The sequence below is a fragment of the Ictidomys tridecemlineatus genome, chromosome 4, assembly GCF_052094955.1.
Source record: "Ictidomys tridecemlineatus isolate mIctTri1 chromosome 4, mIctTri1.hap1, whole genome shotgun sequence".
Taxonomy (NCBI): Eukaryota; Metazoa; Chordata; class Mammalia; order Rodentia; family Sciuridae; genus Ictidomys; species Ictidomys tridecemlineatus.
In genome coordinates this window covers 183,212,331-183,500,688 of record NC_135480.1, presented here as the reverse complement: position 1 = coordinate 183,500,688, position 288,358 = coordinate 183,212,331, and the positions used below count along the sequence as shown (strand labels likewise).

The 288,358-nt window shown below is 39.1% G+C and overlaps 5 protein-coding genes, 2 long non-coding RNA genes and 1 pseudogene across 19 annotated transcripts; 3 read left to right on the top strand and 5 right to left on the bottom strand.

The window, feature by feature from the left end:
- Window positions 1-79,047: 79,047 nt before the first annotated feature.
- On the top strand, window positions 79,048-213,360 carry Abca1 (ATP binding cassette subfamily A member 1). 2 transcript variants are annotated; one of them, XM_021729402.3, is made up of 50 exons: window positions 79,048-79,364; window positions 99,349-99,510; window positions 110,132-110,225; window positions 113,907-114,048; window positions 115,368-115,486; window positions 132,545-132,666; window positions 134,928-135,104; window positions 148,019-148,111; window positions 152,578-152,818; window positions 155,088-155,227; window positions 155,557-155,673; window positions 159,378-159,575; window positions 160,263-160,468; window positions 161,059-161,235; window positions 162,655-162,877; window positions 164,198-164,419; window positions 165,507-165,711; window positions 166,913-167,026; window positions 169,091-169,262; window positions 170,441-170,572; window positions 171,599-171,741; window positions 171,959-172,096; window positions 172,819-173,039; window positions 174,316-174,394; window positions 175,196-175,398; window positions 176,511-176,559; window positions 176,795-176,908; window positions 177,996-178,144; window positions 179,825-179,949; window positions 181,140-181,238; window positions 189,415-189,604; window positions 190,504-190,598; window positions 191,730-191,762; window positions 192,796-192,901; window positions 193,739-193,813; window positions 194,314-194,483; window positions 195,999-196,176; window positions 198,141-198,256; window positions 198,366-198,510; window positions 200,013-200,136; window positions 201,160-201,289; window positions 201,549-201,669; window positions 202,663-202,725; window positions 203,359-203,465; window positions 205,989-206,130; window positions 206,473-206,607; window positions 207,648-207,751; window positions 208,343-208,435; window positions 209,101-209,344; window positions 209,946-213,360. In XM_021729402.3, exons 2-50 carry the CDS (start codon window positions 99,445-99,447, stop codon window positions 210,084-210,086), a joined length of 6,792 nt encoding a protein of 2,263 aa, XP_021585077.1. In that variant the 5' UTR covers window positions 79,048-79,364; window positions 99,349-99,444; the 3' UTR covers window positions 210,087-213,360. The 2 variants fall into 2 exon arrangements, with proteins under 2 accessions (XP_021585077.1, XP_005329801.1); XM_005329744.5 differs by lacking the exon at window positions 174,316-174,394 and adding an exon at window positions 174,216-174,288 and having other exon boundaries at window positions 79,049-79,364.
- On the bottom strand, window positions 178,138-203,461 carry LOC120889860 (uncharacterized). The gene is made up of 3 exons (XR_005734039.2): window positions 203,341-203,461; window positions 181,513-181,620; window positions 178,138-178,328 (listed from the first exon to the last, which is right to left on the bottom strand). It is a non-coding gene; the product is annotated as an uncharacterized LOC120889860 (long non-coding RNA).
- A 5,444-nt stretch (window positions 213,361-218,804) lies between the features above and the next one.
- On the bottom strand, window positions 218,805-229,556 carry LOC106144638 (protein NipSnap homolog 3A). 7 transcript variants are annotated; one of them, XM_078047902.1, is made up of 6 exons: window positions 229,422-229,556; window positions 226,275-226,485; window positions 224,805-224,963; window positions 222,426-222,601; window positions 219,742-219,828; window positions 218,805-219,651 (listed from the first exon to the last, which is right to left on the bottom strand). In XM_078047902.1, exons 1-6 carry the CDS (start codon window positions 229,479-229,481, stop codon window positions 219,628-219,630), a joined length of 717 nt encoding a protein of 238 aa, XP_077904028.1. In that variant the 5' UTR covers window positions 229,482-229,556; the 3' UTR covers window positions 218,805-219,627. The 7 variants fall into 7 exon arrangements, with proteins under 7 accessions (XP_077904028.1, XP_077904026.1, XP_077904027.1 ...); XM_078047900.1 differs by having other exon boundaries at window positions 222,431-222,601; XM_078047901.1 differs by having other exon boundaries at window positions 222,452-222,601.
- LOC144377322 (uncharacterized) lies at window positions 228,756-230,121 on the top strand. The gene is made up of 3 exons (XM_078047904.1): window positions 228,756-229,562; window positions 229,711-229,779; window positions 229,925-230,121. The coding sequence occupies exon 1, from the start codon at window positions 228,756-228,758 to the stop codon at window positions 229,272-229,274; it is 519 nt and encodes a 172-aa protein (XP_077904030.1). The 3' UTR covers window positions 229,275-229,562; window positions 229,711-229,779; window positions 229,925-230,121.
- A 2,583-nt stretch (window positions 230,122-232,704) lies between these two features.
- On the top strand, window positions 232,705-267,878 carry LOC106145028 (uncharacterized). 6 transcript variants are annotated; one of them, XR_013438205.1, is made up of 8 exons: window positions 232,705-237,324; window positions 241,943-242,037; window positions 245,308-245,341; window positions 250,204-250,372; window positions 257,391-257,479; window positions 266,535-266,656; window positions 267,047-267,169; window positions 267,742-267,878. It is a non-coding gene; the product is annotated as an uncharacterized LOC106145028 (long non-coding RNA). The 6 variants fall into 6 exon arrangements; XR_013438204.1 differs by lacking the exon at window positions 267,742-267,878 and having other exon boundaries at window positions 232,709-237,324; window positions 267,047-267,732; XR_013438207.1 differs by lacking the exons at window positions 266,535-266,656; window positions 267,047-267,169; window positions 267,742-267,878 and adding an exon at window positions 255,673-255,717 and having other exon boundaries at window positions 232,712-237,324; window positions 257,391-257,596.
- LOC101977755 (protein NipSnap homolog 3A) lies at window positions 243,919-257,113 on the bottom strand. The gene is made up of 6 exons (XM_005329747.4): window positions 256,892-257,113; window positions 251,829-252,039; window positions 249,966-250,124; window positions 248,421-248,570; window positions 244,974-245,060; window positions 243,919-244,883 (listed from the first exon to the last, which is right to left on the bottom strand). The coding sequence occupies exons 1-6, from the start codon at window positions 256,949-256,951 to the stop codon at window positions 244,807-244,809; spliced, it is 744 nt and encodes a 247-aa protein (XP_005329804.1). The 5' UTR covers window positions 256,952-257,113; the 3' UTR covers window positions 243,919-244,806.
- LOC101974373 (WW domain-binding protein 11 pseudogene) lies at window positions 261,511-263,461 on the bottom strand (annotated as a pseudogene).
- A 10,916-nt stretch (window positions 267,879-278,794) lies between the features above and the next one.
- LOC144377321 (olfactory receptor 13D1-like) lies at window positions 278,795-279,758 on the bottom strand. Its single transcript, XM_078047899.1, has one exon. It carries the CDS (start codon window positions 279,756-279,758, stop codon window positions 278,814-278,816), a length of 945 nt encoding a protein of 314 aa, XP_077904025.1. The 3' UTR covers window positions 278,795-278,813.
- Window positions 279,759-288,358: the final 8,600 nt, after the last annotated feature.

Below are 288,358 nucleotides of genomic sequence, written 5' to 3'. Positions count from 1 at the left end.
TCACACAACTCCTGACTTCATACATTTTGCAAATGCAGAGCTCAGTGAATGTGACTTCCTGCTGCTTGTGGCTTACAAGGCTGCAAGGGATGACTTTCTATGAGGCAAATCTGATAATGGGCTATTATTTTAAGTTACAAAGAGTTGGGTAGCAAAGGAGTAGGGAAGGAGACCAAAATGCTTTGAATGAATTATTAGGTTTGTATGGTCCAATGTGACATTTCTTATTTTTCCTTTGTAAAATATGTTTCTTTTATAATTTTTGCCTTTTCTCAAAAACAATGAATATTTATTACTGGAAAATAAGACACTATACAAACAAAACTCACCCAGGGATATCCACTATAATGACTTATAATGTATATGACTTGTAATGTAATGTATAATGTATATGACTTATATTGAATATAAAGATAAGTTTTAAACAATTTGTTTTATTCTTATTAACATGAGAAATCAATTGTGCTAGGGCTGGGAGTGTAGCTCAGTAGTAGAGAGTGTGCCTATCATGTGTGATGCCCTGGATTGTTAAAAGAAAGAAAGAATAAAAGAAAGGAAGAAATCAGGCTCATTATAGATAGTTTAGAGAGTATAGAAAAAAATTCCCTGTTTCATTTCACTACAGTCAGAATGATAATTATCAAGAAAACAAGTAACAATAAATGTTGGCAAGAATGTGGGAGAAAAGGGATACTCATACATCACTGGTGGAACTACAAACTGGGGCAACCCCTCTGGAAAGCAGTGTGGAGATTCCTCAGAAAAATTGGAATGGAACCATCATTTGACCCAGTTGTTCCACTCCTGAGCATACACCCAAAGGACTTAAAATCAGCATACTATAGTGACCCAGCCATATCAATGTTTATAGCAGCACAATTCACAATAGCTAATATGGAACAAACCTAGGTACACTTCAACAGATGAAGGGATGGGAATAGAAAAGATAGTAGAATGACTCAGACATAACTTTCCTATGTTCATATATGAATACTTGACCAGTGTAGCTCCACATCATGTACAACCACAATAAAGGGAAGTTATATACTCCATGTATGTATAATATGTCAAAATACACTCTATTGCTAAGTATATCTAAAAAGAACAAATGAAAAAATTTGAAAAAGAAAATATTCCTGTCATCCTCATCGAAACTGAGGTCCACCATGTAGAGAAAAAAAAAAAAAAAGAAAAGAAAACGTTCACTGGTGGTATTATACATTAGACTACAAAGGACCACCATGTGACCCAGCTATAATGTTCCTTGGTATTTATCCAAAAGAATTAAAGTCAGCATATTACAATGATACATGCATACTCATGTTTATAGCACTCCTGTTCACCATAGACAAGTATAGCATCTGCCTATCTGTTCATCAACAGATGAATGGATACAGAAAATGTGGTGTACATATACACAATGGAGTTTTGTTCAGCCATAAAGAAGAGCAAAATTATGCCATCTGCAAAAAAATGGATGAAACTTGAGAGCATTATATTAAGGGAAATAAGCCATACTCAGAAAGTCAAGAATCATGTCTTTTCTCTCACATATGGAGACTGGAGAGAAAACAGAAAAAAAAAAAAAAAGAGGAGTGGGGAATGTCATGAAAATAGAAGGAATACCAGTAGAAGAGAGGAAAGAGACTAAGAGGAAATGAGAGGGCAGGTATTGAGGAATGAACTTGACCAAAGTCTCTTGTGTGTATGTAGGAATATGCCATAATGAATTCTACTACTATGTGTAATTATTATGCACCAATTAAAATTAATTCAATTTTTCAAAAAGAGCATATAGAAAATGAGAAAGAAAAAAGTGATTCATCATCCCTGGACAGCTTTTGGTAACAATTTAATATGTTTAAGTCCTTTTCAATGCATATTTTATAATTCAATATCATACCATCTATTTACTTTTCCAATTAGTATTGCTATTAATAATTTTTCTGTTATTAAAAGCTCTTCATAATTATTATATTAAATCAGTGCATTACACTGCCATCAGGATTGGCTACTATGAACCTTGAATTACTAATTGTAAAACAATACATACATAAAATAAAAGCAATACCAATTCACTGATTTGCTGGGGGCATCAAGTGGGTCAGATGAGTTACTATGCACAGGACAGTGCTCATCATTTCCTTCCTATGAATGTCATCTATTTCATTTTTTTATTATTATGTGTTATTCCTCAATGAAAATGTTTGTCGATAAAGCTTGTTCTTGCACAGATTATTTCCATTTCTTTTCGAGTCAATGCCCAGAAGCAGACTTACCAGGTCAGAGGGTAAGTGTAATATTAAGAATTTAACATGATGTTTCTAAGTGTCCCCACGAGACATGTTGGAAGTACTGTGATTTAGACTGTTGTGAGTGGCCGCCTTGTCAATGACCGTGAATGGATGAGTAATGTCCCGCTGGATGATCCGCAGTGTTAACATTCTGTATTTAGAACAATATTGATTCTGACTGGCAGCCCAGGGGAGAGGGATGAGTGCCTTCCTAAGGCAGTCCAGCAGGACCTTCAAGGGCTCTCAGGAAACATTCACCCTACCTTACTCTCAGCATTCTAATATTCCCTGCCAGGGCAGCCTGGAGCATGCCTTTCCCTCTGAAAAAATCCCACCACCCTCTGCCACTCAAATCACTGATATCTAAATGCCCACTTTATAGATTGGAGTGTATCGTTTCCTTCAGATATGCTGGCGGGAGAGATTTTTTTTGAGAAGCCCTCAGTGGTTTAAGAGATGGCAAATAGTGTTTAGGACTCAGGGTCTGAAGCAAAAGAGGAGATAGCTTTTGTCCGTTTGAGAAAGATTGCTCAGTCCATCCCTGTTGGTGCCCAGAGTAGTCCACAGTTGTGCTCTGGGTACCGCCTTAGATGCTCTGGAAGATTATCTGCTGGATTTAAAGTGTGTGGTGCTAACAGCTATCACAGAGCCACAGTGATCTTTTCGTTCAGCTCTGAGAGCCATTTCCAGACCCAGGGTTGTGTCTTTTTCATTCCCTCAACGTGACTCTACCTGGTTGCTTTCTCCTGGTCCAAGTCGCTATTCCTCATCTACCTCCTCTTCCTCATTCAGCCTGTCTATTAACAAACAGCACACAGCTCTCTGGTTCCCCTTTCCACATTCTTTGGGTAGGGTTTACTTAGCTCACCCCCAGCAGCCAACCTGGCCAATCATGCCTTGGCCACTAGGATTGGTTCGGGGGTAGGCATGTGCCCAATGGGAGCTTTGTTTCTAGGGAGGATCAGGAAAGATTCTTCCTCTGAGGTGCAAACTGAGTGGATGATGTAAGCACCAGCTGTTGGAAGCCACTGAGCAGGAACTTGCCTCGCAGAAAATCTGGCCAAATGCACAGGGAAGAAAAGCTGAGAGCTGGAAAGACAGGGAGCACATGGACATTGTTTGAGCTCCTGGGTTTGCCTGGAGACGTTGCAGGCTTCTCTTGAATCTCTCTCAACTCTCTGTTTTTTTTTTTTTCACAACCCAAAGCAATGGTTCTCACCAAAAGAATCAAATATAAATCAGATTCATCTTACTTTTGATGAGTGGAGAATATTATTCACTCCTCTAATTCCTTGTGGGCATGGACACATGTAGCTGAAAAATTGTTAGGTGCTCAACATATATTTAGGTATGAAATGTTAAGTAAATAAGTGAATGAGTTGATGGTGTCGTGTCCTTAATCAATTCAGTTTCAGAGCCAAAATCTTAAAGATTAGATCATTAACCAAGAATAGACCGGGGAGATGAACCCAGGGCATTTAATAAGATGGCCCCAACTGTTAAGAATTCTAGGCAGAATCAGATTCAGGTGAATTGAAATGCAAAGTTCCATCTAGTGCCAAAAAATGGCTCACAGCTGCCACTACTGTTTGTCAAAATAGCATCTCAGATACGGGGCCTGAGTCTAGGGAGCATTTCTATTTTCCCTGCCAGCACACATCTCTGTCTCTCTGAGGGCTCCCAGCAGTTTTGTCCAGGGGCTTCTTTACGGGTGGTGCCAACTGACAGGAATGAGACTACAAGGACATTGAAACAGTAGCCACACAAGGTTCAGTTTGCTGCCACCCAAGAGAATCAATCCAAAGGCAGATCGATAGAGGAAGCAACACGCCAACATTGTTGGAAGACTGTTGGTCTCATCCTCAGAGACCGTCTGACCCCTTGCCCTAAGGGAAAATCTTTCATATGGTTTTTCAAGGGAAGATATGTGGGTCTCAGACAGGTGGACGCCTCTGTTGTTTGGAAAAGCAGCCTCTTCTGGACTGTGGGCTGTGTGCATCTTGTCACATTCACACAAATCAGCAAGAGTTGCAGTTCAGTGGACCTAAAAAAAGACATAAATGATCAACGTTTCTGTCTTGATTAGAGTGGCTGATGGCTGGTTTTAGTTGGGTCAGGGTCACTGATGAGTACCTCTTCATGTGTGACCTTCTTCTGTTACTTGGGACTAGGGAGTGTTTGGTGGGGGAGGGTTTTCACAGGGCGGGGCACTTATGAGGACTTTCAAAACCATAAGGCTATTCAGAGATTACATCAGGCAATGGGCTATGTACATTTAACCTGTTACTTATGCTGACAAAGAGTCCTAAAGCCCAGGAATGTAAATTAACTTACTTAAATTCATACATCTTGTGCAAGAGCCACGTTATGACCCAATGTGCCGAGATTACCTGTGAAAGGCTCCTCTCACTAGATTAGTGATCTCCAGACCTGTATGCACATTCACAACACCCAGCCTTCCTGCAGACTCATTAATCTGAATAGGAGGGGGACAGAGTTTCTCAAAAAGCTCCATATTTGATTTTACTGTGTTTGAAACCAGCAAAGTTTGAAACCACTGCAATCTCTGTGTTTTGTTTTTAAACTTTCAAGACCCTTGGTGACATCAACCCAAAACATAAGACACAGGTTTCAGTCCAAGTAATGTCTTAATCTGGGGACACCTAGGTTTTCCAATGCTTTGTGCTTAGACAAACACATGGAAACAATTTATTTCTTATAAGCAATCTTATATTCAATATCTCAAGTGTCCTCCCCCAAATATTATGTTATTCTTCTATTCTCCCCGCCAAAGAAACAGAGATTCAGAGAAGAAAAATCACTGGGGTCATCCAGGCAGTCAACAGCAGCCAGACCTAGCACTCTAATTCAATGGCGTGTTCTTCTATATTGTGTTTTCTTTGTTAAAGATGTTAACCTATTTTTAAATAGGTAATCATACACCAGGGACAAAATTCAACAAGTACAGTGGATGAAAAGCATTTGCTCTGTACCCTACCCTGATTTCCCCTCTGCCCATTTATCTATTTGAGTTGTGTCCTTTCAGAGATCGCCATGCATTCTCAAACTCAGACAGAGGTATTTCCCGCCCTTCTCCCAGTGGATGGTAACTTAGTATTCATACACAGCACCTTGATTTTCTTAAAGGAACTCATTTTGGAGATCTTTCCTCCTCAATATGCACAGAGCAGTCTCACTGACTATATGTTACATGGAGTCCACTGTCTGGATGTGCTATACATTATTTGACCACTTTCATTTTGACTGGCATATGTGTTGTTTATGAGCTTTTGGTATTACAAACAATGCTGCAGTAAATATCCTAACACATATATTATTTCAACGTGGTAAGCTGAATTACTATAAACTAAATTACTAGAAACAAGCTTGTTAGCAAAAGGAAATGTATATTTAAAATTCTGATAGTTCTTGTCAAATTACCCTTCACAGAACTGTTCTGCTTTACTTTGCCTTCAGCATCTATAAAAGTATTTTTCCACACTCTTGGCTATGATCTGTTACTTTTTCATCTTTGCCAATCTGATGGGCGAATAAATAGTAACTGACAGGAATTTTATTTTGTACAGAAGAACTTTTAAATTTGACAAACTTTAGGGATTTGAGAAACAGGATGAGATTGTGGAACTTGGAGAGTTTGAGCCTTTTCTTGTTTTGCAAAACAGTTAATGTAGTCCATTTTCATTCAGTATTATTTTAGGATTCCAAATCATTCTAGAATGATTTCTGAAGTTTGGAATCTTGCAACCCTAATAGGTTCTCTTGTGTGGGTTCATTCTAAAAGTAACCATAATTAGTAAGTATCTATCATCTGTCAGTCTCCTTACAGATGCTATCATATATGATTTCTCATTCATAGCAAGTACTCCTAACAACCTTATATGGTAGGCGTTATGACCCTAGGTTATAGTTGAAAAACGAAGTTCCAAGGACTTGCTCAAAGTCCTAGTAAGAGTCAGGGTCATTTACAGCCTGAACCACTTGACTTAGAAGCTGTCCACTGACACCACCACCCCACCCCCACCATGCTAATTCTAGATAGGACATAATCTACGTAGCTTAAGAAGTCCCTGAAGTTCATGCAGCTCATTCTATCCACAACCACATTTAAAGAAGAAACAAGAGTTTTCCCAAAGTTATTAAAAATGAAGTCACTTTTAAAATTCAAGTCTTTTATGGAATATTGAAACAGATCTAATTTCTAGCCCAGAAATGCACTTCTCAAAAATCCTTTTCCTCCATCTCCCAGTTCTATTAGACCTCAAAATTGCTCTGGAGTTTTCAAATACACAACTCCCAACCTCTTTTACTGCTGTTTCTTCCTCTTCTTCATCTAAAAAGAAAAAAAAAAAGCAATATGACTTCTACCCTCTTAAATATTTAAATGTACAGTTTATTATTGCTAACTCTAAGCACAATGCTGTGCTGGAGATCGTTACAACATTTTCATCTTGCATAATCAAAACTTAAAACATATTGAATAACAACTCCCCCATCACTCCCTCTCCCAGCCCCTGGCATCCACCATTCTACTCTGCTTTAGACATGTAAGTGCAACCACATAGCACTCGTCATTCTGTGTCTGGCTAGTTATACTTAGCATATGTCCACAAGGTCCATTTTCTTGTATTTCCTTTTTCTCCCTATATCCCAATTCGAGGTTTCACTGGGAAAAAGAAAGAGGTCAGTACCCTTTTCCCTCTGTTATCACAGAGAAGATTGGAATATTTGGGGTTCTAGAATTGCAATAACCTGTATAGTAGTTGTTAGCCGCATGTGGCTCTGGAGTATTTGAAATCAACATGTGCCATAAATATAAAACATATACTGGATTAAATGAAAATAGAATGAAATGAAAGTGGAAATATTTCATTAGTGATTTTAATGTTGTTTACGGTCAAGTTGACAATATTTTGGATGTATTGGGTTAAGGAATTATGAAAATGAATTTTTTTTTTGCTTTTTAAGATGTGGAACCTGAAAAATTAAACCTGTAATATGGCTCACATATTACATTTGACAGAGTCATTCTAGAAGGATTCTCAGTAGCTAAAGGGCAAGATTACAGCAAGGTGCTAGGGTTAATTAGGGTTTGAGAAGGGTGGGGGACTAGGAAGAGGAAGAACAAATTATGGGTTCTAATGAAATTTTTCTAGATTTTTAATTGTTTTAAGGTTTTCCTATGTTACATGTGCACTGCTAACATAAGCACATTCATAGGCCTATTTTATTATAGATTATAATTAATATATATAACCTATAATTTATATATTTTATGATTTCATAATCTGACACTTTTTGTGGGAACTCTTTTTCCTTTGGCTCTTCATCATTTGAAAGAATGGATTGTTAACAATATAACCTTGATAAAGAGACTTTATGTTTCAGAATCTCCAGGTCCCTAACCATTACATAGGTATGCTATTCTTGACCTATATATTTAATGAGGTTTTTGTGAGTGCCAATTGTAATTCAGAAAGTGTTTGAAAACTGAAATTTGTTATTCTGTATTGTTTGAAAGAGCTAAAGATCCTCCTCAATTCCATCTTGAAGAGAATCTTAATAAAATTTTCATAGATTTTGACTGGCTGATTATGCTGCTTTACTTTCTATTCAACAGAACAATTTCTGATAAAGTGGGGGATGGTGAGGATTGGAGAGAGACTGATTGAAGGTGAGGTTGCACATTTATATTTACAGGTTGGTGTTACTTGGAGTATTTGCTTTATATTGCTACAAATAGGTGGCATTCTGACTCGGGCTTTAAACATTGACACATGAATACAAGCCCTCATGCAAGACCACAGAGTCTGCAAAGCTGAAATCCCCAAAGAACATAATTTTATTTTTATTTGGCAGCCAACCTGGACATAAAATGATGTAAAACTATCATCTTTATCTCACTTGCCATGAACACATACACACACACTTCACTGCAGAAACAGTAGTGTGCCTGAGTGTTTTTCCAGACCTTACTGGAGTGTTGTGTATAAATAGTAAATACATGACATTTCCTTTTGAAAATCTGAACCTAAACTAACTAGGTCCCAAGAATTCACATAAGGGAATTATAAAGTTCCAAAGGGGAGTCTTCACTTACTGAATACAGCAGGTTGAAAAGCCTTAGCATGTGACATTATTGAAAATAAGATCTACACAGATATAATTAGTTAAATTAAAATGAGGTTATAGTGGATTAGAGTGAGCCCTAAATCTAATGGCTTGATGTACTCTTAGCAAATACATGCAGAACAAAGGCACATGATGGTGGGGTCAGACATTGGAATGATGCATATACAAGCCAAGGAATGTCAAGGACTGCCAGCAACTACCAGATGCTAGGGGAGGGGATGGGAGTGCTTCCAGAAGGAAACGACTGTACTAACCCCTTGGTTTCAGACTTCTGCACTTCTGAACTGTGAGAGAACAAATTTCTAGTGTTTGAAGCCACCTGGTTTGTGGTAATTTATTAAAGTCATCTTAGAAAATTAATACCCTGGACCAGAACCAATTTAGTTGTAGGAATAACAATATGAATGTGTTAAAATATTGAATGTTTTATTAATTTATTCAACAGAATATATCTTTTCAGCAAAGGAATGACTGCAGAACTGTAGCTTAATAGTGATATAACATTCTTTTAAAAATAGCGTAAATACAATATTCATTGCAACACTGCTTTTAATAGAAGACATAATTAATTATAGGAAAAAGCAAAATCAATTACAATTCATCCGTACTATAGAATAATTACCAGTTAAAATAATTCATGTTTTATGCCACAGGAAATTGCTTGTATTGGGTTGAAAATAGGATCCAGGAGTTGTCAGAACTTATTACATTGAACATGTGAGACTCGTGCACTTCATTGCCTGTATGTCATACACAGGACACATCTAAAAAAAGAGCGACAAACCAACATTCAATTCTAGTTAATATAGTGGCATGATTTAGCAATTCTGAAATTTTCTGTGTATTCTAGGCTTAAGCAGGTGAGTAGATAAAGTAACAATAATGGAAATCATTTTTTTCTGTTGTTGAGAAAGGGAGCTACCAACATGAATAGGTGGAAGTCTAGAGTGAACTTGAAAGGGTTGGATTGGAACTGGAGGTATTAGTTGAATTTGTGCTCTTTTAATATGTGTGTATTTAATATATATTGTAAGTATGGATAAATGAGTATGGAGAGAGCATAAACATACAGACAGAAGTAATTTTTATAGATAGATAGAGATATTTCCTAGCTTTCTGCTGAGAGGACCTAGAAGCAATGACTAAGTAGTAACCATGAGCACACCTGTTACACACCCAGGCCTGTTTTTGCCTGTTGCACAGTATGCCAATCACTGAAGCAATGATTTGCTAGTGATAAAGAGTTTATTTACAAGGCAGCCAAACATGAGGAGATGGGAGACCAGATCTCAAATCTGCCTCCCAGCAAGGTGATGTAAGTCATGGGGAAAGGTAATTGGAGTTGAAGTAATCAGTCGTCTGTGAGTGTACAATCAACTTTATACTTTTATAGGATGCATATTCAGAAAATGGTGATATTGGCATGATCTGAGGGTCATCTACAGCAAAGCTAATGGGAGACTGACCATATATTGCTCAGCTGTATGACCTTCAGAATTAGTGATTTTTTAAAGTCAACTTAAAGCAAGTAACTAAAAGCAAGTTAAGCTAGAAGTTTTCAATTAAGGTTTTCTCTTGGATTCACACCTCGCACCCAGAACTTAGTTTCGGAATCCTATTTTCCAATAAAAAGAAATAAGGCTTACTGGAGAAATAACTGATTCCTGAGCCAGTTCAGGGAAGTGCAAGATGAGCCTACGTTATCTTATACTGGAAAGTAAGGAGTTTCTTAAAGGACAGAGAGGACATATTAAAAGGACAACAAAGGCAACTTGAAGAATTTCCACTGGCCAAATATGGAATAATTTGTGCATCAACATAAATAATGATAACAATGATTTATAATCCATTAAATAAAATTAAAATCTATGAGATCATACTGACATAAATTCAAAAATAGATAAAATAAATAAAAGTAAGTTAAAAAATGAGCTGGGAAGAATGGTTTTTTTTTTTTTTTGAGTAAGATGCCAACAAATAAATATGGATAGAATGATACAGATGGAAAATCAATAATGGATGTTAAAACAGGTGAAGATCTAATGAGAAAGTGAATATTTACATAGTCCCAAAGTATCTCTTCATATATCACTTATTAATTTTAAAGGGAGTCTAAGTGATGTTAGACTAGAGAAAATTGGCAGACTCTACTTTAGCCAAGTGGTCAAATCTAACAAACCAATGTCATTTTTCTCTTGATGAGATCCATTGAGAAGGGTACAGTATGACTTTGGTGGTATTTCTGCCAAAAAGGCAAAACCTGAATCTAATCAAACAAATGCAAATTTATGGACATTGTGCAAACTAAATGGCTTTACTCTTCAAAAATGCCAAGGTCAAGAAGCCCAAAAAACAGGCAAGGAACTGTTTCAAATGGAGAGAGATTAAAAGGATGTGAGAATTAAATAGAATAGTTGAACCTAAAATTTTTAAATCTTAAACCAAGGGAGAAAAATCCATAAAGGAAATTGATGTGATGGCTGATAAAATTCAAGCATAGATTGTGGACTATGAATTGTATAAATATTAAGTTTTCTGATTTGGGGAGCTATTCTGTAGTTATATAAAGAATGAATACCCTTATTCTTAGGAAACATTCACTGATGTCCCCAACTTACTCTCTTGGCTCGTACACAGTAATAGCCTAGATAGATACATAAATAGTTAAAATGATGGATTAGGTTAGGCAAAATGTATTCGGTAAAGGGTATATGAGGATTCTTTGTACTATCTTGAAACTCATCAATGGAGATTGTATTAAAATAGAAATGGGATACAAATCCCTGCGCCATATGATCATAAGTTTGAAAGAGTAAAACATTAAAAAGATTTATTTACATACACAGGAAAAAATGAAAGGGTTAGGACTCATTAAAGTTTGTGAGTTATTTTTAAATGTTCTTATTTATATTTAAAGTATGACTTCCTATCATACTTCCAGTGAAACCCAATACCTGTTAGGTGTGGTAGTTCATAACCTGCAATCCCAGCTGCTTGGGAGGCCGAGGCAAGAGGATTGCAAGTTTGAGGGCAGTCTGGGAAACTTAGCAAATCCCTGTCTCAAAATTAAAAAAAAAAAAAAAAAATGAAAAAGGCTGGTGATGTAGCTCAGTGGTAGAGTGCTTGTCTAACATGCGTGAGGCCCTGGGTGGAATCTCTGATACTGTTAACAAACAAACAAAAATCCCAAATTTATTTATTTATTTATTTTAATTAGGTATATATGACAGCAGAATGCATTTTGATTCATTGTACACAATTGCAACACAACTTTACATTTCTGTTGTTGTACATGATGTAGCATCGCACCATATGTTCAGTCATACATGTACCTAGGGTAAAGATGACCACTCATTCCACCATCTTTCCTGCTCCCAAGCCCCATCCCCACCCCTTTCTCCATTTGCCCCATCAAAGTTCCTCCATTTTCCCATGTCCTCCCCATTATGGGTCAGCGTTCTCTTATCAGAGAGAACATTCGGCCTTTGGTGTGTGGGGATTGACTTACTTCACTCAGCATGATATTCTCTAACTCCATCCATTTACCTGAAAATGCCATGATTTTATTCTCTTTTAATGCCGAGTAATATTCCGTTGTGTATGTATACTACGCAGTTTCTTTATCCATTCATCTATTGAAGGGCATCTAGGTTGCTTCCACAGTTTAGCTATTGTGAATTAAGCTGCTATAAACATTAATGTAATTTTAAATGCCCATTCCCCTCTTCAGAGGGAGATTTTTATTACTACATTTAAATTAGCCACCCTCCTCTTTCCAGTCATTTCCTATTCCCCCTTTTCTGTGTTAATGGTGTTAGCTGTTTTTAATTGGCATTTTGGAAACAATCAAACTTCCAATATCAAGATTGGCATATAATGACATATGTGTATATATGTATATATATATATATATATATATATATATATATACATATATATACACACACACACACACAAACACAACATAAAATCTGTTGGATGTGTGTATATATGTGTAAATATATTTATAATGATATATAGTATATGTATAATGGTATATGTATAATATACATGCATCTATGTTTATATATATATATATATATATATATATCACCTATATTCTGAACTATTAGGCAGTCCACAGCTAGAAAATCTATATAGTGTATTAGCTTTTCATCATTATAATGAAATACCTGATAATATCATAAAGATACTTATGAAGGAAATAGGTTTATTCAGCAAACAGTTGTGGAGATAAAGTCCAAATGGCATGGTTCAGGCTCCAAAGAATCACCCTTTGGGTGCCTTACCTCACCATGTAGAGAGTAATGGTGGCAGTGTATGTGGGAATAAGCAAGTGATTATATCTTGAACCAGAAGTAGAGAGAAAAGGCAGGGCCAAGGTTACTCCTTTTATAACAACACTTTCCTGAGAATTGAAAGGTTGCACAAGTACTAGACCCCAGGTTCCATACCAACAGGACCACCTTGGGAAACAAGCCAACAATACATGAAACTTTGCGGGGAACAGAACTGAGTTATATTTAAACCATCGTACTTTGTGTTATCCCCCAAACAGAATTTGGCTATCCTGCTTCCTGGTCTGTGATCAAGCTATTAGAAGAAATTCCTTCCTTTTCTTCTTTCTTTTCTATGATATGGTTTGAACCCAGGTCCTCACACAAGTTAAGCAAGAGCCCCAACAGTGAGCTACATCCCCAGGCTCCAAATTCTCTTTAGCTTTCTTCCCTTTCCTTTTGAGTAGCTGGAGAGAGTCAGCAGAACTTGGAATTCAATTCTCATTCTTCTTTGTTTATTAGCTCTCTACCACTTCAGGCGATTTCCAGACTATTGAGCCTCTGAGCTCTAGTTTTCCCCTTGGTAAGTTGGGGGAAATGCTAAGTATCTTACTGTGGTTGTTATGAGAATCAAGGAGGCAATGCTTGAAGGGCCCCCAAGCACAGCGCGTGCTTCACTGTGAATGGCCAAATTCAGTTCTCTTGCAAACTCTGATTTATCCTTTTTCTGAGAAGTCTTTACAGGATCTCCAGTCAGAACTAGTTGCTTTATGGTGCCCTAGTAACTTTTTCTTTTTTTTTTTTTCTTAAGAGTATTTGCCAGAGTGAATTTTTTCTTTTTATAAGTTTCTCTTCTCTGGCTGGGATAAGAGCTTGTTCCCTGAGTATAAATATGCCAGTGCCTGGCAGAGTCTATCAAGCAGCAGAAATCAACAAATGCTTATAGAAAGTGGGAATTTCAGCCTTTGTGACCCTTCTCTCATGATTTCTTGGTCCTTTAACTAGAAATGATTTTTTCCCTCCAGTGGGAGCTCAAAGTGCTCTGACGGCATTGTGTCTGGAATCATAGTTATTTGTAAGCTTTTTTTTCCCTCCTTTTCTTTTTAATTTACCCTCCCACTGCCTCACACAGTCTCAGTCATATGATGGCTGGAAATTCATCCTATTCATCCTGGAGGCCCCAGCAGTGTCTGGCCCATGCATTCCCTCATTTGTTTAGGATATAATTCTTCTTGAGCAAGGAGCAAGGGATATGACTCACACATGTAACATACAATACGGTTTTGACCTTTTTTGTGTAGGCCTGCTCAGCAAACCACTTCCCGGTTGCACAATGAGGAGGGTGGGGCTGTTCCCTATGTTAAAACCAGCCAGGGTTATTAGGAGTCATTCACCTACCTCTAGATAAAAGACACTTTAGAGAAATTAATTCATGACACAACTTCAAATCTGGGACTTTCTATTTCACTGAGAATGCCAGGATAAAAATCTAAGCCATTAGATATCTGCAAAATATAATACAAACTCTTAGTAGGCTGAGGATTAGTAGAGTTGATGAAAAGATAAAATAAAATTGAGATACAATAATAGCATTGTAGTTCCCATAGATACAGAGTTTAAGTAAAGTTGTCTCACCTTAGCAGCAATTAAATTGGACTACCACACATGACTCTTAAGATTAATTGCATAGGTTGGCATTACATTCTATTAAAGTTACATAGTGGCTATAGAGCAGGTGAACAGAGATTTTTCCCAGGGTCCAATAGCAAATCGGTAAATTTTTCATCCACTCACCAAAGTTTACTGACCTTTTACCATGTGCCAACATTATGCTAGGAATGGCTGATAGAGAGATAAATAAGACTGTCCTTGCCCTTATTTTTTCTTTCTTGCTATTAAATACTCTCCATTGACTATATTTATCCTGGTCATCAAACATGCAGATTGCTACAAGGAATGTAGGGAATGTTTGTAAAGCAGTTCAGATGTTTTGACAGGTATTATGTAAGAACTTTATGTGACTCTTCTCCAACACAATATTAAGTGTTAAAAATCAACCATGAAATTGCATTTCTAAGGCCCCTCTTGCTTTCGACAAATTTCTTAATAGTCAACTCCAATGAATCTCTTTTGATTATTGGTTTTTAAGATTAAACTTGTTTGCACCATTTAACAAAGAAATAGTGTTTTGATTACTCTTAGACTATAAATGCACCATTCTGTGTGATTTTTCTATTTTGATATCCATATTTTCTTCTCAAACTCACAGAACCTTAGAACTAGGATGGAATTCAGGCACCTTCTAATCCAATGCTGGTAAACATTTCCATTCTTTTCATAATCTTTGAAAATCCTCCTTTTTTTGTAGATTGAGGTCCTAGAAGACCTTTACTTATCAAATAAATTGTATTTAATTACTAATTACTAACATTTCATCTTCTCAATTTCATTAAAGACACACTACTAATCAATCAAAATCAAAAGGTAATGAGATTTCCCAGCAGATAGTGTAGCTGTTGATTCTGGAGTCTGATTACCAGAAGTTGAATCCTCCCTCCACCACTAACTAGCTGTATAATCTTGACAAAGTTCTTTAACTCTCTGTGCCTCAGTTTCTTTATATATTAGTGATAACAACAGGAAATGCATCATAGAGTTGTGAGGGCTCCTGAATTATCACAGTCCAGACAAAGAAAAAAGTTCCACTTTGGGTCCTTTCAAACCTAATGCAGGATAAATGCACATTTTTCACTAGGGTTTCTAAAACTTTAACAATATTTTAGCTCATGAAAACTCATCACTGCCTCACAAGACTCCAAAGATGTTCTAAGATTCCAGGAATCATTGTTTGAGAATAAACTTCTCAAGACAAGGAATTTTGGAAACCTAGAGGCGTGATTTGCCTGAGGACACTCAGCTAGTCACGCCAGAACCAGCCCTAGACCCTAGAACCTCCAGGATGTAGGATTGTGCATTTATTACACTAATTAGAAGTCTGTCCTCAGAGGTCACAAACGCACCAGGATCAGACACAGAATAAAGACGTTAGAAGCTCTGGGCACTCTGGCACACCCCTGTCATCCTAACAACTTGAGAGGCTAAGGAGGAGAATCACAAGTTTGAGATCATCCTGGGCAATTAGGAAGACCCTGTCTCAGAATAAAAAATAAAAGGGGCTGGGATGTATCTCAGTGGTAGAATGCCCCTGGATAAATACAGAGAGAGAGAGAGAGAGAGAGAGAGAGAGAGAGAGAGAGAGAGAGAGAGAGAGAGGGAGGGAGGGAGGGAGGGAGGGAGGGAGGGAGGGAGGGAGGGAGGGAGAGAGAGAGAGAGAGAGAGAGAGAGAGCACTAACCCATTGTCAAGGATTCTGGAAAGCACTCAAGAGTTGAAATTTCGTTTCATTTAGAATAACAGAAAGACTCTTGACATCTGTAAGGACTATATGTCCAGAACTTGGAAATTCCAAAGTGTCCAATATCACTGAGCCAAAATAACTTCCTCCAGAAAAATGTATCAAAAAATAACTGTGAAATTGGAAGTTACCCCCATAAGACCCTTAATAAGTCTCTAATTATTAAGGTCATTTATAAGGCTTTTAAAATGTATTCTGTTACAGATATAAAACTGACCATAATATCATTACTGAAATAAAGCAAACGATGAGCTTACCTGAATGTGCAAAAATGATGATGATGAGAGCTGACAACTGCTTATGCCCAGGACTGCACTGGGGTGGAGGCAGGGCTGAGAAACCAGCAATTTGCTGCAAGAGGAGCCAGTGAGTCCCTCTAAGCTTCTACTGTGAATGCACACTCTGAGCCCCCAGCTAGACTCACAGGTGCTAAGTGATGTCCTCAGACCAGTCTTGACAGTTTCCTAGTCCTGTCTCAACCAATTACCAAGTACCACATGTCAGGAACCTTCTGCGAAGTTCCTAAGCGGTAGAAATCTGGGAATGACAAACTCCCAAATGCCAACAGTCTATAACTCAGTGCTGATGAGGACTCATTAATACTCGTTTATATTGCTGGTAGGACTGTAAATGGATACAAACTATGGGAAAGGCAATGTAATACTATAATAAGTCTTAAAACTATTCATTTACTTTGACCAGTAAATACACATGTAGAAGTCTATTTTAGGGGAAAAAATAGAACCATGCCCAAAGAGATAAAACAACTACCTAGCAGCACTGAATAAAAGCAAAATTAAAAAAAAATAAAACACAATCTTAATTGCCATCAGCAGGAAAATGATTAAAAATTATTGCATGTTTATACACTAGAAAACTAAACAGCTGTTAGAGATGATATTTTAGAAAAAGTTCATTATTGGGAAGAAATATTTACGATCTAACATTGAATAAAAAACTTAGAATACAAATCTATACATGTACATTATGAACACATTTGTAAAATATTTTGTGTCCTCAAGTAAAAGGAAGACAGAAAGGAAATAGACCAAAATGTAAGTAATAGTACATTTAAGAGGTGGAATTTTAAATGATGTTTATTTTTCTGTATGTTATACAGTTTCTAAACTATATAATATAATTAAAAATCCAAAGATTCTGTATTATAGAATTGTGTGTGTGTGTGTGTGTGTGTGTGTGTGTGTGTGTGTGTGTGTATGGGTTAACATTAATTCTTACACCAATGGAAGAATTTCACAAGCACTGTTTTACACTTCATTTTTATTTCTCTTAGCAATACATCTTGGAAATTGTTCCACACGAACAAGTATACAGCAAGCCCATTATTTTATATTTAAATTGATTAATTTTTAATTTAATATATAAAAAAATTGTACATATCTATGGGTTCCATGTGGTTTTTCAATACATGTATACTAGTATAGTACCTTATTATTCTTAATGACAGTATTCTTTAATATGAGTGTAATATTGTTTTATTTAATCTGTTTAAACCCTTTAAACTCTATTTAAGTTGTTTAAGACATGTAAACTGTTTTCTATCTTTTGCTACCATGAGCAATGTTAACAACAAGCAAATTTGTATGTTTTCTTTACATATAGGCCTAGGTATCTGTGCAATAAATTCGTTGATTGAAAATCACTGGGTCAAAGGCTTATTTACATAACAAAAAATTATATGCATAAAATTTAAAGTTTATCTAATTATAGCAAATGGTCCAGATATACAGTTTTTAAGAAGCCTCAAATATAATAATTCTAAATACCTAGTTTATTTTTACTTAAATATTATTTTGGTTGTTTTGTTCATCCTCACGTGTCACTATAATAGAAATAATTTATAGTTTATTGCAGAGGTGATATCCTCTTGTTCATTGCAAATTTCTTCAAGTCTCTAAAACAGAATCGGCTTCATAAGAGGTAATTCAGTAAGTATTGATTAAATAAATGAATGGATAAATGAACGAATGAAATTCAAACATAGGTTTCATTACTGGCCACTCATAGTAACGACGCATTCTTGTCCTAGAAACAGACCCTGAGATGGGGACTTGGGTATATTTATTGAGAAAGTGCTGGCCAAAGAATCCTGTAAGGAATGAGGAAAGCAGGATTGGGCAGGAGGAGAGTCAGGCAAAGATGTCGCTTCAAGGTCAAGTCCAGCCCTGACCTGACCCAAGGGAGCTTGGGAGCTTAAATCACACTGCCAAGTTGGTCCCACCCTAAGGAGAGGTACCAGATACCCAACCTCCTATCAGTCGGATTTTAGTTGCAGGCTGGGTCAGTGGGGAATATAACCTCCTCAGGGAATCAGCTCCTATTCTACAGAGGGCAGTTTCTGGAAAAGGGAGCCATTGTGAACCATTAACAGTGAATACTCGAAGCAGCTGAGGGCCAAACAGATGCCTGGTCTACAGGAAATCTGGGCAGGGAACCAACAGTGTCCAGCTCAACCATTTCCTAGTTTTATCTATATAAAAAAAGCTCATTCATAAATGTACTCATTGTTCTTTCCTAGCTACTGATTTTAAAGTCCTCATTCCTCATCTATTATATATACTTGTGAGGGAAGCAAACAAATTCGTTGTTTCCCCTAACTAATACAACTTGGCACAATATTATGTTTGCTTCTTACCTTTAAAACACAAACTCAACACACAGAAACATAAGTAAAACAAATTTAGCAAAAATAATTAATTTAGTTTAATTATCGGCAATGAACTAAATAATATCCTCATTGTTCTCAAAGACATATTTTTTCCTGAAGTAGATTTTGTTACTGGATTATGAATGATGTCTGTGGGGTTTTGTGCTCAAATTTCAGTACATATCAGCATTTTTCAAGTCTTACTGGAAGTTTTTGAAAACTCTACTTTTAGTTTTAAAATTCTCCTTTCCTTTGGAGGTAAGCAGTGTATCTACAAGTCCATACCAGAGGTGATCAATAATTAAAAGAGCACGTAAGGAGTGACTAATCCACATCTCTCAGTTTACAGTTACAAAAACAAGCTCAGAGAAGGGAAATGAAATGACTTTGATACACTCATGGCAGTGAATTCAAATGTGAAGAGGGATAAAGAGCAGATAGGGTTGAACTTGGACGTTTCCTTGACACTTCAACAATTTGGACTATTTAGGAAATGCCTTAGAGGCTTGGCTTTCCTCAGTGTAATTGTCCTTGGAATTGTCACAAGGCTCAAGGAAGAAATGGGGCTTGTGCTAATTATTTACAGCAACATTCCAGGGAGACCAGAGTTGTCCTCAGTGGACAGTTTTTAAGATCCCAGTCCTTCTGCATCTCCACCCTAAAAAGGCTGGAATCTGACAGGCTACCCCTGGGAGCAGGGGAAGTCTCAAGGCATGACATCTACGCAGAAGGGTAATTACAGTCTTCAGACAGAATGGGGTTATGCTTAATTAACAGAGTTGTTTTTTTCCCAAGGGGCCAACACTTGCACAGGTTTCTCTGTGGATAAGGGGGGGGGGGGGGGCGGGGGGGGCGGAGAAAGAAGAAGAAGACATTTTTGAGTCTAGTAGGAGGCTCTGAAGTTTTCTTGGACCTATACATTTAGAAGAAGCTGTGTAGCTAAATGCAAATGAATGAGGTCAGCTTTGTTGGGTTCTGACCTCTCATCTGGCATTGACTCAGAATGGGGAAGGAGGAAGAAGCTGCCATTTCTCTAGTTTCTCCCCCTCCTGACATCTTTACCTGTTTTTTTTTTTTTCTTGTCCAATCCCACAACATGTTGTGAAGAAGGTATGAGAGTCCTTATTTTATAAACAAAGATGATGCCCTAAGGCCATAGAGCTGTTTAACAACCCTGTGCAGTAAAGCCTGGCTCCTAACTTTCTTGCAAAATGATCAAAAGGCATCTCCTCATGTTTTCTCTTTCCAGCTCTCTAAAAGTCTTGGGGCAAAACAAAGAAAGTATTTTGTGTGGCCAAAGTGGGATTCCATTTGGGTTTGTTTTGTTTTGTTGCACATAGGTATAAGCCCGAGTTTGTTGATTTATTTATTTTTCTTTTCATTCATTCTTTCTTTCTTTTTGTTGGTTTGTTTGTCCTAGACAAAATAGGCTTCATCTTTTGCACCCCAGCCAAAGGCATCTCATTGGGGAATTTCTCATCAGTGAGGCTCCTTTGCTCTTAAATCCTTTGATCGTTCTGTTTGTAGACTTTACTATGTTTGTAGATTTTACAAGCATCCACTGTCAGGCCCACTCTGAATTTTAGGGCGGGGCATTCAATAAGGCTCAGTAAATGCTGGCCACTGTGACAGACTTGAGCACAGTAAGACTGAGATGGCAGAGTTCCCACTGAATATAGCTGCTCTGGGATGCTCCTTCCTCCTGCAGCCACTGGAATCAAGTGACACATCCATATCTCAGTACAAAAGAGGAAGATAGACTCAAGGTTCAGGCACGAGACCCAGCAGGCCCTGCTAAGTTCCTCCACTGTCCCTGGGCGGTGAAACTCTATGTCCTGCCATACTTCACACTAGCTGGAAAACTTCTAGCCCAGAATCCTTCTGAGGTATTGACTGTACAGCAGCCCATTCTACTTTTCCTCGAGAGAACTAGGCTGGGTGCCTAGGTAAGACAAACCTCCCCATATCATCTTGGAATTATAAATTAAATTAAATCAAAAATATTAGCTACTTATAAACTCCCCCCTCTTTTACATATTCTATACTACTTAATTTTCTTGATATTCTTAAAATTACTCCAGGAAGGAATTTCATACCCATTTTATCCATGGGGAAATGAGGATTGCTTAGGTTAAATAAAGTACAAAAGCAGAAACTCAAATCTAGGACCTCAGACTCCATATCATATGTTTGCCTCACGTGGGAGCAAGAACCATATCTTATTCACCACCCTCCTTTGTACCTCATAAAGAGTGCAAGGTTTTATAGAATGAATGAAGGTCCTTTCCTAAGCTAGCCACACAAATCATACACAAGAAACCCCAAGAGCAGCAATTCAACAGGGAATGGATGTGGACCAGGGTTTTGCTGCCTGATCCACAATATTGTTTGCCAATAACCTGCCAGGATTAGTAAACTTTCCATCAATTGTTCAAAAAGAAAAATTTCAAACTTCAATAGGACTATAAACTCTGTCAGCTTAAGATTGGAAAATGATTTTCCTAATATAATTGCAGCTCATGTAGAAATTCTCCCATCGCTCAGACTTTGATTTATTTTTCTTTCTTTTCTCAAGTATTTGGGAACTATTTTTTGAGCATGTAACATGAGCCAAGCACAATGCTAGGCACTTGATCCAATTCCATTCTCTACCTTCTTTCATTCATTCCTTTACAAACTCACTCAATCATTTAACCATCTGTAAGGCATGGACTTTCATTTGTTCTACACTTCTACTGAAATTTTCTGGGACAATTAAAGAAGAAAGGGAAAAACCTAGGGATAATTTTCCCAACTAGCTCCAAGAATCTGTCCTACTAGTGTTTTAGGTCTCAATACAAAACAGCAAAATGAATTGAGTCTCAGCCATGCCTTTTACTGATTGAGTGATGAGAGGAATCACTAAAGCTCCTCTGAGTCTCAGTTTTATTCCCTGCAAAATGGGAATCACACCACTTACTACATAGGACAGTGGAGAATCCCTTTCTCAAGGTACTATTGTCTAGTACCTTTCTCAAGGTACTATTCAAGTACTATTGTCTAGCACAGAGTCCTGGGTAGTCAAAGTTCTCAGCACATGAGACTTTCAACAGGGCAATGATGAAGTCCCCAAGAAGCCTTATTTCTGCTACCACCACCAGGCAGGCAGCTCACAGAGGCATCTAGACAGCACTGAGCAACATATGATCTTCCATGGTGAACTTAGGGAGGCTGCAAGGCAGGGTTACCTTAGGGCAAAGACACTCCAATTGCATTCTTTGTCTTAATCACTGTGAGCAGCAACACAGTTGGGGCACAAGGCAATGACATTCCAATTCCCTGACAGGACACTCAAGGAATGGGATTTCTTGGAAACAGAAGAGTTTGGAGGGGGCTGACCCCCTTTTCTGCAACATTTTGTTTCCCAGACATTTCTCTTTGAGTAGTTGCCTCTGTTTCCAATGTCTTTTCAGAAAAGGAGGAGAGCTACTTGTTTCCTGATCTTTGTGATTTTGAGGAATAGCTGGGGCACCAAGTGGGTAAACAGAAGTGGGGGGGGGGGATTTGGGCTCCTGAGCCCTCCCTGAGTGATGTACTTCTTGCTTCACAGGAAACTCTGATGGAGGAGGGGGAATAAAAATCTTCCACCATGCATGAAGGTGGACAAACTCCCAGATGACCAAGACTCTTGTGGACTGAGTGCGCTGCTGCAGATCCCTATGTTGAAGCCCAGTATGACAGTTAGGAGGTGGGGCCTTTTGGATTTAGATGAGGATGGAGTCTTTATGATTAGGACCCTTATGAGACAAGACACTAGAAAGAGATTTCTGTCTTTGCCATATGAGCATACAATGAGAAAACGGCTATTTGCATGCCAGGAAGAGAGCCTTTGCCAGAAAGCAATCAGCTAGTACCTTGAATTTGAACTTCCAGCCTCCATAACTCTGAGAAATAACCATCAATGGCATTTTGTTATAGCAGGCTGAGCAGACTAGCACAAAAACTCAGAACAGAATTTTCAGGAAAAGCAAGGAATTCTTGCCCTGCGTGCCCATCCTGTTTTCCAGTTATGTGCACATCACAGAGTGGATGCTAAGTGTTGGTTGAATGAATGCAAGGGCTCTTAAGTGGGAAAAGCCATAAACAAGCAGTCACTTCACCCATTGCCAGACACAGTTGCAGCTTCCCTCAGGATAGTCTAGGGTTGCAAATGTGTCCATTCAGTGACAAGCTCACCCAATAAACATCAACTTCAACAACTGAAAGTAGGGTAGTCTGTCCCTTCCTCAATAAACTAACAACCCACTACCTCCTAGAAAAGCTAGTCACCAGATAATTCTAAACTAAAAACCTGCAATCAAAGGAAAACTCCAATAACGAGAACTTCTTGATTTCTTTGTGACCGGGGCCATTCATCCGATGGATGATGTCGCCCAGGTCACAAGATGGATGGTCTTGTGGGCATGCAGGCTGGGAGTGGAAGTGACCTTGAGCTTGAACTTTTTATCCCTCTTAAATGGGGCAGAAAATCTCAGCTCTGCTAGTCTCTGTGTGAGTCTAGAATAACTTCCTTGAGTCTCACTTTCTCCCTCTACAAATGGGAAATGATCACAGGGTACCCTACCCACCTTACAGGTTTCAGGGAAGGATGGAGGAGCATAATGCCTATGTGGATGCCTGCAGATGCACTACATATACTAGTTGTTTAACCTAGGACACTTTGACTCAAACCTCACTCAGGGAACATAGTCCCTTACTGACTGGCTGACCTCAGGCAGTTAAAAGAACTCCCTGAATCTCCTTGTTTTCTTAATTAAAACTAGAGGTCAAGTTACTTCCTTCAAAAGGTATGAGAATTAAAAGAGCATATGTGATGTGCCCAGTACCACACAAGGAGCACGATGACCTCGAGTAAGTGGTCCTCTCCCCTGCACTGTGCCTGGACCTCATTTCCCATTGAGGACTGGGTGACAAGAATTTTCCAAATCTGTTGGAATCCCATACCCCTTGATCACGCACTGCTCCAGGCCACACTCACAGTTAAACGAAGTGCAGACTTGCAGAAACTTGGGAGGCCACAACCAGCAACTTAGCCGGCGCACGCGCGCCTCTGCGGTCGCCCGGAGCAGCGCCTGCTAGTTACCTTTCACCTAGTTCGACACGACTCGCCGCGCGGGGTAACTCGAGGTCGAATTCGGAACCCCGTGCGCCTGCGCGCGCTGGCTGCCGGCTGCAGCTGGGCATCTTGAGCGTTTATTTTGTGTGTGTGTGGTTTCGATTCCGTTTTGAAACGAAGAGTGTGGGCTTGCGGACGTGCCCTAATTTCTGGGTTCTGGCTGGGCTGAGCACAATCTCAAATCTGGCGGGGCGACCCAGGCCCCTCAACTGTGATCCAGCCCGACGACGATTAGCTTTCGCCGCCCTCCCCCCCACTCCCTGTCTGTCATCTTTACCCTCCCAGGTCTCCCACAGCTGGTCACAGTGCAGCTCTGCCTCTCTCCCCTTATCTCCCCCACCAAAAGGAGACCCCGCTCACTCCAGAAAGGAGCACACGCCAGCGAAACAGCCACGTGGCGCAAACTTAAAGCTCCTGTTTCTACCAGCAAGGGGCTGGACCTAACCACCAGATTTCAAACAAGAAGGAGCACAGTCTTATTTTTCTCTTCCTAAATGGCTACGTGGAAGACAGCCGAGGCTGCCGCGCGCCTCGGGGTTACTCTCGGGCACTGGGCGGGCGGGGCGTGCGCCTCCGCAGGGAAGGACTTCCTTGGTCTTCGAGACCACAGTCGCAGAAAGGCTTCTAACAGTCTGCAGAGGTTTTAAGTTCCCAGCCACAATACCCTCAATGATGATTTTCAGGAGTCCCTGTTAGCCCTTCTGCTTCAGGGATCCTTCCTCTCTTGAGGTTTCCCCCCCACCATTGGGGGAGGGATCAGTCAGAACCAGGCTCCTGCAAAATACCTTTTCTTGCAATGGCCTGTCTCCCTCTCCACCTGCTTAAGATCCCTGACGTCCAGCAATAATTCCAAACGAGTGAAGGCAGGATGACTGGATTGATCCGGGCTCTGCCACAGATGGGGATTTAGATAAGTTCTTTTCCCACTCCACCAACTGTAAAATGGAGAGGATTAGTCAGGATGATGCCCTGGCCCTTCAGCATTCAAGTTAGGTGAGAACCCCTAAGATTTTCCAGTTCCAAAATGTCAGGTCTCCTTCATTACAGACAGATTCCCAAAGAATGTCGTTAAGGAGAATTACCATCAAAGTTATAAGTGGGTTCCATGGGTGGACATTGTGAGGTTTTGTAGGATTCTTTGAAAGGTTACATAACTGTTTCAAAACATTTACAATTAGGGTTAAGTATGTAGGTCATTTTCCCAAAGGATTTACAGACTCAGGACATACAGCCTTATATTTTTTGACTTTATTGTTGTCCCAGTACAATGTATAATGCAGCCACCTGGTGTGGATTCACTCTTTAATGAATAAAGAAAAATTTGTGACTAGCAAGGGAAGGAGTCTTGTGTTTCCATTTTAATATAAATAGATTTTTTTAAAAAACACATGAACAGGTAAATATGTCTCTTGAGGGAATGAAGTGGGAAAACTGAACAGAGAAGCATTTGGGAGCAACCTTAATCTGATAAATGCTAAATAAATCTATGCATTTTAGCACAGATTGGTAAGAAGTCCTGCACTTTAAAAAATTCATGAGCACCTTTATGAGGGGAATGGAAATGGGACTTATTTGCATTTCTATCTTGTGTAATCTTCATGATAATGCTGTGAGTTAGGTGAATAAAAAATTATGGTTTCCATTTTATGAGCATCTTGCTCCAGGTAACACATTGGGCAGGCGGTAGAACTGAAGCCAAGGTTTCTGAGGCCAGGCCTCTGTTGTAGGAGATCGCTTTCCAATAATAGGTTTGGGGTATAGAGTGGCACAGTAGAGAGATCAGATTTATCTGGAGGCGAGGGAGAGAATGGGCATTTGTTATCATTACAGCTAATATTTATTGAACTTTATAATGTTGCTAGTACAGGTAGCATCTTGTATGCATTAATTCATTTAATTATTCTAACAGCTTTATGAGGTAGACAATAGTGTCTCTTTTAGAGAACCAAGGCGACTGGGACTTTTAAAAGGCATGAGTTGTCCACATTCTCACTAGAACTTGTGAAGCAAGGATTCACCTTGGGACTGACTCTAGAACTCAGGGAAGAGCTTTGTTTTTTAGGATTTCTGTTGACTGAAGACTAGGGATAAATCAGATGTGCAATTTGAGTTCAAAGAGCCAAAGGGTCCTTGGGTTGAGTGACTAGAAATCCAGAGTTAAGAATGAAGAGGGCAGGGCCCTTCTCTCCTGTGTGCTGGCCAGATCCCACCTGGAAGGTTGGACTCGGGTCTGCTTACCATAAATGAAGACATGGATACTTAGATGGCAGCCAGGAGCACAACTGAGCATTGTCCTAGATGAAGGATCTAGAGAGCAGCTGCTTTTGCCTTCTTAGATCCCTGCAACCACTTTGGGACACTTTAGGTTCCCAAAATTAAGTATAACAAAATGAGTCAGTGTGCTGTAGTGAAAATTGTGAGGGACTTAAATTCAGACTGATGTGGTCTCTGGCCTTGACTCTTCCCACCCTTTCCCAACTAGATCATCTTGAGTATAGTCCTTAACTTCCTTCAACCTGTTTTCCCAGTTTAAAACGAGAAGAATCAGATCTACCTTGTAGCATTACAATGAGAACTAATTAAAATAAGGTATGTTTAATAATCTTCCTTTTCCTGTTTCCTATCCCTCCCATTCCCTACAAAACACCGTGGGAGAACCAGTTTAAGCTTTGGCTAATAATTTAAGAAGTATCATTTCAAATCTTCAGCAAGGTTGTTGTGTGCCTGAAGTGGTGGCCTTTCAGAGTTGAGCTAGGTTTTTAAACAGTTGTGGGCTTCCTAGAACATAAAGGATTCATATGCACTACAAGAGGAGTTTGGAGTCCCAGCCAATTGGAGAAGAAAGTCATGAGGAGAGATAGTAGATTCTATGGTCTCAATGTGTACCCCTCCTCCCCAATTCATATGTTGAAATCCATGAAACTTATTCCCAATGTAGTAGTATTAAGAAGTAACACATTTGAAAAGTGATATGGTTTGGATCTGGAATGTTCCTCCAAAGCTCATGTGTTTGAAGGCTTGGTCCCCAAAGCAGCAAAGTTCAGAAGTGGGGCTTTTAGAAAATGATCAATCACGAGGGCTCTACCTCATCAGAGGATTGAAACCTCTGAAACTGAGCCACAAAAATTCCTTTCTCCTTTAAGTTTTTCTCAGGTAATTGTCACAGCAATGAAAAGCAGCTAGTGATTAATACAGAGGTCATGTGTGGATTCTGTTATAAAAATTAGTGCCCTTATAAGAAGACTTGAGGAAGCTCACTTGCCCCTTCTGCCATGAGAGAACTCATAGAAAGCACCATCTAGAGTAAAGAATTCTCACCAGACACCTGCTGGTACCTTGATCTTGGACTTCCCAGCTTCCAGAACTATTAGAAATATATTCCTATTGTTTATAAGTTAGCTAGCCTAAGGTATTTTGTGGTAGTATTCCAAATGACCAGAGACAGTAAGGAAAAGGAAGTGAGGAGAAAACTAAGGAACCCAGCAGGAGATGGAGACGTGGGCAAAGGCCTTGTAAAGAATAGGTATGACTGATATTGAGCTTAAACCAATTTAAATCAATATTGGGTTGTTGTAACATACACCCTCTCTTTACCAAAAAGCCCAGTAAAGGTTGCTAAACACATGAATGTCTTGGCAGTTTGGTGTGGTTATTGATCTTAAACATCTATAACACCCTCTGGGAAAGGGAAAATGGATCTCTAAACAGAATAATTCTGAAAAAACTGAAGACTGAGCTATCCAGAAATGCAAGACCATCTTTGAAATTCAAAGAACTCTTGGGGGAGGTTATTAGGTTTTCTAGTCTCCATGGAAAGGGAAGGCTAAACTTCTTCCTATGTCCATCTAAAGAGTCAGGACAGCTCCATCTGACATCCCAGCTTCAGATGTCAAGAGGCTGGCATATAGTTTCTATATATAAAGCTTTAACTGTAGATTTAAATTTTAAATGTTGATGATTTTTCAAATTCAATGTATCCGATCATTATGTAGCTTTTTCTGTGCGCTAGAAACCGTTCTAAGCACTTTATATACTTATAAAGCACTTTTAATCCTCCTAACCCGTATGTATATTCATTACCCTATTTCAAAGATGTGTACCCTGAGTCCCAAAGAAAGTATCACAACAAGCAAGTGGTACAGCCAGGCAAATCTGCATTCTACCTAGCAACAAGTTTGGTCCCTTTAACCGGAATTGGCATTATTATTCATGCCAAATCCTTTGTGGGAGCTGTGGCCACAGATTGACATTTACTGGAAGAACCCCCAAAGGCGGTAAGGTAAAACAGACGCAGGTTTGGATGCCGTTGTAAATGAACTTTTCTAAGCCTCAGTTTTCTCAAGTACAAAATGAGGCAAATGACACCTATGTCACAGAGGTATTTATAATATAAAATGCGACGATGCAGGTGAGCATGCTTTGAAACTATAAATACACTACAGGAATGTCATTTGCATTGCTGAGAAAAAATGGTGTTTGGAACATTGTTCATGATCAGTCCACTCCATTTTCCAGCTACATTTTGTAGTGAAAAATCCAACCCCCAAAGAAAAATCAGTGTCCCCTCATCAAAACAACAAAAAAAGAACACTTCAATTTGTTATTAGTTTGCATTAGCTTGCTCACTAGCAGATATTCCATAATTTGTCACACTGAATCTTTCCACTGCTCTATAAGCCAAAAAGAGAAATGAGAGGAGCCAGCTGGCCACAGGGGAAAGTGCCTTCTCATCCATTAGCACATCTCCCTCATCCATCACAGGGCTTACCCGCCATTGGATGCTTTTCTCATTTGCTCCCCTTTTCCTCCTCTGGCAAATCTCTCTGTCCTTGGGTCAGATTGCACATCATTTCCCGGATACAGATTACCTTCTCCTGGGCCCCCTCCACCAGCCCAATCAACTCTCTTTAGGTATTGACGAATTTTTTCTCTCATATTTTTGTACCCCTAAGCTCCCAAATAAAGATATTTAAGAGTCGTTCCCGCTCTATAACAAGAAATCAATGTGCTAAAGGAAAATATAGATTTTTTTCGGGGTGGAACAAAAAGGTTCTAGGAAGCAGATCATCTGTCACCTTCATAAATGGTGCCAAAGCTTCTCATAAATGAGACAATAAGAGTCCATCAGTTTATGATCTCTTTCACTTCATAAACATTAAAGATAAAGGGCATTGTTTTGTATTCATTTGCTAGATTCAGAGTGACCAAATACATTTATGAGAAAGATAAGATTTTAAAAGTCCATAACTCGGAAACATCAGCCACTAATATAGCATCATCCAAAGGCATCATTAGCATGTAAAGACTGTGGGGCTTAAGAGGAAGGATGATTCTTCTTAGATTTAAAGCTGATACAACATCAATAAAGAATGTAAACTAATAAACTCTTTTTTGGGGGGGGAGCAGGTACTGGAGATTGAACTCAGGGGCACTCAACCAGCCTTATTTTGTATTTTATTTAGAGACAGGGTCTCAGTGAGTTGCTTAGCGCCTTGCTTTTGCTGAGGCTGGCTTTGAACTCCTGATCCTCCTGCTTCAGCCTCAGGAGTCACTGGTATTACAGGTGTGCAGCACCATGCCCGGATAAACTAATAAACTCTTGAAGCAGTGAATGTTGGTTATTTGGTTCCTGATATTTCTGCTTCTTTGACTTCTACCAACTCCATCCTTTCATTCATAACCACATTTAAAGATAGAAACAGTTAATGATCATTTATTTTATTCTGAGCATTTATCTAGCATCTTATATACTTGTCCTCATGTAGTCCTCATAATATTATCCAGTGAAGTCCCAACCTTGAAGATGAGGAAGTGGAGGCAAGAGGAATGTTAACCACCTTGTCTGACACCACACTCCAGTAAGTAGCAGGACCAGCAAGTCTACTTGGAGGCTCTGAAGTATTGTTTAGAGCTTCTCCCTGTTTATAACACAGTATGTTCACACTTCCCCTCCATATTTGGCTTCTATACTACTTACTCTAATAAATTATTTTTATTGCTTTCTTGAACAAGACCAGTAGTTGTAATCATACAACAATATCAGTTACCACTGCAGAATTTATTATGTGTCTTTTGCTGGGCTGGTTTCTCATGGTTAAGTTCAGGTTTGATTGAGCCCCACACCCCCATTCCTTCTTCATTATCATCCTATGACAGGAAATTGGGTAACAAAAATAAAGAAAATAAAATATTGGAGGGACACTCAAAAGTCCTGGAATTCCTTACATGCAAAATTAAAATAATAGCAACATTCTGTTTGCTTCACAGTGTGATTGTGAGGTTTAAATCAGATAATGCATAGAATAGTGCTTCAGAAAGGGGTTGTATCGCTGGGAGGTATGATTGTGAGCTATGTCAATATTTAACATGTGATCTTGGCAAGCCACCAATTCTGAAGTTTAGTTTCATCACCTGGAGAGAACTCCTAGTTCCTGCCACTCAAGGATATGTGAAGATTAAGGGCCCCTTGGTTCACAATGAAGGGTAGTTGAATCTTTATTTCACTGATACTCTTTCAAATTTTGTATTCAAGGCCATGTTCCCTGCAAGTTTTTCAAGTGCCTCTCTTCCTCCTGTTCCTAGTTCTCCTTTACTGTTAGTGTCTTCCACACATCCCTGAGTCACGTCCGAACACTCGGCTGTGTGGCCCAATCTGCATCCATTTCCACAGGGGATCTAAGCTGAAGATTTTTGTTAAAATGCAGTTTCTGATTTAACAGCCATGGGTTTGGGCCATATTTTTCATTTCTAACCAGCTTTCAAGATGATGCTGTTGCCGGCCCATGGACCACACTTTGAGAAGTGAGAATCTAGCCTGTGTGTTACTCCAGAAATCATCTGGCCTGCACTGTGATGATCCTGTAGTCTTCCAAGCAGTTTCACAGACCTCTACAACCCTCAAGCCCCCCTGTCCAGTGTGACAGAAACTACTCCTTGCCTCCTGATTCTAGTTTATTCTCCATGATGATAGAACCTCTCCATCCCCCATTTCTAGATAGCCACCCAACCCTTTGGAATAAAAATAAAATATCCTAATCTCCATTCTGGCTAGCTATGCTCATGTGACTGCATTATGGATACAAGCAGAAGTGATTTGCAATGCTTTCAGGAAGTACCTTTAGAGGGAGAGGAGAGAACTTTTATTTCCCTTTCCTTCTTCCTATTGTTCGAAACCAAAATATGGTGGCTGATGCTCAACAGTCATTTTAGGCCATGAGGCAGGCAAGGCATGCAGAAGCAACAATGTGGAACAAGCTGGATGGCTTACTCTGTCTTCTGTTGCTATAACTTAACACCCCAGACTGAGTAATTTATAAAGAATAAAGGTTTATTGAACTCCTGGTTCAGATGGCCAGCAAGGCAAGATCAGATAACAGTATCTGGTGAGGTCTTTTCTTGTTGATGAGGACTCTACTGAGTCCCAAGGCAGCACAGCACATCAGATAGCAAGACAAACTGAGCATCCTAGCTCAACTCTCTCCTTTTAATGAAGCCACAGTCCCATCAGCTTGGGGACCCACCTTTATGACCTCATTGATTCCAATTACTTCCTAAAGGCCCAGCCTCAAAATATCATAGGCAGATCAAACTTCTAGTCTCTCAATACCTCACAATGGAGATTAAGTTTCAACATCAGTTTTGGTGAGGACATTTACATTATAGCCCTGACTATTCAGACTTCTTTCATGAGTGGTAAATGCAAGTCTTGATTGTTTAAGCCACTGATATTTGGAGTTCTTCGTTTCTCCTGGTTTAATCCTAATAGATGCTGCTCCCTGACGGACTGCTGTCCATGTCTGTGTTGAGTGGCAGCTGGTCATGTGTTCCACCCAGCATTGGAGGGATATGACAGTGTCCACCTTATCCAGGGCTCCACATTAGTTGTTTCCCCAACTCAGAAGTGTTATCATTTTGTTTTCCACTGAACTTCTTTCTCAGGCCTGACTCTGTGTCAGTGGTCCTGTAGGAATCACCGGTGGCTTTGTTTCAAATATAGATCACAGTCTGTCTGGTCTAGGTCTGAGAGGAGTGCTCAGAATCTGCATTTTAACATGTATTCATCCGACTGATTTGGATGCAGGTGGTCTGTGAACCAAATATTGAGAAACACTGCCCAAAGCTTGCTTTCTTCTCCTCCACCTAATATGTAAATTTACAACATATTTTGATCCTAGAGAAAAATAAAATGAGAGTAGCATAACAAGTTCTTTGGTACCTACCCTTAGCTTTGTCAATTTTCACTTAATTTTACCTGTAACCAAATATACCAGAGCAAATGAATAAACCAAAATGTATCCGTTCTTCCATTGATGGTTTCCCTCCCAGATTTTAACAACTGTGAATAATGTCAGAATGAACATATAGCTCCCTGTGCAGACTTGAAGCATTTTAAATACACTTTACATAAAGGAGGTAAACGTGATGTGTGTGCCATCACATCAGGCACATTATATACATGCTTCCATCTGGAAGTCTTATTGTAGCCTTGACCATCAACTCAGAGAAGGTCTGTTTACCCCCCATTTTTCCAGGGAAGTAAATAGAGGCTGAAAAATGTCAAGTGCCAAAGTCAATTAACAGGGAAATGGAAGAACTTGAAGCCAGGATTCTGGGGTCTGAGTGTTTTGCCCTCCCACAGCCCATGCTGCATCAAGGGGGGTGGACTCCACCAAATCTCCCCAGCATCAGCTCTTCTTCCTCTCATTGTTCTTCTCACCAATTGGCTGGTTCTTTCTCTTACCACACCTTTGTGTGTCTCCATAATTCACATTTCAACAACTGGCATAGTAGACACTGTAGTTGTCGATATAATATCCATTCACCCTTTTTTCATTATTACCAGAATTTTAGTTTTGCTTGGGATAGCAATATGTTCAGTTTAAAAAAAAAAAGAAAAAAGTTTATTTATTAATTAGCAAATATTTAGATAACTACTATATGCCAAAGAAATACATTACTCCCCCTTTTCTGTTTCTGGGTGGAGGGACTTGGAGCTTTGCAGGTGAAGCTACATGGAATTCTGCTGGGGAGAGCCTGAAAAGTTTTCTTTTCCTCATAACCTGTGAGTTGGCTTTTCTTCTTAATGTATTTTCTTTTTTTCTCTCTGAAATAAGGACGGGAAGCTAGAGGTAGAGCCCTCACCTTAAACCACGAGACCGAGTATATCTGTGGAGTCTGTCAAAGCAAAAAGACAGGAGGTATCTGTTTGCTAAGGCTGCCATAACAAATACCACAGAGAGGGTGGCTTAAATAACAGTAATCTATTTTCTCATAGTTCTAAAATCCAAGATGGATGTGTCTGTAGGCTCGATCCCTTCAGAGGCCACCTTGAAGATGACCTCCTGCTTGCTGTATCCTCCCATGGTCTTTCCTCTTTACGTGCTTTCCCCTGGTGTCTGTCAGGGTCCAAGTTTCCTGCTCTTATAGGGACAGCAGTCAGGGGTTGATCAGGGACCATAATAGCCTCTGAAAACAGAGGGAGAACCTGAGAATTTGGTGGCATCATGGATCCTCCATCCCAACCCAAGGGCCCACGCAGTCCCTGGTTATGTGAGAAGCAGGCATTTGAATACGTCTTTGTAGTTGAGTTTCTGTTCTAGGCAGCTAAATTCAATCCCAAATTGGTAATAAGAATGTCACTTCAGTTACTTCTGCTTGTTTGTATCTTTCTTGGAGTTTTCTATGGGGATCTCTCTTCCATTAGAACAGATTCTTAGGCTGTGTTGGTCTACGCATAGGTTGGCTGGCTAACTAAAATTTGAGCTTACACATAATAAATTCCAGGCAATTTGAGGCCATACCAAGTCCATTTAATGGAGTGATTCTGATTCTCTGCTATAAGAGAATCTAATTTTTACCTTAATCTGATTTTCAGAAAAACTTCCTGGCTACCTATGAAATCCTGATTAAAACATTTTGCCTTTTATAGACTTAGACTTCTGTGTACTTAAGTTTTAAATGGTAGCATGAACCCTGACACCAAAAGTAAGATCTCATATAATAATTACTTATTTCTTTGAAAATCGGGATTCATTTATGAGGTTGGAAATTCAAATGAAACAGAAAGCTTTGCTGCAATGTATGTGGAGAAACCACCCCTCTGAATATTGCACATTAGTTCATTGACATTTCATTTAGATGCTATCAGCATCTTCTTGATAAGTGCACACTGATTTTTATGCTTGGCTTCAGTAATGCTGAGCTACCTCACAGGAGAGCTTTGCAGAAATACCAATGAATATGATTGTTATGCATTTTTTCAAATATAAAGTACTACAAAAATGCATAGAACAATAATATGGCACCACCTAGGCTAAAACATGCTGTCCAAGGCAACTCTAGAAGAAGTACTGAAGCATAGCCATCTAGCTATGTCAGTGTACAGCCAAAGCTAAAAGCTGGATCTGGTCTTTTGAGACACCATCAGATAATAAATAATTTCAATTTTTCATTTTAATTTTTTCTTGTGTTTTAGCATAATGTTATCTCTAATTTAAACAATAATTCACTGGGGAATGGCAGATTCACACTCAATAGTACATCCATATAGAAAACAAACAGTTAAAATTAGTATAGTTCATAAGTGGGCTGTTATTTATGAAAACTTCTTAAAAATTAAGATTTATCTAAAAAAAACAAAACAAAATAAAACAAGAATTAGAGAGCAATTTTTTTCTCCAAGGCATCCTTTGCCTACCCAGCTCCGCAGTTCATTTATTAATTAGCAAATATTTAGATAACTACTATATGCCAAGCATGGAGAAAGGAACTAGGGAGATGAGGTGAATATTAAGTTGGACATCATATATGAAAACACTTAGGACCCTCTTGATTTGTATGAAAGAGAACCAATAACACAAGGGCATCAGAGAAATACAGGAGGCAGTTTAGAAAGAGAAGATGGAAAATAATGCCATAGTCTGTTCTGATAAGATCTCTGAAATGCAAGATGAGAATCTGGAGATGTTTTAGGAATAACAGTGGACAAACTAGTACAGCACCTCAGGAAGGTAAATGAGGCCAGGAAACAATGGAACTTATAATGTTTAGTGGGAAGGAGGACTAGGGATAATGAATCAAAGATGAATGTTCACTATGAATGGTTTGAGAACATTCTTGACCAGTGACCACCTGACCTAATCAATATGACTTTAAACTGCCCACAGTGTTTGGGGGAATATGCCTAGGTATACCTGTTAAACCTGTTAGAGAGAGAAGAAAAACCCTGTAGGAGTAGCCCAGTGAGTCATAAAAAGATAATTGTAAGAGGAGCTGGAAGCAATACTTAGAGCTTGAGGTGTTCATACACCTATGGGTTGTACCTAGGTCATAAACAACATGCTCTTGAAATTATAACAGGATATTAAATATGATTTTTTAGGTTGTTATTTGGTAAGATGGGAATCAACAGCCAGTTTCTGTAGTATCAGAGAAGAGGATGTCTATGATATTGGATGTGAATTATCTAGTATGTTACCTTATTGCACAGGGTAGTTATTATTTTAAACATAAATAGCTATAATTATTTGTACATTTCTGATCTACCTTCACCTCTACTCCTTTTTCAGTAAACAGACCATAATCTATCCATTTCTGCAAACCTAGAGACTTGTCACTCTCCTACTTTTCGAAACAAACATCAGCTCTTGTTATTCCACCTCGTAAGTGTTTATGGCACCCGTTCACTTCTCTGCCTCTCCAATACCACCACTTCATTATACTTCCATCATTTCTGAGTCTATTCCAATCATTTCTTAACAAGTCTTCTCAATTCTGCTCCCACCACACTCACATCTAATGCTCTTCATGCATTCAGGACCATTGTTTTAAAATGAAATCCATTGATGTCACTTCCTATGTAAAACCCGTTTGCTATTTCCCAGCACTTTGGATAAAGACAAAGAGAACACCTCAACACAGCCTATCTACAGCATTCATGGGCTCCAGCCTTCACCTGATGCTCCAGCCTCTTTTTCTGTCTTTGTCTGCTATCTTTGGGCTCCTAAAATATGCGGGCCTCCTTCCCACCTCAGGTCTTTGCATGCACTATTTCATCTGCCTAAACATGTTCTCTTGACATCTTGCCCAGTTAATTCCTACTTATCCTTCAGATCTCAGTTTACCTGTTGGTTTTCTTTGGCAGTTACTTTCCTGACCATTCTAATCCATTATAATTCTGCTTTCCTTCATCACAGTTTGTAAGTAATTTTTTTTGTTGTTGTTGTTGGTTAATCATTTCTTTATTGGATCTCTCTACTATTAGACTATAAACAACATAAGGGTACAAACCAGGTTCATTTTGCTCACTATTATGGCCCTAAGACCTAGGAAAATGCCAGGCAAATTGTGAAATACTATATATTTGTTAGGTATAAAAAAGATATATAGGGGGCAGGGGCTGGTGTTGTGGCTCAGTGGTAGAACACTTGCCTAGAGTGTGTAAGGCACTGAGTTTGATTCTTAGCACCGCATATAAACAAATAAATGAATAAAAGTCCATCAATAACTAATAGAAATAAAAAAACATATATAGCCTATATCTGATTTATTTATTTATTTTATTGGTGCATATTAATTATACAGAATGGTGTGTTTTCTTGTGCCTATTCGTGCATAGATAAAACATAATTTGATCAATTTTGTTTGCCAGAAACTCTCCACCCTCTTTTCTTCCCTCCCCTGATCCTCTTCCTCCACCTCACTATATTCCAATCTAATTTCATGAATCTACACATACCCCTATTTGTTGTTGTTGTTGATGTTGGTCCTCAAAATTATGATCTCCTTTTCCACCTATTTTCCTCAAAATGACATGATTTCCTTCTTTATGGCTGAATTAAACTCCAGTGTGTGTGTGTGTGTGTGTGTACATTTTTTTTGTTTTTATCTATTTATCTGTTGATGGACACCTAGGCCGATTCCTTAACTTGGCTATCGTGGATTATGTTGCCATCAACATGGGAATACATGTATCTCTTTAGAGTCTATGTTGATCTTACTTATTTTGGATAAACACTAAGAAATGGAATAGCTGGATCATATTTTTAGCTTCTTAAGGAATCTTCATACTGATTTCCATGGTGGCTGCACTAATTTACATTCCAATCAACAGAGTGTAGGAATTTCTTTTTCTCCACATCTTGCCAGCATTTATTGTTATTTGTATTCTTGATGATTGTCATTCTGACTGGAATAAGATGGAATCTCATCATTGTTTTGATTTGCATTTCCCTGATGGCTAAAGATACTGAACATTTTTTTCAAATAATTGTGCTTATTTATACTTATTTTGAAAAGCATCTGTTCAGTTCATTTTCCCATTTATTGATTGGGTTATTTGGTTTCTTTAATGTTGAGTGTTTTGAGTTCTTTTTATATTATGGCTATTAGTCCTCTGTTGGAAGACTAACTCACAAAGACTTTCTCCCTTTCTCTCCATTATCTCTTCAGTATGTCAATTGTTTCCTTTGCTATGCAGAAGCTTTTAAATTCAATACAATTTATTGATAATATATTTCTTGAGCTGTAGGAATGTTATTCCAGAAGTATTTTCCTGCACATAAATGTTGAAGTGTTTCCCCTATTTTTTCTTCTAACAGTTGCAAAGTTTCTGGTCTTCTAGTTAGGTTTTTGATCCATTTTGAGTTTACTTTCATGTAGGGTAAGAGATAAGGATCTTGTTGTAATTTCCTACATATGGATATCCAGTTTTCCCAGCACCATTTGTTAAAGAGGCTATCTTTTCGCCAATGTACTTTACTGGAACTTTTGTTAAGAAACAGATGACTATAGCTGTGTGGGGTTGTTTTTGTGTCTTCTGTTTTAATGCCAATATCATGCTATTTTAGTTACTTTAGCTCTGTAGTAATTTGAAACCAGGTAATGTGATGCCTCCAGGATTGTTCTTTTTGCTCAGAATTGCTTTGGCTATCTGAGTTTTTTGTTCCTTCTATATGAACTTTAGGATTGTTTTTTCTAGTTCTGTGAATATCCTTGGTATTTTGATAAAGACTGCACTGAATCTGTAGAACCAACCTATATCTGATTTAAAGACTACATTTACAAAGAAACCTATTATGGTACTAGATGCTGATAGTGAGGGAGGCCATGCATGTCTGGGAATCAGGCTTATAAGAGCTTTCTGTATATCTTGCTCAATTTTGCTGTGAACCCAAAGATGCTCTTAAAAATAAGGTATGTTAAAATAAAAGAAAATAATTATGGAGAATTTTAAACTTGTACAAAATTAGAGAAAATAGTGTAATGAATTCCCGTGGAACCACCACCTTATAGATTTTAATATAATTTGGGTATTTGGGATGACTAGTAAAACCATTCCTCTTTAAATTAACTTCATCTTTCATGACTGATATCATCCTAATAAAATGACTTATATTTAATATATCTTATGGAAATGGTAATGATGACTCCTTTTTAAAAGAAGAACAATATGAGCCTACACAATTTTGTACTTTCTAGTCTCTAAAAGATCCAAATGTGTGTTTTCACAGCTATCTGAACTCCAAACAACAGGACATGTGGTGTTGACCACTTCACCATGTTATTTGGATATCAAAATGCACTGTCCCTTCAAGAGCATTCAGAATCAACACGAAAGACCCTAATTCACTGCAATGACTATCCATCCTTACACTTAAGCACTTTTGGATAAAAGTAAAGACAATTAGCCAGGGTAAGCCATAAAAGTAAATAAATAAATAAAAGATTTGAAAACAGAGTACTATAGTCAGATCTTTAATGTCCCTCCAAAAGCAAATGTGTTGAAGGCTTTGACCCCAGGTCATGTTGCCACTGGGAGGTGGTGAAATCTTTAGGAGGTGGGACATATTGGTAATTGGGGAAATGCCCTAGAAGGGGATATTGGGACCTGACCCCTCCTCTTCCTCTCTCTTTTGCTTTCTGCCCACCATGAGGTGAACAGGCTTCCTCTGCCGCAGGGCCAAAGAATGAGGGCCAAGAGACCATGGACTGAACCTTTGAACTCGTGAGCCAAAATAAACTTTTTCCCATATTAAGTTGATTATCTCAGGTATTTTGTTATGGTCATAAAAAGCTAATACACAGAATGACTAAGATTTTTACCCAAAGAAATACTTACTGTTCCTTGAATATGTTGGGCTTCTTCCAACCCCCAAGGCTTTGTACTCACTGCACCTCTGTCCAGATGAGGTTCCTGTCTAGATCCAGAAAACTCCCATTTATGCTTTGAACTTCAATTCAAGAGATCCTTAACCTCCCTCTAACATAAAAGACCTTGTCTGGTTCATCCTTCGGTAACCCCTGACACACTTGTTTATCCCAACTCCATATAAGTTGTATAAGAGAAAAACCATTGATCTGTCTAGTAAGGCATTATAATGTAAGTCACAACAAATAAAGTTTGGAGTTTGTGAGAACTGGGTTCAGATATGATGCCAGCATTGGGTGGCTGTGGCTTCAGGCATCCTTTTGAATCTGAGCCCCCGGTTGTAGCACACTGTACGTAAAGATGCTAGTATCTATTCCATAGCATTGTTGCAAGGATGACGTGTGAAGCACTTAGAAAAATAAGTATCAAGCACATAGTTGTAGTTAATGCTCAAGGAAGATGTACTGCGTGGAAGAAAATAATAAACAAAGAAGAAAGGAAAAAGAAAATGGAAGAGGGAAAGAAAATGGAGTAATGTTTACTCAGGCAAAAAACAAGCATGAAAAATCCCCACAGCTGTTAAGAGATGGGACCCTCACATTCTGAAGCTGAAAGTATATGTTTACACTTGATCTTTTATGGGGGAAAACACATTTTTCAATTCCTAAAGGGGAATTTGAAGAGATGCCTTTCTATTTCTCCTCAGGGGCTAATGTGGTTTTCATCTTTCTGCTGTTCTTCGGTATCTTTGGACTCATCCATTTTTTAGTGGATTTCATAGCCTTTATTAATTTGAAAATGACATTTACTGGGCATTGGCTACCTCAGAGCACTACAGCGAACACACGTATGAAATAAAACGGTCTTTTCCACTCTGCCTTCCTATCATCTGGACGTTGGCAGCATTGAGCATGCACAAGGTGAAGTAGTGTGTGGAGAATCAGCACCTGGAGGGCTGTGGCACAGAAGAGGCTGGACGCCCCAGGAATTTTCAGGAAGCAGGTTTATTGACTGCAGTCGGTCCAGAGGGCTATTGGATAGCCTAAAACATTCTCTGGACAATGAGTCTAGAAATTCTTTGAATTTTATACCCAGTGGGAGGAGGGGCTTGGAGGTTTACAGAAAAATAATTTCTTTTTTCCTTTGAGTTCCCAGAAAGTGCTTTTTAGGCCAGACACAGGTCTTATAAGTCTTTACCAAGAAAACAGAGATAATGTCTTTTTGCACAACAAGTTTCCAGACTCTCGGTGACAGCTTGTGTGTGCAAATCTGGCATGTACAGAAAGGGGAAACTACCAACCACAATTCCCTCCACAGACATCCCACCTGATGATATTCTTTTTAAAAAATCTTTCTGAGGAGAAGAGAAGCTTAATTATGGCAAGGGTCTTCTGGGTGGGGGTCTCTGGCCTGCTTCAGTAGTTCCTGCATGTGGACACTCATCGTTGAAGCAGGGGCTCTGAGTGATGGAGACTTTCAGCTTTCTCAGAAAAATTCAACTTTGAGCACCCGTGATAAGTCTGGCACTGTGGCAGAGCCTCAGGGAACACCAAGGGAAATAAGGCCCAACACACGTCCTCCAGGCGCTGATGTCAAAAAGGGGAATGAGGCAATAAGTATAAACTAAAGAAAATGTCACAGGAGAAACACAAGAAAGGTCCTCAGGCTTCCAAAGGAGGGAAAGCATAAAGTCAGGTCAGATATATCACAAAAGGCATTATTTATTTATTTATCCATTTGTTCATTTAATAAAAATATTTGTTGGATGTTTGCTATATGCCAGACACTACACTAGATATTCAGAATAAGATATACACAAGGCAATATTCCTAATACTGACTTAATAATAAAGTGGGAGGGAGACATGTAAACAAATCATATAATTCATTCACTTCTTCAACATTTATTGGTTATATAGTAGTATCCAAGTTGAAGGGTGAAAAGGTAAAAAAAAATGTCTCTGTGGGAAAAGAACCTGTAGTCAAGTTCAAGAAATAAACCCAAAATTTCAACTCAATGTCTTAGATGCCATGATAGCTAGGTCAAAAAACTGCAAAGTCACGAAGACAATGAACTCATTCTGGAGTCAGGGAGGCTTCTTCTCCCGGGGCACACGTTAGAGGCAGTGTGAGAAAATGAAGTTTCCCAGAAACTCTAAGAGGTGAAAGAAGAGTATTTGAGGCAAGTGGCATGTAGCTGGAATAACAGAGAGGTGCCGAGACAGAGGACACAGGTGGTAGGGCTTTTAAGCCCTGGGGCTGAAAGGATGGAAAGGTCAAGGTGCAAAGACCATTCAGAGGAGCAGGTGAACAGCTGAGCACAAGAAGCTATGGAGGGAAGGTCAGGGTAAAACCCACAGTGCAGCAAGTGTCCAAGTGTCTTAAATGATGTCGAGGGACTTACCAGGAGACAGGAAAAGAAAAGCACCTGATTTAGAAGAAATGGCATTTCTCAGGGAGATTTTCCCCTTTTTGGATTTTGTAGGGGAAAACAGTGGAGAAAAGGAATTCCAGAGAGGAAAAAGAGCTTGAGCCCAAACAGGCAGCAAACCCGCATCTGCATAATCAGGAGGTAGTAGGCCCAGTTATTCTTGAGTCTCCAATCTCAGTGAACTCCATGTGTCCAGCCCTGACTCTATGGATTGGAAAAATTAAACTAGCAGAGGTGTCCTCTAGTCATCCCCTTCTTCTCTTCAATGGGAGCATGGAGGTCTTGGGTATTTAGAGGTTTTCTTTTTTTTTTTAACTGGTTTTATTTTTTAAATACATGACAGCAGAATGCATCACAATTCTTATTACACATATAGAACAATTTTTCATCTCTATTTGTATATAAAGTATGTTCACACCAATTCATGTCTTCACACATGTACTTTGGATATTGATGGCCATCACATTCCATCATCATTGCTAACCTCCTACCCCCTCCTTTCCCTAGAGATTTTTAGGAACTCCAACTTGTTTAAGGCCTCCAGATCAATAGTGGCTGATATACTAGCGACCACCAGCCCCAGTCCCTCCTTCTAGAATGACCCACACCCAGGACTCTGCCCTATGGTGAGGGCTGGAGAGGCCAAAAAGGAACACCCCTGTTTTCTCCTTCTGAGTTTGGAACCAACTGAGAAAGAAGGCTAAGAGGCGGACCAATGGAGATCAAAACATCTGCTTTACTTATTGATAAGCTGATCTGGACCGCAGGGCCTGACCTGTAGCCAAATGGGTTTTCTGAAAGCCTTTCTCAAGCTAGCAAAGTGCTGGCTTCCTGGTACAAGGCAAAGGTAGCTCAGCTACTCTCAGCACAGGGCCAAAAGAATGCAGGTGGCCTCCTGAAGGACACAGAGAGGAGGCACAGATGAGATCACCAGGCTGGTCAGTCACCCCACCCCTGCGGTGGAGAAGCTCTATACTTTTGTCTTTCAGGTGAGTGGAGATTCTTTTCACCCCGTGGAACATGAAAAATAGCCTATCTCCCCTACCCTGCACTAACTTACCTCCTTTTCTTTGTAGGATTTTATTTTCTAGCCACTAAATACTTAATAATTTAATTCCATAAGTGGGAAATCTTTAGTTTGCAAGCTTCTTAAGGCGGGAAAGTATCATTTCGTTTGTTTTCTCTTTCTTCTCTCACACAGACTAGGGAGGGGGAAGGGAAAGAAAGAAAAGGGAAGAAAAAGGGACAAAGAGCACAGGGAGGCATTTTATCCAAGTTGCCCTGAAAAACTAAAAAGTTTATGTAAATTATTGGTTCACAAACCATTTTTCATGCTGATAGACTCAGATATGAAAATATAGCCCATGATGTGGTGGTGTATCCTAAATTGCACAGATTTTTAAAGAAATATTGTATCATTCATACAAGTTTTTATGCCCAAAATGCAGCGGTTGATGCTGAAGAAGGCTGAAGAAAAATATATTGGCATTGGCCTTATCTTTAGGAAAATCACTAATATAAATAGAAAACATAAAGAGACATATGAATGGAAGTAAGAACAAAAGCAATATAAATGATGTGAACCATTCCATTCTTTTTCTTTTTTCTAAGTTGATACTTAAAAAGTATACTTATGAACAGAGTTCATGTTATATTTTGATACATGTACACACTGCATAATGTTTAAATCATGTTAAACATATTTACCTGCTCAAATATTTATCCTTTCTTTATGGTGCAAACTTTCAAACTCCATTCTTCTAGGTTTTTGAAGTGCACAGTAATTATTATCTATAATCACCCTATTGTGCAATAGCACACCAGAACTACCTGTTCCTATCTAATTTTAACTCAGTGCCTATTGGTATTTCCTAAGTCGTTTTCAAAAGCACATGCTAAAATATAATTTTAAAAAATTCACTTTGGTTAACAACAGAATCCATATGTTAATGTATGTTGTCTATCATTAGATAAACTGTTCAACTCTTAAGGAAGATGGGACAGAGGAAAGAATGGACCCACAGCTGGTGGTGATTCTCCATGACTAGCTGCTCAGCTTTTTCCTGGGTGGCCCTGAGAGTCTCCCAGATTCATACTTGGAGTCAGCTGCAGGATCTCAGTTTAATCCTGATGGCATGACTTCTGACCTAGTCTCAAGTCACCATGTATCCTAGTTCCTGGAATGGAACTTTTGCTGCCTGGGATTCACTACCAGCAAAATAATTCCTTTGTTTGAATTCTGTTTAAAATTGGCCCATTTTGGAGAATGAATCCTCTGTAAGAATTTTCACTCTTCAGGCGGAAGCCCTGTGTCTGGCCTTCTTTACTGCCTGTCTGAGCTGCTGATGGTTCTGCCCCTGGCAGTAGGATACTCTAGCACTTTCTTGCCTCTTTCCAGACTCCCTTTTGTTTTCCAAACTTATGTACTACTCTGAGCAAGTTTCTGTTTTTGAAGCCTCTGCCTTCCTTCTCTGATTTGGCCTGTTAGACAGATTCCTGGTTCTGACACCAGGAAGCTGGTATCTTTGAACAAGTACACTAGCACTAACACACATCCAAATTAAGACTTGAAAAAGTCACTTAGGAAGGTGGCATTATATGCCTGTTCCAGTGATGCTTCTATTTTTTTTTTTTCAAAAACATTTCTGAAATTCCTGTTGAAATTTCAGAGTCACAGACAAAACAAGACCACAGACACTACCCACCCAGTTGTACCCTCTACTTTGTATGTGAGGACATGAGGCTCTGGGAGCTCTGGAACTCACCGGGACCACATATCCAATTTCAAGCAAAGCTGAAAACCTGCCCTCTACTCTACTAACACATGACCTTCCCCCATAACTAGTCTACAAGTCACAGAATAAATCATCTCCTAAGTATCTCCTAAGTATCTAGGAGTGGTTGTTAATCTTTATCTATTTATTTGTTTGATTATTTATTTATTTTTAATCACAGAATCCTTGGGGAATCTAATAAAAGCAAAAAGTATGATGCCTTAGAAAGTATACATACACTGGAAGCTTCCACAGGATGGAGAACTCCTATCTTGTGTTAACAACAACAACAAAAACACCTTTCCCCAAATTTCTGCAGCAACAATTCTGTTGCCCGATTGCCTTTCTCATCCTCCAGACCTGTATCCAAATGACTTCTGGCTGTTCCCAAATTTCAAATCCTTTGAGGAACAAGATGTTCCAGTGCTGAAGAGGTTCAAAAGAATGCGCTGTAGACTTAAAAGGAATTTCCACAAAGAACATTCCAAAGATGTTTAAAGAAAGCTAGGGTCCCTGCACAGTGCAACTTCTGCAGATGACCACCTGGAAGAGGGAGCATCTGTGTGCCTGGGTCTGGTCTGCTGTTAAATAATGAGCCCTTTTCCCTCTCAGGGGAAGCTCATGTGGAGGCTTTGGTGCTGTAACTTCTATCTCCTCATGCAATGAGGCACAATTCCAACTTCAGCAGAGACTCCCTCTTAGCAGATACTGCTCTTCCATGAAGGTTTCTCAGACCTCTCGAGGCTGTAATGCGTCCTTCTTCCTTCTTGTTCCCAAGCTTTCTATAAACCTGGATCACCACCTCTGTTTTCATTCCCACCTCTCCCAACAGACATTGGGTACAGACCTGAAGGGCTGAGACAGTATTTCTGCATTTCATTATTTATATGCCTATTTGACATTTATGTTCTCACTCTTGAGACAATGGAGAACAAAACAGTGCTGCAATCTCTCAGGAAAGGCAGACAAACCAGTAATCACACAGCAAAATGTGACTAACCTATCCTTTGGAAAATGCAGAACACTTTACAATATAATGTGGTATTTTTTCGGAAGGGGTTCCTTCAGCTAAGATCCAATGTACATCTATCTTTCCAGGGCCCAGGTCAATGTAAATTCTCTGTGTTGCTAGCTAGCTAGAGGGGTCTCTTAGAAAGGCAATTGCTCACTAATTTAAGAGTGGGTAGGGCCAGGGCCAAAAAGCAGGTAGGATGCACCTGGTTACCTCTTTTAGCTCTTTCTGAGACATCTGAAGTGGCAGAAAAAGCAGACCCTAGGACTTCTGTAGGTTTCATTCCTAGGGTTCTGTCACTGACTCCATTTATGGGTTTTCACGTGTCCTTTTCTATGATGCCACTTCCCACAGCAAAGGAAGCTATGACAGTTCTTTGCAAACTGAAAGAATATTTCTGTCCATTTGTCTATCTCTAAACTATTGTGTAGCTGGTTCTATCGCTATCTGCCTGTCTGTCTATCCATCATCTATCTTTAATCTATTGTCTAGCTGGACCCAGTACTGCAGAAGGGGGCAGTTTAATCATAAATTTAGGAGAAGTGACGCGGGTGCTGACTTTGTATGCCCTATGCCTCAAGCCTTTTGCTGCCTCACATGACCTGGATTTGGCAAAGAGGGGACAGCTTGAATTCCAGGCAGGCTAAAAGGCCTTGGCCGAGAAGCTCCAGCGAGTTTCACAACACAGCAGGGAAAAAGACTTCCCACGGAGAGACAGGGAGTGGGGGGTGGGGGGTGGGGAAATCGGCAATTCCACAAATTGGGAAAAGAGAACAGGTGGGATGACCCAAAAGGCAGGATGGGCAACAAGAAATATCCCCGATTATGTACGTCTACCCTAGTCTCTGCGCCAATAACTAAAGCCCACAGCAGTACTATCACCAACTTTAGCAGCAGACCCTACTTCTGTCCCCTTTCCCTCTGCGCAGGAGGGGCTCGGGCGGAGCAGCCACCCCCACCCCACGCCCACGCATGCGCGCCGTTCATGCAGTCCGCACTTTCTAAACTTCTGCAGTAGCACCCCTATCCGGGTTAAAGAATGCTGCTCTCTATTTATGCCAGGGACTGCACGATGATCAATCCACTGCAGCTTCAGAGTGCGCAGGCTACTGGGCCACAGTGAGGGGGCTGGCCAAAGGGAGTCTAGAAGTGCACGGACGTGGAACTACAACTCCCAGCAGACACCGCGCTGGCCCCGCCTTCCCGCGGACGCGCCCGAGGCCCCGGTGCTTAAAGCGGCGAGACCGGCTGGGCGCCCCTACTGCCAGGCGCAGAGGTGTGCACTGTTTCAATGCGGAAGGTGGCTAGAGGTGGTGTTCTTCTGTGTTTGCCTGTTGTGCTTGAGTTAGCCAACGGCACAATAAAAACAAAGTGCATTTAGAGGCTTCTCAGGCAGAGCCGCTTATTCCCCCTGCTTTGAATTGTCGATTTTACAAATGAGGACCTGAAAAATCATCTATATGTTAAATTTCTGTAAAATAAATTATTTTTCCTACCATGTCAATGAAAAATTTTTTTCTCGTTTGCAGGTGTCAATGGACGATGGCTAGCATTATTGTAGTTTCTCTAAAGACTCAGCACAATTTATAAGAGGGAAACCTTTTAAAGACATCTTAAAGGGAATCATCTTGATAAAAGTTGCTTGTTTGATAAAATTCATGCTTTAATTTTCTAAGTTCTAACTTATGTAATGAAATATCTTTAAAATACAGCACATTTGAAAGCCTTTTTTGGAAGATTTTAAAATCTATTTTAAATGTAACCTTATTTTTGAATAGGATGTGGCAGAATGGGGTTTAAAATTGCTATTCTTTGCTTCTTGCTATCCGGAGGCAAAACAATGATAGTTCTTAGGTGGCATATTCTAGAAGGGATTGCTACCTTCTAGAAAAGTGCTATTAGTTCTTACAGCTACAGTGGTTCTCTTGAATAGCGTGGTTACTGTGATAAGAACTGTCTTGAGATTTTATTGGCTTGAGGCACTAAAATATTTAAGAACTTTTATACTCTCTTCCCCAGCTCCTAAACCTGATTTATTACAACCATTAATAAATAACCTCTACATACTAGCAGTGAACTCCTTTGGTTTTTTGCAAATGTAAATTTTAAGAGCCTCAAAGGGAATCAATTCAGAACTCGAAGGCAGAATCATTTTAGAGTTGGGTTTTTTCCCTTTGTTTTTGGACTCTGTTTCAGTCTGCTGAGTTTTATGACTATGTGTGCATTCAGTCTTAGTGTGGCATTTGTGGATGATATGAAACTGGCCAACTGTGCCAAAAATTAATAAGATGTAGAATTTTTTATTTGTTCTTTGTGTAGGGCAGACCAACAATAGGCGTGCTGGAAAATGGAAATAATAGTTGATGTATAGTGATTTTAGAGATGACTAAAACAGCTATTGTGCTGGGAACAAATCCCTCCATACATTCTGAAACCTCAAATGGGGAGAGCAGTACTCGTGACATTTGGTAATGTTTAGATTTTTCCAAAAGTGTTCTCCTTATAGTCATAAACAGAACAAGTTTTCTGGATTCCAACTTTTCTATTAAATATTCAATTTATCAAGTCCCAGCCAGCACAAAACAAGAATGCATAAAAGACAATGTCATTGTGTATAAAAAATTTTCATGAGAACTTAAAATCAGCAATACTTTTAAGGGAGAACAGCTAGAAATAAATACAAGATTCAAAAATCTTTTTTGGGGGGGGAGGTATCACGAGCAGCAAAGGACAAGCATTTATTTGACAAAAGATACCACTTACAGCAGTACCAAAAATATTGGTAACCTAGAACAAATCTTTTTTAAAAAGAAGTACAGGGCTGGGATTGTAGCTCAGTGGTAGAGCACTTGCCTTGCATGCGTGAGGCACTGGGTTAGATCTACAACACTGCATAAAAATAAATAAATAAAGTGATTGTGTCCATCTACAACTAAAAAAATTTTTTTTTAAAAAAGAGAAGATGTACAACATCTTTATAGAGGGAAGTATAAAACCTCATTGAAAATCATTAAGAAGGGGCTGGAGTTGTAGCTCAGTGGTAGAGTGCTTGCCTTGTACATGTGAGGCACTGGGTTCGATTCCCAGCACCCTATATAAATAAGGAAATAAAATAAAAGTTCATCAACAACTAAAAAAAAATTTTTTTAAAAATCATGAAGTAAATATTTAAATAAATGGATAGAACATCATGTTCATGGATGAATTATCAGTTCTCCTCAAGTTTATACATTTCATGCAACCAGAATCAAATTATTAATAGTAGTATGTGTGTGTGTGTGTGTGTGTGTGTGTTGACAGATTTATTTTTAAATTTATTTGGAGACATAACACTTTAGTAATAAGACAATGCTGTATTGTTACACTTTAAAACTTTTAGCTTTTTTCCTATATGTGTTTATGAACTTGATACAAGAAATCATTTCTTAAACAGATTACAGGGAGTTCAAACTAAAAAGGAAAAGAATGGTGCATTCAACTACATTAAAAACAAGTGAACTACCATTTGACACAGCTATCCCACTCCTTAGTCTATACCCAAAGGACTTAAAAACAGCATATTACAAGGACACAGCCACATCAATGTTTATAGCAGCACAATTCACAATAGCTAGAATGTGGAACCAACCTACATGCCCTTCAATAGATGAATGGATAAAGAAAATGTGGTATATATACACAATGGAATATTACTCAGCAATAAAAGGGAATATAATCATAGCATTTCAGGTAAATGGTTGGATAATACAATGTTAAGTGAAGTTAGCCAATCCCAAAAAACCAAATGCCAAATGTTTTCTCTGATTTAAGGATGCTGATTCATAATGAGGTTGGGGGTGGCGGTGGGGGGCATGGGAGAATTAGATGAACTCTAGATAGGGCAAAGAGGAGGGAGGGAAAGGGAGGGGGCATGGGGGTAGGAAAGATGGTGGAATGAGATGGACATCATTACCCTAAATACACGTATGAAGACACAAATGGTGTGATTCTACTTTGTGTATAACCAGAGATATGAAACATTGTGCTCTATATGTGTAATATGAATTATAATGCATTTTGCTCTCAAATGTAACAAATTAAAATTTAAAAAATAAATTAAAAAAAACAAGCAAATACTTAAATGAAACTTCTGTACCTTAGAAAGTAGAAAACAAGAGTGAGAAGACAAGGCACAGACTAGAAAGGCATTGACAACTCAGACCAAGAATTAGTATCCAGAACATTTAACTACTACAAATCAATAAAACAAAAACAAAAACAAATAATACATTATAAATGAACCAGTGTGATATACCAAATCCTAGAAGAGGAAAATTGAATGGCTAAGAGATACAAGGAAAATACTCTACTTCACTAGTAATCAGAGAATACTAATTAAAGCAATAATACTGTTTCACATTTATCTAATTGGAAAAATTTAAAGCACAAAAATATTAAGTGTTGTCAATATGTTGAGCAACAGATATTTCCCCAGTGCTGATGTTGGTGTAAATGAGCTCAGTTTGTCAATACTATGAAAGTCAAGATTATGGAGCAAGTCTACTCTGGGCATATATTCCAGAAAACTCTTGTATATATGCATAAAGGGACATGTAAAAACAACCATAGGTGATGGTAGGCAGAATAGAAAATCATGAAAATACCCCCTCAAGAGAAGAAAGGATAATTGATTCAGTGAAAATGAATGAATAAGAACCACATTATCAGCATGTATAAAACTAAAAAATAATTGGTGTGAGAAAGTTATAGTTCATGTGTGCAATGCCAGTATTGTATCACTTACATAAAGATTTTTTAATAGATTTATTTATTGGTACTGGGAATTTACTACTGAGCTACATTCCCACCCTTTTTTTTTTTTTTTTTTTTTTGAGAACAGAGTCTCACTAAGTTGCTTAGGACCTCATAAATTTCTGAGGCTGGCCTTGAACTTGGGATCTTCCTGTCTCTGCTTCCTGAGCTTCTGGGATTATAGGCATGAGTCACCACACCCAGCTCTATGAAGTTTTAAGCATTCAAATTGATACTAGTTGTTGACTTTAAATACTTTCCTATGTGGCGAATGTATAAAAACATACATAGGTTTAATAAAGGCCAGATCCAGTATTCAAATGTGCTTGTAATATTTTATTTCTTGAAATTGTTCATTGAACTATTTAGGGAAACGAGGCTACATTTACATTTTTAAATAACTTTCTGAGTTTCTCTTATAATTAATCCAATAAGCCATCACCCTCTATAGATCCTCCTTGGCACAAAGGACTAAGACACGTAGAAGCTTGCTGACTGCCATCTGCCCAGCTTTCTGTCTCCATAACCCTGAAACCCAGTGGGATGAGTGCAGATAACATGGCTAGCTGGCACTAAGGAGCCAAATCTGGCCAAGGATCTTTACCTAGCAGCAGGTCAGGTACAGGCTGAAAGTGTGGCTTTCTGTGGTGGTTGTAGAGAGAAGATTCACTTTACAAAATAATAATAATAATAATAATAATTATTATTATTATTATTATTATTATTATTATTAGAGCTTTATAGTTATACATAGTACTTGGGTTTGTCCCAACAAACTCATTAGAAGATACCCTTTTAAGCACTTATACACCTCTTCTCTTGGTTGGCACCTTTCAATCAAAATGAGCAGGCTGTTATATTGGAGTTCCAGATGTCAGTGGGTTGGTAGTTGATACAAATTCTGGAATAAGGGTATTTTTTTTCTCCCTGATGCAATCACTTTTCAGTTTCAGAAAACATGTTTTTATTTTTTTAATTAACTAATTAATTAATTTAAGGATTGGCACAGTAAGAGATTCACCTGCAGAGAACGTATTTTGCTTGATTAAAGATAACTTGATTGTGAAAAATCTAATTCTGCTGAAAGTTATACTCTGTTTTCTTACTATTTGAGTAGCTTACTGTCACTGTTGTAATTGGCTACGGGACTTGTTGACTTGTTGCCATGTTCAACTTTATACCTTGAATCACAGGTCTTCCTGATTCTCAGGTGACGTGTATGGCTTTGGAATGCTTTTCCATTTATCACAAACAAAGTTTATTAATTAGGCACCCACGTTTGTACAATACTAAGTACCTAATAGAAGAGGTTTAAAAAGACACTATCTTTGGCCAATGCGGGTTATAGAACTTGTTGTATGGGCTTTTTAGTCTTCCTCCTCGGCTACACTATCATTGCCCGTCCTTTATAATCTCCAGAGCATTGGAACTGTTAAAGCCAGGACGCTTGTCTCCATGTCATGGGTAGTCACTAAATGCTTTGCCTGAAGACGGTAGGAAAAAGTTTCTCTGTTCTTGGGGACAAACTGCTAAGCTTTTGCCATTAGCAACTCTCTCTGCTGGTTTAAACATGCAGTTTTCTATGAGGCAAAGCCAGATACAGGCTGTTTCAATTGAGTTGCACCACTGAAAGGAAAGTAGTCCATGTTTGGACACAGTGAAGAGCTCCAGCAACCAAAGTCACCAGGGCAGTTATCACCAGCAGCTAATCACCCCCACCCACATACACACTTGGGTTCATTTTATGGGGCTTATTCCCATAAGAAGGAAAGCCAAAAAACATTTACCAGTGTAAACATGATAAAGCTCTAGTATCATACCACTGGAGTAAATAACTCGGTTCAGAAAAACATGTCTTGGTTCATAGAACTAGGATCAACACAATTTAATATGAAAATTTCCATTTTTATAAAAGAAAAGGAAAAAAAGAATGATGGTTTTAAAAGTGTGTGTCTGTCTTCAAGCTCATTACTTTAGTCTCTTTATCAATTTACAGACCAGGCTGCCTCTTTCTTGGCAAGTATGCTTTCCAAGGTGGGGGTTTCCAACTTTGGGCAGGAGAGGAAAAGGATTCCCTTCTCTTGAAGAATTGATTAGGTGGGGTTATCTAATTTCAAAGATCAGAAAATCAGGAACCTGTTATGGAGGGTCCCAAGGACTCCTGTGGCATAAGTATGAGGCTTGCACAGGAAGCCATGGTTATGGGAGGTGGTGTGGTGTCTGTCACCTCATGGCTCACCACCTTCCCAGAGGACCACGTGAGAATTCAGTATGTTTCTCTATTTTTTGTCGGCATAATGTAAGGCATTGTCAGTCATCAGATGCTGGTTATCTATGTAGAAAAGTTTATTTTGAGTTGGGAATTAAAATGCTTCATAGCATGGTCATTTCTGATTTGCAAGGACTCTATTCACAAGATAACAGAACTATTTCTTTCTTTTACTTCTTTCCTTGTTTCCATTTTCTTCTCTTCTCATTCCCTCCCTCCTTCCTTTTTATCCAGCCCACCTATCCTCCATCCATCCATCTATCAATATTCACTGAGTATTTTCCATAGCCAAGCCCTTTAGACCAGTGGCTGTGGTCCAGAAATGCAGACAGGAACCCTATTCAACACGGCAGGGACGGTGTGACTAGGGTAGAGGAGAGAACTGAGAGAGTACAAGAGGCAGCAAACAGTGGGAAGTGAAGGATGGTGGAGAAGGAGGAGCCAAGAGTAACTCCTGATTGGAGAACTTTCCCCTGTTCTTGTGTAGGAAAACTCTGGAACTGGAAGGTTTTATCATGGCTCACGGTTTCGGAGGCTTCAGTCCATGTCATTGCTTTGGGCTTGTGGTGAGGCAGCACAGCCTGGTGGGCATCAAAAGAGAGAGAGACCAGGCCCACAGTCCCCTTCAAAAACACAATGACTGACAGACCTCCCACTGGACCCCACCACTTAAAATTTCTACTACCTCCCAATTGTGCCTCTCTGGGGACCAAGCCTTTACCATTTTGGCCTTTGGGGGACATTTCAGATGCAAATTATAATATTCTGTCCCAGGTCCCCAAAAGCTTGTGTCCTTCTCACAGTGAAAAGGACATTCAGTCCATCTCCCAAAGTCCCACAGTCTTAACTGTTCCAACATTGCTTTGAAGTCCAAGTCTAGAGTCTCCTCTGGCTTATGAGGCACTTATAGAGCTGTAAGCCTCTGTAAGAAAAAAAAAAAAAGTTATGTCTTTCAAAATACAGTGGTGGAACAGGCCACCTATTCCAAAAGTAGGCGAAAAGAAAATATTGAGAGGAGGTCAGACCAAAGCAAAACCAAAACCCAGCAAACATTTAATCCTACAGCTCCATGTCCAGATCTGAGATACACTGTGGCAGGGTGTGGGCTTTTAAGGGTTTGGGAAGCCCCACACCAAGGGTTTTTCCAGTTGCAACGCTATGGCCACTCTCTTGGGCAGATTTGACCTGCTGCCTAATGCTTCCCTCAGCAATCATTCCATTTTCCCAGCATCTCTGACTTCTTGGGGTTTTCACTGCAGCTTTGGCTTCACTCCTATGGTTCTATATATCACCTTGCCAGGGACTGCCTGGCTTCTGAGGCCTTCCTTTGAAATCTTGGTGGAAGCCTCCCTGATCCTGTAACTCTCATTAGCACCTCTCCTCCTGATAGCACCATTAGCTGGGAACCAAGCCTTTTAACACATAGGCCATTGGGTGATGTTCTAGATCCACACTGCAGCAAATAGAAAACAAAACAAAAGAGAAAAGGAATTGGATATGAGAAGTGTACAAATACCCTGGGACCAATCAGATACAAATGCTGACGATAAATCACTAACCAACCTGGAAAATCATAATAAGAATAAATATGTTTTATAACAAAGAGAGCTTCAATGCATGATAATTAACAATTGATGATGACCAAGACCAGAGGATTTCCATTGACCTACTACTGTTGGAGACACCCACTTTATCACAAGAGCTTTTTATAGTGGACAGAGGCAGAGCTGAGAGCTGTAGAGGATATGCACAGGAGGACAACTCATGATAGATAGCTCTATGTTGCTGAATCCAATCACAGAACCATATGTTGCTCTCTCAAGAGCCTGATTATTGAATACATTAAGTGCATCTAAGAACATAATTGTTAATTTTGCTTATAATGAAATGTATGAATAAATGCATTAAGAGTTTAGTAAAATATATTAACATATGATGGGTTGGGAGGTGCAAAGTACCTAGGGAGGATGGGAAAGGGGAAGCATTCAGATGGGAAGAGCTGTGGTGTCATGTTGGAAGAGACCTCCTGTGTCCTAGAATAATATACTGAGGTCCCAAAGACACTGAAACACCAAAGACAGTTGACATTCCCTGCCTTCCTGTTCTGCTTCCTAAGGCAGGCACATGTCCTAGAGTAATTTTACAATGATTTCTATTAACAAAAATAAAAGCAAAAATAACATTTGCCCATTAGTTCTAGGAAGGGGAATGGAGCTGGCAGAAGAGGCCCTAGATCACCTGAATCCCAGGGCGGTGATTTTTTTTTTTCTCATATATTATACAGCAACTTAAAATTTTACTTTATTTTTCAACTTACTATAGGAAAATTCACTCTTCTTAGTGTAAAGTTCCATTTTGAAAAATACCTAGAGTCACAAAACCACTACAAAAATTAAGAAGCAGAATAATCCCATTACCCCCTAAAAAAGTAGTCAGCCCTGCCTCTTACCTTTAACCCCTGGAAACCATTGATCTCTGTGCCCTTACCTTTGCCTTTCCAACAGTAACATGGAAATGGAATTGTACTGCAACATAGCAAATTTTTAGTTAAGAATTTAAAATAAAAAGACGCAAGAAAACAAACAGCAACAACAAAAAACATTGCTCCATTCTGTAAATATTTTAGTCAAGTAAAAGTTACTATATGGGATACCTCACCTGTTCCTAATGCATTCCAAAATATATTTCCTAATCAAAAAAAATTTAGTTTTTGTTTGTTTTGTTTTGTTTTGTTTTTGTGCTCACCCTTGATTGCTTAAGAAATTGAATGGGTAACTAAAGTTGCTTCCTGTGTGGCTGTGATAGCGATTTTGTCTGTACTGAGACTTGCCTTGCAAGTCTGTCTCTGAGAGGAAGGCAATGTTGTGTTTCTCTAGCAATTTTTATAAATATATTCTGAACCAAAGAGGAAAACTCATTCCATGGGGATTTCATCAGGATTTTTCTGAAAGATGTCAAACAAGAAGGGCGTGTGGGAAGAATAGCTAGACACATACAAATCAGAAAAGAAACTCTAAGGGCCAGCTTCCTACATAAAGGACCTAAAATTCCTGAAACATCAAATCACAAGGCATGCAAAAAGAAAAACAAAAACACAGTGCTTATCAAACTGTTGGGATTCACACACAATCTCAGTGGCCTGCTTCTGTGAGGCAGACGGACTACATGAGTTAGCTGCTTCTTTCCATCACTTCTATCTTTGGAGCATATTGAATGTAAAAATAAATGGTATAAGAGCTAGACTTTACCTCAAAATTTCCTTGGCTATTACTATTATTTCTTTAAGGGACTTGGGGGTATGGGCTTATTTTGTTCCATTGTATGAACTATGTATTTCGACCACACTACACACTGGGGGTGCGGAGGAGGTAAAATGCAGATTGCACCCTCCATCATCCTGGCCCTGTTGATTGTGCATCCACACTGGCCTGGGGTTGTTGCTATTGAGCTGGTGCTATCCCAGTGGAGTTATTTTCTTTCTAGTATGTCACTGTGTGGTTCATTTTCTGCTGCAGCAGAATATCACAGTCTGGGTAATTTACAAACAATGAATTTTATTAGCCCCCCAGTTATGGAGGTTAGGAAGCATGGTGCCAGCATTTGGCCAGGTCGTTTGTGCTTCATCTTAACAAGGCAAAAGGGCAAGTGAGTAGAGGAAATTTGGGCTGAACTTCTCCTTTTATCAGGAGCCTGTGATAACTAAGGCTCCCTGATAATGGCATTAATCAGTTTATGAGGGAAGAGCTCTTGTGACCTAATCACTCTTATCGGTCCCACCTCTGAGCATGGCACTGGGAATTAAGTTTCCAGCACATGGGCTTTGGGCAGCACATTCAAACCACCAAACTCACCTTGCTTTTCCTACCAATTATTAAGCAATTTGCATCAGACCAATGAGTAGGCAATTGGTTTGGGAGCAGCAAAGGGGACTGAGATAAACACCACATAAACACAGAGATAATATAGTGGCCTAGTGACTCTGGAGGCACTGCCTGAGTGAGATTCCCATGCTTTCTCAGTTCTCAAGTTGTGGTAGAATCAAAGCCCCGACAAAACAGAAATTTGTATTTTTATTTGTGAATGTATTGTATTCAAAATCGTGCCCCAATATGCTATGCTTTATTAATGAAAACAAAACAATTTTAGTTCTATGTGCAATCAATCTAACTTCTAGTGAAAGTAAATTCGTGGAACTTGTGAGTTTAACGTTCAGCCCTTGGCATCTGATGATGAACAGATGGTTTGTCAGCACACAGCAAAGAAAACAGTGTGGGTTTACTAAAAGCAAGCCATGCCGAACTAACCTCGTTTCCTTTTATATTAGGGTTGACACTGACAGAAAAGGAAAATTTCTTAAAAATCAGTGCATCTTGATTTCAGTCAGATTAAAATATTTCCCTGGGGGTGCAAAATGCAGAATATTCAACTGAATGTAATGTGATAGATTTATTGCTACTTAAACAAGTGGTAAATGGGCCACAGGTTTATCCATAATTTGAATGAAATGTATAGGTCTCTTTACACATGTTGTGAGATACTGAATGCAATGTATATTGAAATAAAGATTTTTTTTAAGAACAAAAAAAAAAACAGTAGGCTGGAACACTATTCAAAAATTACAAATGATTTTTAGTAAAGATAAAAGTAAATCTGAAGACTGTACTTTTAAATACATAAAAGTATAGGATGCAGCAGCTCCAGAGACTTAGGCAGAAGGATTGCAAGTTCAAAGTCAACCTCAATAACTTAGCAAGGCTCTAAGCAATTTAGAGAGACCTGTCTCAAAATAAAAAAAAATAGAAAGGGCTGGGGATGTGATTCAGTGGTTAAGCATCCCTGGGTTCAATCCCCGGTACTAAAAAACTTTTTCAAAAATAAAAAGGATAGGATAGGGGAGGACTGACTTCCTGTTGGTTTGTGAATAGAAGATGAGGACATTTTAATCAATTTCTCATATTAAGTGAATCAACGATATAAATAATAGGAGAATAATAGGAGAATAATATCCTTATCAGATGGAAACACCAATCTTTCTGCTTTCTAATAGCCACACCCTAAGCATCACTGTTTACAGAACCACGAGTCTGAGTTTAGGAAAGACACTAGTGAATTGGAGAAGATCCAGGGGAGCTGGACCAAGTCAGTGAGCAACTAAGGACCCCATCATGAGAATAGGGGGAGACACCAACATGTATCAAACACAAGAAGGAAAAAGGGGTGGAAGTAGAGAGGAAGATGGAGTGAATAGAGGTCAGCTTCCTTGGGGTTTGAGTAATAAGTAAAGATCATAGGAAGGAGCCCCAGATCATAGGATTTCAAGGACAGAGAGACAGGCAGGGTAGTCTACATTACAGCCACTGCTCTTGCCCAGAATAAGGGTAAGGCGTGCATGTGTGTGTGGCATGTGCATGCATGAGTGTGCATAATTGCACACAGATGCATTTATGTGTCCAGGGAAGTAGACCAAAAAAAAAAAAAATTGATCAGAAAGTACATTTCCGCCCCCACTACTCTCAGAGTAGCTTCTCCCAGTAGCATCAAATCAGATCTTTGTTCTTGGGCACATTGTTTTACTCTTTCCTGTCCATTTTTGTCACCTACTTTGGGCCAGTCCGTGTGTCAGAACTGGAGGTTCGAAGTAGAATAAGCCCAGGCAGTACACAAATGAACAGACAGTCTAGGGGGACAAATGGGCACTGTGGCTGCAGATCTGCCCACTGAGACTTGAGAGGTGAAGTGATGATCCAGAGTTACTCAGTGATCAACAAAGTGATCAAACATCAACAGAGCTGGAGGGAATTTTGGACACTGCTCAGCATGTGGTTTTCAAACAGTGCCTTGTGCAAACCCAGGGTATTTCAAAGCTCTCTCAGGGACTGCGGTCTGTGAGAGGCAAGATCAGATCAAAAGGTGTCCGTCTGGGGTGCTCTGTTCACACTTCCCGAAGAGCAGCTCCACTTCTGTTTTGAGAAGTAACTTAAAGAAGGTGGTACTGCTACTGCTTAGCATTTGATCAAGTCCCACACCCACTCAGAGGATAGTGAGAACATTGGTTCAAAGGTGCTGTGATTTCCCTGATGTAATTAAAGAAGGATTTTGTTGTTTACCTGTAATGTGGTCTTTCAAAGAGTATGAAAGCTATTCCTGCAGTGACATATTGAAATGCCCAATGATCCTCTTTGAAAATAATTTCAAGATTTTTCCCTCAGATGTGTAACTTTTCAAACTTCCCAAAGGCATGAACTTTGCCCAACTCATTTTCACTTATCAAGTGTCCAACACAGTGCCTGAAATGCACACACTTTCCAAATGATTGCTAAGTATACAAGGGAGGAATTAAAATAGCATGCTACAGAACCCAAAACAGATCTTCTGATTGATTATGGAAAACGAAAAAATCTCATTAGCTTAATAAACAGAAAATAAATACTATATAGATACATTTCCAGTCATGTATCTCTCACTGATGGAGACATGTGGTAAGAAATGCACCTTTAGGCAATTTGGTGGTTGTGTGAACATCACAGAGTCTGCTCACGCAGACCTAGATGGTATTTGTCTATCAATTGATGTGGTCTCTAGAGGCAAGCTAGAGATGTGATCATTACAAGACAAACCCATAAGGCTGTGGCTGCAGGCACAAATAAGACATTGGTTATACGGCATTCGGTTTTAGAGTAAGATTTTTTAATATGTAGAAGGAGAAACTCTAAACCAGCGAAACAACACATAGCATAAGTACATGAGCCAGGAACAGAGACATTTGTTATCTTTATTAAGTATCATGTTGTTACATAATTGTGTTAGGCTTTTCTATGACTAGCAGTGTCGTAGTTGGTTAACCACCACATCACCACCAATGTGGGAATTATGCCTTGCCCTGTGACTTAACAATGATCATGGCATCTCTAGGCCATAGGAATTTTCCAGTATATGTATATATCTCCTATGCTGAAGCATATATGTTGATGGTCCTATAAAATTACAAAGAAGCTGCAAAATTCCTATGACGTAGTGATACCATGGCTGTTGTTAAGTCACAGGCAAGGCGTGACCACCACATTGGTGGTGATGTAGTGATTAACCAACCTACTGCTCTGCCAGTCATATAAAAGCTATGTGTACTTTCTTTAAGTGGAACCTTTCCTAGGTTGTCACCAAATAAGAAATAGCACTAACTATAGCAATCAAATCATATATTGATCTGTGCTGATGAACTGAACATTTGGCTCTGAAGCAGTGTGATTTCTTCCTTCTGCAAACATTCAGACTCCCGGCCCTCCTTAGTGAAATGAATCCCGGAATCTAAGTGATAAACAAGGACAGAATTCCACCAAAGACATTCCTCAGAGAGGAATACATAACCCTTTGCTGCAATGCCCTGGCTCATTGAAGAGCTACCCTTGTGAATCCCAATTAGCAACATTTCTTCTTTCTGGTCAGATTTTCAGGCAAATCTCAAATGTCAGAGAGTGTGGACACTCCCAGAAGCTCTCAATAACTAACCGATCCATGATTGTCTAACTTGGGCACGGCCAGATTCAAAAGTCAGACATTGTGGTTTCCCAGAGAAGGTATTATTGAATGTGAGATAAAGATAACAGGATTAGAGATAGGGCCTGGGGAGAGTGCTTTTTCTAGTTTTACCCACAGCATTAACTTGTAACTTGTTGCTACCAGCACACATACTCCAGCAAACACTGACATACTCTTGGGAAACAGTTGTTAGTGAAAAATGGAAGCCAAAATATTATGGACCACAGAAAGTGACAGGTGTTCCTGCGGCAGACTTGACAGGAAATGCTATTGGTTAACTCAAGAAAGCAAAGAAAGTCCCTGGAAAGCTATGGGAAAGGTTAAGTATCCCACTTTTGACTAGCAATCCATAGCTCTTAAGTTTTATAGTCTTTTGGGGCCATCCCCTTTACCTAGAGTAAATTGTACAAAGTAAACATTACAAATGGTTCCTCAGACTCACATCTGTGCATTCCGAGGCCACGAATTTAAAGGAGGATATGATTTTTTTGTTATTCTGGACAACTGACTTCTATGACTAAGGACACTGGGACAAACCTTTAGTCCAATGAAGAGCGGGCATATTATTATTTCTTCTCCCATAAATGTCAAATGATGCAGGAAGAGAACCCAATGCTAGTTATGGAGCCTAGGTGGACATTATCTATTTTCTTCAAATTCCTGTCCCAAATCTCGAGATGGCCTCCATCTTTTCAGTACAGCTCATTCATCCTCTGAACTTGCTTTTCAAAGCTGAAACTATATTTTATTTAATACATATAAAGAATACATTCAATGCACATAAAGAATCTATTGTATGCCGAGTGCTAGAGATACTGCCATTGTCCTCACCTTCAAGAGTATACTGGGGTCCAAAAAGGTGGCACATACTTGTAATCCCAGCTACTCTGGAGGCGAAGAAGGGAACATCATGAGTTCCAGAATAGCCCAGGCAACAAAGAGAGACCCTGTCAAAGAAAGAAGATGTACTGGGAAAAGAGACAAGTGTTCCTGTTATGCACTGCTGTGCACAAAACCACCCAAACTTTCTGCTGAAAACAAGCAACAATTTATTTTGCTCACAGATCTCTAATTAGGGGAAGGCTCAGAGTACCAGCTCATCTCTGCCCCACATCTTCTGAGAAGGTTCTCAGGATGGAGGCTGGTGGAATCACCCAGAAGCTGCTCTCTACACTCTGTCTGGAAACTGATGCTGGCTGAGACATTTCCTGGGGCTGGGGCCACAATACCAAAATGTGGCTGGTCTGTAAGTCTTTCTACTTCACCACTGCATGCTGACTGGGTTCCAAAAATGAGTTTCTCAAGAGAAACCAGCAAAAGTCACTTGGCCTTCTCTGACCTTCTTTAAAAAGTTACCTAGCACCACGTCCATGGCATTCCATACCTGGAGAAGTGACTATCCACTCACCTTCAAGGGAGGAGAATTAGACACCACCTCTTCACTGGGCAAGTGCCAATATGCAGACACGTTTAAAATAGACAACTCCAATAAGTCCCGTGAGGTGAGTCGGGATTAGCCAGGAGCATGAGGGCAGCATGATGAGAAGAACTGTGCATGTGGAACAAAGGGCCAGGTGATAGAAGTACAGTTAATTTGATAAAGTCAAATACAGTGTATAAGAAAGCATAGAAAGGTGTGACATTGGAGAAGGGGTCTATGAAAGGCCTTGTTAACTATTATAGAGGTCTGGACTTTAATCCGCAGGCCATGGGGGAGTCATTGAAGTATTTTAAGCAGGAATCAACAGATAGGATTTGTATTTGATAAAAAATATTGTGAGTGTGGTGTAAAGAATTTAATATGCAGGAGGTATGGGGGTTAAGCGGACAACAGCCAGTACCAAGGTTGTTAGAGTAACCCAAATGAGAGCGGATGGTGAAGTGGGGTAAGGCAGTGAGAGAGTGGACACTGACAACAGTTAGGATTGGCTGGAGTTGGAGTTGTTAGTTGTGGGAGGGAGATAAAGGAATCAAGGGCAAGAACACGATTTCTGCCTTGAGTTGCCAGGTGGCATCATTCCGTCTCATAGGGAGCACGAGAAGAGGAACACTTTTGGTGATGGATGATGAAATTCTGATGGATCCTATTTTGAGTTTGGAGTGTTTGTGGGGCAGTCAATGGAAATAGACAGCAGCCTCTCGGACGTAAGTGTTGAGGACTCATCTAGATGCCTGTCTTTAAAGAAAGTATTTGAGGGTCATAAACATTGATGGCATAGGTGTGTTGTCATCTCTGTGTGACAATATAGAAATGGCAATTGAAGTTTTTGGTGAACAGAGTAAAATGAAAGCTAAGAAGGAACCATGAGTTTCACAACTACTTAAAGAATGGGAAAGATGAACAGGAACACACAAACTGCATGGTAAAGTAAATTAGGGAGTTCTTCAGAAAGTATCATGGAGGCTAAGTGAAGGCTGTTTGAAGGAAAGAAAGGTGAACAGGAATACAGACTATGGAGAACTGAAGAGAATCTAGGGTAGCTGAGACAATTAGGTTCCTGGCCCTCTCTGTTCTCTCCTGACCTCTGTAAGAGGTTGATATCAGGGGTGATAGGTGTCCCAAATAATTGTCAAAATCAATTCTAATATCATTATTGAGTAATATGAAGTTTTGCTAAAGATTTTGTAGGGGAGATGGAGGTGTAAGTGCATACAACCTAGTAAAGGTTTCTTTTTCCTCCAAAATTTCCCTTCCTTTATCTCTTTTTCTCTATTCTTTATACATAAGCCTTTCCCCCAACTTCCTTAATACAACCCTCCTCCAATCTTTTCTCTCTTATTTATTTCCTCCACCCTTTGCACTTTGCTCTAAGGGTCTGTTAACAAATAATTTTATTTATTTATAATAATGGTTGTATTTGATAACTGGGGGTTCATCACTAACAAGGCCAAGAACAGTTTTAGTATAGCTCTGGGATAGCAGGGCAGGTTACAGTTGTTGAGAATGAGTGACATTTCTTGCTTAACATTGGATTCAACATATATATGCATTGCCGTTGTCTCTTTCAACCTTGCTAATGTGACAGCTGAGGTCTCCATGAAACTGTGCTCTTCAGATCTCCTGCTCTAAGGAGCATGACTCTCACACCTCTAGATTCATCTCTACATTTTGCTTAGGCTGTAATTCTTATGGGCTGTTTCTGACAGTGCATGGTGAGGATCTTAATGCAAGCCCATGACTGTGAGACTCATGATTTCTCCAGTGAGTGATATTGGCTCGACATCTCTTTCTTTTAGAAAAATTTTGAAGACCTGTGACTTATTAATTTCCTAAAGTTCATATATCTTAAATCTTAGCTTTATAATTTTTCTTCTGCACCTACAAGGATAACATGATTTTTTGCCCTAAAACTAACTGTTTTGAATTTTTAGAGAATATCTGAGTTATAGGAGGCCCAGGTACTTAGCAATCTGGGGTCTTCACATGGGTTTCATAATTTTGACATGTCTTTGAGATGCTGTTGGTACTTGTAGAGTAATAGTACCTACACTGGTTGCCCTATAGTGAATGCTTCTATCACCTCTGTTCATCCATGCTCACTGGAAGCTATGATAAATAGTTTTTAGAGAGTAGACAGCCTCCTACGTCAAATATCTGTATCTCTGTTTTTCTTTGTCTAGGGGCTTTCTTGACACTATGAGAAATTGGCAGGGCCACAATGAGGCTCACCCAACAAATTCAGGGACTTTAGCATTCCTGGAACAGGAAGCAGTTTTTGACCAATGGGAGATAAAGTCAGTGGGTAAATGCTCCCTTCTTCCCATCCTCCCTTGCGATGATGATTCTGAACAGGGCTAACTCTGCTTTTGCACAACATGAGTTTGACAGACCATGAGAGAAAGTGTCCCCTTAAATTGGGTTCACAAGGTGACTCATTCATTCCACTCTAGTTCTGGCTCTGATTCTAAGGCTAGTTCCTCCATAGTTTCTGAGAAGATCCACAGCAGGACTGAGCCCCAATAGCCCATGGTGAATAGCCTGTTTATTAACGTACCTACTTGTATGTAGTCTATCTGTACCGCCAATAACAAAATACTTGAGTCCTGGTCATTTATGAAGCACAGAACTTTATCTCTCACAGTCATAGAGGCTAAGAAGTCCAAGATCAAGGCATCAGCAGGTTTTGTTGTCTGGTAAGGGCTACTCTTTGCTTCCAAAATGGTGCCTTGTTATTGCATCCTCTGGAGGGGAGGGACACTGTGTCCTCACCTGGCAGAAGAAACAAAAGGAGTGAAAAGGGACAGGATTCCTGCTGGCGTTGATTCATTGATAAAATAGCAGAGCTCTCATGAAGTAAACATCCCCCAAAGGATAGGACGGCAGGGATGGACTGAAGAGCTCCAAGACTTTTACTCCCTTCAGTCTTATGGCTCAAGGTCTGAAGAGGCGTGGCATACACGGATCCTGCTGCAGACCAAGGTGGCCAAAGACAGCTCTCTGTTAATGAGATAAGCCTCTGTGGTCCTTCCTACCCTGGCCCCAAACCCTACCCCTATTCCCAGAATGCATTTTGCACATTCTGGTTCAGAGACTGGTGAGCAGAAATATTCAGACCTACATAGTGCATTAGGGAAGACCAACCATGCCACACTCTCTGTAGGGCATGGCAGCTGGGCTAATGGAGAAGCTGCATCTCCCAACAAGGGGCTGGGGGCTGCAGACAGTTCCTAAACAGGACAAAGCAAACCAAAAGTAGGAAAGACTTTGGAAAGGGGAGACATCTCCAAAGTGGGTAGAGGCACAGTGCTTTTAGGAAATTTTGGTAATGTGACCTAATCTGTAGCCATAGGCAGGTGAAACCTGGACTTGTCAACAAGGCAATGTTTGCTATAAGCTTGCTGGTATCCTGGTGTCTTAATCATCCTGTTTTGCAGAAAGCCTGGCAGTCAAATATCCCCAGCTCTACCTTCTTTATTAAAAATAGCCCCAGGAAAGCCATTTGGTTTCCATGTGCCTCAGTTTCCTTCATTTGCATATGCTCTCATTGGGCAAGATGAGACCTAGGTTTTTTTTTTTTTTTTAATACTGAGTTAACAATAAAATGCTTTGGGAAATGCTAAGGCCTTAGAAAATGTGTCTTTTTGTTTCTTGCCCTCCAAGTTCTGAAGTGGCCCATAGTACTGGGATCACCTTTTTTTTTCTCTTTGTTTTTTCAATGATGCTCATGCTCCTGGTTGAAATGCCCAGTTGCATCAGACACTGTGTAATTGAAAAAGGAGTATTAGTCACAACTTTTGCATGAACATCCACACAGGGACTTTGTCAATAATGTGCAAAAAGATAACTCTTAAGTTGCAGTTTAATGGTGCTTGAATCCCATACCCTGTTGAGTCCATCCTAAATCATAAATCAGATTATGAAACAGTCTGCCAAACTGGCTACTAACCACACCCATTTGTGGTTAGTTTGGAAGAAACGTGACAGTGCCCTCACAGCTGTCTACTTATTCCCTGCCTGGACTCTGGTTTCTCTCCCAGTCTTTATAGCTGACACCTTTTTATTATTTTTACTACCCACAGAGCTGGCAGATTGCTGTTTCAGAAAATTAAATGAAATGCCTCCAGTGGGGGTGTGATAGCATGGTGTCCTGCTTTCTAGAATGGAAAGTCTACCTCTAGGCTGCTATAATCTGGGAGTCTGGGGTGGAGACTTCTCCTCCTGGGGCTGTGCTCTGGGTGGCACAGCCAATCTGGCTGTAAACTGTACACTCATTTCTGATTAGCAGCCAGGCTGGATGGGGATCACACAGACCAGCCTGACGATAGCAACACACTGCTGTGCTTCAAAAACAATTTTTAAGGAAGGATGTTGTCCTCGGAGGGGGGTGGGCAGAACGGAGGAAAGAAAACAAAAATCACATGTGGCCAAATCAGAGAGCCAGTGGGAAAGCACATGATGAAAAGAAACTTTTGAAGAGCATATTATTAACTTCGGAAAACTCTATGACCTTCTAATAAAAGAGGAACTAATTATTGTTGACTATTTATCGGCTATGTCCCAAGTACTTCTACACGTATTGATTCATAAATCCTAACTTTGAACCTATGGGACAAGTACTATTATTAACCTTGCATTATAAATGAAAAACAAAACAAAACAAAACACAGAGATGGAAAATAATTTGTCCAAGACACGGAAATGGCAAATAATTTGTTCAGGGTATTCAGCTACTCAAGGGTCAAAGCTGGGTGATGATTTGGTTTCAGGGTTCACATTGAACCATCCCTCTATGGCCTTAAGAAAAAGGATGCTTCCATTCACATAACAATGAGGATAGGGGCCTCTTTAATTACTAGGATATTTCAGGCTAAGATAGAAGTGGAGAGGTCACAGGGAATCCAAGCCACCAGCCTGGCTCCTTGGAATTTCCTGACTTGGCCTTGGACAACGTTGCTAGTCTCCACTTCCCACTGAGTGGCTTTCCTGAGCACCAGCTGTAGTAAGCAGCTTTGTTCACACTCACCTTGTTTTACTTGGTTGCTTGTACTTTTATATTTCACACATCCTTCCTGGAAAGCTCTACTAACTGTAGGGAAATCCTCAGCCTTCTAGACTCTGCTCAGTTGTCAGCTCCTTTTTGAAATTTTCTCAGACCTTTCAGACTGGGCTCTTACTCATTTGTGCTTCCTCAACATCTGGCTTACACTTTAATCATAGATTGTGTCGTAGAATATTGATTTCTTGTTCTTTTTCTCTCTCCTCTAAGCTGTGAGCTCCTTTAAAATATGGGTTGGATATAGCACAATGTATACAGGTCATAGCTGGTGTCACATAAATGTTTACTAGAAAAAAAAGAATGCCTAAAGCAGTTGTTACCTTCACTAGATCCTTGTGGACACTCAGAAATTCTTTCTTCAAAATTATGCAAAGAACTTTATTTTTGGCTCTAATGATGCTGACAATTTTCTCAAACTTTTCATTTATTTTTTCCTGTTTGCATAGATCGCTGACAGTTTGTAAATATTTCACTACTTGACAATGAAGACACTAAACTATGAAGTAAGGAATCACTCTGAAGATAATGATGCTGAAGATAAAATGTATGCACAGGTAACACACTTATTTTCAGGCCCAATCATGGAATCCTCCTTTTCCAGGTCAGCAGGTGAGCAGGTATTGCTGAAAGAGGATATGTTTGCGTTCCTTTCCTGGGTATGACAGAAGTTGGAATTTTTAACAGAATTAATGAGCATTTGGGGTTCTTAAACAGGCCCTTGAAAAAAGGGACACATTTGAGAATAATTTATTTATAATATATAGACAACCCATTAGTTGATTTTACTAAAGAGTTATAATCAACAACTCATTAGAACTTATGCCTTTGCTATGGATATAGCTTTCATGTCTCCCTAAACCATTGCTGACCCAGTCAAGGATACCTGCCCAGGTGGGGTGGGTTCTCAGCTACTGTTTTCTTTTCTCCTTCTCCCTCACGGGGCCAGTCATTTGCTTTGTTGCAGATTCTTGCAGATGCTTTTCTCAGGGTGTTTTCCTACTATGTTCTTTCTCCTGGTGCCATTTATCCTCCTGCATATGAACATTTTCTCTTCTCTTCTGTAGTTCGTTTCCCTGGTTCTCTTCAACATGGAAGGAGACCCTGCTTCTACATGCATCATGAAGATCTCTTTTGAGGGGTGGCCTCTGCTTAGCTCAGTCATTTACTCACTAAAACTGTTGTTTGCAGTGCATAGCTTCTAAATCATGATCTCTAGTAATTAGCTCTTGCTTTTTGGAGAGGCCATTGTCTTTCTCTTTGAGGAAAAGAGAGAGAATTCTCACCAGTCTGGACCTACCCCACCTTTACACTCCCCACAAAGCATTAGAATAATTTCCCTACTTGGACTATAGCTTGGCTTGGCTTTCCCTTCCCATCTCGGCAGACCATTTTACATATAATTTTGAGGAGGTGCATAGAATGATCCCTGCTGATAGGAAACATGGTTTGAATTCTTTTTTTTTTTTTTTTCAGACAATGATGCAGCTGTGTGCCCTGACCCTTAGTCCATTTCTGAGTCTCTTGGCACTGGATGGGGGTGAAAGAAACTGGAGATAAAATTAGATGTTTAATTACTTATGCAAGTGCTCAAGGAAATGTGGTTCAATATTTCTATAAACTTAAAATGGAGATAGAGTCCTCAAACATCAAAGCCAGAAACTCTAAAGGAAAATATGCAGAGATGAATGAAAAATGGCAATCTGGGAAAAAATGTTTGCAACATATGTAACAATCAAGAGAGAAATGTTTGGTTTAACCAGAGCTTTAACAAATAAATAAGAAAAAGTTAAGCACTGGATTTAAGAAGTCTGAACACATGAAAAGATGTTCAATCAAATAAAATATAAATCAAAATTTATATTAATAAATTGGGTATAACTTAAAGACTGAGAAGAATATTAATAAAGGGATGAAAAATTAGGCATACTCATACCTACATATCTATTACAATGTCCGAACTAAAAGATATTGAAAATATTAAGTTATGAGAAGGATGTGTAGGGGTTGGAGCTCTCTCATAGCTGGTGAGAATACAGAATGGTACAACCACTTGGAAAGCAGTTTGATTATTTCTTGTCAAGTTCAACATACACTTAGCATATGACCCAGTTATCACCCTCGTCAGTATCTACACTAGAAAAATGAAAATTTATATTCATACACAAAAAACTTGTGTTAATAGTAGTTCTATTTTTTTGGAAAAAAGTCTTTCAATGGGTGATTGGAGAAATAAATTGGTATATCCCTATGATGAATTTTAAAAAATTAGAAATATTGATGTTTATAACAATGTGGATAAATTCAAAAGCACTCTGCTAAGTGAAAGAAGTCAGTCTCAAGCTTTTCATACATTTCATTCCATTTATACGACATTCTTGATGAGACAAAATTATGGGGATGGAGAATAGATCAGTGGTTGCCAAGGGTTAAGGTGTGTGTGGGGATATGATCATAAAGGAATAGAGCACAAGGGAGGTTTGTTGTTGTTGTTGTTTTGATAGAGAAAACTGATTATGATGGTGGTAACATAAATCTATGTATCTGATAAGATTTATAGAATAGTACATCAAAAGGTAAATTTTATTTTATGATAATTCAAACAAAACTAGGCTTTCTCATGTTCATGAGAGTACAGATTGATATCAATTATTATGGAGGACAATTTAGCTATATGTATCAAAATGTCCAGTTGTTTATTCTGCTATTCCTAACTTGAAAAAAATATTCTAAGGGATCTTGGAGCATGTGTAGAAACAAAGGTGATTTGGGCTGTATTTTCCAATGACTATTAAAAAAAAGAGAGAAAAATGAAATGTCTATCAGTAGGGATTTGCTTTCATTTTATGATAGGTTCAGGTGAACATTATGTATCCTTTTAAACTGATAGAATCTACAGTTTGCATGAAATAATGTCCAAGATATATTATGTAGTGAAAATAGTTCACCAACAATGTAAGTACCATAATACCCAAAATATACATATCCAAATATGTTTATTTGTAGAAAAAAATTATATATATATATATATTTAGCACAGTGCTTTTTTTTTTTTTTGGTACTGGGGATTGAACTCAGGGGCAATTGACCATTGAACCACATCCCCAGCCTATTTTGTATTTTAGTTAGAGACAGGGTCTCACCGAGTTGCTTAGTGCCTTGCTGTTGCTGAGGCTGGCTCTTCTGTCTCAGCCTCCCTAACTGCTGGGATTACAGGTGTGCACCACCGTGCCTGGCTGTAGAAAATAATTTTGAAAGGCTATTAATCACACATTAACAGAAGTCATCTCCTTGGCTAGGGTCCTATAATTATTCTTGTTTTCTTCCTTCTGCTTTTTTAGTAATCATTTTATTTTTATATTTTTGTTGTAATCTGAACACTTGATTATGAGCAAGTATATTACTTATGTGTTCTTAAAATTTATTTTCATTTTTTACTAAAATCCATGCAAGGCTTGAAGGTTTGAGTTTGAGACCATGTTAAAATTTCGCCATCAACACAGGCTTATTCAAAGATTACGTACCACAACCCAAAGTGTCCTGCTGAACTATATACCACACACAAAAAAAGCATTTAGCTGCATTTTTAGGAGACTGCTGAGCCCAAAATACTATTTTCCCTGTTTAACTTTTCACTCTCAATATGTGTATATTATAAACACTCTTCTACACTTTTGAGAAGTTGTTTTTGATGTATAAAATGCAAATTCTTGGGCTGAAGAAAATAACCTCCAAATATTTATGAGCTTAAAAATCAAATAATAGACTTTATTTAGTAAGACATATCATTTTATGTATAGGATGATGGGGACAGTGAAATGGAAAGATTATCTATGACTAAATTTAGAAATTGTGTCCTGATGGATTGATGGTTGATTTAAATATAACTTCTTGTCCAGTATTTGTTTTTAGAATCAAATTACTATGACTCTACAGTTTCCTTGAAATCTCAGTCTCACATTTCTGTTTGCCTTAGCCTGGTTTTAAGAAAATGAAGAATGCAAAACTGCAAATTTAGTTTTCATTGTATTGCATTTTAAATGATACTTTGGTCATTTCTTAGACATGTAAGGTGACTAACAAATCACTCACAGAAGATATAATTGCTGTTATCTTGTTGAATCTCAGGCCACTGAAAATTCTCTTGCCACATGCTGAAGGCTCATTTGGGAATGCTTTTGTCTCCCCAGCAGCCCACATGTTTTTCTGATCTATGGCCTTTCCGAGTTGCCTTATTGTGCACCCCCAGTGGAGGGCTGTTTTTCATCTTGCTTTCTTTTGTTTATCTTCAGGGTTCAGTTCAATAAACAAAGTGGCTTGTATCAAACTTTGGACTCTTATGGGTTTGATGTATGCTTTGGTCTCATTTTTTACTCACCAAAGGAGAGGCCTGCCTCTGACCTCCTTGATTCTCCCCTGCTGATTTTACTAGGCCTTTGATTCTGGAGAGGGGTGAGATTTTTGAGGCAGTGCTGTTGCTTTTGTTAGAGGTAGTAAAGCCTTTTATTGCTTTTTGACTCAAGTAGTGTTCATAAATGTGTGCCTACAAAAGTCAAGCTCAAAGTGGCAAAAGTAGAAACTCAGATTTCTGTAAGATCTTCAAGGAAAGATGGGATTCTTATTACTAATGTAGACACAAAAATCTGGCTATATTTATAAAAGGATTCTCAGCTAGGTTTCACTTCACCAAGGTTAAGGTTAATTCACTGCCTACTATACTCATAAGCTGAGACACTTCTCCAATAAATTGTTGGAGTGCAGGAGGTACTACTGCATACCAAACTGTCTCCTCTACCCCTGTCAAGCCCTTCAAGAGCTTTTAGGCCAAAGGGCTACCAGTCCAGAAGACTACAGAGATCCAGCATGTAGTGCAAATGAATCAGGTAAAATGTTGAAGAAAAACAGGGATTAGAGAGGTCTTTGGCAGAGTGGAAGGAGCATGCACCTTTTAAAGAGTGTCAGCCATTTGTTGCTACCTGGGAATAAGCATGTGTGGTCAAATTTTCCACCTCTAAAGATTTTTGTGTGACATTTCTAGTCTTGTTGACTACTTCAAATAAAATATCAACACATTCTTCAGCTAAAACCACATGTCAAAGAGCCGGATGTGGACAGAGGGCCCCTAGTGTGCAACTTCTGATAGAAGCTAAAGTATATTAACTTTGGGAGACTGAGGGCACATAATGGTGAGGCTGTTCTGACCAGCACGGCCATGGTTTCAGCAGTGGTTAAAGCAGGTGGGACTTTGTGATCCAGTCTTTTGCTAAACTGCGATGTGTTTGTGACCATGTCATTGGTCACTAAAAATATGCAGCTTGATGGTGAACAGATTGACTGCTCTAGATGTGTAGAACTCCAGAAATTTTAGGCAATTCAGGGTTGTGGGGAGGAAAGGATATCTCAAAAAAGAGATTATGAACTTTCTCCTAATAGACGGGAAGTATTTGCATGATTAAACACAGTTTTAAAAGAGATATGAACATATTTGATATTTAGGCTGATGAGTCATTTCACACTGATTAATTTAATTGAGAACATCAATTTAAAAATCCAGCCAGGCAAGGTGGGATTACATACCTGTAATTACATACCTGTAATCCCAGCAGCTTGGGAGGCTGAGACAGGAGGATCACAAGTTCAAAGCCAGCCTCAGCAACGGTGAGGTGGCTCAGTGGTTGAGTGCTCCTGAGTTCAATCTCCAGTACAAAAAAAAAAAAAAAAAAAAAAAAATCCATAGATTGATGTTTTGAAAAGGACTCACATTTAACAAGTTATTATTGGATTCTGAATAAATCATATTATATTATTTGAGATAATGATGTTAATGATGACAAATGGCAATAATAGCAACAGTTCCTATTTAACATGTGCATTTACCACATGGCAAGCCAAGTACCAAGCACTTCATATGTACTAACTCATCTAGTACCCATGCAAACCCCATAAGGTAGCTTCTACTATTGTTTCCATTTGACCAATGACTAAACAGAAGCACAGAGATGCAAAGAAACATACACGTTCTACAGATATGAGGGATAAATCAGAAGAGCACATAAATAAGAAGGTTGAAATATATAGGACTTTTCACTCAGTAGTGAACTCTTAGGATTGGTTTGAAATCTCTCTTTGTTGTCTTTTATAGTTCAGAAATCCACCTGCCAAAGAGTTCTAGCTGCCTTAACAATTTATTTCTCCAAATTCTCTTCTGTTCTGTTACTGTGAACTCATATTTTTGAAATGTTTAATGTGCTGTTTTCATTTTATGGTTTGCTTTCTGAAGTTTCTTCTCCCACTGCATATCTACAAACTGTTTTTTATGCATTTTCAGAGTTAAAAATAGCATACGTTTATCCTAGAAATTTTGAAAACTATAGACGTACAAAAAATTACTCATAATTCCACCACCCACAGAAAATTGCTACTAGCATCTAGGTGGGATTCTTCCTAGTCTTTTCTATACAATGAAATGACTACAGGTATATGAAAATAATTTTTACTAAATATAAATCACATATACACATAACTATAGCTTTGGTTTCTTATTTTTTTTTCAATTAACATTTACCATGAGTAGTTTTCTGTACCACAACTCTTTGAAAATATTTTAGTTTTCATGGCTATATCATTGTGTTAGTCAGTTTTGGTTACTGAGACCAAAATATCTGATAAGAACAACTTAGAGGAAGAAAACATTATTTTGAACTCATGATTTCAGAGGTTTAGTCTATGGTTGGCTGACTATTGCTCAGAGCCTAAGAAGAGACAGAACATCAAGGCAGAAGGACATGGTGGAGGGAAGTGTTCCATTCATGGTGGCCAGCAATGAGAGAGAGAGAGAGAGAGAGAAAGAGAGAGAGAGAGAGAGAGAGAGAGAGAGAGAGAGAGAGAGAGAGAGGAAAAGAGGCTGCAAGAAAGCTGAACTCTTCCAGGGAAGGCCCCCCAGTGACCCACCTCTCCAACCATGCTCCACCTGCCTACCATTACCACCAAGTTAGTTCGTTCAAACTAGGATGAACTGGTTAGGTTACATCTCTCATAATCTAATCATTTTAGTTCCAAATATTCCTGCGTTAGCATAGGAGTTGGAGGGGGGAAGTACTACCTCATACCCAAACCATAACAATAATATTCTATCATATGAGTTTACCAGCACTTATTCTAGAATTTCCACAGTTAGATAATTACATATTTTCATAATGATCCCTCATAAACAATTTAGTGAAAAATATTCTTTTTTTTTAGTTTCTTTTTTTTTATTGTTGGTCGTTCAAAACATTACATCTTTCTTGATATATCATATTTCACAATTTGATTCAAAAGGGTTATGAACTTCCATTTTTCCCCGTATACAGATTGCTGAATCACACCAGTTACATCAGTTACATTTCCATTGATTTACACATTGCCATTCTAGTGTCTGATGAATTCTGCTCTCTATCCAATCCTCTACTATCCCCCCTCCCCTCCCCTCCCCTCCCCTCTTCTCTCTCGACCACCTCTACTGTAAAATATTTATTCCACTTGTATTATTCTTCCCTTACCCCTCACTTCCTCTTGTATGTAATTTTGTATAACCCTGAGTATCACCTTCCCTTTCCCTACAATTTCCCTTCTCTCTCCCTTTCCCTCCCACCTCTCATCCCAATATTCTTGAACATAAGTCTTTTATCATATTTTTGATCATTTCTCTCCAAGTGAAGTTAGTGGATCAAAGATTCTTGATGCATGTTGTTAAACTGTCAGAGTATTAGGCCACTTTGCACTCTGCCCCCGCCCCCTCCCCCCGCCCTGCCCATTAGGTTTCTTTTCCCATTTAGGAAGTGTATCCAGGGCTGCCCAATCCCAGTGGTAAGGAGGCAGCTGTGGGGACTTCCTGGGGCTCTCTGGAAGATGAAGGAATTGATTAAGAGCTGATTAAGTAGGAACCCGCTTTAGGGTGGGCTAAACTGGGAGCCTATTACCCACTAACATATCAGGATGAGTAGCCAGAATTCTAAGAAACGACTTAGAATTTACTGGGCAACATCAGTCACCAGAGAAGGGCCACAAGGAAGGAAAATCAAAGCCTGCCTCTCCAGTGTGGTGTGGTCACAGCACTTGTGGACATTCCTACCCTTCCCCTCATCTTGATGATCATGTTTATTGGAAAGGTTGGAGAAAAATAAAATGCCATTTAGCTTAAGAAGTTGTAAGTTATTTGATAATCGACTCATTTCAGGGGTGGAAGAAACTTTGGATCATTTGCCCTTTGAGGAGGCATGAATATTTGTTTTGTTCAGACAATTTTTGAAACATGATGAAGGGTCCACAGGATAGGTCAAAACAAAACAGGACAATTAAGAACAACAGAGGGAATGCCATGCATTACTGGAGGAATTGTCCCCAAATGTCCAGGGAGAAAAAGAGGCTTGTCTTTCCAGGGGCATAATAGGCAAGGGAATCTGAAACATTTTTTAGGATTTCTTTGTTTTCTTAAATGATTTACTCTCTTATTAATATATCAAAGGGAAGGAAAGCTCCTGGCTAAGAAATAAAACTGACTCTCATCCCAGAAATCATAGCCAGAAATATGGATTCTTAAGTGCCAGAAAAATACTCTGAATAAGGAAAGAAATGGATATATCATTTCTATACTAAGTAAATGCTTCATTTCTTTTAATCCTGAGTCCAAATATTTTCTTCTCAAAAGTAAGGCTACTAACCACCCACTGTGAATCTACTGCTGTGCTTGCTAATAGATCTGACTGTGCATGGGGCAATATTTGTCTATTAATTTGGACACTTTATAGATTCCACCCTTTGTCCCACAACTTCTCATTTAATGAAAGAAATGGATTCTGTAGGCCTTATAATTTCTGTCCCTCTTATCTCATGCTTTAGAGTGACATAACAGGACAGAGGTGATAGGGGGAGGAGTTTCTAAGCCACAGGAAAGTAGATGGTAAATTTGTGGGATGGGGTGGGTAAGGGTGAAATAGGGAAGGATGTGCACACAATTAGGCTTCAGAGGCTTTCAAATGTCATGTTTTCAAAGGTCGTCTTAAGGAACTTTGTGTTTTTTCTTTGTAAGCAAAGGACAGCATAGGAAGTTTTGAGTGGGGAAAGATAGGATTAGATTGTTTTTGCTTTTGTGTTGACTTGCTTAGCTTCCCATCCCACCCTCCCTGAGTAAAAATGACTCCACTACAGTTAGGAAGATAAATAGGAAGGGGAAAAACTGGACACAGGAAAGGAGTTTGGAGGGGACTGTAATACAGGAAGGGACAGTTTTAAAAGATTTTGGGAGGTACAATTGACCTGACCTCGGTGTTTTTTCAAATGAGAAGATTGAGACAAAGAGGAAAAAAGTTAAGCAAGAACGACTATCATTTCCCATAGTCAATATCTGGATGATGATGTCATTGGAAGAAGTTTTGTAAAAGGCAAATGAATGAGGGAGTTTTAAAGGGAAGATAAGAAACTTGGGGTTTTCCTTCGTGTGTGAGTGTGTGTGTGTGTGTGTGTGTGTGTGTGTGTGTGTGTGTGTGTGTGTAGGGGGGTTACTTGTACAATGTCTTGATAAATTATGTGCTGGTGTTAACAAGTGTCTTTAGAAAAATAAAACCAAACCAAAATAAAAGGAAAGAAAGAATTCTTTGATGTATAATTTCTAATGGTGTGAATACTCACACTGTTGGTGATGTTAAGGTGGCCCCAGGGAGGTCACTTAGGAGCTGGGAAAACAAGCCATGCAGCCCAGAGCTGGTGTGAGCAGGCTCCAGCACACCACTGGTCCTGCGGTGTGTTCTCCAGTGTGTTAGGGAGCTGGGCAAGATGAGTGCTGGCCATACAGGGCTTAAACAAAGCCAGTGTGGTGCTTGGGGAACATGTAGAAATAAAAAGAGGAAAATCAATATTAGAGGACATATTAAAACAAACAAACAGGAAGAGAAAACGTGGCTAACGAGGCAGAGTCAGAAGAGAACCAGATTCAAGAGAAGAACTAGTTTTCAGGAAGGAAGGTGTGGTCAATAGTGTCAAATACCGGAGAGATCAAATAGCCCTTGGGGTGGACTTAAAAGAGGTCATCAGCCTTACCAATCAAGCAGTCTTTCTGAACTTGAGATGTTTTTCTCTGTAATTTCTACATTAAACATACTGTAATGACAGTAAATTCTCTTTGGTTCTAACTTTTGAAATTCAGTGTTTTTTATCATATGAAGCTGTCACACTTGGAGAGTATGCCACTTATGTCCTGTGTAACTTGGCAGAAATGCACACTGAGCCTCTTTAGGGGTTTGGGCTCTTGATGACAGTAGACATCAATAAGAGGAATAAACATGTTTCAAACGCTGCAGGGTGTTGATGTGTGCATTGTGGGGATGAGCAGATGTTTTGTACCACAGGTGGTCTTAGTTAAATGCAATCAAGTTTGGCTATGGGCCATAGACTTACATATTTATAATCAATGGTTGTCCTCACTCTGTGGTTTCACTTTTTTCTTGGGCTTCATTCCTTTCTCTGGCATCCTATCTTTATTTTATTCTTATAGAACTTATCGCCACCCATTCCCCATTAGAGCAATCTAAAGGAATGTTCTGAGGAACCATATCATTTAAAATTCCAAAATGAATGATTTTTGTGGTAGGATTTTAAATTGTAATATGTAGGGGAAGGTAGAAGGAGACAGACACTCAGGGAGATCTAATCACTCCCTAAAATCATGCTAGGGGTGGTAGCTCCTCCTGTAGGAGTTGTCCTTTATATACAGAGATTTAGAGAGATTCATTTTCACTCTTTGCCAGTACTGGTGTTGTAAAACTCTGGCAGGAGAAAAACTTTATAGGCCATAGGTGACAACTGAAAATGACATTAATAGTTAATGTGTCCTTCTCTGTTTATAGTGCTTTCCTCTAAGGAGCTCAAATTTTTCAACAAAACTCATTTTCAGAAAACTCCTGAGACAATAAGAGCATAGGTAGAAAGATTACTTAAATTGTGGTTTATGTAGGTTTTTGTTTTTTTTTTTTCCAGTTTAATGCTAGCATCCACTCTCTTCACCAGATTGTCCTTTGTTTGAGGTATAAGGTGTCCCTTTCCTGGGCCCCAACTTTAGAAGGGTTGCTTTTGGCCTTCCTTAAATTCCATTCCAGCTTAAGGGCAAGCAGCCTACTGAATAAATGGACCTAGCTACCCTGAGTTATAGTATCTGGGACCCAAGAATTCTTGCCCTCAGGCTCCCCAGTGCACTTCTGCAGACTGCTTGGGCTTTTTCTATGGGTCTATCCTGTATGTTGACAGAATCATTCATATTTGCTGTGCCCCCAAAGTGCCTGTTAATTGTGCAGGGTGTGTGTGTGCAGTTGGGGGTGCACCTACAAGCAGTAAAGTTCTGGAATATGATGAAACTCAGGGTGTAAAGAGAAGGGGACAGGGAACAGCTTTCCCATTCCACTATATTAGTGTCCAAAAGCACATCAAGCGGTGAGGGGGGGGTCTAAATGTGATCTTGCTTTCAAGGCTTCTGCAAAGTTATCTTTTTTATGGTAGGAGACATTAAGACCTCAATATTTAAACATATAGCATGTAGACCTCCGTTCATACTCTTGCCTCTGCCCCTCATATGTTTGGGGCAATCTTGTACCTGACTCCCAAAGCCAAAGCCAAGGAAGAGGCTGGAACATTGGAGTGGTTATATAATTTTACATGATTAGAGATGGTGATTCTCTAGCTGAACTTTGTAAATCTAAACAAGCTAGGGGCTGGGAATGTGGCTCAAGCTGTAGCGCGCTTGCCTGGCATGCGTGTGGCCTGGGTTGGATCCTCAGCACCACATACAAACAAAGATGTTGTGTCCACCAAAAACTAAAAAACAAATATTAAAAAAAAAAAATTCTCTCTCTCTCTAAAAAAAAAAATAAATAAATAAAATAAACAAGCTAAAACACAAGCCCTGGGTATTTACCACAGGGACCTTAACCAATGTAATGAAGGTAAAAAAGGGGTCTGGCCCACACTGTTCCTCTGCCCCCACCCATCCCCGTTTCCCTCCTCCCTATTTAGGAAGGCAAGAAGCAAGATCTCTTTATTGGTACTCGGAGGAACCTGGGGGACTCAAGCAGAGAATTTCAAAGGCAGTAGTAGGTCTCCTACTGAAAACCAGAGTCAAGGTTTGGGGTTAAAAAAAAAAAGGTTTATTTAGAGACTGTCCACATTTGCCCACATTCTGGGTCTTTGAAAGGAAGAGAGACTAAAGGGTTGCCGCCTAGAGGGATGCTGACCTCCAGTTCTCTCCCTCAATCCCACGGTTGAGTAAACTAACAAAGCGGGGGAAAATGAGATAGATTCAGTTTAGAGGAAGCGATTCCACCAGCGCCTTTGGCTGCCCAGAACACAGACTCGGGTCTTGGTCGCAGCTGAAGCCCAGTTGGTCGCAGCTGAAGCCCAGTTTCCCGCTCGTCTGAGGCTGGCAGGTCAGGGCCGGGGCAGTGGGTACGGAACCCCGACCGCGGGCCCTTTGGGTCTGGAGCACTCTCCACCCCAGCCTAGCGCTGCCGGCCGGGTCTGCGTCGCCGGTTTAAGGGGCGGGCCGCAGCTCCACGTGCTTTCTTGCTGAGTGACTGAACTACATAAACAGAGGCCGGGAAGGGGGCGGGGGAGGAGGGAGAGAACAGGCTTTGACCGATAGTAACCCCTGCGCTCGGCGCAGCCGAATCTATAAAAGGAACTAGTCGCGGCAAAACCCAGTAATTCCGAGGGAGAGTGAGTGGGGCCGGGACCTGCCGAGCCGAGCCCACACCTCTCTTCCCCTACGTGCGTGGGCAGGACAGGGGGCTCCACAGGACGGCGCAGCCGAAGCCCATTTCCAGGGGCGCTTTGCTCCCCGTTTTCCCACACTTCTTTCTCTGCCATTCACCGGAACGGTTGGTCAAGGGGTGGGGGAAAGAGACGCAAACACAAAAGTGGAAAACAGGTAAGAGGCTTTCTAGAGACTCGGTCATTATTGTTTTGCTTTGGGGCGGAAGAGGCTTTGGGAAGTACCCGGTTTCGGGGACTCTGTTCCCGGCCCCCACATTCCCACTTCTTGCAATACAAATGGGGTAGGAGCGGCGTAAAGGGGGAGAGGATGCCTGCGGTGCAGACCCCGGGTCGCCGCACTGCTGCTACCCTCGGGGCTCGCCCAGTCTGGGTGTCCAGAGAGCATCTCTGGGCATGGAGAACCAGGAGCAGTATCTTGAGCGCAGTGAGGTCGGAGTTTCCTGGGCATGCTGGGGGCGCCGCTACTGAGGTGGGGAGAGTGGCAGGTCGGACGCAAAGCGCTTCCCTTTGTTTAGAAGCGCTGGGGCCGGCTGGAAACCCCTCTAGCTGCGAGTGAGCCGGCGCCCACGGGGACAAATGCCGGAGTCCTCACTCCTTCCTTAAGAAACGGTGTTGAGCTCTGAGCTCTGGATCAGCTCAGCGCGCCCCAGGACTGGAGAGGCTCGTCGTTGTATCCACAGAACTGGAGTAGTTGTGTCCCAAACGGAGTCGGATGTGATATGGCTCGCTTAAGGCCCGGGGGCTTTGTTAGACCTGGGGGTCCTGCCTGCACTTTCCGTGCGCTCGCGGAGCTGTTGTCCCTGGCACAGAGGGTGGGGGTGGGGGAATGAGTTTTGTTTCTTTCAAGACTTAGAAGAGCCTGCGGAAACCAGAGCCGGGGGACCCATTCTGCTTCACCTTCTGCTCCATCTTCTGCCCTTTGCTGCTCGTCCCTTGGGACAGCTTGAGGACGGGCGCGGGTGGCGAAGCTGGGGAGAGGTGGTGCAGCGAAATGACCGCGAGTAACCCCGGCGGGCGGCGCAGAACTCGGAGCTGGCGGCTGGGCTGGGCTCGGCGCGAGGAGATGGGGGCTGGGCGCCGGCTGCCAGTGGCCCCTGTAGAATGACTCGCAGCGCCTCCTGGCCGGGTGGTCCAGGTATTGGCCGTGGCTGGAGCAGGGCGGCCTCCACAGTGGTGGGCTTCACTCCGGATTTCAGACTGTGAATCTGGTGAAGACCGGTGGTTGCAGACTGGAGGAACCCCAGAGGCTCAGGAGAAAGAAAGCCCATCAGAGAGAGAGAGAGAGAGAGAGAGAGAGAGAGAGAGAGAGAGAGAGAGAGAGAGAGAGAGAGAGAGAGTGTGTGTGTGTGTGTGTGTGTGTGTGTGTGTGTGTGTTTCGCCTATTTCGCCTATTTCTCAACTCCCAGGCCATTGCTAAACTAGAGGTTTTTGGAGAGTTGCCTGGATCAGGGTTGTGTGTAGATGCCTGTTTTTATCAGCACTTATCAGAAAGAAGGAAAGAAATAAGATTAAAGTTAAAGAATAAAGAAACAAATATCTGGCACTAGATGTAATTGGCCTTCCTCTATTTCCATGGATATCACCAGCTTTTAAATCCTCAGATTTTTCAATAATAGTGCACATAAGAAGTGGATGGTATATGTATTCATATAGTAGAGGACAGCTTTGGTATTTTTTAAAAAATTTCTTCACCATATCACTCTTTTGGCTCAGTCCTCATCTCCTACAAACATCTGAAAGTTTTCTCCCCAAGAGCAGAGTTTGACTCTTTTACAACCAAGTTCTGATTTTCTCTTCAGACAAAATTTAAATGCCTACTAAAAAAAAGTACTTAGTTTCTCATCTCGCCTTTTATTTCAGCCTGCTTTTCTCAAACTTAACACTAAAAATAATGGAGGCTTTCTATTGTTTGTAGCATTCTTTTAAGAAACTCTTCCGACATTAAAGAAATATTTGGAGAATATTCCTTAATAGAACATCTTCAGTTACTAAAGTAATTTTTAAGTACGAAATTCCCATTTTTTAGACTGTTTCCCAAATGTTCCCATAACCCATTAAAATAATTCACGATGAGGAATTTTTGGAAAACCCTGGTTTCACAGAGTGAATCAGTATTTATTTGAAAACAAGCAGTAGAATCAGAGGAACTAGGGAGGAGGGTCTCTGGCCTTCATGATGACCACAGTCCCTTTATGGGACAAGAATTGCTACTATAGTCAAAGTAATTAAAGAGTCCCTTTGCAAAACAGCATTTTCCCAAAATGACATATCTGACTATGACCCAAGATATATATATATATATATATCTTGCCTATAGATGAGCATTTGAAATCTCAATTCTTACAAGTATTTTGATTGGCATCTAAATGTAGGCTTATAATGGACCTTGGGCACATTTTGGCTTAGAGGGTATTTACAGTTCATGTGAGACAATGCATTAGTCTGGAATTGGAAAAGAATACTTAGGGCTTGATTGTTTCCAACCTCTGCTCAGGAAAAGTTCCAATCCAAACATTATTAAAAATGAATGAAACTCAGCAACTCAAGCTTTTTATTATCCTTTGTAGTACCTACCTTACAGGAGAGGGGTTGGATATTTTTACATTTAAACTATTTGAGGGGAGGGTATCTTCTTCTTCATAAGCCAGGATGCATGTGCTTACTATATTTGTAGAGGCAAATTGTTAGATCTTTGCTATTTCAAATTTTAGCCATTAAAATAGTTAAATGGACACTGGTCTCGAACTCTTTATAATCATGAACCTTTGGCTATCTAGAAAATACCAAAATGCATGTTGTTTTTAAATTTCTAAAGCACTCTAAGTCTAATATTAAAGAACAAAATTATAATGTCCCATATGGTAATTACCCCGGCATCAAATTTTTTTTTGGGGGGGAGGAGTACTAGTGCTTGAACTCAGGGACACTCAACCACTGAGTCACATCCCCAGCCCTATTTTGTATTTTATTTAGAGACAGGGTCTCACTGAGTTACTTAGCACCTCACTGTTGCTGAGGCTGGCTTCAAACCTGTGATCCTCCTGTCTCATCCTCCCAAGTCACTGGAATCACAGGTGTGCACCACCTCTCCTGGCCAGCATCAACTTTTAAAAGATCATTCTGAATGCTTGTTTTATATAACTGTGCTGAGAGAGGGCCTACACTAAAAACTGAAATCATCTTCACATCTGCAAGTGAAACTAGCATGAATGCCCAAGTTATTGCAGTGTTTATGTAGTAGACACTTTATATAGCACTGTGTCAAGTACTGCTCTAAATGCTTCTCAAATACTAATTTAATCTTTACAACAAACTCATTATCTTAATTTTTCAGATTAAGAAGCTCAGAGGCTAAATTGTCCCTGGCCATACAGCTTGCTGGTGGCAAAGCTTATATTTGAACTCAGTTCTAGAGTTCTTAACTCCTACATTAAGTAGACCAATTTCAGCTTCTATGAGAAGGGAACTTTGAAAGATGCCCAGTGTGCTCTCTTTGTATATCCATCTTCTATAGTCCTTATCAGAATCTACAACCTTTATTATATATTTCCTTGGCTGCCTTGAGTGGGCCAGCCAAATTCTCTTCAGCTTGTTGAGACCTTGGTTGCAGAGGGATTGTGACACTGCCTGACACATAGTGACATTTACTCAACTCTAATTTTTTAAACTTGGTTTAAAATAAAAATTATATGATTGCTTCAGCCAATTATTTGTGAGTAATATGTGATCTCAAAAGTGTTTTTCTGTGTGATAAACAGTATAGAAAATGGAATGGTGGAGTATTTGGCTGCAAATGTAAGGAACAAAGAAAAAGGGAAGAGAAATGTTAGCTTAGCTATTAATCCTAGCTTTGGTGAATTTTTAAAAAATTGTTATTATACAGTGTGATTCTTACTTCACTTACCCCCTAAATGGGTTGTGAACCTTTTGAAGTAAGCTATTTCTGTTACTACTATTATCGTCTAGAAATGAAATCAGCTTTTTCTTAGGTTTATTCTCTGGAAGTAAGTACAGTTTCAGAGTCCGCCTTATAAAAGTGAAATAGAACAGAACACTGCATTTTTTCTCAATTGGTGTAGCAAATTAGAAATAAACTCTTTGAAAACCCTTCTCAGTAAAGCAGCTATATTTACTCTTGACTTAGTGTGTGCTGAATGTCCTTTCAAGGGTTTTACATGTGATAACTCAGTTCATGCTCATGTGAACCACATGAGATGGGTCCTATCATTATCTTTATAGATGGGGAAACTGAGTAACTAGCCTGGTTATGGTCCCAAGTTATCTCCTAACTAGTTCTGCTTGCCTGAGTTTACCAGTCTTGGGGTTAAAAACTTTGTTAAAATATAAAAAAGTTTTGATAAATGAAGTATTAGCAAAAGGAAAAAAATATGGATCTTCCTTTTGAGTATTTTCACTTGAAGATAGTGTTCTGAGTTACCAGCACAGATGTTATTAGAGCTACATTTTAGAAATACATGAAGCTAGTGGATGCAAATCTCATATATAAGTGTTTTCAAACCAGGGCCTTCAGTTACTCTGCATCCCATTAAGACCATAAACTCTTAAAGCAAAGAGCTTTTACTGTTAACCATGCAGGAGCATCACATTTGGTTCCCAAGACAAACTACAGTTAGAAGTCCTATCTTTTTCCATTCTGAAGAGGAACTTAGATTCAAAACACTGAGAGGTTTTTGCAAACCTACTTTAAGACCTGATTTGAACATCACCATCCTCACCTGGGTTCACACTTCCCTTCCAACACTGAGTTAAAATTAGTTATCCCCTTTTTGCCCGGCTGTACTTTTCATGTCCTGTATTTAGTATTTTTTAAAATTATAGTTAACATTTATTTGTCTTTCTTTTGCACGCATGCTTCTCTAAAGAAGGTCTTTGACTCACTCTCCCCTGTCCTTAATCATTCCCAGTTATACGGAAGGGGTTTAATAATAAGTGGTGACTTGCACAAATGCAACAGGGAATGGAACCTCATGCTTATTTCCTGTTTTCTTAAAGTTTTTTGAGTTGATGGGATAACCACTGAAAAGCATTAGCAATAAAAATTATAGGACAAATAACTGTAGTTTAAGCTAGGTTTATGATAGATAAAGTTTAGTGTGTATTTAAATTATTTAGGCAAGATTACTTCTTGTAGAACAAACAATTCTGTTTTGCTCAGTTTCATTTCCCTTTTGGAGGCAGCTGTGATTTGAGCAAATGTGCTAGTCTGTGACATTCCACATTTAAATACTTTGAGTTGTACATTGATTTATTTTTATGGAGAAGAAGGAGATAACTCACCAAGTAATTCAGAGATTTAAGCACTTTTTTAAAAAACAAAATAACCTGGTGTGCATCAGATCTATTCCTTTATACTTTTGTTTTTGTTTCTGTTTTTGGTGTCTGCTGAAATGTGCAATGTTTTCTATGCCAAATACAACTTCCAAGAAGCATTTGGAAGTCAAAGCATTTTATCTGGCTAGTCTTAAAATCAAGATGTTTTATGATAACTGGTATTTATTATATGCCATTTTCTAGGTAGAATTTGCTGTTAGTGATCCATTTATAAAATACTCTTTTGAGGCTATCTTTAGAATATTTATTTAGTTCTTTCTAAACAAGAAAATAGATATATTGTTTCAGGGCATCTTGAACTACAGCGCAGATATTATGAAAATGAGCATGGATATTACACTCAAATTAACATATATTGGAATTCTGGTGCTATCAGTGAATATATGCATTAGGCACGTTGCCAGTTTCTCTTTACCTCATAATACATGTTTAACCTGTTAAATATGTATTTTGTGTGTGTGTGTGTGTGCAGGGGGCGGGGTGCACGTTTATACAGTGTTAAGCATATGATATGATGCTTGGAATATTGCTATTCATTTTATACTGATTTTTTAAAAACTTGATTTTTTAGTTTACTTCCACCTCAGACTGTTTTATTGCATGTTACTTGCATTGATATCTCACACATGGAAAAAGTAGATGATAATTATTGAATTAGGTTTTAATCTTACTAATGGTTATCATTTTTGGGGACAGGGGCTCCTTAGATAATTTCCTTAGGGTGTGTTGAAATTTATGGATTCTCTCTTAAGAAGAAACATGCCTGGGCTCATATACGCCAGATTCTATGTTTAATTACAGTATATTCAGAAACTACTCCAAAATCACTAAGAAACCATGAGGCCCTGGGAAAGTCATTTTACTTTTCTGAGATTTAGATTGTGGGCCTATGATAGGAAACTTCATGACTTTTAAAAAGCCCTTCAAGCTTTTAGGTCCTCTGACTCCAGGCCTGTACATAGGAGAAGGGACAGTCTTTTGAATTTGGACACCCAGAGATGTGCTCTAAGGGACATATTCAACATTATTGTAATGCCTCGTGTGATTTGGAGTGGTGGGGAAAAGCACCCCAGAAATGCTTCAGAGCATTTCTGAGGAAGTGAGGATGAAAGAAAGGAAAACAATGGAAGAGGAAGGTGGAGGAGAGAAAGCTGTTGAATTTGCCTATTTATCCATATTGAGGGGACAGAGAGTTGGATCAAAGACCCAGAATGAGGTTCCTATCTGAAATGCAAAGGAAGAAAATTGGTTCAGTTTTAATAAATTTCAATAGAGCAAACTTGGTTGAATGAAGACTCTTGTTTTCCCTCTGATTGACCATTTGGAAAAACCCCTCCGAAAGAAAGTATGTTTCCATCTTGGACAGCTCCAATTTGGGCATAGGTTTTGCTTTTTATACTTAAGCCAGGTCAAAGGAAAAAAATAAAAGACTGCTAAGACTCATTCAGCCTCCAAGAATATAGCACGGGTGCTTGTGCTGGATGAGAATTGGGCTAACTTTATAGGGGTATTTCTAAAGAGCTTGGAAGAACTTCATTGTGAGTAGGTGGATAAGACCCATTACTTCCTAAAATATTTCCTGAATTTGTTGCTTCAGAAATCATATTAGGACTGGAAGGAAGAACAAAAGGTTCTTGACAGGGTTAGGGGATAGGGAAAGGAGCTGCTAAGAGGTTGCTTGGGTGTCGAATCCTTGCTTGTTCTAGTTTTGCAAAGTTCCTTTTGGGGACCAGGTTTGGAATAATTTATTTTTATTTTTTATTTTTATTTTTTCTCCACAAGTCAAACTAAGCTTATTTTCTTAAAGAAACGAGTCTCTGGAGGTGGCATTTTTGAAATCGATTGGATCTGGTATTTAGATGATCCAGATTTGACATAAAGGCAATACTGATGAAAGCAGCATTATTGGGAATGCAGAGAGAAAGCAAAGGCCCAAACTGATGAGCTCAGATGACCCGCAGACCTTTCTTCACTTTCAGACACAGGGCATTGGGATGGAGGTGGCAGTTTACTTTAGCTGGGGTGTGGTTTGATCTCTGCTGCTGGGAAAAGGATGTAAGAGGAATTACACGATTGACAGTCACAACAATAACTACAAAATATTTACATATTTTGAAATTAAATGTGCTAATATCCAAACAGTATTGTTAAACTGAAATTCATTTGTTCAGCAAATATTTATTAAACACCATGTACCCATATAAAATACTAGGCTCTGAACAAATGTCAAGATGGGTAAGGATCTGTCACTGTAAATGACTTCTTTAGCTTGGCATTCAAGGCTCTTTAAAACAAGCTTCGGATCTATTTTGACAGCTTTGTCCCAGATTATAAGAGGTGTATTAGAAGGAACTACCTGGTGAGTGACTGACATATTGTATTGCTCAGTAACTGTTAACTGAATCTCCCTCTACAGTTTTTATCTTTTCTCTGACTTTTGCTTTGAGAACTTCTCCCTCTTTGTTGTTCTAGAATCTCCATCTTTCCTGTTTGCCTTTGTTTTCACTGTGTCCTAAAGTCATATATTTGCCTACTGAAATTTGACCCATCAACCATACCACGGCTAATGAAAGCCCACTGTGAGCTGGGGCTTCCTGCACATCATCTTTTTATCTCATTTAATATTCACCCGGGACAAGTAGCATTCAAGGTGGCACAAGTGATTTAAATTGGCTTACATTTTTGTAATCATCAATATATTTTAAAAATTAACATTCCATTAAGCCTACAATTTAAAAATTGTTGTCATAAATAGAAGGTAATTTAAAAATAATTAGAATGAAATTGAATTACTTTTGTTGAGGTCTGTCTATAAAATATTGCTTTCCAAAAGCACTAATTGACTCAGAAACTTGCTCTCATTTTCTTAAAAAGGGAAATTGTCAAGAAAAAAGAGGTGCCAAAGAAAAGACTAAACAAAAACCATCTCCTTTATGTAATCAAGTTTTGAGCTAAAGAAGTGCGAAGCAACAATATTTTCCCATTTTGTGATTCAATGTTTAGTACTGTGCTTGTCCACCTTCACTCTGCAGGTCGGCTGTGCTCACATGATAATAGCTTCTGTGTGCTGTACTTACTCTGTTCCAGGAACTGGATACCCCTCTGAGTATCACTTTAATCTGTCTTGTGTGACTCTGTCACATTTGAGGCAACGTTGAGGTTGTCTGTTTTAGTCCCATTTTCCACATGATACACCTGACAGAGAGAAGTTCATGGTTCCTGTATCTGGCTAATGGCAGAGCTAGGGATTCAAACTCAAGTCTTGCTGACTCCTGAGTTTGTACTGTTTAACTTGCTGCATTTGTGTTAGTTTTCTATCACTATGACAAAATACCAGAGACAATCTACTTGTAAAGAGAGAAGATTGTCTCTCTTTGTGGCTCACTGTTTTGTGGATCCAAGTACCTCAATTGGCCCTGTGGCAAGGCAACACATCATGGTGATAGTGGCAAATAAAATCACTCACCTCATGGCTAGGGAGCAAAAGAGAAAGAGGAAGTCTCTTAAGTCTTTTGTGTCTTTAGTCCAGGCTTCTTTCTACTGTACCCATAGAGTATTCTTTACAGTGCCATGTAGGAGAGGAAAAAGAATTTGTATCTATAAATCCTGTCCTTTTCAGCTTAATTTGACACTGAAATCTTAAATATCAGGCTGGTCTCATTTTTTTTTTTATTCTATCTGTTAGGCCAATTTGAATGAGAAGGGAATATTTGTAGAAATCCCGAATGTTGAGAATTTCCAGGCACTGTTTCTTTATGCAAAAGTATAAAATCCTGTGCTAATTTTGCCTGGTTAAGAGTAGTTGTGATTTGAGGATATATATATATATATATATATATATATATATTATACACACACACATGTGTATGTATGTATGTATAATAATTTTGATGACTGTGTTAATTGTAGTAAAGGACCTTGAGTTCAAAATAAAGAAAACTTTTGGTCAAGTAGTATTTATTTAGTTGTCAGTCTTGCTGCAGAATTTGCAAATTTAATGGAATTAGTGTCATTTTCCAGTTTATAGTGCCAGTAACATTTCACATGGTCACAGCATGGCTTTCTCCTCTGGGGAGCAAATGGAGGGTTGTCTGACACTTGGTTCAAATGGCTTCCATTAAGGGGAGTAGATTGCCCCAGGAGCCTGCAGAGAGGAACAGAGTTCTTGTCCTCAGGCGGAGCTGCATCTGGGGAAGTTGGCTGTCTCTCATGAAGTAGACACTTAGCACACTGTTACTTAAATGCCACCATAAAACCACAGTTGAAAAACAGGAGACTAGCAGAAGTTCCGCCTAATAATTTAGTTCCATTTTTCCTTGAGTACATTTTCTTTGATATATGGAATATTTGACTTGTGAAAATCTTAACCACATTGGCACTTTTTACAAGGCATAAACAGAATCTTTGATAATACTGGAGTAATACAGGTGTATTTCCTTTTGTGGGATCCTCCCAGATCTCAAATAATAGTGTTCATGTTGCAAATTCTTTTTTAAAAGCCTTTTAAGTTCTTGTTTTTCACAAGTAGAATGTGGATTTAAACTTATGATCTGATTCCTCTTTCTTCTCTTAATTTAGTGAGGCTGCCAACAAAGTGGCTTGTTTTGGTTTACTTTGGAGGAGGACTTCAGTTATTAGGCTTGGAGGGCAGGACCTGTTCCTCTGTGCCCTGTCTGGCACCTTGATGAAATCCTCACTTATCTCGTCAGTTGGCTCTCACTGGACTGTGAAAACAGAGGTGCCTGGGACACATGACATTCTGCACTGCTTCAAGAGCTGGCTGGTGAAAGAACCTTCTGGAGAAGGGTCCTGGTAGTGGTCACTCACTCTCTGAGCTAGAACTAGATGTGAGCCTGGAGATTAGATGACTCAGTTTGGCCAAAGTGGAGGGAATGAAGTATTATTCTGGAAAAATCTTATACAGGTGTCGACAGCTTTTGAGTGAGTTCTTGACTTGAGCCTGTGGGTTTAGAGTTCAAGCTCTTGGAGCAAGACTGAAAGTCTTGTATTTTAGGATGAGCACCTAGGGAAGGGGTCTCTGTCCGATGTCATGTTCACAAGGGTTCCAGAGCTTCTGCCTGGCCAATTCCATATTCTCTCTTATTCTTACAAAGTTAATGGAGATGAATGACTTTCCCAACAAACTACAGACACTTTGAGGGAAATTGAATGAAATGTTCTTCTGTTTAAACTTGCTTCTTTGAACACAACTGGAAATATTTCGTGGTTTTGGGTACCTGAACCTTTTCTTTCAGTGAAATTTCTGGTTTGTTACTGTAGTAAATCTACCTTGACTGTTTTCTTATCCCTGAGGTTTTTTTTCCCCAAGGGCCTCATTCTACAAATGTTTAGGCAGCAACAGGTCATCCTTGGGCTCAGGATGGCAGAGAATAACATATGGAGACACAGTAGCTTGCTGCATGCAGCTTATAATTTAGTAGGGCCCATCTGATAATTTGATCTATTGAAGATTATTACAGATATCTTTTTAAAAAGGTGTAAGAGTTATAAGGCTCAGATTTCTAATATAAGGAGTGGAAAACTGAAGTATTTGCTGAAGATTTGGAGGAAAGCAGCTGTGGGTTAGGATAACAGGAGCTGAGGGCTGGGTTGTGGCTCAGAGGTAGAGCCCTCGCCTAGCAGGCATGAGGCACCAGGTTCCATCCTCAGGACCACATACAAATAAAATAAAGGTATTGTGTCTACCTATAACTAAAAACAAATAGGTAAATATTTAAAAAAAAAAAGCAGGAGCTGAAAGCCATGAAAGTGTGGAGAAAACCGTACAGGTGAGTGGGGACCCCTGAAAGGGAATTTTATGGTAAAACAATGGCCAAAAGTGATTCCAGGATACCCAGATAACACTGTCACTTCTTCCAGTGAGCTGGCTGGGCATTGGAGAAAGCTCCAATTTGCTCTGGAAAGGCCTTTAAGGGAAATAATATCCTGTGAAGACAAAGAAGAGAGATTCCTTTACTTAATGCCCCACCCTCGCTGGGCCCCACCCTGGATGACAGCTTCACTCTGCAGGTCGGCCTTTCTCATCACGGTAATAGCTACTGTGTGCTGTACCCACTCTGTTCCAGGAACTGGATAAATGCTTTATACATTATTAGCTCTACTTTATGGAGAGGATACAGGGACTCAGAGTCGCTAGGCCCAGAGCCAGTGAATAGGAGTGTCGGGATTCAAAAGTAGTTTCTCTGACTCCAGAACTGCCTTTCTTCCTACTGGACCAGTTGATTCAGGAAAACAGAAGAGTTAAGGATTGGGGGAGCTTGCTGCATAGCAGAATAAATCCAAAGGAAAGGAAAGAGTGAAAGATTTGGGTTTTCCTATCCCTCATATCTTTGAGCATTTTTTATAAATATACACTCTTTAGGCTTGGGGAATGCTGGATGTCTGAAGACCTTTCAGAGATTAAGCCAAACAAATAATTTTTGCTGAAAATCATTTTCCTAAAATCCTCTTGGAAAACCATACAACAGGGAATATTAACCCATCAAGTCTTTCTGCAGCTCACAGATTGCTGCGTGGGGCTTGTTTGCCGGTGTTTCTATAGCTCATGGTGTTTGTAAATGCGAGAGTCCCTGTTCTTTAGATTGCCTTTATTCTGGCATTATCATTATGGTTGGAAAATGTGATTTTTTTTCTTATGACCTTAAATGCTGATAGTTGTTTCTTTTCTAAGAGAAAGTTTCATTTTCTTACGTGCTACATAGACTCACCAGAGAAAAAGCAAATAGTTGTTTTGTTTGCTGAAATCTTCCTTTGAAGGTTGCTCTTAATGGAAACTAGTAGGGGAAAAGGGGCTCTCTTAAAAATTCTCCATAATTCTACTACAATGAAACAAGGATGTGGGTTTAAAACAGGTCTTCTTCCACAAAGCCTGACTCTTCAAAGATTTGTAGGTCCTAAGACCATTTAGCTGGTAGCATCTGGGTTTTTGAGAGTAATGCATAGAATCATTGGTTGTCTAACTGTCAATGACATGATAGAAATAGCTTTAAACTTTCAAGATCTCCTTTAAAACAGAATTGTTGATAACGTGAGAAATTATGCCTCTCAAGCACTAGTTACAGCCGGGCATGGTGACACATGCCTGTAATCCCAGCAACCTGAAAGGCTGAGGCAGGAGGATTGCAATTTCTAGGTTAGCTCCAGCTGTCTCAAAATAAACAAATAAATAAATAAATAAAAGGGCTGGAGATATAGCTCAGCGGTAAAGTGCCCTGGGATCAATCTCCAGTACCCCCCCCAAAGAAAGGCTAGTTATAGATTTATGCACTGTTCTTGGATTTCTTCTTTCATTTTTTGTATATTCACTTCATAGACACTTCATAGAAAATTGGTTATTAACAAATAATTTTGTCTGGAGATTTGTATATGTATTCCTGAGTGAAAGAAGGGTGTGCAGCTATCATATTTTATTGTTACTAATAATCAAGTATGCATGATGAATTTGGTACTTTTAACCCCCCCCCCACCTCATGTTACAGACAAATGGAATTAATATAATTCACTGGATCTATGTAGTTTTAAAATGGGCTGTGTGTTAGTAGAGCTTCTTCTAGAATGATGGAGTTCTTCTGGAATGGTAGAATGACTTCATTTTATCCTTGACATTTACCTTGGATGGTTTCTTAGCCCTTGTTTTCTCAAATTTGAGTATTAAAATTACAATTTGGGGACACAATTTCAGGGGGACTGAGTATCAACCCTTTATACCATGGCCCTTTGGTAGCTCTCTTTTTAATCCAGGGTGATGTCATTGGAATTGAGGGTCCATGAGATGGTTGTAGAGTTTACAGGGTGTGCATGTGTGTGTGTGTGTGTGTGTGTGTGTGTGTGTGTGTGTGTGTGTGTGTGTGTGTTTGTGTAGGGGTGCAATTTTAGGGGCACTAGCAAGTATGGCTTTAAAGACAGAGAGCCCATTAGCTTCTGGAGGCCAGAAGAGTTAAATAGAGGCAGTCAAAGTAGCCTAAGGCTTGCTAAAGCTGAAGGGTTAGCCTGGGAGAAATCAGGGATGTCTCAGAATCCTCTCCTTCCTCCTTGGCAGCCACATTCTGTCTTCAATCATGGGTGCTGAGCCTGTTTGAGCCAGATCTTCTGGCCTTTAGTAACCTCATTAGGCTTTTCCCTGAAGATGGCTACTGATCCAGAGATGGCCAGTCAGAGAGGCAATTAGAGAACAGGCCTTTTCCAAAGCAGGCATGCTCTGCTGGGCTTACAAGTTTCATATCCTAATATTACAGGACCTTGAACATCTCTCTGGAGCCTAGGCACATGATTCACATCTGTGATTCTTGCTTTTGCATCAACATTTCATAAATAGAGCCTTAGCACCGACATCTTTCTGTTCATATGTAATGTCATTTACATTAAACTCTTGCTTTGTCCATTGTTTATTAACATAAAACATCTAGAACACTATAAATATGTACACTCTTTGTCCATTTCTTACCTCAAGTAAGAAAAGGATATTTATGAACAGTTTCATCAAGAGAGATACCGAGCTGTTGTCAGAAATTGCAACTTCTGTCTCACTTCTGGTAATGATGTGGAAACTTGTCTTAAAGCACAATATTCGCATATACATTTCTCTCTCTCTTTTTTACTTTTAGAGAAATAGCTATCAGATAATCACTGGTTTTGAAGAGTGAAAATTAACTGCTGCCTGCACATTCTGGATATGTGAACTGTTTGGATAGAACTCATAAGAGAAATGTGTTCAGAGAAATAAACAGTCATAGGAAAAATAGCTTGGTGGGAAGGAGTAGTGCGAGTCATTGAAAAAGTGATCTCCTGAGCTCCCTTGGAGCAGCTCTAAGTCACTTGCTTCTGGGTTCTTAGCTTCTCTACCTACATGACTGTGGGAGGGATGTGGTAGGATCGGGTCTCCAAAATCCCAAGGCCCTCCATCTACTAATACAGCAATCCGACAGAGTATCATCCTGGGAAAGGCCCTTCTCTCCTGCCCAGAGGGGGTGGCTTCTGTCTCCTTGGGACCTGACATTGATGTGGTTCCTGCCTGGAGATCTTGTTCCTGGGAACATGCCTGATTAAGGCACGCGTACTGACTGCCACCCTTCAAGAGGAGCTGGCCATTTCTTGCAAGAAAGAGCAAGACCAGATCAGCCTTTTGTCACATGTGAGGACGGCTTCTGGTAGCAGGGCAGTCCTGCACAAGTTCCCTTCCTCCTTTTCCATAGACAGACTGCATGCTCCAGAGGGTAGAGCTCACGGGAAGGAGTTCCTGTTTTTCTTTCTGCTGTGCCAAATTGGGGGAAAATAAATCCTCCTCCCACCTTGACTTTTTAACTCTTCCTTTCTTCTTTTTTAAGTTAAAAAAATTTTTTTTTAAACTCTTCTTTCGTCTCTCTTGGAACTGGACATGTCAAGTTCAAAAGGGAGAAATGTTTTGGTGAGAAAGGGAGGTGAGGAGAATAGCTTGGAGCCCAGGGTCATCATTTCTCCTGTCTTACCAAGCTTCTTGTGAGCTTTTATTATTATTGTTATTGTTTTTAAATTATTTTTATGTTTTATTTTTGAAATTTTTTCCTTTTGCAGCATCACTGGGCCTGACTGACATTCCAAGTTCTGGTCTAGGGAAAGTAAAAAGAATGTCTGATACTGGCTGTTACTTCAATGACCTCTTTGTGGGTAGCATATGACTGGGCCACTGTCATTTCATTATTCTCAAGATGCTTCCTCAGAGGAGTTATTTTCCTTTCCCTGTTATGCTCTGTGTCCTTCCTCTTCCTCCTCTTCACCCACTGTCTTGGCAACCTACAGTTATTGTCTACTTTCCATCTCCTCTGCTAGAACAGAGATCCCATGAAGGCTGGAAGCTTGCGTCTCTTGTTCCTTGCTGAATCTCTAGGGTCTTGCAAGCACCTGGCACATGATAGATGCTCGATAAATATTTGTTGTGGCTAATGGGAGCCTTTCCAGTTAAGGCTGCAGTTGTTTGTGGAATTAATAAGTAGTTATGAATGTTTATCTTCTTTTTCTTTTCTGAGGGGATCACACAATAATCAGGCTTTCTACTCTGCGGTTCTTAGATCTTCCAAGGTGTAATTTGACCTCTAGGGATGTTAATTATTATAATAGAAGGCAGATTTTTTTTGGTGTTGGGTTTATTGATATATAATTTACATACAGTAAAATTCACCCCTGTAAACTGTGCAGTGTGATGCATTTTCAAAGATGTTCTACCACCACTATTCTAATTGAGAACATTTCTATGCCCCTACACATTCAGTCCTCTTCCCCTGCCATAACCCCTGGCAACCATTGTCCTGATTTTCGTCTCTTTTGTTTTATCTTTTCCAGAATGCCAAATAAATGGCTTATTTCTCCTAGCATAAGGTAATTGAGATTTATGCATGATGTTGCATCTATCAGTAGTTGGTTCCTTTGTGTTGCTAAGTAGTATTCCATTTTTATTTGTCTCCTGTTGATGGACATTTGGATGGTTTGCAGTTTGGGGCTACTCTGTATAATACTTCTGTAAACATTTATATTTATGTCTTTGTGTGGACATATACTCTCATTTTTTGGAGGGTAAATACCTAAGCTGGGATCGGTGGGTGATGTCTTGAGTATATGTAAACCTTAAGAAACTGCCAAACTTCTTAAAGTGGCTCTTTCATCATATATTACCACAATCCATGTCCTGAGCTCCAATTACTCCACATATTCCCTAGCACTTTTTTAACTTTCAGTGGATATGTAGTGATATCTCAGTGTGTTTTTAACTTGCATTTCTCTGCAGTGTGTGATGTTATGCATCTTTGCTTATTGGGACGATTCTGTTTTTAGCAATCTTTGGTATTCTGCAGATATGAACAGCTTCAGAATATCAGTGGCATTTGAAGTGAAAATTTCAGAAAAACATTGGTCACGTTTGAGTAGTTACTTCTTCCGGATCCATGATGCCCCAAACAAGTTTGAGATATGGAAATTACCAAATTCTGGCCAGGAGTGACTGATGACAAGGCCTAGAGAGCCCGCCACTAGGACTTGAGTCTAAGGATTGGCAGAAACGGATTTCAGCGGTCCCTGTGGCTTTGGGAGGGTTGCTCAGGCCGTAGCTAAGCCTGATGTTTAAGGGAAGCAGATTTAGATTCAATTACAGTTTCCAGGATGCCCCAGGAGCCACCTGGCAAGCTCAGCAGTCCTTTGTGACCCTCTTCAGTGTGAGGTGGAAGCCTGCTGTACACAGAGCTTCCTCTCTGGGGACAATTTGTCTGAATCCGTTAGGAAAGCTTGTGAAATAAGTTGCCACAGGCCCGTGAATGTCACCACCCTTGAATGCTGAGACCCTATTTCTCATGTCTATCATTTTGTTAATTAATTAAGTCAACATCCCCTGAGTTTTGCCTGTATTGTCTTTGAAAACAGTCATGAAGGGACCGGGACCCAGAAGAGAAATACTCATATAAGGGAAAACAGAGGTCTCCCTGGGGCCACCTAGGAAGGGGAGGTGATCAGGAAAGGAAGCTGAGGAAGTGATGACGAAGTGGAGACCCAAGGTGGAGGAAGACTTAGCCAGGGTGACAGTGCTGGAGAAAGGACAAGAGAACACACCAGAGAATTCCCAGCAGTCCTTGAGTGTTCCACAGCCGGAGCCTGTGATTCAGAGCTCCAGGCATTGCTGAGCAGGTGGGGAATGGTGAGAGAGTAGGCTGGAGTCCCAGCCAGGAGGCCAGAGGTTGGTGAACCTTGTGGAGGATTGGACCTCATCCTCAGGGCGGTGAGGAGCTGGAAAGGATTGTGGAATGGCATATTTGGTTTGGTCAAAGAACTTAGGTGCTGTGGGTCAAAGGGATGGACGTGGGGCAAGACTGGAGGAAGGGAGGCCAGTAAAGTGGCTGTTGTGGTTCTCCAGGAGCAAGATGAGAGTGGCCTATTGACTGGTGATGATTGTGAAGTGGGATCCTTTCCAGCCAGTAACTGGAAATGTGTAGAAGGGCAGGAGTGAGCCTGCTATGCTTTGAAACATTGAGAAATCCAGTACATTACGTAGTACTGTCTTTTTTTTTTTTATGGTTTCTGGTTTTGTTTGTTCACTTCCTTGGAAAACTGATGTGGTAATGTCCCTTTGGCTTTGTTACCTGGGCAGAAGGGTTCAGGCATTGACAAACCCTTCTCTTTGGAGAGACTTGCTCCCAGCCTTGATCATTGTGTTCTGAGATGGGGGCGGAGGTGGGGGATTGTGTAGGAGGCCAGGAAATGCCAAGGTGGGCAGGAGGAATTGGGGCAGGAAGCCTGCCTGTTTGCACACAGTGAAGCCAGAGTAGAACTTTCTCCTGCTGCCCTGGGCTGCTTCTTGCTAACCATCCGTATGTCTCTTGAGGGTCTGTGGGGTCAGCACCGATGTTTGGAGACCTAAAAATGCAATTTTATATAAATGCCGTCCAAGAATCCCCCTCCTGGTTTTCCTTTCCTCCTTTTCTTATGAGCATTCTGGAGGTTCTTCTCTCCCTCTGAGCTTCTCCGTGCATAGTTGAGGGAAGGAAATTCTATACTTGGGTTCAGCCCTGGAGACCCTGGCTCTAGGCCACTCAGATTTCATCCTTCTTACTTGATCCCTCCTTCCTTTCCAGGAACTCACAATGGATTTTCTAGAAATAATAGAATGACCAGTTTGAACAGGTTGTAACCATTTATCTGGGTTATAATAAAACTGGGAAATATAAGTAGGAAGATGGGAACTCATATTTCTTTGGCAACTTAGGTTTTGCCTTGGACTGTTTTGGGAACTTATTTTATCTCATTTAGTCCTCGGATTGCCATGGCAGGCAGGTATTATCACCCCCTTCAGCAACCCTGAAGCCTTGGCCATGGACACATGCTTGGGAAACTGGGGCTAATTCTGCTTTCTGTTGGTTAGTTTTTCCTTTTTTAACCGCAAACTTTGTTCTAGATTCCTCAATGTTACCTTGGGGATCTGAAAAAGTTCCTGTAGTATATAAATCAACTAAGTGATTCCCTGAGAGAAGCTTTCTGCAGGAGAAAAATCTAGTTAATCATTTATTTTTTTTGGAAGTTCTGGAGTACAAACCCTGTCCTAATCCTTAGCCATTTACAAAACAAATTGGGATTATAAGCACGGTCCTCCCGATGCCTTTCTGGTTCTCATGCCACGAGTCCAGTTGACATCTTTAAACAGGGAACTGCAAACCAGTGTGATAGTTCTGGTTTAAGTCTTTCTCTTTGTGGCATGAGAAACTTTGGAGGTTTGTGTCTGTTAGCAGTTTGCTGAACAAATAATAAAGAAAAGAGAGATCTTGACTATCTCGAAAGAATTCCTGTTTTATTGGATTGCTAAAGAACGAAGTAGAATATCTTATGATAGGTCATCCTTTCTTCTCAGATACTGGAAATTTCCTCCAGTCTCTTTGCTTCCCTAGAAGATTTTAATCAGAGTCTTTGTAGGGTGGGGAACAAAGGATAATATTCTACTGCAGGGTGACCTTCGCACTGAGAGCTCCTCTGGATTCAAGGATTTTTGGTCCAGTTTTTGGTTTCTTATCCATAAATGGCTTCTACATCCTTAGCTCCTTTTGCTGTTGGTTCCTTAGGCCTCATGTCCCACCCTGTGCCACTAGAAGCCACAATCATCATTTATTTATTTATTTATTTATATCAATAAAGTTGGTTTCTGGTTGTGTTGAGGGTTCATGACTACCAAGGGCTGACAGGGTACGTCTTTAACCTGTGTGTGCCTCTCTCTCTCTCTCTCTCTCTCTCTCTCTCTCTCTCTCTCTCTCTCTCTCTCTCTTTCACTTTTCATTTTTTGCCTCTTTCTCAACTTTAACTTGAGCATCATTCCTGGGGATTATTTCAGCATTCAATAAATACAGCTGTTGGGTGGACAGCTGGAACACACAGAATCTCGTATCTCCAGTTTATGAGAACTCCTTGTCCCAGCGTGGTGAAACCCTTCTCCAAAGGAGGCAGCTGTGACACCTGACATGGAGTAGTCAGGCCGTGCGCCCAGGTGCAGGTTGAACAGGGCCAGAAGTGTGCATATGCCAGGGCCGTGGGAGCTTGTCAGTTTCACAGGTGCTGCGCTGTGTCTGCCTCAGCAGCCCTTGCTTCTCTGTGGGATGTTGTTTTCTTTCCACAGAGACGCAGCTCTCGGGTTGTCTTTATCACCCGGGAGCCAGATATTGTGGCATTTCTTTGGTGCTTATTCACAGTCATCAAAGTCACGTTGAGGCTTTCCAGACAGGGAAACTGCTTTATTGATGGTGCCATTTATCACTTGAAGGACCCAACTTTGTGGCCACATGAAAATTTTGTCTGCAGTGAGTTTTAGGAAATAGCATCATAGTCACGCCAGGCTTGAGGCAAAATTTATCAATGCTGCTGACACTTTATGTAAGGGGAGCTACTTTCTTACAGAAGGGAAACAGGCCTGGGATTCCAATGTGCCGTTTCTGTCCTCAGTGTTTTGATCATCTAAGTTTGCTCCCTTGAATCTGTTTTTCTAATGCATTTTTCATTCCCAAATGATCACACCAATGGAGTTCAAATGATTAGGACCATAATGATTAGCTCCCAGTCTGCTGCCAGAAAGCAGCAGTTTGAAGCCCTGTTTGCTGGAGTATCCTGAGGCTGGCTGGAGTCCAGGACACCGGACCATGAAGGAGCAGTTAGGACATAGACTTGGGTTTTGGCGGTCTCAGGTGAGAGGGCTGGAGCCGTGGCCCTCATTGGTGTATGACTTTGCATCAATAACTGACGGCTGTCTCCTCTTCTGCTTTATCTTTCAGTTAATGACCAGCCACAGCGTCTGCTGTGAGCTTCGGCCAGTGCCTCCAGGGCTCCTGAGCCACACACAGGTTGCTTTGGGTGCCGGCTGAGGTAACATGGCTTATTGGCCTCAGTTGAGGTTGCTGCTGTGGAAGAACCTCACTTTCAGAAGAAGACAAACAGTAAGTGTGGGTTTCTCTGCGGGGCTCTCTCATGCTTTCCTCCATAGCGGGTTAGGGGAGGGAGGGAAGGGAGTATTTTGGATTTCCAGAGAGATTGAATGAATCTGGCACTTGTGGACCCAGGACTCTGCGATCCTGATGTGGCCTTGTGGCTTGGCATAGAGGGAAGATTTGCAACCAGGCAGGAATATTGTCTTTGGTTTGTGCTAGCCCGGAGACCCATGAGTTCTGACTTCTGAAACCTAATAGATAACTGCCACTGGCCACCTCACACCAGTATTTCCTTTTGCTATAGCCCTGGGAGCTTTCTGGCTTTCTAAGAGCAACACATGGGCCCCTGTATTTCTGGGAATTGGGAGTGCAGTGAGATAATGGCACAGCTTTAGAGATCAATTCCTGGATATCTTGGTGTCAGACTGTGCTCTGTCCTTCCAACTTTGTAGGCCTGGAGGAATATGATAAGCAAGGCCTGTCTTATTTCTGTGGAGCATTCTATGCCTTTCACCTCCTAGATGGGTCAGTAATGCCTTGAGTAATCCTGAGGAGGTCATCTTTAATGCACAGTTGCTTGGTATTTTTCCAAAGGAACAGGAGGGCTAAAAGGCAGGGTGATCTCCCTGATGCTCAGGCATCAGTTCTTTGCTGTTTTATCTCTGGCTACCCCTCCTTAGTGATCCTATCTAGTCCTCCTGGCTTAGCTACATCTCTCTGTAGTTGGTTTCTAAATCTCTCTTTCCTGTTCTGCCTATTTCCAAGCCTGCATCCCCACTTCACTGTCTTAACGAAGCACAACTTATCTGGATCCAAAAAATGTTCATCTTTCAGAAACACAAATAGCAGTAAATAACCTTGGAGAGAATTTATTTCAGTGTTTCTCAAAGTAGAGTGATGCTTGGACCTTCCTTAAAAGAACAAAAAATGTCAGGATACCCTTTTGTTCAAGTAATTTTGATTTTAATGTTACTTAAGTATGCTCATATATATATAACTAGATATATATCTTTTATAGGCTATGATATAACTATATGACCCATGTGTATTTTTACAAATTAAATGCAAACAAAATTGCAAAAAAAATACAATTAAAATTTAACACAATAAATGTGATAAAACAACTGACTCTGCTTAGCTAAAATGCATATTATAAGCTGCAACATGAATATAGTAGTGGGTGGTACAGGACTGTTCCTTTTGAGTTTGGCAAGTCTGTATTTCTGTGTGCTAATTATTCAAATCTCTGTACATTTTCCTGCTTGAACAAGTTTCATTTGATGTCATTTGGTTCATTCCCATCATTCATAAATCGAGTTTTCATCTGTTCCTTTCTCAGTCCTCTACAGTAATACTGATGCCAACACAAACTCATGCATGAATATAAACTTGGGCTTTGAAGTCTTGTGCCAGCACTTGATTTTAAAGTAAGCATTCAGAAAATCCAGATATGTTTATCAGGATTTGTTTAGATGATCATTGAAATGAAAACACAAAATGTTTAAAATCCTTTCAGAGAACTCACGTATAATGCTTCCAAAGTATGCATACTGCTTTGAGCTTGAGAAACACTGATTTTGTCCAGCCTCTCATGTTACAAATGGGGAACCTGAATCCCAAGGTCACTAGTAAGAGAGCAGGGACTAGCTCTCTAAATGTATCCTCTCTGTTTTAGTCAAAATAGTAGTGAAACTTAATGCATAATATTAATATAAAAACAAACATAAGCATCCATGTTTCAGGCATGAAGTGGATTATTAACTGGATTATTCCTTTTAAGGCCTCATAAAGTGCTATTTTTTCTCATATTATAGCTGTCAGTTCTCATGTTATGAGGGATTTGATAGAGAGGTTAAGAGAGGTATTTGATAGACAGAGTTCCACATTGGTGACAAGGAACACAGGTAAGGTTCAAATCCAGATAATCTCATTCCAGAGTTGATATTCTACACCATTGTGCCATCATTATTTTAGTAATGATTAGTAGCATCATTATTTTTCTATCCTCCATAGAAAATCTTGAAGTTTCTGACTTCTTCTTTGCCTTAACTCCTGCCTCTTGCAGTTGTTCCCAGTCTCTGATATTTCCATTTTCTAGTAGGGTTGTCCTTATCTCTTCATTTCTTAGCTACTATGTGGTCCATGTTCCCCGCTTCTCTTCAACCTAGTGGCAGCCGCCTTCTTAGTGGGAAATTATCTTTGCCATGGTGTGTCCATTAGTGAGTCATGGAAAGGAATCATATTAACAGTGAAAGGGGGTTCAAGGACCGTCCAGTTCAAACTTGTGGTTTTACAGATGAGAAAGCTGAGGCACAGAGCATGGGAGGGATCCCCCCAGTCGTCAGATAGCACCTGAGCTAGGACCAGAGTCTGTGATTTTCTCATTCTGTCCATCACAGTTCTTTCCTTCTCTCTTCCAAATGCTTAGCAGCTGCCTAGCAGTGCCCAGCCTGGGAGAGGATTAAATGGCAGGAAAAAGGTTTTCTGTGCTTGACCAGGAAAGGAATTAGGGAAAAGAGTAGAACAGGATGTGGGCTGGATCCTCTCATCTGGGCCAGTCTACACTGGTTTTGAGCTTGTTTTGAGCTTTTTGCTCAGTATTACTTATGTCTTTACAAGGGTTGGGATTAGAGAGATAGGGAGGCTTAGTTAAAGGCAATTTGTGCAGAGTTCTTGTTGAAGAAGGAAGTAGGAACACGGTCCCCTGACACTAAAGGCCTTTTTTAGACGCTGTGCCATTACCTGCTAGTCTGTTTGAGTTACTTCTCTTCAAGATTTCTAAAGGAATGCCATTTTTGTTGAATCAGAAAGAAAGGTGGTTTGTTTTAAGTCACAGATGCTCAGATTGTCAGATGGGGCTGGAGCTGGAAAGATCTGACTTGCCTCTTGTATACTTGATGGAATTAGGGTTTGGAGGGATGGAGGGGTCCAGAGAGGATCCATCATGAAAGCAACAGAACTAATCTCCTGGTGGCCTCAGTTGGGTACAAATAATAAGGCTGGATCCTTCTCAGCAGGGTTTATTTTATCGGCATGAAAGGTTTTATATTCTTGAATCTGAGATTCTGACTGGTGGATACCTCTTAATCCTGGCTTGAGTTTCTACATTATATTGTGTAGACGTCGGAACCTGCTAAAGGTTTTGGTGCCACTTTGTTAGCTCACATAGTCAGAGCCAGCCCTGACTATGATACCTGCATGACCATGATATGACCATGATATCTGCATGATAGCTCTTGCCCACAATAAATGCCCATATTGCATGTTTCCTTGCTCCTGAGATCCAGGAATGCATATACTTGGTCCCAAAGCCCAGCACAGAACCTGGAACTTGGGACATAATTAATGAGAGTTTGCTGAATGAGCCGTCAATGTATTCCTGGTTTGTTAGTGTGGATCTTGAGGAGGTCAGGGGTCTGGGTCAGGGGTCTTGTTTGTTGCCTCCAGGAGGAAGAGAGAGAACAGGTCAAAGCCCAGAACTGAGCAGTACATCCCATTGCAACCTTGTTGAAAGGTGGCTTTGCCCTTCTTGGTGTCCTTGTTTGCTGATGTGTCCCAAGGACCCCTGTCCTGGGCCTTCATTGTGCAGACTCATGAGGACCATCAATCAGGGTTAGTTTTCCACTATTTCTGTTGGGCAAAGAGTTCACTGAATTGAGTTGCGAAAGTTGGGTGCAAAGCTCAGTTTGGGTTCAAAGTAACAGTTAGCTTGTGTGGGTGGCAGTCATTCAGTGCAAACAGGTTTTGGGACAGGAAGGGGGAGGGCCTTCAGAGCTTTTAGGCTCTTCATCTGGTGTTAGGCTGAGCCAGAGGCCAAGGTCTCCGTGGGACAGGTGGGACAGAGTGAGGGTGACCATGTGGCCTCTTTCCTTTTTCCTTTACCATCACTTTTTTTCTATTAGATCACTTTTTCAATCATGTGGCTAAGAAAATAGATAATTTTTTTATAACTTAGAAGTACTACTATTTAGTACTCTTTAATAATAAGGAATAAATTATCAATCAATAAATAAAACTCCTCCTTTCTGAGCCATTGGAGAATTTTACAGTGGATGAAAATTCTGTACCCCCTCCTGAATTCCAGTTTCACTGACACATTTTTTTCCCCTGACTTTAGTCTTAGCCCAGCTCCAGTGGCCATGATCTAAACTCACCTTAGCCACTGTGTGCCTCCGTGGTCATTTCTTCCAAGCTTTAGTTCTCTCTTCTATGGAATGAAGAAAATTAGAACAAATAGCTAATTGTTGTTTCATTTGGATAAATATTTATTTAGCATCTATTACTTTTGGGAGATTACACTGGGTATATATTGATAAACCAGATAGTCATGGTCCCTGTCCTTGCAGAACTCCCAGTTTAATGAGGGAGGCATATATGAAACACATTGCACAAAAATAAAAAAAATATATAATTATAAACTATGATAAGTGTTATGAAAGAAACAACCAAAGGATGGTACGGACAGGAGTAGGGACTTCAGTTAGAATGGAAGGTCATGACATTTAACTTAGATAGAGCCCTGAAATTTGAGCAGCAGTGTTGACCAATGATCAGGGGTTCTGAGATAAGAGGCCCTGCATTCCAGGCCAAGAGACTAGGGGTATATGTTCTTGGATCAAGGAACAAAAAGAAGCCAGTGGCACTGATGGAATGAAGGAAAACTGGCTGGGGATGGATGGAAAGAGGCAGGGCTAGATCCTACAATGCCTTGTAGCTGTGATTTTATGTTCACAAGGATTCTTTGATGGTGGGCTGTGATCTCTAGGATCAGTCTTGTGGTGCTTGACACTTAAGGAACTTGAATGAGGAGAGCCCCAGGGGGTAATTATAATCATTAATACATGTAAACCATTTTATGCTGTTTTCTTCTTTAGTTTAACAGTATTTAGTGTGTGTAATCCCATGTTTCCAAATAATCTTTATATTTATGATAAGGATTCCTGAGGGTAGGGTGTGTTTGGTGGTAGTGGAAGTGCTTTTATGCCTATTATGTCTCAGTTTTCACAGTGATGCTGAGAGCTGTGCATTGCAACTTCTGTTCCACAGGTGAAGAAAGTACTGTTAGTAAGTTAGTAGGGGAAAGGCTGGACCTTTGGCTCCAGCCATAGGATGACACCATTGATGTTCTTTACTAAGCCGTCCATGCAGTTTTCATTTTATAAGCTCAAACCCTATTGACAACATTTAATTTGCTCTCAGCATTTGCTGTTACAATTAAATTACTGTAAAGATTTTATATACTTAGACTTTTCTTACTTTTGTATTATTTCCTCAGGACTAGGATTACCGGGACAAAGGGAAATGGTCCTTGAAGTATAGGACCAGATGTCCTTCTAAAGGATAGACCCAATTTAAAAAGCCATTATCAATGTATCAGGCTCAGTAGTTCCAGGAGGGCAGCCTGGTTTTAAAAATTGTATTTCCCTCTAGCATTGATCTGATTTAATCTTTCAGATTTCACTTCAGTTTTCCACACCTCACTGAAACATACACGGTGTTAGGAATGGGTCTAAAATTAATTTTTCTTTACATTCACATAATGTTATCCCTGTAGCTTTTATAGCCTAGTTATTTTGGGGACATTCATAAGACCTTATGTCTGTGGGGGTCTATTTCGGAGTTTTTTGTTTGGTTGACAGGTGTTGGTTACCTGTGTGTTAATATAGCCCCAGGAGTGTCCTTACTTTGGTGACCATTCTGATACCTGGGGGAGCTTGTGTTATATGTTCCTTTGATTTGACCTCTTAGGATATCCTTTGTTGTTTTCATCCATTTCTTTTTCTCATTGAATCTTATTTCCATATGAAGCTCTAAAAAGTATCTATCACTATTTCAAGTGAAATTGTGTTAAATCTATAAATTTAACACAATTTCACTTGAAATAGTGATAGATACTTTTGGAAAATTTGGATATTAAATGTTCCCATCAAGAAGCATGGCTTAGCTCTCATTAATTCCCATCTTCCTTTACTTACCTCACCAAAGTTCAGGAATATTTAAGATTAAGAGAATATCTAACTTTTCTGTTTATGTGTCTGTTCTTACTGTGAATAGTAATTTTTTTCTCCTTTTACATATTACTAATTTAGCTGATTATCACAGGCTTCTAGCAATACCATTATTTAGATTTACCTTGATTCTGATTAATTTACCCCTATTTTCAATTCAGTTTCAATTTCAGCTTTTTATTCGATTTTGTGGGCTTTCCTAGATTTGTGACCATGCTGTAAATGGAAAGGACATTTTCATCTCTGCATTTCTGGTGTATATTCTTTTTGTTTCTTGTTTCATGCCCCATTGAAATCTCAAGCATTTTTTAACTCAGTACTAAGAAACAGTGATTTCTTTTTTCAGTATGAAGGGAATTTTTTGGGCTTCCATTATTCAGGAGACCTTTGCCTAAGGCCAAACTTTATTTCACTGGTTTCTGTGTTCTTTAAACATGGTCCTTGCTGTGCCCAACTTTGAATTAATATGCATAAATCTTGAGAATTCAGGAGTTCCATGACCGTCCTCAGGCTAGGTAGCTAAATGCTTTCGCAGAGTGACTGGATTGTGGTATATGAACTTCTGCAACCAGCAGCAATGAACACTCAGGGGACAGTGAACATGCATAGTGAGTGAGGTCTTGACACAGTTCTGAATGAGGATTCACAAATGGCTTGATGCATATTGAATAACATGATGATCGTGATAGCCGTGACGAGCTGGACTGTGTCCTCAATCCTTTACAGGAAATGATATTTAATTTTCACAGTTACTCTAGAGCAGTGATTCTTCTCTAGGGGCAATCCCCTCCCCCACCCTGGGGCCTTTTGGTAGTGTCTGGAGAAGTTTTTGGTTGGCACAATCCTGGGCATGTGTGTGCTGCTGGTATGAACAGGTGGAGGCCAGGGATTCTGCTAAACACTCTACAGTTAGTAGGAGAGTCTCCCACAGTTATCAGGCTCAAAATGTTGGTGGCACCACTGTTGAGAAATCAGGCCCACATGATGATGAGGAATATCAATGGAAAGTACACAGTAGTGCTCTGGCTCTCCCCAGAGCGTCTTAGACTTTGGTGAAAAACTTTTTTGGAAGCAGTGTTCCTCATCTTCCCAACGCCATGGTGGGGAGGTGTGGAGTTTGGTGGTGTACCAAAGCAAGACTTAAGTTTTCTATAGAAGTGTATTATGGTAAAGGGTCAGCTTTTATTTATAAGTTATTTCTGAGAGCCTGCGCTTAGTAAAAGTACTAAGCGTAGTGATGGGGGAGAAGTCTGATTTTGATGAGTGGAGCAAGTACTGCATTTCTAAAGCAGCCCTTCCCGCTAGAGTGAGGCTATTAGGAAAAGAAATACCTAGAACATCCGCCTGATCTTGGAAGGTGAGTTCTATGTTCAATGGTAGAAGTGTTTTTTGGAGGTATAGGAGAAAGGGACATGATTACATTTTGTCTCATGAGTTCCCTCATTTGGGTGGTGTGAATATTGGTGGTGATGTCTTTACTCCTCAGTACATGTTAGTGTCTCTGCTTAGCAGGGGCTTTGAAAGATCAGGGGTCTACATATTCTGGCCATAGGAGGGCAGAGGGCCTAAGGAGGTTGATGTGATAGTGGCTATGAGCAGGGACTCAATTGACTTTGAATATCAGCTCTGCTATTTACTAATCTTGTACTGTTGGGCAATTCATTAACTTCTTGACCCTCAGTTTCCTCATCTATAAAGTGGGTATTATAATACTTCTACTAATTGAGTTGTTTGAAGGCTAAATGAGTCAATATTTGCAAAGCATTTAGCATATTGGTACATACAAAGACCTATTTTAAATATTAGCTATTATTACTGCTATTTTCAATGTGACTTCTTTCCCTGGTCTCCTTACCCATGCTATCTTCAGCTGCTAACAGTGGTTTGTAAGATTTTCCTTGTGCGTTTTGCTACCAGTATCATGGGGAAGATCCATTCATTTTTTTCAAGTAACCAACATATTTTGAGCATCTGCTGCTCTACAGGGTTCTAGATGTGGATCTGCAGAGATGTCCAGAAACATAAGGCCTGATTCATTGGGTCAGATCAGTTCTCAGCAGGGCTGGCAAGTACAGGGTTCCACTTAAGGGGCAGATCTTAAAATGGATATGTCCCCGACATTGTTCAGTGAGAGGCAGCATGACAGCATGACCAGAGCAGAAATTTAGGGGTCAGTAGATCTGAGTTCAAACGTTGGTGCAGTCTATTTTCAGGCTTTAACTCGTGGTTGATCTGAACCTTAGTTTTCCACTTTTAAATAGAAATGATACAATCTACCCCTCAGTCTTGTTATGGATTAAATATTGGAGATGAAATGTACAAAAATCCCTGAGTGCACAGTAGGTGCTCAGTATTGGCTGTACCTTTTATAAATCTGCAAGCTGTGAGTTCATCTTGTGTCTATGGAACCTGCTGCTGTTTTTAGTCCCTGCCACCTAGTGGGGCCATTTCCTGCCTGGGACTCCTGCAGTATCAAATAGGATTCAATGTGCCTTAGAGATGGGACAGAACTGGCCACTAATCTCAGCCCTGTTGCTCACAGGCTCTGTGATTCACTGTCCTTGAGCCTTAGCCTTTTCATGTATAAAGTGAGGACAGTAATGGTTCCTACCTCCCAGGGTTGTTCTGAGGATTAAATGAAATAAGCCATAGAAAATATGCCCAGTACAAATTAGACTCTAAGTGAATAGTAGCTACTGTTTATCCTACCAGTGCAAATGGTAGCTTCAGAGCTTCAGGGTTGATGACTATTTATCTTATGCATACTCTCTTTACTTTTATTTTCTTCAAGGTTCATTATTCTTTTCTGAATTCATTTTCATCTGATCATTTTTTTAAAAGTTTCATTCCTGTCTTTGTTAATATTTGTAAGTGCTTTTATTTAGCTGTGAGCTTGGAATGCTTATGATTTTGTGTCCTTTTCTTTTTGGTTAATGGTATCTGTGTTTCATAAACATTGTTATAATGACTGCATAATCCATTGCCAACTAGATGTACCATAATTTAATCATTTCCCTATTGCTGTGCAATTAAGTTGTTTCCAATATTTTGCAATTATAATGTTTCAATGAATAACTTGATGGATATAGCTTTTTGGCATTTTAAATTTAGTTCCCTAGAATGAATTCCCAGGAATATTATTTGGTCAAAGGGGATAAACATAACTTTTAAATACATATTGCCACATTGCTTTCCCAAAGGACCCACTTGATTTATGTTTTCATCTTCATTATTTTATAAACTTCAGTTCATTCTCTCACCCAAGAAACACTTTTAAGCCTTTATCATGTGGCAGACTTAGTGAGCAGCAAGTGACACTGGAGTAGAAGCTCCTATATGACTATAGCCCTGCTATGCCAAGAGATGATAAAGGCACAGAGTACCTGGGGATCTGAGTGCCACCCAGAGGAGGGACTTCCAGCTCAGTGGGTAGAGACGTTTATTTTGAGTGTCACGGCTTTGTTCTGGCAGAAAGAAAATAGTCTTCTTTATTCCCTCCATCTTTATTGAGGTGTAATTGACAGATAAAAGTTGTATATATTTAAGGGGGGCAATGTGATATTGTGATATACATATATATTGACTTAAGAATTAGTATGAAATAAAGAGACATTAAAAAAATTAGTATGAAATAAAAAGGAAGAAGCTGAATGTCATTTGCAAGCTTGGACATTTCAGTGTGTTTTGTCTTTTGGGGATTATATATAGAAATATTTAGCAAGAACAGCCCCATCTTTGTCTTGGTAACCCCATAGTCAGTATGTTTTCTTCCAGAGATGGATCCACTTGCCTTTATAGTTTTATGGTGATAGTGGGGTTTTTTTTTTTTGATAAGAGAATTAATACAGGCTGATTGTGGAAAATTTAGCAAAATAAGAAGGCATTTTTTAAAAAAAGTCACACATGTTCTTATCACCCTAGAACATACATGGTTATCATCTTGTATTTCCTTCCCCGAAGAAGATTTAATGATGAGTTTAATGGAAACCATATCAAAGTTCTTGGGAAATTAAAAGTCAATTATTTGAAACAGCAAAAAATCCAACAACAAATAATCAACAAAACAAACCCTCCATTAAACACTCTGAAGTGCCAGCAGTAGCAGGAAGGTTAAATTATGATCTTGTCATAGAATGGAAATATGAAGTGGCCATTAAGAGCCATATTTTAAGAGAATATTTTCTGCAATGGAAAATGTTCCCAGTGTGATGTTAAGGCTATGGTGGGGACGCCAGTGATGCAAACAAGTGACTTCCAGGGCTCATGGAGATGCACTGGGAGGAGTGTGCCTGGCTTACTGGGGGAGCCTAGGAGACTGGGCTTCTCAAACTGAGAATTAGTAAAGGACTCCATGGTTGAGTCTTGAAGACTAAGTAGAAGTGAGCCTGATGAAGCTGGCAGGGAAGCCTCTTTCCTGACTTAAGACATGCACAGAGGTGTGGAATGGAATGTTACGAGGTGAGACCTGCAGACAGTTCAGTGTTATCAAAGCTCATGGAAGGAGAGGCTGCAGAAGATGGTCAATGGTTAATGAATTTCTCTGTGGATTTTTCAGGACCCAGTGGTGTTGGGTATCATACTACTTTTTGAATTCACATTGCTCTGTCTTATTTCCTACTCAGTGTCAGCTCTTGCTGGAAGTGGCCTGGCCTCTGTTTATCTTCCTGATCCTAATCTCTGTTCGGCTGAGCTACCCACCCTATGAACAACATGAATGTGAGTATCTGTGGGTCATGCCTGAGACTCACTTCTCCCATGCAAAATTCAGGCAATAAACATGGGCTGAGTTTACCTTTCCCAAAGACTCTAGGAAACAACACAAATAGCTTGGGACAGAATATCTAGTCTTCTAATAGTTTGATTTTGATCCCTAGTGAATAGTGATAAGAGTAATGACAACAATAGCTACCATCTGTTTCATACATTTTTAAATCATGAAAATAAAGTAACTTTACTTTAAATAGAGTTCAGGCAGTGGCCACCAAAAAGCACCCTTAAGGCGCTGCTCTCTTTGGTCCTGCTGGTCTTTACCACTGTATGAATGTCTTAAACATGCAGTTAAAATTATAGAACATATATTTTTAAGTAGCCTTTGTGCAGAACATCTGACTGATATTATTTCATTTGATTCAGTCACAACCTCCTAGACTTTATTATCATTTGTTTTAATTTCTTGCTGAGTAAATTAGGGCTCACACAGGTGCAGGGACTTGGTAATAAGGGTAGAGATGGAATCAGTTCAGGTTGTCTCTCAGTCATGTGTTTTGAAGAACAGCCCTTTACAGTGAGAAGTGATGAAGAATGCATGGTTTTCTGGGTTTGAATCCTGGCACAGCATTCACTAGGCTTACATGGTGGGCAAGTAACTTTACTTTCTTGTAAAGGAGGGAATAATAATACCCCTGTCATTATTATTGTTGTCTGGGTCGTCACCCCACAGCCATAGTCTTTCTCTGTGGCACGGCTCAATGGGTAGATTGACATGGCAGAGCCGTCCAAATCTAAAGGACCGACATTTATGTAGGCGTTTAGCTGATACCTCAGCTTCACTGTTCCAGGGACTTTTCCTGCCACTAGCCAACTGTATCTATATCTCCCACCAGACCCATAAATTTATAGGACTCTGTCCTCTTAGGAAAGCTGTGGAGGCCAAGGCTACTTTTAATTTTGTCTTTTGGTCTGGCCTCATCTCTCACAGCACAGAGCAGAAGTTTACATGCTAATTTGCTAATACACCATCATACATATTCAAGTTACACACACACATACACACACACACACACACACACACACACAAAACTGAAGAACTTTCCCTCAGGCATGATTTTCTTACTTCACCAGAAAGGAATGGAACATCTAATGAAATCTATACTCAATTAATGGGCCTGTGAGGTAATTCTGCTTTCTCTTTTACAATCTCAAGGAGAGGTTGATTGATTAGCAAATGGATATTTGATTTTATTTAAACATTACCCTGAGCCCCACAGAAGTATGTTTCAGGGTGTGCTCAGCATTTTCATCCCCTGGGCAGTTCTCTTTCTGGAATGATCACAAAGAGGGAAGGTAGAGTAATGGAATTGGCACAGACTTTGGCACCTGACAAATTGGGGTTTGTGTGGGTGCTGCCTCTGCTGTGCAGTGGGGGTTGTAATCTTGAGTAAGTCATTGAATTCTGACCCAAGGCCCTCTGACCCCAGACCAGAGAATTTTGGCAATCTGTGAAATTCTTGAACATATGGAAGACAGATGAGACTTTGCCCATCCATCCATGTCCTTCCTGTTCTCACTACCTTCCTAGGGACCTAGTTAGAAGGGCAGGTTGAAAGCTAAGGTGAAGTGCATGGAGGTGTCTTGTCTTTGCAGTGGGAGGAGTGTGCTTGGATTACTTACTAGGGGAGCCTAGGACACTGGGCTTTTCATTCTCCTGAGAAGACTCCTTCTTTGGGAACAAAGGGCTGGTGATACACTTCTTCCCCATAAACCTCGGTTCAGCCCTAGTCATCAAGGTCCCATTGACTTCCCTGGGCCCTAGGAGTCCCTTAGGCTGTCATCCTGTGCACCCAGTGCCTAGTCCTCATCTTGCTTTGTTTGCAAATGAGAGAGAAGACAACATGCCAAGAAGGGCCTTTGCTTCCCCCACGGAAGGACATCCCCAAATACCTCAGTGCCCTGTGCTGCCTTTGGCTGAACCTATCTGTTCTTAGTTCCAGTATCTTCCAGGAGTTGAAAGGGGAGAATCCCTGGGTCCTTGGAGTATTTGACTGGATTACATAAATCTCTGAATGAGGAGCAGCTGATTTAGGCAAGGGGCTTTGTTTGGTTTTCCTTGAACTGTTAACAGGGAGATAAAGAGATTAACTAAGTAAATGTTCAACAGGCCAGAGTCCCTGCAGAGAGTGACTGCAGGGATTGGATCCTTGCTTTGGATGTTGTCTCTGGTCGGAGTATGGAGAGAAGAAAGATAGAAGGCCCCTGATTCGGACATGCCAAGTACAGCAAGCTCTGGCTTTGGGTTAACTTCTGGGGAGGATCTGTTAGCCCATTTGCATGAAAATAGAGGGATGAATAAAATGAGGGTCCTACTTCGGAGGAAGAAGGTAGCTGTGAGACTGAAGGAGTATTCTGGCTTGGCAACAGCAGAGGAACTACTACTGCGGGCTCACACCACAGGGCTTCCAGAGTCCGCATGGACCTATTCGTTGACCTTTTGTTCTGTGCTAGGCACTTTGCAAAAGTGCTCTACCTAGAAGAGCTCATATAATACTTAGCACATGCATTTTTATCACCATTTACAGATGAGAAAACAGAAGATTAGGGGTCTGTCAAAAACTTGACCAAAGTTGTTGCTTAGCAAGTTGCAGGGACCCAATGTGAAGCCCAGTTGGTCTGACCCAGAAGTTTGTGAAACTACAAGCTCTTCACTACCTAAAGCTGTGGTTCTTAATGCTGCCAACTCTTTGAGGGTCACAGTTAATCCTGAGAATCTGAGGAAAGCTGCAGCCCTGGCCTTTTTGTTTAAACATAAATAGGCCCTTGGGTTAAGAGCCCCTGATCCAGGGCACATTTATCTTGATCCTCATAAGCAGTACCCGTGGGTGACTGCCACATGCCAACCTGGGCCTTCAAGGCCTCGGAGCCAGCCCAGACATGCCCATTCATCCTGTTTGTAAGAAGCTCCCACGATGAGGGGAGAGGCAGGTGAGGAGCTCACCTGGTGGATGGGGCTTCCTTATTTTGACAAGTGACAAAACAACAGCAGTGGAACAAAAGTAGCTTCACGAATGACATCTGCCCCCAAGTCAGCATGTTTTTGAGGTGCCCTTGAGGAGCTTTGGAGCTGGCAGAGGAGCAAACTGACAGACATCTGGCCATCAAGGAGAGTACCAGAGGGAACTGTGGAGTAGATTACAAAGAAGGCTACAGTGTGAGGAGGGGGCTGGGCCTGGGATCATGGAGATGCAGGTTCCGCTCCTAGTTGTGCTCCTTGAGGGTTCTTCATTGGCTGTCTGTCTTGCTATAACTTCCTCTCAGAGTGTAAAAAAATTGGACTAGGTCATCCCCAAGACCCATCTGGTGGTCCAAGGTGAACAAATGGTGGCAAAACACTTGCTACTTGGCTGGCACTTCCTGGGCATGGTCTAATCTACTCCTCTCATTACTTCTCCAAGGCTGATGTTGTGAATCCCACTCTACGGACATGCCATGTAGATCAAGAACCATTATCTGATACCAGGTTTCCAGCTCAGGGTCAGATTAATCCAGAGGAGGCAGGTCTCTGGGATGAGGGGAATGGGACACACAGAATATGGGACAAAGAATTGGGTGGGGGGAGTCTCAAAATGGCTTCAAGGAATTAATATTTCTCCGTGTGTTTTTTCTTCTCCTTGATTTCAACAGGTCACTTTCCAAATAAAGCCATGCCCTCTGCAGGAACACTTCCTTGGGTTCAGGGGATTATCTGTAATGCCAACAACCCCTGTTTCCGTTATCCAACCCCTGGTGAGGCTCCAGGGGTTGTTGGAAACTTTAACAAGTCCATGTAAGTACCGGATCAGGTTTTCTTTCTCAGACTTGTCAGTGAATACTTATCCTTCCCTTCTTGCTCTCTAGAGAGTTATGAATGGCTGGATTTGAGCAAAGTTGCTTCTGTAAAGGTTTGTGTGGAAAAGTCTGCAGAATGAGGGAAGGGAGGCTCACTGCCAGGATTTAAGACTGTGGGACCTTACTTTGATGTCTTTTTGGAGTAACAGTAATACGTAACCTAAGCTGTCTGGTTGGAGGCTGTTCTTCTGCACAAAGACTGGTAAGTAGTGAAGGGACACACAGTGCACTGGCTCCATCTCATAGTTAATCTGCCTCATTCAGCAGTATTTACTGCACATCTCAAATGGCTGGTTCTAGATTTAGGGTGCAGGGGCAGGCACCAAGGTGCACCCTGGATGGGTTGTGACCTCCAAGGAGCTTCAGATTCAGACTGGCAGAGCCCTTTTCTATGTTCTCAGATCCGTGCTCTTACCTCTTCACTGCGTCTCAGTCCTCAATGTCACTGGGTCTGCAGGTCTTTCTCTCCTGGGTGGGAGATCCTGAGCCCAGGATTCTACCTTGGATTTGTATTCCTGGCTCCTGGCTTCAATGTGGCCATAAGCATGAAATTAATAAAGCATCCAACAAATGAGCCATTGAAGATTCTTGAGATATCTGGAACCTTGACACGCGTTAGAGTGTGCTAAGGACCCACTTGAAGACAATTCTGAGGGAGCGGCAGCTGGGACAGGCAGAGCCACATTATAAAGTTCAAGGACCACAGGATTTGGGGCCTTCACGGGCCCTTTCTTCTTTGAAAAAATATTAAAAATTACATTTTATGACTATTGGCACAAAAGCAAATATAATCCAGGGGAGATTCATTACCAAATGTGCTTTCTTATTATATTCATTTTAAATTTTGATTTTTATAAAAAGTGAAACCCATTTTCATGGGCCTTTAAGATTATGGTGGGCTCACTGTTCCTTGTAGATAAGTCTGCCCTGGGGGCACCTAGGGGCATGCTGGTTTGTGTGTGTGTGTGTGTGTGTGTGTGTGTGTGTGTGTGTGTGTGTGTATGAGAGAGAGAGAGAGAGAGAGAGAGAGAGAGATGGGCTGGGTCTTTGAGGTTGATTTGGGTCATAGGAAGGGCATCTTGAGGCAGGGATGGTGGGTGGGAGCACAGGTTGTCAGTGAGGCTGGGCAAGGGGAGAGGATGGGATTGGCTTGTAGAGGGCCTGGAAGCCAGGTTGGGGCAGGTGGATGGTAGTCACTTTCTTGAAGCAGCAGCTGGCCTAACCAGGGCTTTCCCACTTTTCTTGTACTCTTTACAGTGTATCTCGCCTGTTCTCAGATGCTCGGAGGCTTCTTTTATACAGCCGGAGAGACACCAGCGTGAAAGACATACACAAAGTTCTGAGGACATTACAGCAGATCAAGAATTCCAGTCCAAGTAAGCAGAGCCTTCCTGCGTAGCCTTTGGAATTGGACATTGGCCTGCCGTGCTGGCCTGGGGCTTGTTGCTTTTAGCTCTTAACCTTAAGAGTTTTTTCTCATCACTGGCTGGATCTAGGGCTTCTCTGAGCTGAGGGAGGCACTAGAAACAAAACTAGGGAAGCTGGTTGCCACAGTGAATGGACTGGCCTTCTCTGGGAAGAAAAATCCCTAGATAGGAATGGCACAGGCTTGATGAGAGGGACAGTTAGGGGTGCAGGTTGCTGCCAACTGCATTTTTTTTTTTTTTTTTTGAATTGGGCCAGTCATATGGTTGCTGTGAATGGACAGATTTACAGACAGGGGATGCTTCTGTGTATATAAGCAGTGAGAGTTGCAACTTGATACAGGTAAGGGAAAGTTGAGTGTTTACTTCTAAAAGGAAAACGCAATTTATCTTCCCTGTAGTCATTTGATTTAGTCTGTTAGGCATTTGAACTCTGATATTTAAAAAGTGAAACCTTTCCCTCTGATCTGGTAAGTGCCCAGGCGGTTTACTGCATGCCACTGAAGTGTCCGAGGAGCAGGCAGTCTGCTGACCCAGGCATTGGTCGAAGAAGTCACAGTGCAACCTCCCAGTCTGTGGCCTGCCAAGGGACAGAGGCCAGTGGGAACAGTCCACTGAGGGCAGGCAAGAATGGCATGAAGATCTAGAGGATTCAGAAGCAATAATGAAGTCTAGTGAAAGCGGGTTGGCTTTTTGTTATCACCATGGACAGTGGTTCCAAACCGTGTCAGGGATGAACGGTCCTGGCCAGCATGGGCCAACCGCTGCCTCTGTTCCAGGGAGGCACTTTTTACTTCTTTTTTTTTTTGGTGTCCTAGGAGGGAATGGAGTAATTTGGCTTTTGCTGTGGGGCTCCCAGTTTGTGATTCATTTGGAAAAAAATTGATATAGAGTTTAAACCAGATTTTTCTTGGGCAGACAGAGCTGTATTCTCCTTGGGCAGGAAGAGGCAGTGGGCAAAGTGGGACCTGATGACAAAGGGAAGCAAAGCTGTCTTGGGGATGGTACAGAGGATGTGTTGCTCCACAGTGGAGAAATGTAGCTGTACTTGGGCCCCTGGGTCAGCTGTGAGTGGTTTCCCACTGGACCATTGCTGACTCTATGGCTGGATCACCCTGGATGCTGTCACTGCGGGTCACTGGTCAAAGCCTCAGTCCTTCCTGATGTACTAGAGGGCCCCTATCTGGTTGACCAAGGGTAGAGCTGGGTTATTTCTTTTACCACCCAGGGACAGTGTGAGCATACTTTGCTTTGTAGCTATGTGACTTTGCGAATACGTTGATTAGCCCCTTTTGGGGCATTTCTTCTTATCTGTAAAAAGGAGATAACAGATAACCTATCTAGGATTGTTAGGAGGCATAAATGAGATAAAACATTTTATTGCTTGAAAATACTATTTGGCACCTAGGAAGTACTCAGTGAATATGAACTATGATTGTTTTGGATTGTTGGCATCTCAGCCAAGACCTGTGACCTCTTTGAGACTTAATTTTTTTTCAGCTATAAAATAACACCTATTCTTGAAATGTCAATGTCTGGCACATTGGAGATGCTCAATAAACAGGAGTCCCTGTTAATCTTAGATGACAGTGATGCCTTCTGACCATCTGGTTGAGCTCTTTTGCCCCTCAACCCATGGGGCTGTTGAAATTGTCTGATGGCCTGAGTTGTCCAGAATTTTCAGATCTAGTAGAGACAACCTTAGAAACAGAACTATATTTCTCCTTTGAGCAATTGGAGATATGAGTTAGGTTGGAGAAGAGAATGCATGGCTGTACAGAGAGAACGTCTCCTACTCCTCCTTCTTCTCCAGCTTGTCCCCTTTACCTCCCTGCAGATACCTCTTCTGTTCCTACCATCTTCTTTGCTTTGTGTTGCAGTGCAAAGCCAGATCTCGTTCTACTGGGAAATGCACAGACTTGCTACTTCTGTCTTCCTCGAGGAATTCAGTGAACGTGTATTGATTTTGAATAGCACTGTATGTTTCAGAGAAAATCTGCACTGGAGAAATGTCAGTTTTGATCCCTTTGGGCGTGTGTTTATCTGCTCTGACACCCTGGTCCTAGTATGGTGGGCTTCACTCTATGTACCATTTCTCTCAGAGCTGGAAGGATCCTTGGAGATGATCTGGTCCGGAGCTCTGCCCTGGTTCACCTTCTGTTCTGCACATCATTTCCTGAAATAGTGACCTATTTCTCAGGAGTAGTGCATTTTGGTGTCAACAGGAGGTAGTGCATTTTGGTGTCAACCAGATATTTTCTATCAGAAAATATTCACTACCTTGTTATCATTTCAAGGGAACAAGTCCAATTTTACTTCCTTGAAAAGCTGAAGCTGGCTCTACTGTTTTTCCCTTTCTTCCTGGAGCCTTTGAATTTTCTAGGCTAAATGTCCTCCATTCCTTTTTTGGAATGCTTTTCCTCCCAAATTTCTGCCTGTTCTCTGAGGATGTCTCCATTGTGTTTATCTCCTTCTTAAAGTTTACCAGAAATTACAAAAGTATTCTGGTGTGGAAGAGAAAGGGACTTTTGACTCCCTTGTTCTAAGTGCTTTGCTTCTGTTCACGCAATCTGAGATTGCATTAGGCTCTTTGGCATTCACCGTACCCATTGACTCATAACCCATGTGTGGCCAACCAAAATGGCAGATTCTTTTAAATACAGAATTGCAAGTGGCTTGTTCTCCTTTTCTAAATTGTGCAGTTGACTTTTTGAACTAAAGGAAGAATATGTATCTTTTCTAATTTCCATTTTTAGATTCCCTGTGCCATCTAATCCTACCTCAACTATTTTACATTCTGATTTTTCCATGTGTTACATCTGTTGCTGCTTGTGTCCTGTTGTCTGGGAATATGATGAATAACTCTCTTTGTTCTCATTCAAGTCATTGATTACTATAGGACCAAGGTTTGAGGATTGGATCAGTTGCCTGGAGATTATCAAACCCTTTAGACAATACCCCTAGAATCTTAGAGAACTACCAGCTTTTCTTGTTGGTGTCACTGGGTCCTGTCTTTGGAGGATTTACCTTTTCTTCAACATACATGCACTGAATCCAGTGTACTATCCACAGATAAGTTGTGGATATGGAAGTCTCTAGTCAAATACTCTCTTCTAATCTCATGGTTTCCTGAACAAGAACATCCTTTTAATTTCCATCTTTTGAAAGAGACTTTAAGGCTCTTTAATTCATTCATAGATAAATGGGTTGATCAATTCAATCATTCAACCATGCCAATCGCTGTTCAAGGTGCTGAGATAGAGAGATGTACAAAACAATGTAAAACTTCTGTTGTGGAGAATACTCAGATCCTGAAAGGTGAGGTGACTTCTCCGAGTTTGCACACCCCTGTAGCCCATGCAGTTCTCCTTCTACAGTGCTATCATGTGCTGTTGTGATAATCTTCCATTTGGGAAGGCCCCCAGTTTTGAAGAATTAATTCATAGATGAATCTTCTAATTGTTCCGGAAGTTGTACTCATGAGAAGCCCAAGGAAGGAGGCTAACAGAGGTGGCTAACCTAGTTTTCCTATCACTAGAACTTTTTGGTGAACTTTTTGGTCATCCTATTTCTAAACCAGAGAATAACCACAAGGTTGAGGCGTGAACCATTGATGTCTGGGAGTCAGTGTAAGAAGAATTAATTCTTCTTAAATGCCTCTCATGACTGCAGCTCCAAGGAAATACAAAAAAATGGATTAATTTTCAGAAACCCTAGAAATGTCTAGATTCTGATCCTGTGAGATAGAGATCAACAAAGATGAATGTTTTTTTGAGTGAGTTCTGAGTGATAGCTGAGATGATTTCAGGCAGTGCATGGATGATATCTGTGAATTCCAACTTTTACTGTAGTTTCATAGATATTGTTACTTAAAAGGATGTTAAATAGGAAAAAAGATAATTAAAGAAAACATCATCTTACATCGATATGGTTAAGTTTGTGAGAATAATTTGTGAATCATTGAAGATGGGAAAATACTGGTAACAAAGAAAGAGTTTTGAGCCCTGTGTAATGATTGTTTTGGTAACAAATGCAGGCTCTATCCCTCATTAAATATGAACCTTGGCAAGTTTTGATTATTTCTGTGCTCTGTTTACCTAAAACGTGGAGATTAGCTACCCTGAGGATGGTTGAACGTTAAATGAGATGATTTCTGTGGCTGTCTGGTAGAGCGCTCTTAATCTGTAGTTGACTCATAATAAGTCTGAGCTGCTCCACTTCCCTGTTGTTCCTGGCTCTTTGACCTTGGCCTTGGCTACACTTTGCCTGGACTACCTTCTCTGGGCCTCAGGTTTCCTTGCCTCAAAATTGAGATTTGGCAAAACAACCCAAAGATGCTTGGAAACTTGGGAGGACGTCAGGACCAAACCATGTGCCTGACCTCTAGACTCTGTCCCCTTCATAGGCCCTTTTCCTGGTTTTATCCCAGGCACAACACAATAGCAGGCAGGTAGGCAATCAGTTCATCTTCATGGGATGAAGCTAAGAGAAAATAAAATAGCTGCCCTTTCTCCTTCACACAGTGTTGAAAGGGTCAGGTGAAATTGGTTACAAAAATAAGAAAATCCAGCATATGTAATAGTAGAATTGATTCCCTTGTATGAACCCAGGTCAGCAGGGCTCAAAGTTAATACTAGTGATAGAAATTCTTAAAAGAGTCTCAACTTTCTTTCTTTCACAAAGTTTATTTTTCAGAACTTTACCTTGAACCCAGAGGCATAACGTGCATTTACTGGGAAACTAAGTGTTTCACTTTCATGGCCTCCTTGCAACCTGCTCTGAGGAGTCTTAGCCGTGTATTTACACATTCTTTCATAAAGTCTGCCCCCACGTTGTGTCATTTCTGAGCCTCACAAACCTGCATCTGCTCCTGCCAGGGCACTGGGAAGGAGGAAGAACTGGCTCCTTCCTCAGCCTTCTCCCTGGCCCTGCCCTTCAGCCTCACTCTCCACCCACAGCCACCTGCCTCACTGTGTCCCTGCTCCGATGAATCTGTCCTTTCCAGGAGGGGTTAACAGCAGAAACTGGACCAAGCTAAGGCCTTCCTGGTGGGGCTGGTGCTTCCAGAATCAGGATGGGGCTGGAAAAGGAGGTGTCCTTTTGTCTGTAATGTCTTTACTGCTATTTTTCCTTTTCCATGACTCCAAGTGCATTGCTTAGTGATGCCTAATGGTCTCATTACCCTGCTTCCTGCTGAGCATTTCTGCTTAGGCACCCACTTTGTCCCAGTGCTTGCTCCTCTCCCAAATCCTGGAATCTTGACTTCGGGCTCCCCTTCAACTCCAGGTGGTTCCATGGACACAGATCCCACTTGAGTGGGTACCTCTGTGTAGCGGTCAGGGCTTTCTGCTTGCCCTGGAAGTTGGAAAATGCATATGCTGGGGCTAAGGCTTCTTCTTGCCTCTCTGGGGTAGATCATCCATCCTCTCGGCCTCTCTGGGAAGTTCCTCAAATCCCCTACCCCCCATTTCCATAATTAGCTGGGCTCTTGTCCATTGCTATGTCCCCCATGGTGGCTCCACGAGTCTCACCATTGCTTATGCTCATCTGGGGATAGTTCCTGAGCATTTATGGGTCCTGTGGAGTTTTTCTATCTTTTATTGCTGTGACCATATGGATAGGGCCATGGGTTCTGTGATATGGCAGGATGCCAGATAGCCAATCTCCCCTATGAGTAGGACTCAGCCAAGATCTTGGCTCTTAGTTTTCCCAGGTGTCTGGCCCTGTCCCAAGTTAGGGCAACACAGACACCTTTTAACTACAGAAGACCATTGGTTACTTTGTGGGATTGCAGATCGTTTTCTGCACCTGTGGAATTTGGCCATGAAGGGTAGATGGGTCAGCTGAGGAATGCCTTCCAGCTATACCCTAGGCTGGCAAGTTATACATTTCTGGATGTGCATGTACCCTATGGTGCATGTGAATGGCACTTTCCATGAGAATTGTACTCTACATGGCGTTTTTTAAAAAATTTTTTTATTCTAATTTTTTATACATGACAGCAGAATGTATTACAACTCATATTACATATACGGAGCACAATTTTTCATATCTCTGATTGTATACAATGTATATTCACATCATTCATGTCTTTGGTAATGATGTCCATTTCATTCCACCATCTTTTCTACCCCATGCCTCCTCCCTTCCCCTCCCCCCTCTCTGCCCTATCTAGGGTTTGTCTATTCCTCCCATGCTCCCCCCCCCCACTCAACCCCACTATGAATCAGCCTCCTTATATCAGAGAAAACATTAAGCATTTGTTTTTTGGGGGATTGGCTGACTTCACTTAGCATTGTATTCTCCAACTTCATCCAATAAATGGTGTTTTTTGAAGGGCAGTGCCATATGGATCCCAACATCCTGATTTTTCTGTCTCTTCAGCTAGATTTTGTGTTGAGTCAATGGAGTGGTCGCCATTTTCTGTATATTCAGCGTACAGTCTGGCTTGTTTGACCTTTCTAATGGCGCTCAATTCAAGGTTGTTGTGCAAATTTTGCTGGACTTGACTTAGGGAAAAGGGTCACAGTTTTCTGCCTGTCAATCTAGGTAATACCTAGAAATCATAGTACGGGCCTTTGATTCTGCTTTAATCTTTGAAAGCCTAGAAGATAGGAGTTCCAGGGGGCTGGTGGATGTGGTGACATGGCAAGGTAGTTGGCTGTGGTCAGCATTTGAAGAAAGGGCTATAAAATTAACATGGTGTAAATATCCCCTAGGCTGCACAATTTAGTGAATTGACGTGGCAACCAGGCTGCCAGGGTTCAAATCCTGCCTCTGAGCGCTGCTTACCAGCTACTTGCCCTTGGATAATTTCATAACATCTCTGTATCTCAGTTCCCCCCAAATAGGATAATAGCACCTTTTTCAGGGATGGTTTAGCAAATAAATGTATTAAGAAGGGGAAAGCACTTAGTACATGGTAAGTACTAGGCTTCTGCCTTGATTTATTGCATTTTCACAGTCATCATGGAATGTAGGGGATTTAATTTTTTTTCTACTCAGATGAAGGAGCTGAAGTTCAGAAAGGCTAAGTAATTTGCCTTAGAAAGCACAGCTAGCAAGGGGCTGCAGTAGGAACAGAGTTCTAGTCTTAAGTGCTCTGCTATTAATTATATCCTAAAGAGAGTTGCCCGGGAGAGCCAGAAACTTCTCTGAGGGGTCACAGGGCATTGGGTATGAACAGGCTGGGGTGAGAAAGGAGACAAGAGGGCCAGACTTCCTCCCCTTCCTGGTTCTATGGGTAACAGGCACGGGGACGGGTGACATGTCCCAAGGCCCATCTATAACGAACTTCCTGTGACTCATAGCCACTTCTCCTTTCTTGCCTGAAGTCCCTTATTCCATTCAAGCAGCTGCTGAAGTTGAGGTTGTAGTTCTAAACTTCATTTTCTGTCCTTGGGTACCCACCCCATGTGTCATCTTATAGGGAGATCTGATGACATATGTGTTAGAATTTGTCATCAAAATGGAAATCCCTTGAAATCTTTGTGTGGTTGCAATTCATGTTCTGCGTGCACTTATCAAAAGTTTAGGATGGAGGCCTTAAGAATTTCATGGTTTGAAACCTTTCCACCTACCATGAGAAGGTTTTCCCAGACCTGTCAAAGCCAGGGCTGTGTCCCTGAGTACAGGCCATTGGTTTTCATCAGGGCAGGAGCCTGGCCCCAGCTGGGCTGTAAGCAGGGGGATGTAACGCTCCACTGCAGTGTCGAAATATTGCTTGAACTAAATAAAATCAAAGGTCAGCTTTACCCAGACGAGAATAGAAAACACAATTGCATTCAATTACAGAACGGCATGTACCCCACCAATATCAGATGGCTTTAAAACTTTTTTGAATTGTTAACATCAAAAACAGTGTTGCGTGTCCCCTGCTTTTCCAGTGTAAGATTTCTTTACCCCTTAGGTGGCAAAGAGCCCCTGGGGTCCAGTTTATTTCTTGCTGAGAGCTTCCCCATTTCTCATTTTTCCATCACTGTTGCATTGAGGCACAAAAAGACAATCTTAGAGCGACTCTTTGTACAACAGACCAGGTTGCACCAGGTAATGATGCTGTTTTATGTCTTAAATGGATTATTTAATTAAAGGCTTAAAACAGCTGGTTGGTGGTATGATCCCCATTTTATTGACCATGAAACTGAGGCTTCAAAGGGTTCTGTCTGCCGCCCCGGACCACAGAGTAAAGTTGTAAGTTGAATCCAGGTCTGTGTGACTCCAAGCTCAGCCTCTTTCTGCTATGCTGTCATGTCATCCAACACCAGGAAGTGTGGGCAGCAATACTAGCTTTCAATTAAGCATTTTTAGAGAGTGAAAAATTCATTTAATTGCTAATAAAGTGGAAGGGACCAAAGCTTTGTAGCTGAAGCTGTTTGTGTTCACATATGCCACTCGCTGGTTCTGTGACCTTGAGCAAGATGTTAACTTCCAGATCTGTTTCCTTGCGTGAGACATGGGAGTAATAATACCTTTCTTATAAGCTTGCTTTAGGGATTCTGGAAAATAATATAAGGTGTCCAAGGCTTAGTAAATATGAATCGCCTTTCTTTCTCTGCCCACAAAATACCACCATGTCTTTAATAAGTGTTATTAATTTTAGAAGTTAGGAAAAATTAAGCTATTTGTACATTATGTATATTAACAATTCTTCCTAGACCAGCCCTGGACAAAAGTCCATCGCAGTCCCTAATTTGTAGGCCCATCTTTCTTTCCTTCCTTTTGTACCCTGGACCTTGCTGGTCCTTGCAGGATAATTCTAGCCCTGTGTTATGTGGTGTTTGGAGTTCTTGGCCCCATGTTTAGTCAGAGTATCTCACCTGTGAGAACTGAATGCCTCTCTTTCTTCTCCCCAGCTCCTCTTCTCTCGCTCCCCTTCTGTTTGATTCAGCCTTTCTCATTTCTGGACTCTGCGTTTCTTCCTACTTTAGACTCTTACCCTCTCTTTACCGCTTTATCTTCTGGGCTTCCTCCTCCCTCTTTCTGCCTCTCTGGACTTCCCAAAGTGTTCTCTGTGTAAAGTTCTCTTCTCAGCTATTGTGATTTGGACCCTTGTTTCTTCCTGTCTTTCTGTTTAGGTTCAGAACTGATTTGGGCTCATGTGACCTCCTCAGTATTAACTTTGGTTTCTTCTGGGCCTGAGGGTGCTCACAGCCTTCTGTCCAGTGTGACCTGTCAGATCTCAGCCTTTCTGATAAAGGCTCCTTATTACCATTCAGGTTCTTACCAGTGGACATCAGACGTTATTCCAGTGGCTTCCAACAACCTTTCCTACCAGTCAGACCTGGGTATTGTCTTAGTCTCTTTGGACTGCCATTACAAAAATACCCCAAACTGAGAAATTTTACACAATAGAAATTTATTTCTCTGGAGGCTGGGAAATCCGGAATGAAAGTGTTGCAGATTCAGTGTCTGGTGAGGGCTGCTTTCTGTTTCTAAGATGGCACCTTGTCACTGCATCCTATGGGAAGGACAAACACTGTGTCCTCACATGGCAGAAGGGACTGAGAGGGACATAAACTGCCCTAATCTTGAGGGTTCTACCTTTATGACTTATTATCTCTTTAAGGCCCCACCTCTTAATACTATCACATTGGTGGTGAAATTTCAACAGAGGAACTTTCCAATGTTCAAATCAAAGCAGGTGTGTTACCGTCTTAGGAGATGAATGTGGGGGAAAAACAAATGAGGACACTTTCTACCCCCGCAGACTATAGTGGCAGACGGGGCTGGGGGCTCACCACTCTGTTTACCCTCTGCCCACCTCTTCTTGGAAGGGAAGGGACTATGCCTTCATATGACACTTCTTTTGTTACAGGGGCCTGCCTTTGGGCAACACTGAAAAAGGTCTCACTCCTTTCAACCAAAGCAATAGTGTTTTGGGTACAGTAGCTATTTAGGAGTTGGTTGAATGAATGTACATTCACATATGTAAAATTCTTTAAGAAACATGTGGTTCCTAAGGCTATATCACTCCCATTGGTCTAAAGAGAAGACTCTGGCTTCCCTAGTACGTTCTGCAAAGATTCAGGGCACATAACCACAAACAGTCTGGTTTCTCTTGGGAACTCTTCACATCATTGTCATAATGACTTTATCAACCTTTATTTTGAGCACATTTAATTTTCAGCCTGATTTTCTCTTGCATTGTGTGTGAGTCAGTATTTAGGGTAGTTAACACACTTGGGTGCTATTAATGCTTGCGTAACCCACACTCGGAGGAAGGTAGACCTTCATTTACAAATACGGAGGCCCAGAGAGCCTAACAAGTGACTTTCCCAAGCCCATGAAACTGGAAAACTCTGAAACTGAGATTCGAACCAGGTTAGCCAGACTCCAAAGCCTGAGTTCTCTCAGGCCTTGAGACTCCTCAGCAAGCCTTTACTGTAGAGAAAGAAACTAATTCAGGCCCCAGATGACCAGCAGGGAGGTCTAAAGGCCATGTGCCCCCCCCCCCCAGTGTGCTCCCTGTCTCCTGCCCCTGCCTGAGGGAGTCACACCAGGAGCAGCCTGTCACTGTCTTTCCCGTTCTCTAACTTAGAACATCAAGGTCTTCCCAGAGAGGGCTCAGTCATCTCACCCCCTGAAGAAAGTAGAGCCCCTGCACCAGGAATACAAACCAACAGAACACAAGGATCCCCTAGAAGACAGCAGAGCATATTTGTTGCCAGCCCCTTTGTAGCAGAGAAATGTTCCAAGGTCTTGGTTTTTAGGCCAGACAAGTTTAAGCACAGCCAGCCTGTCTCCTCCGTGCCCTTCCACCCCTCCCCTGGCCATAGTCACTGCCCATTTGACATGGCCAGGTCTGGGAGACCCAGCCCCTCCAGCAGGGTGTCCGTTTAAGAAGAGTATCTGGGCCTCCAGTGCTGAGTGATCTCTTTCTTTGCTTCTCCTTTTTAAAATTTGCCTTCTCCACCCTCTTCTCAAGCTGCTGATTGCTGTGGTTCCTTTTCACGTGGAGCCCAAGGCTGGGGAGATCTTGAAACCTGAGCTGGGTCCTGGAGGGCATTGACCGCTAGTAACCCCAGCCAGCTCGCCTGCCTGAGGACATCCCTCCTCCTCCGCTTTCCGCTGCCCTCCCTTGTCCCCCTCCTCTGCTCCTCCCTCCCTCTCTTTCTGCATCCCTTCTCCCTGATGGTTCTCTGTTTCAGAGGTGGTGGCTGGCCTTGGCTGGGCAGGCTGCCTGGAGAGAAGGGAAAGAACACTAAGTGGCCAAGAAAGCATCCCCTGGGGCAGGGCCTGGCCTCTCCACACCCCTTTGCCTGCCTGTGAAGCGCTTCCTTAGTGTGGGCAGAGAGGCCCTGCCTCTATGGATGGTGAGGAACTGAGGATTCTGCCTAGCTCTTCCCCAGCCCACAACACACACATTTCACCTGTTTGTTCTTTGTGGACACTAAGTTCTTTTTGGTTTTGCCTTTCCTTTCTCCTTTCCTTTGCTCTGCCACACTGCACTCACGGCAAAAGTTTCTGGGGAATTGGTAAGGCCCCTATTTGCTCTTCCAGGCAAAACCAAACCAAGAGGGCTGAGCTCAGTGGTACTGTGGTCAGTACTGAAGACACTGTGGTAGGAGAGCTCTCTTGGCCCTCTGCTGGAGAGCGGCTTTCAGTCTTCCCTGAGGGAAGCAGGGTCTCAGGTTTAGTTTAGCAAGTATCCTGGCTCCCCGTCCCTGCGTCTGTGACAGTGGTCATACCTTCTCAGTTTCCCGTGTAAATACGTGAAGCCAGTCAGCCCTTCCCCAGAGCCAAGCACTTTCACATTTCTGATCTTTGGTTTTCACAATAATTTGTGGATATTATTAGCTTCATGTTTACATTCAAGGAAACTGAGGCCCAGAAAGACCAAGAAAAGGGGGAAAGAGTTTCATGTTACAGTTCAGCTCTTCTGATGCTCTCTCCAGTTTTTATTTGACCTTGTACTCCTCTCAGTACCACAAGTAAGAATACCTCAGAGATCTCACCCACAAGTTTTATACTTGATAAAATCCAGTTCCATGTCATCTCGTTTGATCAAACTTAAGTGACCTAGTACTGTCCTTTGCATTAAGTATTCCTAGTCGGCTGGGAATGGCTGGTCTTTCTTGGTGGTCATCTTCTACCTGACTCCACCCTTGCAGAGACCAGCAGATGTCATCGGTGGGAGTTGATTCTCTGTAAAACGCTAGATTTATTTGTTCTTTTATAAAGTCCTGAATAGACAAATCAGTCTGCTTCAACCTTTCCTTTGCCTTGTAGACAGTATCACCAGCAAGAATTCGTCAGTTCTATCAGCTCAGGAACTCAGCCAGGCAAATACACAATATGCCCGTACATATGCACACACATACGTGTATAAACGTAGTTGGACCCTGAATACAGCCCGGCAGCATATTTGGCAAAGTCACTTCTCTGTTCCTTTCTCTTCTGCGTATGCTTCCCTGACCTTCCCACCCTTAAACTAGGTTAGGAACCCTGTTCTGTGCCCCCATAACAACCTGAATTTAGAATTAATTTAGGATTGAATTTAGGAATGATATTGGTCATTCCTAGAAAGACTGATAATATTATCCATTCTTTTATGGAGCATCTTACTCAGTGCCGGAAACTATCCTGGGCCTACAAGTATGTTCTGTCATTTGACCCCAAGCTCAGCCTAGTGAGGCAAATGCCAGTGACATTTTCATTTCATCATGTATTGACTCAGCCTCCCTCTGTTCTGTTCTCTGCTCTGCTCCCAGCTACTACTTCACCCGATTCTTCTCTTGACCTGCACTGATGTGACCCAGTGGGCTTAGAGGAACTTGAGTTCCATCTGCTGTAGCTTTCGCTCCAACCCTCCACAGTGGCAGTTTCCCAGATCACATCAATTCATTAATTTATTCACTCATTTGTATTTGTTCATTTGTTCATTCATGCATTCATTCATTCACCGAGTGCTCCTCTGTGCCAGGCATTGCTGGCTTTGGAGTTACAAATCCTGGTCTTCAACACATTTCTAGTGTTCTGGGAGAAAGATGTACCCACAGACAACTAAGGCTTGATCTGTGCAGTACTTGGGGGGAATGAAGTTGCTGTCAGGCGACAGAAGAGGGTTCCTAACACAGTTTGAAGGTGGTTAGGTGGGAAGTTCAGGGAAGGCTTCCTGGAGGTGGTGACTCATGGGCCCAGTCATAAAGGAGTGAGAGAAGGATGGCCGCTTCAGACATCTGGTGTTCACACTACTCTTGGCTTCTTCACTTGTTTTCTAGCAGGTACAGAGTCACCCTGCTCTGTCCTCACACACACCCCTCTCCTCTCTTCTTCCTCCCTACTTCTGAAATCTTAAGTTTTGAGGAATCTCTTCTCTCTAAATTTATTTGCCATTTTATTCATTCATTCATAAACAATAATTGAGGACCTATTGTGTGCACAGCACTCTGGGTACATGAGTACAGGATGACTTCATCCTTGCCATCTGGGGAGATCTTACTCTTTCCTTAGCAGCTTCTGGGGATTTGGGGCTGTTGAATTCTTTCTAGAACTTGTCCCCTGCAATTCCCATGAAGCACTTGCAGATAAACCTCATCTTGGACAAATGCTTCTATTAACTCTCTTCCTTGGGCTTTCTTATCTCTCCTTTTGCTCTCTTGAGTCAAATGTGCCTCTTTGTCTTCCTTATCAGCCCAGAAAGTTCCTTGAAGGCAGGACTGTGTCTTCGTCTTCTTTATAGTGCATCATTGTACAGTGGTAAACCTGAAGGAAATTGTCTCTTCAATAACAAAATATTACCACTTATGAAGCACCTGTCATGAGCCAGCTGCTCATTATTCATGCTTTACATATGAATCTCTCCAGTCCACACGTCTTCAATAGGTGGGGACTGTTACATTCATTCATAGGCAGGAAAACTCCATCTCAAGAAGGCCAATTGCACTTCTGTGGTCATATAGCCAATTCATGGGAGTGGGTACTACCAAATTTAGGTTTTTCTAGTTCTAACCCCTGATTTTTTTCCCTCTGCATATTATTGTTTTTCAAACTTGGTCAGAGTCACCTAGAAATTTTTTTTTTTTTTTTTAATTCTGGTATGCCTGAGTCTTACCCCTAACAGTTCTGATTAGGCATTCTGGGGTATGGCCTAGGCTTTGGGAATTTTTTGTAAAGCTTCCAGGTGAGTCTAGCATTCTCAGTCTTGGCTAAGACTGAGAATCGGCTTATAGTACCACGTTGCCTTCCTGTGTCCACATGAGTGCAGCTGTCAGGGGCGATGTGACACTGAGCCAGCATGTGTTGATATCCATGTGACCAGACTGTGAGTGCTTCATAGCCAGGGCTCTTTGGCCCTCTGTGCCGCTTCCCCACCCGGCCATCCTACCACACCACGCACGTGCACTGACAAAGGTTGTTGACTATTTCACCAGCCTCTTGGTTCTTGTGCCTCCTCCAGGGGATAGGCGGTTAGAGTCTGATCACATCCAGCTGTTTTCATCCTCAGAGCCTGTTGACATAACAGAAGAGTCTTATAAACATGCTGAGCACATTTGCTGTCCCAAGAGTGTTGCTGGATGACCTAGACCCATTGAAAGTGCAATCTGGGTCAGCCTCCCACATTTCTGCCGCCCTTGGTGGGAAGGAGGGGGTTGTTCTGCAGTTCCTTGGCACAGTGCTGTGCGCTGCCCTGGCTCTGCTTGGGAGGAGTGTGTGGCTGAACCGGTTGATGAGTTAGTTCACATGTTTATTTTGTTCTGTCAAGGGTTTAGGGGGACTCTTTTTGGCCCCTCAGTTTTGGGGGTAAAGCACAACTAGGTGAAATGACCTGGTAAATAAAGATGCAGAACCAGGTTTCCGACTTGCTGGTGGGTTTTTTCCTATTGTTGTAGGATAGTCGGTGTTGGCCTTCTCAATGGTAGGCCTCAACTGAAGTCGCCACATACCTACCACTTTCCTTCCTGTTTACCCCTGTCATGGATACTGGGGAGTCCTGGATCACTTTCTGTCCTAGGAAGGCTGTTCTAGTGGCACGAGGTCCTGGGGTGTGGCTTGGGGATGGTCCTGACTTCCCAAGGCTCTTCCTGGGCTTGCTCAGAGATGGAAGAAATCTGGGCTGTTGCTCAGATACTTGTGGATCTTTTCAGTCTTGATCCCATCTCCTGGTATTTATTATTTAGCTGTCATTCACTGAACAGTAATTCTGTGCTGGACCCTGAAATGGGAATTGGGGACACTAATAAAACACATATTCTTTGACCTTATGGGCATGGTCTAGTGGAGCAGCATGTAAGTAAAACAGTGTTTCTTAAAACATGGCTCTCGGATCCCCTGCCTTAGAAGTACAAGGCAGTTAATTCAGATGTAGACTTGTGGGCCACCCTCTCCAGATCCATTTTTAGAATCTGTAAGGATTGAACCCCCAAAACTGCATTTTAGCACACCCCCCTAAGTGAGTTTTAGGTGCAGTATGCATCGTGTGTGAGGGGGAACACCAGGCTAGCGGCAGTTTGCAGGAGAACCTATTCTGAGAAAGACACTAAAAGGCCCAGGAACAGCTTCTGGGGGTCATGAGGAATTCCTAGGAGCTGGCCACATAGGTGTCATGGGGAATCATTTCTCTAGAGATGTGACTCTTTCTAAGTTATTTTTCTAGAACTCCATACAGTATTACTGAAATTTGCGTAAGGCAGAACATGCCTGGATCACACAGCTCTAATGGAAATCAGCATGGTCTGTAGGGTCCTAGCTGCTACTTTATGTCTGTGCTTGACCCTCTTAGTTTAGGATGAACTCACTAAGCCTCACACTGGAACCCTGTGGTCAGATCAGACCTCTTCAGGGGAATCATTTGTGTTTGTAAAGTTTGCCCCCTAGAGGCCAATTTATGTCTGAGCCTGGGCAAGTGACTGCCCAGCCTGCCTTGAGGTCATGATGAGCTGGTTTTATCTTTATTGCCAACAAGAATTTAGACTATTAGGAGGATGGGGTGGAAAGAGAAGAGGTGGACAGTCAAATGAAATAAGATGGGGAAAGTGATATTATTTCAGAGTCAGAGGGCCCCTCCAGGCATCTGCTTAGAAATCTCTTGTTTTAGAGATGAAGAAACTAAGGTTCAGAACAATGGCCTGAAATACCCATGTGACATGGTATCAGAAACAGCCTCCAAATCTAGGCTCTAGAATTCCGGGTTCCTGACCAGTGCTTTTTCTGATTTGCATCACTGGATTGAAGCTTTTTCTAAATGTACCTGGAGGGCTTATTGCTTAACAGGAATCTATATGAAACCCTTTAGCAAGCAAATTATTTGGTAGGGACGAGTTAAAGATATATGCCCATGTATTGTTCTAGGGCGTGACAAGCCTGGGCTTTAGAGCCTAACATCACATGTTTTGTTTCTAATTAAAATGAGACCAGGAGAGTGCTTTGATATGCACAATGTGTACACCAGTGGTCCCTGGCGGGCAGCATCAAATATTCCCTGGAAGCTTGTTAGAAATGTAGGTTCTCCAGCCCCATCCCAGGTCCACTGAATCAGAAATTCTGGGGCTGGGGTCCAGCTGTCTGTTCTGTCCCACTAGTTATTCTGATGCACATTAAAGTTTGAGACCCATTGCCAGCTCCATGAGATCTGCCCCTATGGCTTATGGAATAAGCCTTTAAATCGCTCAGATTTTAGCTAGGTTCAGATGGTCCCAGGGAGACAGGAGTGGTGGGGTTGATATCTCAAATCTCTGGTGGAAAGGATGAGATCATTTAAAAGATTGGGCTTTTTGTTTGAAAAGCAAGGAGAAGCTGTGTGTGTGTGTGACAGCACTGTGGCACTGTGTGAGTCTGGGAGTGAGACTCAATGATCAGAAGGCAGTCTCTTCCTGTCTCTCCTGATGAGGCAGATCTCCCCTAGCTCATTTCGATGTGTGTGTAAGCCAGAAGCCTGTGGTCATCAATCAGTTTAAAACCAGGCAATCAATATTATGATATTTTTCTCCACCTGCCTCATAGTGTTTTTTGTTGTGTTTTGTTTTGAGTTACTTATTAAATGAAAACAAAACACCATTTTTTTTTTGATAGGCTTGAAGCTTCAGGATTTCCTGGTGGACAATGAAACCTTCTCAGGATTCCTGAATCACAATCTGTCTCTACCAAGGCCAACTGTGGAGAAAATGCTGGGGGCTGATGTCAGTCTGCAGAAGGTAAGTGGCCGCTTCACTTCCTCCATTGTTTGCCTAGAAAGAAAGGACTAAACCTCTCTCTTTATAATGATGGTGAAGGAAGAAGTTAGCTCGAATTCATCTTCACCTAATGTGACTTCCGGAGGAGGCTGGGCATCATGAAACCCTCCAGAGAGCAAAATGTGCAGCCCGGCGTCAAGGGCCGGCTGGTTGACATAAAACTGATTTACTGTCCATTGGTTGGCATTTAGGATGACTTCCTCCCAAAAGGGTTACATTTTAAGTTCAAATGAATTAAACTTTCTAAAAAATATATTTCACAGTTCTGAGATAAGAACCAGGGTTAAGGATTATTGACTTGGAGAGGTTCCGTCAATGCAATCAAAGACAGGAGATTTAAAAAGCATAATGCTGCTTTGAAAGAGAGCAAAGATACATAAGGAGAGTTTTCTTTTTAAATTTATAAAAGCAGGAAGTAATATTTAGAGTTTATATGGAATTTTAACCTTAGATTCTTCGAGAAAGAACTTCCTGTGGCATCGTTAATTCTCATGGAGCTCCTGCGCAGATGACCTGATATTGATTTTTCAGAGATGCTTCTCAAGTGCATTCTCTGGCAGGAAGGGAACTTCTTTCTTACCCGGTCTCATGTCTGCGTAATAAACTGGTCTTTACAATAAGCAGAAGTAGTGGAAATGTTTATGTTTGAAAATAAGGTCTTTGCTTCACAAGATCCAGAATTTTTAAAATTAGAAAAATGTGCTTACTGCTTGCCCTTATGAAACTAGGAAAATATGCCTTGTGTTTACCAATTGTGTGGCTAGGAGGTGGGCCAGAGGCAGCAAGCTTTTGAAAATGGTTGTGTTTAGCACAATTTCCATTGTCCCCTGCCAAATCCGTATCTGTCACATCCCATCAGTTTAGAATAAGGGGCATCCTAAGCATGGAGGTGGTCCGCACATGGTAGTTAGAATTTCTGAGTTGTCGGTATTCTTAAAAACAGACACTAAGGGTAAACTGGCAGCCTGGTGGCAAGAACTGGTTAAAGAAAGGAGTAAAACAGAAGTGCACTTGAGTATCTGGCATAGGTGAAAATTTATTGGAAACCGTGGCAGGCCAAATACTCTGCAGTTTATTTGAGAAGCTATTGGCCCATCACTCACATTAGGTTGTTCTATTAGCAAGACAGGCTGTATTTATTTAAACTAACAGGGAAGTTAGTAACTCTACATATATAAAAAAAGAGCCTGTATCATTCATTCATTCATTCAACAAATCTTTATAGACTCTAGGGTTCCAGTTCTATGAATACAAAGTCAGCACTGAAAGTCAAGGCCCTGCTTTTTACAAAGCCTGCTGTCTACAGGGGAATAAGAACCAAGAAGCACAATTTATTCAGGGCCAGGACAGCTAATTAAGTAAACAAAAAATGACCAAGGAGAGGCTTCCTAGTGGGTTTGCTATTCTGAATAGATAAGAATGATTTAAACTGGCCTATCAATGAGATGATAGGAGGTCCAACTTTCCAATAAATTCCAGTAAATTTATTTTCCAGTAAATTCCAAATTCCAAATTCTGCCTTTAGTTCTGTGCATTGATTAAATATCTAGACCTGTAGACAAATCATATTTTTTTTCAGAATCCACCCCAATCCCAGTTTAAGAAATCATAAATTCCAAAATAGCAAGGATGTTTTACTCTAATAAAAGTGGTTCCAGGAGTTCAGATTCTGGATTCCTATTCAATGAATCATGTGTCCCAGCACTGAAAAAAAGAGTTGGATTCAGAGTTGGATTTCTCTCTGCAAGAGGGACGAGAATGTGGAAGATACTGAGTCCAACACATCATGCAGGTTTAAAATGTGCTGTCAGATCATGCCATGATTTATTCTGAAATTCAGAAAAAAGACCCGATGCTTTAAACTATCATCAGCAGTGCTCCTTTTTTTTTTTTTAAAGAGAGAGTGAGAGAGGAGAGAGAGAGAGAGAGAGAGAGAGAGAGAGAGAGAGAGAGAGAGAGAGAGAATTTTTTTTTTTAATATGTATTTTTTAGTTCTCGGCGGACACAACATCTTTGTTGGTATGTGGTGCTGAGGATTGAACCCGGGCCGCACGCATGCCAGGCGAGCGCGCTACCGCTTGAGCCACATCCCCAGCCCAGCAGTGCTCCTTTTAAGACCTTCAAAACTGTACCTGTGGGAAGCACCCCAAGGGCTTCACAGACCCTGCTTCCCATCTTTGTAATCCCATTTCACTTGTCTCTCTTTGCATGAATATTTCCAGGTATTTTTGCAAGGTTACCAGTTACATTTGACCAATCTGTGCAACGGATCCAAATTAGGAGAAGTGATTCGACTTGGTGATGCAGAAGTTTTTGAGCTTTGCAGTCTACCAAGGGAGAAACTGGATGCGGCAGAGCGAGTGCTTCGTTCCAACATGGACATCCTGAAGCCGATCGTGGTGAGTGGACTTGCTCTGTGGAAAAGAAGCTTCACGTGCTAATAATGCTTTTGGAATGTAAAATTTTTCCTTGGACAACATGTCTTTGTTTTTGTAGAAACACAGGGCTGGCTTTGAGTTTGTGATACTGTTTAGCCAAGTGGTATTTTAAGTGTGAATGAGGGAAGGATGTGAAGGGTGTGGCTGAGTCCAAGCCCAAGGTCCCTTGTGCCCATTTCAATCAGAGAAGACCTGCTTTTTCATGTTTTTCATACTATAACTATGAGTCAGAGTTCTTTTGAAGAAAGCGTTCCCTGGATTTTTTTTTTTTTTAAGTCTCAAACCATTGATGGGAAGATGGCTATTTATAGGTGATTTAAAAACACTCAGAAAGGAGATACAGTAGGCTGTCACAGTAAAACCCTGGAATTAGAGGGGACCACACCCAGTAATTAGCTTAATCAATGACAAAATTGCATCCAAAGGAAAAAATCCCAACAAAATTTGATCAGCTCAGGAATCCATTGTTCAGAGAAGCACTCCATGAGAATACACATTCCTTTTAAACCAAATCATGTGGATGAGCATGAGCCTGTAGATAGGAATTCAAGAATAAAAATGTCTCTGGGTTTTCTGAGAGTTCTGGTGAAATGCCCAGATATCACTTAATGTTCAGGATTCAGGTTTCCTACTTAACAGAGAGTGCTCTGATTTGTCAGTAAGCTCTCTTAAAACCAGGAAAAAAGCCCTGGAAGAAGAATGTGCCTGAAAAGAGAGATTCTTTATTATTAGAAAATGAAATTATAATTCTCTTGGATTTTGTGTGCCATGACTTCTCTATAGAGAGTTGAGACTTCCCTGGGGGGCAGGGGGTCCTAAGAATATGCAGTTTCTGGACCCTGTGCCTTGGATGTGACCTTAGAAACACATCTCAAGTTATGGATTCTGGACTGACCATTGAGAAATTCTTTTTTTTTTTTTTTGGTACTGGGGGTTGAACCCAGGGGTACTTAACCACTGAGCCACATCCCCAGCTCTTTATTGTTTTTTTAAATTGAGATAGGGTCTCGCTATGTAACTTAGGGTCTTGCTAAATTGCTTTGAACTTGTGATCCTCCTGCCTCAGCCTCCCAAGCCATGGGGATTATAGGCATGTGTCAGTGCACCTGGATTGATCTATTTCTTAATGGGGATGTTTGAAGCCCCAAGTAACATCCCTAAATTTTAGATAAGCTCACTTGTGCAGAGATTTGCAGCTTATTAGCATTTTTCACTGTGAGACATAGAAGGTCACGGTTATTAAAAATGGTACAAAAGGTTGGGGTGCAAAACCTTTCCCTGGACTGCTTTTGGCTTCTTCACTTCACTACAAGACAGAAATGTTCATCCTTCATATTTTAGAAAGATGAGTGTTTTTACAAGACATAGTAATTTATTCTGGTGCCCCTTCATTCTGTTTTACTTCCGTTTACTCATTAAACACCTGTTGTATACACAACCCCAGTACAGAAACCCACCCAATCACATAATGTCTGAATTTCACTCAGGGAAGAACGCTGACAATTAACAGCTCAGCTTTCAAATTGAAATTCCTCTCCATTTGGGACGATCAGCTACATGACAAGTACCTGGAGAGGGTCCTTCAAACCTGTCAGCCGCGTTGCATTCCATCTGCTTGTGTGGTGGCTGTACAGGTTGTTGACTAAGGTGGCTGGAGGACGCTTGCTGCACATCTCCTGGGTGTCCAGAACATCTAGGGTTCTGCTTCTGCCCCTCTGCTCTTTCGGAGAAACCTGTCTTCATGAATTCAGAAGATGGGTTCGTGATGAGTTATTCTGAGTGGTTTGGATTGTTCTGTGGAAAGATGATTTTGGAGGTTGCCTTTGAGATAAAATGACTTTCTAACATTTGGGGATGTTATTTATTGAATTAAGCCCAGTTTTAATTGGGGTCCCTGGACTGATATTTGATTTTCAGTAAGCAGGCTTTTCCTCCTGTCACTTGGTTGCAATTTTAACATTTGTGATGGTAGATGTATGTGACACGTGACATCAACGCACGTGGCCAGTTAATTATGCCAAGAACTACAACAGAAGCAGCAACCAGATGCCAGGGACAGTATCATGGGGGGGAAACTTCTGTCAATACGTGTTTCTGTACCAAAAGGGAATCATCAGGAGGGACATATTTTGAAACATTTTTTCTCATTTAATTATTTTTTAACGTGGGTGTTTCCTCATTTTTCAGCCAAGGGTATTCTGAGTCTTTTTCCTGGGCCTCTTCCAGTCTCTGAATGACTTCTGGAAAATAGTGTTGGGACATAATGGGGAAGTGTGGCAGAGTTGGAAGGGCTGTGGGCTTGGGGTCAGCTCACCTGGATTCAAGTGTTGCTTCTGCTGTTTCCTGGAATTGACCTTGAAAAGATTATTTTAACCTTGGTAGGCCTCAGCTTCCTCTCCCTTTACTTGCAGATAAATATATGCTAATCTTTGCTGTGATTATCGGCCACATATATGAAGAGCCTCGCTTGGGACTTGGCACACAATAGGTGTTCAATAAATAGAAACCGATCATTTAATTGACACAATATAAATTATGTGCTGAAAATAATTGCTGGTAAGATAGACATTCCCTTCCATAGGTCAGTGTTGGGAATTAGAGTCATACCAAGCAAGGTGGTTCTGGAGAACATTTCCATGAAAATTGCATTTTTTGTCCAGATATTACCCAAACCTCTCACCCTATAAAGCCTTATTTATATCTGTGCTGCAATCCATATCTCACATGAAAATAAATACTGGATGCTGGAGTGCTTCAAGTTTTCTAGAGGTAAGATATGTTTTTAATTAAGAGTTTTCTATATTTTACTTAAAAACTTATTCATCCATAGAGTGATATTTACTGCTTATTATGTGTCAGGACTGTTACAGAGCTGGACTAGCTGAGATCCTCAAAAAATATGGCTTTCTATATCAATGTCTATAGAAACATAATTCACAGGCTGGCTCCATAGGTTAGCTACTAAGTGCCCTTCAACAGATGAATGGATAAAGAAAATGCGGTATATATATATATGCACAATGGAGTATTACTCAGTCATAAAGAATGATTTTATGACATTTGCCAGTAAATGGTTGAAGTTGGAGACTATCATGCTAAGTGAAATAAGCCAGTTCCAAAAAGTGAAAGGTAGAATGTTTTCTCTGATATGCAGAAGTTAATCCAAAATAAGGGAGGTGGGAGATAAAAAAAAATGAATCAAAGAAAAATCAGTGGAGTAGACAAAAGGGACTGAAGGGAAGGGAGAAGGAATGGGATAGGGAAAGACAGTGGAATGAATCTATCCTAACTTTCCTATGTACCTATGTGATTGTACCACAGTACATCTCACCATATGTGCATCCACAAGGCGCTAATTTAAAAAAACTATAAAAAAAATAGATCAGTATAGGAGAGGGAAAGGGGGAGGGCGGAGGGGAAGGAAAGAGGAAGTACTGGGGGCTGAATTAGAACAAATTATATTACAATGCTTTTATAATTATGTCAAAATGAATCCTGTTGTCATACATAACTAGAAAGGAAGGAAGGAAGGAAGGAAGGAAGGAAGGAAGGAAGGAAAGAAGGAAGGAAGGAAGGAAGGAAGTAGGGAGGGAGGGAGGGAGGGAAGGAAGGAAGGAAGGAAGTAGGAAGGGAGGGAAGGAAGGAAGGAAGGAAGGAAGGAAGGAAAGAAGGAAGGAAGGAAGGAAGTAGGGAGGGAGGGAAGGAAGGAAGGAAGTAGGGAGGGAGGGAGGGAAGGAAGGAAGGAAGGCTTTCTGATGGGTTCATACATGAAATATTACCTCTGAGTCTAAGGAAGGCTCATGTCACCGAGTATTCAGAGTGTTTTTCCTGCAGGAGGAGCTCAGAGCCACCTGGCAACCACTTCTCTTACCTCTCTGCACAGCAGGTGAAGACAGGTGGCCTTCTCCCGAGGTCCTTCCTGAAGCAGCACGCATCTTTCCCAGAGAGCACACAGAAGTGTTTGTGGGGACCTCCCTATGTTGCCCCTCAGTCACCTCCACTCCGTTTTGGATGGCGGGAAGGAGCCGTAATAGTGGGTCAGCAAATTTTAGGCGGAGTGATTTATTTGTTTCTCTTGTTGAGGTCCTTGCTGGTTGTATTGGTTTATCTCTTGCTGTTATAACAAATCAGCATACACTTGGCAGCTTAAAGCTATATGCATTTATTCTCTAACAATGCTGCAGGCCAGAAGTCTGGATTCGGTGGAGGTCCACCTGTGATCAGTTAGGAGCTCACTGTCTGGAATCAAAGTGTTCTCAGGGCTCTGCTCTTCTCGGAGACTCTGAAGATGAATCTGCTTCAGAGCTCATTTAGCGTGTCAGCCAAATTCAGTTTTGGGTTTTTTTTTTTTTTTTTTTTTTTGTATCTGTAGGATGTAGTCCCTGTTTCCTTGCTGGCTGTCAGCTGGGGGGCTAGGCTTTGCTCCTGTAGGCACCAGTGTCCCTTCTCGTCCTTTTCATGTGGCCCCTATTCAGCAGGTGGGTTGAATCCTCTCACACTTTAACTCTAACTTCTCCTTCTGCGGAATCTCTCTGCCTCCAGTCAGAGAAAGTTCTGTGCTTCTCAGTTTTCATGGGATTAGCCTGCCCATCCAGATAATCCAGGATACTCTCTTTATTTTAAGGTACACACTTCAAGTACATCTACAAAGCTCATTTTGCCCCATAATGTCATGCATTCACAGATTCCAGAGATTCGAACATCCTTGGAGGATCATTCACCTGTCACAAGGGCCTTTTGATTGGAGGGTGTTATCTCGTTATGTCTTTGAAGTGTTCCTCGGTGTCCTAGACTTGTACTGATTCCTTGTCAGCTCTCTACTTTTTCTTGCCCGTGTTCTGAGAGTGACAAATTCTACCCAGTAAGGTTTTTGATGCACAGAACAAAGAGGGGTGGGAAGCAGAGCATGAGAACAAGGCAGGAGATTTTCAGCCAACAAAATCCAATGAATATTCCTGGGATGCTGCTTTACACCAGGCCCTGTTTAGGGACTGAAGGTGCAGCCACCACGGAAAGGCAGGTGACATTCATAGGGACCCTCTCGTAGCTACTGAGAACCAGCTTTAAGGCTGCAACGGGGCATTTGAGGAATTCTTCACAGGTTTTGGGGGTGCGGCGTGAAGACTGTTTTCCCACCCCACTTTCAACAATGACCTCCCAGCCAGCTCCCAGACAGCAGTCTTTGACAACGCGGGACACTGAGATGCAGCGGGAAGAATGTGGGATGGGAGTTAGCCAGGTTTGGGTGCTGGCTCGCTATTGTCTCCGTGATGTGAAAATGGTGTCTGATCCCTGAGGGTGGAAGGACAGATTTAAAGATCACCGTCCTTCATTGCAGTAACAACTCGGATATTGCCCACACAACTACATGCACTGATTGCCTTGACCTCTGTTGTACCTTCTGCCTTTTTAAAAGGGAGAGTTTTGCTTCTGTGGAACAAAGAGTTCTGTTGGAGTGTCCTTTGGTGCCAGCAGCCCACCCCAGCAGGGCAGAACGTGCCTCATAAGTGAGGGTCCCCTGAGGGCCCCCCCCCCCCGGGAAGACCAGTGGTCTCACTGCTGGGCTGTGGATAGGTTGAAGGGGTATATGGGTAAGGGATGGACAGTCATCCTTTTCTTGAGGGGTCTTTGTTCCGCCCCTTCTTTACTCTTAGACAAGGACTTGGAATCTAGATGGGGCTTGGGGTTACCTTATGTCTCATGGCTGCCCAGGGCCAGATCCCTCACCTTGTTACATGGCTTCTTGCAGGGGAGAACACTTGCTTTTCCTCTCCTCCTGCCTGAAACTCAGACACTTGTGGACAGGATCCGATTTTGTTCGGCTTTGTTTGATTTTACTGCCCACCTGTTTACAAAATAGGCTTTTTACCCTGGAAGCAATTGCAGTCCTCATCATTGGGTGTCTGGTGCAGCAACACGCTGTGTGGATTTATTCCTTAGCCTCTGTGTTCACCTGATTCCCACGGGAAAAGGAGAACAAAGAACTGAGGGATGAAGTGGTGAATTCAGCATTTGTGTCAGTACGACTACTCAACTCCATCTGCACATTTTTGCCTCGATTATATTATTTTGGTCCTTGAAAAAAAACCCTATCATTTCTAGAATAAAGGTTTGATTTTTGTCTTGAATCATGCTGGTAAATACACCTAATTGTGTTTAGAAGCAACACAAAGATGAAATATTTTAATGCATGAAGTACAACAAAGGTAAAAGTTGATATTTAAGTTGTTGAATTGTTTTTTGGAATATTAATACCTTCCTCAGACATGACTTTTATCATTTCCTACTTGAACTAAAAAAAAAAAAATTAAGATGTCCCTCAAAGGAAATTTTGCTGTCATATAAATCATTGGAAAGAGACAGTAATAGTCTTTGTACCTGGTAGGTGACTGACTTATTTTCATTTTGAACTAAAACATATTAAATCCTAGCCCTAAGTCAGATTTTTTGCATATGGAAAAAAATAAGAAGAGATTTGCATTTATTTTGTGAAGGTATTTAAGGGAAATTGGAAATGTCCCAATGATCACATTGTCATGTACGATTGTAGGAGGAAAACAAAATTGTATTGAAAATATGATTCAAATATATGCACACTTACATCTCACTTTATTTAGTAGCGGAGTTTCTGAAAAATTGGGATGTGGATATGATTTTTGCAAATTGAAAATAGTTTTTGATTGCATTTTAATTTCATGGGTGTTCTGTCCTCTCTTTATATTTGTGTGACTTCTAATGCATTGGCAATATTCTTTTCCAGTTTTCATTTAATGTAGTGGTAATCTGTAAACAAGTTCCTTCCTTCAGCCAACATTCATTGAGTCCTAATCAGTGCTGTGCATGGGGCTGGGGAGGCAGTGGTGTGGAAATATAGCTCTCTCTGAATTTCTGTTCTGTGGGACAGACTAGGAAATGAGCACATGTTGGGTAGGGCCATCGGGGCTCAGCTAGGTGCTGTACAGGGCCTCTTAACCCAGTTGTAAAGGATCAGGAAAGAAGCATCCTCTATTTAGGCACCTGAAGAGTAGATCTTAGCTGGGTAACGAACAGGGAATAGAATGTTCCAGGCAAGGACCTGGTATGCACATGGGTCCAGAGGTAGCGGGAGAGGGGAGAGAAGGTGGCTTCAATGAGGAGCTGCACATGATGCAGATAGCTGAGTGAAGAAGTTGTAGCTAGGGAAAGCTTGTAGCCAGGGGACGGTGGCGCATGGCAGTTTGAAGCAGGACTGGCACCAGCCCATCTATCACCTCATGGAGGTGTCCTCCCTTCCTTTTAACTTTTTCTTCTGCCCCCATTTGCTGGGTGCCTGGCTCTGATATGTTAGGTGATGTGTCAACGGCCCTAGACGCTGTGTTAAAATAAAATATCCACTCAAAATATAAAGCAAAATCGACTTTGCTAGGTTATTGCCTTCTCCCACTTTTCAATCTTCAGTGACTTAACTGTTAAGCTAGTGAGGATAGGAAGAGTATGATGAAGTCAGTGGTGAGACCCAGGAAGGATGGAGCACAGTGGCCTTTGTCATGCTGGGGCACGGTCATCCTATTAGTAAATGTTATTCTGTTGTGATGAACATATTTTGAAGAAGCGGGTGTGGATTTTTGAGTAATACAGTAAGCATTTGTGTTTTATTCCCCTGAAGATATTATGGTGTTCAGTTATAATCTAAATATATTGGATAGTATACGAATTCCTGTTAGCACAGGAAGTATAGTCCATACCTAAAGGTCCCGTTCCCCCTAATCCCCTTTCTTTACTCCCTACAAGAAAATCATTTGCCTCCTGTGCACAGTGAGACCCCCCTGCATGAGTTCATAGCGGAGAGAATGTTTTTGGTTAGGAAAAATAACAGGAGGAATTTCAAGCTGTGAATTATTGACCGGAGCACTTTGGGAATATGATTTGGCAGGCTTTGTCCCCTTTGTCAAGGAGGAGTGTGTGCCACAGACCACAGTTAATAGTGGGTGCCGACGTGATCTAGTTTTGAGGCTTGAGTTAATTCCTGGGGTTAATTTTCTTCAAGGAGCCCAGTCATCTTTCAGGTCTGATGTGCGCTCAGGCCAACATACATTCTTTACCCTTCCTGCATTCCTGTCCAAGCATCTTCCTTTCTGTAGGCCTTTCATTGAATTAAAAAGAAAATCAGGAAATATTTTAAACCTATAAAACAGTATAGAGAATAATATAAAGAATACCCCTAGATTACCAGTCAACATTTTGTCACCCTTGCTTCTGATTCTGTTCAAGACAATATGGTAGATTCAGCTGATTCCACCTGTATATCCCTGTCTCTTCCCTCAGAGAGAATCCCTGTCTGGAGCTGCGTGTTTTCATACTTCATTCCATATGTATTTACATTCTGTCCATAGCAGATAAAGCCTTGGCTTGCATGTGTTACATTGGGTAAATGTGATATTGATCTGCCCTGCCACTGGTCCTTTTTATTAAATATTATCTTTTTGAGATTTATCAGTGTTGATACATGTAGCATCTGCTTCATTTTATCGGTTGCATGGTATCTCATTTTTATTCTAAAAAAACAAATCCATTCTTTTAATCTTCAGTTTGTTTTCTTAGGTGTCCTTGTTTATGTATCTTTTGTGTATCTATTGTTGATGGTATCTTTTGATGTACAGTTTTTACTTTTAAAATGTGGATTCATTTTTTTTTCTTTTTGGTCGGGGTTTTTAATATTTTGTTTAAGAAATTCTTCCTTACCCCAACTTCATAAGTATATTATCTAAAAGTTTTTTCTATATATTTTGAACTTTTCACTTTTACTTTTACCTCTTTAATCTAACTAAGAATTTATTTTTGAATAGGAGTGTGAGATGAAAAAATATTTTAATTTCTCTTGCACAAATAGCCAGTTGACGCAGCAGTAGTTATTGAATAGCTTATCCTTGCCCTGTCAATTTGTAGCATTCATTTTGATGATTTGCATCAGCCTCTTCTCTGTATTTTATAGTGTCCAGGCACAGAAAAGTAAAGTGAAGTCTTGAGCAAAATATCTGAATAATCCCAGCTTGAAATTTGATGCTAAATTTGAATTTTATCAACCCATGCCTCTATAGGTAGTTCCAACTAGCACACCTTTAAACATGGAAATTTGCATGTATTGTCACTACTGTTGAAGAATACTGAGCATTTATTCTTAAACAAGCAACTAGTGTAAAAGGATCCTTATAATGGTGTTGACTGCTCTACCTCATTATTTATGGATAGGCTCAGACAGTTCCTTTGTTTAGAGACCAGAATCAAAATCAGTCCATCAAACAAGCCAACAGAGCAAAGTACAGACTATTGACAATAAAACCGTATCACAGGACATGGTTTCCATAAAGGTCTGACACTGACAGCAATTAAGTGAGGTTCTTGTGTTGACATCCATGGTCAGTTACACTCCTGGGTTGAACAATCATGTAGTAGGTCTGCTGTGTGCATGGAGTGTGCTGAATTATGGTACTTTTAAAATGAGCATAAGTTAAGGCATTCAAATAAAATCCTTGAAGAAAAATCATTACCTATGAAAATGTAAATGCAGATGGAGAAAACAAAGTCTGAGAGTGACAGGAAGTGTTCACTGATAGTACCCTTTCGGGGACAGATGCCTGGTACTGGTGATAGTGGGCCAGTATTGGGTCTGAGGTTTTCAAACATCTTTTGTGTTTGGTGACTTGTACACCTAATTGGCATGACACATATGGTGGGACCATCTTGGAGTCTCCTCAGGGCCAGGTGGGCTGACAACCTTTTCTTTACTGCTGTACAGTTCAAAGCAGATGGTGATGTGGAATGCACAAATCCCGCACTCATGCAAAAAGCACTCTGAAGGAGAGGCTCTGTGAACGTTGTCCAGTGCTGTGTGTTAATGGTCCACATGGATATACATAGAAATGAAGGTGTATGTTTGTGCGTGTAGATATGATTAGGTAATGAGTTGTCTGTCAGGGTTTCAATAGAAATGTCAACTTCAATTCAGGGCAGTGTGTGTGTGGGATATGTATATGTATATATATGGTACATACGTGTGTGTATATCATATATATGTACATTATATATATGTTTGTATTATATATAGTATATATCTCTGTGTGTTTATATATAGAGACTCATGTAGATAATGCTAAGTGCATGAAATATGAAATATTTTATCCAGTTAACATCATCTTTTCTCCATAGTTTGGCACACACCGAATAAAAGAAAAGGGCTACAGCAGAGAGGAAGGCATTTTAGCCCCAGCCTGTGGGAATTAGGGTGAGGATATCTAACTTTGCAGTGAGAAGTGTTTGTAATTTTAGAAATAGCACGTTGGTATGTGTTTGATGTGCTGTGGGATGATGACTCTAATTCTCTGCATGGTGCAAGGAGAGTATCCTAAGAGGAAAAAAGGCCTAGTTAAGAAACAGAGGAAGGATTTGTCTTTTGAAGAACTGGAAAAGTCAGCTTGCAGATAGGACCCTGCCAGTCTTGACAGTAATGTGTGTGTGTGTCTGTGTCTGTGTGTGTGTGTGTCTGTGTGTCTGTGTCTGTCTGTCTATTGGGGGAAGGTACTGGGAGATTGAATCCAGAGGCTCTCTACCACGGAGCCACACCCCAAGCCCTTTTAATTTTATTTTGAGACAGGGCCTTCATAAGTTTCCCAGGCTGGCCTTGAACTTGTGATCCTCCTGCTTCAGCCTCCTGAGTCACTGGGGTTACAGGCCTGCACCGTCACTCCTGCTCCATGGCCATAAACTTTTGAAGAAGGAAAGAAAAAGGCAGGAGATGAAATAGTTTATAATTGAGAGGACTTAATATGTGCCAGACAGTGTACAAGGTGCTGTGTACATGTCCTCTAACTCTGTGTTCCTGAAAACGCTGTGATGCATGCACAGCATCGTGAGCTCTGCTATACAGTTGGGAATATGGAAGGACAGGGAATTCGAGTCATTTGCTCAGGGTTCTGTGGCCACCCCAGATCCCCATGACCTGAGAATAAGAGACAGGAGTGAGTGACAAGAAAGAATTATAAGAATCTTACTTCCATTCACACTTGATAAAAGAAATAGATCACCTACCACATTACAGATTACACTTAAAAGTCTCAAATTTTTACCTTAAGTGAATTTGGCACATTTTTGTTTTGTCCTGGTTTGCTTTGGTTTTGCTCTACAATCCTGAACATTCATCATCCTGTAGACCTCCTGGTAAACATTTTACCTCCTGTCGCTTCCAATTAAGACTTCTCCATTTGTAAGAGTTTCCCTCACTGCAAGTTTTTGGGAGGTTCAACTTGCAGTGTGATAATCTCCAGTTAGGAAGTGAACCTAAAGGAGGAAAGTGAAAACAAAACACCCCACTGTTTTCTGCTCATGACTTACTCCCTCTGGAAGGAACAATCGTGGATGCCATCTGCGAGTGGCTGCAGAGAGACCTCCCTGTGTGGAGCATTCGTGGGAGATGTTAGGGCCCTCTGGGGACTGAGTCTGGGAACACTGGGACTCTCAAGAATAAGCCATTCCACAGGAGTCCCTGCATGGGGCTGGAAAAGTTCTTACAAGAGAACTATTAGGTACATTTTTCCCAGAAATGTACAATCAGGATTGTGCTTGGAATATTATGGTGATTAAGATGATAGTAACCCAACCTTCTGCACTTGGAGATCTTCTTAAAAGAACACAACCCAGGCTGCTCTTTCTCATAGTCCACTTCCAGCCATATTCTGTGTGGTCGACATTATGAGTTCACAGCAAAGTCTGATAGGGACAAATGTCCTCCTGATTCAGCCTTCTCTAGAGGGTGTCTGATATGACATCAAACAAGGCCCATAGAAACACCAGGGAGAGGTACGTTTTCCCTGGAGAGTTTTTCTTTCCTCTTTAACAAATGAGGAAGATGAAATTGACCTAATATCTTTTTTTTTTTTTTTTGGATGCCTAAAATCTCACAACCAATCTGAAGTTTCTCAACTACAGCTATTCTGGCTTCAGAATCTGTGCATTATTGTTCTTTCTTTCTTTCTTTCTTTCTTTTTTTTTTTTTTTTTTTGGTACCAGGGATTGAACACAAGTATGCTTAACAGCCACATCCCCGACCCTTTTTATTTTGAGACCAGGTCTTGCTAAGTTGTTTAGGGCCTTGTTGAGTTGCTAAGGTTGGCCTTGAACTTGTTATCCTACTGCCTCAGCCTTCCAAGCCTCTGGGATTACAGGTGTGTGTGCCACCATGCCTGGCTGTGTTCTTTCTTTAGCATAAGCTTTCTGCTCTGATTTATCTTTCCCTTGAACCTAATTAGTTATTTTCTTGTGTTTACCTTGGTCGAAGATAACAGCAACTAAATGAATTAGTAAACATAAAGCTTTGACTCAAACTACACATTAAACAAGTGTTCTATTTTGAATTTCCAACGTTACAGTGCTGACTTGAAGAGAGCAAAAAGAGACAATTCCTTCTTCCCCCATTTTGACAGCTTTAAGCTTTACATTTCCTTCCTTTTCTGTGAGACATCACACACTTGCTTCTCAAGGCTATTCCCATATGTGTGTCTTGTAGAATTGTGACTTGGGACATTGTGGTCAGAGCACAGTCACACACACTCACTCGATGTTTTTATCCGTTGCACATTTGATAGCTCTTTTATTCTATATATTCCCGCAGCACTTACAACCATTTATCAAAGAATTAGAAATTCTTATCTGAATAAAAAAATTCACACAGACATACAACTAGAATAATTGTTGTGTCCTTTTTTTTTTTTTCTTTTGGTTAGGAGTTGGTTTCTTATTCTTAAATTCAGGATTGGGCATGGTTTTAATTAACTTGTTTATTTTCAATAGAGATTTCAGGCTTCCATTTGAACTTAGGAACAAAGTGTTGTTTTTCATTCCAGACAAGACTGAACTCTACATCTCCCTTCCCAAGCAAACAGCTGGCCGAAGCCACCAAGACTCTGCTGGATAGTCTCGGGAGTCTGGCCCAAGAGGTAAGTGGTGCCTTCCTAGCACCAGCAAGTGGACCATCCACTGTGGTCAGTTCCAAGTTTGGCTAAGAGGGTTCTTTAGATTGGAATATCATGTTAGATGCCTTAATGTCAATTTTAGAAATATAAGTGATCAAAAAACATCATCTGTTTTAATCTTCTTACTTTAGAGATGAAGAATTAGTCTCAGAACTAATTAGTGGCTAAAGGGTCCATAACTAGTCTCGAACCCACCCTCTTATCCCCACCCCATTCCCTCAGTCCCTGGTAGTCACATACTTGTGAAGAGAATTCTCTCCTACCTGCATGCACTGCTTTTGTCTGACCAGAAACTTCTCTATCTCTACACTGTGTATTCAGAAGCAAGATCCTTCAGTCATTTTTATCAAAATGTGTTTGCTAATAATGAGATCATGAGCTATGTCTAATTCAGCTCTTTCCCTTATAAAATATGCGCTCTGAGCTTCAACTTGGGGAATATGGTCTCTTAAGGAACATTTAGTTGATTTGGCCTTTTAGGTCCACACATTGACAGATGTGTCAGAGTCATCTTTGTCCTAGGACCATAGGGCCTATAGATGTTGCAAAATAGTTAACCCTTCTTCTGATTCTCAGTTTCTGACTCCCAGGCTCAGTTCAAGTTAGATTGGGCAAGGAAGAGCTGTTTGGAGCCATCATGCCTAGTGGCTGAGCTGGGCAGTGGTCATCAACAATGTAGGCTTTAATGTATAGGACATAGGCAAAGAGTAATATGTGGAGAAATTTTCTCAAACTTGGTCCGGTCTTGTTTTTAGCTGTCTTTGACTCACTTTTTAAAAATACTTGGACCATTTTTTCAAATATCATAATTGATGTTTTCAGACAATAACAGTATTGCATGTTCATTGTGGAAAATACAGAAAACCCCCGAGTAACCACATGCCAACCCTTTAATATATGTCTTTCTTTTAATTCTGCCCATGTGTCTCTGACAGCAGAGGCTTGGCTTTCGGACCAGCCTCCTTTTAGGAGCACCCCTCTTCCCACTTGTTATTTGCACTTTGGTTATGAAGGCTGGTGACCTTTGGCTAGGTGGAAAGGCTGTGCCAACTGGGGCTCTTCCAGGAGACAGAAAGAGAAAGAGAAACTGCTCTGCAAGCCTCAGCTGTTTCCCCAGGGCCCTCTTGATGGACGTGGACATGCCCTGCTTTGCTCTGGCAGGTTCCTTCACAGCCCTCCTCTACCCTGTTCATTCCTGTCCATAGAGAAAGCAGAGCAGGGGTAGTAACAGGGAGGCTGCCTCGAAACTCAGGGTTTGTTACAGTTGTTTTCATTTACATCACTGGTCCTAGTTTTTGTCTGGGGTAAAAAAAAAAATAGTTGAAAACACATGATGTTCCGATTGCTGATGTGGTGTCAGCAGCCGAACGATGTGCATTTCCCTTGGCAGCTGCTTCCTGGGCTCTGCTTGCTCTGGTCTAGGATAAGTGAGGGCCACCTGCTTCTCTTAATAGAACACCTTCAAGTCACTTTGATCACAAGTTATTCATTGTCTAACTTGCTATTTCTGTGAGACAAATGGGAGAAGATAAAAAATGTACTTCTGTGTTTGGTCAATGCTTGGAAAGAAGGTTAGTTATTTTCACCAAAACACTAGCCTTGAAAGAAAAAAAAAAAAAGAAAAAGGGAGCCTGCATATTTTGAAGATCTGCTTTGGTTCAGGCATTTTTACTTTATTTCCTTGGATGATCCGCATGACAAATTTTAGGTGGATTTTTTTTTTTTTTTTTTTTGGTACCAGGGATTGAATCCAGGGACACTTAGCCACTGAGCCACATCCTCAGTCTTTTTTATATTTTATTTAGAGACTGTGTCTCAGTGAGTTTGCATAGGGCCTTGCTAAGTTGCTGAGGAGGGCTTTGAACTTGCAATCCTTCTGCCTCAGCCTCCTGATCTGTTGAGATTACAGGTGTGCACCACCACGAGCAGCATCAGGTGGATCTTCTTGTACCCATTATACAGTTATGGAACCGAGGCTCAGAAAAATGAGGCAACTTTCCCAAAGTTGCCCAGTGAGTTAATTTCAAAAGTGAAATTTGAATCCAGGGATTGTTGGATTCCAAAGCTCATGTTCTCATTGGTCCCTTTCTATTTCAAGAATTTGTCACCAACCTTGATAGTAACTAAGATGGAAAGGAGACTCTTCAAAGAAAGAAGATATTCATTAGCAGACTTGGCAGTTGGGGGACTTTAGGAGTGAGACGTGTTGGGACTGATGTGAATTTCACACCTGGGTGATGGGGAAGGTGTGCTGGACAAGAATGAGAAAGCAGGACAGAGAAGTGGTGTCTCAGACACCCGCACAGTACCAGTCAGGGGCTTGGCATTGCTAGATGTTGGGGACTCAGTAGTGAACACAGTAACTTCTCTATCCTCAGGGATTTGTATGGGGTGGGAGACAGCAATAAAGGGGTCAGTGTGCAGTGTGACAGCAGGGATACGTGCAAGAAGATAAATCAGGGCAAGGGGCATAGAGAGCCATGAGGTGCCATCTGAAAGGGAGTGATGAGGATGGGTGGGGGGACTATCTGCAGGAAGAAGAGCAGATGCAAAGACCTTGACTCCAGGGCATGCTTAAGCCCTTAAGACCTGTTTAAAGACCAGGAAGGAGATCAGTGTGGTTAGAAAATCATGAGCTAGTGGGAGGGTGACCAGAGATGAGATGACACAAGCAGTTGGGATTTTCACCACATGAGATGGGAAGCCAGTGGAGGGTTTGGAGCAGAGGGGGCTGTGGTGTGACCTGGGGTTTATAGACTTGTTTACACTCTGACTGCCGGTCTGAGAAGAGACTGAGGCTGGGGCAGGGAAGAAAGAACACCTTGCAATGGATTGAGAAAGGAGGAAGTTGGTGGCTCGTTCATTCACTTGGGATGGTTATCAAACACTGTCAGTCACTGTTGCCACCTGTGGGCTGGAGGACGAGTGGCCACCCTCCCTGTGAGTCAGCAGGTAGAGGAGACTGAGCAGGAGTTTACCCCTAAGGCAAGTGCTGGGAAAAACCAACAGTTTGGAATAACTCAATAGTTACTCCATCTTTGTCTCCAAAGATGGGCTGGAGTTTTGTGGGAAGCATTTTGTTCTTGAGGTTGGGAGGTGGCAGTGAGGCAGCCTGTGGAAAGCTCAGTCAGTGGCTTTGATTCCTTGTCATTTTAAAAATCCCTAGGGGTGGTCCATCGACTGACAAAGGGAAAGGTTGCCTCTGCGTGACTGCGTGTCCCATACAGGTTATGAAAAGATAAAGCAAGGAATAGCTGTTCCCCTAATTGTGTTCTTGGGGGATATGCTAGATGCTCCCTCTATGGAGAGAAATCTTTGTGACATCTGACCCACCCTGGAGAAGCTGGTTCCTATCTGGAGGCAGAAGGCAACCATTAGGAGCTACCATGTCTTAGACTGTATTACTCACAGGAACCAGCAGCCTCAGAAAGGTAGAAAAACTGGGCAAATGGAGTTCTTCAGGGTGGGTGGGATCCTGCAGTCTCTCCCCCTGCTCTCCACAGCCCAGTCTTCCCAGGTGGGGAGAACATACAGTGACCTTTCAATGAGTTAGGAGTTTATTAATGATTTATTGTGAAATATGTGGAAATACGAAGTATTCCATACAGCAGTTGGGCCAAGAACCCCCGAGGTGCCGGAGTATATTTGCATGTGAGACCAGGCACTGGCTGTGTTACTGATGCTTATTGACTAAGTCACAGTCACAGCCCCTGACTGCCTAGCGCTTCTGACTCATCCTGTTTGGGACTTTTCTGTGCAATGATTCCTCACCATGCTGTTTTGTCTTTGTTGTCTGGATGAGAAGTTGGGTCCTCAGAGACATGCAATGACTTTTCTAAGGCTGTAAACCAGTGAGGGTTGTAGCTAGGATTCAGACTCAGATCCCCTGCCTTAAACTTTTTCCATTGCCTATCACGTAACTGAGACCAGGATAGGGAACTTCATGCCCTCCCAGAAGAGGGCTCCTCAATTTCCTCACTGAGTCAGCAGCCAACGACGGGACTCAGCCAATGATGGGACTCATCCACCGTCAGGAATGGCTGTTTACAGAAAGCATTTTCTCCTATAAGCCATCCCAGGGGCTCCATTAATTTCTCTGTTTCTCCAACTTTAATGGGCATTTTAAGGGGTAATTGCTTGGGTATCTGGTAAAAATTCAAGTGTGGCTTCTGCTGTGGTGCAGAGGGGTCTTGTAATCTGCATTTCAAATAGTCCAATGCAGATGCTGCTGATGCTAGGACCACAGACAAGGTAGGAATGTTCTAGCAAGCCCATCACAAGGCTTTGAGATGATGTCAGACAAAATATGTTCTGGGACATGGATTTTAAGAGAATAAAGTGTTTCTTTCTCTTCTCTGTCCCCATCCGTGGCTGTGCCCTTGGCTTGCCTTCCCCTTCACACTCCTCTTCCTGCCTGTCCCTGACATCAGCTGTTCAGCATGAAGAGCTGGAGCGACATGCGACAGGAGGTGTTGTTTCTGACCAACGTGAACAGCTCCAGCTCCTCCACCCAGATATACCAGGCTGTGTCCCGCATCGTCTGTGGCCATCCAGAGGGTGGGGGGCTGAAGATCAAGTCTCTGAACTGGTATGAGGACAACAACTACAAAGCCCTCTTCGGAGGCAATGGCACTGAGGAAGATGCTGACACTTTCTATGACAACTCTACAAGTGAGTGTCTGTGCCACCCAAAGCCTGTCCCCACTCCTCACGTTTACCTTGGTCTCTGTAGCAGCCTTTGACATTGACGTGTCTGGTTTCTCCTAATGAGCTCAGGAAGGAATCTTTTCTTAACCAGCTAATTTCCCCTAGTTCTTTGAATGGGGCCTGGCACATCTTAGGTGCACAGTGGTGTTCATCAAAACCACCCAAAACCAGTCTCCCTAGCTTTCTGGAGGATGTTGGAAGGTGGCTCCCAGAGTAATCGTGATGAGATACTGGCGGAAAGAAAATTCAATATGATCTCACTTACTTGTAGAATCTTTGAAAATCAAGCTCATGAAACAGTAGAATGGAGGCTGCCAGAGCCTGGGTGTGGAGGAATGGCAAATGTTGGCCAAAGGGTGCAAAGTTTCAGTTTTATGCAAGATGAATAAATTCTGGAGAACTAATGTCTAGTAGGGTGACTATAGTTAATAACACTGTGGTGTATACTTAAAATTTACTTTTACCACACACACACACACACACACACACACACACACACACAAGATAACTAAGTGAGGTGTGGATAACAAGCTGAATTTTGGTAATTGCTTCACAGTATATGCATATATTCATACATCAGGTTGTATGCCTTAAATATATACCATTTTTTGTTGATCAATTATACTTTGTTAAAGCTGGAAAGAATTTTTTTTTAAAAAAGGATGAGATGATGCTCTTTTTATTATTATTATTATTACAAATATTACTGTTGAGTTATGCTTTATAGTAAAAACTGAAAAATCAATCAAAGCAATAACCCTAACAATAACTATAACAGAATCTAACATGTAGGCAAAATTTCATATGGATCATGCCTTCTTTGTAAATTATCTCATTTCACCCTCACAATAACCCTGCAGGGAAGGTTCTATAACCCTACATTTCACAGGCTCAGAGAGGTTGTGACTTGGTCAAAACCACATCATAGCTAATTCAAAAGAGCTGGGATCCAAGCCCAAACTCTTCTGGCTCTGGGCCTTTTCCTGTAAACCACACTGCTTTTAAAATACCTGTTGGCATGTGTGTACCATCACACTTGGGCGTTTGATCTGCTGTTTGTTTTGCGTCCGCAGCCACAGGCAGTGTTAAAGAACCTTGTAACTCCATATCTGCTTGCCACACTTGGGCAGTTTTATGGGGATGTGAGTCTTGCACCAGGGGCAGCAGGGATCCAGTGTTAGTTTTCAACAATGGCATCCTTTTCTCTGAAAACATGAAGCAACTGAGCCTTTCTCCATTTCCAGCCACTGGTGTGTCTTTCAGACAGTGAGTGAGACAGCTTTTTGTGCATTATTGTAACACTAGAACCTTCTATTCTTCTCTCGAGTAAAACACCAGACAGTTGCAAGTTGCTTTACAAGCCCTAAAGAATGGCATTAAAACTGCTTTATGAAACACCACAGCCTCTCCTCTCCCAGCTTGCAAATCAACTCAGGAGAGGATTCATTTGTGCAATAGTTGTAATTGGGAGAGTATCCTCTCCATAAAAAATTCTGGGGCTGAGTATGCAGCTCAGCAGTAGAGCACTTGCTTAGCATGTGTGTCACCATGAGATGGATCCCCAGCATACCAATTCTATTATCTTTGAAGCATATAGAAGTTACTTGGTATCACAAAACCAAAATGAAAGCTAAAACAAATTGAAAAACCCAGAATGAACTTTTAAAAAAATATCAGAGATAAACCCCACTGGTCTGTTATAACTTTGGATTTTTCAGTTTGGGGTTTTTATAAATGTCAGCATACTTGTGATGAGGTCTGTTAATTAAAGGGATAATTTTGGCTTTTCTTTGAAAACTAAAGTCTGAATTCAGGCCTCTGGTTGCTCATTGGGAATCTTGTTTATTTTCAGTGAAAAGAGAGTTCAAGGGCTGGCATGAGAGTATGAGTCTAGAGTTATGAGGTCTTGTGCATGGTAAAAACATTTTTTCTAGATCCCGCACAGTTGTACGTTACAAGAAGCTCTGATTATTTACAAAACATCATTTTGGAGGCTTCACTGAAAATGTCTCAGATAATCCTCCCCACATCTCTACCAAGTAGCAGTTATGAAGTCTATTTTTTTTACAGAGTATCAAACTGAGACTCAGGAAAGTAACATTATATATGTGATTGTTACATGGTAGTGCTGGGATTTGAATCCATGACTGTCTTTCTCGTTCCCAAACCTTTGTAAATTCCTACCAGTTATATGACCAGGCATACGAATGAGTGTCTTCTATCATCTTTGTAGCTCCTTATTGCAATGATTTGATGAAGAATTTGGAGTCTAGTCCTCTTTCCCGCATCATTTGGAAAGCTCTCAAGCCTCTGCTTGTTGGGAAGATTCTGTATACACCTGACACTCCGGCCACGAGGCAGGTTATGGCAGAGGTAAGCTGCCCAGACCCAAGACTCCCTCCCCAGAGTTCTGTTAGAAGTAGGGGCAAAAATAATAAAGGTGGGTTCAGATGGAGTGTGCATATGCTCTTGGCCTCTGGGACTTTTAAATAGTGGAAACCTCAAGTCTGATCCAGCCCACAGCTGTGTGGGGACCAGCTCCCCGAGCCTAGGTATTTGAATGATAGCTTCAGGCAGACACTCCTTGGGGATGAGAGAGGATTGGGCAGGGGCTGCTATGATGGAGTATCTTTTTAGTGAGCATTCCCTCACCATCTCTGCTTCTCCTCTTCTGTGGCCCCTGGCTCTGTACCTGACTCCAGGTGAACAAGACCTTCCAGGAGTTGGCTGTGTTCCATGACCTGGAAGGCATGTGGGAAGAGCTCAGCCCCAAGATCTGGACCTTCATGGAGAATAGCCAAGAAATGGACCTTGTTCGGGTGAGTGTCCCTCTGATTGCTTTGTGACTGGCTTGATCCTAGAGAGGTGAGTTTTCGGTCATTTTGCCAGAAGTCACTGAGATGAGAGTTGTTTCATCGGTTGAGATGTAGTGAGCATAGCTCCATCCACAGGGCTGCCCCCCCAATCCAGAAGCAGAGGTCACAGTGTAGCGATAACCCTGTGCACTTCAGCATCAATACCTGTTTCCTACAAAATGTAGAAAGGACTGATTTGGGAAGTAGTTTGGTGATTGCGGGACCCTATTTTCATTTCTGGCTTCGTTCACTGGAGGTAGGTCTTGGAAGAAGGTGTGGGAGCAAAAGCGTCATCTGACATGCAGACTTGCTGGAGATACTGGTCCCTGAGGTGCTGCACGAGTGCAGAACTGCCACTGCTGCGTGGAACAGGAATTGCACTTAATGCTTCCAAGCCCCTTGAAGGAGATAAGTGCTCTGGAGACAATTAGATTGAAAAGCAGAGCAGCCCAAGAAGAACAGAATGTCTGCTTTGCTTGAGCCTGAGAGTCATTTAATCATATCATCCCTGCCTTGGGCTGAGTCAGAACCTGTGGATTATTTCCTGTTCCATGGTGAGGGAATATGCTTCTTATTGTCTCTGCTGCCTTTAAGAGTCAAAGGAGACTCTTGCCAGTTTGCTTGTTTTGCACCTCATTGACCCAAGGGGCATGGGGTTTTGGAAGCTATACCCATCTGGAGGGAACTCCTTTGAAGTTTAGAACTATCCCCTTGAGGGCAGGTTACTAAGGAAGAAGCATCCTGTGATGGAGAAACCCAAACCTCCTGTGCTGCACTAATCCTGTTACACGTGTGCAAAATTCTTATATTGGGACCTTTGAAAACACGGGACTCAAGTGAGGAAAACATGAACAATGACTGGTATGGGCTGATACTGAATAACAGGAATAGCTCATGTCCCTTAAGCATAGCTCTCCGTTGGGCTTCAGTCCATCTCCTGAAAGGGAGTCACATGATCTATTCACCAACAGTGCTGTAGAGCTAAGCGTGGTCTCAGAGTTCTTCTCCCTGGTCTTCTTCTTGGAATTTATATTTCTATTAGTTGGACTTGTTCGCTCTGGTCTCAGAATGATAAAGAGCCCAGTTGAAGGGATTCCATGAGCTTTAATTTGGGGAGTAAGTAGATGTTTCCCTGCTCTTAAATTGATAGTTTGCCTTGGAATCTCCAACTGCTTGTAAGCACCCAGTTCTTAAGGCAAAAGGCCCTTGTATACATGATGGTGGTCGTGTTGGCACTAGGAATGTGACATTTGGGGTAAGGTCTGCCCTGCCCAGTGTGGCTTCTTAAGGCAGTATGGCCAGAGAGGGCAGCATGACCAGAGGGAGGTGCCCAGTGAGATTACCATGTAGCAGCAGATCTGGGGACTTGAGAGGATCAGGAGCCCTAAGGGCAGCTTCAGAAATATGATCAGGAGAATCCTGCATGTGTGATAGGAGGCAGGGGAGTGGAGGCTGGAGGGAAAGGCATAGTATGCCTTGGAGGGCCTTGTGTGTCATGCTCTGGATCTTTAAGCTTGCCGGGGGGCAGTTATGAAAGGATTTTAAGCAAGTAGAGATATAGATGAATTATTCTGATATGACATGGATTGAACAGGCAAGATGGGAGATTGGGTAAACACGAGGGCAGTGTCTGTGCAAGTGAGTGGCCAAGGCATAGATAGGGAGGGAGGCCTGCTGACTGCTTGGTTGAGGGAGGCACCAGGATGATCCTTGATTTCTGGCAGGCTGGTGGGGATGTCCAGCAGGCTGCTGGGATCATAGTGCAGGAGGGCAGTTGGACTGTGGACACTGACTTGGAAGTTGTCAGTCTGTGGGTTAGAATCACAGGAACCTTGTCCAGTGGCTTTCTTTTCTGGACTTAAGGAGTGTTTCTTTAACTTCACAAGCATGGGCTTCTCAGTCCTCAGCACCTCCTGCAGCCTGGCCTCTGGTACATGAGGCAATGCCTGAGGCTTCTGTTTCTGTTGGGGTAGCTCTTCTCTTTCTGTGGTCTCTGGCTCTGTCTGCTCCTATTACATTACCCTGTAGATCTGGAGGTACTTCTCTTTGTTGAGTGCCAGCAACCTTTGATGCTAATTTGCTCTTTACTGAGCTGTTCTTGGCACCTCATCTCCAGGCCCTGGTATGTCTCTGCCTACACTCCAAGGGCACTCTTAAGCTCCCAGAACTATTACATGGTCAGTGATGTCACTGAGCACATCACTCTGCTCTTGTTTTCCTCCTTGGCCATATTGCTTTAAGAAGCCACATCTAATAGGGCAGGCCTCACCCCAAAATGCCATATCCCTTTACTCTACTCTTATTTGTCTCATGCATCCAAATAAAGTAGTTTCAGAATTGCCTCTGTGTACTTCTGGGAGGTACAGTTTTGTATCTGTTTGCAAAAATAAGTACTAATCTTTACTGATGACAGCATAAATTGTTTTTCCTTATTGAAAACAATTTTGAATGAAGGTTTCAAAAACCATGCCATCCAGGTACCTCCATTTCATATACCCTCAGGGATATATCCTACAGAAATCATTTTAAAGACCTCACCATAGGAAAGAAAATGTTATTGCTGTAATAATTGCTATTGCAAGAAATCAGAAATAGACTAAATGTTCAGAAGTTCAGGAATAGTTAATGAAATTACAGTATATGTACTCTGTAAAATCATTATGATGTGACAGACAACAGGGCCTGGAAATGAAGGACCACAGAGGAAAATTTTATAATGTTAGTGAAAATAAGATTGACTTTCAAAGGTAGTTTTCAGACCCTCGGAGAGCCAGTCCAGTACAAACCAGGGCTTCCTCTTCCCGCTTGAAGCTGTGTTGAAAGCTGCGAATCTTTGCCAAGCTTACAACTGCTTTATTTTCCTGGCTGTATACCTCTGCAGACCTCCGCTCCAGCTCTGCTGGATGTGGGTCTGCTATCTGAGCACCAGATTGACTTACCCCTCTCCTTCACACTGACCCACACAAGCAACCAACTGGTGAGGGAGGAATAAGGAATGGAAAATGGGTCTCCTTCACATCATGAACCATATATGCAGAGATTGGAAAAGACTGCATTTGTTTTAACCAGCATCATCCCCCCCCACCCACTAAATTAAGCAGTAAAAATGGGCTTAGTGTAGATTTAGTGGTTTTATTTGGGTAATCAGACTGATCTTCAAAACAAGAAGGTATTCAATAAAATGGGTGCACTAGAATCAGAGGACTTTGCTACTTATGAACTGTGTCTTTATATGAGAGGCAACTTCCCTGAACCCGAGCTTTCCCCTGTGTGAAATGGGGAGCATTAAAGGTACCTCCTTCATGGAGCTATGTGAGATGTAAAGTATATAAATCACTTAACATTTTCTAGCTATCTCCATTGTTACAGTTAATATTGGAGGCCTGAGCTGTTAGGTACAGTGGGAAGCATATGAACTATGAATTCAGACTGATCTGACTTTGAGTCAGCCCCATGCCTATTAGCAGGATGACCCAGCTGTGGTTAAGATCATTATTTTTAAACTTCAGTCTTCTCTCCTGTAAAATGGGGTCACCAAAATGTACCTCAAACATTTCTTTGAAGTCACACAGAGAGACAGTGTATATGCCAGGGTTTGGTACATCGTGTAAGTGTTCATCCAGATGTAGTTGTAGATCACCACTCATACGTTCCCTCTGGAATGGCAGACGCTGTTGGACAGCAGAAGCAATGACCGCTTCTGGGAACAGCAGTTGGACGGCTTAGATTGGACAGCCCAAGACATCGTGGCGTTTCTGGCCAAGTACCCAGAGGATGTCCAGTCTGCCAATGGCTCTGTGTACACCTGGAGAGAAGCTTTCAACGAGACCAACAGGGCAATCCAGACCATATCTCGCTTCATGGAGGTGAGGATCTGTTGTGTCTATCATTTAGAAAAAGCCTAGGGCTCATTTCTTTATTATGTTGCAATAAAGTCAGAGGCAGGAGGAAAGCTTTGAGTTGATGTACAGTCCCATTTCCAGCAGTATCCCTCAAGCCTAACAGTTTGGAGTATAAAAGACGTTCTATAAATGTTGGTTAAGTCCAGCTTTATTCTGTGTGGATTCAAGTGTTTCCATCCATTTTCTTCTAGGTTTCCTGGCATGCGTAATGGCAGTAAAAATATTTCCTTAAAAAATCATTATTTTTGAAAGATAGCTGAGCTTTAATTAGGGACAGATTAAATATTAAAAATATAATCCTGAAAATCATGGCATTTTGTAGGGATGAATAAAGGGTTTATGGGATCTGTTTAGTTGGTTATTGCTATGACTCAACAGAGGAAATAAGATATAATGATTGCTTCAACTTCTGTTCCCCCACAAAAATCAATATAAGTAACTTTTCTTTAGATTCTTCCAGCATTTCTCTTAAATGTCAGTTAAAAATGAAAAGACTCATTCTTGGTTAAGACTGGAAAAGTACTTTAGAGAGATGAGATCGTCAGGGTTTAAGTCATGCAATCAGTTCTTGCCTCTCGGGGTGGGGTCTGCCTGGGCCACTGCTTGCTTCCTGGCCCCCAGTGTTCTCACGAAGCCTGTTTTTTCTATCAGTGTGTCAACCTGAACAAGCTGGAACCCATACCCACAGAGGTCCGGCTCATCAACAAGTCCATGGAGCTGCTGGATGAGAGGAAGTTCTGGGCTGGTATCGTGTTCACAGGAATTGCTCCAGGCAGTGCCGAGCTGCCCCATCACGTCAAGTACAAAATCCGAATGGACATTGACAATGTGGAGAGAACAAACAAAATCAAGGATGGGTAAGTTGAATCCCACAACACCAGCCCAGTCTCGGGGAAGTCAAGACAGCTGTTATGTCTAGAGCTTCTTTATTTGAATTAATAATTTAGTAGAAATTTCAAGGGAAAAAAAAATCACTGGTTACGGTATGATTTTGATAAAACGGTACATTTATTGCTGGGGGCTATGATTTCGGAGGTCATATAATATTAGTAACTTTTGATTCGGCATTTCCACTCAAGGGAACTAATCTCAAGAAATTAAGATAACAGAAGAAAAGGGAAAAAAAGCCTTTAGGTTCTTCTTGCTAATATTATTCATTTTTCTGAAAAGGAGCAAACAACCAATAAGAAGGAAATGGTTAAGTAAATTTTGGCTTATCCACTACATGCAGTGTTAGGTACTAAATGGAAGATGGATAAAAACCAAAGTAGTCTGTTTATTTTGCTTGTGTCTATTTAAAAATATATGTACATATTGACTGAAACCAGAAATTAAGTTATGGAAATAAAAAGAGAGTGGCTTGACAAAGGTGGTGGGATTGTGGGGATGAGATTTTCTTATTGGAGGTTTTCTGAGGACTGTTCAATCACCTGTGGTTTGGTTTTAGGTACTGGGATCCAGGTCCTCGGGCTGACCCCTTTGAGGATATGCGGTACGTCTGGGGAGGCTTCGCCTACTTGCAAGATGTGGTGGAGCAGGCGATCATCAGGGTACTGACGGGCACTGAGAAGAAAACTGGTGTCTATGTGCAGCAGATGCCTTACCCCTGTTATGTCGATGACATGTAAGTTACCAGCAAACTACCAGCTTTATTTGAATATCCAGTTAACACTGTTCCAAGTAGAGAGAGAGAGAGAGAGAGAGAGAGAGAGAGAGAGAGAGAGAGAGAGAGAAAGTGAAAATAACTATCCAGATGTAAGTGGTCAGTAGTTCCATTCACATGGCAGAGAGACACAATTGTACACACACTTAGTAATCCTCCTTCCTTTCTCATCTGTGGTTACCAGCACTTCTGTTTTTTATACTCTTTTTTTTTACACTTTTGGTCAAAATTTACCCAATTTGCAAAACTTGTCATGACAAATACATGCAAATTCATATACGCACATTCTCCCAAATTCAGAATGGCAGATCTGTAAAAGCAGATTTCCTGTAGATTTGTCTGTTTCCTCTGAATAATTGTTGCACCACATTTTGAAACAATGCATGTGAGACTGAACAAAACCTATTTATTTTAGTCTTTTTAGATATTCTTTTAGCACTTAGTCACTAAGCAGCCAAGTTCTCATTATGGGAACTGTGCCCTGGGAGCTAATGATTTCTCATAAAGAATGGGCAGAGGTAGATGTAGTTATTGCAGGCATCTCAAATATGTCAAGTCCCCAAATTCTGGATAGTTTCTTATTCTGTGGGGTGTGTGTGTGTGTGTGTGTGTGTGTGTGTGTGTGTGTGTGTGTGTGTGAAGGAGCAGTATTCCTCTCCTGCATTTGCTCTCTCTTGCATTGAACTACCCATTTCCTTGTATAATGAACTCTAGCTTTTCCAGGCCACTAGAAATTCTGTTTTTTTTTTTTTTTAACCTGAAATGATTTGATAGTATTTTTCAAAGGAAGACTTTTCCGAAGAGCCCTACACCAAGGCTTACTTTAGGAAGGATGTCTTAGGATGGGGGTACTGGAGTTCAGAGGTACTAAGGGCCTTTGCCTATGGTCATGTAGTAAGTTCATAAGCAGTACAGAGGGGATTTGAGCCTCAGCTTTTGGGATCCAAAATCTGTGCCCCCTTACTTTGTAGCACTGTGTTTCTTGTGCTAGTTTGGAATCTGAAATATTACTGACAAGAGCCACTAGAAATGCTTCTCTGCAGTGCGATGAGAATTAAACTAAGCAAGTCAGTCGTGAGATGACCTTGGAGATACTGAACCTCGGTCAGAGATTGAATTGGGATTTTATTTTTTAGCTTTAGCTTAACACCATCTCACAGCTACCAAGTTACTAAAAGCAAGCCTCCAAAGAAATTTGGGTTGGCAATACTTCATTAGCCTAGCTTTTCTCTCTCTATGTCAAACCTGTATATTTTGGAGTCTAGGGGCCTGCCCCAAGTGGTCCAAATGTGGTGCTTCTCTAGCATACAGGCTCAGAGGCCTTGGCCCATGGCTCTTACCTGTCTCTTATTCTTCCCTGCTCCTCCTTGCTACCTTTAGCTTCCTGCGGGTAATGAGCCGCTCAATGCCCCTCTTCATGACGCTGGCCTGGATCTACTCTGTGGCTGTGATCATCAAGGGCATCGTGTATGAGAAGGAGGCGAGGCTGAAGGAGACCATGCGGATCATGGGCCTGGACAACGGCATCCTATGGTTTAGCTGGTTCATCAGTAGCCTCATCCCTCTGCTTGTGAGTGCCAGCCTGCTAGTGGTCATCCTGAAGGTGAGGCTGCTTCACTTGCTCTTCCTGGCCAGGGAACTCCCAAATAGCCCAGTATGAGCTAAAGGAGGGGAAGAATAAAAGCCAAAACTCTAGGAGGGAAGGAGGAGCCTTACCTGCCATATCCTGTAATCCTCTCATCTTAGTGTTGGAGAAAGGGAGGTCCAGAGAGGGGCAGTGACTTGTCGAGGATCCACCTAGCTGATTCGTAGCTAAGGTGTACCAGAACCCAGGGCTGAGGCTTTCCAGGACAGGCAAACATCTAACCGCACCCACTGTCTGTTTTACAGTGTAGCTGTTCCTTTCCTTAGATGTATTAGGTGGTGATTTGAGCCACTGGAAATGCTTCTCTGCAGTGCGATGAGAATTAAACTAAGCAAGTCAGTCGTGAGATGACCTTGGAGATCCTGAACTTCTGTCAGAGATTGAGTTGGGATTTTATTTTTTAGTTTTGAAGTAGCCCACCTTTAGCTTAACACTTTAACTCTTACTGAATTTCTAAAACCAATAATCAGAAGGACAACTGTTGGTGCAGTTAAGGTTGTCTGGAAGCAGAGGCTGAGACAGAATATGGCACGTGGGAATTCATTAGGGATCAACAGCTGTGGAAGAGATGAAGCCTGAAGAATTGGCAGAGGGAGGAGTGGAGCTGTGATGTGGGGCCAGTGTCATGGAGCACTCTGGGGGGCAACCAGATGCAGGCATCCTGCACTGAGCCAAAGTGTTCGGTTCTTTAGCTTACCCAAGATGTCACTCATTGGATATGGGCCACCCTGGGCAGGCTGTGCCCCAGGGCCAGGTGGCTCTCTCTAGCTGTGACAAACCCAGAGATGCTGACACCTGGAGGCCCCCTTGTGACAGCCAGATAGTCAGCCCTCCCTTCAAGCTGACTCTGGGCAGTGCCGTTCTGTGTTTGTCCCATACACTAACGTACTTCCCAGTTTTCTTTCTCCATACTTATTTATATAAGGATATATCATGTAAAATTAAATGTTTGTAAAGAGTGGGGAGTGCAACGGGACAGGAACTAACTTTCACTTTAACACTGACTACTGTCTGTTATGCATAAGTAGCTACTGACACCAGACATTGTTTAAAACACATTCCATGTGCTGCCTTATTACTTTCTCATTAAATGACCCATTTAGCATGCAAGGAAAGGAGGCTAAGGAAGGTCAAAGCTTCTCCAAGGCCCACAGCAGGACTACAGAATCAAGATTTGATTGCTTTCTCTCTCAGTCAAGAATGCAGATCCCGCAGATCATGCAAGTGAGTTCTTGGGCTTGTGGAGGCAGCACATTTAACGAGTCTTTTCCTTTCCAGTTAGGAAACCTGCTGCCCTACAGCGACCCCAGCGTGGTGTTTGTCTTCCTGTCTGTGTTTGCTGTGGTGACCATCCTGCAGTGCTTCCTGATTAGCACACTCTTCTCCCGAGCCAACCTGGCAGCAGCCTGTGGGGGCATCATTTATTTCACGCTGTACCTGCCCTATGTCCTGTGCGTGGCATGGCAGGACTATGTGGGCTTCACAGTCAAGATCTTCGCGGTGAGTAACTTTGGCCTTTCTGCAGCAGTTGTTGTCACAGCCACAGCAGGTGTTTGACCTCCCCTGATGTTGCTCATGAATCCAAGCAACAAGCTGTGAATACAAGATGAAAGAGTTGCTTTATAAAAGGACTTGAATCGTAGTTCTAGATCCTAAGTCCTTTGAAGGCAGGGACTATGTGTTATGAAATTGTTTATGTTTAGTCCTCTCCATGAATGCTGATTGGATTGAATGGAATGGAATGCTTCCTGGATCAGACTGTACCTTAAACCTGTTGGGGGTACATTGGGGAATGGCTTTCGGCAATAGATGCCATCTCCACCCTCAACCTCCCAGTTTTGTTGGCCATGTTTAAACTGGCTGCAAAGTCATGGCCACAAATAGACATGAAGGTTCTTGAGGTCAAAGATGGCTCATTCTTGACTCTTGCCTTCCTCGTGTCCAGTGTGGTGTTTGGCTTGAGTAATATTTTATGAACTGAGGGAGACTAGGAGTCAGTGAACCACAAATCCCTGAGTTAGATATTTCCTTTCCTTGAACAGAGGAGGAGTAGCCTTTGAGGGTGTGAGAGCCCCTGTGAGAGCACTTGCCAGCTGCCCCCTGGATCACTTATAAGGGAAACTGACTGTCACTCATAAGGAGCTTCAGGTGCCTCAGTCTGGGCCCCATAGACATCTGCAACCCCAAAAGGCTATTATACAAGATCCTGAATGTTCCCTGGCTGAGCAGGGAGCCCATAAAGACCTTGATAAATGTCACTATGGGTAGGAGGTGGGAGTAGGGGACTGGATAGGTGAGTCTTGGAGCATCCTTGGAAGCATAAAAATCCAAAAATTTCACATGCTATCTTGCATGAATTTATAAAATGTGTGTGCATAATGAGTACTTATAAATGGAATAATTTAATATGCTGTAAGGGAGCCCACTCCCCTAAAGGGACTCTGTAGGTGAATACTTCTATATCCTATAATTGATCTATTTTGCAAATTCAAATTTCTCCAAGTGTGGAATTTATTATGTCATGAGAAAATGGGAGAGACAAGGAATGAGATGAACTAGATAAGTGACTCTTGCCTCTTTCTCTCAGAGCCTGCTGTCTCCTGTGGCTTTTGGGTTTGGCTGTGAGTACTTTGCCCTTTTTGAGGAGCAGGGCATTGGTGTGCAGTGGGACAACCTCTTTGAGAGCCCTGTGGAGGAAGATGGCTTCAATCTCACCACTTCAGTCTCCATGATGCTGTTCGACACCTTCCTCTATGGGGTGATGACCTGGTACATTGAGGCTGTCTTTCCAGGTACACTGAGCTCCTCACTGCTTTGGCATCTGTCAGGGAAAGAATTCTGGCTGCAGAGCTTCCCTTTCTTTGTGCTGGAATTTTTTCATGGCATGGGGCTCCCTGGAAAGTGGTTTGGACTTTAGACCTATGGCAAACAAATAGTTCCAGTAGAGGCAACCAGTGCTGAAAAATACTACTACTATGGCCATCATTTCTTGAGTACTGTGTGTTCAGCACTATGCAGTGTTTGACATACTATGGTTCATTTAATTCCCAAAAGGCTCCATAGAAGTTTTACTGTTATAACTGTTATTCCTCAAATGAGAGAACTATGACTCAGAGAAGTTAAGTAACCTGCCTGAGGTCACTCAGCTCCTAAATTCTGGTGTTCAGAAGTGAACCCAGTTGGGTTACACTGGATCAGCAAGCCAGGAGATTCCTCCCTGTGCTGACTCAATTCTGTAATTCCATGTCCCCAGAGAGGGTAAATTTTACCCTGATTACAGATTGTGAATAATACAATCTGTTGGCTCTAAGCCTTTACATGTGATTGAAATCAAATTAATATTCAATAAAAGCTCATTTTGATACTTTCATTAACAAATCTTCTTGACCAAGTCCAAGAGGAACCAGTCTTAGGATATGTTTTCATACAAGATGAAACTGTGGGAGGGTGAAGGTTTGTTCCATGTAGTTCACCTTCTCATTCTCCTCTGAGGAGGTAGACATGAGATGTTGATCACCCCTTCCTGAACTTCCTTCACTGAATATGAAATTCTGCATCATTGCAGATCTGGATTCGAATTCTGAGTCCTTCACTCATTGGCTGAGTGACCTTATGTAGGCTGCTTACCCCTCAAAATGACGATGGTGCCTGCCTCAGGGGGTTGTTAGGGGGCCTCAGAGAAAAGCAGAATGTACACTATTTTTTTATTGTTTGTTCAAAACATTACAAAGCTCTTGACATATCATATTTCATACATTAGAATCATGTGGGTTATGAACTCCCATTTTTACCCCAAATACAGATTGCAGAATCGCATCGGTTACCCATGTTTTTAATAGGTTTCATTGAAGGTTACCTCCCTTTCCCCCCCCCCTTCAATTCCAGTCTATTCCTTTCCCAAAGGGTGTGTCAAGGAGGGAGTGGGCTGGCTGGGACACCTGAGGAATACAGGAATGGTGCTCAGCTTGGATCACACGTGTGCTTTGCTTTCAGGCCAGTATGGAATTCCCAGGCCCTGGTATTTTCCTTGCACCAAGTCCTACTGGTTTGGTGAGGAAAGTGATGAGAAGAGCCATCCTGGTTCTAGCCAGAAGGGAATATCAGAAAGTAAGTACTGCTGTCCTGCCCTCCTCCAACCAGGTGCTAACAGGGGCAAGTGATGGATGGATCCTGCACTTTATGCTGAAGTCACTTTAAATAAGCCAGTCCTAAAAAACCAAAGGTCCAATGATTTCTCTGATAGTTGGAAGCTAACCACAACAAGGGGAGGAACCCACATACAATAGATTAGACAATGGGGAAGGGAGGGAAGGGAGGGGGGATAAGCAAAGGAAAGACAGTGGAATCAATCTATCATAGTTTTCCCATGTTGGGTTATGAAAACAACACCGTGAGTCCCACCACCATAATATCCATAAGAATGGGACTCTAACTAGAATAAGATGTATACGTATTTTATGCTTCTATGATTATGTCAGAATGGATTCTGCTGTCATATATTAACTAAAAAGAAGCAATAAAAGTAAAATAAAATATTCAAAAAAGAATAAATATACGAATGCACATAAAAAAAACAAAATTACTTTAAAGACAAAGAAATCTCACACAATGTATCCCTTCCAAATTGTCCCACACCATTCATGTCCAAAGCTATGAACTTGATGGGGAGTCTCGTATGGGTCCCTGGGGAACATTTCCTGTTTTCTTGGCTCCTTGCAAAGTGTCTTTTGATCACTGTACCTTCACTTATTCCTCTCTTACTACCATGTTGTCCTAACAAGCTAGCAGGGAGAGGTAAAGGAGGCCTCGCTGCCTGCCTTGTCCTGGCAACCCATGTAAGAGCCTGTGTAGGTGGGCACCAAGAGTCAGCCTGTTTCTTTTTTTTCTTTCTATTTTGTTATTTGATCTTTTTAGATATACATGACAGTAGCTTGTATTTTGACATCATATACATACATGGAGTGTAGCTTATTCTAATTAGGATCCTTTCTTGTGGTTGTACATGATGTGGAGTTTCACTGGTGGTCTTTCTTAATGTTCTCACTGGTTACTACTCAGAGGCCTGATCCTCGCTTGCTCCCAGCAGCAGGTAGAGATGCCCACAGCTCAGTAGAGGTTCTGTCTTCTGGGTTCTCTGTTTACATTTGCACTCAGTGTGGAACCTTCCCAAGTAGTTAGTAGGTCCCTCTTCTGCTGATCTCTTGTGTGTCCGTCCCCTGATGGCCAGTGGTAAATGTATGAAGCTCCTTCATGTGGCACACGTGACACTGTTCTGCTGCTTCTCCTGCTCTTCCCACTCTCCTTCCCTGCCTCCTCTCTGCACCCAGCTCCTGTCAGCCACTGCTGGAACCTGACACATTGTTCTCTGTCTCAGTACCTTTGTCTGTACTGTTTCCTCTGGGGGGCACCTTTTCTCCTGCTTTCCTGCTGTTTAAACTCCTCACTCTTCAAGATCTGGTCAGTATTCCCTCCCTGGAGCAGCCCTCCTAGATTCTCCTTCCTTTTAGCTTCTGTTGCATGTAAAACACACACACAGACACACACCCTCAACATTTTCATATTAAAATAACTGTAGATTCACTGTGTGAAAGGGTTCCCTGGAACCCTCCATCAACAGTCCCAGCTACCTCCCTTCTTTATGGCTCCCTGACACCTGTTAACCTAACCACTCATCTGTTTCCAATTTCTCCAATTTTTAAAATTTCCAGAATATTATGGAAATGGAACCATACAATGTAAATATCTCTCTCTCTGCCCCCCTTTCTCTCTCTATAAAATCTCCCAGCAGAGTTTCCTAGAGATCCACTCAAATTGTGGTGTGTATCAACAGTTCATTCCTTTTCCTTGCTCAGTGGTATTCCATGGTATGCATGTCATAGTTCCATGGCATTTTCAGATGTGTTTTTAAAACAGCAGTTAGCATTCTATATTTTAATTGCTAGTCAAGTCTTTCTTCCTTAATAGGCTGCCAATTTTGCTTTATCATTTAATTCTGACAACAGTGCCAAGAGGGGCCCTAAATAAATATGTATAGCTTCCTGCTTGCTTATAAAACCAGAGTGGCTATGGACAAAAGCCGCTCTAAGAGTCCAAGTGCAGCCCTCTGTGTCTTTACATTCTACTTTCAATGTACTCTGTGGGTTCATTCCTTTCTCCTCTCTTTTCTCACAGTCTGCATGGAAGAGGAACCCACCCACCTGAAGCTGGGTGTGTCCATTCAGAACCTGGTGAAGATTTACCGAGATGGCATGAAGGTGGCTGTTGATGGCCTGGCGCTGAATTTTTATGAGGGCCAGATCACCTCCTTTCTGGGCCACAATGGAGCAGGGAAGACAACCACCATGTAAGAAGGGGAAGTGGCCGTAGAGTCTGCCACTAGAAGGTTCTGCGGTGTCCTTAGAAATTCATAGCTGAGGAAATTGGGGTTGGTTGCTAGGGCAAGGATAGAGCACATGAGGAAGTGATAAGTGTAAAACATCATATAATCATAGTGTGCTTTCCAAGGGTTAGTCTTTGCTAGATGTTTTTTCTTCAGCCTAAAGCAGGGTGGGTGTTTTGATGACCATCCCAGGTAGGGCTCAGAATTCTGCAGTGTTCTTGGAATCTGAGGCTATGACAGCTTTGATAAAGGGTCTCCTTCTGAGCTGGTTTGGTCAGAAGTGTAAAGCAGAAATCTGGAAAGAAAGATTAGACACTGGAGGGAGATGGCAATTTCCAGGAACTCTGTCTCTAAGCAGATGTGGGAAGTGGGCTGTTGGCTCCCATTGCCTTTCCTGGCACCCATGAGGACCTTCTGCCTGATAGCTTCCGGAATGGGTAAGGGCCACAAAACACTAGTTAGCCTCAGTGGCTTTCAGTATGGCCTCTCAACCATTCCAAAGGGTAGATCTTCGAGGGTGATGTTCTTTTCTTGTTTTTTTTTTTTTAAACATAAAATCAATATATTGTGGATATAGCTGCTGAATATTTTTTTAAAAGACACTTGAATATCTTACCATCTAACACAAACATTATTACTATTATTATTATTATTATTATTATTATTATTATTATTATTATTATTATTACTGGTATCAGGGATTGAGCCCAGGGGAACTGAGCCACATCCTTAGCCCTTTTTATTTTTTGTTTTGAGACAGGATCTTACTAAGTTGCTGAGGCTGGCGTTAAACTTTCAATCCTCCTGCTTCAGCCTCTTGAGCTGCTGGGATTATAGGCATGCACCACCAAACCCAATTTAAAACAGACATTGTTTTTTATCTTTGAATAATTTGTTTTGATCTGTTTTTCATGGACATAATTAATGTTAGGCATACAAAATACATATCTTAAGGTTCACTTTCCATTGTATATTAGAGGCTTCATTTTTCAAATGCTCATATTTTGCTTTGTTGGGGATCTATTAGGATCCATCATAAAGGAATAGAAGCAGGGGGTTGGTACCCCGTGCTCACCGTGATGGGCTCTGCAGTGGTGGGGTGGGTCAGCCCTGATGCCTGCATTTGTTAATTTTGTCCTCAGGTCAATCCTGACTGGGTTGTTCCCTCCCACCTCCGGCACGGCCTACATCTTGGGAAAGGATATTCGCTCTGAGATGAGCACCATCCGGCAGAACCTGGGGGTCTGTCCCCAGCACAATGTGCTATTTGACATGTGAGTATCACAGTATGTTGAGAAGAGAGGCCCCTTTTTGGATTTAGAAGTCATGAGTGAAATGGGAGTTAGGCATTTTGCCTTCTTTGGAGATAGCAGTTCTTATCTCTTTAGACACATTGAGATCTGTTTTAGGAAAAGTCAGGGGTGACTATTAGGCAGGAGATGTCACTTCAGTTCAGATGGCTAATGGGGGCTTGGGAAGCAGTGGACTTCATCATGTGCTTCTGGAGGGTCTTTCATCCCATCCTCTCCCCTGCTGCACCTGTCTCTAAAGTTCTGGTTCATTGACCATCCCCATCTCCACCACCAATCCCCTGGCAGGGCCTAAGGACACTTGGTAGCATGGTCCTGTGTTTATGGCTCATGACATTTGCTCCCACTCAGCTTGTCCCATCTGCAGGTGAGACCCCAGAGAGCCCTTGTAGTTGATCAGAGAAAACCTGAGACAGAAAACCCATTTTTTCTATCTAAAGTGAGCAATTTGAGCTTCTGGCTCCCTAGGAACCTGCTTTTGCTCAGAGTCTGAGTTCTTTGAGATTCAGGGGATGCTGCTGACCCAGCATGGTTAATGGAACTATGGGTAAGATTTTTGAGGACCTGAAAAATAAATTGCAATTGCTGATGCCTGGTGGCCAGCCCTGTGAAGAGTAGGTTGGAAATGATCTGTTACCTCTAAGTTTTGACTTCCTGAGAAGCTCATGTTGTTGTTGTCTGTTGTTCTACCTTGAATCTTTTCTTTTGATTATTTTTTAGAAATTGATAATTAAGGGGATAAGTACTGGGGATTGATTATGGGAAAAATGATATATGCATTTATGAACATGTCAAAAACAAAATCTACTATTATGCATAACTACGATGCACTAAAAATAAAAATAAAAGAAATTGATAAGTCGAAAAAGAAATGTAGGAATGAGGTGGGAGAGAAGAAAAACATGCACATTCTTTTCTGTCCTGGGTCAGGAGACACTATATTCTGGTGCATCCTCAGGACCTAGAGCTGACCTGCCCCTCTGTCCCCAGGCTTACTGTGGAAGAGCACATTTGGTTCTATGCCTGCCTGAAGGGACTTTCCCAGAAGCATGTGAAAGCAGAGATGGAACAGATGGCCCTGGATGTTGGTCTGCCGCCCAGCAAGCTGAAAAGCAAAACAAGTCAGTTGTCAGGTGAGGCCCTGAGCACCTTCCCTGTCTTTCCCCTTCCTCCTCCACCTATCCATACACAGAGGAAAAGCTGCCCAGGGTCCCAGGTAGGGTGAAAGGTAACAGACCCTTTTCCTGGGCTATGTCCCCGGATGGGTGCCTGTCTTCATCTCTCACCCCCTCCTCCTTCATTAACTATGTGGGGCTGGTTCTGGAGCCTATCTCTTGCTCTGTCTTATAGGTGGGATGCAGAGAAAGCTGTCTGTGGCCTTGGCCTTTGTTGGGGGGTCCAAGGTTGTCATTCTGGATGAGCCCACAGCTGGTGTGGATCCCTACTCCCGCAGGGGAATATGGGAGCTGCTGCTGAAATACCGACAAGGTAACCAGTGTGTACTCTGAGTCACGGATTTGGGGAGAGAAGTGTTCTTGAGAAGTCTGGCTGTATCTCATGGCTGCTCTTGCGGGGGTTACAGAATTGCTTCTCAAGGAAAAAAAATGGAACTTTTCTTAAAGCTCAGTGTCTGCCTTTAGTAGGGATATGGAAGACCTGGTTGTAAGATACTTGAAGCTTATGCTTCATTACCTAGGGGCCTGCAAGAACAGAAATGGTATAGACTTACACAGGTGTATCGTGATTATACTACGCTAAGATAGATTCCTGAGAGCAGAGGCTCTGTTCATTGTTTTGTCTCTGACTTGTTACACTAATTTTGTTTGTTCAAAGAGTGGATGAATAAATGAATGGAATGGGAAAGGACAAGAACGTGTTTGGCAGTGTGCTTAGAGCTTGTGCAGCCCTGATACTTTGGAAAAAAATCACTTAGGTTGGCCCCATTTCCTTATCTGTAATAAGAGTGGTACTTACCTCATGAAGGGTAAAATTAATTAAAGAATATACATAAACCACCTAATATGCTTTCTGACACCTTGCAAGTTCCAAATAAATGCGTTGCCAGCCTCGGGGTCATGACCAGAAGGTTGAAGTCAGCTTTCAGTCTTTCTTGCCTACACCCCTGCCAATGTCTCTATAGTCCTTGCTACTACAATCAATGAGAAAAGACAGGACTCACGTGTCCCACATCCTTGTATTGTGTCTGGCAGGCCGCACCATTATTCTCTCCACACACCACATGGATGAAGCAGACATCCTGGGGGACAGGATTGCCATCATTTCCCATGGGAAGTTGTGCTGTGTGGGCTCCTCCCTGTTCTTGAAGAACCAGCTGGGAACAGGCTACTACCTGACACTGGTCAAGAAAGATGTGGAATCCTCCCTGAGTTCCTGCCGAAATAGCAGCAGCACTGTGTCATACCTGAAAAAGGTGAGCTGCAGTCTCAGTGCTGGGCTGGGCCGTCGGGACTTATTGGCTGCAGATGGCTTGTCCACCTCTGCCGCATTCACCCAAGTTGTGGCCACTGTCTCCCTGCTCTGTACCCTTTCACATCATACTGCCTATGTGGAAAGTTCTAGAGCCCTCTGTTCTCGTAGTGCTAGTTTTGTTGAGTCCCATTTTTCCTTTTTCCTATTCAATGAGCAATGGAGAATGTCCTTTCAGGACTTTATTGTGTTGCAGAAAAGAGACTAGCTAAGAGGTAAGAGATGGCTAAAAAATGTCCTGCTATTCCTGCTTATTATCTTTAAATCTCATTGATTTTTTACTTTTGAACTATAAAACACAAATATTTATGAAGCACTTATTTCAGACCACACAGACTGGGTGTAAAAGAAAATAATAATAGTTATGTTTTGTCACAATTTTTTTTTCCTGTCATCTCAGAGTACAGAGCAATTCTAGGAAGACAATACATGATTTCTATCCCAGATGAGGGAAGTGAGACCTGTAGGGATTTGTTAGCTTATTTAAAGTCATCTAAAAAATAAAGAGCAGGTGGGACTAGAACCCTCAAACCAGACATGTTCTCTTTCATAGTACATGCCTGAGATTTATTCATGGATTGAAACCAGTGGCACCTGATACATCTTAATCCTAACCTTGAACTCTGTCCACTTACTTACCTTTTAACTAAAGCCTCCTTACTAAAGTGTGGTATGAGGACCAGCAGCATCAGGATTATCTGGGAACTTGTTAGAAATGCGGTAACTTGGGTCCAATTCAGACCTATTGAGTCAGAATCTGCATTTTAATGGGGTCCTGGAATGGTTGAACATATGTTAAAGCTTAGGTTGCATTGAATTAGACAAGTAGCCAGATAAATCCCATGCCTGCAATGATTGGCAAATCCTGGTTGCACCGTTCCTGCCAAGCCACAGTTCTGTTGGTAGCTCATAACTCTCCCCAGGAAGAGAGGCTGTCCACATGGCACACACATCACACGGTGGCCTCTAAAGCCCTGGCTTCCAGCTTCATGCACACCAGGAAAAGCGTTTGCTGCAGTTCTTACACAATAGAGCTTCTGGAAACCCTCGCTGGCAAAGGTGGTGATGGCTGTACCTTGCTTGGTCCCTGACCCATTCTCACCTCCTTCTTTGCCATCAGGAGGACAGTGTTTCTCAGAGCAGTTCTGATGCTGGCCTGGGCAGCGACCATGAAAGTGACACGCTGACCATCGGTAAGGACTCTGGGGTTTCTCATTCAGGTGGTGCCTGAGCTTCCCCCAGCTGGGCAGAGTGGAGGCAGAGGAGGAGAGGTGCAGAGGCTGGTGGCGCTGACTCAAGGTTTGCTGCTGGGCTGGGCTGGGCTGGGTGGCTGTGGGAATGGGTGCAGCTTGGTGGTGGTGGCCTAATGCTTGCTGGGGAGCCTGGGGCTTGGTCTGGGAGCTGGTAGGGCAGTGTCCCAGAGAACTGAGATGATTGGGGTTTGGGGAATCCCTTAGGGGAGTGGATCTGGCTGGACACCAGATGAGCCATTGAGTGTCAAGCCAGCAGGGAGGGATTTGAGCTTAGTATATAAGGAAGGTGAGAGCCTAGGAGATAAGAAACAGCCTTTTAGGCTTTTCTTGGCAGTGCATATGGGAGCCCAGTGTCGCCAGTAGCATGTGGAACAGAAATCATGACCTGGCCATCTCTGCTCAGTTCTAACAGCTGGCTTTTTCCAGGAAGACTTCTGCTTCTATGAACTGTTTGGTTAGCCTCTATTGAGGTAAATAGGGGGAAGCTCCCTTTGAAAGAAAGCTTAGGAAAGGCTGAAAAATCTCTATGATTTTCTTACTCAAGTTTTTTTACTTAAGAATCCCAGCGTGTAAGCTGTAGACACCAGATCTTCAACCTCAGCAAGTCATCCATCCATCCATAACCCATGGAGTACCCACAGTGTGCCTAGTTGTGGTGATATAAAGTGAATGAGATACAATTCTTGTCCCCTGGAATTCTTGGAGTTGAGCATGTGGAATGGCTAAAATATCTTGGACAGTGTGGTGTATAAGCAGCAGGCTTCTGAGGAGTAGGCAAAGAGGATGACTGGCCTTTGCTGTGGAGCCTCTGAAATGACTGAACCATCTTTAACTGTGGTCCTTGCAGATGTCTCAGCCATCTCCAACCTCATCAGGAAGCATGTGTCTGAAGCCCGGCTAGTGGAAGACATTGGGCATGAGTTGACCTACGTACTGCCATATGAAGCTGCTAAGGAGGGGGCATTTGTGGAACTCTTCCATGAGATCGATGACCGGCTCTCAGACCTGGGCATATCCAGTTATGGCATCTCAGAGACTACCTTGGAAGAAGTAAGTTGGGTGGCTGACTGTCAAGTATAGCAGCCCCAACCACCTCAAGGTCAGACAGGAAGGAAATAGGATCACCATGGGGTTGGTCATTGAGATTTTAGGTTATTGATATCTGGGTAATGTTGGCCGCAGTGGACCAATTAAGATTGTAGTCGGAGATAGCAGGCAGGAAAGAAGTACTAGGATTGCCCCTGGTGTGGTTGTGTTAACTGGACTTATGCATCATAAGAAATGACCGACATTTATAGTCTACTAGGGCCAGGTGCCGAGCTGTATGTTTTTGGTGTTTCTTTTTGATTTGCTTTTTTAAACCTTTGTAATCTTGTGTAATCCTCATGACAAGACAAGAAAATTAACTAATCAGGGATGTTGAGTTGGGATTCAGAATGGGAAGTTTGGGCTTCAAAACCCAGGTTGTTTTTATGAAGTAGTAATTCCTCCCTTTAGAGACACATCACAGAATTTGAGGGCTGGAAGGGCTATAAAAGTTGTCTGGCCTGGTGATTCCATGCTAGATTGTATAGTAGCCATGTGAGTATATCACTGACAATAAAAATTCCAAGTCTCAATTCTAGTGTCTTTGAATTAGGATTTCTGGAAGTAAGGCCTTAAATCTGTACTTCCACTGTATATGTTGTACACAGTGGTCTATAGACAAGAGTTTGGAAATCAGTGGCCTCATTCAGATTCTCCTCTGATGTTTGGACCTCTGCCATGATATTTCTACTGATGGGGAGCCCATGTCTTCCTGACCATTCTGTCTTGACTAACTTAGCACAGTGCTGTTCTACTAAAAGATTTGAAGCCACAGCCTGAAAGAAGCCACTTTACTCATTTCCTATAGGTTCTTAACAGATTTCCTCTGTCTCAGTGTCCTGATGTCATAGCTGTGTTTTAAAAATGATTGTCTGGACTGATAGTTCTCACCACTAAGGGAATGTTTTCTGGCAAAAATACCTCCCAAATAACTCTGATCAAGTGTTATTAGTAAATGTAGCTTCTACTTTCTTTGTCTTAGAGGTGGTAATATGCAAGTCAATAATATAGTCAGGGTAGTGATGGCTATTCTCATAATGTTGGTACTTATATTTTCACCAACTCTAATTTTTCAGATATTCCTCAAAGTGGCTGAAGAGAGTGGGGTGGATGCTGAGACCTCAGGTAACCCTTTTGAGAGGGATTATACAGTCTGGCTAGAGTCTTGGGCAGGCAAACTTCACTCACCAGTGTTGTACTTTTCTTTTCATATTGTTCTTTTTATTTTTTATTTTGATTTTTTTCCCTTTACATTGTTCTAATACAATCCCATTTTTAGAGTATATGTTTGCTACAGGTAGAGAAGGTTTGTTTTGTTTCAAATAAAGTAAAATGAGGGATTCTTTCCTTTTGCCTTCAGATGGAACCTTGCCAGCAAGACGAAACCGACGGGCCTTTGGAGACAAGCAGAGCTGCCTTCGCCCATTTACTGAAGATGATGCTATTGATCCCAATGATTCTGACATAGACCCAGGTTCGTTTGGGCAAGATCTAGGTTCTATTATTTGAAGAAGAATTTCTCCTTTATGTTCTTCTCAGCTGTTTTTTTTTTTTTTTTTGATGAACAAGATGATAGATTCCCTGGAGGGTCCAGAAGGAAGTGGAAAAATGAGAAAAGCCGCTTGTCTTTTTCCAGCTTTGTGCATGTGTTTAGGTCAAACATGAAAGAGCCCATCCTCATTGTTCCTTCAGTTAGCTGAGATCTTAAGATGCACATATTAAAAAAGGACTGCTCTTTTATTGTCTTTTCTGTAGGGTTCAAGTTTCTTGCATACATTAAGTGTTTTAGTTGTTGAATAAGTATTTATTGAATGGATGAATGCTTTTGAGAAAGTCAGGGAGGGTAATTTGCTTTCAGTTAATGTGCCCTTAGATGTAGGTATTTTGGATGACTGTGTCCTTGTGTGTTTGAAATGAAAAGGAGAGGTAAGAAATCAAAAAAATTTGATGTCAGAGTGTCTCTGTTAGGAATCATTAATTTCAGACAAGAATTTCTACATGATTTTTATGAACAGAGAATTTTCTCACTGTCCCAGTCCATGGTCACATGAGCATGTGGCTCTTGTGTTCTCCCTGACTTCATGCATTGTTAGTACTTAGATCATTTCAAATGTGTCCATTTTTTACCAAAAATATAAAAGATTAGAGACTGCCATTGTGTGTTCTCAAGTGTGTTCATCTGCATACATGGCCTGTTCCATAGAATAATCTGTAAGAAATCAGCAGTGTCTCCACTCATCTGAATGATGGGTAACATCATATCATCAATGATGATAACACCCAGGTAGGAATGTGTGAACATCTCTGCAGTAGTCTCAAGGCACCTTCATTCTCTGTACTCACCAGACGAGGACTGAAAGACAGAAATTGCTCCTATTGGACATGTTGAGTCATTAGTTTTTCTTGAATATAGAGGTGTCATGAAAACCCTTTACCTCTGTGAGATACTTTCAGTTTCAAACACAAGCCTCCAAATGGTTTCTGAAGATCTTAGAAGAAGGAATACATCAGGTCAAAAACACCTAACATAATAGGTGACCTTCAGTGTTGGCTTCTTGCAGAATCCAGGGAGACAGACCTGCTCAGCGGGATGGATGGTAAAGGCTCCTATCAGGTGAAGGGCTGGAAACTCACACAGCAACAGTTTGTGGCTCTTTTGTGGAAGAGGCTGCTGATCGCCAGACGGAGTAGAAAAGGATTCTTCGCTCAGGTGAAATATGCTGGTTTCTGGCTTCATGGGTGGGCTGCACACTCTCTGACCAGTGAAAGCAGAATGCTGCTGCAGTCAAGATATAGATATTGGCTCTAGATTATCTGTATTTCCATCCCAGTTCTATTTCTTACCAGTTGTATGTCTGCCAGCAAATGACTTCTCCAGGCCTCAGTCTCCTCACCTGAAAAATAGAGATAATAATGTGCCTATGACACCATGTTATCCTGAGGATAAACATGAATAAATGCTTAGAATGGAGTCTGATGCTTAGGTTTAGGGGTATGTATGTGTGTATGTGTGTATGTCTTTTGTTTTAGAGAACAACATAAAAAGGGTCAGAGTTTAGAAAAACTGTTAGGTAAATTCAGCTATCATAACATCAGTGATGTTATGCTCAGATGCACTTGACATATGCACTTATTAGAAACATGATTTTTCTCTAAGTTGATGTTTAACTCAAATGATAAAAAGATACCCAGAGAGATCAGAATGTAACTGGCAAAGAGAAAAGACTTATACTACTGCCTTCAAGTCAGAGTTTGTATGCTCACTTGCTTAGTTAGAAGAGTTAAAATTATTTCACTCTGTAAAAATTAAGAAATGTGGAGAAAAGTTTATAGAGAGTCTTCCTTACAGACTGTATGTATGATACTAAGAGTATGAGTTTGGGACATACAGACCTGGATTTGAAGTCTGGTTGTGTTATTAGCTGGCTTTGTGACCATGAGCAAGTAACTTGACTCTCTGATCTTTAATAACCGAGTTTTTGGATACTGCCAATGATAGTAACACCATAAATAACAACATAGGGTAGTAATGATAATTAAGATAATTATCATTAGAGTACTTTCCAGTAGAATTGCTCACTTAATGATAATTTTCTGCATTGAAGCCCAAGAGCCAGAGTCAATATGAATCTTTAAATTTTTAAAGGATAAGTTTCTCAGCAATAAATGGAAAGACCTTTGAGTTTACTTGTAAAATGTGTATGAGTCATTGTTTTCAAAGTAGGTTTGTAGAAAGTTTGAGGAGTTTCAAGAAGGAGTTGCGTATTGATGCTTTGAGAGGTGATCATGGCAGACAATGGCTGCTATTGCTTGTGATTAGAGTCACTGCTTTTAAGAACTGGTTTCAGGATTATGGGATCTGATCTCTTCTCAGTCCTCAGATTTTAATGAGAATACTGAGGCCCTACAGTGGTGATGTCATGTGGGTACACTTGTAGTAGTGTCATACCCAGGATTCAGGACTTCTGGCTCCTAGTCCAGAGCTTGTTCACTCAGTTTTCTTCTGAGCTGAACTGCGCTCATGGCCTAGTGTGGTCTTTCTCAGTCTTCAGGGGAAGAAATGCAGGACCCAGCATTCTGAGTCACCCTAACATGGGGTTGCTCTTTACTCTGTGAAGTTCCTAGCCTAGTGCTTCTGCCAGGTGACTAGAGACTCTGGCGTTGTGCTGCCAGATTCTAGAAAGTCCTGGAGGGAAGATGTTTAGTGTTCAGGATCTATTGCTTTCACTCTGCCCACAAGGCCTTGGGCCAGCCATGGGCCCTGTCACCCTTCTTCCTGTGCTGCCTGGTCTGGGAACCTGGCTGGACTTGCAGGGATTTGCTCCTTGGACTTCTTTCTAACCTTATCTTTTCCTGCCATCCCCTTGCCCCCTCCATTGCCTGGTTACAGATTGTCCTGCCAGCTGTGTTTGTCTGCATTGCCCTGGTGTTCAGCTTGATTGTGCCACCCTTTGGCAAGTACCCTAGCCTGGAACTTCAGCCCTGGATGTACAATGAGCAGTATACGTTTGTCAGGTACGTGTTTGTCTTCTGGGCCCAGGGAAGAGGAGGGTTCAAGTAGATCAAGGGTGATCACTGTGCTGAGCGTCAAAAGAACAGAGTCAAGAATTGCACAGTGGAAGGGGTTTTACCAGCTGTGGCTCAGATCCCTGTGTAAGCTACTACTGCATTCGAAGAACAACAGTGAGCTACCCTTGACTTAGCAGCTAGTCCTCTCTTGGACATTTCACCCCTTCTCCTTATGCTACGAGTGTCAGGACAACCCTGAATATTTTAGATGATATGCCCTTGATAAAATCTAAAATTGTTATAAAATATTTGTATTTTTAGAGTCATGTTTTAATTTTGTTATCTAGTCATAGGGCTTCCATACAATGTCAAAACAGAAGCTTCACATTCTTATTTTCTACATAGTATAATTCATGTAATTATTACCTACTCTTTAAATTTATGGTTTTAGCTAATGTTAATGTTTGGCAAAAATACTTTCTACACCATAGTAATCCTATGCATGAAATAAAAGGACAAAGGAATTTCTGGATATTGTTTGGCAAAGGTTTTCTGGGATTTATAGGTGTCTAGATAGGAGAGATATATAAGTGATATATAGAAGAGGTTTTAAAATGAAAATAACATATACCAAACATATGAATTTGTCTCTTTTTCTCCAAACTATGCTTTCTTCTTAATTCAGGTTTACTTGCCTTTTTCCCTTCCTAGCTGTTGACCTTGTATTGCCTATAGCTATAAAATATGGCATGTGTTTGTGACCTGTGCCTATTATTTTTTGTACTTTCGAGTTGTGCACACAGTCAATAAAATCTGCCTGACCTTCCTGGAAAATACTGGTTATCTGGGCCAAATGGATAATTGTGAAAGTAATTTTGAAATACTGAACCTTAATGAGTCTCATTACTTCAAATTACAATATATATGTAAATGTGTGTATATGTGTGCATAGGTACACACAGGTACACACATCTTCATACATATTCCAGTTTGGGGTACTGTATACTACCCAGATGCTGAATATATGGCCAGAGTCCAAGATCCTCATACCTAGTTTCTGTGTTTTATTCATTTTGCTTTTAAGAGCCTGGAATCCAGGAAGTACTTAATAGAGTATTTAATTTAGAAAACTTTCCTTTCTCCCTGTTCCTGGTTTAAATGAATTACTGAGATGGTTGCTTCCCATGTACTCACAGTAATGATGCTCCTGAGGACACTGGTACCCAGCAACTCTTGAATGCCCTCACCAAAGACCCTGGTTTTGGGACCCGGTGTATGGAAGGAAACCCAATCCCGTGAGTGTCACTTTTGCCATAAGCTGTCTTCTCATGCCTGCCATCTGGTTTGATTTCTGATATACTGCACTTATCAATTGCATGCCACATTGTAACCACTATTATTTGTCTTTTGAATCACTTTTTATTTTTAAAAAGTGAATATAATAACCTAATCAGACCCATCTAGGAACATTTAGAGAGACTTCTAACATCCTGCAAAGGAAATCATTGAAGACATTTGTTTACTTCTTTAGAACATTAATATTTAATTTAAATAGCACTTTATACTTACTAAATGCTTTTCTCACTTCTGCCCCCAACTCCTGTATTTTAGTGCAACAATAGGCTGCCATTGTATATAATTTGCAATTTTGCTCATCAGCTTCTTCATCTTAACAACCTGAAAAGATAAAATAGATTTTTCTAAGAGGGGACACTTTCTTGTTCCATTGCATATTTTTTCTTCGGGATAATGCTTCATTCTTTTATTAAACAACTTTCAGTGTAATGAGTGTATATTTGTTATGTACCAAATAATCACAGTTGTTATGTCTTTCCTTGATACTCATATAGTCCCATATTAAGCAAATGGGAACCCTTTCAGGTTAGCTCCTGTGTCCCTTTAAACCAGTGTCAGTACTTGAACATTCAGGAATATTTGACCTTAATGTATTAGGTTTACTTCTTATTTCCTGCCTTAGATCTGGAACCAGATATTTATCCAAGATTTTTAGTGTCTTTTAATAGGAAGCAGTATTTATTTTATTTTAAATTTTGATTTGTTACATATGACAACAGAATGCATTACAATTTATATTACACATATAGAGTACAATTTTTCATATCTCTGGTTGTATACAAAGTAGAGTCACATCCTTCGTGTCTTCTTACATTTACTTAGGGTAATGATGACCATCGCATTCCACCATCTTTCCTACCCCTCTGTTCCCTCCTTTCTCCTCCCTCCCCTTTTCCCCTTTGCCCTATCTATAGAGTTTATTTAATCCTCCCATTGCACCCTGCCCCCCCCCCGCATATTATGAATCAGCATCCTTAAATCAGAGAAATCATTTGGCCTTTGTTTTTTTGGGATTGGCTAATGTCACTTAGCATTATATTCTCCAGCTTCATCCATTTACCTGCAAATGCAATGATTTATTTTCTCTTTTAATGCTGAATGCTGAATAATATTCCATTATGTATATATACCACATTCTATATCTATTCATCTACTGAAGGGCATCTAGATTGGTTCCACAGTTTAGCTATTGTGAATTGTGCTGCTATGAACATTGATGTGGCTGTGTCCTTGTAGTATGCTGTTTTTAAGTACTTTGGGTGGAGACCAAGGAGTGAGAGAGCTGGGCCAAATGGTGATTCCATTCCCAGTTTTCCAAGGATTCTCCATACTGCTTTCCATATTGGCTGCACCAATTTGCAGCCCCACCAGCAATGTATGAGTGTGTCTTTTTCCCCACATCCTTGCCAACACTTACTGTTGTTTGTATTCTTAATAGTTGCCATTCTGACTGGAGTGAGATAAAATCTTAGTTTTGATTTGCATTTCACTAATTGCTAGAGATGTTAAAAATTTTTTCATATATTTGTTGATTTATTGTATATCCTCTTCTGAGAAGTGTCTGTTTGGTTTCTTGGCCCATTTATTGATTGGGTTATTTGGTTTTTTGGTGTTAAGATTTTTGAGTTCTTTATTCTAGAGATTAGTGCTCTATCTGACGTGCGTGTGGTAAGAATTTGTTCCCAATTAATAGGCTCTCTATTTACCTCATTGATTGTTTCTTTTGCTGAAAAGAAACTTTTTAGTTTGAATCTATTCCATTTATAGATTGTTGATATTAGTTCTTGCACTATAGGAGTCTTATTGAGGAAGTTGGGCCCTAATCTGACACGACGGAGATTTGGGCCTACTTTTTCTTCTAATAGATGCAGTGTCTCTTGGTTTAATTCCTAGGTCCTTGATCCACTTTGAGTTTTTTTTTTCTTTTTTTACTACATTTATTTATTTATTTATATGTGGTGCTGAGGATTGAACCCCCAGGGCTTCGCATGCCTTGTGAGTGCTAGGCGAGCGCTCTGCCACTGAGCCACAACCCTACCCCGCCCCCATACACTTTGAGTTTTGTGCATCGTGAGAGATAGAGGTTTAATTTCATTTGTTGCATATGGATTTCCAGTTTTCCCAGCACCACTTGTTGAAGAGGCTATCTTTTCTCTGATGTACATTTTTGGCACCTTTGTCAAATATAACTATAATTATGTGAGTTAGTTTCTGTGTCCTCTATTCTGTATCATTGGTCTACAAGTCTATTTTGGTACCAATACCAAGTTCTTTTTATTATTATTGCTCTGTAGTATAGTTTAAGGTCTGGTATAGTGATGCTACCTACCTCACTCTTCCTGCTAAGGGTTGCTTTAGCTATTCTGGGTCTATTATTTTTCCAGATGAATTTCATGACTGCTTTTTCTATTTCTATGAGGAATGTCATTGGGATTTTGATTGCATTAAATATGTATAGTGCTTTTGGTAGTATGGTCATTTTGACAATATTAATTCTGCCTATCCAAGAATAAGGTAGATCTTCCCATCTCTTAAGGTCTTCTCTAATTTCTTTCTTTAGCGTTCTGTAGTTTTCATTGTAGAGGTCTTTCATCTCTTTTGTTAAGTTGATTCCCAAGTATTTTATTTTATTTTTTGGTGCTATTATAAATGGGGTAGTTTTCCTTGTTTCCCTTTCAGAGGATTTGTTAATGATACATAGAAGTTCCTTTGATTTATGGTTGTTGATTTTATATCCTGCTACTTTGCTGAATTCATTTACTAGTTCTAGAAGTCTTCTGGTGGAGCTTTTTGGGTTTCCTAGGTATAGAATCATATCGTCAGCAAATAATCCTAATTTAAGTTCTTCTTTTCCTATATGTATCCCTTTAATTTCTTTCATCTGTCTAATTGCTCTGGCTAGTGTTTCAATCACTATGTTAAATAGACGTGTTGAAAGAGGGCATCCCTGTCTTGTTCCAGTTTTTAGAAGGAATGCTTTCAATTTTTCTCCATTTAGAATGATGTTGGTCTGATAGCTTTTACGATGTTGAGGCATGTTTCTGTTATCCCTAGTTTTTCTAGTGTTTTGAACAAGAAGGCATGCTATATTTTATTGAATGCTTTTTCTGCATCTATTATGCTGCATCTATTATTTCTGCATCTATTATATGATCATATGGCTCTTATCTTTAAGTCTCTTGATGTGATGAACTGCATTTATTGATTTTTGTATGTTGAACCAACCTTGCATCCCTGGGATGAACCCCATTTGATCACGGTGTACTATCTTTTTGATATGTTTTTGTATTCAATTTGCCAGAATTTTACTGAGAATTTTTGCACCTATGTTCATTAGAGATTTTGATCTGAAGTTTTCTTTTTCTGATGTGTCTTTGCCTGGTTTTGGAGTCAGTATGATATTGGCCTCATAGAATGTGTTTGGAAGTGGTCCCTCTTCTTCTATTTCCTGAAAAAAATTGACGAGTATTGGTGTTAGTTCTTCTTTAAAGGTCTTGTAGAACTCGGCTGTATTCATCTGGTCCTGGGCTTTTCTTGGTTGGTAGGCTTCTGATGGCGTTTTCTATTTTTGTCGCTTGAAATTGATCTGTTTAAATGTGTCTATCATCCTGATTCAATTTGGTAAAATCATATGACTCTAGAAATTTGTTGATGCCTTCGATATTTTCTATTTTATTGGAGTACAAGTTTTCAAAATAATTTCTAATTATCTTCTGTAATTCTGTAGTGTCATTCATGATATTTCCTTTTTCGTCACGTATGTTAGTAATTTGAGTTTTTTCTCTTCTTCTCTTTGTTGCATGGCTAAGGGTCTGTCAATTTTATTTATGTTTTCAAAGAACCAACTTTTGTTTTGCATTTTTTTCAATTGTTTCTTTTGTTTCAATTTCATTGATTTCAGCTCTGACTTTAATTATTTCCTGTCTTCTATGCTTTTGGAATACCTTTGTTCTTTTTTTTCTAGGACTTTGAGATGTAAAGTCATTTACCTCTTGACTTTTCCTTCTTTTAAGAAATGAACTCCATGCAGTGAACTTTCCTCTTAGAACTGCCTTCATAGTGTCCCAGAGATTTTGATATCTTGTGTCCATGTTCTTATTCATCTCTAAATTTTTTTTAATCTCCTCATTAATGTCTTCTGCAACCCATTTTACCTTCAGTAGCATATTATTTAGTCTCCAGGTTTTGGAGTGGATTTTATTTCTTACATTGATTTCTAATTTCATTCCATTATGATCTGATAGAATGCAGGGTAATATATTTTTTTATATTTGCTAAGGGTTGCTTTGTGGTATAATATATGTTCTATTTTAGAAAAGGATCCATGTGCTGCTGAGAATAAAGTGTATTCTCTTGTTGAAGGATGAAATATTCTATATATGACCTTTAAGTCTAAGTTATTGATTGTGTTTTTGAGTTCTATAGTTTCTTTGTTAAGCTTTTGTTTGAAAGATCTATCCAGTGGTGAAAGAGGTGTGTTAAAGTCACCCAAAATTATTGTGTTGTGGTATATTTGATTCTTGAACTTGAGAAGAGTTTGTTTGATGAATGTAGATACTCCATTGTTTGGAGCACATATATTTATACTGGTTATGTCTTGTTGATGTATGGTTTCCTTGAGCAGTATGTAGTGTCCTTCTGTATCCCTTTTGGTTTACTTTAGCTTGAAGTCTACTTTATTTAATATGAGGATGGAATCCCCTGATTGTTTCTGCATTCCATGTGAGGGGTATGATTTTTCCCAACCTTTCACCTTCAGTCTGTGGATGTTTTTTCCTATGAGATGAGTCTCTTGGAGGCAGCATATTGTTGGGTCTGCTAGTTTATATCTTTTGATCCGTGAGTTTAGGCCATTAACATACAGGGTTATTATTGAGGCATGCTTTGTATTCCCAGCCATTTTTAAATTTTTGGTATTTAACTTGATGTGGTTTCTCCTCGGATGAGTTTTTCCTTTAGTGTAATCCCTCCCTCTGCTGATTTTCATCATTGTTTTTCATTTCCTCTTCATGGAATATTTTGCCAAGGATGTTCTGTAATGTAGGCTTTCTAGTTGTGAATTCTTTTAACTTTTGTTTATCATGGAAGATTTTTATTTCATGAAATAAAACTAAAGGTTAATTTTGAAAAATAAAGTTTAATTTTGCTGTATATAAGATTCTTGGTTGGCATCCATTTTCTTTTAGAGCTTGGTATATGTTGTTCCATGATCTCCTGGCTTTGAGGGTCTAGGTTGAAAAATCTGCTGAGATATGAATTGGTCTCCTTTGTATACATGATCTGATTCTTCTCTCTTGCAGCCTTTAAGATATTCTATCCTTATTCGGTATGCTATAATGTGCCTTGGTGTAGATCTGTTGTAATTTTGTAAATTTGGTGTCCAATAAGCCTCTTTATTTGGTTTTCCAATTCATTCTTCATGCTTGGGAAATTTTCTGATATTATCTCATTGAAGATTTTGTGCATTCCATTGGTTTGAAACTCTGTACCTTCCTCTATCCCAATAACTCTTAGATTAAGTCTTTTGATGGATAGCAAGAATTATGGGATACCATACCAAAATTCTTGCATGTTCTGTTCATGGTTTCTTACTATCTTCATTGTGTGGTCAACTTTATTTTCCAGATTGTATACTTTGTCTTTATTATCTGACATTCTTTCTTCCAAGCGATCTAGTTTGTTGGTTATACTTTCCATTGAGTTTTTGATTTGGTTTATTGTTTCCTTCATTTCAAGGATTTCTGATTGTTTTTTTTTCAGAGTCTCTATCTCTTTCTTGAAGTATTTGTGCTCTTATCTCTTTTTTGGAGTGATCAATTTTTGACTGTATTCGCTCACTTAAGTCATTCTTTAATTCACAGATCATTTTAATTATGAACCTTCTGAACTCCTTCTCTGACATTTCATCAACTTCACTGTCCATGGGTTATGTTATTGTAGTATCCTGGTTTGTTTATGGCACTTTCCTCCCCTTTTTTTTTTCATGTTGCTGCAGTACTGATCAGATTTGTAGTTACTCATGTCCTTTCCAGGCCATTTATCTATGTTTCTTCCTTTCTTGCAGTGTGGATCTGAGATATTACAGTTTCTACCCTATATTCTTATAGTACCTGTGTAGATTGTCTGTACCTCACCTTGATGTTGGGCTTCCAGACCCTGCTGGTGTCCCTCATTGTATGCTACTGCAACTAAAGGTGGTGGCAGCAATAGCAGAGGTAACATGAGATAATAGTGGGGATGCCCCAAGATGGATGCAATGTCTTATAGAGATGGGGCTGAAAGGATGGGCCTTACACTGTTCTTTGGGATGCTTGCTCTGAGATGCAGCTGCTTCTAGGCCCTGACTATTGTCAAAAGGTAGGGGCTACTGTGTGAGGAAGGCTATGTCGATGTCTGCAGTGTCTCAAGATCGAAGTGGGTTAGGCTTGGGCATCCAGGTGTGTGTGTGGGGGTGGTGAACTTGGACCTACTCTGTGCCTGTCCCACATATGTTGATGTGGGTGGATCTAGGTCAGAACTGCCCCAGTTTTCCCATGGTGTTCTGTTGGTCTGAAGAGGTGGTCCTGTGCCAGAGCCTGAGTTCTGGGGGGTGTCTGCGGATGGTGGAATGGACCCAGGCCTACTGTCCATTGCATATTTTTACCCTACTTTCCTACAGAATCTTTTTTAAAGAGTAGGCAAATAAATTCAGTGATCATATGCAAACGACTCTTTGAGTTAAGGGGAAAGCAAGTCAGGAGATCATGTGGTAAAGACAGTGGTGGCTTCTTGTTCCTGTGTCTTCTCTTCTACAGTTGTTGCAGTACTGATCAGATTTGTAGTTGCTGATGTCCTCTCCAGGCCAGTTATCCAGAAAGATAGACCATCAAAACAGAAAATTCCTTAGAAAGAAATTACTTAGAACTTCTCATGCTCAAAGATTCCTGGAACTAAGTTGCATGTGGGAAAGGGCAACCATCCTGGCTACCCCCACTGAAATTCCAATTTTAGGCTTGACTTTTCCATTTAGTCAACAGGCTTTAAAGAGTGGGAGATCAATCTGAAAGGCTGTTCATTTGATTTCTTTTAATATATAAGAAAATTGTATGAAGTCTGTGGCTCTATTTTAAATTGTAGAATTTTGAAACTGGAAGAGAGACTAGAAATAACAAGTCATTTTATACTTTTACCAGTGGAAAATATAAGCCCTGAGAGGACAAGGAAGTTGCTGATGGTTTCATAAGAATTCAGAGTTCAAGTCAGAAATAAAGGCCATGTGTTTTGTCTCCTGGGATGCTTATACTAGCTCTTCATATACCAAGCATTCTCACCCTACTTGCCCCACCCCCCTGAATTCTCTACTCATTTTAGAACATAGATTGGATCTTGCCACTCTCCACAGGATTTTCGGCACATTGAGCATAAAATCCAGACTCCCTTCCCAGGCTCCTTCTGGCACCTGCCTCACTTTTCTCCTTGTTTATCATCTCTCTTCTTAGCTTATCACATTCCAGTCACACTGCCTTCCTGTTGTTCCTCAAATACAGAAACACTGCTTCTCAGGGTCTTCCACCTGACTTTTCATTGCCTCTGCTTGGAGTATTCTCCCCGCCCCCCATATCTTTGCCTGGCTTGTTCTCTCTCATCATTGATATTGTGGCTGAATATTGTTTCTTCAGGAGGAGGCTTCTTCCCATGTGCTCTCCCCTTATTTTATTTTTAGTCATATAAAATTAAATTATTTATTTGCTGTCTAACTCCTTTTTGGCATGCAGATGCCATGAAGACAGTGAGTTTGTCTTGCTCACTGCAGACTCACAGACATGCACAAAAGCACCTGGCTCATAGCCAATGCTCAGTGTGTGTGTTGTTTCAACAAATGTTGGTGGCTGGATCAAACAGAGTTCAGTTTATGAACATTTAGGATCTGTTTGTATTCTATTTTCCTTATCTATAAAACAGTGTTGCAAGGCTGTTGTGAGATCAGATGATCAAACAAGGCTATGCCCATTCTTTGTAAATGGTGAGGGATGGGCTTATGTTTGTGGTTGTTACAGAATGATCCTGTGCTCTTAAGGCAATAGGAAAGGCCAGGCCCTCTCCAGTGATCCCGCCCTTGATGCTTTTCCTTTGCAGAGACACACCCTGCTTGGCAGGGGAGGAGGAGTGGACTACTGCCCCAGTTCCCCAGACCATCATGGACCTCTTCCAAAATGGGAACTGGACAATGCAGAACCCTTCACCTGCCTGCCAGTGTAGCAGTGACAAAATCAAAAAGATGCTGCCTGTGTGTCCCCCAGGGGCAGGGGGGATGCCACCTCCACAGGTGAGTCCCCATCAGAGTAAGACTGCATAGTTCATGCAGGGTCAGCTGCCAGCATCTGCTGGGAGCAGGAATGAGTGAGATGTGAGATTCGGATAGTTTATTTCAGCCTTGAGGTTAATGCTTATCATAAGGAAAAGCAAGGGAGTTTTGAGGGAAGGGGATTTGGACCACAGTGTATCTATGCCTGTCCCACAGTGTTGGTGTCACAGGAAAGAGAGTGGTAGGTGTGGCTTCTAACCCTGGTTCTGCCACAAATTAACTGGTGGCCTTCCAAAAGGCCATTTTAATTCTCTGGGCTTCCTTCTTAACTGCTAGATTAGGGAGGCTGAACCAGAAAACTTTCAATGGGCCTTACCAGTACTGTAATTTTTCTGAGATTCTGAGTTTAGGACAGTCATCTGAGCCTTTTTGTTTCTTCCTCACAATTTTAGGAAGTCTTGTTTGTGCTACCTTTCTGCTGCTTTATCAGCATCCAAGTTGAAGGGTGAGAATAAGGCATTTTAAGCTGATGTTAAAAAGTCATGGTTACCACTCTAAGTAGCTAATCCACTCAATGAACTCCAATGAACACAAGAATTCACTAGGCAAAGTTTGTGATTCTGTGCCCCAATATCTCTTGTGGTAAAGAGAAATCACATCTCAGTACTTATTGTTTAGCTATTCCAAATAATTCCCTAGGGAAAACCTTGGTGTGGTATAAGTGCATGACTAGTACTGAGGGCAGCATGGACCAGATCTTGGTGGTGATTGGTGGAGGGTGATGCCTGGGCCCTGTGGTTAGGGCTCCAGTCATATAATGGCATGACTGGAGGAACATGTGTCACTGTAGCCCTTGATATGTTTTATGTGCCAATTCTTATCTAAGAAGACACACGTGCTTGATTTTTATGTCGTGACAGAGAAAACAGAACACTGCAGACATCCTTCAGAATCTGACGGGAAGGAATATCTCGGATTACCTGGTGAAGACGTATGTGCAGATCATAGCCAAAAGGTGACTCTTTACGCAGTGTGGCCTGTGTTTTATCATCCCTGATTAGAGGAGTTAAAGGCCTACAAATAGTGGACCCACATGGTGGGGAGATTGCCAGAGTATGGCTTGATGTTTCTACTGGAAGTTTAGGATGTCATCCCAAACTAGAAATGATGCATAGAGGTACTACTGTGAGCATTCAGTTTTTAGCTTAAAGGTTGAGGCAGCCTTGTCTAGAATGAAAATAAGTATGCATTCAAATTTGAATTCTACCACTAACTAGTTGTTTGACCAGGAGCATTATCAGGCAGAACTTTAATCTGAAAAAGGGAGTGGTGGTGGTTTACCTCCAGGTTAAGGGGACAACTCTGAGTGACAGTAATCAAAATTTTCTCTTTGTTATCCTTTTAAAACTCTAATTTGGGGGCTGGGAATATAGCTCCATGGTAGAGTGCCTGCCTACTAGGCACGACACTCTTGGTTCGATCTCCAGTATTGTGGAAAAAAGTCTTAATTTATATAAAAGTGATATTACTGTTGCTCCTACAAGTTTGTTGTGAGAACTAAATGAAGTGATATATGTAAAGTGTCTTAGATGCTCATGTGGTATCATGGGGAGAACCTTGAGAAGATATAGTAGCTCGTGGCTATGGAAACTTGAAGCTTCTGGGACCTGGTGGCATAGTGTCAAATGTTTAGTTAATGCTCAGAAAATTTGTGTTCTGCTTCCCTTCCCAGCAGCTTGATAAAGAGAGGTATCTGTGTTAGAAGCTCAGTATCTTTAAATGATAAAGCTGTTCAAAAATGTAATGACCTTGAGTCATTAACATAACTTCTCCATATGTCATGTATAACTGATGTATTATTTGAATTGAAAAATCTTCTAGTTAATTCATGCCTTGGTTTGTAAGGTGGTTTTTAAAACTGGCTCAACCCAAGTATGACCTTAATGTAAAGTTTTTAAGATAGAATACAATGTATGTTGAGAATAAGCTTTTTTCCATTGGTACAGTCCTGTAGTGCCAGCCTGATGATAGGATTACTTCTGGTCCTTTCTTTTGTCTTCAGGTAGATGTTTATTCTTTTTGCATCATCAGGTATAGCATCAGTCTTTCTAGAACTGATTTTTGGTTTCTGTTTTTATTTCTGCAGCTTAAAGAATAAGATCTGGGTGAATGAGTTTAGGTAAGTTGATCTCAAGATTTTCCCTGGTGCTTCTAGTCTTGGGAGAATGATTTTTATGCAGGCATTTTGGATGGAGGGAAGCTGTTGGTTTCAGGATTGTTTGCCCCTCACACACTCCTGGGTGCCACATCACTGTGAGGAGAGAAAGGCCCTGCAGAATCTTTGGAGCATGTGGGGTATAGACAGGCTTAGATTAGACTTGGATTTTCTGCCCAGAGCATTTCTACTCAGTGTCCAGCTGCCACTTCAGAGGCCTTTGAACAATTTGGTTCACTGATTTCCTTAAGGGCACTTAGAAATCTCTTGTGAGTCTCCAGGGATTAGTAACATTAAGAGGGAAATACCTATCCTAGTTGCAGTTTTACCCAAATCAGATTCCCAGGGGTTCCCAGGGACTCAAGAACAATTTTTCAGGCCTTTGGCATAAGATCAAGAAAGTCTTGGAGAAAATAAAAAGCATTTTCACTGTATTTCAATCAATTTGTCCCTCTGGGTCTTGAAGATGTGAGGAGGTAAGGAAGCATCTTTGGATCCAGTTTGTATATCATGGAAATGAGATGGCTGGTGTGACTTCCTCACGGGACCTTAAAGGCTCCCTGTTACTGTTTCATACTTTTCTTCCTTGCCTTGTCCCCAAGGGCCAGGATCTTTGAAAACTCTAGGCAGAGCAGAGTAGCCCTCATGCTAGTAAAGATACAAGGTCTCTTATCCCCATCTGGCCCACATGGGACAGTGTCCCTCACCACCTACCCTTCTACCCCATCTGCTTGCCTACAAAGGCTGTAGTGAATGTGAAATAAATGACCTTACTTTTCTCAGTGTCTCAGATATCTAACTATAATCAGACCCAGCACCTCCCTACGAGGCAGCAACCCAGTTAATAGCTTGCTAGAATCCAAGGTATAACTTGTCTGAATCAAACTTTGGTTGAATAAGAAATGGGTCTCTAAGAGGCTTGTCCACACTCATGTGGTGTCTGCTACTGGTGATCACATGTGGAATACTGGGTTTTAATGTCAGACTATTCTTCTAGGTATGGTGGGTTTTCCCTCGGTGTCAGTAACTCTCAAGCACTTCCTCCAAGTCAAGAAGTTAATGATGCCATCAAGCAAATGAAGAAACACTTGAAGCTGGCCAAGGTAGTATATCCATCTTGAGACATGTTGGAAGAAAGGGCTTGGAGCTGCTGGGACATGAGCATAGTGGGCAGATAGATCTGACCAGCTAGCAGCTCATAGTTCAGATCATCTTTGACTACTGAGCCATAACTGGTATTCTGTGACTTCAACAAGACAGGATTGAATTTTTCGGTGTATATTTAAAATCCTGAAAGTGTAGACCACAAATAGATTCAGAGATTTAAAAGTTCTTAGAATAACTGTTTGTCAGTTTGGCCAGCAGACTTCCAAAACAATCACTAACTAAACAGAAAAGGATCAGTTTCATTTTTAAGTTGGCTAGGTGGTCTTCAGGACCTAGTGAGCACACACTTCATTTCTCTGTATCTCAGATTTCACATTTTAAACTGAGAATTGAGGGAGTCATATGACATGGATTTTGTGATCCTGGATAGCAGTGATAGTCCTAGAGTCCAGTCTGTACTTCTGCCTTTGGAACACAGGCCCTAATGTCTGACACATCTGCACATAAATTGTGGTTGTAGTTCTTGGGATGATGCCAGGGAAACACTTGGAAGAAATTCTCATTGCCAGGTTATACAGACAACAGTCTTGGGACTTCAAGCCACAGGATTTCTCAGATATTTTTAAGACTGTGGCATTATGGAAACATTCATGCTGTAGGCTTCTGGTCAGTTAGTTCTCAGGAATCATTTAATGGCTTTAAATTTAATTTTAGCGTGGTAGTGGTGGTGTTGCTCTTGATAGGGGTGTCTTGTTGTCCACAGCTTCCAGACTGACTGTTGCCCTTTACCTGTTTGAATCATCACAATTGAGGTGGGTTTCTGTTGTTTACAGGACAGTTCTGCAGATCGATTTCTCAACAACTTGGGAAGGTTCATGACAGGACTGGACACCAAAAATAATGTCAAGGTAAAATGCTGTCTGTGTTTTACTAACTTTTTGGTAACCTATCCTGTTCCCTGAAGTATTTTCAGCCATAGTAAATTGATAGGGGTATTCATGACAGAAAAGAGCAAATGGTTAAATCCACTAGGGAGGCCATATAGTGGAGTGATTTAGAGAATTTGTTTTGTTGCCAGACTTTAAAGGTGAACCACTATGACTTTGACTTGAATTACTTAACCTTTAGTTTTCTAATCTGTAAAATGGGGACAATAATCATGGCTCTCTCCAAATAGTTATGGGGAATATATGAATTAAAGATACAAGGTCCTCAGTATAACCCTGAGCCCCGTGGTCAGTGGTTTTATCCTTGTGTTATCATCACTCTGCCATGTTCTGCAGTGGTTTGTGTTGGTATATGACTTGAGTTTCTAAAATTTAGGTGCATGATTTGTGTGTGTGTGTGTATGTACCTACTTCTGAGTAGAGTAGGAACATTATCTTTTACCTGCTATGTTTTATCTCAGGTGTGGTTCAATAACAAAGGCTGGCATGCTATCAGCTCTTTCCTGAATGTCATCAACAATGCCATTCTCCGGGCCAACCTGCAGAAGGGAGAGAACCCTAGCCAGTATGGGATTACTGCTTTCAATCACCCCCTGAATCTCACCAAGCAGCAGCTTTCAGAAGTGGCTCTGTAAGTATGGCTGTGTCTAAAAGAATGGGGTGAGGAGAGAGTACTGGGGAAATCTGGAGCAGGAGAGGGAGATAGAAGGCTCCTTGTAGGGTAGCTGTTGCACAGTCAAGTACAGTATGTAAGTCTGGGTCCATCCAGACTCTGGGCAGAAAAGATCACTTCACAAATTGACCAGCAGGGCCTTTTTGAATTGTAGAAGAAAATGGCACAGATATGTAAAAATCATTATACTTGGTGAATTCATATAAATCAAGTTGAAAATTCTTAATACAATCCTAAAATAAGTAAATTCACCATTAACACATAAAAGTCAGTTTCATTTGTTTTAAAACTGTTTTAACCTAGTGAAACATGCTTTAAATAGTTTGACTTGAATTTGTCTTGAATTTGTGTGTGTGTGTGTGTGTGTGTGTGTGTGTGTGAAGTTTAAAGCCAGTACAGTCTTTGGAATTATAGAGATCTGGGTTTAAATCTAGACTGTAAACTTTCTGGATGTCTGATATTAAATGAGGCCATTTATGTAAATTGCCAAGCCAAGCTCCCAGAGATGACATTCAATATGTCAGATCACCTTTCTATAAATGGAGCATGGTGCAGTTAGTTTCTACTTAATTCCTATAGTATATCAATAATGGACACTAGGGATCTTTATACCAACACCTTCTTAATTGGCTTGTAAAGTGTCTTACAAAAAGAATCTGATAGAATTGTTATGTGTGTTAGATTGATATGCTACATTGTGTTGTTCTAAAACTTACTTAGAGCAACAAATATTAACTTATTTGAGTAGTTTCATACCATTATTTTTTGTGTATGGATATTTATTATTTACTGCTCTTACAATGTTAAGAACAATGGACAAGGGGCTGAGGTTGTAGCTCAGTGGTAGAGCACTTGTCTATCACATATGAGGCACTGTGTTTGATCCTTAGCACCACATTAAAAAAATAAAGGTAATGTGTCCATCTACAAATACAATATTTTTAAGAAAGAACAATGGATAAAATTGAATATTGTTAGATCACACCCAGACTTCCTTTAATAGCTTCATATGGCAGTGGACTCTTTAACCTTAGTGAAATCAGCTTTGCATATGATTTTTTAAAAATAATACCAGGAATTAAATCCAGGGGAAGTTTACCACTTAGTTACACCCCTAGCCCTTTTTATTTTGACTCAGGTCTTACTAAGTTGTTTAGGGCCTCACTAAATTTCTGAGGCTGATCTTGAACTTTCGATCCTCTTGCCTCAGCCTCTCTAGTTGCTGGGATCATAAGGGTACACCATTATACCGGGCTCAGGTTTGCATTTGAATTGTCATTTTTTTAAACTTGCAAATGATCATATTTAACCTTGAATAAAACATATTTGGTGAACAGATGTTTTTCCCGAGCTTTCTTTGGATGTGTGTGTTTATGTATGTCTCTCTCCGTGTGTATGTCTCCTCATTTGTTGTATTTCCATAATAAATGCATCAAAGACATCTCTGATCTTCACTGCCTTTTTTCTTTCTAGGATGACCACGTCAGTAGATGTACTTGTGTCCATATGTGTCATCTTTGCGATGTCCTTTGTCCCAGCCAGCTTTGTTGTGTTCCTGATCCAGGAACGGGTCAGCAAAGCCAAGCACCTACAGTTTATCAGTGGAGTGAAGCCTGTCATCTACTGGCTTTCCAATTTTGTCTGGGATATGGTAAGGGCACAGGCCTACTATCTTTGTATGAATCTCCATCAGGGCCATGAAATGGCATATATAAGATAGAGCACCTGTCACTGAGAATTGTTCCAGTTATTCTAAAGGTGCATGAAAAAGGGAATGGGAGAGACACTTATACACTTCCATAACTCCAAATATGGTGCTGGATGCAGAGCTGACTTCACACAGGAAAGAATATCTGACTAACTGATGACAGTTATTACCTAATTTCCTATTTGAAGACTTTCCAAAGAAACAGAAATGGAAGGACCTTAGTCTCTCCCAAGCCAGTACTTTTAACTTCTCTGATACATGTTGACCTATAAAGTCAAGATATTCTTTATCTTGTTAGGAAAGCCATATGTTCTTTAAAAACTCCATACATTTTATCATAAACTTATTCATTCATTTGCAAATATATTTTTGTACCAGCTATAATTAATATATTGCTTCTATTTGGACCAATATGGAAGCCTTCAAAGAATTCTGAAGTTCTAATTTAATAATAAAGTGAAGTTGACCTATATTTCCTTATGAATTCCATGAATTCTAAGCCATAAGGAACAAATCTAGTTCTTTCTTCTTTGGATGGCTCCTCAGATATTTAAAGACAACTCTCATCTAACCAAAGTCTTCCACAGATGAGATGATATATGAGAACACACTTAGTCATCTCTAAAGCACTGTAACAATGGGAATGATAATGATGGAGATGATGATGATGTCTTTACTTATTATACCAAGACTCTAAGACTGGCCCCTGTGTGATCTGATTGTCCCGTCATGGCCATACTCCATATTGTTAATGTCCCTTTTGAAAAGCAAGGTCCAGAATTAACCTTGTATTCAGGCAATGGTTTGAATGGTTACAAGTCTAGAGGGAATTGATCTTTTTTCCATACTTCTATTTTGCATTTTAGAAAGAGCACTGTCTTATTGGCAACTAGATAGTGAACTGGAATCTTACTTCACAAAAATGACTGTTAAATTGGATAGCTTTTGTGTTATGCTAATACAATTAACTTTTTAGAACTTAAACTTTATGCTTATCCCTTTTAAACTGCATCTAGTTAAGTGTCCATTGTGTTTTGTTTTTGTTTTATCTTGGTCCAGTAATTACTTCATTCATTTAAAATATACTGAGTGCTTACTCTGTGTCTGACTATGCCAGGCATAGGAGATTCAGAGATGAGATGGAGTCCCTACCTTCAGGGACATCACTTATATTCTTGTATATTATCTGCCTCTACCTGGTTTAGAATCTGCAGTTTGCTATCAGCATATCTTCATCTAAGTTGTTGATAAACACATTGAATAGGATAGGACTAATGCAGAGTCCAGTAGCCTTAAGCTGCAATTCTTTTAACTGCCGACAAAAATCACTGTCACCTCCCTGCCTGTATTTTGCCCTGCCAGCTATGAAATCTCATAATTGTTCTATGGTCAGGTCTTTATTTCTGCATTTTAATGCTTGAAGCAGTTTCAGAACAGACTTTCAAATTATTCTCAGTGTGATGAAACAATTCTGACATTCATGTTATGAGCGCTTACCTCACAAATAGATTACATGTGAGATTGAACTTGGGCAAACTATAATATAGCATTAATGATGAAACAGACACAATCATCTCTGGGAAGAATAATGGAAGCTTATTTGTCTCCTGTGAAATTGAAATTCCTCCGACTGAGGATCCATTGTTCAGTGAGTTTACTGAGCGTGACACCTTGGCTTAGTTGTGAGAAAGACAGAAAGGGCATGCAGTTTATAAAACCAACCAAGGGTAAAATGCTTGTCACAATGTATTGTCCGTATTTTGATTAATAGTTTATGTGGCTTCATTAATTCAAAGTTATTCTCCAATATGTTTGTCTGCCCTTTCTTGTCTGGTGATGGTAAAGACTTGGAATGTGCTGTATCTTTGACTTACGAGTTAACTTTATTTCCTTGTTTTCTCTTTTAGTGCAATTATGTGGTTCCTGCTACATTGGTCATTATCATCTTCATCTGCTTTCAGCAGAAGTCCTATGTGTCCTCCACCAACCTGCCTGTGCTAGCCCTTCTTCTTTTGCTATATGGGTAAGGCACTTTTGGGTAGAGGACTCTGAAAGTGGGTAAGGCTTATAGTACCCAATGTCATAGAGAGGGTAGAGGACTCCAATGGACATTTATCTTCTTGTTTCACCAGGTGGTCAATCACACCTCTTATGTACCCAGCCTCCTTTGTGTTCAAGATTCCCAGCACAGCCTATGTGGTGCTCACCAGCGTGAACCTCTTCATCGGCATCAATGGCAGTGTGGCCACTTTTGTGCTAGAGCTCTTTACCAACAATGTGAGTTCTGTAGAAAGAGCACCTCCTACTGGGATGGGCACTTCTGGGTGCCAGAGGACAGTGGTTAATTATGATCTTATTCTACTTCTCTGTGACTTTGACTCTGCTGAATACTCCATCCTGTTTCAGATACTGCCTTCCGTGGTCTACACAGTACCTTTGTCTCCTGCTGTGCCTTATATTTCCCTGCCAAACATTTCAGTTTCTTCTGTCAAATTCTTTTATGCTTCCATTTCAGTGTCACTTTGCAAAAGGCTCAGTCCTCTGTCAGCTTTGCTTTCCACTTGAGACACCATATCTGGGCAATGCCATTCAATCCCAAGGCGTGCACCACTGCCTTTCTCAGTGTCTTATTGTTCTCTCAGATTTATCCCTTGATTGTTCCCTGGAACTCTACTCTCCCATTTTCACATACCTGGTGGATGGCTTCATTTAAATAACTTATAGATACCCAGAACTGGATATGTCATCATCTTTCCCCTTAGAACTAGTGTTTCTCTTGCCATCCCTGTCATACTTGCTAGCATTACCATCCAATGCAGTTGCCCAACCCAGCTCTCTTGGAATCATTCTTGATGCTTTGCTATTGCTTATTTCACATGTTTGACTGGTCATGCCATCAGTTCTTTCAGTTACACGTCTCATAAACAAGACTCCTTCCATTCCTGTTGTCACTGCCTTTGTCCAAATACCTTAACTCAGCACACAAGGGTTTCATAGATGAACAACCTTTCCTGGCCACTTCCCACTACACCCTTTCTCAAAGCCCTGTAACTTTAGCAGAGTTGTCCCTTAAACCCAGCATAATCCTGTAGGCTTGGCTTGAAATGCCCTTCTTCTTTTGCAGAGCCTGGTACTATTCTCCTTGCCCTTCAAGATTTAGCTCAAAGGTGATGTGCTACTCTGCCCTTTGGGATGTGCTCTCTTTTTCCCTGGGCCCTCAGAGCCTTCCATTCTGCCTCTAGTACCACACATATCCAGTTACATAGTCGTTTCCTATTTCCATGTTTCTCTTTCTAACCACAGAGACTATTTATTCTTAGCTTTTACCTCTCCCATGCCTCAGCACAGTGCATCTTACAAATAGTAACTTCCTTAATCCCTGAATATGTGGCCAATGTTGGCTGGGTGTCATAATAATTTTTGATGTATTTAAGAAAAGTTTTATAAAATTCTAGCAAAATCCTAAAATTCAAATATTGACCCAGACACAAGCAATTTGCTTTTAAAATATTAAGCAAATATTTTGTTATGGATTTGCTTCTGGTCAAACATAGCCTTGTTGCTATTCTTTGTTCATTTCTTTATACCCACAGCATTACTCCAAAGTTTTTTAAAAATATGGAAAATACCTACTCCCATTTATTGGTATCCGAATTTAAAGGTTCATTTTATCCCCAGGGAATCAAATTGTTTCTTTACTCCCATATTTCAGACTTGGATACATTTTTAGCCTAAACTATGATTGATATCCATACTTTCTCTCTCTGTTATCTTTTTAGAAGCTGAATAACATCAATGATATCCTGAAGTCTGTGTTCTTGATCTTCCCACATTTTTGCTTGGGACGAGGGCTCATTGATATGGTGAAAAACCAGGCAATGGCTGATGCCCTGGAAAGATTTGGTGAGTGGAGCAGTGGCTGCTAGAGGCTTCAGAAGAGATGGCAATTACATGGGCCTTGGGCCCTAGCTTTTGTTTTGGAAAGAGACTGATGAATGGGCACTGTATGTCCATATTCTTCTTGCCCCCCTGAATGTTTATGCCAGTACAGCTGTTCTGGTGTAGTGTGACATAGCCATTTATCTGTGAAAGGGCATTTTTGGGAGTAAGGAAAATGTTGGCATTTGCTTGGACCCAGTGCCTCATGCTACTACTTGAGTTTGTCAGAATTACTGAAAAAGTAACACAGCGTTGGGATTTAGATACAGAACAAGAATCAGAAGGAGAGATGTACACTTTGACTCTATTAGGAAAATCACAGGCCTGGAGGTCATATATTATCTTTTACACAATCTATAAAAAGATAATTCACTGCAGCTCTTTCTACCTTTAGAGTGGTTAAAAATATTTCTCGTATCATCATATGACTATCATTCATCTACTGGCTAATGTAGTTAGATGGGCCATGTTATTTGACGGACATAGAAGAGGGACTTTCTTCAACTTGGAGGTACAAAGGAGATGTATAAGGAATTTAGGGAATAGTTAGATAAAATCAGGTGACTTAATTGGGTCACTGTGTTACATTATGTGCCATTGAAATGGTCATCTTTTAAATGTGCTTTCTAGTATTTCTTATTACTAAAACTTGGAATTCATTAAAATACTGATCTTAAAAAAATATTCTGGATTGTTTGCCTTAATCTAAAAGGATTTTTGGCTTATCTCATTCAAAAGATATTAGCTATCTGACATGAAGTTACAGATGTAAGACATGTTGGCTCTAAAATTCTGATTGATACAGGGTAGTCGTATGTTCCCACAAGTCAGATTTGAAAAGTAGTCACTCTCATTATTTTTTCTCCTTTTCCTTGGTAATAGCCATTGGTGTTTCTAGGAAAATAGGTGAACTTGACCCCATGTTTGAAGAAGGGCATGGTTCTTGACACCTTCATTCTGACTTTATTTCTGTATTTTGTTTACTAGGGGAGAATCGCTTTGTGTCACCACTCTCTTGGGACTTGGTAGGACGAAACCTTTTTGCCATGGCTGTGGAAGGAGTGGTATTTTTCCTCATTACTGTTCTGATCCAGTACAGATTCTTCATCAGACCCAGGTAAGCTTTTGCTCAGAACTCATGGAGCACTTGGTAGAGGGTCACAGAGGGGACACAGGGAGACACTTGCCAAGGATGGTTGGATCGAATTTGAACTCAAGAAAATCAAATTGATTTTCCTATTATGGGCATCCTGCAACCCCTACCCTGCCAAGGCTGGAAGTTGTGGCAAATAGGTTTTAGGAGATTGCGTTAGAGACTAGATTTTGTTTTTAAAAAGAGTTTGAAAGGTTGTTTTTCTTAAAATTTTTCTTCTAAGACCAGTGAAAGCAAAGCTTCCTCCTTTGAATGATGAGGATGAAGATGTAAGGCGGGAAAGACAGAGAATTCTGGATGGTGGAGGACAGAATGATATCTTGGAAATCAAGGAGTTGACTAAGGTGAGATAGTGAGTAGGGGCTATTACAGGCTTAATTTTTCAGTTGTATGTGCTGGAAACTACCCTAGTTGCTTAATGAAAAAGTTTACTTCCCAAAATGTGCATCTATACTAAGCTACTGTCAATTTTATTTTATTTTAAAGATACATGGAAACTTCTTAATTAGAGAGTCTACTGAGAATACTTTTGTAATGTGAATTTCTATTCTCAAATTTATTTATTTTACTTATATTTATTTGTGTGTTAGTTATTAAAACATTATATTGTTATGTTGTGTGCATGTACAGATATGTAACAACAAATCCCATCAATATGTACAACTATAATAAAAAATGAAGAAAAAACATGCTAATATTATATATCTATTCAAAACTGAGGTATGGAGAATAAATTGTTGATTTTTAAATTTTATAATCACCAAAGCTGACATGTCTCTATTGCTCAGAAGGAGGGTCTATTTCAATGCCCTCTTAGATGGCAGAATCCCAAATTTCACTTTTTGTAACACGTAGAGTATTTGAAATACTTTGATTGCAAAATTTTATCCTGTAGAATCTAATTTTAGGCTGGGGTTGTGACTCAGTGGAAGAGTGCTTGCCTAGCACATGTGAGGAACTGGGTTCAATCCCTGGCATCATGTAAAAATGAACAAATGAAGTAAAGGTATTATATCCCTCTACAACTAAAAAAAAATTTAAAATAAATTAAAAATGAACTATAAACAATACATGGAAAAATATGTAGATATTAGTGACTGATATATTTTTTAAAAGACCCAGATTAAAAATTAAAAAGAAATTCACTTTTATTTTGAGCTTCAAAGTTACACCTGGTTGGCAGAGAGAGAAATGGCTCTTAGCACATCATATATGACTTAGTCTTATTGATAGAGTCTTATTTCATGGCGTATTTGGGTTATAATCCTCTCTGCCACAGTTGCTTGGAAGAGCTGTGAGTCACTGAAGCTCATGAATTTACATTTTGTTTGTTGCAGATATATAGGAGGAAGAGGAAGCCTGCTGTTGACAGGATTTGTGTTGGCATTCCTCCTGGTGAGGTAAACACACTTTGTCTGCATTGTGTTTGTTAATTCACACTGTATCTATCCAATCAAACAACCATGTTTATAAAGGATGAAAGTGGCTTTCAAAGCTTCTCTCCTTATGCCTGTGTGAAGCAATCAGTCATCAAGAGATTGGGGACCCCTTATATCAAGAGAATGATTTTGGATAATCTTGGGCATTTTAAGAAAAGCATGTACACCCAAAATGTGCTTTTGTGATCTATTTCAGAGGATGAGGAAATTCAAATAGATTTTTTAAAAATAGATTTTTCTCCTTCTCATTTCTGATGTGTCCTTTTATGCCCTATAGTCAAATAAGGTGGTATAATTTGACTAACTGGCTTTCATTACTGTTTTTCACACATCCATTAACTTTTGTCTTAATCTGACAACTCAAATGGTATTTAAAAATACAGACTTGCTGAAAATGATCCCATTATAAAATACATATTTAATATCTGTATGATGTCCTAAACCAAAAAGATATTTGATTTGTCATTGATATTTAAGAATGATGTTTCAGGATGATGTCATATAAAAATGAAGCTCAGTTGGCTATTTTCTAGGGTTGTTCAAATTTAGTTTTAGTAGTTTGATTATACAACTCACCTGGTCTTATTCTTTCAGTGCTTTGGACTTCTAGGAGTTAATGGTGCTGGGAAATCATCCACATTCAAGATGCTAACCGGAGACACCACTGTTACCAGAGGGGATGCTTTCCTTAACAAAAATAGGTGAGAAAAGAAGTGATCTGTATTTTGTTACAAGGACTTTTTTTTTTAGTTTTAAAGAAACACATTGTTATTTTTTGATTATAATAGTACCCTTTAGATTTCATAAAAATGTTTAAATATAGTAAAGTTTAAAGAAGAACAAAAAATTATCCATAATTTCAGTACCTGGAGATAACTACTCTTTACATTTTCTTTCAGTCTTACTGCATAACTTTTAACAGTATAAATTACTTGTTTTTATTTTTTTAAATAATTACTTTTTAGCTTTAGGTGGACACAATATCTTTATTTTACATTTATGTGGTGCTGAGAATCGAACCCAGTGCCTCAATTCACACAATTGTGCCATCATCACTACAATCCAGTTTTAGATGTTTTCTATCACCCCAAATCTATCTTTCTATACATATAAATGTATCATAAAATTGAGATTATTCTGAATATAGGTTTAAAATTAGTTTTTATTGTTAATGGTTATATTATGAATATTTTCCAGTGGGTTAAAAACACATTGCTCCATAAAATTCCTCTGTGTACATGTACCTATAATTTGTTTAATCAATTCCTTAAAAATGTTGGGCATTTATTAATTTTCATTTTTTTATTATATAAATATGTGCTTGCATACAACTTTTATTGTTTCTTTGTATTAGTTTCTACAAGGTGATACCTGCCAGCTCATCTTCTAGAAAGAGTGGACCCACTGATGAACCCATCACTAGGCTGATTTCTAAGACTGTACAGTTACTAAGCAGTCTGATCTTTGGGAGTACAGCAGCACATTAGAGGCCTGTTAGGCAGTATTAACCTTGAATGCTCTAAATATGTGGGGTTTCTTCAGGCTTTCTATATCTATACATAGTACAAAGGCAGTGACCTTCAAACTTTTCTGAACCATGATCCATGTAGGATATAATATTTTATACTTTAGCCTGATACACACAAGATACATTAACACACATATGATTTAATGAAATGTTTCATAAATAGTACCTGCTGTTACTACTTAAAATACACTCTAATAATTCTTATTTTATTCTCTATCATGTCATTTAATTTTTGTTGTTGTTGTTGTTGTTACTGGGGATTGAACTTAGGGCACTCAACCATTGAGCCACATCCCCAGGCTAATTTTGTATTTTGACTAGAGACAGGGTCTCACTGAGTTGCTTAGTGACTTGCTGTTACTGAGACTGTCTTTGAACTCAAGATCCTCCTGCTTCAGTCTCACAAGCCTGTGGGATTACAGGTGTGCGCCACTGCGCCCGGCCTATCATATCATTTAAAAAGTGCTGGTTGTAGATTTATTTTATAACTCACTAATGGGAGATTTACTCTAAATTTGAAAACACTGAACAGGGGAATACCAATAATATTGAAGAGTAAGGAAATTGATGTACTCGTTGATCTTTTTTCCCCCTTATCAATCATTTCAGTAGCAACTTAAGAACCTTAAAAGAACAGAATTTTTGGGAATAACACTGTTCCCCAGGCTTATTTCTAATGCTCCTGGGGCACTTAGCAATGGCAGCAGTAACTGGCTCAACTTAAGGTTTATCATAGTAACGGGTTATAAGAACTGATTCAGTCATAATTCTGGCGAAAGCTAACACTGGGAGTTCTAAATAGGTAAGCAGAGATGAATGACCACTTCCAAAAGGCCAAGTTCAAGTAGTACTTTTCAAATGACATGTTAGAGAATAGAATAAGAATTATCAGAATGTACTATTAGTAGTAACAACAGGGTACCATTTTATGAAGCATTTAATTAAATCATATGTGTGTTAATGTATTTTGTTGAGGGTGTGAAGTGCAGGCATGAAAATGGGATATAGACACTGAAATTTTCATACATTAGGGATTATGTATGAAATTATTATGTAAACTTATTGGCATCAAAGAACCTAAAAATTGCCCCCACCCGTAAGATTGTAGGTGTGTTTTTCTGTTTCCACATGTTCAGAGGGTCTACAATAAAGGAACAAGCAAAAAACCCTTAAAAGCTAGGAGGGTATCTGGGCTAGGTATTTGGTAGGACCAGGATATCTGGAATATGCAAACTGTGGTTGAGTCAATGTATGGCTCAGCAGAAGGCAGAAGGGAGCTCACACCCAGGATTTCTGGGTCCAGATGGTCATGAAGACAACTTTGGGCTGACAATGCACTTGGTACATATGACCACAGGAGCAATTCTGGGATGAAGATGTTAAAGCTCCAGATAGTGTTATTTAGGTTATTGGTAAAGACTGCTGCAGTGGGCAGGGACTGCTGCAGTGGACTCAGGGATTTTGAAACAGGACTGAGCATGCAGGTTTGAAATGCAAGGATAAGGCAGGGTAGAAACAGAAACTCTGACAGATGGGAACAGCTGTCATCCTAGGGGCAGAAAGGCTATTCCTTTAAGCAGCAGATATTGATATCTTTGTAAAACATATGCATACTCTATAGGAATGTTAACCCAGATTGTCTGATTAGAATATGTCTAAATGCTTAAAACCTAACAAGTTTTATTTTCATTTGCAGTATCTTGTCAAACATCCATGAAGTACATCAGAACATGGGCTATTGCCCTCAGTTTGATGCTATCACAGAGCTGCTGACTGGAAGAGAGCATGTAGAGTTCTTTGCCCTCTTGAGAGGAGTCCCAGAGAAAGAAGTTGGCAAGGTACCATGGATACTAGAAAGCCAACCTGTCTCTTTGGCATCCTGACACCATACCTTATGGATTTTCCACATATGACTACTTTAGGCTGTTTTCCTCATGCATGGGTGGGAACCCATAATGGTGGAGGGAGTAGGGGTGGGTAGGTATGCATTGGTTGGGGGTGTGCAGAGAGGGAGTACTGCTCCCATCATATAAATTTCCTCTCCTTTTTTCTGGTACCTCTGTAGTTGCAGGTCATGATTATAGAATCCAGTCTTAATCAAAGAACTTTCACATATAAGTGTAACAAAGCATGCTAAAATTACCAAGGCAGACAAAAGTCAAGGTGCTTTATCTCTCCAGGTTGGTGAATGGGCAATTCGGAAACTGGGCCTTGTGAAGTATGGAGAAAAATATGCTGGTAACTATAGTGGAGGCAACAAGCGCAAGCTTTCAACAGCCATGGCTTTGATTGGTGGGCCACCTGTGGTATTTCTGGTAAGTGTGTCTTTGGGTGGAAAACTACTGTTCTGGCCTGAATGGAAAACAGGCCATTGTATGACTGTGTGGCAGAGCATCCTTCAAGAAGAGGGAAGCTTCTTTCTTGGCACAAGCAGGGGTGACTCTGTTAAATAGACACCCCACGTACTTGGCTTGGAGAATCCCTATAAGTCTGTGAGGCTGAATGTGTGATTTGGTCTTTTCTGGAACATTCTTTCTGATCATCCATGTGTTCATAACCTGAATATGGAGAGTGAGGACACAGCTTCAGATCCCCTTAGTAGCTGGGTGTGGTGGTGTACATCTGTAAGTCCAGTTACATGGAAGACTGAGGCAGGAAAATCACAAGTTGGAGGTCAGCCTGGGCAACTTAATGATACCCTGTCTCAAAGTATTAAAAAAGGGCTGACAATGTATCTCAGGGGTAGAACATTCCTGGGTTTCATCCCCAGTATTAAGAAAAAAAAAAAAAAGATCTCTTCACTGGATCTCTTCCTTAAGAGAGATAAATGAAAAATACATTAGAAAGCAGTGGCCTTTGATCTCCTTTCTTTGCTAGAGAAGAGCACTGAAGTTATTATAGGAAGAAACCTTGGGTTGAGGCTATAGAATAATCTAGATCATATGAATGGTCTAGACTATAATTGGGTAAGCTGAAGTAGATTAGAATGAAAAAAGAAGAAAAGGAATTTTACTCAAACCTTATCCTGACAAAGAGAATTTTTAGTATATACTTGTTAGTAATGAAAAGATGATTGAAACTAATGGCTCTTTACCTTCCCTATTTATTTGGAGAAATTTGTTGAATTTTTAAAAAAATTCCTTAGAATATTTGAGTTTCTTGCTTCAATGAGACATTCATAAAAGTGAACTTGTTCTAAGTGAGTTTGAAATTTATTCTGTTATTTTGGTTCAAAATAACTAAAATAGTAAGTTAAAACTTATGATGTTTAAGAATGCTTCAGCTTTTAAAAACAAGTCTATCTTTGGTGTTTTATTTTTAGCAAATGATAAAACTTATTTTACTTTAATTTCAGGATGAACCAACCACAGGCATGGATCCCAAAGCCCGAAGATTCTTGTGGAATTGTGCCCTAAGCATCGTCAAGGAGGGGAGATCAGTAGTGCTTACATCTCATAGGTCTGCAGTGAAGTCTTGGCTTGGCTTTTACATTGTGTTATTTGTAAATCTGCTAAATAGTATATATGTTAATTTAGTAAAAGCTAGAAAGTACAGAAAGGCCAAGGTTACATTTATCACCTGAAATTATATTACTTGAAAACATCTATTGTTCTCATTGGCTTATGCATGTTTGCAGGGATTTCCTATGCAAACCTATGTGTACTTGTGTGTATGTATTTTTACAAACAAAAATGCAAGCATAGTATATATACTCTGATCTTTTTCACTTAATATTATTGTCAACATTATTCTAAATCAGTAAATTTAAGTAATGCCATCATCTCTTATAGCTGAATGGTATTCCATTAGTATATACCCTAATTTATTTAATTCTTTCCATTTGTTAGACATTTGAATTGTTTCCAACTTATTCACAATTCTAAATGGCACTGCAGTGAGGAGCTTCATCTGTATATCGACATGTCTTTAGAATAGGATGTGATTATGCACTGGAAGCTGGGAAACTTTTTTCTTTGAAATGCCAGATGTCATGGTGATGATTATGGGAGCATGTCTCTGAAACTAAAACTTTGTTCTGTTTTCCCACAGTATGGAGGAATGTGAAGCTCTTTGCACTAGGATGGCAATTATGGTCAATGGGAGGTTCAGGTGCCTTGGCAGTGTACAACATCTGAAAAATAGGTAAAAGAGACTATTTCTTTAGGATAGCACCTATCTAGAAACCTTGATGATTATTCTTTCATTGGTGTATAAATGGTAGCTTAAAAATAAAGAGAAATTAAACTGGGAAAAATAGTATGGAGTAAAGAATCAGGGCTTTGAAATCAAACTGAACCGTAGTCAAATTCTGTCTTTATTATATACTGGTTGTTTGACTCATAAGCAAGTTACTTAGCCTTTCTGAGAGTCTATTTCCCAGGAATAATACTTCCTGGCTTTTCTTTATTTATGAAATTAAAAAACTCACATGACAGTGTGATTAGCAGCACAAGTTTTGGAGTCTATGCATATGGGTTTGCTTCCTAGCTCTACTACTTAGGAACTTTGTATCATGGGCAAGTGACTAACTCCCTGGGCTTAAGTAACATCTGTCAGACTTCATGGATCCAGGTGAGGATTAAAGACACTGAGAAACAGGGCACTCAGCATCAGGGCACTTAGCATCAGGCACTGCTCATAGATTCTCAATAAATGATAACTGGTTCCTTCTCTCTGAAACTGATCTCTGGGTCTTTCAGGGACCTCCCATTTTCATGGCACAAGTTGGTTTCTCAGAGGTAAATATTCTTCTGAAAAGTTTCCTGGGGATACTTCATTTGGGTGTTTTTTTTTCCCCCTGCTTTCAGGTTTGGAGATGGTTATACAATAGTTGTACGAATAGCAGGATCCAATCCTGACCTGAAGCCTGTCCAGGAATTCTTTGGACTTGCCTTCCCAGGAAGCGTCCTAAAAGAGAAACACCGGAACATGTTACAGTACCAGCTTCCCTCTTCATTATCTTCTCTGGCCAGGATATTCAGTATCCTCTCCCAGAGCAAAAAGCGACTCCACATAGAAGACTACTCTGTTTCTCAGACAACACTTGACCAAGTAAGCTTTTAGTGTCAAAAATAGATTTTCTTCCCAGGTTGATGATTCCTGCCTACTCACACCTTCACCACAAGCCTGAGCACAGTTCAGACTATCTGTGCTTGAATTCTTCATCTATGATTACTAGCAATGCATTTTACTAAACCTCTCTGAACTAAAAAGGAAGATAATGCTTTCTACCTGACAGAATTATTGTGAGAATTTACTGAATTAATAATCAGAACAACTATAATTTATTGAGTACCTATCATAGATAGGGCATTTTGCTATGTGCCTTGTCCCATTTAGATAACAAAAACTACTAAACAGATCCTGGCATTTGATAGGTTTTCAGTAAATGTTCTCTTCACTCTTCCCTTTAATCAATGGAAGTTGGTGATGTGGGATTAACACAGAAGACGAATTTTTAAATGATTATTAATGTTTTTCAAGTATCTTATCTTCCCTCACACAGTTTTCTATTTAATCTACTTTGCAATTCTGTATTCTCCTACATGACCTAATTTCACCATGAGGACAGTGCAATTAGAATAAAACTGCAGCTAGAATAAAGAAAGAACAAGTCAAGAGGTACTTATAAAGCCCTTCTTTGTTTTGACAGGTATTTGTGAACTTTGCCAAGGACCAAAGTGATGATGACCACTTAAAGGACTTGTCATTACACAAAAACCAGACAGTAGTGGATGTTTCAGTTCTCACGTCTTTTCTACAGGATGAGAAAGTGAAAGAAAGTTATGTATGAAGAATGTCGTTCATACAGGATGGCTGAACATAAGGAAGAACGAGATCTTCCTTTACACTGTGTGAAGTGTTCCAGAGGAACAGGCTGGAAGTTTTTGTGGGAAGAAGTAAACTGGATACTGTACTGATACTATTCAATGCAATGCAATTCAATGCAATGAAAACAAAATTCCATTACAGGGGCAGTGCCTTTGTAGCCTATGTCTTGTATGGCTCTATGTGAAAAAGACTTGAATTTAGTTTATTACCTTTACCTATGTGAAACTATAGTATGGAACCCAGTGGACATTTGGGTTTGAAGTCATACTTTTTTGTTCCTGTGTATCCTCACTGGGATTGCAGCAACAATTCATCAAATAACCATGGCCAGTGATTATCAAAATCAAAGGCGTACATCCTCATCCATTAAGCCATCCCATTCCAGGAGACCGGTTTCCTGGTGACACAACCATTGCTGGCAATGAGTGTGCCAGAATTACTAGTGCCAAGTTGCTCAGAAAGTCTGAAACACGGTAGTGTGTAACATACACCTTTGTAAAGCTGCTCTTCTCAGAGTCTATCAACATCATTAAATATCAGGTGACAAAATGGTGCCATGTACGGCTAACGTCCTTCTTTGTGTCCCTTTTTGATGAGCTGCTTTGGTGGCTGTAATATGTAAAGTATGGATATCTCTACACACAGGAAACTTGGTTCCATTGTTATGTTGCCCCATGCTTGGGAGCCATGGGTTTCTAGGGTCTTTCTGGGACTGTTTAAATATACTTAAATCCTGGTAAGAAGCAAAGGCTTAGCAGCCAAACTGTTGGAACTGTAAGCTGCTGAAGTCAAGGCATGGGATTAAAGAGATGGTGTATTCAAACCTAGTGCCCATTTGTCCTGATTGTTAACACGGTACACTGCATCTCAAAAATTTTGTTATTTGACACAGGTGTAGTATTATTTCTGGCTTTTTGAATTAATTTAGAAATGAAAAGATTGAGTTATATTTTGACAAAAATCTTTGTACTATTATGTCATTTGGAATTTTCAGTTATATCAGTGATTTCTGAAACCTTAGAATGACCTCTTTTAGGACCTGTGGTATAGAGCAGTATGGTCACACTGCCTCACTAGCTTTATTTTTCCTATACAAATTTGCAGATAGAATGTCTGACTAGTGCCTAGTGACTAGAAAACAATGTGGTGGTCAAGATCTCATGATATTGTTGTTGAATTTAAAATCACATAGAATACTCTTAAATCAGTTCATCAATCAAGTATTTTTTGAGTGTATGCTATAGCTGAATGTGTACGTATAGACGGATGGATACAAAAGAGAAATTAAGAAGAGAAATTAAGTCTCAGTAGATTTCCCATGCCGTGTTATTCAGCTAACTGGTTTACAAAAGATAGGTTGTTTTATTGTGATTATGGAAGCCCACTTAAAGAATATTGGCTAGACATTTTTTTTCTTTTAATAGCAACAGTGCAAAAGCCAGAAAAGGTCACAAGGCTGAACAATGGATTCTTTCAAAGAGAAATCAGCTAGCTTGGGAACTTGTTGAATACAACTTGTACTTATGACATTTAGTACCTCCACATAATTGGTTCTGCAGAAATGTTAGACACCCCATTAAATCTCTGACAATCTCAGATTTTGAATCTCTTCAATCATTAAACTATCCTGAAAAAAATAAAAACAGCAAATGCTTCCACAAAGAACAGTTTTCAGACTTAATATTTATTATTTCACTAATGCTCAGTGTCATCTTTCTTGAGACAAAACAAAAATATGAGGGAATTGCTATTTGGCAAAGTTCAAGTGAACTTTCAATATCATCATTAATTTATCTTAACTATTTCTAAAATTTAAATATTAACTCTAAAGGTATTCAATTTCAGATATATTTCAAATGTGTATGTATATATATGTGAATATATATACATATATATTTAGATTCATAGACTGTTAAGTAACTCCTTGCTTAAAAAGAAAAATGATTTTCAAAAAATTAATGTCATTATTTTCTAAAATGATAAAGCATATTTTCAATAACTATTAGCATGAGATTACTACATTCATGCCATTTTCAAAGATATAAGAATAATTTAGTTTCTAAGAATAATTTAGTTTCTCATTAATTTTAAAAATAAAATCAAAATCTGGTGGTTTTCTCATTTCACCATGAATCACTCTCATTCACGATATTAAATCCATGAGTGACTCTTTGCTTCTAATTACTCTGACTTCAAGGTCACATTTTAAAACTTCAAAGGCACTGTGAACTATTTTGAGAAAAAAAAAATTAAATGTAGATTTAAAAGGGTCTTTCTGAAGCTAGAAATAACATACAGTTCTACATTAACTTCATTATTATTGTGTTACCTTTTAGACTATCCAAATAGTAATCTTAAAGTTCCCTGTGTAAACTTAATTATGGTAGAAATTTTTACCAACTCTATCCTTAAATAAAATTTCTGTATATTAACTGTGGAAATGTAACTATGTGAGTTTCATAAATTCTCAAAAAGTGTTCAAAGATTTCTGCTCTTGCATCTTTTGGATACCTTGGAAAACTTACTAACTGTGAATATAAAAAATACAAAAGAAAATAACAAGTCCTCTCTATATAAATACCCAGCACTATTCATTGTTATAAAACAAACAACCAAACCTCAACTACTGTATTTTGATATCTGTACTGAAAGCATTTCTTTGTGACTATTAAATGTTGCACATCATTCATTCACTGTATAGTAATCATTGACTAAAGGGATTTGTCTATGTTTTCTTCTCATGGTTGTATATATCAGGTAAAATTTTTTCCAAAGAGCCATGTGTTATGTAATAATGAACCACTTTGATACTGAGATATTAATTTGTATTTACTAGTAATAATGTAATACCATAGTTAATACTGCTCTAATTCTTTTCAAAATTATTGCATCCCTTTTTATAGAATGTTTATATTTCCATAAGGATTAGGTATGCTATTATTCCTTCTTATACCCTTGGGTAAAGCTGTTCTTGTGCTTTTTCTTTATCATTGGCCCTTCATTCCAAGCACTTTATGCTATCTGTAATGGATCTATTTTTGCACTGGAATATCTGAGAATTGCAAAACTAGACAAAAGTTTCACAATAGATTTCTAAGTTAAATCATTTTCATTAAAAGAAAAAAACAAAAAAAATTTGTATTGTCAATAACTTTATATGATGTATTAAAAAGGCTTATTTCTATGTTGTATTGAGTCACGAAATAAAGCTGTGACAGTTCTGTTGTCTATGCAAATTTACTTTTGTGGATTCACAGCACCACCTGCTGTTGAAGTGTTAATAAAGCCATTGCAAAAGTAAGAAGAAATGTCCCACATAGATCTGGGGATGCTATTTGGATCAAAAGTAAAAATTTTAGAAAAGGTTCAAATATATTATTAATCAAAACAGAACTCGGGACCACTTGAATAGAAAGGGGTGTTATGCTCTTTCATAATTCAGTTGAGATAAGAATAACTGATATTAAGAAAGTTTAAGAGGTTTGTAGATGAACTTATTCTGTGCAATGATTGTTAACCCATTAAGTCTCAAGCTTTCAATTCTGATAACTTAATATTCAAATATTATTTCAAGATTATCAAAGAGGCATATTTGTTGCTTAAGTTTTTATAGGTGTTCCACATCTGGGATGATGGAATAAAATGAGCTAAGCTGAAGAGATGTCTGAACATACTCTGTAGCTAAGCTTCTTTAATAAAAATTTCACTTTGGTTTTGAGGCAGTTACAAAGGCAGCCTTTGTTGTGCTTCTGTTTAACAAAAAAATACAAGAACATAGTATAGCATGTCTACTGGCAAGGTGCAGTGATGAAAAAGGTAAGCACATAGCAAGAGTGGCAATGTGGAAAGAGAAATACCAACATCAAGATGCCTTCACCTGAAATAAGTGCTGTGCGGTCTACACACAAGTGGGTGTTATGATGAGACAATGTGGATGTACTTTTGATAGCTCATTAAGAACCAGTCTCATAAACAGATGTATGCTTATGTTGATACTTCTGTCAAACAGTCCTTTTTCTGGCAGCACATGAGTCCTGGTTCCACTGTGATCTCTTTGGAATAGCTGCAATGACACATGGTTAAGTGGTTCTTCTGCTGAGGCACAGATCTGAACTTTGTGTACAGAAGTTTCTTGGCTATTGAGTAGCTTAGATGCCTCCTCAGTATCTATATCACAACTTCACCCTCCCCTGCAATGTTCCCATCAAGTGACTTTAACAAAATGATAGAAAACACTGTTTGCAAAAAAATTCCAATAGAGAGGGAAACAAACAAAAACTATAGAAAAAAAATAGCAGTTAATGTAGATGAAAATAAAGGTTACCTATCAGTACTGTCCAAAATCTAGACAAAAGCTTATATGGATTTTTTCTAGATTCCAAAATTTCTAGACCCTTTGGAATGCATATATTAAGAATGAAAAAGTCTAAGAAAACCAGCAACTTCTTTCAAGTTTTTACTGTGTTGTCAGACACTTTCTTTGATCTTCAATTGATCCTATTCTATGAGTTAAGTAGTACCATTTTACATGTGAATAATTTGTAACTCAGAGAATAAGGAATTTGTACTAAGTTATAGGGCTAAATGATATAGGTTCTTTTTGTTTAAGTTAGATGCCAGATTTGTCCTTGTAAAATCTGCTTTCACCATCATTGTTCATAATTTAAATAATATCTAGTTTTATGTGTCAATCACTCTTCTAGGTTCTGGGGCTACAACGTTGAAAACAGAATTCTGGCTTTAATAAAGTAATATATTGGTGGAGAAGCACAATGTATGTGTAGACAAACAAATCTGATGCAATAAGTGCTACAAAGAAAAAATGTGGTGATGGATTAATGATGGTAAGGAGTCAGAAACAGCCTGAGGAGTGGCCTTTAAGTTTAGATCCAAGTTTAATAAGCAGGAGCAACATTTGAAGGTAGGTGACAAGAATACTCCTGGAAGAAAGAACACCTAATACAAAACTCTAAGGGGAAAAAAGCTTTGCAAGTTGAGGGAGATTAAAAGAGAGAGAATATTCCAATGTTCCTGGTGCAGAGTTAGCAAGGAGAGAAGTCATAGGAGATGGAATCCTAGAGAGGGCAGGAACTAAGTCTCATAGGATTTTGCCACAGAGGTATTTGGATTTCACTATGGAGCTCATGAGACAATGACAGAAGATAAAAATGTGCAAATCAACCATATGTACATATGAACTTATGTAAAGTGAGCAAAAAATAGGGAATGTTCTTGAGCCTGAGATTTATAAGAAAAGCCAGCAAAGGTAATGGAGAAGGACTGGCCAAAGAGGAGGAGGAAAATTGGAGTATGATGACATACATTGAAATTCAAAACATTATGTTTGGGGAAGGCAGTTGTAAATTATGTACAAAAACTTCTGAGAAGATGAGTAAGGTAAAGGCTAAGAATGACCACTACACTTGATAAGTCGCTTTTGTAAATCACTGCAGCAGATTGACAGGATGCAGACCTATCTAGAATGGATTCAGGAAGAACAAGAGATGAGGATACAGTGAATATACACAAATCTGCAGGGGGTTTTGAAGAGAAGCAGAAAAACAGGACAATAGCTGAGTTACAAAAACTTTTATTTGGTCTTGGGCCACTACCTCAAACAAGAAACCAAACCATGGTCTCCTGGAATAATGTGTGCTTCTTTTAAGATGATACCCAGAAAAATAGCATTCTAGGTGATGGAAGTTATGAAAAATGTCTCTCTAGGGCGTTATGCTTCTTCTAACATACTGCAGGTTCACACTCCTTTGAAGACTGAATCAACTGCGATTTCAGTTGTCATAACAGTCAGCTATGTAGGATCTGGTAAGGAGCTAGTGCTGAGAATGAAGTTCAGAGGGTGAGTCTATAAACAGCATTTACTTGTCCTCTGGGAGTTATGTGGTGGGTGTGGAACCAGATCAGATGGGTCACAAAATCTGTTTCTCTTCCTCCACAGTCTGGGATAATAACTTATAACCAGCAGGCAATTAGTATTATTTTTGCACCCACAGCAAGAACTTTCATTGAATCGATCATGCACTGTGTGTTTCAGGAATGCTTTCCAGAGGTTGGTAAGGCACCTCCAATATCAGTCAGGTAAACCACTGTTAATGGTGGGCAACATAAAGTGTGTGGAGGATGATGAACTTTTTTTTTTTTTTAAAAAAACTCAAACATCTTGTATTAGTCTGTTTTCTGTTGTTACAGCAAAATATCTGAAGCTGGGTAATATATAAAGCTCATAGTTTTAGAGGATGAAAGTCCAAGATCAGGTGGCCCCTGATCAAGCCCCTGTTAAAAGGCCTCATAGAAAATGGCATCATGGTGGAAGTATGTGAAAGAGGGAGAGATCACACAAGACAGGAACCCAGAGAGATTCAGAGGTAGGCTTGCTCTTTTTATAACAACTTACTCTCAAGGGAACAAAGGTCCCAAGAAAACTACGTTAGTCATCTTATGGTATACCTCATGACCTAACTACCTTACACTAGGCCTCATAGTTTAAATGTTCCACCATCACAATGAAGCCAGAATTAGACGGGCAGTCAGTGTAGATAGGTAAATTGAGTCAGGTAGGGTCAAGAAGGCCAATTTTGAGTCTAAGAAATTGGAGACTGTCCCCTGAGGAATTAAAATGTTAATTCCTTCAGAGCCCTTCCTCCACCCTTATCAAGAATCTGTTCCTGGTCCAACCTGCTTCCCAGGTAAACTTTCCCAGGTAATCTTTCCCAGGATTTTCCCCTTCCTACAGTGAGCTATAAGGTTGTTAATGTGTCTTGGTTACTCCATCCAGCTCTCCCCCGCTTCAGCCCATCTGTTACCCACCTTTTGGCCCTCCCACTGAGCATTCCTGGGCCTAGTCACCTATGCAGGAAGGAGAAAGATAAAGAGGAAAAGGCAGGAGAACAAAGAAAGCCTAGGACATATAAAAAGGTCAAAACATCTCCACTCTGGGGATACCAGGATACCAGCTATGGCCTCTTTCTCCCTTGCAGGAGAAGTCTATGTTACCCCTTTTAAAATAAACCCTGCTTCATATGCTTGCCTTGGCGTGCTTCTCTAATGTTCAAACTTCAACATGTGGGGAAGCAGGATTCATCGCTGATAACAGGCAGAATCAACACCACCACTACAATGGGAAACCAGCTTCCAGGACATGAATCTTAGGAGGACATACTCAAACCATATCTAAACCACAGCACATTCCACGTGTTAATTCAATCAACAAATAGTGAGGGTTTACCATATTCCAGGCAGTGATGACACTACAAAGATTAAAACAATAACCCCTACTGTCATGGAATTTAGTTTCTAGTAGAAGAAGACATATAATAACAAATCATAAATATGCAATATATTAATTATGATAAGTTACAAAAATAAGGCAGGGGTGATAGACAATTTCTTACTTTGGCTGCCATAACAGAAGAACATAGACTGAGTGAGTAGTTTAAACAACAAACATTTTTAGCAGTTCCAGAGTCTAAGAAGTCTGAGATAACAGTACCAGCATGATTGAGTTTCAATGAGGTCCCTTTTTCTAGTTTCTTCACATGGCACAAAGAAAAAAGAACTCAGGACTTGTCATTCCCTTATAAGTTAGGGCATCAATTCTATCCTGGAGGTTCCAATTCCTCACAGAAACATAATTACCTCCCAATGGCCCCATCTCCAAGTACCACTGAAGTCAGATTTAAAGTTAGGTAGTCAGTGTAGTTAGGTAAATCGGGTCTAATATGGAGTAAGATCTAAAATGGAGGCCATGTTGAGAATGAATTCCTGAAACGCAGGACAACTCATGGAATGTTAATGAAGTCCAAGAAAAAGCCCAAGGCCAGAGCCCATCGCAAAGAGGTGTTAATAAACAGCCCCCAGCAAACATGAAGATAGCCCATCCCAAAGAAGTGTTAATGAACAGCCCCCAGCAAACTTGAAGGTGCTAACTCAGAAGTCCTTCCTAACCAGATTACTTCTTTGGCCCACCTGTGTCCCACCCCTCGGCCCTTCCCACCTACATTCCATCACTGAAAGAAACTATAAAATGGAGAGACAACCGAACTTCCATCTCTTGGGTCCCCTTCTTCCTCCAGGAGAAGTCTTTTCTGGTGTCCTTTAATAAACTTAAAATTTTCCACTCTGACCTTGCCTCGGTGTGCTTCTCTGGTGTTATTCTTCAACATTGAGGAAGCAAGGACTTGTCACCGGTCAACAGCGGTAACACCACCATGGACAGAATATGAGGAAACTGCCACAGCCTACCTTTCCTGAATAATATCACCTTGCATAATAGTTCAGATAAACTACAGAGCACATGGAGCATGACAGATGAGAGGAAACTCTACTCTCCATTTTCCTTAAAAAGCTAATTAATTATTTACTATTTAAGTTACAAAATATTTTAGAAATATAAAATAACATAGCTATAAATATAGAATATCAAGAGAGCCTTGGAGTACTAAACCTGGTTTAGAATGTAATGGCATTAAGTAAAATGGAAATTAAAGAGGTTTCAAAGAAAATGCAGTATGGTAGTACTAAAGGAACTCTGCTTGTGGGGATTGTCAGAATGGTGTTTTCATGATGTAACTTAGTATTTACAGTAAAGTATTACTATGTTACTATAGCAATAGTAAGGGCTCCAGAGAAGAGGATATAACTATAAAACACAAAGTCAAAAAAATCAGAATGAATATATATATTTTTTATTAGGGTAAACATTTCTATAATCATATTTCTTTAAAAAAAGGTCTTAAGATCTTTGTGACACAAGGTAAGTCAAAATTAGTAAAACTGATTATAAATGAACATATTTCAACATATAAACCAAGTCTTCCTTGAAACTGTAATAATGTGAGCTAATTATATTACTTTATAGAATGACTTAATAATTAATGTGAAAACCACAGTTAATACAGATGACACATATGATACTGTACTTTTCCAAAGTAAAGAAATACATTTAATTTAATATTTTTGTCAATCCCATTTAATATCACAAAGTAAACTTTACTGGGTAAAAATATAGTTTTAGATATCAGAAAAAACAAACATGAAAAGATAGATATATTATATGTACTTAATTTAAAAATATTGTCAGACGAGGAAATATAAATCATTATTTGAATTTGAGAAAATATTATAAAGCAAAGGGCTTTCAAAATACAGAAGATATTCTGAATCAAATGAAAAATCAAGATCATGAAGTAGTGACAACTATATCTCACATATAACAAACACGGACACATCATGGAGAAAATGAATAGAACTATTTCCTTAAGTGGTGATAAATAGATGACAGAGTTGGCTTTAAAAAAAATTCAAGGAACATAGTAAATTAACTTACCACCTCATTAAAATAAAAGTGAGAATAATTCTCTTTGGAGAACTTAAGCACCATTAGCAGACACATCTTATGTCAATTAATGAAATCTTTTGTGTTTCAGTAGAAAACTATTTCAATGGTGAAAATGATGCAGGAGTCAGAAGCATATTCTGCTGAGACACTAGGTAGTTGACACTTTCCCGAACTGGAAAAACATTTCATAAGAAGGCATATAAAGTTATTGAGCAAATCAAGTTTGTTGTAAAAATAACCCATGCCTAGTGAAATAGCTTACCAGCTGCCACGACCCTGGGATCCTCATGAGACTGATGCCTCCCAGCTGCACGACTATCTGCACTCTCATTCCACCACAGAACATGAACTGCAGAAATAAACCACACAGTAGTTTTACATTAGTTTTTCTATAATAATTCTAAATAATAGATCATAGACAATTGTGCATGCTGTAGAAAATTTATATACAAAGAAGAAAACTAAAAACTAGAATCATCTTAATTATCTACATAAACCTCTGTTAATATATAGTGAAATTCCTTTTAAAAAATGGTGGTACTGGGAATTGAACCCATCAGCTATATCCCTAACCCTTTTTAATTTTTTTTAATTGTTGAAATTTTTTTTATATCTTTATTTATTTTTATATGGTGCTGAGGATCGAACCCAGTGCCTCACACGTGCAAGGCAGGCGCTCTACTGCTGAGCTACAGTCCCAGTCCCACTTTTTTATTTTTTTAAGACAGGATCTCCCTAAGTTGCTGATTCTGTCCTCAAACTTCAATATTCCTGCCTAAGCCTCCTCAAAACCACTAAGATTATAAGTTTGTGTCACCACAACCAGCAATAATATGATAACTTTCTGTCAATGATATTAATTTAAAAAAATAACTTTTGCCTGCTACATAAAAACATAAAAATGTATACATTAATGGCACATCATGTAATGTTAATATTATTTTCAATGACTATATACATTTCTTCTTATAACATCTGTTTTTACTCCAATTTCAATTGTTGATTATTTAGATTATTCTCAATATTGCAGTATTCTACACAATCTTTTCTCCCAGCTTCTTATTGTTGATTTTTAAATTATTCTCAACATTGTAGTATTCTACAAAATGCTAAAATAAATGTTTTTTTTGTACATTATTACTTATAGTTTTTTATAATTAAAAATTTCTTTTTTCTTTGCTACTGGGGATTGAACTCAGAGGCACTTGACCACTGAGCCACATCCCCAGCCCTATTTTTATTTTATTTAGAGAAATGGTGGATGAACTTTACAATGAGTTACTTAATGCCCTGCCATTGCTGAGGCTGGCTTTGAACTTGTAATCTTCCTGTTTCAGCCTCCAGAGTTGTTAGGATTACAGGCGTGCATCATCATGCCTGCTTTTATCATTAAAATTTACTATAATAGTTATATAGCTTTTGGAAAATAAAAGAAGATCATAACAAACATATTTAATCCTACCACTCTGAAACAACCACTTTTCTATTTGGCATATTATTTACATATTTATATGTATGCATGCACTTAATATTTATGTTTCTGTATCTACACCATATATATATATACATAATTTATATATATTTCTAGTTAAGTATTATGAGTTTATTTATTACATAAACAGGGTCAAACTGTGTTATTTCTAGTATTTTTCTACTATAAACAAAGCTGGCATAAACCTCATTAGAGCAGTACCTACATGTATATCTATAATACAAATGTCATTAAGATTAATTATGATTAATATGAATTTGTACAAAATATGAATACTTATTTTTTCCTGATCAAATAGTATATCCATATAAGCACATTAATTAAAATGTGACATCTCAGTATGTCTTAATCTGCATTTTCTTTAACATATAGGTGGTTGTCACTTATATGTCTACCTTGATGTAAATTTTTATTTTCCTTTTTGCTTTTGAATTTTACTCATGCTGATATGGAGCATGTGGAAAGTTTAGGCCTTTGTATAATAAAGGCATCAAGTTAATATTTTTCCTCTTACACAGTTTTTTCATTCATGTTTTGGCTTAGAAATATAGTCTCCATCCGTATTATTACCAAAATTAATTGATATTTTATTTTAACAATTCTGACTTTTACATTGAATCTACATTCCATTTTAATTTACTTTCATTTTAATACATGGTGGGAGATAGAAATCTAATAATATTCACAATTCTTATCTTCTTCATACATTCCTCATCTTAAAAATACATTTTTAAAAATATATTCTGATTAGTTTCTTTGGACATATGACTAGTCAATTTCTGGGTAAAGATCAGGAGCTCAGCTTTGATTGGGGTAGGCCTGAGATATCTATTGAACATTCAAGTGAAAAGTAGAGGAGGCAATTGGATACAATGGATCTTTCAAATATTTTATTAGCTCTTCTTAATCTTCTATCCAATGGGTGAACTTTACACAGATATTTTAGAGTTAGCCACAGAAAAACCTCTCTGAAATTTTCACTGAAATTATATTCAGCTTTAAGAGTTAAATGCTCCAGATATGCTTTATTAAAATTTGTTTCTTTATATCTATTTTTCTATCTATTTACCTATCTATCCATCCATGCATCCAACTATCATCTATCCATCCATGCTAGAATGTTATGAAGTTATTACCAGTCATAGATATACATTGTTTCTATCCTTCTTATATCTGATAACGTTTTGGTTTTTACATTTCTGATATGTATGCATTATTTTTGAAATAATGGGAAATGAGTAATTTTTTCTTTGGGCTTCTCCATGTGTTTAGCATTTGTAAATGTATTTATTAAATTTTCATTCAAAAAATCTCTCTAAACTAAGTAATGTTATTTTGAAAAAAAATCAAGAAAAATATATTTTGAGAAAAAAAGACAAAAATAGTATTTTCTTAAGGATCCTTCCAGTTTATAAATTTTAAACCAACAGAAGAAACACAGATCACCAATGTACATTACACCTCCATAGAAGACATGTACCACTGTTGAGTGTTCCATATTCTGTGTGGAAAACACCAACTAGTCTTGTGTAGCCTCGATCAACATGGGCATTAATTGCCCTTTTAAATGCATCACCCCACAGAGCTGGGCCACCAGGTTTCATCTGAAAAGTAGCCAGCTCATAGACTCCTAAAATAGGGAAAAAAATAATTATTTTACAGAGGATCTTGAAATAATTTTTAATCAGTTGTGCTTGATTCCAGTAGTGAAGGACTAACACATATATACATCTACATAACCTATATAAACATACATTTATGTCATATTAATTAATTCTTTGCATTATTTTTCCTTGCTTTCATGTTTAGAAAGTTCTTGTCCATGATTAACAGCCACTTGTTAAGTTTGATCAAAGAGAAGAAAAGGAAAAAAGACCAGAAGCTATATACAAAGCTATTATCTAAAATATTTTTAATCTATAAAACTTTGTTGATGCAACAGATATTGAGAATTTATAATGAAGTCAAATTTTGAGTTGCTCAAGTCTATAAGAAAATAAATTGAAAAAAGAAGTATTTTGTGATCTCCTATGTTTCCCTCTTTTTAATTTGGAGAGCAGATATTTTATTATTTGTATATTTTTCCATTACAGAATTCCATTTTAACAGGAATTAGCAAGCAAATGGTTGATCTGAAGTCATATCAGAGAAGACATTCGGCATTTGTTTTTTAGGGATTAGGGGGAGAAAAAGTCTGAAAGAGGATTTTATGATTCCTAAATATCCAAATAGTATTGAAAAGTTTTATACCTAGTCACAAGTATAGAGAGGATAGAGACAAAGAAAATAGGGAATGAGAAGATCATACAATAAAAGGAAAAAAATTCCAGAGTTACTAAAGAATTATGAACAATACAGAGAAAGTTAACTAAAATTTGACAGTACTACAGAAGACAACTATTTTTAGATATTGCTGAAACCAGAGGGGAAATATAAGTGAATTAAGAATCCCAATAGATGTTTCAAATTTCTTATAATCTAAAATACACTATAAGTTGGCAATAATATAGAAAATAATAAGAAATTTAAGCTAGTTTATGGTTTTCTAATCTGACCTTTGTTTAAAAGTAGATTGAGATAATAGTTTCTTTAAATCAGTAAGAAGTAAAAGCAGCATGAAGACATCTTAAGGAATTATTTTCAAACTGAGAAACTTTCTTTTTTTTTCTTTTTTTATTAGTTGCACATGACAATACAATGATCTTGACGTATTATACATTTGAATCAAATGGGATACAATTTCTCATTTTTCTGAGTGTATAGGTTGCAGAATCACATTGGTTATACAGACACGTATATACATACAGCAATACTAGTGTCTATTTTATTCTGCTGCCCTTCCTATCCCCCTTCCCTTCCCCTCCCCTCCCATCACTCCTCTCTACCCAATCTAATGTGACACACTTCTTCTTTTTTTTCCCCTCACATCATGATACATGTATTTTGTATAACGATGAGGGTCTCCTTCTATCTTCCATGCAATTCCCCTTCTCCCTCCCTTTCCCTCCTACCTCTCTTTCTTATCTAGAGGTAATTTTCTTCTCATGCTCTTCCTCCCAACCCCATTTTGAGTCACCTCCCTTATATCAGAGAAAACATTTGGCATTTGTTTTTTAGGGATTGGCTGAGAAACTTTCTTGACACAAAATTAGACTACACTAATACAGCTTGGCAGTTTCAGTAAATATATTCTCCCCAGTCAATTTTATGAACAAAGATATACTTAATGATTGAAGATTAGTTGTAATTTGTGAAAAAAAATATTTTTTGCAATACTGGGATTCCATCTGGGGCCTCACACATGATAGGCAAGTGCTATCCTACTGAGCTATATATAGCCCAGCCCTTTCTAAATTTTACTTTGAGACAGTGACAGTCAAATTGCCAGGTGGATTTCAATTTGGGATCCTCCTACCTCAGCCTCTCAAGTAGCTAAGGATTATTGGTTGTGCACCACCATTCCCAGCTATTGAATATATTTTTTACATTTAAATGTTTTATTACTTTGAAATTATAACAAAACTTCATACACTATTCCTTATTACCTGCCCCCAAAGTGAAATTTCTTAAACTTTAGCAGCTACAGCAATCTTCTGCAGAGTAACTAAATTTACCAATCTACAAATATCTCAATTTGGAAAAAATCTTAATACTCATATTTTAAGAATAAACAAAAAGGCATAATTTAATTTTATCTCAACAATCAAAGTATGTTACCATAAAATAAAGAATTAGCTTCCTTGTTTGCTAGTGAAACTTCACCTTTTATCACCTAAGATCTTTAGTATTTCATTCATCTAAATTCTAAGTGGTGAAGAAGGAAGGTGACTTACCCTCTTTTGGAGGCTTTTCTAATTTGCACCATGGCACCAGGTAAGTAATCTCACTCTCTTGCTTATCAATGAGAGCCAAATTTGGAATGAGGAATTGTTCTTGCCATTCCTTATCTTTAGCCAAGGCTTTCCGAACTGCAGTTCGATGAGCAAAATTCTCTATGGGAGATAAGAATTAAGAAAAAGAAACATTTACAACTTAAAATCACCTATGCTTCTCTGGATTTCATCCAAATCATCAAACATTCACCTGTAGCATGGAGGAACACCGTTATGCTTTTGGATATACTAACATGAGGAGATGTGACATCTGTCCTCAAATTGCTCATGGGCTTACGGGGAATAGAATTGCAAATGACTAGTGTAATGTCACAGAATTGACTTCATAGGTTCTATGACTTTGCAGGAGGAAGTTTTTGTATCCTTCTGCATTCAGTTTCTTAATCTGTGTAATGGAGAGAATGCAACATTGCCCTCCAGGCTTGTTATGAAGGTTAACTGAATTAATACACAAAAAGAGCTTAGAACAATGCTTAGCATCTAGTTAGTTTCAATATTTGTGGAATATTGTTATTAATTCAATTGAGGCATTTAACTGATAGTGCTAGTTCAGAGAAAGAAGATTTTTCTTTCGTGGTGGCAGGTGGTCAGGTCAAGGTACACCTTGAATCAAATTACAATAAGTGAAATTAAAATGTATTTGATGAGTCTCTTCTCCTTTGAACAAAGAGCCTTCAAAGAAATAGTGTTGATTCTCTTACTTATTACCAGCCATTTCCTCCCCCCACCAGCACTTATTTTTCTTCTGAGTTATTCCAACAGGTATCGACGTTTACCCACATATGGGCCTAGTACTGTATTTACTATGAAGACCTTATAAGACTAATGATAAGAGTTTCATATGGTTTATGATGGTGATAAGAAATAACATCTATCTCAAATCTTAAGTGAGGTAGATCAAGACTTCATTAGTTTTCTTAGTGGACCATGATTTAACTTGTAGCACATCTAAAGCACAAGTTGTGTTTTAATGGGGCTTGTTCTATTACAATAGGTAAAAATCCTATACTGTACCCATGATAAGTGTAGAATGAATATATTTTTATAATAAAACATGTTATGAATATTAATTTGGGCACTGATCAAATAAACCATTCCATTTTTTATGAGAATAGAAGTTTACCATATTATGATTTATGACACAACAAGTTCTCATTCATAATAACTGAAGAATTTGAGCCAGAGGTTGTTAGAGATGGATCAGTGGAAGAAGTAATCACTAAATACACACACACACACACACACACACACACACACACACACCACACATAAAGGTGTCATATATTTTAAAAGATTTACTTAACCTGTATGTATTGCTAGTAATATAAATCCAAAAACTAAGTCTTCTACTCATGTAACATGGAATGCAATGAAAATATGTACTGAACACTTAACCAGGATGATTCATACCATACTTCCAAATGTGAAACACTTTATTTATTCTGCCTCCAAATTCTACACTCCAATATCCAACCAATTCAGAGTGAGCTGTCCGAAGATGCACATTTTTCTTGAAGTTTTCTAGGAACTCATTCATCTTTGAGGGTTTAAGAGAATAGGTACGAAATTCATAGAACATTCCATCATTTTGTCTGGGGCCTGTAGCAAAAGATGAGCACACCTGAAGAAAGATAAGGCAAATTTAAAGATTTTGGGAAAGGTAGGATGTATCATGTTACAAAACAAGAAGAACATACAGCTACTCTTTCCTGGCAAGGGTTCACAAACTTAGCCACTTTTCCATGAGAAATTGCTTATATTAAGGCATTGGTATCAATGATACTTCTGTACTGGAGAACTACAATTGAAATTCACATAAATTTACAGTTTTCCTTACTTGGCCAATATTCCATTTTTACTTGGTAGCATATGTGCTAGTTATGCATCTGAAAGAACTTTGTAAATGCAGTATGTATGTCATTTGGCAGGCACAATGAAATGTTTACTAGAAGACCTTTTAAAAAGTGGAAATTGCCACACATCTGTAATCCCATCGGCTTGGGGAAGCTGAGGCAGGAAGATGGTGAGTTCAAAACCAGACTCAGCAAGTGAGGTGCTAAGCAACTCAGTGAAACCCTGTCTGTAAATAATACAAAATAGGGCTGGGGATGTGGCTCAATGGTTGAGTGCTCCTGAGTTCAATCCCTGGTACCCCCCCCCCCCCAAAAAAAAATGGAAATTGCTATTTAGGTCAAAGTATTTGCTACATTCAGTGAATTAAACCATTGGTCAAAAATGTAGAAGGTGCTATGTGTTATTCAATTAATGGTAATATAGTGGTGGGCTGTATGAATGCTGAAGAAGAAAAATTCAAGATGAATTGTATGACTCATTATTAGTTTCTAATGACAGATGCAAAGTGAAGCACATTTAATGCATCAGTCATACCAGTTTGATGGACACATCCCCTAAGAGCCAGTAGTTCCTTTTGTAATAGTAATGTGCTCAGTATGAAAATCTCTAATTCGTGTTGTCAGTGAACTTAATATTCATTAGGGCACATCTTGCCATAAATTATCCTGTATATGTATGTCTATATACATACATATGTGTGTATGTATATATATATACATATGCACATTCATATGACACATATATATGTACATGTGTATATACATGTATATATATGTATATAATATATACACATATATTATATACATACACACATGCACACATATATGCACATTCATATGGCATTCTAGTTTACAAATACATGTTATGTAGGTTTCACTAGCCTGAACTATGTACACCAGAAAAATCTTTTAAAACAGTTTTGGTACCCACAAATCTACAAATTAGGATTGACATTTATAACTTTGTATATCCATTTTTTTTACTCTAATTTTTTAAAAAAACTTTATTATATGTTGCTGAAAGTCGAACCAGTGCCTCACAGATGCTACGCAAATACTCTACCACTGAGCCACAACCCCACCCCTGTTCTGATACATTTATTTACAAAACACAATAGCATATGGTTTCATTTAATTGTATATAAGGATTAATATCAACATCTCACTTGAATTCATTCCACTCATGTCTATTAGGAGTTATAGTCATATGCCTAAAATGACTGTTTGCCATCAAACACAAGTGCAGCTGGTCTTGTTTGGTGGAAATTCTGTACTTTTAAGCCAAATTATAATAACAGAATGCTAGTGGAACAAACAACTTTTGTCCACAGTTTAAAAAATATGATAAATAAAATATGTCAAAAATGAACCAATAGGACATAAGGAACTACACATTTTAGGTTGGTTAATGAATTTCTATTTGGAAACAGTTATTCAAACACACACACTAAAGTATAATCTTTCTCAGGAGAATGTGTGTGTGTGTGTGTGTGTGCGCATATATACGTATTTATACACACTTATACACACACAGAGTAGAGAACCTGCATTGAGGTAAGGGGCTTGGCTGAGGAATGACGTTATTTCCTGATTTTTGCTGCAGGACTAAAACCGTGCTGGGGCAGAAATCATCAGTGCTTCATACTCCCTTTAAGTTAGGACTCATTCTTGCGAGCAATGACTAACAATTCACTGAGTACCTTTGTAGAAATGTAAAGTTTACAGAAAAGTTGTAAGGAAATAAACTGTTGGCCCTGCTCCACCCGAGAGAACTAATAGGATAGAGACTGCATTGTTAGCCAGGCGAGGTGGCCCATGCCTGCAATCCCGGCGACTCCATATTCTGAGGCAGGAGGATAGAAAGATGGAGGCCAGCCTCAGCAACTATGTGGGACCCTGATTCAAAACAAAAAAATTAAAAGGGCTGGGGAATGTACCTCACCGGTAAAGCGACCGTGGGTTCAATCCCCAGTACAAACAAAACAAAAATCTGCTTCTCCTTTCCCATTGTTTTTGGAAAGGAATTTTAAGCCTAAACATGGAAAGGAAAACAATCTCGACGATAAATCCACTGGACCACACACAACAAGCCGATTCCCACAGTTCAGATCCAATCCCTGGCTCCTTTTTGGACCTTTCTCATCAAAGGCTGAAGCAGGTCACGTTTGAGGGTCTTCAGGCTCAGGCCCCTGCCGGACACAGGGAGGGCGGCACGACGCCCCACACTGGGACCCTGGCCGACTCTCCAAGGTTCTCGGCAAAATGCTCGCAAGCGGCGCACTTCCTTTCAAAGGTGAAGGCTGGTCGGGTCGCCAGCCGTTGGTGGTCCTCTCCCGCACCTTTAGTGTGGACCGAGCGAAGACCTGTCAAGCCCACACCTAGGCGAGGCCCACGGCTACATGGCCCCGCCTCGAGGCAGCGAGAGCTCCCGGAGCCGGAGCCGCAGCCGCCAAGGTGCTGGCGGCAAAATCCAACCGCCAGTGCTTTGGGAGCGACTTTGGGGCTGCTTGGCTCCCATGCCAGAAAAGACTTCTGTCCACCGGGTAGACGACTCTGACCCAAGGGATCCCTTTTCCTCGGTGGCCGCCGCCCCGTATCCACTAGGCAGAGCCGCGTCCGGCGCGCGCGTGCGTGGGACTCGCTTCCGCCCTGGCCCCACCCCGCCCCACTCTGCAGCTCGGGCGCGCGCCCCGGCGGCCGGTACCTGAGGCGCGAGCGTGCGTGCGGTCAGAGCCCGGGCCAGGACGCTTCGGAGGGGCAGCATGGCGCGGCGTGGGGCGCTGAGGAAGGCAGCCAGCTGGCGTCCGTCGTGAGACTCTCCTCGTTCGGCTTCCTGACTGGAAAGGCACAGCGAAGGGACAGTTAGAGGGCATGGGCTGGGGCGGGACTGGCGCGTCAGCTCCGCCCCCGCCCTGGAGGTGCACCCCGGGAGCCAGTGTGCCGGAGTGTGGTGCCAGCCCTGATCCAGTATTTCCCCTGTGTTTCCACGACAGTTCTTGCCCCAAACGTCCGAGTTGATGTTGCGGTAGCTGAAAGCGGAGTTCGTACTGTTCCACCTTCTGGTCTGTCGCCTCCTCAGAGCCCTGTTGTGCAAATGTTCCGGGTAGAGCGCGTGTGCAGGAGCAGGAAGGTGTTGTATGGATGCCTGCATGTGCAGGCTTTGCATTTAAAATCATGATTTTTTTTTTTTTTTTTTTTTTTTGACAGAGAGCAGAGCTGGGAGCCTTCACTTGTCTTCACTGCAAATATTCTCCATCCCACTTGCCAGGCCAGCATGGCTTTGAAGAGATTCAGATTAGTTTTTTTTTTATGCACTTAGAGGAATGGGGGCACTGAAACTGGTTAATTTCAGCATACAGAGATTGAGATTAAATAATTCAGTAAGACTCAATACAGTCAACCTCTCATGTGGTCCTGTCTATGTAATTATTGGTTCCTATAGTAACTATTTTATGTTTTAAAGCTGCTTCCTCTAATTCGTGTTTCTATCTTTATCAAATAGGCATATTGTAGTGCTTCATAATTTTTCAGTTGTAAATAATGTTACAAGGCACCTGCCTGCTGAGAGACTGTCAGCTGGGAACACTGACATTCTTGCATTCAAGCCATAAAGAGACCTGTCACTCTGAGTGATCAGCATGAGTTTATTAGAAGGGATAGGACAAGGAGATACTCTCAAGGAAGAGAGTGGGTCCTCTCAGAGAGAAGAAGGATGGCTTGCTCTTCCAGCCTTCTGGTTTTATTGGGGGGTCCTAGGGAAGTTTTCAGAAAGCCTGGCTTAGGTTCACCTCTTGACTTTTGACTGACAGCAGGATGACATCAGACTTTCAAGTCTCCATTGCTCATGACAACTCTAGATTACTTTGGCTCATGCTGACTGGTTTGTGTAAGAGTCACAAAAGCTTTCCCCTCTACCCTGCCAGGCAGGGTTGCAGGTAAACTTTTTCTTGGGAAGCATGTAGGGGTCAACATAGTGGGCCCACCACTCACATATGTCTTTTCCATATCTATAGTATCTATTGATTTGTAAGATAAAGATTTAGATTTCTTCATCCCACTCCCCAAAATACACTTCTTTTCCCATGTTTACTAATGTTTACATTAAAAGTAATTCTTTGATTGTCACATTAATGTACTTCAGTCTATATTATGTTTATATTTCCTAACAGTTATATAGTACACATGTTGTAATAATATTGTTTAGGTCATTAGGACTACAGAATTACAGAGTTATCTCATTGTATAAGTTGTGTTTTTTGGGAAGGGCTTTTGAGTCATCTCTTCAGTGGAAAGGCTCCTTTATAAAATTATTAATTCTGGATGTGTTGCATCAGTTTTCCTGGAAGAGAAGATCCATTTTTAACCAAGCAAGACTAAATAATGCATTGTTTGTCAGAACTTGATCTAGATGATTAAATTTATTTCCAGTTAGCAATTTGATTAACTATTCACTCACTAATTCAATGAATAGTTAATAAATTCCTTCTGTACTTCAGGCCTTTTTCCAGATACTGTGGTACTGAGGGAAACAAAAGTCAAAGTTCTAATACTTTGGGGTCATATAGGGTGGGGGAAAAGAAAATATATTAGGGATTAATAAATATCCAATATAGTAGGATATAGGGCAATTAATTCAGTCGGATATGGAGAATAGAAAGTACCAGAGGAAGATAGCAGAGACTGCCAACTATTTCTCAATATTCACTCTTCCCTCACACTTTTAAAAAGATGAGTAATAGAATACTTAGCTTACTGAGGCTGTGTGATAGAGTCTTGACCAGTGGGAAGTGTTAGTGCATTAATGACCTATAAGTGATCTAAAGGGGTGCAGGAGAGAAGAGTTGTTCTTATCTTTGTTCCTTCCTTATTTTTGTTGCTACTATATAGGCAAAATGGCTTGAGTCCTTGGCCTACAAGGTAGAAGGCACATGCTATTGATGATGGAATAAGAGAGGAGCAGTTTAGATTTCTTATACCATGGAGCATTAGGAGTCCTGAACTTCTCTCCTTTGGATTTCTTTTACAAGGAAATTGCCTTCTAGTTTAAGCCACTGTTGTATGTCGTAAACATGTACTTTATTTTTTTTTTAATTTTTTATTATTTGATTTAATTAGTTATTCATGACAGTAGAATGCACTTATATACTTTGATGTATCATACATAGGTGGGATATAATTTCTCGTTTTTCTGAGTATATATATATATATTGTAGAATCATATTGGTCATACAGTCACATACATACATACAGTAATAATGTCTGTTTCATTCTACTATTTTTCTTATCCCACATCCCCTGCCTTCTCCTCCTTTCACTTCCCTCTACCTAATCTAAGGTAACATTATTTGATTTTTTGCATTACAATTCTTAATACACATAAATACCACACTTTTTGTATTTCTGTTTGTATATAAAGTATGTTGACATCCAATTTAAGTCTTCATATGTGTACTTTGTGTAATGATGTCCATCACATTCCACCATCCTTGTTCATCCATGTACTTTAAATGAGAGGGTGAATTTTTCTTCTTTCTCTTTCTGTCTTTTACTTATTTGCTTATATTCTTTTTTTTATACCTATCATTTATTAATCACTAAATTCTGTGCTAAAGTCATAAATTTTCTCTCACCATGATTAAACCCATTCATCAGTTTATCATTTTGATACTCTGGAATTAACATCTCAGGACTCCTACTTCTCTTGCTTCAGGGTGGACTAGTTATTTAAGATGGTATAACAGAGATTTTGGGATCTCCTTTTACTGGTGTCCTAGGGAATTTAATTTTCCTTGTGTTGTACCATTTCAGGCTCTTATATTTCCCTATGTCCAAATTTTAGGGGAGGGTACATAGCAATTAAACTTTTGAAACTTGCGTCTCTAAAATTATCTTTATTCTGCCAAATTTATTCATGGTTTGGAAATTCTACACTAGAAATCTTTTGTCCTCATATTTTTAAGGCAATGCTTCATTGATAGATTCTAGTGAGAAATTCATAAAATTGTTTCTTTTTTAAAATAATTTTTTAAATTTATTTTTAAATTTTAATTGTTATATATGACAGCAGAATGCATTACAATTCATATTACACATATAGAGCATAGTTTTTCATATTTCTGGTTGTATGCCAAGTAGAGTCACACCATTTGTGTCTTCATACATGTACTTAGGGCAATGATATCCATCTCATTCCACCATCTTTTTTTACCCCCTTGTCCCTTCCCTTGCCCTCCCTCCCCTTTGCCCTATCTAGAGTTCATCTAATCTTCCCATGCTCCCCATCCCAACCCCACTATGAATCAGCCTCCTTATACCAGAGAAAACATTTGGCATTTGTTTTGGGGGGTTTGACTTCACTTAGCATTATATGAAATTGTTTCTTATTCGCAATGGGAGTTGATGTGTCTTGGAGGAGGTTTATTTTTTTCCTTAAGGTACTAACTGACAAATCTAATGGTGGGTATAAGAGATACGATTATGAAATCATGATGAGCATAAAAGGAATTCAAGTGTACTTGTTACAACTACAAGTTAGAATTTGACAATATCTATGATTTTTATTGGCTAAAATGTCACAGGTCTTGTAGCTCATTGCCTCTCTTCATACATAAAGGAAATGCTTAATTTCAGATAGAAGTTGGTGACACTAAAGATGTAATTTTTAACCGTCGAGGTTAACAGACCCTTTGAGTTCTGTCAGTACTGTCTCTTGAGTTCTGTGTACTGGAGATTACAGACCTCTTCACTAGAGTACATATGCAGCAGTGGAAATCCTGGACCATAAGTTATGTGCATATTCATCTTTACCAAATAGTGACAATATGTTTTATAAATTTATACTCTTATTGGAAGTGATGAAGTAATTATTTTTTAAAGAATGTTGTCTTTTTATATATTTATCTTGTTCATTTATTTATTTTTTTATGTGGTACTGGGAATAGAAACCAGTGCTTCACGCATACCAGGCAAATGCTCTACCACGAGGCCCCAGCCCCAGCCCTGAAGTTATTATTATTTTATAATAAGAACAAATTTTATTGCCCATCTGGGCTGATTAATGTGAAGATACATCTTTATGTCTCATTACAAATAGGCATGACTGCAAGGTGACGGAAATTATGAGGTGGCTTAGGGTGGTGATAGTGCTCCTGCTTGGTTTTGTCCAAAGACTGGGCTCATGAAGCTGTGCAGAAGAAAGCAGGAGAGGTAGATCCAATGCTGGCCCAGCTGAGTAGGAAGGTAGCAGCTACAGGTCAATTATAGATGCTGCATCTGGTGCTGCATTCCTGGAGACTTGTCCCCTCTCCCCCACTTCTCTATTCTGCAGCTTCCAAATGGTGGCATAGACTACTGTTCCTTCCACTAGGTGTTAAAATGTGCACACATTTATTTTTGAGTTCCTGTAATTTAAACAATGTTTATTTAAATTTAGTGGAGATAATTTAATAGTTTTGTGATACTTACACATGTATCAGAGAAGAAATTTCAGTAAAGGTTGAATTACTATCATAATGTTTATGGGTTGCTTTTTAATTATTATTATTATTGTTAAAAGGCACTTATAATAAAACTCAGTTTCATTCAGGATTCCTCAATAACTGTCCTACTCTTGTTACCAAATATTTGCTAAGTGTCTTTGGGGTGTTGAATATTGAATGAAATGCTGTGTAGAAGGATAAAGACCAAATCTTTCCTCTTGAATTTGCCAATATCTGTTTTTATTTTTGTCTAAGCCTATTTGCTGATATCCTTATTAGAATCAGTGGTAGGAAAGATTCATGAGCATCTTAATATTTAACTATAGTATACATTTGTTATTGTTTCTATTAATAAAACAAAGTATCTTTAGCACTAAAACACATTTATATATCCATTTGATATATTCATTACATCCTTTCAAGATTCTTTTTTTTTGGTTACTCTCATTTCATTGTGAAATCTAGATTTCTATTTTATGGAGTTAAACATATAGAAAACATTCATTCAAAGAGGTTAAGTACTTGCCAAAGGTAACTAATCAGTTTAGAGCTGGTTCATTCATTACTCTCCACTCTTCCAGGGGATGAGTATACCAAAATGTTGTTATTCCTTTTCTACTTATAGTTACATGTTTTCATATATTTATTGTACAAATGCTGCTTCACTTAAAAACTTTGTTTCTATCTCCCTGGGCATACCTGTAAGTAGAATTACTGACTCAATTCCACTAGATCCTGCTTATTTTAAGTATCAACTCATATTCTGACAGGCAGTGAATAGGATTTCCTTTCTTTTCATCCTTGCCATTTTTTTCCCTACTATGTGAGACTACTATTTGCCTTGATTTGCTATTTAAATTGCAGTAACTCATTGTTAATAAATTCTCTGATTTCTGGCAAATTAATCATCTTTTTGCATTTTTATTTTTTAAAGTCCTAGTTTATTGCATTTGTTCAGTTTTCAGTTCATATTTTTTTCTTATTGACTTGCAGGTTTACTGAAGATACTGGAGGGAGGAACAAATAAATGTTAGAAATACCAAAAATGACTTTTAGTGTTGGCTTCTTGCAGAAGCCTGAGACATACCTGCTCAGTAGATGAATGGCAAAGTCTCCTACCAGTGAAGAGCTAGAAACCCACACAAAAACATTATAGCCCTTTCATGGAAGAGGCTTCTGATTCCCAAATGGAGTTGGAAAGGACTTTTTGCTCAAACAAGATCTGTTGTTCCAGGCTAAGCAATCTGGCTTCACGATTGGGCTGTAGGTTGGATCACTGAAGTCAGAATATGGTCATAGTTTAATTCTGGAACCAGATTTTCTTTTTTTTTGTATTCCATTTCCAGTTCTACTTCTTTCCATTTGTGTATCTTCTGGTAATTTACTTCTCTGCACCTTAGTCCCCTAATCTGTAAAATGGGGCTAACAGTGTTACCTATGTTACAGCATTGTTATGAGGGAAAAATGAGTAAGTTCTTAGAGTTGGGACTGATACTAATATGTACTTTTTCTTTAAACTTTCATAATATGAGAGAGGTTATGCTAGCTAGATGCACTCAGCATATGACCTATTGGAAAATTGATTTTCTTTCCTAAGTTGATGTTTAACTCAAGCTGATAGAAAAGTTAGGGAGATTAGAAAATAATTGGCCAACAGAGAATACTCATTACACCATTGCCCACAAGTCAATTTTGCATGATAACTTTCTTGATTAGGAGGGAAAAAAGTTATTTCACTCTATAAAATTAAAACATATAGATAATGGTCTGCAGAGAGTCTTCCCTAGTAGATGCAAAAACCCTAGCACACAGTCTTAGTTTTGAATACTGGCTCTGTAAATTATTAGCTATGTGTCCTTGGGCAGGTTACTTAGTATCTCTGAGTCTAGTTACATTGTTTATTGATTGCTGAAAATGATACTACTATTTAGGGTAGTAATGACAATGAAATGTTTTCATATAGTATTTTCCCATAGCATTGCAGTAATGTGTCATTTAAAAACAAAAATACATTCTGAGAAATGCATAGTAGGTGATTTTTTTGTTCTTGTGTGAATACCATAGTAGAGTGTACTTAACAAAACTAAGACTGCTGTGATGTCACCAGGCAACACAGTCTTATGGGAGCACTGCCGTCTATGCAGTCCATAATTAGCAAGACATACAGTATATGACTGTATTCATTAAAGGATAATTTCCTATATTGAAACCTCACAACACTAGAACCAAGGACTTCATTTGAATCTTAAGTTTGTAAAGAATAAATTTCTCAGTAACAGATGGAACAACCTTTGAATTTACTTGCAAAGTATGTGCAAGTATTATTTTCAGAGAAGGTTTGTATAAAAAATTTGAGGACTTTCAAGGAGTTACATGTTTATGCTTTTTGATGTGATCATGGCAGGCAATGGCTGCTATTGTCTGTGATTGGAGTCACTGCTATAGAGTTGGTTTCAGGACTGTGGAATCAGAATTTCTTCTCAGTCCTCAGATTACAAGTGAGAACAGTGAGGCCTTATGGAGAAGTGATTTCATGTGAGTACACTTGTAGTAGAGTTAGACCCCGGATTCAGGACTTCTAGCTCCTAGTCCAGGGCTTGTTCACTCAGTTTTCTTCTGAGCTGAACTGGGCTCATGGCCTAGTGTGGTCTTTCTCAGTCTTCAGGGGAAGAAATGCAGGACCCAGCATTCTGAGTCACCCTAACGTGGGGTTGCTCTTTACTCTGTGAAGTTCCTAGCCTAGTGCTTCTGCCAGGTGACTATAGAGACTCTGGCGTTGTACTGCCAGCTTCTAGAAAGTCCTGGAGGGAAGAGGTTTAGTATTCAGGATCCATTGCTTTCACTCTGCCCACAAGGTCTTTGCCAGCCATGGGCCCTGTCACCCTTCTTCCTGTGCTGCCTGGTCTGGGAACCTGGCTGGACTTGCAGGGATTTGCTCCTTGGACTTCTTTCTAACCTTATCTTTTCCTGCCATCCCCCTACTCCCTACACTGCTGGGTTACAGATTGTCCTGCCAGCTGTGTTTGTCTGCATTGCCCTGGTGTTCAGCCTGATTGTGCCACCCTTTGGCAAGTACCCTAGCCTGGAACTTCAGCCCTGGATGTACAATGAGCAGTATACGTTTGTCAGGTACGTGTTTGTCTTCTGGGCCCAGGGGAGAGGAGGATTCAAGTAGATCAAGGGTGATCACTATGCTGAGGGTCAAAAGAATAGAGTCAAGAATTGCACAGTGGAAGGGGTTTTACCAGCTGTGGCTCAGGCCCCTATGCAAGCTACTACTGCATGCAAAGAATAGAGAACTACTGAAATAACAATCTAGTTTTCTGGTGAGTACTTCAGTCAATATCTCTAACTGCTGTTTGATGAACCCAGCCTAATTCCATTTTAAGATTAGGAGCCATCTCATCACAAAGTCATGGAAAGTTAATTTCTGTTTTACTATAAATTACTGCGATTTCTAAACTTGTTTGGAATTTCTGCCCATGCCTTGAACTTACCCATGCCTGGCTTTCCCTAACAACCCTCTCTAAAACCTTAGTGGCACCTCGTAAATCCTGGCTCCCCATGACCAGATAACAACCCTCTCTGAAACCTCAGTGGCACCTTATAAATTTTGATCTTGGGATCTAAATTTTTTCCCTACCTTGAAATGTTAAGCCATGTAGATCATTAACCTACTATATGCCTTTGTATTATGCTTGTCGAAATCCTCTTATCTGTAAGTTAACAACCCCTCTTTGCAACTTTTTGTGCTATAAAACTATGTTCCTAGAGAGCTGGGGTACTGATTTCTAGTCCAGGGTTTTGGGAGAGACAGTTCTGGATAGCTACTGTGTACACAAATATATGCTTTCTTTAAATTGATTCAAAATTGGAGTCAGTGGTCTTTTCTTTCCGTCGTGGTTTAATACTGTTGTGGGGAACAACCATATGTGTTTTAGGTAAAGTAATCTGCCCTCAATAAAAATCTATGACTATTAAATTTTTAGAAATGTGCTTTAATTTCATGTTCATCACAGGGCTTTCCTACACTGCATAAATTTCCACAAACTTGATTTCTGTACAGTGTGATTCTCATAATTGCTATCTGTTAAGCTGTACTTATTAGCTAGTTTGTATTCTTTAGACAAAAATATCTTTAACTCCATAGCAATCTAGTGCTTTAAATTAAGAACAAAGGAATTATATGAATGTTGTTAGGCAAGCTTTTTATTTTCAGTCCTGTAAGATTAATGGCTCTGCTGACAAGGAAGTATGCCAGTAATACAGAAGAAAAAGGAAGCTTTTTTAAACAAAATTCATATACACATGCACACACGCATGCATTCATGTATTTATTAGCTCATTTGCTTCCTTCAAACTCTGTTTTCCAAGTTTAGGCTGTAATTCCCAGAGCTATAGAACACAGTTTATTTTGTGTTTGTTACCTATACCCATTATTGTTTGTGCTTTCTATTTTCAATGCAACTACTTGGTCAATAAAATCTGTATACCTTTTCCAGGAAAATCCTGATGTATGTCGATAATGGATAATTGTGAAAGCCCTTTCTAAATACTGATTTTTAATATACTGATATTTAATACACACACATATACACATACCTTCATACATATTTATAAAACCTCTAATTTGGAGTGTTCTATATTACCTTGATGCCAAATATATAGGCAGAGTCTCAGTTTTTCATAGGTGGTTTCTCTATTTTATTCATTTTGATTTTAAAACCTGGCTCCCAGAAAGTGCTTAGTAGATTATTCTATGTAGAAAATCATTTCTTCCTCCCAATTCCTGATTTGAATTAATTACTGCGTTTGCTTGTAGTTATAGTAATAATGCTTCTGAAGACATAGGCTCCCAGGAACTCTTGAATACCCTCTCCAAAACACTCTTGCTTTGGGACCTATAGTATGGAGAATGCCATGTTGGCCACAAGATTCTCCATGGCTGGCTTCTTATGCTTGTCCCCTGCTTTGATTTCTGATACACTAAATTTATCAGCTACATGCCACATTATCATCATCATTTGCCCTTTGAGTTATTTTTTATTTTAAAGAGAGTAACTATAGTAACTTACTCAGAACATCTGGGAGTAAACATTTGGAGAGTCTAATATCCTGGGAAGCAAATCATTATAGACCTTTTTTCACTGCTTTAGAACATTAAGATTTATGTAGCACTTCATATTTACTTGTCAAATACTTTCTCCTTCTTCCACTTTTCCCAAGTCTTTCACCTACCTGTTACAACAGGCTTTTATTATATATAATCTGAAGTTTTGTTGAATTCTTCCCATGAAACCTGAAAATATCATACATTAACTTTTTATAATAATCAATTTCTTCTTAAAGTTTCATTTTATACTGTCCATCAGAATCCCTTTTTAAGGCTTATATAAATTCAGTGATGACTCAAGATTCCAACTATGTTGGTGGGGGAATGTAAGTCAGATCACTGAGTAAAGACCATGAGAATAGGTAGGCAATTATGAGTCCAGTGATGGCATGTTTTCAACTCCCTGGGTACAAAGACAAAAGAGACACTGCACCTGATGCAAAGAGTTCTGTGTTGATGAAGAGCACTACTGATGTGTGTTGGAGACTAAATGAAGGAAGAGATTCTGCCCTGACAACTTTGAGTGAAATTCAAATGTTAAAGTGTTTGAATCTGTGTTGGGATTGAGGGAAATCTGACTAGGACATGCCCATGGGTATTTAAGTTTTTCTCACCAGTCATCTTTTGAAAGTTTGCACTACAAGAGGGTACTGTTACTAGTTTGGCTTTTCTATTTATTTAAGGAACGTTAAAGATAACAAACCTCAAAATTATTCATTTGATGAATTATTCAATACATATGAAAATAACATAAATATTGTGGCTCTTTATAGAATTCTGGAACTGGAAGAGACATAGGTACAACTCAATGAAACAACTCATATTTTAATTTTACTAGTGAAGAAAATAATCCTAGAGAGAGGGCAAGTGACTTGCTGATGTTTTCTCAGTCATTCAGAGCTTAAGTCTGAGATAAAATCTCCTGGGGTGTTTTAAACAACCTAGCTTTCCTATACCAAGCACTGTGTCTTAGTCCACCCAGGCTGCTATTTTAACAACACACAACAAGATGAGTGGTTTATAAACAACAAACATTTATTCTCACACTTCTGGAGGCTGCAGAGTCCAAGATCAGGATGCTGGCAGATTTGGTGTCTGGTGTAAAGATCTGCTCTTTATATATTTGCTGCTTTGCTGTATCCTTACATGTTGTAATGGGCAAGGCACTCTCTGGGTCCTTCTTATAAGGGCACTAATCCTGTTAAGACCTAATCACCTCCCCACAGATCCCACCTCCTAATCCCACAACCTTGGGGGTTAAGATTCAGACATTCAGACTATAGCTCACTCTCATTCCCTCTCTTCCTCCAGTTCTGTACTCATTTTCAAAACTGAAGTGAGTCTTGTCACTCTCCAGAAGATTCTTAGCACATTGAACAGACCTGTGTCATCTGACTCCTCTGTTCCCCTCTTCCTCATTTCCCATTATTCCTCCTTTTAGTTCATCACCTTCTAGCCCTACTGCATCCCCTGCTGTTCCTTGTACAAAAAAACTCATTCTTTCTGAGGATATTTGTACCTATGCTTTTGTTGACTTTGGTTGTAGTGCTTTAGTGTATAACTGAGCAAATGGAGGGGTGGGCTGGTAGTTTCTGTTTGTGATCAGGAATGAATGAAATATCATGTCATGTTTGAGCTGTGATCTTAAAAAGCATGAGCTTCGAGGGGAGGAATTTTGGCCCACATTGTGCCTCTGTGTGAGGGAATTTAGCTTTTTTCTCTACTTGAGATCAGCATAGGTTTGTTTTAGTTAAAATCAGAGTAAAATACTTTGGATGAATGGGCTATAGAAGACATGCTATGGCCTGTCCCAAAGTGATGGAGCCATAGGAAACTGTCACAGGTCTAATATCTAATTGCCACAAGTTAGTTATGGGCCTTCTACAGGTGAAATTAACACATAGGCCTCTTTCTCTCTCTCTCTTTTTCTTTTTTTTTTTTTTTTGTGGTGCTGGGGATTGAACCCAGGGCCTTGTGCATGCAGGGCAAGCACTTTGCCAACTGAGCTATATCCCCAGCCCACGTAGGCCTCTTTCTTCACTTGTGGATTAGGGAGGCTGAACCAGAAAACTTTTGTAGGCCTTATCAATTCTGTCATTCTCTGATATTCTAACTTTGGGAAGGACATCTGAGCCATTTTTTTCCTGACAATTTCAGGAATGGTATTGATTGTGATGGCTCTCTGCAATTTTATCAGCATATAGGTTGCAAGGTAAGGACAATCAATTTTAAGTGGATGTGAGAAGTCATGGTTACCACCCTAAAATAACTACTAATCCAGACATCAGTATAACCCCAATGAACACAAAAACTCAATAGGCATAGTTTACAATTTTGCTCCTTAACATCTCTTGTGGTGAAGAAAAATCACATCTCAGTGCTTATTGTTTAGCTATTTAGAGTAATTCCCCAGGGAAGATCTTGGCATGCTATATATGAATGACCAGTTCTGAGGGCAGCATGGACCAAATCTTGGTGGTGGTTGGTGGAGGGTGATGCCTGGGCCCTGGGTTAGGGCTCCAGTCATATAATGGCATGTGTTGGAAGAACATGTGTCACTGTAGCCCTTGATATGTTTTTTGTGCCAATTCTTGTCTAAGAAGACACACATGCTTGATTTTTATGTGGTGACAGAGAAAACAGAACACTGCAGACATCCTTCAGAATCTGACGGGAAGGAACATCTCAGATTACCTAGTGAAGATGTACGTGCAGATCATAGCCAAAAGGTAACTCTTTACTAATTGTAGTCCATGCTTTATCATCATTGATTAGAGGAGATGAAGGCCTACAAATAGTGCACCCCCTGGGGGGATTGTCAGATTATGGCTTGATGTTTCTACTGCAAAGTTAGGATGTTATCCCTAACTAGACATGATGGCGAGAGCTATCGTGAATATTCAATTTTCAGCTAAAAGTTTGAGGCAGGCTGGCCTAGAATGAAACAAAGTATGGATTCAAATTTGACTTCTGCCACTTACTAGTTGCTTGATCAGAGACAACCATTATCCTTTTAAAGTTCTTGTTTATATAAAATATAATGTTAATGTTACTCATAAAATGATGTGCATAAAGTATTTTAGATCCTTTCTCACGGATGGACTCTAATACATGGAATCATGAGGAGAGCCCTGGGACGACCGAGCCTATTTTGACTGTGGAATATTTTTTTTAACAGCCTTATAGTTTCCAGACATCATAGTACACTGTTGAATACTTAGCTGATGCTCTAGAATGCTTCTTTAAATTTTCTTCCCAACACCTTGGTCAGCTGAGTCTCTAGGTTAGTAGTTCTCAAGGACTTCAGATGGTAAGAATGTGCTGGAGTGATAATGAGCATGAATTTCAGAGAAAGAGGCATGATGTACAAATATGTCATGTAAAATGCAAATATTACTTTGGAATGAAAAAGCTTCTAGTTGGTCAAACTTTGATCTGTAAGGTGGTTTTTTAAATTTGGCTCATTCAAGGAATGTTTTTCATCTCCTACTTACTCTTTCCCCAAAGTTGGACTTCCAGTTGATCCTAGGGACTCAAGAAGTATTCAGGCCTTTGGCATGGGCCCAAGAAGGACTGGAATAACAGAGGTATCAAAACTGCCTATATTCCTTTCTTTTCCTTCTGGGTTTTGAAGGACCATCAGGAACTAAGGAAGACTAGGGAAAAGAATAATTCTTAAAGTCAATTTATACCACTGGAAAACGAAGTACCTTACATGGCTTCCTCAAAAATTATCTCTATTATTGCTTCTCAGCTTTCCTTTGTGCCATTTCCCCAAGGTCCAGGACCCATAGAACTCTTGAGCAGAACAGAAGCAGACCCTTATAGTTACTCTCATGCCAGGGATGATTGAAGTTCATCAGTGGAGTGAAGCCTGCTAGCTTCCTATTTTGTCTGTATGTTAATAACACTGCCTGTCTATAAATCTCCATCAAGGCCATAAATTGGTGTGTATAAGCAAAGAATGATTGGCTCTTACCAGCAAGTGTTCAAACTGATCACAAGATGTATGGAAAAGGGAAAGGTAGAGGCAGTTGTACACTTCCATGACCCCAATGGTTTGGATATAGAAGCTTGTCTCATACTAGAGAGAAAGTCTGTCCACAGTGACTGCAATTAATACTACCTCCACCACCCAGTTTCCTATGTGAAGTCTTTTCAAAGGAACATCAAGAAAAAAACTCTTAAACATAACTCAGAGCTAATGGCTCTAATGTCTTTGATAGTTTTTTTTACCTCCAGAGTCAAGAGTATTCTTTGCCTTACTATGAAATTAATCTGTCCTTTGGATTTCTGAGGGCTCAATAAATGAGAAGTGACATACTTTCTGTTTTTCAATTTTATCTCAGACATAATTCATTATGTTATATTTTCAATACATGTTAAAAATTAACATAATAAAATCAATAAAAATTAAAATAATATAGTTGTAAATACAGCTATGAGGAAACTTGGAAGTATGAAGTCTCTTTTAAGTTGGAAGCACTCAAAACAAAAACTAAATTTGTAGCACATCTGTGGAAGTACTAAAGAAGTCTCATCCTGAGTTTGGTAGCATACTGTTAAAGCAACAGCTTCAGAGATGATAAAAATATAAAACAGAAAAATAATCAGGATATACAGGTAGGCTTTTATTAGGTCAAACATTTCCATATCCATGAAGATCACATTCAAACAAAGATATCTCAAGCATCTTATGTTAAGTAGGATCCAAAATAAAGTAAATATTTGTAAAATTAATTATAAATGAAGACATTTCAGCATACAAACCAAAGAGTCTTCAAAGACTTTAAATACTAGGACCTAATAATTTTATTTTCCAATTCAGTGACAATAGAGCTAATGTGTGACCATAATTAACACAGATGACACAAATGATAATGTACTTTTCCATGACAAATAAATATGTTTAATATTCTCATGAATACCATTTGATATTATAAAATAAACTTTACTTGACAAAAATTTGGAAAATCAGGAAAACAGACACGATTAAAAGTTTGACAATGTATATTAATAATTTAAAACTATTGTTTCAAGCATGGAAATATAACATTAGTATTTGAATAAAGGTTTGTCAACGTACAGAAGACATCCTCTGAAATGAATGAAAAATCAAGATCTTGAAATAGTGGCAAGTATCTTTGTTAAGTAGAATGCAAAATGAAGTAAATATTAGTACAATTAATTATAAATGAAGGCATTTCAGTATGTAAACCAAAAAGTCTTCAAAGATTTTTAATCTCAGGACCAAATAACATTATTTTCCAAATGGTAGATATTTTTAATATGTGACAGATATTGAAATGCCATGGGAAAAATGAACTCTTTACTTCCTAAAGTGGTGGTGAGAGCTTTATAAAATGTAAGGGACATAGTAAATTAATTTATCACCTCCTTAAAATAAAAGTGAGAATAATTCTCTTGGGAGAACTTAAACACCATTAGCAGACATATTTTATACCAATTAATGAAATCTTTTGTGTTTCAGTAGAACACTATTTCAATGGTGAAAATGATGCAGGAGTCAGAAGCATATTCTGCTGAGACACTAGGTAGTTGACACTTTCCCGAACTGGAAAAACATTTCATAAGAAGGCATATAAAGTTATTGAGCAAATCAAGTTTGTTGTAAAAATAACCCATGCCTAGTGAAATAGCTTACCAGCTGCCACGACTCTGGGATCCTCATGGGAATGGTGCCTCCCAGCTGCACGACTGTCTGCACTTTCATTCCACCAAAGAACATGAACTGCAGAAATAAGCCAAAATTGTTTCTAAAGAGTATGACATTGACATTGCCATGGGCAAAAGAATAATTCTTAAAGTGAGAGTGAGTAAAAAAAACCTATTATTTTAAATTAAAATGTCAGTAAATAAATATTTAGATGATAAGATTTCAGAGGAATCAGAGACTTGAGAAAGAAATTTATACATGAATTAATCAAACTCACTCTCTCTCTCTCTCTCTCTCTCTCTCTCTCTCTCTCTCTCTTTAGGTGTAAAAACAGAAAGCTGGAAAAGGAAAGTAAGGTAAGACAGTTAAAGACACACTCAAATTTCATGAGTTCCTACTATAGTTGACTTTATTACAAAAAACCAAGGTTATAAAAAATTGTGTTTATTATAGAAAATTTATATGAAACAAACAGGAAAACAAAAAATAGCATAATGTTAACTACCTAGAGAAAACCCCTAGGGCATTTCCTTTAAAAGTTAACTTAGGGTCTATTGTATATTATGCTTACTAACAGATCCTTTAAAATTAACAGTGATTATCTTCTGTGGTAATAATATTATTTTTTAATGATGATATGGATTCCTTCATAATACACAGCAACTTTTTATACTAATCTTTATTGTTGGCCATTTAGATTATTTCCAATATTTCACTATTCTATAAAATTCTGGAATAAATATTCTTGTATATAATTATACATTTTTTTTATAATTGCAATGTAATACAAAGTAGAGGTATTGAAAAATACAGATAAACACAAAGAGAAGCTAGGAATCATTTCTGTACTACCCAGAAATAACTAGTTTTATATTTGGTTTATGTCTTTCCATACTTATACATATTATATATATGTTGTTATGTATATGAAATATATGAATATTTATAGACATATCTATACATATATTTATATCTATGCATACATTTTATACTACAAATATATATAGCATATTTCTATATCACATAATATATTACATAAAGAAGGTCATACCACATTATTTATTATATAAACAATATTTACATAAATTTCATTTGAACACACCTATGTATGTATCTATAATAATGATGATGGTGACTACTACTGCTAACATTTAATTGCCTGGAATGTGTTTGTCTCTAGTGATGGAAACTGTCCCGCCTTGGGCATGCTAAGCATGTGCTCTACCACTGAATTATATTTGTAGTGCTTTTTATTTTTATTTTTAGATAAAATCTTGCTAAGTTTCCCAGACTGGCCTTGAAGTTGTAATCCTCCTGCCTCAGTCTTCTGATAGCTGGGATTTCACATGTGTAATACCTTGCTTGATTTTAAACATTTTTCATGTGTTAACTCATTTAGTCCTCATAATAATCTAGATGATAGGTTATTACTATCATCATTGTATAGATGAGGAAACTAAGGCCCAGTGAGGTTAACTTACCCAAGGTCATAAAATTACTAAGCAATGGTGCTGGGATTCAAATCCAGGCTGTTTGTATCTGTTTATTTCCTTAACAAAATCTCCTAAAATGTAAAGTGAGAGATCCAAGGAGTATATCTTATATACATATACATATATTTTAAATTTTCAAATAGTGTATATATTATACTGTCTATATATTGTATGTATTATATACTGTCTTCCTAAAATGGAAGATAAATATAAAAAGAAGCTGTACTGATTTATACTCATCATGCCACATTTTCCTAGAATACTGAAAATGAATTTAAGAATTAAAAAAGTTATAAGAATCATACATACACAACATCAGAGATTAAAAGAGAGACTTTCAGTAACCTTTAATCTCATCACTCAAATATGACTACTTTATATACTTTCAAATTTCTTTCGTATATAACTGAAAGCCCTTATAGATATATGCACTCCTGCATATTTTCTAGAATACTGCCAAAGACAATGAAAATAATTTTTTATTAATATGGCCCAATTTGGGAAGGAAAGATTAATGTGAACCCTATATATCATTTGAGTACTTATTTACTCCCGATCTAACATTATACCCATATAAGCAAGTCTACATTAAGTAAAAAGTGGTATCTGCTTACTATTTTTAATCTGCCTCTTCTTTTATATTTGACAGTCATATGTGTTACTACCTTTACATAAATTTTCATTTCCTTTTTGCTTTTGAAATTAACTTATGATGATTTGTTCCACATATTTGTTTGAGCCTTTTTATAATAAAGTCATCAATTTTTTTCTTCATTTTTGTTTCTATTTTTAGCTTAGGAATATAGTCCCCATTCATATTTTTAAGTACGTTCATCCACATAAAGTTTTAGCAATTCTATGAATTAAATTTTTTCATTGAAATCTATTAAAATCTTGATTTTATTTTAGCATATAGTATGAGATAATTTTTATAATAATTTTTCTCCTCCATTATTTTCCAACGTAAATATACATCTGTTTTTGTATATTATGACCATTTTCTTATGATAAACAGGCTGAATATCCCTAATCCAAAAGTCAAAAATCTGACATACTTCTGGTCCATGCATTTCAGAAAAGAGATGAATTATCTGTGTTGAGTTGGAAGCTCAGCACTGATTATATTAGGTTTGAGATTTCCATTGTACATAAAATAGAGAAGATAAAAGGTAACTGTGTATTATCAGTCTTTCAAATATTTACTAGCTATTCTTTGTCATCTGTCCTTTCAGATAAGCTTTACAAGTATTTTCAGAATTTGTCAAAAAAATTTTGAAATTCTGATGGTAATATCTTTCAAATTTAAAAGTTAAAATACTGTGAGCTGGGGATATAGTCCAGTGGTAGAGCATTGCCTAGCATGTGCATCGTCCTGAGTTCAATCACCAGGGCTATGCACACAAAAAAATACATTTAAAAGCTAAATACTCCAAATACGTATTTTATTAAATAAATTTATATTTACAAATTTACCAATGGATATGTACATACATGTATATAAATACATGCCCCAAATGGAAATGGGTGAATTTTTATGGGGGGACTTTAGTATAAATAAATTAATTAATACATGAATGAATAAATAAATTATGTTTTTATTCAGAAACAATCTCCCCAGAAATATTATTTCAAAATCAATAAAAAAATTCAGAAGAAAAAATATTTAAAAGAAATAGGTTATTTCTTGAGATTCTGGCACCTATTAAAATTAAATCATTTTGATAATCAGGAAAATAGCAGTTCTGTGTTTGAAAAGGCTTCACAAAGATGTTAACATTTTAAATAAAAAGATGTGACATGTTTTTTCGACCCTTAAAGTTGACAAAAATACAAAAATTTGGCAATAAAAAATAAAATGTACAGTATGAGAGAGAGAAACTTATCCAAGGAACTTATTAGTAGATCACCACTGAAATTTTATAGATGAAACAGATAACTATACCTGTGTTGAGTGCTCCATATTCTGCATGGAAAACACCAACTAGTTTTGTATAGCCTAGATTTACATGGGCATGAACTGCCCTTTTAAATGCATCACCCCACAGAGCTGGGCCGCCAGGTTTCATCTGAAAAGAAGCCAATTCATAGACTCCTAAAACAGAAAGAAAAAGGACTATTTTACAGAAGATATTCCAGCATTTTCTAATCATGTCTGTCTTGTTTCCACGGAAAACTAATCTACAAATACAGATTTAGAGGATCATATATGGTTATATAGACATATTTATTGTATTTGCATTATTTTTCTTTGCTTTGGTTATCATGCAGATGATAAAAAGTCTGGAGTTATAAATATATGAACTATGATCTGAAATATTTTAATATAAAAATCTATTAATAAAACAGATATTAAGAATTTATAATGAAATCGGATTTTTGAGCCAAGTCTATGCTTTCAGAAAAGAATAATTTTCCAATGTCTCCTATATTTTCATTCTTCTTTCCAATTTGTACTTTTTCCATTTATATTTCTCTCTCCTGTAAGTTTCTTTTTCTAACAGGAAGAACATAGAAAACAATGAAAATAAAGTAATGTCTCTGAGTTTTGGAGGAAAAAAACCCAAACAAACCTAATGAGATTTTATTATCCCTAAATATCCAAGTATGTAGTTGAAATGTATTTTATCTTCTGGACAGAAATAAAGGACTGGTAGAAAGAAACTAGAGACAAGTAGATTTGAAAGGTACAGGAAAACATGCAAAGATTACTCAGGTTAATAAAAAAGAGGAAGAGGATCAATGTTAGACACTGTCTGAGAAGTCAACTATTTTATCTAGATAGTGCTGACAGAGAAAGAGATCTAAGTAGGATCTAAATAATTCTTGTCAAGTTTCTTTGTAGTGTAGTCTAAAAACAGAGTTGGAAATAAAATAAATCTAAATTGATTTTTCTATTCTGACCTTGGTTTAATACTGGATTGAAGCAATAGTTTCTTTAAATCATCAAGAAGTGAAATCAGCAAGAAGATATATCTTAAGGAATTATTTTCAAACTGAGAAGAAAGAGGAAGACACAAAAGTTAGACACAAAAACTATAGTGATATAAATAGGTAGATTCAGTTAATTCACCCCCCTCAAATAGTTAATTTTATAAGCAAAGGTGTACTCATGACTTAAGATTAATTATATTTTGTGGAAAATATTCTTATTTAAATATTTATGTTACCTTAAAATTATTCTTTATTTTCCCACATGTGGTCCCTATTTCTAATGTGCAATTTCTCCTGACTATGTAGACGTTTTCTGTAACAGCTAAACTTAGTAATGTGTAAAATTTCAATTTGGAAAAATTCCTCATTATTTAATTCTCATTTTAAGCATAAGCTGGAAGATTCAACTTAGTTTCATCTTAATAACCACAGTATGTTCCCATAAAACAAAGGATTAACTTCCTTGTTTGCTAGTGGAACTTCACCTTTTATCACCTAAGATCTTTAGTATTTCATTCATCTAAATTCTAAGTGGTGAAGAAGGAAGGTGACTTACCCTCTTTTGGAGGCTTTTCTAATTTGCACCATGGCACCAGGTAAGTAATCTCACTCTCTTGCTTATCAATGAGAGCCAAATTTGGAATGAGGAATTGTTCTTGCCATTCCTTATCTTTAGCCAAGGCTTTCTGAACTGCAGTTCGATGAGCAAAATTCTCTATGGGAGAAAAGAATTAAGAAAAAGAAACATTTACAACTTAAAATCACCTATGCTTCTCTGGATTTCATCCAAACAGCATTCACCTGCAGCACAGAGGAACATTGTTATGCCTTTGGAGATACCAACACGAAAAGATGTGACATCTGTCCTCAAGTTGTTCATGGGCTTAAGGGGAATGGAAATACAAAATGTCACAGAATTGGCTTCATGGGTTCTATGACTTTGCAGAAGCTTGTGTGAATTAGGTAAGTTACTGTATCTTTCTGCATTCTGTTTTTCAGTCTGTATAATGGAAAGAATATAACATTGTTGTGAAGGTTAACTGAATTAATACACAAAAAGAGCCTAGAACAATGTTTAGCACCCAGTTAGTATCAACATTTGTGTACTAATTAATTCAGTTGAGGCATTTAACTGATAGTGCTAGTTCAGAGAAAGATTTTTCTTTGGTGGTGACAGGTGCCCAGGTCAAGATAAACCTTGAATCAAATTACAATAAATGAAATTAAAATGTATTTGGTGAGTCTCTTCTCCTTTGAACAAAGAGCCTTCAAAAAATAGTGTTGATTCTCTTACTTATTACCAGCCATTTTCCACCCAGCACTTATTTTTCTTCTGAGTTATTCCAACAGGTATCGACATTTACCCACATATGGGCCTAGTACTGTATTTACTATGAAGACCTTATAAGACTAATGATAAGAGTTTCATATGGTTTATGATGGTGATAAGAAATAACATCTATCTCAAATCTTAAGTGAGGTAGATCAAGACTTCATTAGTTTTCTTAGTGGACCATGATTTAACTTGTAGCACATCTAAAGCACAAGTTGTGTTTCAATGGGGCTTGTTTTACTACACTAGGTAAAAACCCTACACTGTGCCCATAGTTAGGTGTAGAATGAATATTTTTCATAATAAAACATTTATGAATATTAATCTGGACACTGATGATCAAATTGTAAATAAAATTATTACCAGGTCTTTGGATATCCACAAGTCCTGATGTGACCCTAACAGACTAGATTATGGAGAAACAAACATTCTGGTGACTCTTGAAACTTCTTTTCCTTCCTCAGGGGTAGGTCAGTGTGACATGGGAAGAACTGATTCCTTTTCCTTTTGAGTAGTATGAAAGTAAATTCCTTGAAACTCTGGGGTGTAAGAAATGAAACAAAAAATTGGTTTCTAAACATAACGGAAAGATTAAATCTCATGGTTGAATGAAGTTTAAAATCTGTGATCCTCTCTAAATCTCAATTTACTTAATGGCCCTAAATTTTTAAATTATTAGACTTCCTCTTTCCTTTTGTGATCTTAACACATTTGGGCTTTTTCAAACACCACCTTAAAATTTTTATCAACCATCTTTGTAATAAACCATTCTAAATTTTCTGAGTGTTAAAGCTAGTTTATAATTTTATCATTTCATATATGAGAATTAATGTTTTCCAAGTTATGGTAATATAAGACTTTGAGCAAGGAATTGTTAGAAGTAGACCATTGGTGAGAGTAATCACTGAATTTACTTTTTTGGTACTGTATTCCTTTTTAAATTAAGATTTTACTTAACCTGTATATATCTATGAATACAATAGATTTATAAATATAGTTTATAAATATAGATTTAAGAACTAAATTTCATGAAACATGGAACAGAATGAAAATCTATAACAAACACTTAAGTGGAATGACTCCTACCATACTTCCAAATGTGAAACACTTTATTCATTCTGCCTCCAAATTCTACACTCCAACATCCAACCAATTCAGAGTGAGCTGTCCGAAGATGCATGTTTTTCTTGATGTTTTCCAGGAACTCATTCATCTTGGAGGGTTTAAGTGAATAGGTATGAAACTCATAGAATGTTCCATCATTTTGTCTGGGGCCTGTAGCAAAAGATGAGCACACCTGAAGAAAGATAAGACAAATTTAAAGATTTTAGAGAGAGAGAATTTATTATGTTATAACCAAATCTATGTTTGTACTCGTCAATTCTCTATAGACTTTTTTGTTATGCAGAGATTAAAGATAAAAATCATTTTTGAGGCTATTGTAAAAAGAGCAGTTTTCCTAATTTCTCTTTCAGAGGATTCAATACTAATGTATAGAAATTCATTTGATTTATGGGTGTTGATTTTATATCCTACTTTACTGAATTGATTTATTAGTTCTAGAAGGTTTCTGGTAGAATTTTTCAGATCCTTTAAGTATAGAGTCATGTCGTCAGCCAAAAGTGATACTTTGAGTTCTTCTTTTCCTATTTGTATCCCTTTAATTTCTTTTGTCTTTCTAATTGCTCTGGCTAGAGTTTCAAAAACTATGTTAAATGTAAGTGGTGAAAGACGGCAATCCTGTCGTGTTCCAGTTTTTAGAGGGAATGCTTTCGATTTTATTTTTCTTCATTTAGAATGATGTTGGCCTTGGTCTTAGCATAGATAACTTTTACAATGTTGAGATGTTTCCATTTTCCCTAGTTTTTCTAGTGTTTTGAAATGAAGGGGTGCTGTATTTTGTCAAATGCTTTTTCTGCATCTGTTATGATGATATGATTCTTTAAGTCTATTGATGGGATGATGAATTGCATTTAATGATTTCTCTATGTCGAACCAACCTTGCATCTCTCAGATGAACCTCACTTGATTGTGGTACACTATTTTTTTAAAAAGAGAAATTAGGAAAACTACTCCATTTACAATAGCCTCAAAAGAATACTTGGAAATCAACTTAATGAAAGAGGTGAAAGAACTCTATAATGAAAACTATAGAACGCTACAGAAAGAAATTAAAGAAAACCTTACAAGATGGAAAGATCTACCTTGTTCTTGGATAGGCAGAATTAATATTGTAAAATGACCATAGTACCAAAAACACTATGCAGATTTAATGCAATTTCAATCAAAATTCCAATGACATTCCTCATAGAAAAAGCTATCATGTAATTCATCTGGAAAAATAAGAGACCAGAATAGCCAAAGCAGTACTTAGCGAGTGAAGCAGGTGGCATCACAATACCAGACCTTAAACTATACTACAGAGCAATAGTAACAAAAACATCATTGTATTGGCACCAAAATAGATTGGTATACCAAACTGTACAGATAGAGGACACAGAGACAAACCCACATAAAAACAGTTATCTCATACTAGACAAAGGCACCAAAAACATATACTGGAGAAAAGATAGCCTCTTCAACATTTGGTGCTGGGAAAACTGGAAATTCATATGCATCAAAATGAAATTAAGCCCCTATTTCTCACCATGCACAAAATTCAACTCAAAGTGGATAAAGGACCTAGGAATTAGACCAGAGATCCTATGCCCAAAAGAAGAAAAAGTAGGCCCAAATCTTCATCATGTTGGATTAGGCCATGAGTTCCTAAATAAGACTCCTAAAGTGCAAGAAATAAAATCAAGAATCAATAAATGGGATGGATTCAAACTAAAAAGCTTCTTGTCAGCAAAAGAAACAATCAGTGAGGTGAAGAGAGAGTCTACAGAATGGGAGGAAATTTTTACCACACACACATCAGAGAGAGCACTAATCTCCAGGATATACAAAGAACTCAAAAAACTTAGCACCAAAAACATAAATAACCCAATCAATAAATGGGCTAAGAAACTGAACAGACATTTCTCAGAAGATATACTGTCAGTTAACAAACATATGAAAAATGTTCAACATCTCTAGCAATTAGTGAAATGCAAATCAAAACTAAGATTTCATCTCACTCCAGTCAGAAAGCCAGTTATTAAGAATACAGGTAACAATAAGTGTTGGTAAGGATGTGGGGGAAAAGGCACACTTGTACATTGCTGGTGAGACTGCAAAGTATTGCAACCAATCTGGGAAGCAGTATGGAGATTCCTTAGAAAACTTAGAATGGAACCATCATTTGACCCAGCTATCCCACTCATGGGTTTATACCCAAAGGACTGAAAATCAACATCTACAGTGACGTAGCCACATCAATGTTTATAACTGCACAATTCACAATAACTAAATTGTGGAACCAACCTAGATGCCCTTCAATAGATAAATGGACAAAGAAAGTTGATATATACACAATGGAATACTACTCAGTGTTAAAAGAGAATAAAATCATGGCATTTGCAGGTAAATGGATGGAGTTGAAGAATATCATGCTAAGTGAAGCCAAGCCCCCCAAACCAATGTTTTCTCTGATAAATGGATGCTCATCCATAATGCGTGGTGTGTGTGGGGGGGCGGGTGGGGAGGCTGCAGGATGGGAGGAATGGAAGAACTTTGAATAAGGCAAAGGAGTGGTAGGGAAGGGAGGAGGCATAAGGGTAGGCAAGATGGTAGAATGAGATGGACATCATTACCCTAGGTACATGTATGAAGACACAAATGGTGTGATTCTATTTTGTGTACAACCAGAGAAATGAAAAACTGTGCAATTGTGCACCATTTGTGTACTAAGAATAAAAATGCATTGTGTTGTCATGTATAACTAGTTAGACAAAATAAATTTTAAAAAGATAAAAATCATGCAGAATATATATCTGCTGCTTTCCTGGAAAGGGTTTACAACCTTTAGTCATTTTTTTCATGAGAAGTTGCTCATATGAAGGCATTGGTGTCTTGATGATATTCCTGTACTGGAGAACTATAATTAGAATTCCCATATATTTAGAAAGAGCTTTCCTTTATTCAGCCAATATTTGATTTTTAGTTGATAGCATATGTGTAGAGTTATGCATCTGAAAGAACTTTATAAATTCAGTATGCATGGCTTTTGGCAGGCAAAATTATTTTAAAATATAGTACTAATAGAAAATTCCACTTTTATTTTCTTAAAAAATGGAAATTTCTCTTCAAGTCAAAGTATTTTCTACATTAAATGAAGTAAACCAGTGGCCAAAAATAAGACTGGAATTTTAAGTAAGCATTAGGAAACTATATGCTATCTAACTCCATTGTAATATAGTGATAGACTTTACGAATGCTGAAAAAGATAAATTCAAGGAGTCAGGATTTTCAGAATCATTATTAGGTTCTTAAGACAGATGCAATGTAAAGTGCATTTAATGCATCCAGTTATATTGGTTTGATGGGAATTATTTTTTTAAGAACCGTTAACTTGTTAAAATGTTTATATGCTCAGTATATAAATTTCTAAATCTATTTCTGAGTGAACTTAATTTTTACTAGGTAATAACTTGCCAGAATTAGCATCTGTGTATATGTGTATATTAAAAATGCACACATACAGATACTTATATAGATCATTCCACTTTACAAACTCAAGAAGTGTGGTTAGTAGGTGCCTATTTCCAAAGTAATTATACCAGAAAAATCTGTTAAAGAAGACTTGGTACCTACAAAACTATGGGCAAATTAGTGCTTACACTGACCACCTTGCATGTTTAGAGAAACAGGAGGCTTTGTCCTTATATATTCTTATATATGTTTGTTTACAATATGTATGTTGAGTATAGACTTAATATAATCATTTCAATTGAGTTTATTCCACTCATGACTGTCATAACTCTTAAGTTATTTTTTCTATTGCCCAAAGGACAAAGCTTTCCATCAAAAACAACCGCAGCAGTCTCTGCCACAGGTAGATATTTTTTTTGTGCTTTTTAACCAGATTATAATAATGTTAGTAGAATAAACAATAACCTAATATGTACAATCTAAAAATTACAAGTAAGATATATCAGCTGTAGACTAATGGGCATTTGTATTATTTTTCAATGAGACGATACACAGAAGGGACACCGTAGTGATAAAGACCGGTGTATGTGTGATGAAGTGAAGAGATTTTGTAGGTTTTTGTTGCAAAGCTAGTTAGAAATATGCTGGGGCAGAAATCTTCACCATTTGACCCTCCCTTATCACCAAGTTAGGATTAATTCTTGTGAGCAATTACTAAGAATTCACTTATACGAGAATGCTGCTAGAAATGTAAAAAAGAAAAGTCGCAAAGAAATAATTCTTGGCCCTGCCCCACTAGAGAGAGCAGAATAGACTGCATTGTTAACACGGGGTGAAAGGCCATTAATGGCTCTTCCTTACTCTTCTCCTGAAAGTCCGTCTCCAGAAGCGGCTAAGCCCACACCCAGCATCTTGCTGGCTTTTACTCAAAGCCTCAAGATGGAAAGGAAAGACTCCTTGGGATGAATCTGAACAAGCAGGTGCCCACAGTTCAGGCTTGATCCCTGGCTCCATTTTGGACCTTTCTCATCTAAGGCTGAAGCAGGTCACGTTTGAGGGTCTTCAGGCTCAGGTCCCTGCTAGGCTTGGGGACCACCGCAGGACACGGGGAGGGCGGGCACGATGCCCCACACTGAGACCCTGGCCTACACCAAGGCTCGCAAGCTGTGCACTTCGTTACAATGGAGAAGGCAGGTCGGGTCGCCACCCCTTGTTGGTGGTCCTCTTCCAGCACCTTCAGTGTGGACGGAGCGAAGGCTCTTCAAACCCACACCTACGCGAGGCCCACGGCGCCTGGGCCCCGCCACGAAGTGGCGAGTGCTCCCGGAGCCACAGCTGCCAAGGTGCTGGCGGCAAAGCCGCAACCGCTAGCGCTTCGGGAGCGACCTCGGGGCGGTCAGGCTCCCAAGCCAGAGAAAGCCTCGCTCCGGTGGGTAAATGACCCTGCCCCGCAAGGATCCCTCCTCCACGGGCGCGGACCCTCAGCCGACAGAGCTGACCGCGTGGCACGCATGCGCAGGGCTCACCCATCCCAGCCCTGCACCTAGCAAAGGGCGCGCCCACCCGGAGGCCGATACCTGAAGCGCGAGCGTTCGCGAGGTCAGAGCCCGGGCCAGGACGCTTCGGAGGGGCAGCATGGCGCAGCGTGGGCCGCTGAGGAAGGCAGCCAGCTGGCGTCCGACGTGACACTCTCCTCGTTCGGCTTCCTGACTGGAAAGGCGCAGCGAAGGGACAGTTAGAGGGCGTGGGCTGGGGCGGGACTCGGCGAGTCAGCTCCGCCCCCGTCCCTGGAGGCGCATCCCTGGGGCCAGTGTGCACGAGTGTGGTGCCAGCACTGACTCAGGGTTTCCCCTCTGTTTCCTCGATGGTTTGTGCCCCAAACGTCAGAGTTGATGTTGGAGTAGCTGAAAGCGGAGTTCATGCTTGTTTCACCTTCGCCTCCTCAGGGCGCTGTTGTGTAAACGTTCCCGGGTAGAGCGCGTGTCTATGAGCAGGAAGGTGCTGTATGGATGCCTGCATGTGCAGGCTTTGCATTTAATCATGTTTTTTTTTTTGTTTGTTTGTTTGTTTTGACAGAGAGCAGAGCTGGGAGTCTTAACTTGTCTTCACTGAAGGTATTCTCCATCCCACTTGCCAGCCCAGCATGGCTTTGAAGGCTCCCAAAGGTTTGAATTAAACTTTCCAAGAGCCAAAAGAATGGGTGCACTAAACCTGACATATGAAACTCAAATTTAAACTTGCATAGATTGAAATAAAATATTTCTATAATACTTGAAATAGAACTTCTGACTTCTCAGGTGGTCCCCTGATTATTGGTCTCCCCCGATCTTGGTTTAACAATTTTAAAGCTGTTTCTCTCATTAATGTTCATACTAAAATTAATTTTCTTGTTAACTTATATTAGTGTACATTATATTAATATTTACATTATTCTTGCTAGTAGTCACTTTATGCACATGTTTAAGCAACATTGTTTACATCATGAAGCTGTAATTATTACAATCTTACCACCTGTGCTTATGAAAGGAAGACTTTTTAAAAAAATTATTTGTTCTAATTAGTTATAAATTACAGCAGAATGCGTTTCAATACGTTGTTGCAAATGGAGCACAATTTCTAATTTCTCTGTCTGTACATGATGCAGTCACACCTGTGCTGCAATCATACATATACACAGGGTAATGATGTCCCTCTCCTTCTACCATTCTTCCCACCCTTACACTTCCCACCCCTCACTCGCTTCTGCCCAATCCAAAATCCCTCCATTTTTCCCTAGCCCTACTCCTCCATTATGGATCAGCATCCACATAATCAGAAAACATTTGGCCTTTGGATTTTTGTGGATTTTTGGATTATTTCACTTAGCATGATATTCTCCAACTTCATCCATTTACTTGCAAATGCCATAATTTCATTCTTCTTTAAGGCTGAGTAATATTCTACAGTTTGTTTGTCCATTCATCTGTTGAAACACCTAGGTTGGTTCCATAGTCTAGCTATTATGAATTGAGCTTCTGTAAACATGGATGTGGCTGCATCACTGTAGTATGCTGATTTTAAGTCCTTTGGGTATAAACTGAGGAGTAGGATAGCTGGGCCAAGTGCTGGTTCTGTTGCAAGTTTTTAAGGAATCTCCATACTGTTTTCTAGAGTGGTTGCACCAATTTGCAGTCCCACCAGCAATGTATGAGTGTACCTTTTCCCCTACATCCTTGCCAACACTTATTGTTGCTTATATTCTTAATATTTGCCATTCTGATTGTAGTGAGATGAAATCTTAGAGTAGTTTTAAATTGTATTTCTCTTTGCTAAACATGTTGAACTTTTTTTCATATATTTGTTGATCAATTGTATATCTTCTTCTGTGAAGTGCCTGCTCAGTTTCTTAGCCCATTTATTGATTGGGTTATTTGGGTTTTTTTTTTTTTTGGTGTTAGGTTTTTTGAATTCTTTATATATCCTGGATATCATTGCTATATATGAGATTGGAGTGGTAATCTTCCATTCTGTAGGCTCTCTCTTCATGTTACTGATTGTTAAGACTTCTTTAGGGCCGGGGATGTGGCTCAAGCGGTAGTGTGCTCGCCTGGCATGCGCTGGGCGCTGGGTTTGATCCTCAGCACCACATAAAAATAAAATAAAGATGTTGTGTCACCGAAATCTAAAAAATAAATATTATTAAAATTCTCTCTCTCTCTCTCTCTCTCTCTCTCTCTCTCTCTCTCAAAAAAAAAAAAAAAAAAGACTTTTTAAAAGTAGTAATTCTGGTGGAGGTGCTTCAGGATTTTTTAGAATGGATTTTATAAGTAAGTTCATTTTCTTAGCCTTCTTTCATCCTGAAATTAATAATTCATTTTCTCATTGATAAAATATTTTAAAAATTCCTTCTATTCTCTAGGTACTTTTCCAGAAATGGATCCAAAACTTTACATAAGACGTAATTCATTTCCTCTTGAAACTTTCAGCTAGCACAAAACAGAAATACAGTCACTTTTCATACTCACAAGTCCAGAATTGGTGGACTCAACCAAAGAGGGAAGGAGAATATTGGTAAAAATGTTGTGTCTGTACTGAATATATACAGATTTCCCCCCCTGGACATTATTAACTAAACAATATAGTTTAACAATCATCTAAAGATGATTGAAAGCATGCAAGAAGATAAGTGTAATGTTGTTTGCATTTTATATAAAGGATCTGGGCTGGGTGAGATGGCACATACCTGTAATCCAAGCAGCTTGGGAGGCTGAGACAGGAGGATCAGGAGTTCAAAACCAGCCTCAGCAAAAGTGAGGTGCTAAGCAACTCAGTGAAACTTTACCTCTAAATAAAATACAAAATAGGGCTGGGGATGTGGCTCAGCAGTCACGTGCCCCTGAATTCAATCCCTGGTACACTCCCTCTACCCCCCCAAAAAGAATTTGGCCATCTATGAATTTTGTTATCCTCTTTGTATCCTGAATCCAGTACCTTACAGATACTGTGGGTCAGCAGTCTATCAGAGTTTAATAAATATTATGAAGAAAATACAGTAGAATATGAAGAGCAGAAAGTGCTGGAGGAGATAAGAGAGACTCCTGGCTATTTCTCAATATATATTCTTTCCTTTCGCCTTTTATTTTCTTTATTAAATGTTTGTATTAGTGCATTATAATTATACAAAATAGTGGGGTTCATTTTGACACAATCATACCTGCATGGAATATAATTTTCTCCATTTTAGTTCTCAGTGCTTCCTCTTTCCTTCCCCTTTACCCTCCATTTCCCTTCCTCTACTCTGCTGGGCTTCCTTCTGTTAAATTATTTTCTTTAAAAATTGATACACATACTGGTGAAATTTTTAGATACACATCTAGTTGGAATTCATGGTGGTACACTTATATATGTATATAGCATAATTTTGTCAGTTTCATTCTACATTTCTTCTACTTTCTGGTTCCTCATCCCCACCTCTCAATCTCCTTCTTCTCCTCCACTGATATTCCTTCTATTTTCATGGAACTCACTGCCCAGACCACTTTCCCCCCTTACTTTGCTCTGTATTCTGCATATGAGAGAAAACATTTGACCATTGACTGAGTTTGGCTTATTTTGCTTAGCATGATGCTCTCCATTTCCATCCATTTACCATTAAGTACCATAATTTCATTCTTCTTTATTGCTGATAAAACTCTCTTGTGTATATATATATATATATATATATCTCACATTTTCTTAATCAGTTCATTTGTTTTTGGGCACCTGGGCTGGTCTCATAAGTTGGCTATTATGAATTGTGCTACTATAAACATTGATGTGCCTATCTCACTGTAGTATGCTGATTTTAGTTCTGTTGGATAAATATTTAGGAATTTGGATGAATGGATCATATGATGGTTTTATTTCTAGTCTTTTGAGGAATCTCCAAACTGCTTTCCAAAGTGATTGTACTAACTTGTAATCTCACCCACAGTGTATGAGTGTACTTTTCCTTCCACATCCTTGCCAGAATTTGTTAGTTGTATTCTTGATAATTACTATTCTAACCTAGCTCGGGGTGAACTCTCAGTGTAGTTTTGTTTCATATTTTCCTGATTTTCAGGGATGTTGAACTTTTTTTCATACATTTTTCTTCTTGGTGTAGAACATTTATTTTATTTATTTTTCCATGAAACACTCAAAGTTCAGATCTGTGGGAAATAATTTTAATCAAAGAATTGTACATTTTCTTCCCACATATCCTGCTTTGTAATAGGAAATGACATTGTGATCCATTTCACTACAAGTAAAATTATTACAAAATATTTACAGGAAAATATTAAAAATAACTCAAACACAAAAGGCAAGATGAAATAAACTGGGTTTTCAGAAATCTCTACTCCAGTGCCCACAGCACACAAGAAGAGAGTCAAAACAAATAAGTAACTAACACTCCCCTGATCACAAATTTCCAAAGAAGGGGAAGAAACTGGACGAAGATGGTAGTGTGAAAGGAAATGGATGTTAGCAGCACTGCTGCAATAGCCAATCTATTCTGAGTGAAATACCCTCTTATGTGCAGTAAATTCTGAACAAGGCTATATTTTAGGATTTTCCTTGAACTGAAATTAGAAAATACCCTGACAATGGAAGTAGCTCTTTCACCTAAGTTTAATAAGAGCCTCTTGCTCCACAAACCACTGTGGTGAACAGAAGCCTGTTCTGACATCAAAAGTTGTCACAGCGGCCCTTCCATTTCTTTCATGAAAGCTTCATAAACACATCCTTAGTTTGTACTGAGATAGGGACAGAAAGACCAGATTTGGGGGCTTCTTTGGCAAGAGGCACAGCAGAATCATCCTCTGACTTTCTTTGGGGAGTAGCAGTAGCCCCTTTATTCTCCCGACATACCCTCAGTGCAGTGGGCACAAATCGAGTAATCTCTGCCTTGGGATTAGTGATCTGTGGCTTGGCACTGATGGTTGCTATGGCTTTCTTCTCAATGGTGGCTGCACTTGTATCATCTGCCTTGGGTCGCTGAATCAAGTTGGGTGGGGCACTCAATACCCCCAGATTCGGCAAGGGAGCCGGTGGAAAAGCCCAGGTGGGGCAGGTTCAAGTGGAGGCACCAAAGGTGGGCACATATTGCCAGGGAGAGGAGGAGGGATGCCTGGAGGTGCAGGGGGAGGTACCCTTGGTGGGGGTCCCCGGAGGAGGAGGGCCAGGAGGCAGACCTGGAGGTGGACCTGGGGGAGGGCCAGGGGGTCGGCCTGGTGGTGGTCCTTGAGGTAAAAGTCATGGTAAAGGCCCTTGGAGTCCTAGCATTCCAGGAGGTCTCAAAAATGGAGGAACCCCTGGAGGTGGTCCAGGAGGAAGGCCCATGGGTGGCCCAGGAGGTTGTAAAGGTGGAGCAGGTGGTGGTCCAAGAGGAGGTGGTCCTGGCATGAGAGGTGCTTGTATCTGAGAAGGAGGAACAGACTGCGGGGGAGCCTGCTACTATGAAGAAGCAGTAGAGGTGCCATCAGAATGAGGATCCTCTTTATGCTGTTTTTGTGATTGTTTTTCTGCTTCAGAATCATCAAAATCATCTTCATCATCATCCTTTGAAAATTTCTCTATTTCCCATCCTTCCTTTGGGATTTCCTGACCCGCCATTCGAAGCATCATGGCTTGAAGAGGAGTCAGCTCCTTCATGTTCTTCTTTTTCTTCCTTGATTTTCCAGGCATATCTTCAAATTGTACACTCAGACCTGACATTTTTTCCTTCATTATTGTCTCTCTCACTATCATCACGGTGCACAAATTCATCCCCCTCACTTTCTCCATCTGATCTGTCAGTGTCACTGTCATCACTACTGTCATCGGCTTATCCTGATCCATGTTCTCAGGATAGCCATCATCTTCACTAGTACTGGACACATCATCGTCATGCCCCGTTGAGCAAGTTCTGGACTATACAACATGTCTTCATCTCGCCTACGAGGGGGAAGATCTAGAGCAAAGCCCACTTTGCTTTGGGGAGTAGGTGGACCAGGTAAAGGGCCGGGAGGTTTTCTGCCAGGGGGCAAACGTGGAACACCATGTCCAAGAAGAGGAAGGATAGAAACTGCAAGAGTTGGATTCCATAGGCTGAGGTCTTCTTTAGGATGGAGGGTGGCTGGGCACCAGGAAGTGGAATGTCCTGGATCAAGATGTTAGAAGGAGCATGCGGCATATCTGGCAAAGTAATACTCTCTACTTCCACATGCTGAGCATTCTTGACAGCATCAAAATATTGGCTAAGTTGAGCCCTCTTCTGTTCATATTCTACTTCTAGCTTTCTCAATTCTTTGTAAATATCTGGATTCTCTTTTTCATAAAGTCGCAGAATACGTTGAAAAGTTTCACGCAGCTTTTTACATTTGTCTTTCAGTACTTTCTCATTTAACTGTGGTTGTTGCACTGAGTTAAACTCCATTTCATCCAATTTCTCCATGTCCCGGATAATTTGTTTGGGATCTTTCATCTTTAAAACTGCAGCTGTACCATCATGCGCTGTTTTTTGTTCTTTTTAAATTCTCTCTTCCGGGCTTCCCTTCGGGCTTGGTCTGTAGGGTTCATAAATTTTCCACTTTTGGTGGATGATGTTGATCTCCGTCCCATGTTGACAATATGTATGGTTCACTTATTCACTTAAAAAAAAAAACAAAAAACCACAGTACTGCTGGGCTCCCAGGACTGCAAGAAGCTGGGAGGGGGCGATTCTGGGCCCTTTTCACTTCATAGGGGCCTTCACCTCTTTTTTGCATACATTTTTGTTGGACATTTGTATTTCTTCTTTTGTGAAATGCCAGTTCTTTTGCTCATTCATCATTTTTTGTTTTGTTTTTTAGTTCTTTGTATAGTTTGATTCTTTTCTTAAATGAGTAATTGAACCCTTAGTTTGGTGTGGTCATGTGATAGTCCTGGCTAGTGAGAAATATCAGTCCATTAATGACCTGTAAGTGGTCTAGAGGGATGGGGGAAGAAGGAAGGTGTTGTTTCCTTTTTCATTTCTTCCTCATTTCTGCTTGCTGAAATGTGGATGTAGTGGCTTGGTCTTTGGTCTATGAGGTAGAAGGCACATGCTCTTGAAAGTGGAATAAGGGGTGAAGCTTAGGTTTCTGTTGCCCTGGAGAACTCTACTAGGAGCTCTGACTGCCCTTCTCTGGATTTGTTTTATATGAGAAATCATCTGCTAGGAAAATGCAAGGAACTGGAGTACATCATGTTAAGTGAAATAAGCAGTTGCATAAAGACAAGTATTGCATGTTTTCTCTCATATTTGGAAACTAAAACAACAACAAAAACAACAACAAAAAAATCTCCTCAGAGTAGAAGAGGGGCTATTAGGGAAAAAATCAGAATAAGTGGGTAAGAGGTAGTAGGAGAGAGGGGAGAAGGAGAGGGTAGAAGAGAGGACAGTCCTGATCAAGGTACTGTATATCCAAGTAAGGAAATGCCACAGTGAGACCCAGTACAATTAACATGTATTAATAATAATAAAAATAAATCATCTTCTATATGACTAGAATCTAAATAAATAGGAGGAGGCTATTTTTCTGTCTCCTTCTCTGTCTCTGTGTATGTTTCTGTCTCTGTCTGATTTTGTTTGTATCGTTTTCCTTACTTCTGACATTCATTTTATTTATTTATTTTTTGTGGTACCAGGGATCAAACTCAAGGTGTCGCACATGCTAGGCAAGCTCTCTGCCAATGAGTTATATCCCCAGCTCTACTTCTGACATTAATCACCAAATTCTTTGCCAAAAGCATAAATTTCCTTTCAATATGATTAATCAGTTTATCAGTGTCAACATCTCAAGTCTCCTAGTTCTCTTGCGCAGGTGTCAGCTTCTTGTTCTCTAAGAGGTCTGACAGGGAGTCTGGGATGTCCTTTCACTGGCACTGCTGGGAATCTCATTTACATTGTGCTGGACCTTTGTTTCCAGGATCTTGGAATTTTTTTTAACTTATAATTTTAGGAAAAGGAGATGAAACTTTACAGAGTTGTATCTCTAAAATAATAATAATAATAATAATAATAATAATAATAATAATAATACATTACCAACCCCCTTATAGTTTCATTGGGCATAAATTCTATATTGAAAATCATTTTTCCTCATATTTATGAAGGTAATGTATATTGTATTATAAGTTGTGGTGACAAATTCATGTCATTTTGCTTCCTAATTCTTTGTATATGATTTGTTCCTCATTCTGTAAGCTATTATGATTTTTTCTTTGTCCAGATCAGAATTTCACAATCATGTTCTTCAGAATAGGATTTTTTTTAAAAAATCCATCATTCCTTATATAATAGATGCTCTCAATCTGTAAATCTTTTTTAAAAAATATTTTAAATTTTTTTTTTAGTTTTCGGCAGACACAACATCTTTGTATGTGGTGCTGAGGATCGGACCCGGGCTGCACGCATGCCAGACGAACGCGTTACCGCTTGAGCCACATCCCCAGCCCTCAATCTGTACATCTTAAATTCTGAAAAACTTATCTTCTTTTTTGGATCTTGGATTCCCCCCTGCCTTGTCTCTGGAATTTCTGATATTCAAATACTAGGTTGTTACTTGATCCTCTATTTTTTTTCCTTTTTTAAAAAAATTGCATGTAGAGAGGTTGGAGTTGTAGTTCAGTGGTAGAGAGGCATGATTCTTGGCACCACATATAAACGAATAAAGTAAATAAAGGCCAATTAACAACTAAATTTTTTTTTTAAAAAAATTGTGTGTGTGAGTGTATGTGTGTGTGTGTGTGTGTGTGTGTGTGTGTGTGTGTGTATTCTGGGAGTGATAAATGTCCCACTTTTTTTCCTTCTAGTTTATTTGCAAAAATTTTAAACCTCTAGTCTTATAATATTTATTTTCAGTATTTTATTTTTTTAACTTCTTTCTCTAGAATGTCTCTTTTTTTCCCTATTTTGACTGTCATCAGAAATATTATCCTAATTTTGTTTCATGGATTCAATATCTCTTTCTTACTGAGTCATTGTGAATGCTTGTTTTCCTGCCATTATTAGAAATAGGAGATATTGCCAGCAACTTAGAAGTTCAATTCTGGTCAGTTCTCTTTTCTGATCAGTTCTCCCTACCACACCCTACCTGAATTTTGAATTAATCATTACATTGATTTTCCTTAAAATTCAAATACATAGGTATATAACTTTGAACATTATATTACTTTGTTTATCTTAGATTGTTCTTCAAATCTAATCAGACTGTTTTTATTATTTTGTTGCATGATTCTTTATTTTAACTTTAGGCTTTTGAAAATTGTGCACATTAATGCAGTTGCAGTAATTCATTTACTTTTCTGTTGCATTGTAATTTATTACATACCCATTAAAGTATGAATATACATTATTTTTTTTTTGCATGTTTGATGATTATGTACACAGCTATTTGAATGTCTTTGTAGTTCTTTCTTGTTTTCACCAGAAGTATTTCTCTAGAGTAGGTATTCCTAATCTTTTCTTGTGTCATAAAACCCTTTGTCAAACTTGTGAGCCTATGCATATCTAGGTTTCTAAGTATATGGCAAATGCATAGGTTACAAAGAAAACAAATACTTAGAAAAAATAAACTAGAATAATTAAAATATAACAGCAAAATTTTCAAGAAGAAACGGACATGTATCTTTATCAGGGCACTAAATAAAAAGATCTAGTGGTGGGTGTAAGAGACATAATTTTAAAGTATGATGAGCCTAAAAATGTTGTATTTGCAGGACCTGTTAATGAAGTTTGACAATATCTATGATTTTATTGACTAAGAAAGAAGTTCTGCTAATAATATTATGGTTTATTACCTCCCTTTATTAACAAAGGAAATGCTTCATTTCAATTAGAAGTAAGTGACAATAAATACACAACCATTAACTATGCAAGTTACTAGATCTAGAGAGTCCTCAATAGACTCCCTTTGGCTCTGTGTGTACTAGAGATTACAAACTACTGCTCTAGAATACATACCTGCAGTGGAAATCCTGGGTCATAAGTTATATTCACATGAATTTTTACCAAGTAGTGACAAAATATTTTAGAAATTTATACTCTTAACAGCAGTGTATGAGGTTTATCTGACTAATTTTTTAATTTTTGCCAATTTGATCTTGTAAGTGTGAAGATACATTTTTACACCTGTTACTACAAATAAGTATGAATTGCAAAATGGTATAAATTAAAAGGTGGTGCAGGGTGTAGTCTACTTGATGATGTTCCTGCTTGGTTTCATCCAAAGGCTGGACTTATACAACTGTACAGAAGGAAGCAGGAGAGTGGATTCAATCCTTGCCCAACTGAGTAGGTGGGCAGCAGCCACAGTTCAACTCTAGGTGTTTATGTTCTGGAGCTATATCCCTAGGTAAGTACTTTCTTGTTTTTAGTGTTATATAGTCAGTAGATGGAGACATAGACCAACCCTTCCTTCATTAGGCTTTTGAGCATGTGTATCTATTTTTGGTGTATGTGTGTATATGTTTGTGTCTTTTAATTTTCCTTGATATAAGCTACAGATATTGACTGGGGATTTTACTTTCAGGTGTGTGTGTGTGTGTGTGTGTGTGTGTGTGTAATGCTGGATTATATTAAAAAACTGCAGTAAAGTTACACGTTGCATTATTATTAACAGTAATTGGTATTAAAAAAAATAAAAGCTTACATTCACTTTTCCTTACAGAATCTTATTCGAATCACTAGATATTTGTTAGGTAACTGTTGTGTGTTGAATATTGAATTAAATGTTTTTGGGAGGAAAATAAAACTAGCCACTGCATCCCTCCTCTTCTTTTTAAAAATGTATTTTACTAGTATACTGTAATTATACATAGCAGTGGGGTTCATTGTGACATATTCAGAAATGTACGTTACATCATTTGCTCCAATACATTTCCTAGTGCTCCTTCCAAACCCCGTAATCCTTGCTTTACTTTTCAGGTCTTCCTTCATTTATTTACAGATATTTTTACATAAAAGTGGAATTCATTGTGATGTATTCATACATGTATCCCTGTTCTTGAGTTTGTCAACAAGTCTTGGTATGTCTTTGTCAGTTTCTTTGTTGCTATTTTTAGAATAAGTGATAGAAAGATTTAAATATTGAATTGTAAAATTTCTAATGTTTTTATTAATACAACAAAGTATTTTTATTACTAAAACATGCATTGAATGGATATGCATTATATCATTTTTAAATATTAAAAATAAATTAACTTTCTTTAGGTTTTGCTTTGGAAAGTGAATTTTAGTGCCAATTACATTTTAAAACCTGTTATCAATAAATGCAAACATTTTCCAAATATGGCTTTGCAAATCTTTTGCTTTGAATAATCTGTGACTAGATCTTTTGTTATTTTTTTTAGATTTTTATTTAATTAAATAAATTAAATAATTAAATTGTTTCTTTCCTAGGTATAAGTTGAGATTCCTTCTATCTTTATGCACTTGTACACAGCCTGGAACATTTTTTCATGAACACCCCCAAAACACCTGTATCCAATACTCTCCAAAGTATTTATTTCTCTTTACCTCCACAAGTTGTCCTAGGTACCTAATAGCTGATAAATTAACTTTTTTATTCTTGTTTCTCTCTTTTTTTTTTTTAATTGTACTAGGGTTTGAACTCAGGGGCATTTGACCACTAAGCCACATCCCCAGCCAAGTTTTGTATTTTATTTAGAGATAGAGTCTCACTGAGTTGCTTAGTGCCTCACTTTTGCCAAGGTTGGCTTTGAACTCTAAGATCTTCCTGCCTTAGCGTCCCAAACCACTGAGATTATAAGCGTGTGCCACCGCACCTGGGCTAGTAATTCAATTTTTAACTTCTTTTAGCTTCTCTTGGCCCTCATGAACGCTTTTACATTTTTATAATTTGTTCTGTTTTACCTAGTCTCAATATTGTGTTGAGGAATGGAGCATCAATTCATGTGCTTGTGGGACTCATTAGGTGTTTAAGGATACTGCCTGTGATGTGTCCATACACTCTATGATCTAAGTTCAGATGTTCTTCTATCTCTTATGAAGGTTGACACACATAATTTGTGGAAAATCAGAATGCTTTAGATAAAAATTTTGACTGAAAAACATTTCAAATTATGTTTTCAAAGTAGTGTAATAGGGCTCTTAACAGTAGGCTTCATATTCAAAATGAATTTCTTCACATATCTGCACAATTATTGTTAAAAATAACTTTCCTAGTTCATATATGAATACATGATCAGTATAACTTCTTATCATATACAACCACAAGAATGGGAAGTTATACTCCATATATGTGTAATATGTCAAAATGCACTCTACTGTCATGTATATTTTAAAAGAACAAATAAATTAAAAAGAGAAAAAATATATATTTCCCAATTTTCCTATTCCTTTAGAGATTTTGGAGGCTTCTCTCACTTAGCATAAATTAAAAACCAAAAAGAAGGAAAGTGAAAGTCATAACTTTAAAGGCTACTTCCGTATAATTCCTGTTTTATACCCCTTTTAAATGGAAATCAGTTATTTCTAAGCCTTTGTGTCTTGGAAAGAGGTATTTCTGACAATCCATGTTATGGAGGGTCTTTCATAATTACCTGTTTAACATGTGCTGAGCCCTCATTTGATTGGTTAATCCTCAGACCTATTTAGCTGCCCTTCTCATTTTTTAACAGTGGTTGTAATAAAAATATATTTTATAAGCATATATTTCTGTCCCCTTTTCTTTCAGAGAATATCACTTATACCTATTTCACAGATGAGAAAATTAGATTCCATTATACATAATATTCTATAGATCTGTTAACGAATCTTTTACTTAATCCTTTCACACTCTTGTTCATTTCACTTTGTGATGTTGATGTTTATATCTTACAGATTTAACCCACAAACAGCAAACAAGCTCAAAGGTATTAAGTAGCTTGCCAGGGACAGCCAAATAGTTTAGAATTGGCTCAGGCATTTTCATTGTGCTCCTATAATTTAGTGCTTGAGTGTGTGAGCTGGTTCTTATTTATTTCTTCCCCTTTTCTGCTAAGTGATCTTGTATATTTATTTTGTAAATAATGTTTTAATGAGAAACTTCATAGATATATTCTTGGCAACACTGATGTAAGTAGAATTATTTTGTCAATTTCTGTTCATAGTTTCTATTCATATTTCCACAGGCAGTGAAGAGAATTTCCTCTTTCTGCACATTTTTGCCAATTCTTGTAAGACTTTCATATTTGCACACCATAGGGGTTAAAAATGTCTTATTGGGGCTGGGGATGTGGCTCAAGCGGTAGCGCGCTCGCCTGGCATGCGTGCAGCCCGGGTTCGATCCTCAGCACCACATACCAACAAAGATGTTGTGTCCGCCGAGAACTAAAATAAATATTAAAAAAAAATCTCTCTCTCTCTCTCTCTAAAAAAAAAAAATCTTATTGGTATAATATCTATTTCTCGGATTTCCTGTGATCAAGCATCTTTTCACGCATTTATAGGCCATATTATTTTCCTTTTTTTGATGTCCCTGTTTATATTCTTCTCCCACATTCGTTTTGCTGGTCATGTTTTTCATATTGATTTGAATGGGTTTTTTTGTTTTTAATGTTCTGAAGTTTGATAGGTCAGCTTAGTAGTAGAGCATATGCTTAAGATGCGTAAGGCATTGAGGTCAGTCTCCAGCACTAAAAATTAACAAACAATAAAACAAAAAAATATGGATTCTAATATCTATGTTTTATTGATCTAGGCTTTTATTTGTGGTTATTATTTAAATTTTTTAGGAGTTTATTTTGCCATATAAAAGTTTCTAAATTTATTAGTCTTTTATATTTTCTGCTTCTTTTTGGCCCTATTATGTTATACTTTTACATTTCTTTGTATGAAGATACTTTAATATTTTCTACCAGATGTCCAGTTTTGCTTTCAGTCCTTAAATATTTAATCTGTCTTACTCTTACTGTGGTCACAGTGTAATGTATAGATTTAATTTGATTATTTTCAATATTAGTAGGCCATTATTAAAGCAAAAGTTATTAAATAGTTGATTATTTCCTACTGATTTGTAATGTCAACTTAAATCAAATACCATTAGTTTAGGACACAAAATTCCACCTAAAGGCAGATTATTTCTGCTAGCTGTAGTCTGTTACATTGTTATATTCGTGTTGAACTGTGCCAGAAGTAAGAAACCAGAATTACTGTTGCTTTTTATCCATCTTGTCTTTTGGCAGAGTATGTATTCATTTATTATTACAACATTGTCTTGGCTATTCTTGATTGATCCTACTTCACAATCAATTATTTGTAAACAATTACTTGTTAAACTTAAGAAATTAAAAATATCTCAAGTATATTTTGATTGAAATTGCGTTAATTGAATATAGAGAAAATTGGGATGAATTTGCATATTTATTTTTGAGTTTGTTTACCCAGCTTACAAGAGGTTTTGTGTAGTGTTTTTTTAATGAAAATTAATATTTTTCTTCAAAAATTCTTTGTGCAGTTTTGTTCAGGAGCACTTTATACTTTTTGTAAGTTTTTGGTTTTGATATCCTTTCTTTCTCCTCCACCCCTCCCCTCATCTTTTCTTTCACACCCCATCCTACCCCATGGTACTGGATTTTGAAACCAGGGGTGCTCTACCCATGAGCTTTATCCCCAACCCTTTTATTTTTTACCTTGAGACACTGAGGCAGACCTTGAACTTGTGAAGCTGCCTTAGCCTCCTGAGTAGTTGGGATTATAGGAATATACCACTGTGCTCAGCTTCCTAATATGCTCTCCAAGTATGTTCTCTAACCATTTGTAAGTGTTGCATAATTACTATTGAATTTTATGCATTGATCTTGTGCTTGGCAGCCATGCCAGAGACTCTTATGAGTTTAAATTTTTTCTTTTTACAGATTTTTATTTTCTGACTTTCTATGTAGACAGACTTATTTTCAGGCAGTAATGACAGTTTTGTTTCTGTCTTTCCAGTCTTCACACTTCCTGTCACTTCCTTTCTTCTTCTTGCCCTTCCTTATTTTCTTCCTTGTGTCCTCCCTATCATTCTATTTTTCATTTTTTCTCTCCATTTTTCCTTCTTTCATTTACTCTCCTCATCCTATTTTACCCTCCTCATCTCCCTTTCTCTATGGTGCAGTAGGACCTCTGCAACGTTGAATATGGGATGTACAAACAGGCATCCTCATCTTGTTTGGAACTTTAAAAAATTTTGTTAATTGTAAGTTTTTGTTAAATATCTTTTATGAGGTTATTAAGGAAATCTACTCTTTCTAGTTTGCTAAGTTATTTACCCTTTACAATTATGAATGAATAGGGAATGTTATCAAAATATTTTTCTGCGTTTACTGAAATTATCATTTGTTTTTAATTCTTCAATTAATATTATGGTGAATTGTGCTGTTGTATTTTTTAAAGTTAAGATTTCCCTGCATCTTGGGAGAAACCCTGTTTTATTGTTAGGTATTGTTGATGTGAATTTATAATGTGTGTTACATTGTAACCATGGATTGTGGTTTGAATGTCTTTGGTAATCATTGAAACTTGCTTTCTTTCCTAATGTATCCTCAATTTCATAAACATTTTATTGCATTTTAAAACATTTTCTACTATGCAAGCACATTTCCTACCCCCACCTCCCACACACAATTGCCCTAACTTTTAAAGATGGGTATACAAGGGCCTTAAAATGTTCACATTTAACCTCTCTTATCATCTTTCATATTGTGTCTATTCTTTTTTACCTTGTGTTTGAGTACATCTTTCATTTCTTTCTCTTACAAAACTAATGACAGTTTAGATATGTATTTAGTGATTTTTTTGTTTACTATATTTTCATTTCTTTAAGTTAAGGAAATTTTTGTTGCTAGTGTATTGTCTGGGTGGTAAAAATCTTTTTTAGTTTTTCCCTAAAAATGTCTTTATTTTGCCTTCTCTCATGAAAGTTTAATTTGATATAGAATTCCCAGTTTTCAGTTATTTATTTGGATAATCTAAAGAAATTATTCCATTGACCTGAGGCCCTGTGTTTATTGCTGACATTTTTTTTGTTATTTTGAAGCATCTCAGAAAATAAATGCTGCTATATGATATTAAGATATGATAATATCATTCATTATTAAGAGCAAACTGAGTTTCAGTTATAAAGAGCTGGAATAGTATTCTATGTGGGAAGCATCATGACTTTCTTAGACCAATTTCCAGGTTTCCTTTTAGGCATTTATTTTTACGATTACATTTTGCTTATTTATAAACATGCTTATACACTTGTATTTACTTTTTAAAAGTGAATTACTTAGTTGTAAGCATTATGTAATCATTGTTACATATTATAAAAATGATGAACTGAAACCACCTTTCATAAGTTTAGATTTTAAAATTTAAATGAGCCTGCAAAATTTTACTACAAATCTAGACTGCATTGCACATACAAAAAACCAGAAAGGTGTCTTCTTCAGACAGAATCTTATTCTAGGTGTTATCATTTTACTCTTTATGTTGCAAAGCTAAAAAGGTCAGTTCTATATTTCATAACTTGGCATCTTAAACATCTTAAAGAATAGATGTAAGGCAAATACCAATGTCATAATATACATATCAAAACATTATGTAGTTTTGTACACATTATATATTTATACATAATCATTCTATGACTTCACTATTGTAGTAAGACAGCTAGTTTAAAAACATAATAAAATTTCCTAGCCATGTTCAAAGCTAGAAAATATAGGTCACTCTCTTGAGATCTGTTTTGCTTTATGAATCTTACATAATTAATTTGGTATTTGCCAAGGGTTGTTTGTTTGCTTTTTTGTTCCCAAATATCATTCCACTGTATGAGAGAGTATAAGACATTAAGATACCTAAATCTTCATGAATTTCTCACAAAGACATCATTCCTTCTGAACCCAGAGCATAAAATTTATACTCAGTAGGCCTTTCATCACCAATATCATTAGTATTCATTATGTAGAGTAGTCTCATTTCCCATTTTATATAATGATATAGAGTACAGCCTATATATTAACACCTGTGTTCTGTAATCACCCAAATTATTATTATAATATAACCACTGTCCATTTATGTTAGCCTCACCCAATAGTAACTCATATTTATAATAATTTTTGTCACCTATATTGTGTGAGAATGTAAGTAGCATGAGATAGAAATAATTCAGCTAGCTTATATATTAATTGCTTGAAATAAACTTCAACTTATTTTTTATAGAGGTTCCAAGTCAGAAAAAACTCTGGGAAATGTGATCTTATAACTTGATTGTTTTAAGGGTAGCAGTTTTACTAGGTGTATAGGCAAATATCTTGTGTAAACATGAATGGCATCATCAAAATTTCTTGGCTTTAATTGTATTGAAAATGTATACTTAAAAAGTAAATACTGTAGGAAGAGCCAACTTTAAAGCCAACTGCTAAAGTCTATACAGTCTGATATGCCTGGGGAATCATTAGTTCCATCAGAAATAATCAAAGACACATGAATGACCACCATCAAACTTCCATCATTTCAAAGAAATTTATTGTTTTCTCTTTTTCTTATTATCTTACAATTTGATTCTAGTAAATCATCTGATCTCCTTCTTTTCTTCACTTTTCTTCTCCCCTTGTGCTCATTCCCCAAGGATTAGTGACTAAAACCCTGACAAGAGTTCAGTATAGGAAATTAAGTTTCATAGGAACCACTAAAATTTACTTTTAATTTCTCTCTTGTAAAAGTTGTAAATAATCCATTAAAAAGTTTTCCCTTTTAAAATAGTAGAAATTTTTCTTAAACTAAGTTTAAAAGAATTTATAATGATATCACTTAGGATTCAAATTCTGTCCTTGTGTCATCATGGATACCAAATTCATTCAAAAGGTGTATTTCTGACAGATTAATGATATATTTTTTTGGTTACCGTATTATGAAAATTTGAAACATAGAGAAAAACTGAAAAAATATTTGTTAAACATTATATACCCATCAACTTACATCTACCATCAATATTTTACTAGATTTTTTTATATCATTCTGTGTATTTATCCATCTCTGTATCCCTCCATTAATTCAAGTAATTTTTTGAGTGTATTTCTAACTATAGATATCATTGTACTTTTCTTTAAATAGTTTAGCATGTTTATTATTAACTAGAGTTTAATATTAGTTTTTCATTTAATCAATTGTATTCAACAAATATTAATGTAACAACATTCTGACAAATGCATGCCTGTTTCACTGAAATGCATATCAAGTTATAGAATATTAACATAACTTCAGAAAAGTTCCCTCATGCCCCAGCCCAGTTGATACCTGAAGTCACCCCTCCCCCACAATGACAGCCACTATTCTGATTTTAAAAATACCATTGATAGTTTTTATTTGTTTTATGGGCTAAATATGTACTATTCTAAAAACAACACTGTGTCTGCTGTGCAAAGAATGAATTGTGGGAGAACAAAAGTGGAGTTGTGGACAACAAAAGTCTGTAAAGGGATTTGGGAAGCCTTTGCATTAGCATAGGTGAGACCATGTGGCTTGGAATAGTATGGTAGCAATGGAGGTGATCTCAGTATATTGTGGTAGTGGGTTGGATGGGCATTCCTGTGTGGTGTTATACTTCCTGAGATGAGCAAGACTTGAGGAGTAGTTTGAGGATAGGAGAATCCATTGATTCTGTTTTGGACTGGTTATATTTAAAATACCTATTATGCTAGATCTCAGGGCTGAGGCACACATTGTTCTTCATATAAATGTCTTTTTCTTTTGGTTATTGTCAGTTATAATACACTCCATAACTAGCTCAGTGATTAGATGTACTTGTAAATGGATTAAGTAGACTAAGCCAACCTGTTATCAATTTTATGATGACCAGAATTAAAAACAAAAACAAAACCAATATATGTAAAACAGGACATGTTAGTTTAACCAGGATTTTTGATATAGTAGTTGTATTACATTTATCACAGTCATACTTCCCATATTCTGTGTTAATGAAATTCCCTTAAGTGAATAAATTTCATAAAAAAGACACTATATAATGATACAGTTAATGTATTCATCGAAGCCCACTTTCTTAATGATTGTGGGATTTCAAGACCAGACAAGTTGGAGGCTTTTCTCCTAGTAAAATTTCAATGAATAGCAGGTTTATCATGACAAGAATATAAATCTTAACCAGATAAATATACCCAAAACTAAATAGTTTGCTATAGAAATTTAATAGTGGAAGAAGAAATAAGAGTTGTGCTAGGATTTTTAAGAAGTCTTTTAAGTCAGAGGAGATAGTTTTGAGAGGCAGTTTGAGTTTTTATAGGTAGATTACAGGGAGGGCAATTTTAGTGTAAGTGAATGGCAATTGTAGGGATTATTTAAGCAATGGCAAATATCCTTATTTACCTATAGCATAAGAAAGGCAGTCACATTTATTCAACACACATTCACAATAAATGCCTGGTTTTTTTTTCTGGATAACAAGGTCTTTTAAATAAATATTACTTTCATATCTTGCCTTTAAGAAATTCATGGGCTATTAGAAGAGATAGTTGTATATGTGTACAAGTATGAGGAATGTGCATGTTTCATTGCATGGCATTAAAAAGTACTGAATAAAATATTTTGCATTTTTTAATTCAATCATAACACTCCCCACCACCCCGAGCTAGGTATTAAATTCAACATTTTAGTTTATGGGAAATATAGAATCTAATAAATAAAAGTTCATAATTCTAGTTAACTATAGTTCATAATCATTTCTTCTTGACTTCTAAGCCCTTCCTCCAACTGTGCTACACTGAATAACTATAAAACATATAACAAGAAATGTAATGGAGGCAAATTATAAAACCTATGTTAGAATAGAAGAGAAAGAAATAATTTCTTCTTGGAAAAGTTGATAGAGTGGTAAAAAGATAACATCTGTGAAGTGTGGCAAAAAAAGCTAAGTTTATGTTGATAAATAATATAGTAAAATAAAACTTCTCAAGAATTTTAACATCTTTCAACCCAGAATTTAAGGGTTAAATTGCTCAATTCTTTTAAAATCCATGATTCTCTAATTTTTTTTTTTGCTCTCAGAGGGCACACTATTTTAAATAAAAAAGACTATACTTATTAAGGAAGGATGGAATGGAAAAAGAAAAGGTAGAAACTGTAAGAAGACTGGTCTTAGTAAATGGTGGAAATAGATGCTCCAGATCAGCTGTGAGATGAAATACAAGGAGATTTTAAAAAATATTGCTGTAGTATTGGAGCTAATAAGAAACTCAAATAAAGGATGTTAAAAGTACTTTGGATTGCTGGATTCCAATCATGGTTCTTCCTTTGTTAAGAATGAATCATGTAGATCCTAGTTTTAGAAGGGCTGTGATGATTATCCTAATATTCATAATGTGAGGCAGGCAATGGGTTGTATATTTCCTTATTGGATCTTTTTTGAGAGTGGATAAATCCTAAGTGTGCAGCTTGATATATTTTCAAACAGAACTCATCATTCAGGTTCTTATAGATTGGACTTCAATATTTTAAAATCATTAAGGCCCAATTTCCTGGTGAGTAAGCACTGTTCTTTTAAAAATGAATAGACACTATCAACCTGGTAGCAGGAAAGTGATAAAGAGGAAAATACACTTGAGAGGGGCCCTGGGCATGGCTAAGAGATAACAAAACCAGTGATGTTTAATATTTTTCTTTTTCTTGCTGTATCATCAATCTTATTTTTCAGTCTAAAGAAAGATGTTAAATATTGTGATCTTTAGAATTGGGTATTTAGGATAGTTATGTCTATTATTTGTGGGCAAAATATACTGTTGAGAGTTTAAAACCAAAGAGGCATATCGGATTACTCACAGGAATGGTAGTAAAGTTTAGAATAATAATCTGGGATAAATGAAAATCAGAATGTAGGAAAAAGTAAACACTGCTTAGAAATTATTGGGGAGGTGACTAGAGTATTTACCTGCATGAAGAATCAAAATTGTATGATTATAAATTAGTTAATGAAAAAAAAAGGAAGACCGCTGAGTGCTGGAGAATTTAGGACTACTTAAATTATATATACCCATAGTTTTTTTGCTTCAAAAATATATATGGAGAGGCGGGAAAATAATACATTAGTTACAACTGTTTGATTCTAAGTAATTAATAATCTAATTTAAAGTTAGTTTTTAATACAAAGGTGATTTAGTTACTCATATAACCAAAAGAACATTTGTGAATTTGATTTTAGACACAGCTTGATCAAGGAGTTAAAGTAACTGCATCGGACATCCTCTCCCCCTCCTTCTCACAACTCTGATTTTTCATTTAGACTTTCTCCATGTATGGGCAAAGATTGGCTCCAGAAGCATTCTCTCCATGTTTAACAACTCTAGCTGGAAGTGTTCCCTTTTTTTTCTCCTACAGGGACAATAACCTTGGATTGAGTTTGATTAGCCTGACTTGGCTCACTTGAAATGCTGAATGAATCACTGTGGCAAGAAGGATTTTGTTTTTAATTGACTAGGCCAATGTTCAGTTCTTTCCACTATTTACAAAAGGTTGGATCAGCCCTGTCTAGAAGCACATAAACTTAAATGGATGGACCGTTGACTCATCAAAAGAAGGATACTTTTACCAGAAGAGACTGTGCAAGACAAAAAAAAAAATACACACACACATATGTTCAATTTAAAATGATTGAAAAAGGAGACTAAGAGGACGAAGGAAGAGAAAAGTAAATAGGTGACAGAGGGAGGAGAGGAAGGACAAAAGGGAGAAGGAAAAGGAGCAGAGGGATTGAAAAATAAGGAAGAAAGAAAAATAGGAGAGATGAGATACCAGAAGGCAGAGAGGATAAGATTCATATGATAGAAAGCTGTATAGGGACTAATTAGAAGAGATGTGTACATACAGAGTCTGCAAACAAGACAATATTCAGAAGCTTTATATGAGCATTCCATGTTGAAAAGAACGGAGTCCTATGAATGGCCTTACAAGCAGACTTTTTCTGTGACTATAATACACCTAATCTGATCCTGTGTTGAGAGAATCACATGTTTCAAGGCCTTTCATACTTTTGTTAGATGCAAGTGTCTTTTCAAAATTTTCTTCACAGCATCTTTTACTTCCTTATTCCTCAGGCTATAGATGATGGGATTCAACATTGGGGTTATCACTCCATAAGACAGTCCAATGATTTCATCAGATACTTTGGTGTTCTTTGACTTGGGTTTCATGTACATAAAAAGGGCTGACCCATAGAATAAGATCACCACAGTCAGGTGGGCTGAACAGGTAGAAAAGGCTTTTTTTCTCCCCTCAGCAGAATTAATTTTTAGGATGGAAGAGAGAATGAAAATATAGGACACAAAAATTAACAGCAGAGGAATCACCAATAAAACAACACTTGCCACTGTCAGAATAAGCACATTCATCGATATATCTGAGCACACAAGTTTTAGAAGAGCCAGGATCTCACAGGTAAGATGATCAATAACATTGTTACCACAGAAAGGCAACACCATTGTCATGACTGTTTGCACTAAGGAGTTCATGCAGCCTATGGCCCAGGACCACGCAGCCAAGTGCATGTATAACACCTTGTTCATGATGATGGGGTACCTCAGTGGGTTGTGGATGGCTACATACCTGTCATAGGCCATCACAGCCAGGAGGATACATTCAGTGCAGCCCAAGCCAAGGGAGATAACCATCTGCAGAGCACATCCAAGAAAGGAGATGGATTTTATTTCTGACATAAATATAATAAGCATTTGGGGAATAGTTGATGATGTGTAACAGATGTCTAAGAATGAGAGATTTCCAAGAAAGAAGTACATGGGAGTATGGAGGCGAGGATCCAGAATGCTGATGATAATGAGGAGACTGTTTCCTAGTAGGATAATCTTGTACATGATGAGGCAGAGCACAAAGAGAAAATTCTGGAGTTCTGGGTATTGAGAAAGCCCCACCAGAAGGAATTCAGTCACTGCAGAATAATTCCCCATCTTCATGTGTCCTTGTCATCTACAGAGTTCATATGAGGACATGAATCAGGAAAATCTGATTTTTGATGTAGATATAGCTAATCATTTCTCTTCTATTATTATTATTATTATTTTTAGTTTTAGAAAATGTCCTGGAATCAGCAGGGATAGTATATTAATTTTGCTAATGAAGAAAGAGGCACTGAAAGATAGGCAATACTACCTAGCTTCACACAGCAGCATAGATTTGGAATTGTGCTGAGACGTTCTAGGCTTGTGATTACATATAATCTTAGGACAAACTACATTCAAATCTGTACATAAAAATCACCTTATTAACAAAATTTTGAAATGAAACCATTCTAATAAAGCTCATTCTAATTTAAAGTACCATGTAAATTTTTTTCAATGCCAATTATCTTCACTATGATCCATTTTAAGTTACCTAACTATTTTGAGTTTCAACTAATTAAGCTCCTAGTCTCAGCTAGAAAAATGAGGGATGTTATTAATTCTTTGGTAGACTTTTGTGAGAATTAAATAAGATAACATCTATTAGGTGGCAGGAACAGTAGACAGGTTCAACATGTCATGTAAACCTACCTATATGTGAGAATATAATAAAGTATATAAATATATAATATTATTAAATATACATTTCTATATTCATAAGTGTCAAAACCCACAATTTTTAAGTGTACTCAATTGGTTCATAAGGAAAAAGTTGATAAAAATGAGTTTTGAAGTTGGGAATCATAATTGATGAACATAAATATTTTCGATCTATGCGATAGGTAATCAATTAAGATTCTGAGACTAATTGAAGTTTGGTTTCTAGGAACTTGTAGGCACAAAGGAGACTGGGATGCCATTATGTAGAGGTTTTCTTTTCTGTTTGTGAAGGAGATACCAGAGATTCCCAGGGGCACTTAACCACCGAGCCACATCCCCAACCCTTATTATTTTTTATTTTGTACAGGGCCTTGATAATTGCTAAGGCTGGCTTTGAACTTGTGACTTTCCTGCCTCATCCTCTTGAGCTACTGGGATTACAGGTGTGCACCACTGCACCCAACTATGCACAGAATTTTTTAGGGCCTATAATTCACCCTCCTTCAATTTAAGTCACCAAACATTACCTTTCCTCCTAACTTTTACACATTTTCAGTCAATTTAATTCTCCATTCTTTTTTCTCTGCCATTTAGTTGCATATTTTATGTTTTTTAGGCATATTTTTATTATTTCACAAATTCTTATTAATATATTATTTCATTTCTTTATATTTGATGCTTTGGAATGCATCACTGTATCTTCCACATTAAAAAAAAAATTTGGCCATGAAACTTCCATAAGTGGCTAAACTGATATTGGCTAAATTTTATTGAGCACTTTGTTTTAAGCATATTACATTAATGTAAGCACACTGAATTTATTAACTGATTTAAACTTCAGGACAACTCTGTAATACAGATACTATTTTAAAGTCCCATTTTATGTGGAGCAAACAAAGACACAAAAATTGAAGTAACTTTCACAAGGCCATGGATATAATAGATGATAAAACTAGAATTGAATATTTGAGTCTTGATTCTTGAGTCAGCTCCCTTAACTACAAGATCAGCCTATAAGTCACAGATTCCTATACTAATTAAAAGCATCAGAAAACTATCAGAAAAATGTGTTACAAAAGAATCATCACAGTTTGTTTTATTTCTGACCTTAAGTGTTGGACAGAAAGCTCTGAAGACTGGAACATAGCCTCCTTAATTTTCTACATGTAGGAAGAAATTTCACAATTATGAGGATTAGCATTATCAGGAATAATGCATGAGAACCCTTAGCATGTTATTTGCCTCTAGCAATCACACACTTGGAATCTTTAGCCTTTGTCTTTCCTCTCAAAATCAGTGTTTCCTTCAGGAACTTCAGTTGTCTGAGTTTTGATCTTTTTTTTTCTTTTTTTACCTTTTTAAATTTTTATCCTTTCGAGTTTTACTTTACAGATTAATTTTATTATTTTTCTTTTTCCACATTTTTATTGATGCATTATAGTCATACATAATTATGAGATTTATTCATATTTGTACATGTAAAAATGTAGTGATGCAATTTGGCCAAAGTTTTGACCTTTTCAACTTTCTCCCTCCCAACTCATATTTTTCTAAGTTCTTTCTACTTATAACTTTGTCATTATAACGTATATAACCTTATAACCTATATCATTAAAAACTCAGTTGTGTTCCACTAGTTTTATACTTATTCTTTTAACATGCTCAATCATGTGTGTAAATCTATTATATAAAGGACTCATCTTTATATTATACATTACTATACATTTCTTTAGGCTTGTTTGTATCCCCAAAGCTTGAAGGTGTAGATGAAAGTCTTACTTCTTGGCTGGTCACAGATGACAGGACTGTCTTCCTACACAGGACAGACAGGATAGAAAAATAATTTCATCTTCATTTTTTTTTCCTGGACATTTGTCTTTCTTTTAGAGAGTATCGCTTGGACAGTGATTTTCGGTAAGGCTAAAAAAAAAAAAATACTACCAGTATCAGTATATTGAAAAATATTTCCTTCTTCCTATCTTTCCTTTCCTGTCTATTCACTTTGGCCACATGGACTTATTCCACAAAGGAAAGAGTTAAGACAGCAGTTTTAATTTGTTGTAAGACATTTGTGGAAGAAGAGAGGGAGGACAGAGAGGAAAAGAAGAAGAAAAGAAGGAAAAGTAGTCAACATTTACTATTAAATAAAGTGCACTAAACATATGTATTCTGGGTGGGGTTCTTGGAAAGAAAGGAGTGAAAAGTGGTTTCCTTTTGCTTTGTCCAAAACACTTGCAGGTAAAGTTGCATTATTGTTTGCAACATTAAGGATGAATAAAAGAAAGAAAACCCAGTCATGTTGCCAAAAACATAGTTAACCCATCATGAAAAGTCTATCTTAACTCCCTCAGTTTTCTATCCTCTTCTCACTTTTAATATTACTCCTCCCATGATGATATCAAGGAAGGAGTTGCTGGGTGGGTTTGCCCTGGAATAATCTTCATCAGGACCCTGATAAAAGTCACACCAACAGAGGAATACAGTCTAAGGAAACAATGTGCTGCCTATGCAACACAGCTTAAAAGACCTCCAGCCCATCCTCCAGTCATTCTTTGGTCCCTTTGAGGTAGAAATTCTGAAACCACTGTTGACACTTCCAGTTCTCTGCAATGACCATTAATTTTAAAAAATTATATTACTTAATAGTATACTTGGATGTACCTTGTTATTCTTTGCATATATAGTCATAAATTTGACTGACCAGAGCTTTATTAGCTCTGACACATTTGCATAAAAATGATACCTTAATTTGATAAGATAATTTGCAATAATTTGATTAGTCATCCTCAAATACTATAGTCTTTCTTCTTTCTGCCTTTGTACATGCTGTTTTCTTAAACTGGAAGAAGGACTTCTTTCAATTCAGATATTATCTTTTCTAGAAAACTTTTTCACCTCCTGTTGGGAGGGTGATGGCCTTTCTATGTGCTGTCACACAACCCTGTGCTTCTTGCTCTCATTCTTCTTCATTTGACACAAACTATGCCATATACACTGTGATTTATAGTAAGGGTCCAGTATGAGACTTTCCAAATGGACATTGGATGCAGAATAACTAATGGGATTTTAAGAAACAAATAATTTATATTCTATCTAACACTTTAATGTGAAAAATTATTGGAAATTATTTTATCAAATTAAAATATCAATTTTATCCAAATGTGTCAGCCAATAAAGGTTTCATAAATCCAATTTATGACTTATGACTGGGTATGTGAAGCATACAGTTACATCCAATTATACAATTAAGTGAAGTTACTTATTTTTATTAATGCTTGGAATTCCACATTAATGGAATTAATATAATTAATTAATATAATTTCATATATCCACAAATTGAAAATTTGTCAATATAATTTATGAAATGAATCAGTTACAAAAATAAGATTCATTGCCATCAAACTCTATGTGTAAGAGCATTTGATAGAATACAGTATTCATTCTTGGTACAAACTTTTGGTAATTAGACTGAGGAAGATAAATCATTAAGATGATAAAATCATCTCTCTCAAAGTGTTAGTCAATATAATTTCAAGTGTTGGGATGCTGGAAGTATTTTCCTAAAAGCCACTAAAATTTATTATTATTATTATTATTATTATTATTTGACTTTTTAAATAAAGGTCCAGCAATCAGATCAGAAAATAAAAGTAAATGACATTGCACATACTATCATATTTCAAATTATATTATGCTTTAGTAGCCACTATATTTTTTTATCTAAAATTCTCGCATATGATGACCATGTGTAACAAATGTAAAGACATAAAGTCACATGTAATATCACCAATTAAAACTATAATCTTAGTGCAAACTGTAATCTTAGTGAAGTGTTAAAACAATGGAGGACAATGCTCATAATGTATTTCCTGAGAAAGGAAGTTTCCCCAAACTACCTAAATGAATGCAGTTTTTTACAAAACAACTGCATAAAGAAATTACGGTGTGTTTTGATGTTTTCTCTGGAACATGGACTTGGAGCATTAACAATGTAATCTCCATATTTTCCAAATAATTCTTCATTGGCCCTTGTTTTATTATTATAAATATAAAAAATGCTATTTCCAAATTTTTCTTGCAAGGGAATAATGGAATGGACATACAGAACTTTCACACCAGTTTTCTTTAAAACTCAAGAAGGAAATAAAATAGTCATTAAACAGGAAATTGGAGAGAAATTTTTTGTTGCTTTATATTATAAAAATGAAATCAATGCCATTTAGTATTCTGATTACAAACAATAAATCTCACACAGATATCCACTATTAGCATACAGCCTGACACAGCCTCAATTATTGTAAAAAGATTCCATAATCCACCATTTAGAATCTTAACATCATGTATGTCCAGAAGACTGGGATCCTAATTAGAATAAGATATACTCCATGTTTGCATAAATATGTCAAAATAGAGTCTACTGTCATGTATCTAAAAAGAACAAATAATATACACACACGTGAATGTGATCAAGTTTGGCAGTGTATATAGGAGGCACTGTAAATCATACTGTAGCATCACACACACACACACACACACACACACACACACACACACACTCACATACCAAACACAGAGACACTTGTTGGACAAAAGGAAGCATGTGGAAATATCTGGGGCTTCTGTTACCTCTTTTATCTTTCTGTCAGAAAACAGTAAAAATTTGGCTCTTTGCCCTCCACATTTTATTTTTCTCTTCAAATACCCATTGTCCTCACCATTGTGCATCATTTGTGGAAAGAAAGCAAACTGTTGATCATGAAGCATTGACTCTTTTTCTTTGTAAGTTTATCAAAAAGAAAGAGAAATAGTTGGTAAAGGATACATACTCACCCAGATTTTCTGATTTTACCCCAAGGAATGTTTGAACAGTATATGACAATAGTCATCTTGCTTAATCCAGGTTTTCCTAATGTTTACAAAGTGCCTTTGTTCTTCATAGTATGAAAGATCACTGGCAGGAGGCCCCTAGTACTTATCTAAATAAATGACTTCTAGGAGCCCTAAAAGAGGTTGATAATAAACAGTAATGGGTGCGTTAGAATTAAGCTCTTTTTTCCTTTTTTTTTTACATAGTCTTAAAAAATATTCTGTTTCTTTTTTCTTTAACATCATCATGTGAATACAAAAATGTATCACTTTCCTATTAGGAATACAGAGGAAGCTTTAAACTCTTACTTGTAGGAACTTGTATCTGTGCAATAGCTCACTCTGGGATTGATTAGAACATGCAAACCATTCAATTATTTCTAAGGCTCTGCCATGGAAGCCTACTGTGATCTGATCCTCTTCTTTGTTCTTTTTGTTAGTAATATATCTTTATGGAGAAGTACTTTATTTTAATAGAAAAAGCAATTGACTTAGTGTCAGCCTAACTAGAGTTCTGTCTGGGTTTGTGATTTACCAGCTGCAAAAATCTTGCGTGTCATGAATGTCATGTAAAATAGGGTAATAGTACCCTCATTGTAGTGTTTAGATGATTAACATAATATACCTGGAAGATCTTGGCACAAACGGAATATACCATACATAGTATGTCAATTTAATCTGAACCACTAAACTGCCATTTTTTTAATTTTCCAAGGTAAGCAAAAACTAATTTATAATGATGTTCATAAATATTAAAGATATTTCCTTATTGAACATTATTTCCCATGTTCTTTTCGCTATTTAATTCAAAACTGACCAAATACAATAAATCATTCTGAATTCTTAAATCCTATATCCTCTTTGCTTTCTGAAAATAGCTCTTCCCAGCTCTGTTTTAATCTATCTCATTTAAATATTCATGTAGGGTTCTCAAATTCTCCACATACAATAAATTACCTGGTTTATTGGGACTACAATCTTCAAAACAAGTAAGACATTGTAGACATAAGCATGGATGTTGCTAATATTCACTTCCTCTAGTATATCACTGAATTTTTCTGTTTACATGTTGTAGTATGAAAATACTTCATGGCTTCATAGTGAAGTATAAAGACAAGAATGAAGTACCTTGACTGTTCCTCTTCATAAACTTAGCAATCTTCTCTTCGTGTTGTAATCGTGCCATAGAATCCATATATCAGGATCCTGCAGCTGTGGATGAATGCTAGTAGTTGGAGTCAGTGGGAGACAGACCAAAATAAAGCTTTCATCACCAATAAAAACCCATGTCATGAATTTCAGTTTGTAGTAAGTCAATGTGCCACCTAAGTACTCTCTCACTTCTGGGTTCCTAGTATTTCCAGCGGGCCTATTGGTGCCTCTGGCAGCTAATTTAAGCCCATCTTTGTTTTCTTCTAGGAGTCTCTATAATCCCACAAGTGATTTAAAGTTGAATCTTTAAATCTTCCTAATGGTAACAAATTTTAAAATACTAAGGATAATGTCTCAAGACTTAATCATGTCTTATTCATTAAATACCATTGTTTTCTTCTTTGAATTAATTTTCTCTGATTTTAGAAATGATATAAATTCATTGTGGAAATTGGTTTATTCAGAAAAGCCCAAATAAGGAAAGTCATCCATAATTTTAGATGTAAATATTGATATTTTTGCATATTTTCATGAATATACTTTATATAGCATAAAGTATAATTGATAGTATGTTGTACTTGCTATTTTATAACTTTCTGTTTAAAGTTCATATATTTTATATATTTTCTGATTTTTTTATTTATGATACTGAGGATTGAACATAAGGGCACCCTAATACTGAGCTCTCTCTCAGCCCCTTTTACTTTTTATTTTGAGATACCGTCTCACTGAGTTGCTAAGGCTGGCCTCAAACTTGTGATTCTCCTACTTTATTCTCTGAAATAGCTGGGATATGTCTTGTGTTATTTTAAAACAGGGTTTTAATGAATCTTATCATTTTAAAATGGAATATAGAGAGGAGGAAAACACATGTAATGGATGAATAGAAATTAAATAGTTTCCTGTTGAATTTCTTGGTATTTTCTACTTGTCTATAGCATTTTTAAAGTAATTGCAATGTTGGAGGATATTATTCTTACTCTCTGTGAATAAAAACTAATTCCCAGGATCAGAAATTTTTGTAATGCCCTTTTTATAGAATGTAAAATGAGTGAGGGTGCTATACATTTTTATCTTGGTGGTGTGAAATAGCCATAAGGGTGTATTAACCAAAGCTGTGGATATGTAACCTCTAGGGAATGAACAACAAACTCCTGCCATGGCTCCCTGGCAGCATCCTCATCTACTAATTATTGTATTTCAAATTTCTGGACTCTGCCCATGCTATGCCACCTCCAGACTTTAATATTTTAATTCTATTCCAGTTATGGTCTTTTTGTACCTCTGCAATCATGTAGTCCTTAATTAGGAGAACAGTTACTCTAGAGGACTTTAGCTCATTTACAGTAAATTCAATATGAAATGTGGGGCTAGAAAAAATAATTTGAAAGAGAAGCAATCAGTTACAGTTTAGTAGCATGATATGTGTTTCATATTTCTGTTATTTCACTTCTATTCACCTTTTAAGGTATATGGGTCTACTACCTATGTATAGGTCCTTTTCTCAGTTTTGATGCAAAATACTCATTGTTGTATGGATATACAAAATGATAAACACAAGTTCTTGCCTTAAAATTTAGTAGGGAATCATAAAAAAGCAGAAGATAATAAAAAATGAACCTATGAGAAGATTCATAGTACACATGGAGATGCAAATATTAGCTCTATCTGTAGCACTTCTGAGAATAAAAGTATATATTGTTAATAAAATCACATCATAACTAATCAAGATAAAATACAGCATATGTGCAAAGAAAAATGTAGTGACTTAAAGGAAGAAATTGTTATCTGGTAATGAGAATCAGGAAATATTTGAGATACAATAGGCTCAGTACAAAGTTTTTGCTGTCAACAAAGATTCCTTTAGATGCCTCAAAGTGTATTATAAAGTACAGCATTTATTAATGCTTAATAAACAAGAAATCCATAGCTTAATAGTTTCAAGATTCAGAGAGTTCATCAAAGACACAAGTCTTTTCCTCTTTTTGTTTTTAACA

What these genes read in the sequence shown, in the direction of transcription:
- LOC101977755 (XM_005329747.4), bottom strand. Translation starts at nt 256,951, where the DNA reads ATGCTGCCCCTCCGAAGCGTCCTGGCCCGGGCTCTGACCTCGCGAACG. An exon ending in CGCGAACGCTCGCGCTTCAG is followed by an intron (nt 252,040 to 256,891) that starts GTATCGGCCTCC and finishes ATCTTTCTTCAG; the next exon opens with GTGTGCTCATCTTTTGCTAC. An exon ending in TCCCAGAGTCGTGGCAGCTG is followed by an intron (nt 244,884 to 244,973) that starts GTAAGCTATTTC and finishes ATGTTTTTCCAG; the next exon opens with TTCGGGAAAGTGTCAACTAC.
- LOC144377322 (XM_078047904.1), top strand. Translation starts at nt 228,756, where the DNA reads ATGGAAAGGAAAACAATCTCGACGATAAATCCACTGGACCACACACAA.
- LOC144377321 (XM_078047899.1), bottom strand. Translation starts at nt 279,758, where the DNA reads ATGAAGATGGGGAATTATTCTGCAGTGACTGAATTCCTTCTGGTGGGG.
- Abca1 (XM_021729402.3), top strand. Translation starts at nt 99,445, where the DNA reads ATGGCTTATTGGCCTCAGTTGAGGTTGCTGCTGTGGAAGAACCTCACT. An exon ending in CTTTCAGAAGAAGACAAACA is followed by an intron (nt 99,511 to 110,131) that starts GTAAGTGTGGGT and finishes TTTCCTACTCAG; the next exon opens with TGTCAGCTCTTGCTGGAAGT. An exon ending in GATCAAGAATTCCAGTCCAA is followed by an intron (nt 115,487 to 132,544) that starts GTAAGCAGAGCC and finishes TTTTTTTGATAG; the next exon opens with GCTTGAAGCTTCAGGATTTC.
- LOC106144638 (XM_040286117.2), bottom strand. Translation starts at nt 228,725, where the DNA reads ATGGGAAAGGAGAAGCAGATTTTTGTTTTGTTTGTACTGGGGATTGAA. An exon ending in AACCCACGGTCGCTTTACCG is followed by an intron (nt 226,486 to 228,659) that starts GTGAGGTACATT and finishes ATCTTTCTTCAG; the next exon opens with GTGTGCTCATCTTTTGCTAC. An exon ending in TACATGTCTTCTATGGAGGT is followed by an intron (nt 219,829 to 222,430) that starts GTAATGTACATT and finishes TTATTTCTGCAG; the next exon opens with TTCATGTTCTGTGGTGGAAT.